Source organism: Boleophthalmus pectinirostris, unplaced genomic scaffold (assembly GCF_026225935.1).
Source record: "Boleophthalmus pectinirostris isolate CB_2022bp ecotype Guang Dong unplaced genomic scaffold, ASM2622593v1 HiC_scaffold_2, whole genome shotgun sequence".
Taxonomy (NCBI): domain Eukaryota; kingdom Metazoa; phylum Chordata; class Actinopteri; order Gobiiformes; family Gobiidae; genus Boleophthalmus; species Boleophthalmus pectinirostris.
In genome coordinates this window covers 11,565,306-11,843,253 of record NW_026571152.1, presented here as the reverse complement: position 1 = coordinate 11,843,253, position 277,948 = coordinate 11,565,306, and the positions used below count along the sequence as shown (strand labels likewise).

At 39.7% G+C, this 277,948-nt stretch overlaps 14 protein-coding genes across 28 annotated transcripts in view; 5 read left to right on the top strand and 9 right to left on the bottom strand.

The window, feature by feature from the left end:
• The window catches only part of LOC129409428 (tubulin alpha chain-like), a 15,266-nt gene extending 11,040 nt beyond the window's left edge, over window positions 1-4,226 (bottom strand). Inside the window, exon 1 of one of the 3 annotated variants that reach the window (XM_055155449.1) lies at window positions 4,105-4,226. In XM_055155449.1, the coding sequence (XP_055011424.1) occupies window positions 4,105-4,146 (42 nt within the window). In that variant the 5' untranslated portion in view covers window positions 4,147-4,226. Of the gene's footprint in view, window positions 1-1,163; window positions 1,213-4,104 lie in introns of those variants that run through there. The other 2 variants (XM_055155451.1, XM_055155450.1) reach the window with 2 other exon arrangements.
• LOC129409427 (uncharacterized) lies at window positions 1,494-4,724 on the top strand. Of its 4 annotated transcripts, none has more exons than XM_055155446.1 (6): window positions 1,494-1,564; window positions 2,383-3,174; window positions 3,380-3,471; window positions 3,583-3,693; window positions 4,038-4,314; window positions 4,395-4,724. In XM_055155446.1, the coding sequence occupies exons 1-6, from the start codon at window positions 1,541-1,543 to the stop codon at window positions 4,605-4,607; spliced, it is 1,509 nt and encodes a 502-aa protein (XP_055011421.1). In that variant the 5' UTR covers window positions 1,494-1,540; the 3' UTR covers window positions 4,608-4,724. The 4 variants fall into 4 exon arrangements, with proteins under 4 accessions (XP_055011421.1, XP_055011423.1, XP_055011422.1 ...); XM_055155448.1 differs by lacking the exon at window positions 1,494-1,564 and having other exon boundaries at window positions 2,016-3,044; window positions 3,129-3,174; XM_055155447.1 differs by lacking the exon at window positions 1,494-1,564 and having other exon boundaries at window positions 2,016-3,053; window positions 3,129-3,174.
• Window positions 4,725-4,756: 32 nt separating this feature from the next.
• LOC129409426 (uncharacterized) lies at window positions 4,757-9,498 on the bottom strand. The gene is made up of 15 exons (XM_055155444.1): window positions 9,096-9,498; window positions 8,610-8,716; window positions 8,462-8,545; window positions 7,901-8,117; window positions 7,716-7,791; window positions 7,264-7,569; window positions 7,061-7,136; window positions 6,874-6,986; window positions 6,526-6,723; window positions 6,373-6,459; window positions 5,977-6,230; window positions 5,697-5,826; window positions 5,471-5,611; window positions 5,263-5,371; window positions 4,757-5,147 (listed from the first exon to the last, which is right to left on the bottom strand). The coding sequence occupies exons 1-12, from the start codon at window positions 9,117-9,119 to the stop codon at window positions 5,716-5,718; spliced, it is 1,653 nt and encodes a 550-aa protein (XP_055011419.1). The 5' UTR covers window positions 9,120-9,498; the 3' UTR covers window positions 4,757-5,147; window positions 5,263-5,371; window positions 5,471-5,611; window positions 5,697-5,715.
• A 494-nt stretch (window positions 9,499-9,992) lies between these two features.
• On the top strand, window positions 9,993-30,062 carry nup160 (nucleoporin 160). Its single transcript, XM_055155214.1, has 34 exons — window positions 9,993-10,122; window positions 11,646-11,751; window positions 13,911-14,121; window positions 14,794-15,016; window positions 16,613-16,800; window positions 16,888-17,124; window positions 17,382-17,479; window positions 17,556-17,640; window positions 17,857-17,925; window positions 18,036-18,119; window positions 18,840-19,010; window positions 19,127-19,226; window positions 19,494-19,659; window positions 20,128-20,258; window positions 20,803-20,967; window positions 21,495-21,630; window positions 22,134-22,204; window positions 22,440-22,593; window positions 23,010-23,079; window positions 23,684-23,782; window positions 23,904-24,023; window positions 24,203-24,298; window positions 24,414-24,508; window positions 25,065-25,161; window positions 25,241-25,346; window positions 25,767-25,927; window positions 26,278-26,338; window positions 26,665-26,775; window positions 26,864-26,987; window positions 27,291-27,392; window positions 27,765-27,903; window positions 28,221-28,346; window positions 28,895-28,990; window positions 29,781-30,062. Exons 1-34 carry the CDS (start codon window positions 10,032-10,034, stop codon window positions 29,892-29,894), a joined length of 4,203 nt encoding a protein of 1,400 aa, XP_055011189.1. The 5' UTR covers window positions 9,993-10,031; the 3' UTR covers window positions 29,895-30,062.
• Window positions 30,063-30,290: 228 nt separating this feature from the next.
• Window positions 30,291-41,606, bottom strand: LOC110171926 (fibroblast growth factor receptor substrate 2-like). The gene is made up of 7 exons (XM_055155213.1): window positions 41,231-41,606; window positions 39,426-39,515; window positions 38,633-38,723; window positions 37,658-37,844; window positions 33,838-33,981; window positions 33,421-33,581; window positions 30,291-32,606 (listed from the first exon to the last, which is right to left on the bottom strand). Exons 3-7 carry the CDS (start codon window positions 38,696-38,698, stop codon window positions 31,539-31,541), a joined length of 1,626 nt encoding a protein of 541 aa, XP_055011188.1. The 5' UTR covers window positions 38,699-38,723; window positions 39,426-39,515; window positions 41,231-41,606; the 3' UTR covers window positions 30,291-31,538.
• Window positions 41,607-43,679: 2,073 nt separating this feature from the next.
• Window positions 43,680-70,158, bottom strand: LOC110171931 (receptor-type tyrosine-protein phosphatase beta-like). The gene is given in 32 exon segments (XM_020937737.2): window positions 43,680-43,934; window positions 44,135-44,252; window positions 45,727-45,862; window positions 46,293-46,456; window positions 46,999-47,121; window positions 47,297-47,431; window positions 47,880-47,956; window positions 48,959-49,049; window positions 49,562-49,643; window positions 50,296-50,313; window positions 53,442-53,519; window positions 54,457-54,562; window positions 55,542-55,642; window positions 55,912-56,203; window positions 56,663-56,809; window positions 57,488-57,766; window positions 57,984-58,274; window positions 58,496-58,762; window positions 59,286-59,549; window positions 60,244-60,513; window positions 60,935-61,045; window positions 61,048-61,197; window positions 61,862-62,125; window positions 62,441-62,704; window positions 63,139-63,402; window positions 65,584-65,850; window positions 66,714-66,861; window positions 67,334-67,446; window positions 67,815-68,084; window positions 68,873-69,157; window positions 69,247-69,598; window positions 69,941-70,158. Coding segments are annotated over 32 exon segments (5,607 nt in total). The 5' UTR covers window positions 69,998-70,158; the 3' UTR covers window positions 43,680-43,911.
• Window positions 70,159-75,199: 5,041 nt separating this feature from the next.
• Window positions 75,200-83,972, top strand: LOC110171929 (high choriolytic enzyme 2-like). The gene is made up of 9 exons (XM_020937731.2): window positions 75,200-75,256; window positions 79,037-79,110; window positions 79,237-79,297; window positions 80,999-81,217; window positions 81,730-81,888; window positions 82,033-82,150; window positions 82,539-82,717; window positions 83,338-83,419; window positions 83,718-83,972. The coding sequence occupies exons 1-9, from the start codon at window positions 75,244-75,246 to the stop codon at window positions 83,839-83,841; spliced, it is 1,029 nt and encodes a 342-aa protein (XP_020793390.2). The 5' UTR covers window positions 75,200-75,243; the 3' UTR covers window positions 83,842-83,972.
• Window positions 83,973-90,035: 6,063 nt separating this feature from the next.
• Window positions 90,036-94,308, bottom strand: alx1 (ALX homeobox 1). Its single transcript, XM_020937727.1, has 4 exons — window positions 94,068-94,308; window positions 92,191-92,477; window positions 91,424-91,543; window positions 90,036-90,374 (listed from the first exon to the last, which is right to left on the bottom strand). Exons 1-4 carry the CDS (start codon window positions 94,306-94,308, stop codon window positions 90,036-90,038), a joined length of 987 nt encoding a protein of 328 aa, XP_020793386.1.
• A 10,180-nt stretch (window positions 94,309-104,488) lies between these two features.
• lrriq1 (leucine-rich repeats and IQ motif containing 1) lies at window positions 104,489-134,652 on the bottom strand. 5 transcript variants are annotated; one of them, XM_055155313.1, is made up of 19 exons: window positions 134,424-134,652; window positions 132,892-133,006; window positions 132,562-132,620; window positions 129,953-130,019; window positions 129,394-129,584; window positions 128,663-128,737; window positions 125,105-128,374; window positions 124,139-124,291; window positions 123,838-123,988; window positions 122,490-122,683; window positions 121,924-122,051; window positions 121,130-121,203; window positions 120,321-120,414; window positions 113,291-113,548; window positions 109,352-109,573; window positions 107,772-107,856; window positions 106,729-106,854; window positions 105,229-105,314; window positions 104,489-104,595 (listed from the first exon to the last, which is right to left on the bottom strand). In XM_055155313.1, exons 1-18 carry the CDS (start codon window positions 134,502-134,504, stop codon window positions 105,279-105,281), a joined length of 5,379 nt encoding a protein of 1,792 aa, XP_055011288.1. In that variant the 5' UTR covers window positions 134,505-134,652; the 3' UTR covers window positions 104,489-104,595; window positions 105,229-105,278. The 5 variants fall into 5 exon arrangements, with proteins under 5 accessions (XP_055011288.1, XP_055011289.1, XP_055011292.1 ...); XM_055155314.1 differs by having other exon boundaries at window positions 107,772-107,853; XM_055155317.1 differs by lacking the exons at window positions 129,953-130,019; window positions 134,424-134,652 and adding an exon at window positions 133,658-133,720.
• A 7,147-nt stretch (window positions 134,653-141,799) lies between these two features.
• Window positions 141,800-166,690, top strand: LOC110171930 (sodium-dependent neutral amino acid transporter B(0)AT2-like). 2 transcript variants are annotated; one of them, XM_055155324.1, is made up of 12 exons: window positions 141,800-141,914; window positions 147,422-147,892; window positions 152,185-152,342; window positions 152,907-153,033; window positions 153,555-153,736; window positions 158,787-158,897; window positions 159,137-159,378; window positions 159,652-159,850; window positions 160,526-160,718; window positions 160,928-161,087; window positions 161,561-161,723; window positions 162,239-166,690. In XM_055155324.1, the coding sequence occupies exons 2-12, from the start codon at window positions 147,589-147,591 to the stop codon at window positions 162,635-162,637; spliced, it is 2,238 nt and encodes a 745-aa protein (XP_055011299.1). In that variant the 5' UTR covers window positions 141,800-141,914; window positions 147,422-147,588; the 3' UTR covers window positions 162,638-166,690. The 2 variants fall into 2 exon arrangements, with proteins under 2 accessions (XP_055011299.1, XP_055011298.1); XM_055155323.1 differs by lacking the exon at window positions 141,800-141,914 and adding an exon at window positions 143,115-143,279.
• A 264-nt stretch (window positions 166,691-166,954) lies between these two features.
• lrrk2 (leucine-rich repeat kinase 2) lies at window positions 166,955-217,301 on the bottom strand. Of its 3 annotated transcripts, none has more exons than XM_055155307.1 (52): window positions 216,703-217,301; window positions 214,771-214,856; window positions 213,651-213,760; window positions 213,385-213,473; window positions 212,321-212,455; window positions 211,766-211,900; window positions 207,776-207,907; window positions 207,345-207,464; window positions 203,516-203,676; window positions 202,806-202,885; window positions 201,513-201,619; window positions 201,169-201,298; window positions 199,327-199,451; window positions 196,697-196,824; window positions 195,494-195,638; window positions 194,860-194,999; window positions 194,596-194,724; window positions 193,028-193,198; window positions 191,867-192,134; window positions 191,384-191,572; window positions 190,974-191,089; window positions 190,478-190,550; window positions 189,777-189,961; window positions 189,277-189,530; window positions 188,441-188,589; window positions 188,039-188,132; window positions 187,531-187,717; window positions 186,610-186,791; window positions 185,924-186,144; window positions 184,890-185,017; window positions 182,611-182,829; window positions 181,542-181,743; window positions 181,292-181,380; window positions 180,240-180,427; window positions 179,929-180,083; window positions 179,559-179,705; window positions 179,224-179,415; window positions 178,740-178,886; window positions 178,508-178,620; window positions 175,285-175,472; window positions 174,471-174,631; window positions 173,511-173,681; window positions 172,905-173,005; window positions 171,969-172,241; window positions 170,881-171,077; window positions 170,469-170,541; window positions 169,820-170,013; window positions 169,162-169,311; window positions 168,484-168,704; window positions 168,075-168,143; window positions 167,808-167,938; window positions 166,955-167,133 (listed from the first exon to the last, which is right to left on the bottom strand). In XM_055155307.1, exons 1-51 carry the CDS (start codon window positions 216,842-216,844, stop codon window positions 167,817-167,819), a joined length of 7,683 nt encoding a protein of 2,560 aa, XP_055011282.1. In that variant the 5' UTR covers window positions 216,845-217,301; the 3' UTR covers window positions 166,955-167,133; window positions 167,808-167,816. The 3 variants fall into 3 exon arrangements, with proteins under 3 accessions (XP_055011282.1, XP_055011283.1, XP_055011284.1); XM_055155308.1 differs by having other exon boundaries at window positions 190,986-191,089; XM_055155309.1 differs by lacking the exons at window positions 202,806-202,885; window positions 203,516-203,676; window positions 207,345-207,464; ... (5 more) ...; window positions 214,771-214,856; window positions 216,703-217,301 and adding an exon at window positions 202,163-202,658.
• A 145-nt stretch (window positions 217,302-217,446) lies between these two features.
• LOC110168311 (leucine-rich repeat-containing G-protein coupled receptor 5-like) lies at window positions 217,447-233,888 on the top strand. Its single transcript, XM_055155400.1, has 13 exons — window positions 217,447-217,733; window positions 218,389-218,459; window positions 220,873-221,076; window positions 223,693-223,764; window positions 224,931-225,002; window positions 226,164-226,235; window positions 227,990-228,205; window positions 229,589-229,660; window positions 230,990-231,058; window positions 231,144-231,215; window positions 231,794-231,859; window positions 232,129-232,202; window positions 233,779-233,888. The coding sequence occupies exons 3-13, from the start codon at window positions 220,883-220,885 to the stop codon at window positions 233,886-233,888; spliced, it is 1,089 nt and encodes a 362-aa protein (XP_055011375.1). The 5' UTR covers window positions 217,447-217,733; window positions 218,389-218,459; window positions 220,873-220,882.
• Window positions 233,889-234,450: 562 nt separating this feature from the next.
• On the bottom strand, window positions 234,451-266,595 carry LOC110168305 (zinc finger C3H1 domain-containing protein). 3 transcript variants are annotated; one of them, XM_055155310.1, is made up of 38 exons: window positions 266,206-266,594; window positions 264,828-265,055; window positions 263,370-263,561; window positions 260,557-260,985; window positions 260,061-260,329; window positions 259,268-259,540; window positions 258,608-258,866; window positions 257,030-257,238; window positions 256,217-256,340; window positions 256,056-256,144; window positions 255,315-255,491; window positions 254,783-254,929; window positions 253,567-253,701; window positions 253,267-253,379; window positions 251,823-251,957; window positions 250,009-250,183; window positions 249,527-249,655; window positions 248,349-248,993; window positions 248,064-248,173; window positions 247,726-247,857; window positions 247,522-247,643; window positions 247,035-247,133; window positions 246,788-246,916; window positions 245,900-246,074; window positions 245,002-245,188; window positions 244,097-244,288; window positions 243,646-243,874; window positions 243,383-243,488; window positions 242,816-243,014; window positions 242,290-242,384; window positions 240,161-240,268; window positions 239,883-239,987; window positions 239,336-239,489; window positions 238,851-238,951; window positions 238,261-238,362; window positions 237,422-237,461; window positions 237,197-237,259; window positions 234,451-235,258 (listed from the first exon to the last, which is right to left on the bottom strand). In XM_055155310.1, the coding sequence occupies exons 1-38, from the start codon at window positions 266,399-266,401 to the stop codon at window positions 235,121-235,123; spliced, it is 6,510 nt and encodes a 2,169-aa protein (XP_055011285.1). In that variant the 5' UTR covers window positions 266,402-266,594; the 3' UTR covers window positions 234,451-235,120. The 3 variants fall into 3 exon arrangements, with proteins under 3 accessions (XP_055011285.1, XP_055011286.1, XP_055011287.1); XM_055155311.1 differs by having other exon boundaries at window positions 245,900-246,071; XM_055155312.1 differs by lacking the exon at window positions 237,422-237,461 and having other exon boundaries at window positions 235,117-235,258; window positions 266,206-266,595.
• A 1,525-nt stretch (window positions 266,596-268,120) lies between these two features.
• LOC110168306 (solute carrier organic anion transporter family member 4A1-like) lies at window positions 268,121-276,253 on the bottom strand. Its single transcript, XM_020933741.2, has 11 exons — window positions 275,440-276,253; window positions 275,270-275,360; window positions 275,072-275,193; window positions 274,894-274,999; window positions 274,671-274,825; window positions 273,877-274,126; window positions 273,454-273,604; window positions 272,112-272,287; window positions 269,119-269,183; window positions 268,893-269,035; window positions 268,121-268,291 (listed from the first exon to the last, which is right to left on the bottom strand). The coding sequence occupies exons 1-11, from the start codon at window positions 276,251-276,253 to the stop codon at window positions 268,121-268,123; spliced, it is 2,244 nt and encodes a 747-aa protein (XP_020789400.2).
• Between the last annotated feature and the right edge of the window lie 1,695 nt (window positions 276,254-277,948).

Sequence of the window (277,948 nt, the reverse complement as noted above, 5' to 3'; positions counted from 1 at the left end):
TTTATCTTACTTAAAGCCTAAAAAAATACTATTATTTTTTTTTTGATTCACCAACTTTTTTTTTCCGTGAAGTTATAACACGATTCCGGCCATTAAAGCCACTTATTTTGACTTTCTTGACGTGAAGTCTAACACAATTCTTAATTATTTATCAATTGCTAATTTATTTATAGTTCCTTTAAAATTACCACTCAATTAGATATCGCAAGAGTCCCAGTAAAATAAGTACATCACATTTTTCGACATTAATTCAATAGACAGAAATTCTGACCTTTTTTTTTGTAGCGCGCTCTTTTGCAATGTCTTTTTTTTGGGATTCTTGCGGAGTGACGTCTTGGACCTGCCTCCTCCAGAAGTCTTCATCGCAATCACGTCGCAGGTCACCAAATTGTCAGCTTCTTCTGGAGGGGCCTGAAAAGAGCCTTAAAAGAGAGTCCAGAAGGATTAAAGGTGTTCAGAAACATGTCTCTTTTATTAGGCTCACACAGGTACAGATCTCTTGATTCAAGTTGATTCACACAGCATCTCTCCACGTCACCCCTCCTAGTACAAGAAGAGCTGACAGCTTTATACTGACCATCTCGTCACAATATTGACAAACTGTAACTGGTATTTACAGGAAATTCACAGAAATGTTGACCTAGACAGTGTAAACACAGATAGTCATATGTTAAAGAGTTCAGACACTCACAGCTCTTGTGTCGCTGATGCGGTCAATTTCTGTTGGACTAAAAGACATGACTCAGGTGAATACAGGTTAGTGTGACCAGATTTGTGTTTGTCAAAACCAGGACACCGTACGAGGGGAGGGGACTCGTCATCGACATTGAGCGACTCTCACCTGGAAAAACTTTCCCACTGGACACCGTAACATATGTGCCGCTTTGTACACTGTGCACAAGGCCTCACACTTGTATTTTTTCTTGGCTGAAGAACAAGGTAACATATTTGGACATATGAAACTAGACATTGTAGAAAAGAAGGCGGACAGTTAAGTTATTCACGGATTTTCGCGGGCTCTCTGAAATGCGTCAGCTCCAACTTGCTCAACAACGTTCAGGCTAAACACGTTAAATAAGTTATTTGGTCGCTCTGCGGGTATTTAAGAGACGAGAAACGCACCATGTTCACATTTGTTTTGTAAATACGTCATCGGCACTCACCATTTTGATAACTCTACACCGACGGTTAAGAGTCTCTGGTAAAGTCAGCTCTCTGTCGCGGATTTGGGCGTTGCCTTTTATTTATAAATTCGGAGCAGTGGGCGGGGCCAGAATTTGAAGCACTGAAATTTCAGTGTATAGTTTTCAATGTGTTTAAAATTTCAATTTTTTAAAAATTAAAAATCATCTATAAAATATTGGATGTATTTTTTTTCAAACCCTCAAATACGACTGTCTAAATTCGCATTGTAAAATACGATGAAGAAAAATGACCCAGCCAACATCCGGGATACTGAGGCATTTGCAATCGCTCTTGCAGAGTCGAATCACGCAACGGTATAGTAGTCACGGGAACAACCACAAGTCCACGGACGGAAATGGCAGCCGGTGGCCGCTCTTCGGTAATTATGTTCATATTTTCTAACCTTTTTCGAAGCTAATACTTATAAAATCTTACAAATAACAATTGCTTGACAACATTAATGTAAATGCTTGTACTCGCATAATTGGCGATTTGATAGAAACAACATTAATAGCGCTAGTTAATGCACTGTCATGCGCGCCCACCATAGACCACATGGCCCGCGCAAGTCAACCTGTTGTAAGGAAAACAACCACTAGGGGGCGATAGCCGCTACGGCTAATATGAAATACTGTCAACAAACATGGCAGCGCCCTTCTTCAACGATTTGATAGCATTTTATGTAGTGAAATAGAAAGAAAAATACAGTGTTCTATGTCACTTATAGTAGGCTAATAAATATATATTTGGTAATTTTACAGGATAGTCAGGCTGAAATAGTGCAGTCAGCAAGGCGTTTATTACATTTGCTGACTTCGTCTGAAAGACAGTCAAGTGCAGCAATTCAAGCCTCAAGTCAAGATAACAGGGATTTGCTTCACCATTCATTTGTTGTGAGGCAGCGTTCGATTTCAGCAGCAAAGACAGAGAATTTCTTGTTTCGTTTATGCATCAACAGTTTACAGTGTACTTAATTATTCATGGGTTTCAAGATATGGCAACCATCCTTCATGGTTATAGAAATAAAGCTATTTAAATTAAAATATTATATCTTTTCAATGGAGAAAGGTCCTCACAAAGTCCTTCAAATCTGGAAGGAATTGTTTGTCTGAAACACATGATTACATATTTACCTTCATTATGCCCAATGTAAAAAGCTACAAATGTTTAAATAAGTGGTTGTTTTATGTCTACCAGGATCTCCTGAACCAAGTTTTGAGACGACTTCAGTCTCGCCTGGAGCTTATTCTGGAACGTATTCCTTTGGATTTGGACTTTTTGGAGTTCACTTGCACCCAGGAGTTTGTTTTCTTGCATGCTCTGTCTAGTCAGGTACCCATATCTGCAGAAATATTAAATGCATTAATGGAATTGCACACTCTGGTGAATCATGAAAAGGAAAGAAACAGAGCACATGCTCGAGTAGTACAGTTTGAACAAGGACCAGCTGGGCGACAGAGAATGGTGGTGTCCTCAGACCACCTCCTACATCTACTTGAACTGAACTTGTCTGTGCCATCTATAGCCAAACTCATGGGAATCTCCAGGAGCACACTATACAGGCGTATGGGCGACTTTGGTTTCTCAGTGAGATCACAGTACTGCACCTTGACAGACGAAGAACTGGACCAATGTGTGAGAGAGGTAATATCCAGGCAGCCTCATTCTGGATATAGAATGGTGAAGGCTCTTCTGCAAGCCAGAGGACTGAGGGTGCAGTACGAGCGTGTGAGAGCCTCCATGCACCGTGTTGACACCAATGGAGTCATATCTCGAACACTTAACCTGGGCTGCATCAATCGCCGTACCTACTCTGTTCCAGGACCCCACTTCCTGATGCATATTGATACGAACCATAAGTTGATCCGGTATTCTTTTTACATTACAACATTATTAGTATACTGCTGCATTTGTTTTTTAACATTTTTTATTTTATATTATAGGTATAATATTGTCATATTTGGAGGGATTGATGGGTTTTCCCGTAAGGTAAGCTCATTAGTCCAGAATTGCAACTTGTTTGAGAATCATATGCAGTTGTTGTGCTGCTCTAAACATAATTTCATTGAGATTTAATATCACAATGACAATAAACCAATTAAATGATTGATAATAGTCATTTCAGCGTGGTGGTCAAATGCAGAGGACAAATTTCCCTATGGGGACAATAAAGTACCTTTTTTGTATTCTACAGATTATGTATCTGGGTGCATCCTCCAACAACCTTGCATCCACAGCTCTGGCTTTCTTCAACAGATCAGTTGACAAGTATGGTTTTCCTCAAAGGTACATGCTCCCATTCATTATACTGTTTCTAATTTTGACTTAATTGTTTAATTCAAAACTACTTGATCTGCTCTTTCAACATTTATGTGAATATTTGTCTATATTTTTTAGAGTTCGTGGTGATCAGGGGGTGGAAAACGTGGATATTGCCCGTCTCATGTTCACAGCCCGTGGAACAGGAAGGAGCAGCTTTATTTCTGGGAAAAGTGTACACAACCAACGGTAAAATTGGAAAAATAGAAGAGTAGGTGTAAACCTAGATCTTAATTAGAATTTATTATCTGTTCAGGCTTTAATGGTTCAGAAAAATAGTCATCTGCAAGTTTCTTTGCAAATGTATTCCAGTAAAGTATTCTAATTTAACTATATCATTATTTGTCATTTATCACTGATTAATATCGGGGCAATTTATTGTTCAAGTAGCAAAAAATAATGGCATTTCTTATTATTGCAATATGAAGTACACAAAATAAGTTATATGTAATTATGTATGTATAATTCTACTTAAACAATTTATATACATTTTAAATTGACCATATATTTTAAGTGTATGGTTTATTTTTCAGCATAGAAAGGCTGTGGAGAGACCTATGGGTGGCTGTAACAAGCATCTATTACGATGTTCTCCACTACCTTGAAGAGGGCGGTTTTCTCAGCATTGGGAGTCTTGTACATCTCTTCTGTTGCCACTACGTGTTTCTGCCACGCCTACAGGAAGACCTGGACACCTTTCGATGTGGTTGGGATAACCACGCACTGAGAACTGAAGGCAACATGACTCCAAACCAGCTGTGGGTTCTGGGTCAAACACACCACTCTAATCCTGGACCATATCATACAGAGGTTCGTCATGCTCTTTACATTTAAATTATTCAAATTTGAATGTCTATAAAGCTCATGTAGTATGTTCTATCTTTTGCTAGGATATGGACCTGCCCCATATTGAATGGGAAAACAGTGGGCTTCCTCATGATGAGCATGCAGGCATTGTGGTACCAGATATGTCCTCTCCTCTAACTGATGAACAACTGACAGCTTTAAAGGAGGCTGTTAACCCAATGGCAGCATCACAATCCTTTGGCTGTGATATTTATATGGCCGCTGTTCTTTACTGTGAGCATTTGCTCTCTTTGTGAATGAATCATAAATAGCCTTTAATTTTTTGTCAAAAATGAGTGGACATGTTAAATGTTAAGTGTATTGTGTGTAAGTAAGTTTATTATTAAAAGTTGTCCACAACAATCATAAAAGGATCCAAACGAACTGTTCTTCTGAATTTTTGTTAGCACAAAACCAGTTCATAATGAACCTGTGACAGAACCAGAAACACAATTTGAGAGACTAAACCCTTGACTCAGCTTGTAATAAAATCTTGCCTGAGCAACTCAAACCAGTTGCTTCCATGTGAACAGATGACAAAATATCTTTTCAACATTAACATTAGGAGAACATAACAATTCACACCAAACCAAATCCTGTATGGCAAGTGGAGATAGAAACAAGCATGTCGCTCTGGAACGCAGCATAATCTTTGTAGTGACATGGGATGCGCAGGGTCTCGTAGCAGGTTGAAGCAGTAATATATCTTCCTGCTCCCACTTCTACAGACAGACTCGATGGCAAGACCTCCCAGCCAGTCCAGAATTTGACTAGGCTTTGCAGTTCAGCTGGTGTTACTACAGAAAAGAGGAAGTACATGACCTTTAAATATTTAATTAAAAATGATGAGATACTATATCCTGTATACCATTGTAGCTTTTTCTTATAAATAAGACCACATGAGCAGCCTACCTGTAGTGATAAACTCCCGGAGATAGCCAGACACACGACATTTGGTGTCAACTGGGCAGTCATCGTCATCATCATCTGCCTGTGGCCATTTGATTCGCTGCAGAAGAACCTGTGTTAAAAATGGCACATGAAAAAAATATGCAGCATTTCTACAAGACTAACATGATACTTTGACAATATATTATAAAAATATATGCAACAAACTCACCTGAGGGCAGATAATCCCTGCTTCCTCTGTGGGGAGGATCAAATCTACTGTGTCTGGTCTCTGGGTGAGCATGGTCCATATTGGTGTTTCTTTTAGTCCCCGGCGGAGTTGCTTAATCTGTCTTATTACTCGCCCAATCACCTTCAAGAGAGAATGAGGGGAATGTACATGTGTTCATAGAATTTTTCAATAAATCCAAAAGTACTACTTGACCAGAAATACTTACAGCATGAATTAAAAGTTTTTCAAAAAAGCCATTTTCGATTGCCCTCAGTCAGGGGAGGAAGATCCCAAGCAAAAGCCAAATCCTGTATCTCTACTTTATCCTTCTCAGACAGGTTTGACTCACCTTCCAACTGATTGAAGAGATGGTACCAGATCAGAACATAAACTTTTAACTAAGCTGTATTCTTTAATCCACAACTTGGTTTCAGATTAAAACATTATCGAGTTCATCAAAAATAAACAATGGGTATGGTGAATAGTGAAAAGATGGAGTAACATACAAGCCTGATGGTGTCACGGATGTCCAAGTCAGGACAGTCCTCCAGGGTGACTGTACACGTTTCAGGAGTGCCTCCAAGGAGAACATGAACAATAGCAGGGCTGAGGCCAGACAGACAAGGTCCTCCGTGGAGGAAGGAGTGACCCATCATCCTCCCCGCCATGAGGAAGAGGTCGCTTTCAACCAGAAAGTGTGAAGCTGATGGGACAAGATGACTTGGCTCCCCTTCAAAAAGTCGAGTAACACTGCAGTTTGCTATGGAAAACAACGATGGGACACAACAAATCAAAAGCTTTTATCTCTCTCTCTCTGTCTCTGTTTCCATATCCATATTTCATATTCTATATCCATATGGGAATATGTGTGCATGGTGCCAAATGGATAAACTGGAACATACCAAAATGTATGTGAAAACCTGACTTCAGTTTTTCCATGCACGTGGAAAAGAAAAAGCGCGCAACACCATGTCCTACAGCTGTGTCCCCTATAACAAAAAAATAAATAAATACTCAAACTCATTTCTAAGAACCTTTAACTTTTTAGGTTTTACCTTCAAGTCTGCATTTCAGTGGACGGGCCCATTCCACATTTTTTTGCTTATAAAAGGAGATGAGGGCCATGTCCTGCTCTGTAAGACTTTTTCTAATGTCCATGCTGAGAATTAATGGGCTGTCCATTGCATGGTTTTGGAGAAAATGTTTTGCATATTGAGATATGGCCTCCCTTGGATCACTCAAAGATAACCAGTCTAGAAGGAAAGCATAAAACAATGCAATACCTGATTTCGATATAGTGTACATTTGATTTGATGATAAATGTACAACAATTACCAAATAAGACATTAAACACTCAAATGAAAACGTATTCACAGCATGACAAAATTTGTGGTACTACCTACCCCCAGTAACAGTAGCAGATGATGTGGAGGTTCCAGCAATGGCTGCATGGTCCTCCTCATAGGTCACTTTGGCAGATGTCACTGTGGCAGATGTGACTGCAGGTGTCACTGGACTGAAAATAAGGCTACTAAACATCATCACATTCAATACAATAATGGATCAATTTACTAAAAAGATCATCAATACCTTTCTCCACATGTGGATGCATGTTCCTGTATCCAGTCAGTAGGAAACATTTTTAAGCAAACTGGACATGACACAGCTATTAACAGTGGAAAGACAAAAGATAGGAGTTGCACTTAAATCAAAATTATAATAGGCAAAAGTGTCGTTCATCATCAAATTCTTTATGCTTTAAGACTTGTTCCAGTTGTAAAGACAAAACCTACATTTTTCCCCAACAAGATGACTTGTATCCTCAACAGGCTGTTCACCATCAATTTCAATGACTGAGCATGAGTTGACGTGATCCTTAAGAAGCTGCAGAGGAACATCTACTCCACACTTCTGGCACATGGCCTTTGCCATGCCCTTGAATGCTTCATCAGTTAGTTCCAGTGGACTTGTATCAAGGTCCTCCTGAAGTGGGACTATGAACAGTTTTTTACCCCCTTGTGCAGCAGATTTCAACAATCTGCCTGTATACCCAGCATCATCGGGTGACACAAGGGCGAGCTTACGGCTACCCCATCCACCTGTAGAAACACACAATACTTTTATACTTATATTGCATACATTTTAGATTATTATATATGAAGTAAATAGTGTATATACTTAATGACTGGGCAGTATACTTTTAGTAACATTCAGACCTTGTCAAGCAATTCAATTAAACTTGTACCTGTAGATTTATAAAGTAGCCATCCACCAGACAGTGTGCGCAACTTTGGATATAAAGCTTTGAGGGCATCACATAGCTGTAAACAGAAAGAGCAAGTACATTAATTAATCAATATTTAATATTCAAAATTCATCATTCAGAACAAAAATAAGAAGTGAGTGCACATGAGTCTTTTCATAGTTAACCTCCTCATGGGTGATGCTCTCATCTAGATGAGCAGTCCTGGGGCCCAATCCTGCTTGCATATGTGTGACTTTTTCAAGTTCACTGGGTGTCCTGTCACAATGTTTTGGAAGGAGGTAAAAAGACACTTCCAGCAGCTTGCACTTTTTGGCCGGAATAAGTACTGGGGCAGGAAATCGTCGTTTCCCTTTTCCTTTTGTAAAAAGGCCTGGAAAAGTTCTACAAAAACAGAACGCAAGAACATTCAATAAACAATTAATAGAGAAAGAAAAAGAAAAAAAGAAACAAAACATACATTTAGTTAAGACCAAAATAAATTAAAAGATTATAAAAGCCTTGTTTACACCTGCGGTCTTATGACATTAATCATTAGTAATTAATGGGTTCTATAAACCTTTAAATATTACAAAATAATAATACATGAAATAAATTCTCAACACCCCAAGGTCCATGGACTGGGCTCAGATGCTGAGTGATAAGCAGATTTCAATAGTAAACATCATAATAATAATTATTATTATAATAACCAAAGATAAAGATAAGACATATTTAGCATTTCACACCTTGTCATTTCTGTTTGAAGAGTAGGTCGAGTAGCTGGTACAAAGTGACGGTCATGGTCCCGTATCCCTCCTTGTTGATCAACTCTGCGTCATATTTTTAGTGAATATTTGAACATTTCAGAAAGATATCATTTCTAAGAACAACTACCCGTTATCTTGACTTGAGGCTTGAATTGCTGCACTTGACTGTCTTTCAGACGAAGTCAGCAAATGTAATAAACGCCTTGCTGACTGCACTATTTCAGCCTGACTATCCTGTAAAATTACCAAATATATTTATTAGCCTACTATAAGTGACATAGAACACTGTATTTTCTTTCTATTTCACTACATAAAATGCTATCAAATCGTTGAAGAAGGGCGCTGCCATGTTTGTTGACAGTATTTCATATTAGCCGTAGCGGCTATCGCCCCCTAGTGGTGTTTTTCCTTACAACAGGTTGACTTGCGCGGGCCATGTGGTCTATGGTGGGCGCGCATGACAGTGCATTAACTAGCGCTATTAATGTTGTTTCTATCAAATCGCCAATTATGCGAGTACAAGCATTTACATTAATGTTGTCAAGCAATTGTTATTTGTAAGATTTTATAAGTATTAGCTTCGAAAAAGGTTAGAAAATATGAACATAATTACCGAAGAGCGGCCACCGGCTGCCATTTCCGTCCGTGGACTTGTGGTTGTTCCCGTGACTACTATACCGTTGCGTGATTGGCTAGAAGTTAGATCGACTCTGCAAGAGCGATTGCAAATGCCTCAGTATCCCGGATGTTGGCTGGGTCATTTTTCTTCATCGTATTTTACAATGCGAATTTAGACAGTCGTATTTGAGGGTTTGAAAAAAAATACATCCAGTATTTTATAGATGATTTTTAATTTTAAAAAAATTGAAATTTTAAACACATTGAAAACTATACACTGAAATTTCAGTGCTTCAAATTCAGAAGAAAAAAAATTCAGATGCTCTTTTTCAGAGTAAAATAATTCACAAAGACAAATTCAGAGCCGTTTAAAATTCAAATTCTGATGGAACAACTTATCTTCCATACTAGTAGGGAAAATAAACTATCTCGTAATTACGAGATACTATGTCGTAATAACGAGATAGTATCTCGTAATTACGAGATAATCCCCCCTCCCCTCCCCCCTCCAGATTTTTTTTTTTCACTGACTACAATGCTCTTTCGTAGAGGAGTACTAGCCTTCAAAATTTCAGGTCTCTATTTGTGATACTTACGGAGATATTGACCTGTGAAAACGGCTGAGAAAAAAAATATGCGATTTTGGGCCCGTAAATTGACACATACTCCCCTCACTAAATGAGCTGTAACTTGAAAGATAATGATCGAAAATCACTAAAATTTCACAGGGTGGGTACATGATAGTAAGGGACTATTTGGTATTTTTTTCAAATTTTTTTTGAAGAGCGTGGGCCATTTGGTGAAATGGCGTGGAATGACCCAAAAGTAAATTACTACTACCCTTTATCTTTAAAAGTTTGAAAGTTGACCCCGCGAGTGCCTGTGTGTTCCTCTGACGTCACCACGCACGCAGTTCCATGAGGAGGACAAGATGGCGGCGGCTCTGGAGCGGAGCTTTATCGAGATCTGCGGCTTTGAGAGAGAAACGCAGTACCGCTACAGAGAAGTGACAGTGAACCTGGGTACGAGACAAAACTACCGCTTTCAAACTGTCCACCCGCGGGGTTAGATCCGACACAGACGGAAAAATAAGTAGTATATAGGCTAAAGCAGGTTTTGGCGGCTAACCGGGAGCTAACACGCTTTTAGCCACGAGCTGTAAACTCTAATGTTACTGCATCAGATGTCAGTCAAAGCAGGTTATAAACGAAATCAAAATACTGTCTAACAAATCCTTAAAATGCAAATGTTATTTTCTAATGTGTTGTTTCTTCAGTAATTGTGTGGGAGTGTAAATACTCACGTTTAGACTTCATTTTGTATTCATTTCAGTATCTTCACCTCAAAGTAGTACTCATCCTCTTTTACAGTGTTGTTCAGAACTTGCTGAGTGGCACTACTCCTTTATTGTTGTTCCAAGGCAAGACAAGGATATAACATTACTAGTTACTTGGGTGTTTAGAAAGTCGGTGTCTCCTACACAGGCATTTAGACATTATGGTAGCATGGTATGGTAGTAATTTTTTTATGTTATTGAAAACATTTCATCAGGATGTTTTATATATATATATATATATATATATATATATATATATATATATATTTTTTTTTTTTTTTTTTTTTTTTTTTGACAATACAACCTTCAATAAGTGTCATTTTTAATTTTTGCTCAGCTTGTTGGAGTACGTGGGCAAATATTAGGGGTAGGGCTAGCTCATTTATCAAAGGATCGCGAGATCAATCATGACTTATCGTCAATGATCGATGAATCAAGAAGTCTATGGCCAATCCTCTGTCAGTCAAAGCATGTGGCTTTGAAGCACACTTTGTAGAAAGAATTTATATTGTGTTAAATGGCAAATATTAGAAGTCTGTATTATTTATCATTGTTTTCCATCAATTGAGTTAAGATCATGTCAGCACAAGTTGTTTTGATTTGATAAATCTCATTCAAATTGTGGAGTACCAATGCCACTAAATGCCTATACTTCATTTTTAAGGTAATTCTTTGATCAGTGTAATCTCTTTTTATAAGTTTGTTATATTTCTTGTTTTTGAAAGGGCTAGATAAAATGGAAGTAAAAATCAAGGTCTATCCATATGAGGAAAAAAAGTCATGATACATTTTTTCCCCATACCCATCACCGAGCCCCATAGTCTTTCGTCTTTTAATGGGGAACACTGATGGGTATATGTTTCTGGGAAAAGGTCTTTGGTATAATTTTAAGTGAAAAAATTTAAATTAAGTTTTACTTCCCAGTGTGATTCTTCTGTCAGTTTATAAGTTCATATGTCTTTTTGTCATTTCTTGTGGACATGTTTAAAATGTCAGATTTGAACAGAATTGTATTTGCAAATCGCACATTTATTCGCAATTGCAATGTTTATCAGAGAAATAGCAGTTGGATATTTTTCCAAAATCAATCCTATGTTATGAGAGGAAGAGTATGTTTTCTTTTTTAGCCTGTTCTACTGCTGTGATTGAGCCTCTGACCCTTGGAAGCACAGACCAACGCTCTGATCCTTGTGTCCTGCCTATTTTCAGGTCTGAACCCTCTTCCCGGTGGTAAATTCCCTGACAGCGCTGGTGCGTTTTACTACGAAGAGAGCGGAAAACTCCTGTCAGTCACAAGCAACAGGTTCATTCACTGGTGAGTCGCTTTTAAATACATTTACATATAACCAGAGCAAAGATGCAGAATGGTGGTCATATCTCTGTCAGGTTGTCTCAGGGTGATTGTGGTGTGGTTGACATCACACTTCCTTAATTAACTTCTTTATACAGTTTATGGTAAGGACGCACGTTTGTCAGTGCAATAAACACACAAAAACACATTGTTTATTTTGTTGTTAAAAACTTACACTGTGGGGCTTTAATTCTGATATAAGGGTTGGAATTATTTTCCACAGTAAGAGAATTATAATTTGAATTAGAGCCCGACCGATATGGATTTTGCTGTGGCCGACATGAAACCAATATAATGGAAGTTGGAGCTGCCGATAGCCGATATAATCACCGATATATTTAGTGATGTAAAAATTCACTGTAAATATTGAATTGTTTAAAAAACTTAGGTTTGGCTCTGGTGGATTTTAAATTGGGTTTATTTAGGCAACATTTATTGTTATTCTGCCTCTTTACATGATATTTACAGACAGTAGGTTGACTTAATGGCATTTTTGCATCACATTCTAGACACTAGTGATGGGTATTCCAGTTCTTTTTAGAGAACCGGCTCTTTTGGCTCAGCTCACTAAAAGCTGCTGGTTCTTTTGGCTCCCAAGTGGCTCTTCAGATTGTTTTGTTGCAAGCAGGACTAAAGCACGTCTAAAGCAGGACTGAATCAGGACTGAACCAGGTCTAAACCAGGACTGAAAAAGGACTAAACCGGGACTTATTTATTTTATGCTAAACTACAGTCAAATATGCTCGTTTTTTTTTATTTTAATTTTTTTTAATCCTACGTACACGCAAATTTCTCAAAGTTTCGTTTTTAGCCGCTGCCGCTGTCAAACCACGAATCTGCACGCGGTGTGAAGAGGAAAAAAAGTGAGAGAAAGAGAAAACACGGCTCCCAATAAGGATCAGGCTCCCGTCGTTCCCTTTAAAGAGCCGGTTCTAAGAGTCATTTCGTTCGCGACGGACCCATAACTTGTAAAGAAAGTAGCGCTATTAGCCTTTAGCCGTAAATACGTGCACGCCGCGGTAATTAATTATATGCGCAAATGTCATAATTCACACCTCTATTCACATCTTATTTACATATCAGTGCAGGTCCAGTAGCAAATATACGGCCAATATAGTCACTTTAGAACAGACCAATAGAAAACAGTCTGTTTATGTGCGGGAGCTACAGCAGCTAACCCATAACGAATGACTAAAACTAGCTTCAGAGTCGACATATTTCCAACACTCACCGCTCATACAGGCTCCTCTCACATCACAAGTCTGCACTAATAAATGTCCTTTTAATCCAGACACAAACCGATTGTCCGTAAAAAGAATATAATCTCAGTGTTTGGATCTGTGTCTGCAGGTGTAAACAAACACACGTGAGTGACGCGACTTTGTGGTGTGTTCAAGGACAGTACGGACACACACAGACAAATGACTCCGTAGATAAATACTGATGTGGAGCCACATATTAGGACATTTATCTGTCTGTAAATTGGATTAAATGAACAGAATGTAGAGAGTCTAAGCTTTATAACGAGGTATAACATGCCCACATGAAATATCGGCCCCTATCAGCAAGCATATCGGCCGATAGCTGATATGCCTAAAGTTGCCCATATCAGCCGATAATATCGGCCAACCGATATATCAGTCGGGCTCTAATTTGAATGGTTGCTCTTTGTTTAGTTGTTTACTTGAGATGCTCTTAAATCAATGACCAACACAAAAGCAGAAATATGATTGTGCCAGGTTATAGCAAAATTGTTAGTTTTATCCTGCAATTGCATGGGGTCTTCTTTTGTGTAAAGGCTGCTAACCCTGTTATTTAGACCACTACAAACATGTTCTGAAAATGTCCTTGTATGTCATATGCCCTCCCTATGTGCCCATGGGTTCTTCATCTGTAAAAGTTTGGATTTCAACCTCTCAGATATGGATGTTCCTGGAGATCAGTTGGAGAAAAACAAAAAAAGTGGCCTTTGCATGTCTAGCGAGCATTTTGATTGTGACTGCTCTTGCAGTGTTTTTATTTGTGACATGTCTTCTGTTTTATAGTTTGCATGTTTAAAATAAGTTCATTCATTCATTCATTCAAATATTTTCAGAAATAAAATTGTGCCTCTGTGTTTTCAGGTCGACATGTGGGGACACCGTGCAGTTAGTGGAGATGTCTCTGGACATGAACCTCCTGAACAACGCCATCAAGCTCAAGTTCAGTCACTGCTCCGTGCTGCCAGGAGGGGTCGCTGTCCAGGAAACGCTCAACAACGTCATCATCCTCGTCTGTACCAATCAGAGCGTCCATAGACTGGTCCTTCCCCACCCCACACGCATGTACCGCAGTGTGAGTCCACATGCACCAATACAGCTTCTCTGTGTTCATAAAAACATAGACAAACAATATTATCAAAAAGTAAACAATGAATGAAGTAAGGGACCAAAAAAATCTTGTGTCAATTGATACTTAATAATTATTATTTTATTTGACAATTTCAGTGGTGTTTAAATGTTTTGATTATAGTATTTGTAATGGCACCACACGCCACAGACGGTGTTTTCCCCCTAAATGTAACTGCAGCTTGCATTGCCTATGTGCACACATGCACATTAGTTCATAACCCGCTCATCCATATGCGCTGTAAGGATGAAATGGAAGGGACAGAACAAAAAGCAGTCTTGCAAATGAATTATTTTATCCTAAAAACATGTTTTGCATTTATTCAGTTACTTCTTTTTTTTGCTCAAAAATGCCTTGAAAAACATGCCTTTGCTTTGTGGGGTCACCTCCTTATCTCCATGGTGATACATTGAGTGCAATGCCATACTGTGGAACATTCATGGCAAATCTAGTTTAGCTCATAGTCTTACAAATTTTAAAATGCAATTTATTGAAAAATGTTTAACCAACTTTATTACTGGAGCATTTAACATACAAGGATATATGAGGGTAGGAGGGCATCTGACATAGGGGCATAGGATATGGGAGGGCATGTTGCTTAAATCTGGTCTCTTTCAGGAGCTGGTGACAGAGCTCCACATGCAGTCCATATTCACAGATGTTGGTAAACTCAGCCTCCAGGAGGAACCCCACAGTGCTCCCATTCCCAATGCAGTGAACTACACCTCCAGCCCCAACAGCGCCACCTGTTGGATCAGCCACACAGGAGAGGCTCACTATGCCCTAGCTTCTCCTACAGGGGGCATCACAGTGGTTACTCTACCCCCACATGACGTGCAAGGTAAACGCTAGAGACTAGAGATGCGCGGATTGCGGTTACATCCGCGGTTAATCCGCGGGTCGGGCGGATGACGTGACGAAAAATTATATTTTAATTAAATTCGGGCGGGTGGCGGTTTAACTACTACTAAAAAAAAAAAAGTTATTGTTAGTATTGCTACCTACATCTGAAAAGACGAGTCTCATTGTCTATGCTTGTAGTATGAAGTGTACGTCATATCCTTAATTAGCCCATTTGACCTCGTTTTTATGTTCTGAAGGTTAAGGTTGTGTCGGGTTATTGATAGCCTAAGGTTTACGAGGCACATATTATATGCAGTTTATTTTATTATTTCTAATTTATTTCAGCTGTTTGCCAACACGTAAGTGGCTATAGGACCATATTTATTTAGTTATGCATATTTTTTCTTGCCTACTTCAATTGGAATATAAAGAGGGCATTGCCTGATTTCAATAAAGGTTCATCTGGATGAGATGATCTGTCTATTTTGTTTCGATATCAGTTATATTTTAAAACACGCAGACATTATAGTGTAGACTGCCACTCGGGGTTTTTAAAACTTAAAGAAAGGCCGATGGAGTGAGGCTATGACTTTGAAATAACATCGGGCAGTGGCAGAATGTTCAGAATGTAACAACATCCAACACGAAGGCAAGAAGGTTAAAAAATAGTCTAGTTGGAAAACGTCACTTAATTAGGTGCGCAAGAAAACCAGGTAAGTTTGGGGTTGTTACGGACAATTGAGCGAATTTTGGAATGAATGAGCTACAGAGTTTGCATTTTTATCGAGGCTCCTCAGTTTGTTTGCTGTATGATTGTTCTAAAATCTAAAATCAATCGGGGGATTGCGGGCGGGTGCGGTTTTGAAAACTATCGGTGCAAAATGGACAGCGGGCGGATGATGAGTTTTGTGTCGCGGTTGCGAATGAAAAAATAGCCCATCCGCGCATCTCTACTAGAGACACATCCAATCTCCCTAGTGATATTCAATTATTATTTAAAATGGACTTTTCAGAGCCTTTCACCATGTTATAATAGTTTTTCCTTTGAACAAGACCCACAAAGAGATATTTATATTCATCCATAGCTTAATTTAAAGTGAGAAAGAAGGAGAGAGAAGCACTTCTCCTCAATCGATGTCCCTCTGCACCATGCACGTATAGAGCAGCAGCAGTGGGGGAGAAGGGGGAGGAGCTGGAGTGACAGAGAACAGAGGAGCAGATCCAGGTTTAGTCTAATCATTTACATAATAAAAAGTGTAATAGAGATATTGTATATTGCAATCAGTAGTGGTGCATGTGGGGGTTTTTACACTGCAGAACTGGTGTTTAATGCATTTAGGCAATTGAAAGCATACCATAACCTCCGTAACCGTGACCCTAACCTCTTATTCCTGGTTCCTAGTAGGCTCCTTATCTGTGGTGAATCTTAAACTTTCCTCCATGATGTGGCGTACCTCTGTTCTCTCCTGTGTATATCCTGTAGTCTACCTCTCTTATATGTCCTTGGTAGACCTTAAATGTTAGTCCATGATTTCTGTGTTGTGTCTCTGGTCTCGTCTCTAGACCACCTCACCCCTCTCTCTTGTTTCTGTAGGTTCTCTTTCTGTGGTTGACCTTAAACGTTCATCCATGATGCGTCGTATCTCTGGCTGGATGCCCTCTGCCATCAGAGGAGAGCAGCCTTCAGACCTGGTGCTGAGTCTGGCTGTGCGAGAGCTGGAGGATGACTGCTTCATCTACGCTCTGTGCCAAGACCATAAGTTGCGCATGTGGTCATTCAGGGTCAGGAGATGTTTTTATTGTCTTTTTAATGTTCTCTCTCTCTCTCTCTTCCTCTGACTTCTGTCCCTTTCTGCCTGTTGTCTCCAGGACCAGTTGTGTTTGCTGGAGGCAGACATGTTGGAGTACGTCCCTGCACGCAGAGGAGTGAAGCGCCTGTCAGGACAGGGCCACAGGATCCGGCAGGTGTTCTGTCCTAGCACAGGGCTGTGTCTCTGTGTTTACCTGGCCTTCCCTCAGAGCGGACAGTTCACAGTGGTACAGCTTGTTGCCACCGACAACCAACGTTACAGCCTTGACCACATCTCCACTGTGTTCTCCACTCAGGTGAGGACTAGACCAGGACTTAACCAGGAACTAACCCTGACTGATGGGACCAGTTAAAACATATCAGTCTGTTGTGAACTGTGTCACCCTGGTAACCTCTGAACACCCCCAGCACAAGGTCACTGCAAACCTAAAAAAATTGCAAAATTGGGGGAAAAGTAAAATTTTTAGCTAAATCTTGAATATAATGAATTTAACTGTATTTCAGTCTAATGAGTGGTCCCACTGGTCATTTTAACTGGTTCTGTACATTTCAGGAGACTCTGGTCGACTTCACTTTCACCCCCACGGAGGTTTGGGGTCTATGGGTCGACGACACAAACTCCACTATCGTCAAATACATTAACTTTGAACAGTAAGTGCAATCACATCTTATGTCACAGTATCATTATACACATTATAAACATGTAAACTCTCTCTCCCCTGAGCAGTAACTCAGCCGGACAGTGGAACCAGGTGTTCACTCAGCCTCCTCCTGAAGATGAAGTCCACATTGGCATCGACCAAGAACCTCGAGTAATGAAATTATCGAAATATTTACACAACACCTGACACAAGTACATGCACAAGTACAAGAGGTTCGAGTAAACTGTAAAAGCAACGATTCTATACTAAATCAGGCTTGCTCTTCTTTGCTCATGTGTTTGTGGCTGTCTGAAACTTTAGGATGAGTGAATAAAGTAAAGAGAGTTTAAGATCACTGTTGTTAAATTAGTCTTGTATGTTCCACAGGAGACGTACCTGGACGTGCTGTTCTCTCCTCTTTGCTTCACTGCAGCAGCCATCGTCAAAGCTCTGCAGGTCAGACTGTGCTGAGCTCAAAACCCCAGGCTTAAACCATAAGTGTTGCTCTGTGTCATCTATGTAAAATTTTTAACTTTGAACCTGGAATTTTTTGTTTTGTTTTCCAGATTTTCAGACGAGGTTCTGAGAGGATAACAGACCTGAGCTGGGAGTCTCTGAAGAAAGAGGTGACCGTCGCTGTGGAGACAGAGGTGATTATTAAAAATAATAGGGCATGTTCATCACATTTTGGAACAGGGTTTCTCACCCTTGCAACTCCTCTTATGTAATAGTCCCCCAGCTCAGTTTTAAAGTGTGGGCTTCTAAAATGTCATGTCTATATAGTAGTAATGACAAAGCAACAGACATTCTGTTTTACACACTTGAATATGATTTAAGAGGGTTAAAAATATTATGGTAAAATTATTATTATTATAGTTATAATTTTGTTCCCTCATAAAAATCTCTCACAGGCATTATTTGGACCCTCCTTACTATTAGCTGTAAGATTTGTCCAGTGTTCTACAAGCCTCATCATCCATGCTCCTATGACAGTTCTCCATAAATATGCAAAAGCCTGATGCAAAACATTATACTACAGGTTTACAAACCTAATGCGATGTGCAGTCGTTTCATTAGCCCAATGCACACCAGTTGTAATGTAACAGCGCTGTGAATTCAGAGTTACTTTTGACTCAGAGCGTCAAAAAGGTATAAAACATACCAACCAACCAAACGTTGCAAATTTTACATTTTCGAAACAATATAAGGTAACATGGTCACCTAAATATGTTATATGTTAGCAGTTAATACCTCATAGTAGTAAAATACCCCCTCTTTAAAGTGTTCTATACCGAAATGAAATATGATTGTACTTTGCTGAAGTTTTATTTGAACATACATTCTTATACATTTGAACCCTTTTGTCTCAGCTCCAGAGCAGTGTGACTGAGCTGGAGTTCTCTCAGGAGGAGTACCGTCAGCTCCAGGTGGAGTTCTGGTCTCGGTTTTACGCCTGTGTTCTGCAGTACCAGGAGGCTCTCTCCATGCCTCTGGCACTGAGCGTGGACCCTCACACTGGGATGAGCTGTCTGCTCAAGAAGGTGCCTGCTTCACCCTCTGCCAATCTGCAGCCACATATTATTGCCATTGTGGATGATGTACAAAAGCATATGCACTTTCCAAATGCCAATCTTTTTTTTTTTTTTATATATTTCAGGGTTTTGTCTCATTCCTGCTGCCCTGTTTTGCTGTGGACCATCTGTATCTGTCGTATGACAAATACATGTCCATAGAGGAGGAGACGCCCATTGCAGAGGGTCAGTGAATCTACATTAGACAAACTGGTTTACTCATTTACCTTCAGAGGATTTATTGACTTACTATAATGGAGCCTTGCATTTTTTTGTGTAAACAGCAGACATAGTCTGGTAGAATCTTTTAAAATATATTCATTCATAAGCACATGTAGCTCTCCTCTGCCTTCTCAGATTAAAAAAAAAAAAAATCTTCATTTAAAGTATCCCTCTCCATAGTCCGTTTTAAAAATATTTCATTACTAAACACATGTACTTGTCTCTCTTCAGACCCTGATGTGGCCCGGGATGTTCTCACCATCGCTCAGTGTCTGCGTTTGGTCAGTGACATTGTTTCAGGAGAGATGTCGTATGAGATGGAGAAGGCTCTGGACCAACTCAAGTCTCCAGAAAGAGCTGCAGAGCTATTGCTGGACAACATGCTCTCCAACGACAGGTGAGAACAAGAACGAGGGTTAGACCTGGTTCAGTCCCTGGTGTAATCATTTAAACATGTAAAGTTCTATGTACCATCAAACCAATGGACATAAGACGACATAATCGACTGGCCCTTGTCCCTCAGAGTAATTCAGTTTGGAACTAAATAAAATCTAAACCGGAATCTGCTGTTGCTAACACATGCTAGCTTGGGTTTGCTAAGGATATCAGACAAGCCATATCTTTATGCACACAAGACTATAACTTCAGTCTTGAATCTCCTTTTTTCTGTCTTGTGTTGCCAGTCTGTGTTCTCTTGTGTGCATTATTATGCTTGGCTCTTCCTTGGTTAAGGGTCTCTTCAAACAGGCCAAAATGTTTCACTTAAGACAATTGACACTCTTTTTGGACCATACTAATTGCAGCCATGGAAAAGGATTATAACATAAATTAAAACGTAAATTTACCACAGCTTGTTTATTTTCAGTGACAACGTGATCGAGGACATTCAGAACAAGCTGCAGGACGTGAGGAGCCCTGTGTCGGCCATGAATGTGTTGCTGAGAGAAATGGACCTGGAGACAGACACAGAGACGCCAGAGAATCCACTCAGCTCAGGTACAAAACGGTTGCAGCGGTCCAAATTTATTCCTCACTTATCTTATTCATTCAGAGCATCCTAATTATTCACTGCAGTGACTTTAGAAGCACTTTTCACAACCCTGAAACCAAAGTAGAGAATTTGGCTAATGACCCCCCTCCCGCTCCATTCTGTACTTTTTCTCCTCTTCCTCTCTCCTTCCTCTCCTCTTTCTCATCCCCCTTCCTCACCCTCGTTTTTGTTTTACCCTCTCCTTTTTCTCTCCTCTCTCGCTCCCCCTCTACCTTTCTTCTGTCTTTACCCTTTCCCATCCTTCCTCCCCTTCTTACTCATTCATCCTCTGTCTTCCCTCCTGTCTCTTTTCCCTTTCTCTCGCTCTCTACTCCTCTTACTTCTCTCTCTTCCTCTCTCCCTGTCTTCTCTTCTGTCTTTCAATCTTTTCTTCCCTCCCTCATTTCTCTTGTTCTCTCCCTTTCCTCTATCTCCTATCCCCCCCTTTCCATCTTTCTCCTTCTCTCTCCTTCTCTTTTCTCCCCACCTCTTTCTCTCCCTCTCTTCTAGCCCAATCCCTTCAGACGCGCCTGAGCCTCTCTCAGCTCTACGGCAGCTCCACGGCCGTTGCCATGGTTTCTCAAGCCCTGACAACTGTTGCCATGACAAGGGCTCAGTTCTGTCGAGACCTGCTCATCCTTCAGAAGCTCTACCTGCGCTTCGGCGACAACGTGAGTTCCCCTGTCACAATAACACAGTTACAAGTGCAATATTGCTACTTTGCAGTGACATCATCCTGGGGGTGTACTGCATGTTTTGTATATGGTGGAATGTTCAGCAGTTACCACAGTGCACAGGTAACACATTTTTGACAGTGTTTGCTGAAGATTACCTGAAAACTTTAAAAAAACAAACAAAATGGATTTAAACAACCCACCCAAGAGCCTGTGATCGATACAGGTGTATGTAATGTTACAAGTATATTCTAGGCCAAACCACTCAAAGCAAGCAAAATATCCAGAAATCAACAGATTTGTTTATATCCAAAATCGTGAGATCTTCAATTCCCCCATTAGGGGAAGAGGTTTTCTTATCTCATTCGGGTTTAATTAATTGTATATCTCTCTCTGGTGTCGTTGTCTCTCCCTGCCCCTCTCTGTGCCTGTCTCTCCTTGTTCACTCTTCGCTCCATCTCCTCTTTCTCCCCCTCTCTCCTTCTTTCTATGCCTCTTCTCTCTCCCCCTCTCCCTTTTCTCTCTCAGGTGTTTCTTGGGGCGGGGCTTGGTTGTTGCAGTTGCAGCAGGACTTGATTCCACGCAGTTCTCACCTGTTGTCGTCGTATCACCTTTTGAAGAACATCTCCCAAACTCTGGCCTCCACCGTCCCTGTGGACACTATGTATGTGTACTATTAATACTACTCTACTACTTCCACTATCCCTACTACTTCCACTATCCGTACTACGACTACTACGACGACGACGACGACTACGACTACTATTATTACTACTATTGCTGTTGTTACTACTAACTACTATTACCACTGCTGCTACTGCTGAAATTCTCACTCCTACAATGCATACTATGTCTTGTGCTCTGATAGTATAACTCTTAACTAATACTTTATAATATACAATTACTATTACTTTTACTGCAACTGCTGCTACTGCAAATACTTTTAGTATTAGCTCTATCGTTACTACCACTGCTAATGTAAATGTGTGAATAGGTCAGCCATAGTTATAGCGTGTGCACTTATCGTAAAGTGGATTTTTAGAAGTATAAGAGTAACACAAATGAGTTTTATAGATTGCTATAAGTGTTCTTCTCCTCAGAAAACATTTTTTTTTTTATCTTAAGATGTCTTTGTTTATTGCATTTAAATTAAATTTTTGTTCCCAGAGATGCAAACCTGCAGCACCTCACAGTTCTGGAGCTGTCGGACTCTCCAGCGCTCTCCTCCAACAGAACAGGTCAGAATGCAACACAGGAAATCTGTGTTGTAAATCTCTAGACAAAGAATATTTTCCCATTCCTATTTGTTAGTATTGTTAAGTGATTAGCATTTAAAGCCGCTATAGATATTCTACATTAAATATGTTTTTGTGCAACGTTGAGCCCATTGACTGTCTGTAGCTTACACATATTTAGATAAAAGAGTATCTTTTTTTTCTCTCTCTCTCTCTCTCTGTCTCTGTCTCTGTCCAGTCCTGAGTCCACAGACTGTGGTGGAGCTCTTCTATCAGACCATGGGTCGCAAAAACATAATTTCTCAGATTTATTCTCAGAGAAACAGTGAAGCGGAGTTGCTGCAGTGGAGCCACATGGTGTCCAGTGTGGTGCACCTGCTGGGACAGACGCTGTATCCTTGACAATAAAATCATTTATCATAAACATTTAACCTTAAAAACAATCATACAAATGGCAACATGCAAAACTATCAAACATTTAATCGTTAAAATAAGGTTCTTAATATCTGCTGTGACAGTCTGCATCCTTGAAAATAAGGCTTTATTATGAATACCTGAGCTACAGGATCCTGGATCCTTCACAATAAAACTAATACTTCATCATAAACGTATTCTGTATCTTTCACCTATCCACTACCTATCATAAACATTTAATATATACAATATACAATACACAGTAAAAGTCATGAGCTGTAGGCTCTGAATGCTTCAGAATAAAACACCCAAAACATTATCTTAAACATTTAACCTTCAAAATAAGACTTTATAACTATCGCACAGTAGTGTTTTTCCTGAACTGGTTTCCCAGTTGGCCCAGTAACCCTGGATTTCAGTTCCCAGAATGTCTGATGGCAAACTGTCAGTACACACAGTTACAGGTGGGTTTCACTTTAAAGCTTCAGTATGTAATCTTCTGTAGTTGTGCAAAATTGACTCTTGTGAACTTTTAGCCGGAATGCTGCTACCCCCTCAAAAACATACCTGGAATTGTTATGTTTTATTCACACATGTTTGAGTAACACTTTATTAGCCTGCCTGTCTCCAAAGCTCAAAATGCTCTGTTCATGTAGCTACCTTTTATTGTTAATTCAATACAGATTAGCAATTTTAGGGCTGAAATTGGAATTGGAATATTGTATGATGAATGAGATGAAATTTCCACCAGCTTGGCTCTAGTCTTTCCCAGGCTCCATCTTCCTCTCAATCTATTTATCTTTCTTTGTCTTTGAGGTTCTCTTCTTCAATTACTCTCTCTATCTCCCTCCCCCTCTCTCCTATCCTCCTCAACTCATCTCTGGTCCTCAGATCTGTCCCCAACCTCTGTGCCTCTCTGGACCCTTTGTTCTTATTCTGAACCTCCTCTTTTTCTCCTCTCTTTTTGCTTCGCCTTTTTTACTCGCTCTCAATCTGAGCTCTTTATGGCTTTTCTATCAATCTTTCCACTTGTCTCCATGTCTCACCCCTCTCTTTTCTCTCTCTCAGGAGTACGTGCGTCTGGTGGGTCCCTGGTGCCAGGTGAACATCGGCTCATGTAGGTTCATGCTGGGACAGTGCTACCTCGCCACTGGAGAAGGACAAAAGGTGCGACCAAGGGAGGGCATTAAACATACACATCTGACACACAGGGATACAGGAGGATGGGAAGGCACCTGATTCATTGATACTAAAAGATGGGAGGGCATCTGACTCTTTTCTCTTGTAGGCGTTGCAGTGCTTTCAGGAGGCAGCCAATGAGGTGGAGAAAGAGGAGTTCCTGATGAAGCTCACAGGCACAGAGGATGAAGAGGCAGCTCCAACGGCAAGACTGCAGTACTACAACAAGGTACTACTACTGCAGTACTATAGCAAGGTTTTAATATTACTGCTGCAATACTAGAGTGAGATAGTACTACTACTACAAGGAATAACATGGGACCACTGCACTGTTTTCCCTTTTTTTTTTTTTATTAGATAAAGTACCTTTACAGAATGATTTCTTAATATTGTATCCATTTCCTGCAGGTTTTGCGTTTACTGGAGGACATGTGTCTCCCTGAACTTGTGATTCAGCTCGCCACTTTGGCCATCACTGAAGCCGCCAACGACACCACCTCTCAGGTCAGGAACATTAAAATAAATGTTTAAATTATTTATGAAACAACGCTTATGTACACTGATGGTTTATCTGAATATATGAGCAGATCTAACTGTAGTTGTGCCTCTCTTCCTGCAGGCGGCGCTGTGGACTCGTATCTTCAAACATCACCTGGACCTGGGCCACAACAGTGAGGCATACGAGGCTCTGACACAGAACCCTGACGCAAGCATGTATGACCAAAATATATATCCTGTACAAACAATTGATAATTTGCTGCTGATATCATTGGTAGTTTCATGCTAGCTGCAGGCACTGCAGTCTTATAAACTTTATTACACAAGGTATAATCTAAGATTTATTCTAACACAATCTGACCAGAAAGAACTGACTACAATGACTGACTTATGCTTTATGATTTATAAAATTATAGTCACCATCTAGCCAACATTAGCTGGGAGTTCTTCAGTTAGTCGCTTTTACATTTTTGTTGAACTAGAACGCTCATATTGCTCACAGGCTCCTGAAAATGTGTTGTTTAAATACATTAAGTATTTATTTATTTTTTTATATTTTGTTTTCTAATGTGTGCATTGTCTCCATGGTGACTGCCGAACAATCCACCCACCCCCAGCATGCAAAGTATCAATTAAGTTACTTTGAGTTGAGTTTTAACACAGGAAAATTAAACTGGTTGTTTTCTCTTCTTTCTCCCCCTTCTCTTTCCTCTCTTTCTCACCCTCCCCTCTCGTCTCTCTCCCTCTCCTGGCTCTCTGTCTTCCCCTGTAGGCAGCTGGATTGTCTGCGTCAGCTCGTGGTGGTACTGTGTGAGCGTTCTCAGCTTCAAGACCTGGTGCAGTTTTCCTACGTGAACCTTCATGATGAGGTTTGGGCTTCACACTTTACTATTAAATATTCATCCTCTTTGCCTTTATTTATTTGTTTGGGGTTTTTTTTTTCCCCAGGTGGTGAACATCATTGAGTCTCGCGCTCGTAGTCTGGACCTTCTGTCTCATAATTATTACGAGCTGCTATACGCCTTTCACATCCAAAGACACAACTACAGGAAAGGTACATGAACAAACAAAGACACACACATACCACACAAACTCTTAGCTCAGAACCTCCAGGATTCCCTTGCTGAGCTGCAGAGGCTGCACTAGCACTGTTTCATGAAAGCAACTGGATTGCAGCATTGGTGTTTTGGTTTACCTTGAGAACCAAAACACCAGATTATAACAAACAACTTTACCTCTGTTTTTCAGTTTTCAAATTAAGAAGAAATCAGTATTACAAAAGTGTTATATTTGATTTGAACATGTTTTTGGAATTCAAAGTCAAACATTTACACACAGTATTTTTATGTTGTCATCATATAGACTTACCTCAGCTTGTGAACTTTCTTGACAAGCTTTTCAAGGATTAAGTGAGAAATGTACTTAATACAAAAAATTGTTTATGAATATAACGTATTTTATTCTTTCTTTACAGCGGGCACAGTGATGTTTGAGCTGGGAATGCGTTTAGGGCGGGAAGTGCGGTCAAGGGCGGGGCTCCAGCGACAGGTGAACTGTTATCTGTCGGCTCTGAACTGCCTGCATCTGATCCGTCCTGAGTATGCCTGGATCGTCCAGCCCGCCGTTGGAGCCACGGTATGAACTGGGAGAGGTTCAGTTCTGGTTAAGTCCTGGTTCATACTGGGTTTAGTCCTAGTTTAGTCCGGGATTAAGACTTCAGTACTGATAGAGGTTTGCCTTACTCTTGATTTTATTCCTGGCTAAAATAACTTTATACATCTGAAATGTCCCCCCTCTTCATAGAGACATTTCCCTCTAACAAGCAGTTGATTTTATTCATGTTTTATTAAAGGCTGTGCCAGAATTTTTAACCTTTACACGTGTGACCCTTTAGACTCAGATTTCAATTAAATACATTTTTGTGGAGCTAATAAAATAGTAGATTTAACCAACAGAAAGTTACAAAATCATCTGTTTTGTTTCAGTATGAGCGTCCAGGAGCATCTCCAAAGAGGAACTCAGACGGAGAGTTCACCCCTGAACCAGGTACAGACACAGGAACACACCTCTTAAACTACAGTAGCACATGTTTAAAATATTGAATGCAACTGTTAGAATAATAATTTATAACATCATCATAATAGAATCTATAGAATAACGGGCCTTAAAGTTTTTAATTGAACATAAATTAACAGTTTTTCCTACTCCTCTACTTTTAACTCTATTCCTTGTCCTGTCTTTCCTTTTTTTTTCCCCTCCCTCTGCTTTTTCTCCTCTTTCTCTCTCCCCCTATTCTCTCTTCTTCCATTCTCCTCATTTTTCTTTCTCTCTCTTCCTCCCTCTTTTTTTTTGCTCCCTCTCTCTCCTCCCAGTGCGTCGTCAGGTGGATATCTTGGAGCTGCGTGACCTAGAGAGAGAGTACATTTTGTCTCGTAGTCGTCTCACTTTGGCTCAGCACCATCCTCCGTCTGCTGCCATAGCCGGTACAGTCCTCCACCTTGTAACCACGAGCTGTGCAGATACGATCCTGATCTGTCTCACTTACTGTTTCATGCTTCCCTTTTCCTGTAGGGAGTGCGGCTGCTGTGGAGATGGTGGCCTTGTTGGTTCAAACTGGACTTTTTGACACTGCTATTTGTGTGTGTCAGACTTTTAACCTCCCGCTCACCCCAGTGTTCGAGGGTTTGGCCTTTAAGTGAGTCAAGTCTATCATCTCTATCGTTTCAGTATTATTGGATAAGTCATTTTTGTATTTAATTATTTTGTCACTGCTGTAAAAGTAAACAAGAGCAGTTTGGATTTTGAAAAACCTCTAAAACCCACTAAAAAGCAGGAAATGACACCACTTGTAATTTTCTTGGAGTACCCCTGCACTCCCAATACCTTTTATACATTTCTTGCTTTAGCATGCATGATCTTGATGGTGAATAGTGTATAGTATGGGTAACATGCCTGTGCTCCTTAGATATAAAGAATGTTTTATTCTGTTCTTTCTCAGGTGTATAAAGCTGCAGTTTGGAGGAGAGGACGTTCAGAATGAAGCCTGGAGCTGGTTAGCTGCGAATCAATTGTCAACGGTTGTCAACACTAAAGAATCCAGGTGAGGGTAAATGTTGAACCTTCTCATTATGTGTGTGGGATTGGCTCCTCAAGCTGGTCATATTAATCTTCATTTGACAATTTTCACGTCTTTGGGACTTTCTGAAGCTATTGTGAAAAAATAATTTCACTTTATTATATTTTTTTTTATACTCACAGAGAAGATGTTGAACTTTGTGCCAATTTTTGTTTCATGTGAATAGACCCAGTAATTAGAGATATCAACCATAAACCAGGTTAAATAAATCTGCAGTTTGACAGTTAAACTAATTCTTCCATAGACTTCTGACCTGTCCTCCGGGTCAGTTTAAACTAGAGTAATTCTAAAGTGTTAATGCGATTAACCCTTTGTTTACCCATCTCTCTCTCTCAGTGCCACAGATGAGGCGTGGCGCCTTTTGGCTTCATACCTCGACAGGTTTTCGGGTAACGGGCAGCACCACAAACACGTCATCACTAAACTACTGTCTCATGGAGTGCCTCTACCAGACTGGATCATCGCGACATACAAGGTACCAGGGCTAACAAAAGTACCAAAACCCATACCACAAGGTACTCGGGTTAAATATAGTACGCTCCAAGTAGGAAGTGAGCGTGGGTGAGGAGTGGATTTTGAAATATGATTGCAGATTAGCCACTCTTTCTGCTAGCCTCGATGAGCTTCAGTTAGTTGCAGCCGAACATCTCCTTTCACTTCTATTATATAAAGTACTAGGGCTAAACTAAAGCACTAAACCCACTTAGTACCAGTTCTGATAAGAGAATAATCAAAACACAAGACAGTAGTATGTTGAACACTTAAGTTGGCCCTAACTTTCTTTCTCTTTAGTCCGTAGATGCAGCCTCTCTGCTCCGGCTGTATTTGAACTTTGACCTCCTGGAGTCTGCAGCCGAGCTGGTTCTGGAGTACGTGGATGCAGTACTGGGGAAAGGACATCAATACTTTGGCATCGAGGTAAAAAATACTATGCTACTACTACTGCTGCTTCTTTGGACACCTTAAGCGTTGAAGTTCAATTTGTAGTAGTTGAAGTTCAAATTGTACTGTGGCTTATTTTAAGTAACATTAAGTACAAACTAGTGGTCCAGAAAATTATGGTAGTCAAGTACTTGGGGTAATTACTATTCAACTAAGAGTAACTTAAAGAGTAACTGTCTGGGCATAATATTTGAATTATAATTTGAAGTTAATGTAACTAGAAGGACAATATATTAATAGTGCACTTTGCTTTTTTTCGAAGGTCACAAAAATGAGACAAACTAAATCATATCTTAAGGAGCTGTGCAAAAAACACAAATGTTCAGATCATTTCATATTGCCAACATAAAGCTTTTGTCACTTGTAGACTTACTCACAATGGGAAAAGGAACCACAACTTTTACTTGAGTAATATATCGTACAGCAAGGTTTGAAAAGTACTTTACCCACCTCTGCAGTAGACTGACTGATAAACACATGTATAATATTTAACCAGTTTTTTCCTTTGTAATTGTTTCTTGCAGAAGCCCCTCTCTGCGACCGGGCATCTGGTGTGGCTGCCGTACACCGCCATCGACCAACTTCTGCAGGCTCTGAGCTCCACGCAGGCCAATACTAATGTGAGTGAACCAACACCAGAGGGTGTTAGAGGCTTACAACTACTACCTCTAACTAATGACTAACAACTTTAAACGTATATGGCTGAGATTACTAGGGTCACATTTAAATACATTATCTCAAGTTATTTTATCATACCAGAAGTCTAAGGTAAGGCAAACTGAATTCCCACAACCTAATTTTTATTGTTGATCCACAAACCATATTTTTTGCTGTCTTTTAAACATGAAAAACAGAACTAGTTCATTTTAAATGGTTTGCAGTAGTCCAAAGTTATTCCACACTTACTTTATGCATTCTGAGCATCCTAGTTATTCAACAAAATGAGTTTATAAGCACTTTTCACAGATTTCAGAGACCAGAGTGGAGCTTTTGCCGTCACAAAAAAGCAAACTAACATGCTAACAGTGCTGTTGCTGAAGAGAATAGCTTTATAATTAGATAGACAGTACACAGCAGACTTTTGCTGACCTCAAGAGCTGCCTATACATTATGTCAGTACTGGACCAGATATGGTAGTTTCCTGAAATTCATGTTTGAAATTTGTGGAAATTTAAAGGGTCCTGTACCAGATTTTCTTGTTAATCCACAATCCTGTTTAAAATAGTAAACAAAGCATTAAAGTAAGATTATCTTACTTTAATGCTTTGTTTACTATTTCCATTACTTATTTGAGCAGGAATAAAATGTATGTGATAAGAGTGATATTAGAAGAAAAGGCAGAGAAGAGATTTTTGTGAAGAGGAGAGTCAAAGGATGCAGCAGATGGAGTCTTAACTTTTTTTTTTTCAGATTTATACCAAACTTCGGGACAAATTGGATGATTATCAAAAGCTGGTGGAGCAGGCGACGAAACGAAGACTTTTGACGAGAACGAACGCTTTTCCAAACTTCGGCTCAAGCTAACGATCTTCACCTGATTTAAATGGACTCTTAAAGAAACGGGCACTATTCTGAGCTGTACATAGAGTAATGACTGATCTGTGTGAATGGGAGTAAATGTAATGATGCATTTTGTACTTTTTATGTTTTTCTATAAGATATGTAAATTTAATAAAGCTTTTCCTCAGACCAGTTTGAATTCATGAACATTAATCTGCCCAAATTGCACTCGCCCTGCATGGGTTTTCATGCAAACACTATATGCAGGAAAAGTACTAGGAAACAATTATATAAGGACAGACTCATTTTTACACTCTCCTGTTCAATATAACCTTATTAAAATTATACATTGACTAATACAACATTGACAGTATTTGACTACACAACTAAAGGCCTATAGCCTGCAACGGCGCTTCTAGAGATGCAAAGAGGGCAAAGAGGGGAGAGCTTTCACCATTTGAGTTACAGAAACAAAGTTTTTGATGACCTCACCCATGTAGCACCAGTGCACTGCAATCACAATTGGCTGCAGGTGCTGGGGTTAATGACGATTCAGATCAGAGAGCATCCTTTTCGGGTTAAACCAATTGGATTTCAGCATTGAAAATGGCAACCTAAATGAGAGCTTGGAAAATGAATTGCACAAAATCTTACAGCTAACCATAAGGAGGGTATGAACAGAGCCTGAGAAAGATCGCTAAAATACTGAACATGCATGGATGAAATCTAAAACCTCTTCTGGCATGTTTTTGATGAGGGATCAATGTTATATAGGGTAGAAAACAAAACAAAAATATTTTGCCTAATACTCCTCTTGAAGATCAAGTACAAAACCGACTCAGGATTTCCTGTCACTTCATCACACAAATAAAAGACAAAAGTAGTGAATTTTTTTTTTTTTCTTTTTTGTCCGAAGTACAAATAAAAATGAGCATTTATTGTGGCGAGTTTTACAGTTGTACCGTGACACAGCAGCGTGAGTATAAAAGATATAACTGGAATGATCATTATTATTAATACTGTCGAGTACCTTTCACCTTTGACCCCAAAACAAGAACCTAAAATCAGAGAAACGTTTGAGGAGGCGGAGTCCAATGCTCCGACAGTCCGAGAAGCGAGCAGCACCCGAAGGCGATTGGACACTTCACCGATAGGGGAGGGGGAGCACCCAAAGGAGGAGGGCAGTTTGGACCCTTCACCCAAAGAATAAGAGGAGAGAGAAGGGAGAGAAACAGGAGAAAAGAGGAGTGAGTGCAGAAAAGGGATAGAGAGAGAAAGAGAGTGATGGAGAGAGAGAAGAGAGAGAAGAAGGGAGAGGAAGCAGAGGAGAGAGAGGAGGCAGAAGCGGAAAAGGCACATTTCATAAGAGTCCTGTCTTTTGGAGCGTCGTCATTTTTGTACCAAACTCATGATTTACGCCGCTGCCCCCTGGAGGTGACGTTGTGCTTCCTTTTACATCATTTGCCCCCTGCAGGTGAAGTGTCCAAACTGCAGTGCTGCCACAGTGCTCTTGGTCCCACCCCAAGTCTTTAGACCACGCCCCCTGGAGAGACAGAGACCCGAGCTAAACCAGACCCAGGTTTCAGGCCGTGACCTTGGTGAGCAGCCTGGTCTAACTCTAAACCTGGTCTAGACCTAGTCTAAACCCAGTCTAAACCAGATCTGCCCTCAGGCTGTGGCCTTGGTGGGCAGCTCGGTGCTGTTGTGGCGAGTCTTCCTGGCGGTGCCGTCGTCTTTGGGGCGGGCCTTTTGCAGAGACGACATTGCAGCGGTGCGCTCAATGTCGATGAGGGCATACAACTCGGTTCTGCGGGTGGGTGTGCCAGGAGCGGGGGAGGTGGGCGTGCGAGGCGTGGGCGGGCTGTGGTTCGTGTCCGTCTCCACCTCCACGTAGTTGAGGGTCTGTCCCTCCAGGGGGCGTCTGATGTCAAAGTTAAAGACTGTGGGAGCATCGGCCGCGCGGCGCGAGCTTCGAGCCACGTGAGCGCTCAGAGGAGCTGTCACGTTCTCAGTGTTCACGTAACAATGCGCGCTGTTCGACACCGCGCTGAGCGGTGGTGGGCTGTAGAGGGCACTGTGCGGCGCGCAGCTGAAGCCGTTTAGGGCGGAGGTGGGCTCCTCTGGTCGAGCCCGCGCCTCCCAAACCGGAGGCAGAGGAGGCAAGTTCTCATAGTCCAACAGCGCCGTGCGGCGCAGAGCAGAGTTATTCACGTTGGGGTCAGGGGTTAGGGGCGGAGGCCTGTGGCGGCGAGGGGCGGGGCCGCATGAAGCAGAGCCGTTGGGTTGAGGTCCCGCCTCCTCCGACTTACCGGCCTCTGATTGGTCCTTGTCCTGTTTGGCCGTCTCCGATTGGTCCTTTTGTCTCTGCTGCTCCATCTGCTGCCGCTGCACTGGTGTGGGACCCAGGACGAAGCGCACAGCCGCACCCTCCATCTGCACCACAGGCTCCGGAGCAGGCACAGCCATGGGTACAGCGGTGGGTACAGTGGGCACAGAGGTGGGTAAAGAGACTGGTACAGAGGCGGGTACAGCGGCAGGCACAGAGGCAGGTACAGCGATGGGCACAGCAATAGGTACAGGCGAGGGCGTGGCGGGCACGGGAGGCATAGGAGGTGCCCGGGGAGGAGGGGGAGGTGTGGGGGGACAGAGGGGAGACGTGGGACTCTCCAGATGAGTGCTAACGGTCAGAGGACTGGACGCCTCCTCCAGACCTGCCGTGTTCACGTACGTGTGCACCTGCAGTGAGAGAGGGAAGACTTACTATACACGGATTATTTGTTTATCAACACAGCGGATGTGCATGCAGCCTGAGTGCAGAAAGCACCGCTGTCTGTGCAGTTAACATAAAATCAGAGAAAATATCAGCTAGTGCCAGAATTAAAACCGTGTGTTAAAATAAGTTATGATGCAGAATGAACATTAGTGAGTGGGATACGTCTTGATGACCCGTATGTGTTAAATGCATAAATGACGAGAAGAAACATTTCAAACTTCAGTAGCCAGACCCATACAACTAGCCCCGCCCCCGAGGAGCCCGAAATCTGCTGAAATCCTACAAGACACTGACATGATACTACACAGGACAGCGGCTCTTTCTGCAGGACATTTATCAATGATAAATGTGTGTGTAGTCTGCAGTGTCCCTGTTGTTTAACTGTCAACAGTTTTTCTACTGTTGACTCGAGTTTCTTGTTATAGATGCCAGGTACTAAATATTTAGCAAAGTTGTAGACTTTTCTATTTCTTATTAAGCTGCAGCAGCTCTTTCACATTTTGAGGATGTTTTGAGCTCTTAAAGAAGAAAAGGTCATTACTGCCATTGGCACTCATATACCTTTGCTGCTCATTTACATAGACATGGAATGTTGTGATGTCATGTGTATGTATAACCTCTGGAAATACAATTATAAATACTATTACAGATACGATTATAGATACTATTACTACTAATAATAAAAGATTGCACCTAGAGCAGGAGGGTTAGTGACCAACCAGTACAACAATAGTACACAAAAGTACACAAAAGTTATGTGTGGACAGTACGACGTACCTGGTCGTCAGACACGAGCAGAGGGTGTGTGGACTCCTCACCCACAGAGGGCAAACGGGTGCTAGCCACAGATGGGTGCCGCGTCGATGGGTGAGACGTGTCACCCACTGATGGGAGACGGGTGACACCATTAGGCACAGTGGGCACAGAGTATCCTGGAGCTGAGAGAGCCACATGGGGAGGGGAAGGAGCGGGAGAAAGAGGGTAGGAGAAGAGTTAGACAATAATGTGTTTTCCCTGATCATTTCTATCAGTGACAAGATCCATTCTCCTGCCACAGCATCTGGGAGGGCATCTGACACACCACAACATCTGCAGATGAAGAGACATTTGACCTGCCCCCATCTCAGCCTAACACTACATGGACACAGGAGAATGGGAAGGCATCTGACACACGGGGATACAGTGGTGCTGTACCTGCTGAAGTGTTGGTGTGCAGCGCTCCCTGGTGGCTGGGCTCCAGTACTGCCTCCTCCACCACACTGATGCTGTGGCTGTGCATCACCTCCTGAAGCAGGTTAAAGATCTCCTCGGCTCGGGCACATTTGAACGCAAAGATCCCTGAAAACAAAACAGACAGAGCTCAGTGAGAAGGGCCAGAGGAGAAAGATCGGCACTCAGATTTATCAACATTTAAGAAGATATATTATGCTTCAGTCAGTTATATAATTTGGACATTTTATGATAGCTGCACATCACACTTAGCCAGGCTAGCGCCACCTAGTGCCTCTGCTCAATTTTATTTCTCTCCAGCAACTAGGTCAAGAATCAAAATACACTTGACGGTTTGCAAAAACCCCGGAAGTGCAAGTGTCAGGCACCAGCCAATCAGTGATGAGCCATATATTCTAGGTTGTCAAAGATTCCTGAGATCAAGGATTTAACTCCAGAACAAAGAGAATATTTGGTGAATTTTATCAAGGGGCAAGACGTTATTGCCCTTTTTCCTACGGGATTTGGGAAAAGCTTAATATACCAGTTAGTCCCGTTAGCGGCGCATTACATACGTGACTACCAAATAGTAGCGATTGGTTATATGATAAAAAGTACCCGCCTACAGTCAAGCGAATGAATTGTAACACTGCGAGGTCACACGGTTTCTACGAAGTGAAACCAGCTGATGAATCAGGTTACATCACACTAGCGAGCAACAAATTTTTTCATTTATCCCAAAATGACTACTCAACGCTGTCAAATCATACACATATTACTGATTAAGAAAATAAAATTCGAGAACAAAGTCAGTACAGAGCAGTGGGTAGGTGAAAAGAAGGGTTGATCGGCAAAAATGAGTGAATGTGTAATTTAAGATTGTATAATGATTCGTTCACATTTGAGCAGCTTTGAGAGGGTAAATAACTATAACAAGGTTAAAGCTCTGACTGGATTTTGTAAAATGTGTTTGCAAAATCGACCTTTGTTATGTTTTACTTATTTACCCTCTCAAAAATCGCAAAATTGAGATACAGGTTTATAGAAAAGTGCAAAGACATCTAATTTCTTTGTGCAAACTCTTGGAGCCTAACAGTCTCACCCATTTCTAAGCCTGCTGTATAAAGAAGTACATTTACCATTTGTGTTTTCTATAGACTTTTCAAAGATTCAAATGCTAAAAAAGGTCCTATATCACACAAAATGAATTCTAATACTACTACTTTGTGACATAAGGTGGAACAGAGCATTATAGCCTGAGAAGTAGACGGACTAATAATGTAGGATTACTCAAACATGCGAGAATGAAATAAAAAAACAAAAAAAAAAACAGCTTGTTTCTGAGGAGATAACACTAACAAAGCTCAGAAAAATCGATTTTTTGTCATAAAGGATTGTTAAAGTTCACTCCCTGTTCAGCTCTAAGCTTGTCTTGTCACTGTGTACATCACAGAGGGTCAAAGGGAAGAACACAAGACACAGGACAGACCAGAGGACCACATCTGGACTAGAAAAGACAGGGACTAAAACGGGGACTAAACCAAGACTAAGCCAGGACTTGGACAGATCCAGTTACTTTGGCGTCACATCACACTGGTCACTTACCGTCCTGAGTCATCGTCAGAAGCACAAACAGAGACACGTTTAAAACACAAATAAAACAGAAACATCAACAGCGTTCGTTAATTCCATGGTTGCCATGGTCACGGTAGGCTGCTTTTCTGGCTGACACACTGCGCAGTATTTTAACTTTTTACATTTTTATCTTAAATTTGTAACATTTTGGGTTTGTTTTTCTTGTATCCATGGTGACCCTGCATTGAGCTAGCATTGCAAACCAGATAGCTCTGAAATGTTACAGGCTTTCTATACCAAATATAGCAGAAGACATTCCAGAAGGAATGTCCCATCTCATCACTGACCGAAACAAGAGAGCAGAGAGAGAGGCTTAGGAAAGCCTTTCCTGTTGTGTCTCCAGAGTTCACCTGGCTCCCTCTGGAGGCTGCTGTGATACCAGGGCTTCAAGACACAGAGGGACACTTTTGTCCGGAGTGCAGTTACCCTCCTCAAACTGCCATGACAATGGATCTGATTATTCTGAGGCTTTTATTTGGGCTTTTCTATTATTATTATGTGTGGTATTTTACTGCACTCAAATTGCCTTTTGGGGACAAATAAAGTGATATTAATTGATTAAAAACCTGCACTGCTCCACTGTGGTTCGTTGTGCAAAATCATTAAAGAGACCAGGGCCTGTTTATAAATGTATCAGATTTTCTAAACTTTTGTTATCCCTTCAACACTCTATGAGACAACTAATGCTGTCCAATGCTTCCGAGAGACCACACTTTGATCATCACAGGGCAGTGGTTGAGTAAAGAATTCTTAGTTGACTGAAGTCCTGCTGATTGACTGAAAAGGGGGTGTGACCACAGACTGTATATTAATGGACATAGTTAGCCCACTAGCCACTGCGTTCCAAATAGGAAGTGAGCATGTGCACAAAATGAGTCCTTCGAGCTCTGGTTCCAGTTCATTTTCTATTATCAAAATCTGTGTGTCTCTGTGACTTCTGTTGTCAGACTCATCATTCTTACTAGGGTTATTTCAATATCAGTATCAGCAAAAGCCCTGATGCTGATACCTGAAAAATTTGCAGTAAGTACTCAGACTAAATCACCGATCTGATACCTCTGTTTTTTTCCAGAATGAAGACCCATAGATGCAAGCAGCTGCTGTTTACCTCGGTGGGTAATGCTATCGCAAATGCTCAGAGCAGGGTAAACACAGATTGTGGAGGCTCTGCAGACTCTTAAAACATGTTCATACTAACAAAAAAGACATTTGTTATTACCTTCATTTAACCTTTGGTGTGGACGCTGAACTTGGTAAAATAACTGGGAGACTGCAGCCTGATAACAGCAGCAACAGCGATAGCTAACTTGGATTTTGTGTACACTGCTTAATTAGCCATGTGCTCTTTTTATCAGCACTGTGATAGTAAGTGAAAGTGCTTAAATTGGCTTAAATCAGCAGTACTTTTTGTCAAGATAATATTTTATTATCAATATTTTAGTCCTCTAAATCTTATTTATTCTTGTATTTCTTTAAAATTGCCTTTTAGAAGATTTATTTTTTGAAAATTAAGCAACCAGAAGTGCCCTCTAGCAGTATTGGTGTCGGCAAGGTATTGGAATAGCACTAATTCTGACAAAAGAAAAATGAAATTCTGTCAACTGAACTAAAGTTTTTTTGAATGAAGACGTTTCACAGCTCACCCAAAGAGCTTCTTCAGTCAAGGTTGAACTGAACTGAAGTAGTAGCTTGGATGAGTGGCGAGGGAACAATGTAGAAATAGGCAGATTAATCTCGTGATTCAAAAGTTTTATCTGTTTTAATATAAATACATCATTTCCTAGTTCTTTTTTCTGCATAAATAATATTCTTTGCATAAATTCCCAAGGAGTTGCAGTCTTGTGAGTACAGTTTGGGTCACATACATAGAGATCCTCAAAAGTTTTGAGAGCTTTTGTCATACCCCCTTTTTAGCTGACTAATCCATTGGTAGGACATGTATTTAGCCCACCAAGAATTTCTGTAGGTTGACTACAGCACTAATACAAATACCAAAAAATACAAAATCTTCAGCTAACCCACCCACTCACTTCTCCTTTCTGTTGCTGTTATCCCATATAAATCCTTATAATCAAAATAAAACGATTAGTTGACTAAGAAAACCAGCCCTAGATCATTGTATTGTATTCTATTTTATTAAGAATTAGCTAAATATTTGTACAGTTTTTACCTTGCCCGGTCTGGCATCGTCGTCCTGACTCGAAACTGAATAGGTTGGAGTCGTATCCATAGCGTCGCAGACACAGATATGGCCACCGCACATCATCACGCCGATGAGTGTGCAGTACAAGCTCCGCCTCCGTCAGCTCCATCACACCACACCCGAGCTCGTTCCCATCGTCGTCCACATTTATCACCTGAAACATAATATGCATGTAAACAAATAAAAACTTAAAGAGATTGTATTTTACTTTTATCTGGTCTTAACTGCTAACACACAACATATTTAGAACATGTTATCTCTTACTGTTTTGAAAGTGTTAAAAAACACACTCTGAGTCCCCTCTCCCTTCAGTCCCTCTTAAGAGTGGCATCACAACATGTATCCCACTAATGAAACTACTGCACATCGCATCAGGTTAGTTGCTGTTTGCAATTGTGTATCATGTTTTTTTTATATTTATGAAGAATTGTTGTGTGTGAACTTGGGTGATGTAAGTTTGTGGGATGAGCCTTGTACATGTTGCACTGCTAACAGTAAGGATGGTTTGAAATGGGCCAAAATATTGGTTAGGTCAGAGTTTCTCCAACTGTGAGCATCACCAGTGGCAAAGCAAGCTTTGTCTGATGGTACTAGGCATGTCAATTTGATCAAATTAAAGGGCCAATTTTATGCTCTTTTCTGATCTATGTTATTTAATGTTATTTCTTCATCAAAAACATAGCGTTAGTTATGTTTTGTTTCATTCACACAAGTGTAACACGCAAATTCTGCATATTTAGGCTGAGTTCTTTTTTCAAACAGAAAACAGTGTTTTTTCTCACAATAATCATAACTGGAAAATTCCATATCATAATTCCTAGATGGTACACCAGATTCCCTACACTTCTAGGGAATTATATCCACAGTGTTGTCCTCCATTGGGACTATAGTTAGAGAAGCACTGCATTAAGTTGGGTTTGATAGTCCATGGACTGAACTGACCTTGAATTTGCTCTGATGATTATCTGGGATGGACTCTTTCTCTGGACAGCTTAAACAGCCACCCATGGTTCTTCACAGCACCATCTGATGTCTGCAAACAACAACAAAACATGTTTAGGCAAAAAAAAAAAAAAATATATATATATATATATATATATAATATATATATATGAACAAGATGCTGAATGAAATGGTTAGGTTGTTTGTATTCTGACCTCTTGATAAAATAACTGAATCCTTTTTTCTAGCATGAGGATTACGGTCTTTGTAACAAATATTACATTTTGTCATCACTTACATTACTACAATCATTGCCTTTATTTTGATTTTGATAATAATAAATAACAGGATCTCTATAGCGCCTTTCAAGACCCCCAAAGAACTTAATAGTGCATTATTCATTCACCACCACAGTGGTGGCAAACAACTAAGCCAAAGCTTCAATAGTTAATAGGGCAGACTGGTGGAAATTAGGCTGCTAATCTGTGCCATCTCCCACCACCGTCAACACTAATATCCCACGTTCATACTAGGCAAGTGGGTGAAGTGTCCTGCCTAAGGACAAAATGGCAGTTTACGCCTCACTTTGGCATCTGATAATAAAATAATAAAAGATGCCACCAGTGGTATCCAAGCACTAACCAGGCCCAGTCCTGTTTAGCAAAAGAGATCAGAAAAAAATCATTTTTTGATGAGCAGTTGTGGCCATTAATGTAAATATGTAAAGATTTACGTCTGTATAACACACAAAATCAAATAATTTATGAGGTGAAATGACAGTTGTGGTTCAAACCTAAATCGAGCCTCCAGTTGCTCCGGTTCCATCTTCAGAGTCGCACAGAACGACATTATTTTGGTCCAAACTCATCAATAGCTCTTCGGTCTGAGGAGACACACATGAGACAGAGGAGTTTAGAAAAGATTCAAACATAAATCATGGCACACAATTAAAGCAAACCAGATACTTGTAATTTTTAATGATCAACTATAAGGTTGTGTTTAATGGAGAGGTCTACAGCCAATCCTCTGTCAGATGCAAAACTTTTGAGGAACACAGGACTATTTTCTGTGTTAAATGGTTATTATTTCAAAGGTCATGTTTAAGTTTAAAACATCAACAATGAAAACCATTTTTGTTTAAAAAAAAAAAAAAAAAGTACAGAAACTTGAGATTAATAATCATGATTCATTTTTTTGCCATTCATTGCAGCCCAACTTCTACAACCCTTTAACATTACACTCAAAAAATAGAGAAGGGACTATGACGTCTGTGGTCCTTTGCCGTTTCAGTACTGTTCATTTCAAATACAAAGGTAATGATATCATGAAAGACAAGGGACATTTTTTAAGTTAATTTTATTAGGTCCTGCACTATTCCATTTAATTAACCTCCAATTTGTAAAAAGCTAAATTCACATGTTGCTGAGAATTGAAGGTTTGATGAATACTTTTTATGAATTGATTATTATAACATGTAGAAATCAAAACTTTTAGAATACTGACAACATCATGAAGAACAGCTATTTTTTTTATTTTCTATTTATCTATTATTTTTTTCATAATTCATTTAAGCAATACAGGCAAATTGGAAATCAGCAAATATGTGTGTAAATATTAAAGATCCTATATTACGCAAAATCGCCTCGTGAGATTTAAGCCATGTTATAATGTTGTTACCTCATCAAAAACATACCTGGAGTTGTGTTTTGTTTCATTCACATCTCCAGTGCTCAAAATGCTCTGTTCCACCTTATGATGTCATGTCGTGGTAGTTTTTAAGTTAACAGCTAATGTTTACTTTTAATTCAGAGGAGATTGTCAATTCCAGGGAGTACAGAGTTTAGAAACACAGTGAAGCACGTGCTGTATTACCACAAAGTATCAAGGTGGAACAGTGTTTTTCAATTTGAGAGAAGAACTCAGCCTTAATATGCAGGGTTTGAGTGTTAAACATCTGTGAATGAAATAAACACAACTACAGGTATAATTTTTGATGAGGAAATTATAACATAGATAAGAAATTAGCGTAATATAGGCCCCTTATAGTAACAAAATGACTGATTCATCAAAAATATTACTCCGATAACTCTATAATTATAATCACAATTCAACTAAATCAGGAAAACTGACTGAAATTTACAAACAAAATCGCAAATACTACTCTTTATTAACATTTCCCACGCTTATAAGTTGAGTAAACATGGTTAAAATACCCCCCAAAAATGTTAAGGCTATTGTATGATCCTAGTTTTAGATAATTTGAGTCATAGAAAATGTTTTGATCCAACCCAAGGCGAAACCAGGAATTGTGAGCCAAGTTTTGACTCAGACCTAAACCAGGATTGAACTATAGGATGAACTCAACTTTAACACGGACGTAAACTTGCACAATATTTGATTTAAAGCAGAATCTGTCCGTTTGTATCGTGTTAAAGCGGTGAAAAGTGTTGGATCCGTGATGATTGGCTGAGTTTGGGGCAGAGAGTGTAATGGCAGCTGACCTCTCGCTAACTTGAATAAGCTAACTGTGATTTGGCTCTCTAATTAGCTTTCACCACATTCCCATAGGACTCCCGGGTCCCACCAAGTGTTAAATACCTCCACAACTGTCCTCACACGTCTGCGCTGGTGTCCCCGATCCAAATGTCCAAGTCTCCACGCATTCACACACTTTTTCAGCTCCTGGTGGGTGAAAGTAAACCCAAAGCGATCCACAGCTAGCCGCAGTTAGCTACAGCAGCCGAGGCTCCACCATCTTTCCGCGGCGCCAAAAAAACAATTCTTTCAAAGGTGTTCACGGCTCATTTTCGCACAAATAAAGCCACAAATCGCGGTTAAAAGCCATGAATTGTCATTTCTGCTTCTGTGCGTGTTAAAACGTGGCGTCCGTGTGTGTTTCTGAGACAGAAAATCAAAGTTTGAAGCGCTTTTCTGCCGCTAGTCTCCGAGAGTTACGACCAGCGTTTTACCACTACCCGATTTGCGTCAAAAGTTGTGTGCGCATGCGTAGTTTCGGCTGCCATCTTGACTACGGCAACTGTACACTGACAAAAATTGTTGAAATTGTATTTGACATTTTAATTTTATTAATAATATAGCAGTTTACTTGTAAATATTTACTATATTTGTTTATTATAAACCAAATTTATTATTGAGACAACACTATTAACACTAAACAAATGAAAATTTAAAGAAAAACTCATTTGAAAGCCGTGTGTGTCGGAATCTATGGGAATTTGCGCATAGCTTCGCATCCGCATTGGACAAACTTGGGAAAAATTGCTTCATTTGTGATTACACAGAAAAAGTCTGGTCCGCGACATGAAATAAGTGTTGATATGAAGATCTGACAGTATTTGACGGTTTATTTTATGTTGTTTTGCTAAAAAAGAACAGTGAAACGCATCAGGCAGCAACTTTTTTCTCCAATGTGGTGAAAGCCAGCAGGGAGGGAGGGCGCATGCGCAGGACGTGTGGTTTGGGAGGGACATGAGTAACAAAAGTAATGGTATGTCAGTCATCCTAAAAGCTTAAAATTAAACCTTTTATTGAGACATCCACAGAAATGAGTCATCTTCTAAAGGCTTTAAGGGGCAAAACTATTGAAAGACTAAACAAAACCTGGATACAACCATGCTTAATAATGTTACATTACATTACACTAACTACTAAACTTATAATATTAATACTGCTATTCCCTACTAATAGCATACTGCTAAAAAACATATGCCTATTGACTATTACTAAATGCACTACAAACTTTCAGCTACTGCTACTGCTACTACTACTACTACTACTACTACTACTACTACTACTACTACTACTACTACTACTACTACGCCTGTTACTATTTTTCTTACCTCACGGCTTACTACTTTTCATTCTTCTACTAACCTATTACTACAAATACTAGTACAGCTGGTACTACTACTGCTGCTGCTTCCTACCAGAACTACTACAGAAAGTACAATTACTTCCCTGTAATCATAAATTAAGTTATAATTATTCCGATTCTAATACTATTCCATTTGATCTTTAATTGTTTTAAGTGTAATTTATCAGGCAGTAATCAAGTAATTAGTCCTGGTTCAGTCCTGGCTTAGTCTTGGTTCAGTCAAGATTTAGTTTGGGCTCTAATCAGTTTTTTTCTTCTTCTTTTTGATTATTAATATTCTGTTGTTGTTGCATAGATTTTTTAAAATTGTACTTTTTATGCAGTGTTTAAGTAATAAATAAAGTGAGTACTGTCAGTAACTTGTTGTATAAACCTGTATTAAATCTGTAGTAAACCTGTAGTAAACGCGCTGACTCAGCCCTGCTTCTTGTGAAATAACAGTCAAACATGCTTTTGTTGAGACTCCCACACAAATGACTCAGGCTCAGACAGAAGGGAGAGTCCACAATCTGAGCTGTTTACCAATACTCCTGTAGAAATGTTTCAAATGTGCTGTACGCTTTACTAAACTATTTTAACCTTTAGGATCTACTAATGTAGTTTCTTCATCAAAAACAATACCTGGAATTGTGTTTTGTTTAGTAATCCTGTAAGATCTTTCTATATCCCTATTCCCCTGTGTATCAGATGCCTTTGCATTTTATTTGGCTTGTCATAGTGCTCAAAACACTCCACTGTGTGACATTATTTAGTGGTAATCAAGTGCTTTTATGTATTTTTAATCAGACTATTAATTTCTCATTAATTTCATACCTCCAGTCACTCACTGGAGGCATGCATCTGAACTTTGAAACTATGGCAGCTATCGTTTTAATCTAATTTAAACTATTGATGGTCTAAATTGGTGCCTGGTTTGAAGGTCTAGTACAACTTTTGTCCTGGTTTAGTCCATCCACTGTGATTAAAGTTGTGAGACAGCTCTCTCTGGTGGTGATCAGAGGTGGTTGCAGACATTTAAGCCAAGTTTAGTTCTGGTTTACTCCTGGTTTAGTTCTGGTTTGGTTCTAGTTTGGTCCTTTTTTAGTTCTGGTTTATTTTTAGTTTAGTCCTGGTTCACATGTTGCTTTGGTCACTGATAGATTTACACAGGAGCAGTTTTGTATCAATACTGTATTTGTGCAACATACAAAATTATAATATAAATACAATTACATAAATATATATTTATAGGGCAAATTATTTACAAAATACGTATATACTTTGACCATTTGTACAATTCTGTAAAAATATTTGTAACATAAATATTATAATATAATTTGTATTTAGATAAAAATGAAATGTAAAAAGATCCCATATGTTTCCATGCGGTGGCAGCAGCAAGTCTTTAGCGTCTAGTACAAAGCGCATCTGTGGAGAAAAAGACCATCTTTAGACCTGGTTTCTGGTTTAGTCCTGGTCTAGTCCTGGCTGAGTCTTGGTTTATTCCTGGTTCAGTTCTGGTTTAGTCCTGGTTTCGTTCTAGTTTAATCCTGATGTTGTCTGGCTTCAGTCCTGGTTAAGTATTATTATGGTCATGCTTCAGTCCTGGTTTAGTTCTGATTTAATACCTCTGTGTTGGCTGTAGTGCACGTTCTCGTAGATAGGACACAGAACATTCTCTTGCTCTCTGAGTTTTCGCGCTCGGAGAACGTCTCTAACACACTGGTGTAGGTACGAGTACTGGACCTGTGACAGGAAACTGGGTTAGACTTAACAAAGGCACAAAGGTGGTACACTCCTGTAGCCACAACTGCCCTGGGACAGTCTGACAGATGTGAGCCAGTCTGTTCCATCAAACCTTCCCAGCAACACACACTCCCTCACACACACACACACACACACACACACACACACGCACACGCACATGCACACACACACCACATTCATACTAGGCAATGCAGGTGAAGTGTCTTGCCTAAGGAATAAGGCCACAATGACAGTTTACACTAGCGCTACTGCTGGCTGACTGACACTTGGTATTCCCAGTGGTCTTTTATCCAAGTACTACAAAAGAGGGCCCGGTCAAGCAGAAGCATACAGCAAGGTCAAAAATTCAAGTTAATGCATCTGATATAAAAATGTATTGAACAGATAGCATATGTACTCTAGTTTATGAAACTGTTTACCTTTTTTCTGTACCATTTTTGGTTCTAAAGTTACATATGTTTTAAACATACCATGTATGAAACATGGAACAAAAATTATTTCCCAAATTTCAAAGAGCTGCAAATCATGTAAATAAACTGATGTATTTCATCATATCTTGTGTTATTCCATCTTTGAACTGTTGATGAAGGTACATGATTTTTCAAATAAATGTATTTAAAATTATAAAAATTTGCTTGGAAGGACTGACATATTTTATAGAAATAGTTACCTTTGATTTTGAAGTAATATTAAAGTATTTGGAAGAAAAAAGTTGACAAATTATGCAAAATCATGCACCTTCTACTTGTTTGCACAATTTTCCCTCCATTACTTTTCCCTCCGTTACCATAACCTTTCTTAATAAAAAATCTCATTACTCAAAAAGTAAGAGGTTTTTCAACCTAATCTTGTACCATATGGTAGAAAACTATATGAAGCAAATATTCAAACCAGTTTGTTAAGGATATGTAAGTGAGAACCGCTAGTTATCACTGTTTGTATTTATTGCCCAAAAAGTGCTGCATATTTCATTCCCTCCGTTACCGACATGAGTTTTAAAATTTTTTGTCAATAACTTGAAAGAATTTCACAGGGTCAACTTTACCCTGTTTAAGTGTTAACTCTTTGCTACATTCTAGTACCTTAGTTATTTCAATAGTCCCTCTAGTTTCTGAATAAGAGCTATTTGAATGTAAAAAATCTGCCCCGTTTCCCTCCGTTACCGCTTGACCGGACCCAAGAGTATCTGCAAAGCAAAAGAGATCTGACCATCTGGCCATATATGAAAATGGTATAATGAAACAAGTGAAGGTTTATCTTGACTGACTAATAATTCAGAATTCAATTACTTCAGTATATAAGATAATGGTGCATTATGTTACTTTTATGTTGGAGAGGTCTGCCATCTTCTTGGAAATGTTATTGCTTTGCATTTTTAGCATAGCACTAGGACCAATAGCAACAGTAGCACTGGCTGAAGTAGTAATAATAGTATGAGTTGTAATAGTAGTACCTCAGTCTGGACCATGTACCCTCTGTGTAGTCTCAGGTCAAACACACAGCCGTAGATGTCCACACAGTCTGTGGTGTCGAGCTGCTGCAAAATTCTGTCCAGAACGATGAAGGTCCCAGTGCGACCCACTCCAGCACTTAAGGGAGAGAGAGAGAATTAAGTACTACTGCTACAACTACTCAGTGCAATCCTACACTGATTGGTGCCATGGGCAAGACCCCCTCCTGGTGGTGGGGGGTGGGATGGGGAAGGGGGGGTGCCTCATGCCACCCCCAACACAAGATGCTGCGTTGGCACCTCCTCCTACTGCTGCTGCTACTACTGCTACTACTGTCCACTACTACACTGTCCAGAACCATTAAATGTTGAAGGGAAGTGGGCCCACTGTACAAGAGAGAAGAAAAAAGAGAGAAAACTGCTACTACTACCACTCCAGAACTAGAGAGAGAAGGTTATCTACTGCTACTACTACTGCTGCTGCTACAGCTACCACCAGCAGTACTACTACTTACAGCTACTACTACTCTACTTATACTTAATATTATAATACAGTTACTTTTTCTCACCTGCAGTGCACCACAGTGGGTCCAGACCCTGGGCTACGGTTCACATAGTCCCTGACAGTCCGGACAAATTGAACCAGGCTCTGGGTGGTCTCTGGGACTCCATGATCTGGCCACACAGTGTAATGGAACTGTCTCAAGACTCGAGAAGATCCAAGCTGGTCCTCCTGAAAACCAAACGAGAACCAGGACTGAGCCAGGAGTGAACCAGAACTAAACCAGGTCTGAACTAGGACTAAAGCAGGACTAAACCATCTCTAAACCAATTTGAACCAGGACTGAACTAACCTGGCCAGCAGGATGAATTCTCTGATATTTGTGAGTTCACAAACTTATGAGAATCCATCTCACTCTTATGGTTGTGATTGGCCCACTCTGGTTTAGCAGGAACCGGGAAGGGGCATAACCAAAACAGCCTCGCTCCAGATTGGCTCTTTGGTTGTTATGATACAGTCAGAATTCCTAATATGGAACTTGGCTCAAAATTCTCCCCTGTAAACACTAGCCTCAATGAGCTTCTTTTGGCTGGAACCGAACACTATGGGTGACGTCACACTCACTTAGTCCATTTCTTTATTCAGTCTATGATCCTGCCATTCTAAGTTTTCTCAATCACTTTCAGTGAGAGCCATTCCAGATAGATGTGTAGAACTCATCAGTCTGGAGTTAGCCAGGTTAGAGGTTAGTATTGATGAGGGTGAGATCTTACGCTGCTGATCCTAAACTCTCGGATGGTCCACTCAGGCAGCACAGACTCTGAACACATCTGGACAATTAGGTCTCCATAGTACAGAGGTTCCTGGTCCCGCGGCCAGTAGAGGTCGCACTTCACCTAAATGCACACATAATACATGAAGTCCTTTTTAGAACACAGTGCTATAACTGATAAATTAACTTTTTTTTTTTTTGCTTCACAAACTGCTACTTAAAACTATGATTTAATAAAAAGTAATATTCTGCCAGAAATAACATTCACATCAACATAAACCAAAAAATCAAATACTGACCCGCCCCTTCTCCACACACTGCGTCACCATGACGATGTTGTGCACATTCTGCTCCCAGACCATCCTCCAGAAGTCATCTTTGGTCCCAGGCAGGGGCCCCTGAGTCGCAATGTACTCACGACGGAAGTTATAACCCTAAAACATACGCTTAATTATCAAAAAAAATTATATGACCTTAATAATTACAGGCTTTGTGATTTGCTCACTGCAACCATTTAGATTGCTACTTTATTTGGATTCAGTTGTGATTTATCTTGCTCTGTTGAGATGTTTTGCAGCATTGGTTTTCTACTTTTCTTCACAAACAGATGTAAAACTATGATAAATATTTACAAGAGGTACTGTCCCACCATACCAGGTTAGAATTAGAAAAATATATAAATCTGTCAAATGCACTTTAAGGTGCCAATAGTCAAGAATAATATTTTTTTCTCACAATAACCACTGCGAGTATCTGTTATTTCAGATTTTATAATCATTGTTTTGTCTTTTTAACAGTGTTTTAAACACTATAGCCCAATATTCTAATTTTGCAAGCTCAAAAACTATTTGAATATAGTTTTCTGAATGAATAGAGACTCACTGGGATGTAGCTGGCGTTGATGTAGTCGGAGCTCGGGTCATCATCTGTCTGCGACAGTTTCACACGTGTCGAGTCGTCTGGAAAAAGGACGAATAAATAAATAAGTATAAATTAAAGAGGGGGTAGTACACTTCTATGGAGTATTAAATGCTAACACATAACATATTTAGATCACCATGTTAGCTTTTAATGTTTTGAAAAAGTTATGTTTGTAGAAAACAACGCATTAACATTTTATAAGTTTAACTTTAGTTTTTTATACTCTTAGGCTTCCCTCCCTTTGCTCCCTGTGTTAAGTCACTCCCCCTTCAGAGCGCTATCACTACACAGTTGGAATGCATCCCCCAATAGTGAATTAGTACTTAAATATGCATGGATGACATATAAAACCTCTTCAGCCATGTTTTTGATGAGTGTTATAACATGGTTGAAAGCTCCAAAAAAAAAAAAAGGAAAGAAAGAAAAAACTATTTTGCATTTTGCATAATGCTCTCTCTTTAAAAAGGCAGAGGCAAGTGCTATGGCTGAGAAATATATCAAAATTTGAACAGAGAAAATCATCTAATTCCAAAGTCTGCAGTTTTTTAGGTAATATCAGGTTCTTTACAGTAGACTAAATGTCTCTGTGTCTCTGTGGTACAGCTCAACTTTAATATAATCAGGATCTGTGGTTTAAAATGGTCAATGATCTGCTTGGGTGTTTTTAATGGAGAGGTCTACAGCCAATCCTCTGTCAGGAAAACATGTGGTGTGGAGCAGACGCAAGACTGTTTAAAAGCTGCTAACCCTGTAGTCTACTAGAAACATGTTCTGAAATGTCCCTGTGTGCCTGATGCCCTTCCTGTGTGTCAGATGCCCTCCCTGTGTCTTCATGGGGTCTTGTTCTATGTAAAAGCTGCTAAGCCTGTAGTTTAGACCTCTACAAACATGCTCTGAAATGCATGGGATTCTTGGATTAATTTAAAGTTTAAATTTCAGTTTCTCTCAGATGTGAATGCTCTTGGATGCATTTAAAGTGTGCCAGTTAACTAAATATTAATAGTACATTTCATATACTTTTTGTTAAGTCATATACTCACAGGGCAGGATGTTATTGTAACGATTCTTCCCTCTGTTCTCTGGCAGCAGAGCAGTGTCCAGAGGCTGATTCCTCCCCACATCCTTCAGGTCCTGCACTCACCACAAGGGGGCAGAGTGGTCACATAACAACAACAACAATACTCAAGAGCTGATATAATTTTTTATATATGCTGGGTCACATGACATCACAACGTGGTAGAATCCCTCTAGTTTAAAGGGACTCCCAAAAAAACTCATAATTTGACCCGAGTGCAGGACTGAACATTCTATTGCAATCATGGCAACTAAATTTTAAACAGTGTTTTCCTGAGGTGCCAGATCTACAAACTGACATTTTGATAAGACAAAGCTTAATTTAGACTTAAAATTATAAGAAAAACACATCTTGGTTTTCTTTGACTTTCCATTGATGCATCAGTGACAATATTTTCCTCTCAACACAGTTATACCAAACAACAGCCAATTTGTGGACACACCTGGACAAAATGCAGAGGATGGCGCCATTTTGAGGACTTTTTCCCCATTCAGAAGATGCAATGCAATGTTTTAAATGGCTGATTTCTATGTTAACCATCTTAATTACAGTTACATAACAGTATTACCTCATATTCCTCAGACAGCATGTAGTGGGAGTCAGCCTGGAGCTTCACCAGGTGAGCCTCGAAGTTCATGATCTTTATCGGACTGAAGAACAAAACAAAAAACATCAGAATAATATCAGATAAAACTGCATAAATAGTAGAAGTAGTAGTAGTCGTTGCTGTAGTAGTGATAACACTAGTAAAAGGACAAGTTGAGTTAGTATTAGGAGTAGAAGTTGTTTTAACTAAACTAAATAACATTCAAATGAAAATATAATTAATACAGAAACAATGTAAACAACAAAATGTAAGATAAAATGATAGTAGTAACGGTAGTAGTGGAAGCAGCAGCAGTATTACCTCAACTATATGACATTTAAATAAATGAAAATATAATTAATACACAAAACAAAGGCATGTAAAACATTAGATAAAACTGTAGTAGTAGTAGTAGTAGTAGTAGTAGTAGTACTTGTAGAAGTAACTATAACAAGCAGTATTAGTAGAAGCAGTAATACAATTAGGAGTAGTAGTAGCAGCAGTAGTAGTAGTAGGATTCACCAGCTGTGGCACCAGTAGAAGTAATAATAATAGTAGTAGTAGTCGTAGTAGCAGTAGTAGCACTAATATTTGTAGCACTCGTGGTAGTAGTAGAAGTAGATGAAACAACAGTAGTAACAGAGCAGCAGTAGCAATGTGTGCTTGTTATTTCTTATAATTAAAACTTGAAAAGTAAAAATAAGACAAGGCGTTACCTGGAGATCCGTCTGTGTCTGTGGAGAGAAAGTGACACCTGTCAGACTGACTCAGCTTATATGAGGCTCACTAACCAATCAGAATGTGTTTGGTCACATGACCCAGGTGAAGGTGAGGGACAGGTGAGTTATTACCAGGACCGAAGAGAACAGAACACAAAGAGGAGGAGAAGGAGAAGGAGGAGGAGGAGAGAGAGGGAGAGAGGGAAGTCCAGTGAGAAAAAGATAGAACATTTGGTCTTTGGCTGTGGTCCAGGGACATGTTTTTGGAATCAGCTGATCACAGTACACACAGTGACACTCTTTGAGAACAAATGCCAATGAGAAAATACAGAGTGTGTTTAATTAAGAGTTCAAAGAACACTAAGCTGCATTTATATTCTGTATTTAACCAAGAAACTCCCACACCGCAAAAAATACAATCTTACATGAGATAATGAGTTAATAAGTGCTTGAATCAAATAGGCATTATCTTGATGTGAGTACATTTTGAGTGTCTTAAAATAAAATCTGGCAATAGATCAGGGATGAAATGTTTTGTTTTACTTAAAATAAGAAAAAGACAACCTCTAACTTGAAATGTTTATATTTATATTTAATGTTTATGTATTTATATTTAATGATTATGTATGTATGTATGTATTAATGAACATGTGTTAATGCCAGAGTTAGCTGCGCAGGCTAAATTTCATTTATAAATGAGGAGACACATGCTCCTGCACTTGAGAAAGAGTACAGCCAAATATTCACATCAAGATAACTACTACTTGATTTAAGCACTTAATATCTTATTAACTTATTTAGATTGTATTTTGTTCCAGTGCACTGAGATTTGACCTTCTTATACATGTTCTGCAGGGAAAGCGTCACAGACATAGGTAGAGCATGTAAACCCCACAGGAAAGCCCTACTTTCCATTTTGTGGACATTTGTACATTTAAAGCATAGGTTTGAGCACAGAGACCTCTTACTGGTAAAAAAAAATATTCTAACGACCCACCTTGGAGATAGGAGTGGTTCTTTGCCAGGGAAAACAGTTTGTCTTTTGGGAATAATGTGTAGCATGAGGAAGGCTATGCTGGGCCAACACATGCTGGTGTGTGTATTTTATGTCAATAGCCATGCTGTGATAAAGACTTTTGAATTTTTCTTAAACAAGAGTGCCTTTTTGTCTTTGGGAATATTTAACACAAAACATTTTTCTCAAAACACAGAGATGGTTTCCACTGATTTCTCATAGACCTTATTTTGTTAGTGTTTCTTTGGGGTTGTATTTCATGAGTAACTATAGTTTTAAATAATATTCAGTTTTATCATACTTCACAAAGACAAGCCCCCAACAGTTGTAAAGATACTAAAATTTCAAACTCAAAATACTCTTTCTTTGAACAACAGAATGTGATTTTCAACATTAAATCATAATACTTTCTTTTATATTACCATGTGATGTTATATCTGTGTAATCCTTCAGTCATCCAACTAGTTTCCTTAGTGGTCCATGTAGTGTATACTGTGGTCTCACACCAACATCATTCTAAAGCTATTCAGGAAAGGTTCATCTGTCCTGTGAAAGTAACTTTTTTAGCATCAGTACCTGCTCAAATGAGTATCTAGTTTTGATACTAGTTTTAGTAGGCCTATCGATTACTATCTGATTTTCGATACTTTTGACAACTCTAACTGCAGTGCATGTTTTTCAAAGAGTTTTTATAACACTAAAAATGTGTCTGTAATGAAGTAAATGCCATTATTTCAGTTCAAATGTTAGTAGAAATATGACATAGACCAGACATCCTTCAAGCATTCTGGTATACTGAGTGTCCCCACGGTTTGTTTACTGTTTATGTCCTGTTTCCAATGAACCAGTCAGAGCACCCAGATCATTCTCATGTTTTACTAATTCAATATAAATGTCCTCTTCTGTGTGCTCACGTCAGTCGCGATGCAGAAGGGGGTGTGGCTATGTGTTCTTTGTGCAGATGGAGGAGTGGCTATAATTATTAACAGCATTAGCATCACTAAAGCATTACTACACCTACGCCTGCTTCACAGACTGACCTAAGCACATACTTTAAATGCCTCCAGTGGATTGAATAGAATAGTGGCAGGAGGAAGTTTACGTAGGACCAAAACAGGTTTAGAAAAGTAAACAGACGTCCAAATATGGATCTGTCTGGGTTTAATGTGACGTCTCAACCTTCAGTAGGTCTACATGTAAAAGGTGAAGACTAATTATTATTGTTCAAGACATCACAACATTCAGCAAGTCTATAAATAAAGAGTAAAGTCAAATTATTATAGTATTGTTCAAAGTTTAATATGGAAATCTTACTTTCTGGAGATGACATTTGCATGATTCCAAAAAATATACTTACAACTACTCTGAAATTACTGATATTCTGAAATATTATAGCTAAAGGGACACCAATTTCCATAGAGGTTTTTAAGGTTTTCAGTGCTAGACACAATCAAAATGAAAAAAAAAAAGTTACAAGGTTCAACATTTGTGAATCAGTTGGAGATTTATTTCAAAAACATAAAGTTATATAAACCCCTGCTCTCCATTTGAAATTATGACATAATCTAATTCTCAAACATCATGAATTTAATGTTTTGCTATTATGACTCGGCGTTCAGACGTTTTTTGTTCCCTCAAATGAAACAAAAGCATGCGTCATTTATGCACCAAAACAGCTTTGTATAGAATTTTCCAGAGTATGGCATTAAAGGGCCTGTACCTGATTTAATTTAATCTAATATCTAAATAAATAAATAAATAATAAATAAATAAATAGATAAATATATAAATTTGAAACAAAAGCATGCATCATTTATGCATCAAAACAGCTTTGTATAGTATTTTCCAGAGTATGGCATTAAAGGGCCTGTACCTGATTTTATTTAATCTAATATCTAAATAAATAAATAAATAAATATCTATATATCTATTTCTATCTATCTATCTATCTATCTATATCTATATATATATATATATATATATATATATATATATATATATATATATATATAGATATAGATATAGATATAGATATAGATAGATAGAGCAATAGCATCTCCATGGAGACAAGCAAGTGTCAGAAAAGTTAAACAGTCCAACTTTCAAAAAATGAACTATTTTGTCTTACCCTCTGACCCCGAGGTGCACCGCAGATGTGGGCCTCTCTCTCCTTGAGTTTCTACGGACGATCGGAGTCTCCTCCATCCTGGATAGAGGGGGGATAGAGGCCAAAATTATACATTAATTGACACAAAATTTTATCTTGTGATGTTTAACCCATGTTATAATATTCTTACTTCATCAAAAACATACCCAGAGTTGTGTTTTCTTTCATGCACAATTGTTTGAGTAATCCTTTATTATTAATCTATCTATTATACATCTCCAGCTCCAGATGCTCTGTTCCACCTTGTGATGTCATGAAGCAGTAGTTTACAGTTAACAGCTACATTTTTCCTTTTGTTCTGTAGAGATTCAATTCTAGGGCTGAAATTATATTGATTATATTATTAATGAAACTAGTAAAGAGTTTGAAAACACAGTGAAGAAGATTGTTTTCTCCTTCAGAGAAGAACTAAAAATACAGGGTTTGTGTATTAAACATGTGAGAATGAAATAAAACACACTCCAGGTATGTTTTTGATGTGGAAACATTAGATCAGAACATAGATTAGAAAATAAGAAAAATGCCCCCTTAAAGAAAGAGCTATGTTACACAATTAAATATATTAATCCACTAATCCCCTGTCTAGTCCAGAATTAAGTCCACGTTTAGTCCAGGTTCATCTCCGATTTTAATGTTGTGTGCATAATGTGTTTATGCACGCTTGTGCACATTTTTGATGCAAAAATATGATCTGATGATTGTTATCCTCCAAAATATTGACATTTTCATTTTTGTCAATAAGACCCATGTTCACAAGACACAAAAAATTCAGTAAGGGCTCCATTTTCATCACAAAGTAACTTCTGCATGATGATGATGATGATGATGGAAATGTTAAATGCTTTAAGTAGAATGTTCCAGTTGTGCTATACTGGCATTACAAACTTGAGGCAACCAGGGAACAAAGCATCCATCAGAAAAGTCTCACATGTCTTTAAGAATTGTCATTAGCCTGGAGTAAATATATGTCTCTTACACTTTAGTGGTTTTGAGTCGACACATAAGCAGAACCGTGACTCCTACCAGAAGGACCACCAGGAACAGAGCGGCTCCAATGCCCTCCACCACTCCACTGTACGGTTCTAAATACAGAAACATACAATAAATACAGTGTATAACTGCTCCACTATGCCAGACTATACACAGGTATACTATGTATGTAATGTTCTTCAGTATGGTGTGAGATGTATCTATCACCATGGAGACAAATAGGTGACAGATTGTCTGTGTACTAACAAAAATGTTATGTACACTAACAGTCAAAAGTTTGGACACACCCTCATTCAGTTTTTATGTTTACTACTTTCTACATTTTAGATACATATAGATGACATCAAATATATGAAGCATGATATATGGAATTATGTAGCAAAGAAAAAAAGTGCAATAACTAAATAAAATAATTTTAATATTTTATATTCAAATCCTCCTAGTAGCTACCCTTTGTTTTGTGGACAGAACTGCAAACCCTTGAACTTCTCTCAGTGAGTTCCAGTGAGTCTCCTGAATGGTTTTCATTCCACATCACATACACATAAGAAATACCAAAAGTGCAAAACAGCTTTTATTTTATTTATTTATTTATTTTTATGTAAAACAAGTTTTTTTGTTTATTTTTTGTTTACTATATTCCATCTGTCCATTCATAACTTTGTGGCCTTCGGTGAGAATGTACAGAGTAAATAAAGAAGAAGCTTATATTAATAAGTGTGTCCAAGCTTTTGACTGCCATATCTATTAAAAGATTTAACATGGAAAAAAAACCCAGTCCAAAAATTCTGCTTTCAGAAATGAGATAGAAGGAGATCTGAGCAAGGGAGATGAGTAATGAGCAGGTCTGACGAAGTTTGTGGAATGACACCCCAGATCTTTGGAGGGTAGCACTGCTCACAGTAAGAATTCATGTCAACATATTTTAGTAAAGAAACCATTATTAAATAGACAAAGCAACAACATCAGAAAAGTTATACAATGCACCTTTAAGGACCATGAATATGACAGTAACAGCATTATTTAGTTGTGCTTATTTGTGCCATTAGAACATTCTGTGTAGAACCTCACCAGCCTCAGTGAGAACAGGCAGAGACAGGAACGTGTCCGAGAACAGAGAGGAAGCACCTGAGTCCTCCTCCGACAGATGAGTGAAAGCGCGAATACTGATCCTATAAGACAACACAACCATAAGGCATCCTCTATGCCATCTGTTCCACTTCTGCTCCATCTACTCCTCCTCTGCTCCATCTGCTCCTCCTCTGCTCCATCTGCTCCTCCTCTGCTCCATCTACTCGTCTTCTGCTCCATCTACCCTTCTTCTGCTTCATCTACTCTTCTTCTGCTCTTCTGGCCCTCTCCTCTGATTCTCTGACCCTCTCCTCTCTACCCTCTGATCCTTTGACCCTCTTTTCTGTATTATAAGGTTGCTTGCTGTTACCTGTATGCAGTCTTTGCTTTGAGTGGTCCATCGCAGTAGATCTCTGTACTTTCTGAACAGGGCCCTCCGAGCAGTCCCATCCCAGTACCCAGGCTAATGTTGAACTCCCCTCCAGACCGGTCCAAAACCGGATCCAGACCCAAGTCTAGACCTTGGTCCAGTCCTGGGTTCAGACCTTGGGAGCATACACTGGGGAAGTAGCCAGTCTGGTAGGAGCGCACAGAGCTGTTTGAGATGTAATCCCTGTAGGAGGCCAAAGGGTGGCGCTGCTCTGGCTGCACACTGGACACATCTATGGACAGAGTGAATATATGATAAGTGGTTAACGTGCCTATGACAGGTTGGACTACTCATTTTGCTCTCTTAAGATCATTGTATTTAACATTTTGCTAAGATTTTTTCAATTTATTTTCCAGGTTTTTTTTTAGGTTTAAAATTTTACTTCACACTAGAGAATTCAATGATTGTAACCTAGTATATATATTGTAACTATATTGTACACTGGCCCAAAACTCCTCTAATTTACACAGAAATGATTAACTGACAAATATTATTTCAACATTATTAAAAAATATAATTTCTTATGTTAAAGTATCAGAAAAAACATGTTCCCTAAAATTAATCGTAAATTGCTTCTCTCTGCAAATTGCTTCTTGATTGATATAAAAGCATAATTTATATTTTGAACAGGTATTATCCACCAAATTAAAGTAAACAACAAAAGTAAAGTAGTAAAGTAAAATCCTCTCACCATCAGACTCTGAAACCACCACAGTGAAGAACCTGACGGCTCCATTTTCATCACTGAACCAGCTGCAGTTAAACCCAAACGAAATGTACGTCGTGGAGACCTGAGAGACGTCAGTGACCCGAGTGGAGAATGGAGGGACAGGAGGACCTGAGGAAAGAGAGGGGAGGTATATCTATAAAGAACCTAAGATACAGTTATCAGAAAGAGAGAGAGAGAAAGAGAGAGAGAGAGAGAGAGAGAGAGAGAGAGAGAGAGAGAGAGGAGTAGGGAGTCACATTTAAGAAAACAGGACCCAACAGGATTAAACCAGATCCCCACTAGGTCTAAACTTTTAACCAGTGAAATATAATTCTTTCACTTCATCCCTACTCTTTTTGCGCACAGGAATTCATTCCACTTGGAGTTATAGATTCATAGTAGATTTATAAACCTCTATGTAATACTTCACATTTAATTTTATTCTATCGTCTTGTGTTAGGCCATGCAGTTTGGGCAAAAGTCTCTCTCAAAATCAGGAGATATGGAGATATAAAGTTAAGCAACTGTGACACCGCCAAGAAGGAGCATATACAGGTTAAAAAGCACAACACCTAAGATTGAACACTGAGGCACGTTTGATTTTATGCTTCAATCCTGGTTTAGTCCATCTGTTGTCCACCTTCAGCCTTATACATGTTCTTTAGTCCAGGTTGCATATTGGTTAATTCCCACAGTAGTCCTGGTTCAGTCCTGGTTCAGTCCTCATTCTGTCCTAGTTTGGTCCCACTGGTTTACCTCTGCTTCAGTTCTGGTTTATGTCTGGTTTAGTCCTGGCTCTGTACTCACGATCTATCATGGTGACCACGCTGTCTCTGGCTGGTTCACTGGTCATTCTATCAGAGATGACCTTCACAGTGACAGTATAGCGTCTGTGAGGCTCCAGACCGGAGATCAGGTAGAAGCCAGATTCTGGATCAGTCCTTCGGGAGTAGACCAGGACTTGCGCCTCCCGCAGGACGCATTCAATGGTGTAGGAGTCAAAGTCGGCCTCTGGGGGTGCCCACGAGCAGGAGATGGATGTAGAGCTCTGAGGACGACAGTGGAGAGAGTGGACACGACCTGGCTCTAAAAGAGAGGGCGGGATGGAGAGAGAGAGATAGAAAGACATAAACAAGTCAAGAGAAATAGGGAATTATAATATTTATGACAAGTATTAAGGTTCAGGTACACTTGGAAATTTGTCCTCTGCATTTGACGTCTCCTTGAATACCCGGGGCACCATCCAAACCATTGCTGTATTTTTCTTTTTTAAACATATAAGTGTTTAAGGTTTCTCACTCACTAGTCCTGATGCTCCTGCTGATGCTCTGGCTGTATGTCCTCTGCCCCTCTCGGTCCAGGGCCCCACTAACAGTGCGCAGGCTGAAATGGTACAGCCTCCCTGGGTACATGCCCCGGAGGATCCTGCTGCCAGACGTCCTGGTGTGGTAAGGATTAATGACAGAGAGAGGGTCCTGTGGTGCCCACTGCAGGTCGAAGTCATCATAGTCACAATGAGTGGGTGCAGTCCAGGTCAGCTCCAAAGACGTGTTTGTGATGCCCCCAAAGAGGAGAGAGGAGGGGGGCAGGGGAGCTGGGGAGACAACATACAGATTTTAGCTAACTATATATTAAATCTTTAAGAAGGGGCATCACACTTCTATGGGGTATTAACTGCTAACACATTGCCCACATATTTAGATCACAATGCTATCTTATATTGTTCTGAAAATCCTATGTTCGTAGAAAATTAACATGTTTAATACGTTTCAGAAGTTTCATTTTTGACGAGTCTCTCAACTCCTGTTCTCTTACCAGTCCGGGCCTGTATGGTGGCGCTGTTCCGGAGCTCTCCACTCTTGCTGGTGACCACAGCTGTGTACTTCCTGCCTGGTGTGAGCTGAGAGAAGGTGACTTGCGTCTGGTCTGGTCCAGTCTCCTGCTCAGACCGCACAGTCCCGTTTGGCTCCTGCAGAACCAGACTGAACCCGGTCAGGTCTCCCTCAGGCCGAGTCCAGGACAGGTCCAGAGAGTCTGTGAGGTTTGAGCCATGAGCTGTGAGAGTGCCCACTACAGCCGGGACTGAGGATAGACAGGGGACAGAGATCAGATAAGACAATATAAGGATGATGTTTGGCTAACCTAATATAGCAGGGCTTCGTGCAACGCTCTTTTAAAACATTTGAGCATACAAAGACATTATATGATCTATTTTACAGTGATTATCATGGCCTGTGACTAAAAAATAATACTATATTTTGACTGGTAAACTCTTTATTGTATAGAATAGAATTGATATTACTTTGTAATGTTCCATAGTATGGCATTAAACTTAGCAATAATTTCTCTATATGGAAACAAGCAGTTGGTGAAACCTTCAAAAACTTCACTAAAAAAGTTACGCAGTGCACCTTTGGAGTATGTCCATACTCTAGAAACATTTATGCATCTGTACTTAACTATCTAAAGTTGTACTTTGTAGAATAAGTTGTATTTTTGTATTTGAACTGACAACCTATATACCCAGAAGAGTAGTGGCCTATCCCCACCCCTCACTTCTCCTCCCTCCTCCTCTCTCCTTTTCCTCCACTCTCCTCCTCTTTACCTGTCCTAGCCCAGATAGCAGTCCTGTTGCTCCTCTCTCCGCTCTGCGTCACTAGCACCAGTCTGTACAGAGCTCCAGGCCTCAGCCCAGAGAAGGTGACGAGGAAGACCGCACTGCCTCCGTTGCGCCTCTCCTGCACTGAGTCATCCTCTCTATACAACAGCATCTCAAAGCCCTCGAACACACCCTCTGGAGGTGACCAGGAGAAGGACAGGCTGGAGGATGAGGATGAGCGGAGGGCCAGGTCTGAGACTGAAGCTGGACCTGGAATACAGAGAATCACAATACCAGTGTCAACATTTACAGTATCAAATAATATGCTCCCCCTAACTCTAAAATGCAGTGTAATCTAATTTTATTTTCTATTATATCATCTATTATTTCAGAATTCAATGATTAGCTTTACCACACTGCCACACATATGAATACATTATCACCTGTGAAAAGTTGTCTACTGTCAAGCACTCTAACCTCAGAGCAAGAAGGTCCTCAGTTCTTGGGCTGGATGCATTTTTATGTAATTGTTGTAAATTAAAGTTGTCAGGTAATTCTGGTCTTGTGCAAATATGTCTCAAGTCTGTGAGTCAGCTAACTGTGGCCAGTGCTGCCCTGGGGTGTACTGACAGAAGTGACAAGGAGATATGGCTTAAGTTTTTAGTCATCATATTAAGTGTTTCTATATCTCTAGATGCTCCCTATGCTACATTCAGTCTGGGGCGTCACAGTGGCTTCAAACGCCTCTAGTTGGAGCTTTGGTGTTTGAGTGCAGACATTTGAAATACATCAACGCACTGTGTCAGATTTAATATAAAGTGTGTCTCTTACTTGACTACTGGCTTTCCTCTCTCCTCTGCTCTGTTCTGTATGTTATCTAATATATAGTGTCTCTATATCTGGATGTTATCTTATAAAAAGTGTCTCTACATCTTCTACATTATCTTATAGAAGTCTTTCTTACTTGTCCTCCCTTGGGCACTGGTGGCTTCACTCCTCTCTCCTCCGCTCCGTGTTTGAACCAGGACTCTGTAGCTCTTTCCTGGACTCAGATCTTCAAACCTGTGGTTCGTTTGGGAGCTGGGGACAGAGGCGTTCATCACTGCACTACCCCTGTCGTCCTGTAGGGTGAGGCTGTACCCATCAGCCACACCCAGTGCCCGCTCCCAGGACACCTCCAGACAACGCCATGACTGAAGTGGATACACCCGGAGCCCAGAGACACGGGAGGGGACTGAGAGAGACAAAACAGAACAGTGTACAGTAAAAACACTTTTGTATTTTATCTCTTATGTCACTGACAGCATGTGGAAATTTCTGTTGACAAAGTTGCATCTTTGTGTGTCAGTGCTAATGTTAACTTTTATTAAAATATTAAAGCTAACACAACAACAAAATTACATAATAAAGATGACCTAATTATTTGAAAACAGGTTGGGACAGAGCATTTTGAGCTTTGGAGATGCAGACAGACTTATAATAAAGGATTACTCAAACGCGTGAATAAAACAAAACACAAATCCAGATATGTTTTCGATGAGGTAACATTATAATATAATCAAAAGTTCACAGGAGTCAATATTATGTAACCCCTAAGATTTGATTACTCATTCATGAGTTGGTCCAGTTTCACCTGTCTCAGTTGTGTGTCTCACCTGTCCTCCCTGTGGCCGTGTAGTTGTTGTCTCTCTCTCCGCTCAAAGTTTGTACAACCAGGCTGTAGCTCTGACCGGGCTGCAGGGACTGAAACTGGACTTGGGTCTGGTCTTGGGCACTGGTCTAGAGTCCAAGAGCCTTGACTCTCTGAAGAGATAGACCCAGTAACTGTCCACATCCCCCAGAGCCGAGGACCAAGAGACACGAAGACTGCTGCTGTCTCCTCCATTGGACACATGGACGTTCCTCACCTGCCCAGGGACTGAAGAGAGCAGAGTCAGATGATCTCCCAGACTGATTAAACCTGTGTGTCAGATGCCCACTTGTTCTCCAATATCCCTGTGTGTCATGTGTGGCAGAGGCTCCACATCCTGTTATCCATGAGTGTCAGAATGATAAAAGATTAGGACAGTTGCCATAGCGATTAACAATTTAAAATGAAATATTACATCTTTTGAATGGGAAAAATGTTTAATGTAACAAGAGGCTGAAATCCATAAATATCCCTGTGTCAGATGCCCTTTCATCATCCAGTATCCCCTGAGTGTTGTTTAACTGAGATGGGGGCAGGCCGGAATAATATTTTATGGTGGAATTTGCTGTTTAACTGTCAAATTGCAGATTTGTTTATCTTGTTTATGGTTCATACTTCTGTAATTACTGGGCCTATCCACATGAAAAAACTGACCCAATGTTTTATTATCTTCTCTGTCAGTATAAATAAACAAAAGTCTTATGATTTTTTTTCACAATAGGTTCAGAAAGCGGTGCCCAAAGATTGAAGCCCAAAGATGTGCTTGTTGTTAGTTAAAAGTACTTTAAGACATAAGATTAATATGACAAGTTTGTAGAGCCAATTCCAAACACATAATGAGGCTCAACATTTGTGTTTTTCTTTGCGAAGTGTGAATCTCCTGTAGAGTTACCTGTGCGTGCTTCGATGTACACCGCTCTCTGGTTGGGGCCACTGAATGTGGACACCACAATCTTGTAGCGCCGCCCTGGTGTTAGTGAAGAGAGAGTGCAACGGTCGATGGCACCCCCCAGAGTCTGAGGAGGGAACACTTTTATGTCGTTATACACCAGCTGAACCTCATAGTGATCCACCTCTCCTGGAGCAGATAGCCAAGACACCGAGAGAGAGTCTGAGGAGGAGGAGGAGAGGGAGAGGGAGCGCACCGGAGCAGGGACTGTGGAGAGAGGGAGGAGATAATATTACTTTTATAGCAATACATAAATACATAATACATAAAAACAACATTAAATGTGCACTGTGTAACTTTTCTGGTGAGACAGTCTGCCACTTGTTTGTCTCATTGATGATGTTATTGAAAAAGTGTCTCAATCAAAGCCAGTGACAGGTCTGATCAGTGCAGAGGCAAGCTAAGACTGCATGTGTGCATCTTTTGATCACAATGTCAGAGTTTGTTTGCTCCTTTTTAGTTTTTTTTTAAAATATTTTTGGTTAGTGTGGAAGTCTGACTAGTGAGTCTTTCTAAACTCACGTGTGCGTCCATGTGTGGAGGTGCTGGTCTCGTACTCTCCACTCCTCGTGTTCACCAGGACAGTGTAGAGTCTTCCAGGCTCCAGTCTCTCAAACACACACTCACTCTGCTCTGGGGGCACAGACATATTAAGCACAGTCTGGGAGCTATGTTGGATGGACACCTCATAAGAATCACGGTCTCCGTGGGCGTGGCTCCAGTACACCTTCAAGTACATGTCCCGGGCAGCATGGGTCGCCGTGAGCAACTGCACCGGAGCCGGCTCTGTGGAGGGACAAATACAGTTTAAGGAGAGAGGTTTATTGAGAGGTTTATTACTTCACTGACTCAAGTTCATAGAAAAAGAAATAACAGAGAATATTTTCATTCATTTCATGGAAGGTAAACATGTCCAAATCAAAAAGTTTTTCCTAATAACAAATACAAATTTATTCTTAATTACAAAATATTGATCACGATGACCCATTTATAATTTTATGTTATGTTTCTCAAGACAATTATCCAATCTGAAAGCAGAATGAGCCTCAAATGAACCTCTCATTTGGGTTGTCAGTTTCAATACTGAACTCTAGTTGGTTTAAACTTATCTGATTGGTCACTATCTAAATCTCAACACCTGCAGCCAGTCAAGACTCAGTGCTAGTGCAGATTCTGCAGCTTAGAGAGGGAATTCTCTTATTACAGTATTTTATACTCACGTGTGCGCCCCTGAACACTGGTGCTGTTGTGGAAGGCTCCACTCCTGCTGCTGATGGAGATGTCATAGAGACGTCCTGGGACCAGAGACTTAAAGACACACTCAGGACTGGTCCTGGATTGGACCAGAGTGTGGACAGTCCTCTGCCGGTCTTTGAGCAACACCAGGTAACTGTCCACCTCCCCCACTGGAGGGCGCCATGACACGCTCAGGAAGTCCATACGGCCATTATTACTGACAGTGACCTCACCCACTGCAGCCGGGACTGTGGAAGGGAGAGAAAAAGAGGAAAGAGGAGAGGAAAAAATGGGGGGGGGGGGGGGGTGTAGGAGACAGGAGACAGGGAAAGAGAGAAAAAAAAAGGCAGAGAGGAAGGAGAGGAAAGACAGTCAGAAAGAGGGCAGGGAGTGAGAGGGGGGAGGAAAGGAGGGGAGAGAAAAAAGAGAGAGAAGATTAATGCACAGAATGTACTGTACAAAGGAATCTATCACAAAAGAGACTGAGGTGAGAGAAGTAGGCTCTTGTCCCTCTTTTGTCCTGCACAACCATTTGGTCTCTGTTCCACTGATTTATAATGTCCCACTTCACTGATGCCACAGGAGAAAAGTGAGATTTACACAGAAAACAGTATTACTGCTGCTACTGCTGCTGCTATACTACAACTGATGCTATTATACTACTACTACAACTGCTACTATCCCTGTGTATTTGAGCGAAATGTGTCTTGCCCCAGTACTGTGCTTTTCAGTTCCCAGGATCCTTCCTCCATTGACCAGTTTGTAGCACTCTTCCAGAGTCAGGTCCTCTGAAGCAGGGCCAAGTGCTCACAGCTTCAGGGAGTGCACCTGGAACAGGCTCCACAGGGAGCAACTGTGCCGTGTCACGTAACTAAATCAAACGCAATAAAACTCTGAGTTTTAATAAACATCAATGCTTCTACAAATATAAAGTGTTCAGCTGTGTTTTTATGTGTCAAGATGCATTAAAACATGTGAATAATAAAGGCTGAGTGAATCATCTGTTACTGAAATGTCTAGGTTAGCCTACATAAATAAATACAAAGGCTGAAACATTTTAGGCTAATTGTATTCCCACTCTCCTTCTTTAAAAGATTATTGCTGCATTCATTCTGATTTTAATTAATTCGATCTGTCAACAGTGTAATTTGCTGCAATGTGGCTAAAATATTATTATTATTATTATTATTGTTATTTAATTAAAATGCATATAACTGTTTAAATAAAGTTCATTAAAAATTGTTGCAGTGCATTGTGGGCACTTTCAAGCATTTGGCTAAGGATCCACCCATAAATCCTAAACTAATCCTAAAAGCTAAACGAGGAGTCGAATTGGAACACCACTTGGTGGAGTTCTGACGACATGGATCTATCTGAAGTGGCTAAGAAGCTGAAGATCTTGGCAAATGGGAAACACCCATTGCATATGCTATGCAGCTCTTGAGGCTGCTGTGTTCTGTCTGCATCTAATTATAAAGATTTTTATTGATCAATAATCAGGAAATGCAATGTTAGCATACCACTTGTTATTAATTTTACTTTGAAGGCAGCTCTGAGAGCTGTGAAAAGCATTGAGAAGCATAATTAGGATGCTCAGAATGCATAAGGTAAGTGAGGAATAACTGTGTACTACTTGCAAACCGTTAAACATGAACTTGCTTTCATGGTTTTAAGAAAAACTTCCTTGACTCTTCATGGCCCATTTCTTTAAACTTTCATTCCTCTTGGTGAGTATTTCCACTTCCTGTCCAAACAGGAAGTGTGTGGACGAGCTGTTGTAGTGCGTTCGAGTGCTTCCTGTACATTCCAGCGTCGTCCAATCAGATAAGAGCAGATACATCCTCCGTTTGTCTCAGGTCACAATGGTTTGTCCCTTTGTTTATCATCGCTTATATAACCAACAATAAAGGTTTCCAAGAACTGAAGCAGCTGTGGAACTCATCTCTACTAACAATATAAGATTTATTATTCACCCACTGCATGCCAGATTATTTAAAAAAAATGACTAGCTTCCTCAATTTACAAAGGGTATGCTACATGAGACACTGGCATCACCCAAATATAACTAATGTTTTCAAATGAATCAAATCTAATTTGTATCTGAATGATACTTCTAATCATTAGGCCGATCTGAGCATCTGATCTGGCTCCAAATTTGCTCCTATAATTGATACTCAATGAGCTTCATTTGACTAAGGTCAAACTCTGTGGGTGACATCACAATCCCTTAGTCCACTTTTTTGGTTTGAACCAGCAAAGAGCGCAAGACCTTAACGTGAGCCATCCGCACCTGCTTTAGCAGTACTCCATAGTGTTTTTAAGAGTATCCCCTCACCTCCACAGCTGTCAACACTGCTCTGTACCCTGCTCACCTCCTCCCACTTTTTCCCTCTGTCCTCCCTTTCCTCCCTTCAGGTGTGGTCACTCACCTGTCCGCCCCTCCCCCACGCTCTGCCTGCCCTCCCTCCCGTCCCTCACAGCCGTCAGCACAGCTCTGTACTCTGCTCCAGGCCTCAGTCCGGTGAACCTGAGCTTCGTGGTGTTAAAGGGGACGGTCTGATTTTTGATGATGGTGCTGTCCTGCACCAGAAGCACCTGGTACCAGTCCACACCCCCCAAAGGTGCCTCCCACTGGGCCAGCAGAGACTCAGTGCTGCCCTCATTTGACAGGAGGAGGGAGGACACCTGCGCTGGAGCTGGGGACAGAGAGAGAGGAAAAGTTATAATGACAACCTTGTAGAATATGATGGACAGAAGGGGTTTATATATCTCCATAGCAATTTTACTGTTTCTGAAAGAAACCTCCAAATTTATGATCCACAAATGTCGAACCTTCTCATTATTTGTTTGGGAGTGGCTCCACAAACTTGTCATATAAATCTTGTAATTAATTGTGAGTAATTTCAACTGACAACAATTACATCTTTGGGGTTGAATAATGGCACCACATTCTGAAGCTATTGTATAAACTATTCACTTTAGTTTATTTATATTCATAGAGAAGACACTGAACTTGTGCCAGTTTTTGTTTCATGTGGATAAGGCCAGTAATTACAGGGATATTAACCATAAACCAGGTCAACAGGCACTACTCTGTCAGAAGCTAGACTTTTAATGTGACCAAGAACTGAATTAGTTGGAACTACAACAGGTGAGCTGACTTGTGCTGTTAAACAAGTCCCTCTCAAATAATATCACAGTCACAAGCTTTATTATTTATTATTCAACAGGTTTTCCTTTAGCCATTTTCAAAGTCTTGTTGAAAATGTGTAAATTAATTTTGTACCTTTTCTTGAGCTTTCAGACTGTCATAAAAAATGTTTTGAACAATGCAAATGTTTTCTGAAACATCTGCATTGTGCTGAGCATTCCACCACAGACATTCATATAGAACACCCCCAGTGCAATGTCACAATGATCAGTTATCAAAGCATCAATTATAATTTTATGGACTTTAGTTAGCCTGACCTGTTGTAGCAGAGATGTAGGAGATGTAGCAGAGATAAGAGTCTGGTTGTGTATACTATTACAATGTTACAGTCTTTAGTAGCTGACAGACCTGTTCTAGCAGACACATTGACAGAGTGGCTCTGGTTTCCCCTGGTGGTGATCACAGAAACTACGTAGGCCTGTCCTGGGGTCAGAGAGCTGAAGAAGACAGAGGAGGTGTCTGGAGGGAGGGTCTTCTCTGAAACTACAACACCTCCCTAGAACAAAACATCACCGCCAATCAGCAACTCAACTGTATGGGACGGCATCAGGGTCAAATAATCATCATCGTCATATACTTTGTCATATACATTGTCATAATTCCAACAAACTATCATATTAGACTTTGCAACTCTATAAGTCACATCAATCCCCTCTAGCTGGAGCCTAGATGTGCAGCCTCATAGACTTTACATGTTAACCTGAATACACTATTAAAGGTGTGTAACTTTTCTGAAGGAGGGAGGGTACATTATTAGAGCAGGGAGATTAATCAAATTAATCAAGGTTTAGTTCTGACAGGGTTCTGTAAGACACTGCCTTATATCTGTCTGAAGGGAGGAGCTAACACACCCCAGTGGTTTGCTGTATCTGTTATCAATTCATTTAACTATTTTAAGGTGTAAACCAATAGTATTTCCTCTTTTCTCTCTATTAGTTTATTTGTTGTATTTTGTTGAGTATTCAAACCTGTGACAGTACAGCAGTGAGGAGGTCCCACTCTCCATCAGGACGACTCCATGAGGCGCTCAGAGACGTTTCTCCGCTGTGACGAATGGAGAGAGACTGGACCGGAGCAGGAACTGAGAGACAGAGGGGAAAAGATAAGTATGTATGGAAGTAGAGGGAGGTAAGAAAGAGACAGAGAGAGACGAGAGAGTGAAGAAGAAATTACTGTGGCAAACAGAGACTGAAGCGGAGCAGGGGGGTAGCAGAGAGAAGAAAAGATGAATATGGAAAAGGTGAGAGATAGAGGGGGGTAAGGAGAGATATGAATATACAGATATGGAGGAGAGAGAGAAGAGAGGGAGGAGTTTCAGAAAGACACTGGAATAGAGCAAAGGGAGGGGGGACTCGGAGCATCAAAACCGAAAGTGAAACTTATGAAATATATTAATACTTTGCTTTCAGCTAATATACCATTTTATTAGATCACGAGGGCATATTGCACCTGTTTGTCCGAAGCATTCTTGTGTGTTTCCCAGAATGCCGCTGTGCACTGTGACCTTTGCCCTGTAGGTTCTTCCTGGTCGTAGGCGGATCTTGGAGGTGGAGAAGAGGTGCTGAGTGGAGAGCTTCGTCACAGTCTCATTCACCAAAAGAGACGAAGCATTCCACAGAGACACGCTGTAGTGCTGCCAGTCTCCACCAGGAGGAGTCCAGCGCAGCAGCAGACCTCCATCCACAGGAGAGAGAGACAGGGAGGACACCGGCTCTGGGACTGAGACGAGAGAGAGAGAGAGAGAGAGAGAGAGAGAGAGAGAGAGAGAGAGAGAGAGAGAGAGAGAGAGAGAGAGAGGAGAGAGAAGAGAGAGAGAGAGAGAGAGAGAGAGAGAGAGAGAGAGAGAGAGAGAGACAGAGAGAGAGAGAGAGAGAGAGAGAGAGAGAGAGAGAGAGAAATCAGGGCAATTTGACCAATCATAGAGCAGCACTGTGGTTTGCGTGGAGCCAAAGGTGTCCGTGCAAACAAACCAAAACAAACTCGCTATGTCATGTCAAATTTGAGTCATTTACCAAATTTACATTAACCATGTTAGAAGACATATTGCACTTATGTCTGCTATATAGTTATAATCTTTGAGTCCAATGGATCATTATGTTAGAATTTAGACACAATATTCATCTAAAATAGTCTAAATGAAACAAAAGAAAGTGCAGCGTGCACTGGGTGTGCACTAGTGGTAGTGAAAACAGGGGTAGATCTGAGCACTGCTGTCTTGAATAAAGAAGAATAAAGATTACTCAAACATGCATGACTCACTCTAAATACAATTTCAGAGGTCAATGCGAAGGAAACTACTTTAACATGTTTAAAACCGTTGAAAGATTGATTTTGCAGAATGCTTTAAATAATGACTGCAAAAATCAAATAACACTTGCACAGATTGAGTAACACTTTTATAAACAAACAAATCAAATTACAATACTCCTGTCCCTCACCTGTCCCCTCACCTGTCTGTCTCCTCTCGTTCTCCTGTCCACTCACCTGTCTGTGCTCCTGTCTCTTACCTGTCTGTCCTGTGGTGCTGGTCTCGTTACTCTGGTCTCCCGCTCGCGTTCGGACTCTCAGCTTGTAAACTCGTCCTGGGACCAAACCGTTGAACTGCGCCCGAGTGATCCTGTCATCGGTGCCATCATTAGGGGGGACGAGCTTCTTCACCTGAGAGTGTGTGCCCAGTGCAGACAGTGTGAGCTCATAACTCTCTACTCCCCCTGCAGGATGCTCCCAGGACACGCGCAAAGAGTCACAGTTGCCATTTGAGTCGAGTCTGAGGTTTGACACTGCAACCGGGACTGGATCAGGGATACAATGGGTTTAAGAGGGTTACTGACCTTTCAGTAGAAAGCCCAAAAAATCATTAAATAACCCCACTTTAACTCACCAGTCTGCAGCTGTCCTCTGCTCCTCTCACCATCCTTCCCCGACACCACTGCCAGATTGTACAGCGTTCCAGGTTCCAGCCCAGCAAGGAGGCAGCGGTACAGGGCTCCAGAGGCTCCTCCAGAGAACCCAGAGGTTTTAGAGCCCAAAGGGAGGTGAGAGAGGTCTGGGTACAACTCACAACTATGCCCCCGGCTGTGGTTCTCCTCTGGTCCACCTTCTGGGCTGGTGAAAATGGTGAAGTTACAGAGACTGGACCCGGACTCAGACTGGATCTGGACCAGGCCTGACTCAGTCTCACTGTAGATCACAGTGAGGTTTGAGGAGCAGGGCACTGCTCTGGTGGTCAGGATCTGGAATCACAGGAGGTCAGGGTTTGTTCAGTTACTATAAAGAAAGAATATAACCCATATTTCAGTGTTAAACATGCATGTGACCCATCCCTCAGTGTCTCTGGGTTAAACCTGTATTTGACGCATCCTTGAGCTGTAACTAGATGAGCGAAACAAAACGGGAAAAATCCTAAAAAAAAAAATGTAAATAAAAAAATCTGTGAAACACCCATTCAGGGAGATGAATGTATCAGATAGGGCATCTGAGTATAGCTTCAATAGTAGTCTAACCCTACCTGGACGTATCATATGAGCCTAAAATAAACAAACTGTTGTGGCTTAGAAAACATCTTTGTGTTTTACCTGTTGCCAAATGGAGCCCCAGAACAGAGAGAAAAAGCAAAAGGAGCATTTCAGCATCTCTGAGGATCTGACAGTTTAAAATGTTCAAAACGTAACATCTCCAAAAACTGGACGTAATTTGAGTGAGAAAAAAAGGCTGGTGTCCATCTTGAATAATCCTTAAAATAAATTGTGAAATAAATGGCTCCATTAAAAAAAAAATCACATCTTCTTCTGTCCAATTGTAAAAACTCCAGTGAGATTTTTTTTCTAAAGCAAATTTTCAGTCAAATCCTGGAATCTCCAAAGCAGTCAGACATTTTGAGTCTTTCCATCCATGTCAAGTTTAAAGAATAGTCATCATAAATTGCCATTATACCATTAAAATAAGTTATAAATTGATTTCACTAAGGTTTTTATTGTCTTCTTGTAATCCAGCTTTAAATCTGCAAAAGATAATATTTTGCAAGCACGTCCTCTCTTGTAGCAGGTGAAAATCTAAAAATGAAAAATTGAATCTTTCCACCATGAGTTATTCCACAAATATTTACAAGATCCTTTGGCAATGAAGTTTTAAAATACCTTTGATGGTGTTAAAAATTAGTCCTTTGTGTTCAAAAATGGTCGGACATTTTGATTCTTTCCCAGTATTCTCCTCTTATATTCCTCTCAGTTGGACCGACCTGTTGTGCCCAGTCTCCAGACCGCCGGACCCTCGCTTCCTCCCCCCTCCCTCCCCTCTTCCCCCCCCCCCCCTCCCTTTCCTTCCTCTGACCTCCAAGTTAAAGTCCTCGCAATCAGACCAAGCCAAAATAAAGCATTGTTCAGTTTTCAGTGAGAGTGCCCCCGCAGGAGAGCAAGGGGTTACCTAAATATAGACTAATCTATCTAAGAACCTCAGTTTTACCATAGGTTGTGTTCACCTAGATCACACATTTGCACAGTTCCTATAGTTTAAACAGAGCTAGAGAACAAGTCTATTGTGGAATTTGCTGTGTAACTGTCAGATTGCAGATTTGTTGACCTGGTTTATGGTTCATATCTCTATAATTACTGGGCCTGTCCACATGAAACAAAATTGGCACAAAGTTCAACATCTTCTCTGTCAGTACACATAAACAAAAGTGAAATGATTTCACAATACCTTCAGAAAGTGGTGCCATTATTCACCCCCAAAGACATGACTGTTCTCAATTGAAAGGACTATAAGACATAAGATTAAATATGACAAGTTTGTGGAACCAGTTTACATGTTCTCCCTGTGTCTGGGTGGGTTACCTCCAAGCACATTTGTTTCCTCCATCAAAACAGGCACAATAGGTCAAATCTTCCAGCTAAGGTCCTGACCAAGAGTAGCTCAAGATCTAGAGATACATCCCACTGCTCATGAAGGATGGATCAAATGCAGGTTTAACACAGAGGCACTGAAGAATGGGCCAAATGCAGTTAATTACTAAAATTAATTACTATATACACAGAGAAATATGAGCAAACAGCATGAAAAGGCAGATTAAACTCTCAAGTAATAACTAATAATAATTAATCAAATAATCAACATTGTGGTCAAAGAATTCTTCAGTAGATTAGTTTATTTAAAGTGTTTATGACAAGTTAGATTCACTTCTCTAAAACATAGTTCACATAATTGTATTTAAGATTTTATTAAAAGTCTGACATATTTTTCTAGTTTTGTAATTTTTGTGATGTTTATAATTTTACATTCTGGTTGGACACTGGCAAATGTGACATACACAGAGGTAATGTTAAATAGCAACCATAATGTAAACAAGGACCAAAACCTGTCTAAATTACACCACAGATTTGATTAGACTAATGCAAGTAAATGACAACAGCTTTATTTTGTAAAGTCAGTGTTTAAACTGTCAGAAAAATGCCTTCCTTGTGTGTAAATAGTCTCTGCTTCTGTGTTGATGACAGAGACAAAGCACTACATCCTGTATATTTTGTAAGTTTTGTTTTCTAATTTTTATTTATTTTTTCCATAAACTGCCACTTAATTGATGTAAAACTATGGTATGTATTTATTAGATACTATTCCACCAAGCCAAGTCATAATTAGAAAAGTATTTTAATCTGTCAAATGCTCTCTAAGGCCCAGTCTAGAGGATCTCATTTGGCCAATGAGGTGATGATTTTGGAAATTTTAAGAATTTTGCAGGAAAGGACTGTCACAATCCAGTTTCGTTCCAAAAATGCAATGTTAATTTCATCCTAAACCTCTTTGGAAAAAAACATATGAAAACTGTCTATATGTTTGACCCTTGATTCGCTGATAAAGTTCCCATGAAGTAGCTAAATCTAAACTGAAGATACAGTCTGCAACTTTCAGTGTTTTTCAGTGCAATAAAAACAAGAAAATTATACTTTTTTTGCTGTGACTTTAAAAAAGCTTAATAAATACATAGATTTTCTTAGTTCTGTTGCAACATCCAAATACCAAGGACATTTTAGCCGGACCAGACCAAGCACAGCATTTCTTCTTCTTTTCAAAGAAGTTTATATTTATCTCAAAATAAAAATACTGGTTTGCAGAAAGTCAGTACCGAGAAATAAAGCAAAAAACTAAAAACAGAGAAACAGCATACACAGAAATATAAACAATGTGTGACAGAAATACACAATGCAGATAAGGGGGGGAAATTTGGCATTATATTACCTCAATTAGCAATTTGATAAAAAATAAAAATGTAACTAAAAATGGCTTTCAATATTAATTTCCTGAACATGACTTTCCTGAAGACTTAAAATAGTTCCTTCTCCAAAATCTTGCATCTGCTCCAAACCACATGCTTTTACTGTAAACAGGACTGGCAGTAAAGATGCAATATGTAACTTTTCTGTTGACAAGGCTGCCAATATCTTGTTTCCATGGATACAGTTTTAGTTTTATATTTTCCACATTATACTTGCTTGTATTCAATTACTGCTTTACCTTGAAAAACATGCATTCTCACTCGCCACAGATCTGGCCTGTAATTTTACCTGATGCCATCAGCTACCATCAGCTGTTTCCATGGAGATATACCATTTTAATGCCATACTGTGAAACAATCTAAGATTAGCTAGAACACCTACATAGAGACAAGTTACTTCTGTATCTTTAACAATTTAACCATTTATACTCACAGGGGGCGCTGTTGTCGTCACTGCTGTTGTCGTCACTGCTGTTGTAGTTGCCATTTTTGTAGTTTTTAGCTCTTCTCCCTTTGTCGTATTTTGAGCCACGCTGGTCCAAGCTTTTGTTGAGCTAAACGCAGGTGTAGTTATGGTATTTTCGAGTGTAGAAGGCATTGTGGGTTCTTTGGTGCTAGATTTAGTTGTTTCTGAAGATTTTAACGTTGTTACTATGTGAGTAGTTGATGCTGCAGGAGTTGAAAAATGAGAAATCGTAGACAGATTTGGAATCACAGCTGGTTTGTTTGTAATAGTTGGCATAATTGGATAAGATGTGGTAGTTGGATTATTTTTGGTAGTTGGAGTAGCTATTGTAGTTGGATTATCTGGTATAATTAGATTAGCTGTGGTATTTGGATTAGATGTGGTAGTTGGATTAGCAGTAGTAGTTGGATTAGCTAATGTAGTTGAATTATCTGACATAGTTGGATTATTTGTGGTAGTTGGATTAGCTAATGTAATAGAATTAACCGCTGTAGTTGGATTTGCTGTAGTAGTCGAATTATCTGTGGTAGTTGAATTAGCTAATGTAGTTGAATAAACTATCATAGTTGGATTAGCTGTTGTAGTTTTTTCCGTTGAATTTTTGGCACTATTTGCGACTTCGGTACCAACAGTGGAATCTTGAATCATTGGCCAATCTGTTTTAAAATTGGTTGTTTCAAAAGTAGAAATCATTTCATTTTCAGTAGAAGCTTTAAAATGATCTGTAGTTTGCGTTGTCCAGTCATTGCTCATGTTTTTATCATTTTCTTCATTTAAATAAGTGCTAATATTAGGTATGCTAGTGTCACTTGTGAATCTGGATAATTCAATTTTGTTTTCCAATGCTGAAGTTTGAAAATTATCTGTAGTAAGAATTTCTGTAGTTTCAAAATCATTTGTATCTGTTTCTTCATTCAAAAACTTTCTACTTTCTGTGCTGCTTACAATAGTTGTATCTGATTCAAAATTATTAGCTAAAGTTGCGCTAGTAAATATTGTACTGTTACTTGATACTGAGATGGCTTCTGAATCAAAACTGGTAGTATTCTCAGTTGTAAATTTTGTAGAATTGTGTGAAATGTCAGCATTTTCAACTAAATTTGCTGCAGATGTTGAATCATTTGGCTCTGTTGAAGTTTTATCCAAGTCCATTTTCCATTCAAACCTTGCTGGTTTCTCTCCTTTGGTTGAATGTTCGGAAAAATTAGGAAAGGAGGTGGAAACTGGCTGAGTGGCAGATCCAAAATGGCCGCTGTCAGTGAAAACAGGAAGTTCCGTGTTTCTAGATGTGTCTTCTCTGTTAGTTCCTGTTTGTTGTGGTGATTTTTTGAGATTTTCTGTGGTATTATGCGAGGTTTGGGTGAAGAATTGGTTTAAATTTGTTGCAGAAATGTCTTTGGTTGCGGAGGAAAGAAGAGGTCGTTGAGTAAAAGAGGAGTCTGTAAAAGAAGAAGAAATATATGTCAGAAAACTATACACTACGTCAGATGCCATCCTTTAATGTGTGTCCATGAGATCTTATTCTGTTTGAAAGCTGCTAACCCTGTTGCTTAGATCTCTATAAACATGTTCTAAAATGCATGGGATTCTTGATTAGTTTAAAGTTCAGATTTCAGTCTCTTTCAGTTGTGAATGCCCCTGGAGGGGTTTAAACAGTGACCTCCAAACTGATTTATATTTTTAAAATATAAAAGACAAATTTAATCACACTTGTATAGTTGTTAGAAAAAATTTAACTAAATATTTTCGCCAAATTTTTCAGACCTGTGTGGATATGTATAGGACCATAGCCCCAGTGCAATCCTACATAAAGTATAAGACCACTGCACTGGAATTTTGAGTGTCACAGTCCAGTCCTGGTTTAGACCAAAGTTCTGGTTTGGTCCAAAGTCCTGGTTTTAGACCCGGATCCTGGTTGGATCTTCAGTTCTGACAGGAAGTACACTGCTGACGTACTTCCTGTTTGGATTGATGATGTCGTTAACAGGTTTTTCCTGTGTCTCTGACTGAAGGACAGAATGTGGTTGTGGAAGACGCATCTTGGATAAAAATGAAAATTTATTATGATAAAAAGTCTTATCTGCTTTGTGTTCTATAGCCAATACTAACCAAGAATTACACTTAAACAGGAGAAAGGAAACCACATGGAAACTGAGGGTACTGCACCATTACTACTACTATTGCTGCTTCTGCCATACTACTACTACTTCTACTACTAATACTACTACTATGACTACTACTACTACCACTGCTACAACCATTAACTCCACTCATAATAATAAAATGCATTAGACTGGGCAGACTGACAGAAGTGAGGCTGTCTATCTGCACCATCGACGCCTCCGACCACCATCAACACTCACTAACACCACATTCATACTAGGCAATGTGGGTGAAGTGTCTTGCCAAAGGCCACGACAATAGTTTTTGTCACTGGTGCCCCAGTGTTATTTAGCCCAATCCAACTTTATCTGTATAGTATATATGTTGCAACAACAATACTAGACTATGAGATGTGTTGCCCAAGAACACGAAGACAGTGTGCACATCAGACCATATAAACTAAAATATAAATATATATATTTGAATATGTTATGTTCAAATGATATGCATCATGGCAGATTTAACTGTTTAAATCTAAATTATAATTAGTGAAAGTCTGCAAAATCCCTCATCACTGCAGTGTTTGTTTTGTCATTTGATTCAATAGATAATTTTGATATCCATATCCATGTTATGATTAAAACAACACAGTAATGCAATCCATAGATTAAAAAGAAGTATTTGTCTTTACTCTAATTTCAAATGTGACTCATTACTTTTTTCCTTGTAATTGAGTAATACTATTTTAAAATGCTCTTATTTCAAACTTTTAACTAAACACCTTATCCTTCTGATTATTTTAAATAAAAAGCACACATTAAAAAACTGAGAAACTGAACAATATGAAAATGAATCACTCACAGACAGAACAAGAGGTGAGAAGTAGAACCAAGGTCCTCCAGTGTATGTCCATGTTTAGAGAAAGCTGATGTGGACTCGACCAGGACTAGACCAGAACTAAACCAGGACTAAACCAGGACTAGAGCAGAACTAAACCAGAACCAGACCAGGTCTAGAGCAGGACTAACCCAGGACTGTCTCTAAGTGTGAGAGATGTCCGTTGCAAGAGATTAGCAGGAAGTGGGACTCACTCTTGTTTCCTGGTCCATTGTTTCGGTTCAGTCCAGATCTGAACCAGGAACTGAACCAGGAACTCTCCCAAATACCTCCAGTCCAGATGGTCTAGTTCTGGTTTAGTCCTAGTTTAATCCTGGTCTAGTCCTGGTCTGGTCCTGGTTTAGTCCTGGACTAGTCCTGGTTTAGTCCTGGTTTAGTGCTGGTTTAGTCCTGATTTAGTCCCGGTCTAGTCTTGATTTAATTCTGGTATAGTCCTGGTTTAGTCCTGGTCTAGACCTGGTCTAGTCCCAGTTTAGATCTGGTTTAGTCCTGTTTAAGTCCTGGTTTAGCCCTGGTTTAGTCCTTGTTTAGTCATGTTTTACTCCTGGTTCAGTCCTGGTCTGAACCAGGAACTGCTCCCAAATCCCTCCACACTCCACTTACTACTGTTCACAAATGACAGAAGAATATTAGATTTAGTCCAGGCTTTATCCTGGTCAGGTCTCTGTTTAGCCCCTGTTGAGACCTGCTTCCATCCACCTGTTTCCGTCATGGTTTAGTCCTGGGGCAGTCCCTGTTTAGATTTGGTTTAGTCCAAGTCTGGCCCTGTTTCAGTCCCTTTTTAATCCTGGTTGAGTGTAAACATTATGCATTCAAAAGCTTTCTAAAGAAGAAACAAGACTAGAAAATATGTTATTGTGTTAGCAGTTACCCTGTCTCCTCCTATTTGTAAGGAGGTTGTGGGTTAGACTCCTCTCTGTCATTGTATCTTCACTTTGTTGGATTCAGACCAGACTCTAAACCTTGATCTCTTCTTCCCGTTCACGGGTGCAGTTTCCTCTTGTCCAATCAGAGCGCAACGTGGTGTTAACGAGGGGTCAGAGGTAAAGGATGAGCTGCTGCCCACACCAAGATGTTCACAGTGTCCTGTCTGGTTTATGGTCTGGTTTATGATCAGGATGAGGAAGGGAGAGGCTCATCTTTGACTCTTCACACCACAGAACACACTGGACAATCAAAGAGAAATAAAGAAATATATGATAAATATGTTTTACCTCATCTAAAACATACCTGGATTTGTGTTTTGTTTCATTTGCACAAGTTTGAGTAATAATTTATTATTATTCTCTCTACATCTCCAAAAAGCTCTGTTCCACCTTGTGATGTCATGTAGTGGTAGTTTTCAAGTTATGAGCTACCTTTTACCTTTCATTTGGTAGAGATTGGCAATTCCAGATCTGAAATAATCCAAATTATTCTAGTGAAAGTGTATAGAGTTTCAAAACACACTGGCATGACGTCACAAGGTAGAACAGGATATTTTTTTGTTTGAGAGAAGAACTTTGCCTAAATATGCAGGGTTTGTGTGTTAAACATATGTGAATGAAACAAAACACAACACCGGATATGTTTTTAATGAGGAAACAATCTTATAATAGAGATCAAAAAGCAGTGTAATATGGGCCCTTTAAAACAAATGTGTAGGCAAAATGTGTCTTGCCCACAAATACAGATACTACAGATATATTGTATAAGCAGGTCAAAATAAAACTGCTGTGTACTGTCTGCATCTATTATGCATCTAGTTTATTGTCCAATAATCAGGAAGTGAGTGTTTGCATGCTAGTTGTTGTTAGCTTTACCATCATGGGAAAACTCCGCTCTAAGACCTGATTCAGTCTTGGTCTAGTCCTGGTTCAGTCTTGGTCTAGTTCTGGTTAAAGATGGAGTGGAGTCAGTAACTTCTTGAGGAAAAGATTCATTTAAGATGAACTGCTTCTGTGTCATTGTTTAATCTGATACCTCTGTGTTTATCTATTTGTCTAACTCCAGACCACAGCTACTAGACCAGGACTGAACCAGGACTGAACCAGGACTGAACCGGGACTGAACCGGGGGTAAACTAGAACTGTACCAGGACTGAACCAGGTCAAAACCAGGACTGAACCAAGGACTAAAGCAGGACTAAACCAGAAGTAGGAGTAACCAGAACTAAACCAGAACAGAACCAAGTTAAAACCAGAACTAAACCATGTCTAGAACAGGACTAAACCAGGACTGAACAAGTATTAAGACAGGACTAGTCTTGTATTAGTCCTGGTTCAGTCTTGGCTTGGTCCCGGAAGTGTTGTATTTACCACACTTTTGATCACAATTGTACTTCCACTCATTTTAACTACTATTACTACACTACTAGTGCTACGGTACCAGTTCCTGTACTTCATGTTGCATGTGAGTAGTTGATTACAGAATGCAGACAAAATACAGTATGTATCCTGAATAAACATGGATCATGTTTTGGTAAGGTTGGAAACTCAAAACTTAAACAAATAATTTAAACAAACTTCAGAATCATGATCATCAGAAACGTGTCGCCGGTAGACATCTTAAAACTGAGTAAACAAGGTTTCGAGGTTTCACTTTGTTGGGTTTAAAAGAAGAATCCACCCAAGAGCCATCACAGAGCTGCAAGAACAGGTGAGGGGAAGACCTGGTTAGGCTTGGTTTAAATCTGGATTAGACCTGGTTTGTTCCTGGTTTAGTCTGAGGTTAGACCTGCTGGTTAAATCCTGGATTTGTCCTGGGTTAATCCTGGTTTAGTTCTGGTTTAGTCCTGTCTTAGTTTAAATTAAACCTGCTGTAAATCAGATTTAGATCTGATCCTGGTTTCGTCTTTGGTTAGACCTGCTGTACATCAGGTTTAGATCTTATTTAGTACAGCTGTAATAAAGTACATAATGTAACAGTAAAAATAACATGATTATATATGTTTTGCAGTTGCCATGGCGCTGGTGAGATGCATGTTGGGAGTGGCAGTCCTGCTGTTTGCCTCAGTTTGGGCCAAGTGTGAGGTGAGTCCTGTTTTCCTGCTGCCCCGCGTATAAGTGTAGCCTGTTTGTATACAGTCTATGGTCTGCACATATGAGGTTCAGACTTAAATGTATGATGTTTTAAACACTTTTCGTCTCTGTGCGCAGGACTTTGGAGCTGATTTACGAGAAGAAAATATCCCAGAATCACTGGACCAGACCATCTTAGGTCTGTGTACTGCTGCTACTGCTAACTAACTAACTACTAACGTCTACAACTAACTACAACGAAAACAGAAATGATTGCTATTACTACTATTACTCCAACAACAACAACAGATATTATTACTAGGGGTGTCAAATTATCGCGTTAATTGCGATTAATTAATTACAGTCATATTTAGCGCGTTATGTTTTTTAATCGCGTTAATCTCATTTTTAATCTCTAACTTTAGTGTTTCTGTATGTGAGTTTCTTTATTATAAAACCTGTTTTTATGTGTTGTTGGGACAACAACACACACACACACAAAACACATTTATACATTTTTTTATTTCGGTAATTCCACTCATTGCCGGAAACCCACACAAAACGCGCGCAGTAACAGCGTAAGTAAACGTCATTTTAACGTTGGCGGCATCAGTCGCACAATGGACGAGGTCAAAGAGCCAGTAGAACAGAGGCAGCAGCGCACAGGTAAAAACACATTCCTGTCTTGGAAATTATTCTCCCGACGTGAAATATAAAAGAAAATAACAAATATAATATCGCCTGAAAACAACCTGCATAGGCTCATGATCTCTGCACTACTGTCCTATAGTGACCTGCCACATGAGGGGACACGCACACAAACAAACACACACAAACAAACCTTCATCATCGTCAGTAACCTGAGAACGCGCGGACCACGTTTCCTTCTGTAGTTACTGCGCGGACACCGACGTGCTCCCGTGAGCCGCGTGTGGATAGTGTTTTCTCGCGTACGCGGCGTAAACCGCGCTTCCTCCTGTGAGCCTCTAAACCAGAACTAACACCAAGACTTAAACCAGGTCTAAACCAGGACTAAACCAGGTCTAAACCAGGTCTAAACCAGGTCTAAACCAGAACTAAAACCAGGTCTAAACCAGGTCTAAACCAGGTCTAAACCAGGACTAAACCAGGACTAAAACCAGAACTAAAACCAGGTCTAAACCAGGACTAAACCAGGACTAAAACCAGGACTAAAACCAGAACTAAAACCAGGTCTAAACCAGGACTAACACTAGGACTAACACCAGGACTAAAACCAGGATTAATCCATTCCAGGACTAAACTAGGACTAAAGCAGGTCTAAACCAGGTCTAAACCAGGACAAAAACCAGTGATCTCATATATAAAGCATTTCTCTATCAATAATATTTTTAATATGGTTAAGGAAAGACTGGACTTATTATTGTCTTTAAGTAGACAAAAGTTATTATGTTCAGATTTCCTCGTCTTTGCTACTTTACAACAAACAGTTTCTTATTCATGGAGACTTGGGCTCAACAGCCATTTTGGAGAGATTTGTTAAACAATAAATGACTTGATAAAGTCACTTTTTTTTGTTCTGTATCAGTGTTTTGATCTGCCACAATAATGTAATAATGAATTTAAATGAAAATATCTCAAATTGAAGGATTTTCTCAGCAATTTTTAGGTGAGATTAAAATGAGATTAATTAGATTAATTAATTACAGATCATAATTAATTAATCTCTCAATTTTTTTAATCGCATGACAGCACTAATTATTACTGCTACCGGTAATCCTACAGATACTACTACTACTGCTGTTGCTGCTGCTGCTGCCTCTAGGTGATGCTGAAATAGAGACAGCGTAACTTAATCTGCTTTCAAAAGTAAATGTAATTCTGTCAACTGGACAAGAAATTTTTTTGCTTTCACTTTCAGACGTGGATCCGGACACAGCTCACCTGAAGGAAGACATCCAAGAGGAGGAGGTGGAGGGAGGAGGCATGAGACCTAAAGAGGAAGAGGATGGAGAGGAGGTGGGAGAGGAGGAAGAGGAGGAGAAGGGGAAGGGGAAGGAGGAAGAGAAGGAGCCAGAGGAGGAAGAGGAAGACATTCTGAGCGTGTCTGAGCAACTGGAGCGAGTCAACAAGGACCTGGGTCAGAACACTCAAACTAAGCACTAAATAATGTGAATGTTTAGGGGAAAACCAATGCAAATTAAAGCTGGTATTGGACATTATGTGGCATTGGAAGAGCTAATGTGCTTCATCGCCATGGCAACATCATGTAAAATACAACATGGGTCCCATAGATTTTTTTGATCAGTATGACACAAGCTCTGGTTTAGCTCTGGTTTAATCCTGGTTTAGTCCTGGTTTGATTCTGGTTTAGTCCGGGCTTAGTCCTTGTCTGGCCCTCGTTTAGTTCTGGTTTAGCTCTGGTTTATTCCTGGTTTAGCTGTGGTTTAGCTCTGGTTTAGTCCTGGTTTAGCCCTGGTTTAGCTCTGGTTTAACTCTGGTTTAATCCTGGTTTAGCTCTGGTTTAGTCCTGGTTTAGTCCTGGTTTAGCTGTGGTTTAGCTCTGGTTTAGTTTTGGTTTAGTCCTGTTTTAGTTCTGGTTTAGTTTGGTCCTGATTCAGTCCTGGTTTACTCTGTTGCTGTTGTGTTCAGATCATGATGGGGACCATCTCCTGGAGGACGGGGACATTGCAGTGCCCATGTCTCGGGTCCAGAAAAGGAATGCACATCTGTGTGTGAGGAAAGGTTGTAAGTGGCCACGACATCCAAACGGAAAGGTGTACGTGCCCTATGTAATCGCACGCCACTACTGTGAGTAATAATACTACTACTAATACCACTGTGAGTGCTATTGTTACTCTTACTGTAGATTATACTACTACTATATGACTATAATATGACTGCTACTACAACTAATACTTTTACTGCTCGTCCCTTTCATGTGTTTTGTGGCAGCTTCATCTCAACTGAAGAAGATAAGAAAGGTTTTCAGATATTTCTCTAAGGTCTCCTGTATCAAATTCATCCCCCGAAGAAACCAACACGACTTCTTGTATATACACAGCTCTAACGGGTATACTACAACTAAACTATACTACTACTGCTATACTACAACTGCTAATATTACTAATACTGCTACAGCTAACCATGCATCCACTCCTCTAGCGGGTATGTACTTCAACTACATATTAAGTTTTCAGTGACATGATGCTGGGGGTGTTCTGCATGCAGCCTATATGGTGGAATGTTCAGAAGTTTCCATGTGCATATTAGCAAATACAGCCCAAAAGGTTTTAAGATAGAAATGTTGGCTAATCCTACCTAACTTGTGACTGTAATGTTGTGTTAAAGGTGTTGAACAGCACAATTTAGATCACCTGGTGTAGCTCCAGCAATGTCAGTTCTTTATGGTCAGATTGTGTTAAATTAGACCCTCTCCTGACTCCGCCTCTCTGCTGCAGGTGCTGGTCCTCCATTGGGCGCAGTGGTGGACTTCAGAAGTTGTCTCTGAAGAGAAATGGGTGTATTTTTAAAGGGACCATTCAACATGAGCTCCTCCATGCACTCGGTTTCAACCACGAACACAAGAGATCCGACCGAGACAGATATGTCAGGGTGAACTGGAAGAACATCATCAAAGGTAACCAACACAGGGCTCCTCCTGACTAGGATTCTGGCCCAAATCTGTGTCATTCTGACCATAGATTCTAAATGGACATAGCCAGCTAGTCGCCTTGTTCCAAACAGGAAGTGAGCACAGGCGTGCTTCTGACTCCAATTCACTTTCTATTGAAAACCTGTCACTCGCTGTCCGTAGTTGCTGTGAGCCTCATAATTTTTGTCTTAAAATGTTCATATTAACCCTTTCTAAATTATCCTGGGGTTTTTAATTGTACTATTTTGTCCATAAATCAAGATATGGACATTAATAACAGACAAATCAGATGCCTAATTTCCTCAAGGTCACTACCACTAGTGTGAGCAGCAGCTTTGACTGACAGTATTGCTAACCTCCTGCTCACTCAACACCATCTTTCCTGATTGGCTCTTCTGCTATGAAACTAGTGGTCGGAATTCCAAATATGGAACTCTGCCCCAGATTTGACACTATAACTGTTGACCTTGATGAACTTCATTTGGCCTTGATGAGCCTCATTTGGCTGGAGCCGAACTCTATGGATGATGACGCACTCACTTAGTCCACTTTATACAGTCTATGTTCCTGACCAGGATCTTGGCTCAGATCTTTTTTTTTTCCAGGGAAGGAGCATAACTTCCGAAAGGTGCAGACTCTGAACCAGGGGACTCCCTATGACTACAACTCAATCATGCACTATAAAAAGTATGTATACTAGTACAACAAATACTATTAAAACCACTACTACTACACCTGCTACTAGCATGGGTATGTATGTATGTATGTATATGTGTATGTATGTGTGTGTGTATGCGTGCGCGTGTGTGCATGTATGTATGTATGTATGCATGCATGCTTGTATGTATGTATGTATAGAAGTCAACTCCAGCTGCAAACCAATCTTACCTGTGGGCATAAATGAGGGGACCTGAACCTACAAGATTTGTGTATGGTTTTGGGCTACACACAAATCTCAAAAACATGTATTTCTATTTTCCTTTAGAACGGCTTTCTCTAAAAATGGCCGTCCGACGCTGGAGGCATGCAATGGTTACTCCAAGTTTGGATTAGCCAAAAAGATGAGTATGTGGGATAAAAAACGGATCAACAAACTCTACTGCAGTTAAACTACTACTATTGCAACTTAAAGTACTACCACTAATGAAGTACTACAACTAAATTACAGCTTAAGTACTTCAACTGAAATACTGTAAGTTAGGTACTACTACTAATCAAATATTACTACCAAAGTACTGTATCTAGGTCCAATACTACAGTGTCAACGTATTGTTCAAATACTGACAATAAAATTATTACAAAATATGTGTTGTGTGAACACTTTCATTTCAGATTACAGTCTTTAGTTTCACTGAGGGATTTTGTATTATTATTTTTTATCATATTAAAAGTAAATATTTAATGGTAAATTAAATTTGCTTATTTTAAACCAAATTAGAGCTGTTAATGGGCTCATGTTATGCTACTTTCTAATGTATTTTATAATGTTGTTTACACATCAGAAACATTTTTTGTTTCATTCACACATGTTTAATGCACAAACCCTGCATATTTAGCATTTTTAGTTCTTCTCTCAAACAGAAAACACTCTGTTCCACCTTGTGATGTCATGTGTTAATACAGAATGTGCCACACTGTATTTTAAACTTAATACACCTTCACTAGGATCATTTGGATAATTTTTGCCCTGAGCAACAGAGCATTTTGAGGTTTGGAGGCTTAGGTTATAATGTTGTTACATTATAACATGGTTAAAAGCTCACAAGAATCCATTTTGTGTAATATAGGGCAATTAAACTAATATGAATAGACCCACAGAGGAGAGGCTGCTGATCTGCACCATCAGCCCTTCCCACCATCACTCACACACAGAAAACACAACAGAAAACACTGAGCAACTACTGCCCCCTACTGCTCTGTTTGATACACCAGGAGTTCCATCCCCATATTCACCTATGCAAATATGACTACTGCTTATGTTATCTTTACTTCTATTGCACTACTACTCATACACAGACCATTCATATCAAAACACAAATAATTTACAAATAACAAGCATAGTACTTTTTCAACATAGTAATTTTGTATTTATTATGTTAGTTCTTTTACATAAAGTACAGCTCTACCTGCTATTACAGCATCTGCTTTTAAGATAGTAGGAATCAGTACTTTTCTAAAATTAGGAGTAATAGTAGTAGTATCAGTAGCAGTAGAAGTAACAGCAGCAGCAGCAATAGTAATAGCAGTAGTAGAAGTAGCAGTAGTAGTAGTAGTAGTAGTAGTAGTAGTAGTAGTAGCAGCAGCAGCAGCAGCAGTAGTAGTAGTAGTAGTAGTAGTAGTAGTAGTAGTAGTAGTAGTAGTAGTAGCAGCAGCAGCAGCAGCAGCAGCAGCAGTAGTAGTAGCAGGAGTAGTAGTAGTAGGAGTAGTAGTAGTAGTAGAAGTAGTAGTAGTAGTAGCAGAAGTAGTAGTAGTAGTAGTAGTAGTAGTCTCACCTCAGCTTCCACCTTCATATCAAAAAAGTCACCCAATTCTGCACAAACCTCAGCACAATTAGCAAAATCAAACATTTCTTCTCTCACCCTGATCTGATCTCTCATCTAGACTATTGCACCTCCCTCCTCTCCGGCCTCGACTCCAAATCCTTCTCCCGCCTCAGACTGGTTCAGAAGCAGCAGCTCGGCTTCTCACTGGGTTTAACAGACACCAACACATGACCTGGTTTTACGTCCCTTCATTCTGCCTGTATGTTTTAAAATCGGTTTTTGATTTTCAGTGTTGTGCATGAACGCGTTCAAAAGAACGCGTTCAATGAACACGTTCATTTTTCAGTGAACTTTGAACTGAACGCAACACTTGTAAATCAAGAACTTGAACGTGAATTTGTTCAAATTATGTGTGATGAACGACGTACGTCACTGTTGGGGTTCAGTTAAACGTCGGAATTTGTTTTCACCTGACGAGTGACGATCTGCTCGAACTTCACCTCGCGAAACCACAGCCGCGTGTCAACGCGAAGGCGACTCCACCGGCAGCTTTAGCGGAACATACGGGCTCTTGTGTCTCTCAATGGGAAGTCAATCAAACTTGACTGGGCGCGTTTAGCTGCTTGTATTTACCTCTGTACAGGCTGACCACGGCAAACGCAAGGATTTCAAAAGTAAATTTCAAAGCACTAATTAACAGTCTATGTGGATCTGGGCTCTTTCACATGATACAGAACTGCCCAGGGAGCACAATGTGCTGATGGTAAATGCACAAATACAACAATAGATACATGCTCTCTGTGTATTTTGACGGGGATACGCGCCTACACTCGTGTAGAGCGTCAAAAAATAGGATGGCTCCTATTTTCTGAAATCTACACGCACAGGACGTGCTGCTCCACCCGCGTATTATTTTACGTGGTACATATGTCAGTAACGCGCGTCACAATGCTTTTTTAACCTGGATTGAAATGGTGGGTTTTTCGTTTTTCTTCATACAAATTTGCTATTTGCAAATTTGCTCACCGCGATATCAGCAGCGGTGAAACGCCGGAGGTGCGCCCGCGTAGACCGTGATCCTGAGCGAAAGGACCGACGCAGAAGTCCGCGCTCCACCGAGATAAACGCAGCTGACGCCCGATCGCACTCGGGGTTCTCTCAGGGGCGGTCCTAGATTCCAAGTTCTAGTCTAGGATTAGTCCTGGTTTGGTCCTGGTTTAGTCTTGGTTTAGTCCTGGTTTAGACCTGGTTCAATTCTGGTTCAGTCCTGGTTTAAACCTGGTTTAGTCCTGGTTTAGACCTGGTTTAGTCCTGGTTTGGACCTGGTTCAGTTCTGGTTCAGTTCTGGTTCAGTCCTGTTTTAGACCTGGTTTAGTCCTGGTTTAGTCCTGGTTCAGTCCTGGTTCAGTCCATATACGGCGCAAAAGTTCAGCATCTTAACAGTTCTTTTGGTGAGAGTAAATTAAAGTTTACAGTTTTACATTTTAAATACAGTAATATTGTAATGTAACAAATTACTTTGAAATGACAGTAACAAGTCATAAATAACACATTACAGTTTTAAAGTCACTTGTCCAACAGTGGATCTTGTAAAGTTGTGGTAAACTAGAAGTCAGTTTGAAAAATAAATGCAGCCTTTCATTTACAGATCTCATCTAAATATAAAATGAACTGAACTTTGAACTAGTTCAAAATAAAAATTGTGAACTATGAACGTGAACTATTCACTTTGAACAAGTGTGAACTGAACTTTGAACTAGTTCATGAAAAGTGTGAACTTGCACAACACTGTTGATTTTACTGATCACTTTTAAAGCTCGTTTAGGTCTTGCACCAAGTTATATTCCGGAACTTTTAACCTTGTACGAGTCCTCCCGCAGCCGCAGATCCTCAGGCAGGTCCGTGTGGCTGTTCCAAAGTTCAGGCACTGGACGAAGACGATGGAGCCTTTTCAGTCTAGGCGCCTCGGCTTTGAACGACCTACCTGAGGAGATAAGGCTCGCACCATCAGTATCATCTTTTAAATCACTTCTTAAGACTCATTTTTATCGATTAGCCTTCCTGTAACTGGTTTTAGCTTGATTTTATTCCTTGTTTCTTTTTATTCTGTTTCTTTTTATTTATTTATTATAATTAATTGGATTGTTTGCATCATTGTTTTTGTATGCTTTGTGTATGCTACTTTTACTTACTTACTCCAAACCTCATTGTAGGCGTACAGTCCACAGTATGCTCTGTAAAACAGGGCCAAACAGCGCCCTCTAGTGTTAAAACACGCCAGTTAACCTGACTACAGTGTTAAACGCCGCTAAATGTTTTAATAGTTACAGTAGTTCATCTTATCTTAAATAGTAGAACTGATTTTATAGTAAGCACTTGTTTCATGGATTTAAGTTTTTGTTTTATGTGAATAGGCCCAGTAATTACAAAAATATTAACAATAAACCAGGTCCAAATCTGCAATCTGACAGTTCAACTGCAAATTCCACCTGAAAATTCTGATTTGTCCCCCAGCTCAGTCAGGGCCAGTAGAGTACCCAAAAATTTTACTCAGATAAGTGTAACGTTAATTGAAAATGATATTACACAAGTAGAAGTACAAAGTAGTAACAGTAAAAATTTGTAGTAGAAATTAGCAAAATAAATACCTAAATAAATAAATAAATAAGTAATAGTAACTTAAAGAGTCAGGATGTCACTTGTAGACTTACTCACAGTGGGAAAAGTAGGCACAACTTTTACTCAAGTAAGAATACTGTTACACTGTACAATATATTACTCAAGTAAGAGTACTGTTGACTATGATTTCTTTAAAAAGATACTCAAGTAAATGTAACTGAGTATTGTTTAAGTATTGATGTACAAGTAGGCCCTCTTGCAGTAGTCTCATTTCCTGTGTGTACTTTGATAAATGTACTGCAGTATTTCTCTGACCTGAGGGTTCAACTCCCCCCATTAACTACACACTCCCACACTTCACAGGAAGGGGAGGGGTCAGGAGTCTAACCCACAACCTCCTGACTGAGAGGAGGAGACAGGATAACCACTCTGCAAAATAGTTCATTTTTATTTCAGCTCCAACAGTACACAATCTCCTCAGTAGCCACTTTAAACATGATTTCATTCTTTATTTTCAGTAAACCTTTACATGATTTGAGAGGCACCTAGTTTGTCCCACTAGGCCACCATACACACCATATACAATCTATGGTGCACACACAGGACCTTTAACTGATACTTTGTAGCTAATGTCATCAACATTCCCCTGGGGTGTGAGGCTAACCAGAGGCACTGCTCTGTCTGAAGCTCTGTTACTCAAGTTAGACCTTTTATCTGAGTTTTGTTTTTACACAATCTGACCAGAAAGAATTTAGTGGAACTACAACAGTTGAGATGATTTGTGCAAGTCCCTTTCAAATAACATTACAGTCACAAAGTAGCTCGCTTTAGCTGACAGTCTCTCCTGAAAATGTGCTGTTTAAATCCATTTGGTATTTTAAACTGTTATTAAATGGTACAGTTAATAGCTAATGTGTGCATTGTGTCACTATGGTAGCTGCTGAACATTCTACCATAAACACTTCCAGCATGACGTCACTGCAAAGTATCAAATTTGTAAACAACAAAAATATAGCAATATGAAAAGCATTTGATTGTCTGTCATTAACATAACTATCTTAAGATTATTTTATTAAAATGAACTAATAAAAATATCAAATTTTCCTGGTGAAGAGTCCAGAAGACACCTTCTTGTCTCCATGGAGATGCTACTGCTTTTCCAAAAATGTTCCACAGTATGACATTAAACTTATCTATGTCCATGGAGACAAGCAGGTAACACAACAAGGCAAAGGTACAAGTTGGATCTGTGGAGAGGCAACACCGCTCACAGCAATAATGCATGTTTTTCAAAGTATTCTTTAGCAGTAAAACATCTGTAATTAATAAAGCAAGATAGGTAGGTTTAATGCCATACTGTAGAATATTCCAGGAAAAAGAATTAAATGTCCATGGAGACACAGAACTGAGGGACCTTCACCAAAAAGGTTTCATAGTGCAGCTTTAACACCACTCGTTTTGTGCACTTGACTTTCTATGTACATTGACTTTACTCTAAAACGTACCGAAATATAGATTTGTGGAAGTAATCTTGAAAAAGTCACAAATGTGCAAAAGATGAAACAAAAAAACAGTTTGAAAAATATTTTTTTTAAATGTAGTTTTTGTTGTAAAACTAAAAAACAAATTAGATTATTTTAGGTAGAATCTGTAAACATTTCATTTTAAAGGCACCTTCAGGAACATTTTTTGCTGTTCATACGGAAAGGTTTGTGACCATGAAAATATTACAACCGCTCAGTCTCTCTCTGCTCTCTCCTGGTTAAGTCCTGCTTGAGACCTGGTTGAGTCCTGGTTCAGTCTTAGGTTAGACCTGGCTCAGTCCTGAGTTCTGCTTAAGTGCAGCTTTTGTGGCCAGTATACCAGAGGCGATAGTCCTGTTTTAGACTTTGTTGAGTCCTGGTTAAGTCTTGGTCTATCAGATCGTTTCAAACCTGGTCTAGTCCAGGGGTAGGCCTGGTTTACTTCAGTCATGTTTAGTCCTGGTTAAGTCTTGGTCTAGACCTGGTTTTTCCCTGATTTAACCTTACTCTACTAGTAGATCTGGTTTAGTCCTGGTTTAATCCTAGTTCTTGGTCTAGTCATGATTTAGTGAGTTAGTCCTCGTTTAGTTCTCGGTCTTGGTCTAAGAGGAGGTGGTTCAGAGTTTCTTTTGTAAATCTCATCTTCTTATTATAATAGTTTCAGTCTTTATTTCCTGATCACATGGTCCAGGAGATGTTTGCTGCGTGCTCTTTGGCTTTCATTCTCAGAACAGCAATACTCGAAGATCTCCTCTCCAACTCGGGCTTGGTCTCAAACACGTGGGTCCCGTGGGTGCTGTGGGTGCTGTGGGTGACGTGGGTGCCGTGTGGAGGGTGGGGGGGCTGGGTGGAGGTGAGCAGGGCATCCGGGTTAAAGACGTTGAACTGGTTTTGCTGGGTGAAGTGGAGGTAGCCGTGGTCCGAGGAGGAGACACAGGGAGGAGAGGCGCGCGGCAGTACACAGGAGGAGACAGAGGGGGGCGCCACTGAGGGGGATGACCACAGGCTGTTGGGGATCTGCAGCAGAGACACAGAGGTCAGAGGTCAAAGGTCATGTAACATCACAACATCTGAAATCCATGGTTTAAAGGTCCTATACTACACAAAATTAACTCCTGTGATCTTTAAGCCATGTTATAATGTTTACTTAAAAACAGACCTGGAGTTGAGTTTGTTTCATTCACAAATTTGAGTAACACTTTATTACTCTGTCTACATCTCCAAAGGTCAAAATGCTCTGTTCCACCTTGTGATGTCATGTAGTAATAGTTTTCAAGTTAAAAGTTAACAGCCGCTTTTTACTCTACTTTTTAGTTCAGTATAGACTGGCAATTCCAGGGTTGAAATCATCCAAATGATTCTAATGAAGGTGTGTGGACACAGCGGAGCACTTCCTGTATCATCACAAAGTGGAGCAGAGTGTTTTCCGTTTGAGGGGAAAACTCAACCTAAATATGCAGCGTTTGTGTGTTAAACATGTGCAAATGACACAAAACACAACTCCAGGTCTGATGAGGAAACGTTATAATACAGTTCAGAGAATAGTGTAATATGAGCCTTTTAAACTGAGGTGAAGGCCTAGTCAGAATTCTGTGGTGGAATTTGCTGGTTAACTGTCAGATTGCAGAGTTATTGACCATGTTTATGGCTCATATTTCTGTAATTACTGGGCCTATCCACATGAAACAAAAACTGGCACAATGTCTCCCCTGTCAGTGTAAATAAACAGAAATTAAAATATTTGTTTCCACTGAACAAAAAAGTGCTGGCATTACTCAATCACAAAAGGTTCATTCAGACTTATAGCCCAAGAGAAACATGGAAAACCAAACCCAAGTCAAGTTAAAAAAAAGAGATATATATTATTATTTAGATTTAGAATTGAATTTTAGTGTATGGACAATAGATTGAGACAAGCACCGTTTACTACAAAGGTTCATTAATCTCATTTGCACTAATATATTATAATGAATTAAATTCATATGTATTTTGGTTGTTTACTTGTGTATTTGTTATTGTTTACCTGTGCGTAAGTGTTGTTTACAAGATGATTCATTGTTGTTTACCTGTGAGTAGGTGTCGGCTCGGGGCAGCAGGTCATACGAGGGCGGATAGTGTGGTTTGTTGTGCAGTTGTCCGTATCTCTCTCTCTTCCTCCATTTGGCTCTGCGGTTCTGAAACCAAACCTGAACACACACACAGGTAGAGGGGTTCTGTTTTAGAATCCAGCGCAACTTCAGCACATTGCATTCTGGTACTTTTTGGTACAAACTGCCACTTAACTGATGTATAATTAATACACTGAGAAATATTTCAGTGAAAAAGTTACAGTATTTATTCATTTCAAACAGCTCATTTTGTTGAGTGAATGAAGAAAACTGCATTTAATAATAAGCCTGATGAGGAAAAAAAATCTTATATAATCATCTTAATATTAATTTAGCTCTGTAATAAAAGCAATTGAAACAGCTGGAGAAGTCAGTTTGAGTGATAATACTTAGTTTATACTGTACCTTTCAAGACACACACACTATTTATTCATTCTGATGGTTACCTACTATTGTAGCCACAGCTGCCCTGGGACAAACTGACATAAGTGAGGCTACTAATCTGCACCATCTGCACTTCAGAAAATGTCTGTGAAGTGTCTTGCCCAATGACACAACGGCAGTAGGTACTTGAGCCAATAGAGCCCCATATGGCACACTGGTGTTGACTTCTGTCTGTCTGTTTTGGCTCATCAGTTATAACACTGGACAGGGGAAGCACACATACAGTCTATGGGCTTAGTACTGATGAATCATGGGAAAAACACTTCTCCTGTGACCCGTACCTGTACTCGGGCCTCCGTGAGCTCGGTGCGCGTGGCCAGCTGCTCGCGCACGTACACGTCAGGATAGTGCGTCTTCTGGAAAACCTTCTCGAGCTCGTCCAGCTGCGCGCTACTAAACGTGGTGCGGTGACGTCGCTTTTTACTGCTTGTCACGTGACTGTCGCACTTCTCCGTGTCCGCGTGCTCCGTGTCCGCGCGCGTTCGGTGGTGCTCACTGGACACCGGGGAGCACGCGCCCAGGTCCGCGTGCACCGAATCCGCCTCCGGTTTGGCCACGACGTACGACGCTGCAGAGGAGAGAGGGAGAGAGAGGGGGGGAGAGAGAGAGGAGGTCAGAACATCTGAGAGATGTGTTAGAGTTGGAGATGAGGAGATGGGGATGAGGAGGTGGAGAAGTTTGGCGCGGTTGAAACTTAATTTAACAAAATTAAATAGGGACCTCGACATTATCACTACTAGTCATTTACCCGAGAGAAACTCCTGTCAATTTGAAGCAACTGTATAAATATGGTTCTACTCTAATGCAGTGTTGATCATTTATATTTTAAACTATATTTTTGTCTAATATTTGTATTAATAATAATTTTTAAACAGACTTTTTATTCCATGTTGATTCTGAGTGCATTCACATTTTTTCACGCGATGTATCAAGAGCTGCCATAACCTGTACATTAATTATGCTCTCTCTTACATAGGCTTATTATAATACATATTATACAAGCCCATATCTGAGACTGAAAGGGAAATCTCACGTCAGGTTTGAAAAACTACCAATAGGCCGGAAGAATTTATCTTCAATAGGCAATACAATATATATTTTAAAATACCTATTCTATGTTTATACTATATTTTACATACGTCAGGGACATTTAAAAAAAATAGTTTGAGTTGAGCTGAATGTAATCTCCAACAGCTCATTGCCTGTAATTGTTTTTAATTAGACCTATAGCACGTAGGCGCTTAACACTATTTTCATAATGAATTTAACGAAGAAGAATTAGTCTAGACTTTATTTTTGTTAATTTTTAGACTACAAAATATAAATAGGTCTTAAGTATAAGTAATAAAAATATATGAATTAATAACAACAATGAATAACAATTTTTACGCGTAATTCCCAAGCGGATCCGCACAGGCCTATTTCCACAAATCACGCAGTAAATGTCTTTTTTAATGTTGCTATTTGATGTTAAGGCGTGAAAAGTGTGTGTCTCTGTGTCAAGAAGACGAAATGTCCCAAAGGAGGAGAGCTCGTGCGTAAAACACGTCCAGCGGAGACCTGTGCCAAAACAAACCGACCGTTGCGCATAAATCATTACGCGCGCTCCGAATATTACAGCGCGAGGGTCGGGCCATTTTTCTCTAAAACTCAGCAACCATGACTCACAAGACACATCGTAAGGCCGTGCGAAAAGGGCAGAATATTTGTAAAAAATCAACTGAACGACTGAATTACTGTCGTTAAAAATTACATTATAAATACATTGGTACCACAAACAGTCAAAGTGTGGGTGTCAAAAGTAGAACGCGTTTTAAAATCTTCAGTAGCCTAATTTGTGTGATATTTATCAAAAAGTGAATATAAATACACAATACATGTTTAATTATTTTTATACAGACAATTAATTTTGGTTCAATCTATAATGAAATGATACATAGCACAAAAATATGTGACATTTTGCAACTTAATTAAACCGTAGTTTAAACTAAACTTTTATGTTGTATCAGTGTGTAAGATTTTTGAGAAAGTTTCAAAATGCAAAAGGTTTTCTGTTGTTTAGCTTACGCTCTGATCATTTCAGTTCTATTGTGTTAATTCAAACTAAACAAGATTAAAGAAATGATCTTGAATATTCGTGGTAAATAGATGTACTGACCGTTATGTTCAATGCACGGCTCGTCCCTCTCGCTCAGTCCGAAGCCCTGGGAACACTTCAACGAGGTCTTGCTGAAAAAGTGTCCGCCCTCGAGGCTCTGCAGCACGGGCTCCAGGTAGAAGTCTGTCCCGGTCTTCAGTCCGGAGCTCTTCAGCGGGAACTTCTCCTCCAAAAACTCCATAACGTGTGTGCCAAAAGTGTGCCGTGCGTCAGGACGCAGCAGCGGGAGTGTTTCAGACATGTGGCCGGGGACAGAGGCTTATATCTCGTAGAGGCCCGAGCAGAGCCGCCTCTCCTCCGCGTGGAGCTCAGGTCACGCCCACAACAAACCAGAGGCCCCGGGTATAGAACCAGAGACTAAACCTGTCTCTTTAGTCCTCTTTCACTGCTTCATAAATCTCTCTCACGCGCACACTCTCTGGTCTTCCTCTAGGCCTCCTAACTCCCCCGCATCCTCTGTACCATGTCTTTCCTCTGCACCAAGTATTCACTGCACCATATTTACAATGTCCCTCCTCTGCATCATATTTTCACTGTCCCTCCTCTGCATCATATTTTCACTGTCCCTCCTTTTCATGTTATTTATATAGTAATAAAAACACCCATACAAATTTAATTGTAGGTACATTTAATGCTGTAGTGTGGAAAATTCAATATAAAGCAATAAATTATGGAGACAAGCAGCTGGAGGATCCCCACAAGAAAAGTTACACAATGCAACTTTAATGATGCACATTTATACAGAGTACCAATCCTATTGCCTTTACAAGGTTTATTCTTGAATCTCTATATATGAAATGACCTCTTCCTTAGACCCAAACAGAAACCCACCCAAGTCTCCAGACCTGGTCCAGACCTAGCTTTGGTTCAGTCTGGGGTCAGACCTAGTCCAAAAACCGGTCTAAAAACAAACCGGACCAGGGTCCTGCTGAGTCCTGGTTCAGTCTCAGAACCGAGAGAGTCCCATTTCTCAAACAAGAAACTGAAACTGGCTCTCACCAGGAGCACAGAGCAGAGGCACTTCAAAAGTTTGACTGGTGAGAAGTAATTTAAAAGTTTAAGGTCATAATATGATTAAATTTTACACAGTGGGGCTTTATCTCTGCCCTCACTCGTATACGTCAGCAAGTATAATGTCCAAGTTTAGTCCTGGTCTAGTCCTGGTTTAGCCCTATACTTACTTTAGTCCTACTTAAGTCTTTGTTCATGTTTTAGTCCTCATCTAATCCCAGTCCTGCTTCAGTCCCGCTCTAGTCCTGTTATAGATGTAGGCTAGTCCTGGTTCAGTCCTGGTCTAGTCCTGGTCTCGTCCTGGTTCTCTCCTCTCAAGAGTTTTTGTAGGTGTTTTTAGACTTGGGTTCTTCTTGGCTTCAGACCTGATCTTCCAAAACCTGCTTGTGCCTTCTTCCCGATTTGTGGCCGGAGGTTTGGTCTAAACGTGGATCCAGTTTCATACGAGTCAGGTCCGGACCAAAAGTAAACAGCTCAAACAAAGATGGCGGCTTCACGGGCTAATGTCTGTGGTATTTAAGTGCAGAGAGAGACAGGAACTCAAATGTCCAACTGCCTCCAGGACATGACAAGAACAGTCCTCCTTTAGTCCTGGTTCAGTCCTGGTGTAGTCCTGGTTTATGTTTGAGTTTGGTATACTCTGCTAAACCTGGAGTCCTGTGGGATCTATGTTATTACACTATTAAACATATTATGCTGCTATGCCGGAGAGACTGTTTGTGAGCATACTGTTCCCAGTCAAAGTTTTACCTTCTATAATCAAACTGTCAGTGAGCATTGGACTAACTTCCAAGTCCTGTTTAAGTCCTACTTTAGTCATGTTTTAGTCCTGCTTAATTAACTATAAAATATCTTGTCAAAGTTTTTTATCAGAGCTACAGTGCTGTACTCTGAAATACAGCCTAAAAAAGAAAAACAGTTTCTTTAAATTGCCACTATTGATCAATTTTGTGTGTGCATGTGTGTATGTGTGCTCCACTGGGGCCTATAGTCAATACCTTGTCTTATGTCACATGGTAAGATCAGATCAGAATCACATTTGTGCTAAAACTGAACATGATAAAATGTAATGACTGAAAACTCGGTCAATAGTTCATAAATATTTAATGATAAAAAATTATTTTACAGGATTCAAATTATTAAGTGCAATTTCCAGCAATCCTGACTGAGTCCAGGTTTGACCCTGATTCAGTTCTGTTTAATCCTGGTTTAGTCCAGTTTAATCCTGGTTTAGTCCTGGTTTCGTCCTCTTCTTGCCTGAGCCCCAGCCTGAGCTCAGTTGTAGTTTTTTGTCTCTAAATGAAATTCTCTCTTTTTGAGTCAGTGCAGATGAGATGCGTTTGGGACCGGAGATGTCGGACACTGGAAAAGAAAAGAGACACCTCAAGACCTGGTTCAGTCCTGGTTAAAGTGCATATGACACATTTCACTTACACACAGTTAACATGATTTTACTAATCTTGCCTAGTTTTATAATGTTTATAATGTTATTTCCTAGTTGGACCCTGGCAGGAAATGTGACAAAAACAGAGGTAGATCTATAACTGTTACCTAGCAACCGCAATGTAAACAAGGGCTCAAACTTGTCTAATTTACAGAATAGTTATAATTAGACAGTTCAATGACAGTTTAAATTGTGCATAAATTATCTCTGCATTTTGTATGAAGTTTTCAGTGTTGAAGACATAGGTAGAGGGATTCCTCTCTCTCTCTCTCCTTCTTCCTCTCTTCTCTCCCTCCTCCAAATCCTTTCCTTTTTCTCTCTCTCTCCTTCTCTCCCCTCATCCCTCACTCTCTTCCCCCCTCCACTCACTCTTTCTTTCTTCTTTTCTTTCTGGTTATCCCACACACAGAGGGGCCCCGTGGAGCGGACTCAGCCCCAAATCGAGCACTGCAAGACACGGCAGACTCCACTTTCCCTCCCTCCATCCCTTTCTCTATACGTCCCTCCTCTTCTCTTTCCCCCTCCTGCCTCCTCTCATCCTTGATAGGTTTTAAGTAACATAAATTAAATGTATTATTCAAAGTCAGTCATGCTCTTTTTTTCTCACTCCTTTCTCTTTCTATACATTCTTCCTCTCATACTCATCTTTCTCTCCTCGCTCTCTCGCCCTCCTCTCCCCTCTCTCTCTTAGTCTGTCTCCTTCCTCTCCCTTTCACACTCAATCGTGTCCTCTAGCCCTCTCTTCTTACTCTCTCACACTGTCTTCATCCTACGCTTCTATTTTTCTCTTGTGCCTGTCTCTCTCTCCCTCCCTCTCGCTCTCCTCTCCTCTTCCCCTCTGAAATTTCTTTCCTTTCTTTTCCTCTCTCTTCTCCTCTCTCTCTCTTTTCTCTCGCTCTCTCTCCTCCTCTGTTCCTTTAAATCTGCAGAGGTGCTGTTTATTTTCTTAAGGTTAAGTCCAGTTTTAGTCCAGATTATTTGAGTCTTTGGTTCAATTCTTTTAAATAAAAAACAGACATTTCCAGGTGTAGTTTGTTTTGACTCAACTCAAAGAAAAACCACAAACACGACAGAGCAAACTGGTTTTAATAACCTTGTCAGCAGATGAATTCTCACAGTTTTTGTGAGTTTAGTTTGTTGAGAATCCATATAATTCAGTTTCTGCATTTGCATCGCCCCAGGTCCCACACGAAACTGACCAATCACAGAGCAGCACTAAGGTTTGGCCAGAAACCAGCACCGGATGAACCAAAACTACTGGATGGTTGATTTTTCGGTTGTGTTACAATGCTTCAACCAATCAACATGAAATATTTCTTTGATCATTCCAATCATTGGCTGTAATCACTTTCAGTGAGAGCCATCCCAGGCTGATGTATAGAACTCTCTTAGCCTAGATCAATCTGGAGAGATCCAGGTTAGGTTTTTATGGGTTTAAATCTGGATTCAATGAGGATTTCAGGATAATTCAGATTATAACATAATTGTAACAAGTTAAAAATAATAATTGTGGGAATTTCATGTCAGTTTACATCCCTAAAATTAAACCTAAATTTAAAGTGATTTCTATTAGTCATTACCTAGTCCTGGCCTATTCCTGGTTTAGCCCTGGTCTAGTCCCAGTTAGAGGAAGGCTTCATGCAGAGGGCCTCTGACACAGGGACATTTCAGAACAGATCTGTAGTGGTCTAAACTACAGGGTTAGCAGCTTTTACACAGAATAAGGAGATTTTAAATAATAATTTATTATTTATTATAATTTATTATCATTGTGAGGATTGAAATAGGTGTTTAGTTGAGACTTTGATAAAGTCTCACTTTGTTGTATGAATTTATTAGACCTCCTAATCCCTAAACACATCTGCACAAACGTCTCCTTATTGAATCTTTATGAAAATGTCATTTATTTTTTCACGGGCAGACTTCCCTCACAAACACAATTACTCTGTGTGTCTGGGCGGTTATTTCTCACATTGTGAGGACTGTCTGGATCATGAAGCCCAGCTTGTAATGGGGACAAAACACAGCTCCATGACGTAAACCTTCGTTATTAGATCAACAACACAGTTTAAAGCTCAGATCTGGGTTTAAATAGGTTAAAGTGCATATGAGACTCAACTACCAATTTCACTCAAACATAGACAGAGGAGTGAGATCTTACAAAAAAAGTAAGAAAGTATTTTTCTATAGTTCTAAATAGTCTGTATTCTAAATTGCACAGTAATTTGCTTATGATTAGAAAAATTAAAATGTATTGTGTTAGTTTAAAAGTTTGCGCATAAATAGTCTCTGTATTTTAGATGGAGTTTTCTGTGTTTGTGACATAGGTAGAGGGATTCTGTGTCAAACTCCCAACACAGTACTTTTTGGCGTCCACAGTTTTGGTCTCTGTTAGTGAGTGTGTGTGTGCATGAGTGTGTGCGTCTGTCCTGTGTTAGTATGGATGTGTGTGTCCGTCCCGTGGAAATGATTTGGTCCTCAGCAGACTCCACTTATCCACTTATGGGACAGAGCTCTATTTAAAACTCAGGATTCCTCTGGTCATCTGCTCTTCTCTCTCTCACACACACACGCACACAAGCACACACACACACAGGCTGAGCTAGATTGATTTTAGGTAAAACTGTTTAGTCTTCACTTAGTCGACTAAAATAATCATAGTTTGTGTCAGTGTCATATTATTGCAAAAATGAAATAAAAACAAAATAAAACATTTTGAGTGATGAATAAAACTATTTTCAACTTTTCTAAGCAACTCCTCTGTGAAGCAGCGCTAGATATGTTATATGTTGTAATTTTTTTTTTCATCTGTATTTCTCATCAGACTTATTCTGGTCTGTTTTTTACCACTAATTATTTTTAATTAACTGTAATTTCTTCTGTGCTCTTCTGGGGTAGGCAAAATTATTATCAATATTGTAGACTCTGAGGTGTATTTCTGGACATCTGTGGATTTGACAAATTTGAAACATTCAGAGAATGAGATAGAATACTGACTCTGCTCTGTCTGAAAAAGGGACACACCATTCTACTGCCTCATGAACTGACAAGAGACTCGATTATAACTTTAGTATACTTAAAGGTCCTATATTACACAAGCTTTAAGTCATGTTATAATGTTGTTACCTCCTCAAAAACAGACCTGGAGTTGTGTTTTGTTTCACTCACATATGTTTGAGTAATTATTTTTATTAGTCTGTCTGCATCTCCAAAGCTCAAAATGCTCTGTTCCACCTTGTGATGTCATGAAGCTGTAGCTGTCAAGTTAACAGCTACATTTCACTTCTAGTTCAGTAAAGACTGTCATTTCCAAGTCTGAAATTATCCAAATGATTCTGGTGAAGGTATACGGAGTTTAAAAACACAGTGGAACACTTTATGTATTCCCACATGACATCACAGGGGCCAAAGTGTTTTCTGTTTGAGAGAAGAACTCACCTTAAAAATGCAGGGTTTGAGTGTTAAACGTGTGAATGAAACAAAACACAACTCCAGGCATGTTTGTGTTTGTGATGAGGAAACAACATTATAACAGATAAGAAAATAGCATTATATGAATCTTAAACATGAGATCAAACCCCATAGACTTTCAAATAGGTCTGAAAAGCCGACAGACTCACACTTTTTTGGAGGCGCGCAGATGCCGGGGCAGAAGTGGGAGGCCAGACACACACGGCCTGGGTCAGTCTGAGCACAAACACAAGGAGGTTAGATACTCCACAGATCTGACACACTTATGTTCAAATAGTGTTTTATATTTTTTTGTATTTCACAAAAAAATAAAAGTCCTCCTCACCACTAGCTGAACTCTGCCTCCGTTCAGAATATCCCGCCTCATCCTTGGTAAGAAACTCTCACTGAAATAAAAAAAAAAGAGGTGGTATTTCACTTCTATGGGGTATTAATTGCTAACACATTTGGATCACCATGTTGCCCTTTATTCTTTTGAAAATACTATATTTGCTGAAAACAACATATCAACACATTTCATTTGTTTTTGATGCTCTGAGTCGAAAGTCTCCTTCACAGTGTTATTACATTATAATCAGCATATGTTTCGCTAATGAAACATCAGGTTTGTCGAGTTGTTGTGTACTGTTTTTTAACATGTTTTTGTATATTTATGGAGAATTGTTGTGTAGGTGACATAGACTTGTGGGTGGAGCATCAGACAAATCTTACAGCTTACCAGAAGGAGGGTTTGAATAGGGCCTGGGAGAGATTGCTAAAATATGCAAACATGCATGGATGACATCTAAAATCTCTTCAAACATATTTTTGATGAAGAAACAAGGCTAGAACATTCCAAAAAGTCAATTTTGCAAAATGCACCTTCTTTTAGGTATGATAATGCAAACAAAATGAATGAATTAATAAAGAGGACACTGACTCCTTAATAAACCTGTCGGAGTCTCACCTGTTTGTCTGTGAAGGCTTCTTCTGAAGTTCGGTCCCTCTTCCTGCACATAGCAGAAACAAGCACAAGCAGAGAGCGGACAAAATGATGACATTATTTATTTCAGAGGTCTACCACAACAAGAATGCATGTTTTGCAAGTTATTTTAGTAATAAAAACACATGTAATTGAATAAAGGCAAAGTAGAAATGTAATTCCATACAGTGGAACAATTCAGACTAACAAAAACATCTCCATGGAGACAAGCAGACGGCAAAACCTCCATCAGAAAAGTTACATCCTGCCCCTTGAATACTTGCAAAAGAGGTTCTAGATACATCTGTGCACCATTCACTAAATTCATAAGTCTTTGTAAAGTAGATACTGGAATAACTTGTCTAATAATATCAGCACTATTTCTCTAAAGCCCATATGACAGGTTTTCATGTTTTTCTAATTCTGCCTTGGCTTGGTAGGATAGTACCTGTGGTCAATATACATTATAGTTTCAAGTGGCTGCTATTGAAGGAAAATTGAGAAGAAAAGTTCAAAATACAGGAAGTTGCACTGACTTTTAAAACAGAATCCCTCTACCTATGTCAGCAACACGGAAAACTCCAAAATGCAGACTATTTACGCACAAGGAAGGCTTTTTCCTCACAGTTTAAACCTTCATATAACAAAATAAAGGTGTTTCTCTTTATTTTTATTCATCTTATCATGACTATTGTGTAATTTAGACAAGCTCTGACTCATGTTTACATTATAGTTGCAAAGAAATAGTTTTGGAATTACCTCTACATATGTCACATCTGCTGCCTGTGTTTAGCCAAGAAGTACAATTATAAACTTTTCCAAAATTAAAAAATATAAATTATTTAGGAAAATCTTAAACATAATAATGCTAGCTATGTTCTAGTGAAATAAATAGTTTAACATGTCATATGCACTTTAAGCTCCTCTTTCTATCAGATTTGTGAGTGACTGTGGCCCTGCGGTGAGGAGAGGCGTCCCAAATCCAAACCAGATGAAAAGCGGTGAACGCGCAGAGAGCTCAAGTTAATAAAGTTATTTTGTATTTCAGAGCCTAAACAGCAGCTTGGATTTCAGCGCATGTTTGTAGGAACTCGGAGTGTGAAATTCAGTTAAGTGCTTAGGAGACAGGAGACAGGAGGAGGAGACAGGAAACAAACAAGGAGCTAACCAGGAGAGTTTGGACGCGGATGTTTGGGGAAAAACTGAAAGAGAAAAACTGTAAACATGGGGAAAGTATTGAAAGCTGGGAAGGCTATATGGAAAAAAATATGAATGTGTCATTTTTTTAGAGCCAAGGTCAGAATTTGAGGATTTTATCTTGAGTCACGCTGCAAAAAGGAATATCTGAATTGTTACTTAAAATGGGAAAAGTGCATATGACAGGTTAGACTTAATTTACAAAAACACAGTTAACATCATATTTTACAAAAAAAACTTGCCTATTTTTTTCTAGTTTTTGAAGTCTGTTTGCTATTGCTCAATAGATACAATTAGACTAATCATAATAAAGGACAACACCTTTATTGTATTAAATGCTTCCTGTATTTTTGTACATTTGTTCTCCACCTTTCTCCACAAACTGACACTTAACAGATGTAAACCTATGGTAAATATTTACCACAGGTACTACCCTGCCAAACCAGGCCAAAATTATAAAAACATAAAAAAACAGTCAAATTTGTAGTTTGTAGTGTATGGAAATTACCCATCCTTTAGTGTTTCTGGGTTAAACCTGCCAGGAGCAATGGGTTCCATCTACAGGTCTGAGCAGGTCTTGGTCAGGGCTACCTTAGCTGGGGGCTTAACTGTTTTTTTAATGCAAAAAAAAAAGTGTATTTTCAGTGGTCTGCTTCAGTTGGCCTGCTGGCGTGAAAGCTGATCAGGTTTGGAGTGGGTCAGTCCTGTCCACGTGCCCCAAACATAAACAGCGAGAGGGGGATATCTGAGGAGGAATCTCCCTGAGCTCTAATCACCTCCAGAAAGAGCACTCAGGCCTGAACGCAAGCCCCAGAGAGAGCTGGAGAGCTGGGTATAGAGAAGAGAGCCAACTGGGGCAGGCTTGGTTCTGGTTGATTAATCTACAAACCCCAAATGGATATCCCACTGATGATAAGATAATGTAGGTAAAGTGTCTTGCCTAAGGACAAAACAACAGTTTGCACTAGAATCACTGCTGCCATTCCCAGCCATCTCCCATCAAACCAGCCTCACCTCTGATCTTCTGCTCCCCTTGTCTGTGCTCCTCTGGTCTGGACCTCATCTTCTTGGCTCTCCTGAGCATCAGCAGAGCTGTGCATCTGTCTGTGAAGCCCCTGAGTCACAAACAGATGGTTAAAGCACACTCACAAACCAGGAGGCCGGAGACTGTAAAGCTCATTACAAGTGTAAAGCCTCATTATTATTATTATGGCATGAGATGAGACCTGTCCATTGTCACAGTAAGGCACACTAATGAGTCTGCGTGTGTGTGAGGGAGAGTTCATCTGCTCTGTCGTGTGCACAGAAAACCACAAAGTCAAACTTGAGTGTTCAGGATTTTGTGAGAAGAAACATCAGAATGGCACACAGGGAAACAGTGGCTCAGGGTTTAGAAAGGTCATCCACCAACCAGGAGGTCACAGGTTTAGTCCCAACTCTGATCAGTTTGAATGGTATATTGGATAGGATATATATTGAAAGGTTTATTGTTGGACTGGAAACTTTTCCATTGTGGGACCAATAAAGGCTCTGTTGAACTAGCTCATGTTGTTGTGTCCTTGGGCAAGACACTTCCCTTCACAGTTCTGTGGTTATTCTACTGTAATGAGTAATTTAGTTCTTGTATATGAATGTGTGAGTGAGTAGTTTGTGTCTTTAAACTAAAAGAATTGTATTTTTAAGACAGATATTTACCATTCTTCTACAATCTTCTCAGATCGTTCTGAGAGCCCACTGAGCACTGCTGAACGGAGAGGGGATGTGCTCCTGAAATTACATAAAAAAATTAACCATAAATCATGTCAGCAAATCTGCAACTTGAAAGTAAACAGCTAATTCCACCATAGATTTCTGACCCCTTCCTCCAGCTCAGTGTTAAAGGACACCCATGCTGTCTCCTTGTTTATACATTTAATTGTGTTTTAATAGTGTCCCCTCATCATTATCTTACTCAGAGTTGTAATATTTAAAGTCCTACTGTGATACTTTTTAACCAAAATTCTAAAATTAAAGTGTGTTTTTTTCATTTTGGTTGTATTTATTGTACTGAAAAATGTATAAAAACATTCATCCTTAATGTGAGTGGGCTTGCATCTACATAAACCTGACACTTATTTGGCCCTTAGGATGGCCTGCTCCTGCTTTTTTCCATGGAAATGTTGTTTCTTTGGCTATAATATTCCACAGTATGGCATAAAACAAAGTATGGTTTTAACTTTCCATTTCCATAGAAGCATGCAGGTGATGTGAAACCTCCAGAGAGTGACACAGTGTTGCTTTAATACAGATGGCGGTCAACTTGAATCTTTAGGTGTGATGCATTAAAATGTGCCCCACCTGAGAGAGAGCGAGGGTGAAGGTGCTCTTGTCATCTCAGAGCTCCAGGCCTGTTTGGATCTAAGGTCTGTCACTGAAGGAGCTTCCCAGAGAGAGGTGCCACAAGCCTGGGGACAAATGCACAGTTAGTCTGCCCCCCAACAGAGAGGCAGCTGTCTCCTCCTCTATGTGTGGAGGTTGAGGGTTAGACTCCTGATCTCTCTGAGTGGAGTGTGCATGTCCTCCCTGTGTTACTGTGGCAGAGTGGTTATCCTGTCTCTCGCAGTAAGGAGGTTGTGGGTTAGACTCTCATAGTGAAGTGGGCTAAATTCCTGGGAGATTTTACCTCTGTTAAAACAATAGCAGACTGTTTTCTGAAGCATTGATGGTGGACACTTGTATCAGGAGTTATGTCTCTCCCCAGACGCGTTGCTGTTAGACTTGTGTACATTACAAATATATGATGCAGAAGACACACAGCCATGTCCGGTCACCACTCTGTTTTTCTTGGAGGATTTTGGAGTTTTTACGTTGAAGGAATGCCCATATTTAAGTCAAATCTACACTTTAATTATCCTCCAGCGCTTATTTTTACTCAGTGTGCGAGCTGTGAGGTTCATCTGTGCTTTGATGTGTAGGTTTAAGTCAATAGAAGGAGGAGAGAAAGGGAGAGAGCGAGGGGGAGAAAGACAGAGGGGGTGGGTGTAAAATGTGATGTATAAACTATGTATGCGTAAATAAATGTATAGTAGATATTGTACCTTAGCAGACAGTGGCCGTTCCAGTTCAGGAACATAACTCTCACTGAAGTCTAAAATCCTAGTGACCAGTCACCGTCAAGAGACACCTTTAGGAAAAAACAAACGTTAAAAAGGGAATATTCTGCAAAATCTTTTGAGCTTTCTACCATGTTATGCCTGAAGAGGTTTTAAATGTCATCCATGCCTGTTTGAATAATCTAGTGATCTCTCCTGGGCCATATTCGAACCCTCCTTATGGAGGGAGATTCTGTTAGCTTCTGTGCAATGCTCATCCCATAAGCCTATGTCACACACTCCCACGCTCTCCAGTTCTCCAGAATACAAAACTGTACATAACGCTTGACGAATCTAGACTAGTTTCATTAGCGGGTTGCACTCTGATTGTGTTGTGATAGCACTCTGAAGGAGGAGTGACTTAACACCATGAGCAAAGGGAGGGTGAACTTACAGAATTTTTAAAACAATGCAAGGTGACATAATGATCTAAATATGTTATGTTTTAGCAGTTAATACCTGGTAAAATAGCTCTTCTATAAAGTTACAGTCTGAACATTCAGACCTGGCCCTGTTGTATTCTCACATACCACCACTAGATGGTATCTATGTTAGTGCTGTCTGATAGTGTGCCAGCTTTGGCCTGACAGAAGAGGACCAGAGAGCAGAGGTGAGGGAGGAACGGTTTTCACATCTGACATCTACTGGTAACAAAAATCTAATACATTTACAATTGGGAGCTTTAAATGTTATATTGATACATTGCATCTGATGTCATCAACATTCTCTAGGGTAGTGATGCTAACTGGAAGCTTTTCTCTGTCTGAAGCTGTAACTCAAATTATTTTCATTTGGGCTTTAGTTTAACACAATCTGACCAGAAAGAATCAACTTATTAGTTGGAACTACAGCAGGTGCGATGATATTTGCTGTTAAACAAGTCCCTCTCAGATAATATTACAGTTATAAGATAGCCAGAAGTTTTTCAGTCAGTCTCACCTTTTTGTTGAAAATCAAACACCTAAATAGAACCATGGACGCTTGTATTGATCACAGGCTCTTGAAAATGTACTGATTAAATCCATTTCAGACTTTTTCTTGAGTTTTTAGACAATCTTTGGATAATTATTGCTAATGTATGCATTGTGTCACCATGGTAACTGTTGAAAGTTCTGCCATAGACACATAGACACACATACACGTAGAACACCCCCAGCGTGATGTCACAGAAAAGTATCAATATGTATATCTTACTTTAAAAAGGGTAACTATATATGCATGTCCAAGCAGTACTCATATTAATCTAAAGGCTTAAAGCCCATTCAACTGTCACCAGTCAGGTCTTTGGGGTTGAATAATGGCACCACTTTCTGTAGCTACTGTGAAAAAATAATTTCACTTTTGGTAATTTATATTGACAGAGAAGACACAAAGCTGTTTTTTGTTTTATGAAGATAGGCCCGGTGAGATATTAACCATAAACCAGTCAGTCAGTCCTGTACACACCTGATCCATGACAAACTCCTCCAGGTCCAAGGGCTCCAGGCCCTCGTCCCACCCAGTATCAAAGCTCTGTGTCTCAGCTAAAGCGTGCCGCAGCCTCCTCCTCAGACGGAACCCTCTCCAACATGCCTGGGACACAGAGCGATGGAAGGAGAGAGAGAGAGGATGAGAGAGAGAATTATATCAAAGTGTGACCTGTTGAGCAGGGTCAAACATTAGTCACTGGTTTTGAGGACCACTGCAGAGAAAGTCATGTTTTATCACTCTCACAACTGTACCAGACACTGGAGGGACCAGAGACCAGACACCACAGACCAGAGACCATAGACCACAGACTATAGACTATAGACTATAGACTATAGACTATAGACCTTAGACCAGACCAGAGACCAGAGACCAGAGACCAGAACAACTTATATTACATGTATTTTCCATTACAAAATGTGTCTTAAACAATATCATTTTCTATAGACATGAAACTCTTTAGGATCTTTGTGTTTTGTGTTTAGTGAACTCTGAGTGACTCCAGGCTCAGAGGAGACAAATGAAACAGCACTAAATCTTCTGACTCCCCAAGGAATAAGAAAGAAGGAAGAGAAAAGGAGAGGAGGAGGAGGGGGAGAGGGAGAGAGGGAAAGAGTGGAAGTGAAGAGAGGAGGAGAAGGAGAGGAGAAAAGAGGAGGAAGAGAGAGGAGGAGAGGAGGAGAGCACTTAAAGGCCCATTACATTACTTTTTAGACTAAAATAAAAACATGCTTTTTATTTTGGCTGTTTTTATTACTGCAAAACAAAGACAAACTTGCACATGCACAAGTGAGCTTGCAACTCCACAAACCTGACTCTTATTTGGCCTCTTTCTACTTGTTTCCATGGTAATGTTGTTCCTTTGGCTATAAACTTCCACAGTATGACCTTAAACTATCTCCATGGAAAATGTTGTGGCTTTTTTACCTCCAGAATGTTACACGCTATTGCTTTAAACAGGCTAGACTTGATTAGGACTCATCTGACTTGTAAAAAACATGATCTGACTTGATATGTGTTACCTGTATTACCACAGCCGCCCGCTCCCTCTCCTCTGTGTCTGCGGGGGGCGCTGTCCACTTCTGTCTCATTGCTGCTCCTTTACTTCTCCATAAAATACACAATCACAGAGAGAGTTAGCATGATGTCACTGCTCCTCCATCTCCCACAAACGCAGATTTACTCCTGGGCAAACATCTGGACCTGCTCCCGGGGGTCTGGAGGCTCTGATGAATGGTCCTCTCAGAAGATAGAGGAGCATTAAAGATCTGTACTGCTAAATCACAGAGAAGTGGCTGAAATGATGACGAACGTGTACCACGGAGAGCTATGAGAGCCTGCCGCTAAAATAAGACCCGTATCAAACATGAAGAGGGAGGGAGCTTTTCAGGGATGTTCAGAGACGGAGCAGGAATGTGGACTTTTATAAATATGAGACCACAGCAGCGGATCTCACATGTCCTTGTTACCGTGGAGATGTGTTCAACAGACTGTAAACTGTAAAGGAAAAGCAGTTTTGAACAACATAACAGGTTGTCATAAGTATCAGGAATCAGATACTAATTATTATTTAAATTAGAAACTCATTTGAGCAGGTATCAACTAGAAAAGTAAAATTCACAGGACACACATGAACATTTCCTGAATAGCTTTAGACTGATCTTGAGCTGCCTCAGAACTGTACAAACACATTGACTAGTATACGCCCATGGACCATGGAGCCTACCTGGACCACTGAGAGATTACGCAAATATAAGGCCATGTAGTAATATAAAAGAAATGACTATAATTTACTGTTGAAAATCACATTCTATTGCCTAAAGAAAGAGTGTTTTTTATTATCATTGTGGTTTTGGAATCAGTATTGAGTATCGAGTCTATTCATTAAATTTTAGTAAGGTACAACAATAATATGAAGTGTGCTTATAAAGTTAAGGTTAGGGTGGAGGTTATTATAGGGCAGGGGTGTCCAAACTTTTTTCATCAAGGACCACATATTTAAACACAAATGAAGCAGAAGACTGATCGAGGGCCGTAGACTGGAGCTCAGTACAGTGAATAACTGAAATATGTGCATGTTTAACACGTTAGAATGAGCCATCAGTCTTTATTCATGCTAAGACCCTTAAAACCACACACTAAATATTCAATATGAGCTTTATCAAGGTAGATTTTTTTTAAAAAATGCTGTAAAAAGTTCATTTTTAATTAATGCAAGGTAATTTGGGCCAATTCACCTGGAAGCCTGAGGGCCAAGAAAAAATTGTCTGAGGGCCACATTTGGCCCACGGGCCATAGTTTGCACATGCCTGTTATAGGGAAATGTGTCCTCTGTATTTGCGGCATGCCCTGGTTAAACCTGTCAGGAGCAGTGGGACTCATCTACAAATGTTGAGCTAGTCTTGGTCAGGACTACCTTAGTTGGAGGATTTGACTAATTGTGCTCGTTTTAGGTTGATGGGGGAAACTGGTGTGCCTGGATAAAACCCACCCAACATTCGCAGTTTGGTAGCTGAATATACAGGAGGCTGCAAAGGGTTCCTCTCAGAAAGAAGGTTGTGAAGAATGCATATATATGGCAAATATGGCAAATCACAATTACTTTTTTGGCTGGAGGAATAATGGATGCTTCTCCGTGCTCTCCTCTTCTGTCTGCACTTCCATTTCTCCTCCCTGTTCTTCTGCCACTCCTTCCTCCCCTCTCTCTTGTACTGGGCTCATCTCTCCGTACTCGTGCTCCAAGCGTTGTTCCTGGGCCAGGTGAAACTCCTCGTCCAGGTGTCTACAGCAAATCTCTAGCTCCTCCAGTGGAGATGAGGTAGCACTGCGAAAAATAGGACAAATATTATTAGTTTAAAGACCTAATGTGTAATTATATTGGCTTACCCAATCTTGTTGTATTCTCATTACATGCTATCTATATTACTGCAGTTGGGAGTCTGTCCAGCTTTAGCCTGACAGAAGAAGACCAGAGAGCAGAGGTGAGGTGAGGGGCCAGGTGAGAGAATGGGGAACAGGTTTCCTTTATTTACTCACTCACAGATAGCAGGTTTGAAAACTAATTGAAAAAGTAATTATTTACCAAAATACATTCAAAGCTTGCATTCTGACAATAATATGTATACTATTGTCCAGTTTTAGCTCTGGTTCAGTCCTGGTTTAGGTCTGGTTTAGCCCTAGTTTAGTCCTGGGTTAGTCCAGGTTTAGTCTGGGTCTTAGTCTCCCTGGTGGTCTGCTGCCTCCTGACCCTTTCTATAGAAGCTGGAGATAGTGGGGGTCAGACAGGGGACTGCTTTGGCTTGGGGCCCTGCTTTGGCGCTGCTCTGGCTGGGATAGACCCCACGCTGGGAGCCCTCTGCCCTAGAGCCTGGGACAATGGAGCTCTCTGAGGGGAGACCAGAGGAGGGTAACACCAGACAGAGAACTGCAGCCGGGGGGACATATGGGAGACCCTACCCCCCTTGAGTCTAGGTCAGAAACGGCCTTAAATGAGATACCTACAATTCATCTATCTGTGAGGTATTTTGGGGCTTAGAGGGAAAACAGAAGAAGAGGTACCAAACTTTTAAATTTTTCTGCTTCATCAAAATAGATACGAAATAATGTTTAATGAGGGGGTATTTTACTTCTATGGGGTATTAACTGCTAACACATAGCATATTTAGATTACCATGTTACCTTTGATTTTTTTTGAAAGTGCTATATTCACCAGAAACATTTTAGTTTTTGACGCTCTGAGTGTCCACTACCTTTGCTCTCAGCAGTAAGTAACTCCCCCGTCAGAGTGACTGAAGTGGCTGTGTAAAGTTTTGTGTCATGCTTTTGTATATTCGTGGAGAACTGTCTTGTGGGCGCATGGGTGATGTATTGCACAGAATCTTACAGCTAACTGTAAGAAGGATTTGAATAGGGCCTGGGAGAGATTGTTTGTGTTACTTGAGAAGGACTTTTTAACAGCACAAATCAGCTCACCTGCTGAAGTTCCAGCTAAGTCAGTTCTTTCTGGTCAGACTGTGTTAAAACAAAGCTCAGATTAAAGTCTCACTTGAGTAATAAAAAGCTTCAGAGAAGGCAGAGCCTCTAGTTAGCATCACACCCTTAGGGAATGTTGATGACATCAACTGCAAAGTATCAGTATCAGTAGTGTAAATTAAATGAGCTTTGGCCCTTGTTAACATTATGGTGAAATGAGTCTAAGCTGTCATGTGCACTTTAAACATGTCAGTATTAAGCCAGTACTAAATCAAAGTTCCTTCTGTCTTCTGTCTGCGATGGAAAAATCATTCTTAAACATTGTGTCTGCTCATAAACCACTCCCTAAATCACAACATTAGAGGCGTATTTATCTGACACAAATGAATGAGGAACTCCAGCTAAATATTCCACACGTTTAGGTTTGATTTAAAGGGGAGCCATTTTAGGAGCCATCATCTGTTCAAAGGAATCAGAGACGATCAAACATGACCGGACTGCCTGTGTGTGTGTGTGTGTGTTTGTTCTATATAGGAGAGCAGAGGTATAACTCATGTGGACAGCTGTTTCATTTACATTGTGCTGGGTTAAATATAATAATGTAAATAGAGATGTTTGGTCTGTGAAGAGGCCACCTAGCAACAAGAACCAGGACTACAAAGAGAGGTCTCTAAGTATTTTTTCATGTATTTGAGCAAACTGTGTCTTTCCCCAGCACAGATATATTGTATAAGGTCAAAATAAGTACACTCTGTACAGTCTGTCTCTAATTATAAAGCGTTTTGTCCTCCGCAGCAAACTAGAAAGGTTGCTGTTAGCATGCTAGTTGTTGTTAGCATTACCTGTACTCAGCTCTTGCTCAGAAAATTGTGGAAAGGGCTTATAAACTCATGGCAGTGAATGATTAGGATGCTTGGAGTGCATAAGGTAAGTGACGAATAACTTTGGAACACTGCTAGTGTTCTAGCACTAGCAGTGTTCTGTTTTTTCTAGTTAGTTCTGTTTTTAGTTCTGTTTTTTTTTTTTTTCACCTTTTTAAGACAGTAAAAAACAGGTGCAGCGCCTTTAACTTTCTATTTTTATATAGTCATGTGACGTGTCTACTGTTATGCCTAATCACTAACAATATGACTGAATCTTCAATTAAAATGTGATTAATTTGGTCCTATTTTAGTCCCTTCCTGTTTGGGAGTGATCCGTCTCTATTAGTGGAGTTTTTGTTGGTGTCGCGTCTCTAAACCCCGTCCTGCTGTGACCCCACGATGACCCAGCAGGTACAGTTCAAAAGTCAAAGGCCGTGTCTCTCGTGGGGTCGCTGCAGTGAGAGTGAAGACAAGGCCTTTGTGCACAAGTGTGGCTGCTCCTCAGGCTATGGACCATCACAGTATAAGCACTATATTTACTGGCAATGAGTAATATCACAATTGGTGTTTGAGAGATATGCAAAATGTGATTATTTGAGTATTGTCTAGAATAAATTAATATAAAAAATTCTGCAGAGCTGAATAAAAAAATAAATAAAACAAACTTGCAGAGTAATCATCCAATTAAGGACATAAAATTATATTTCTGTACTCTACAGGAAAGAAGGGGAGGAGCGAGGGGCAGAAAATCAGGTCTAATTGCCTCATTAAAGCCGCAGTGTGGACCTTTGTGTCAGGATTATCTGTCCAATGAAAAGGACATTATCTGGCAGAGATGCCAATGTGTGAGAGACAGGAGACAGGAGGACAGTGGACACCTTCAGTTGCCAGCACAGAGAAGACTGGACATCTAATGCACTGTGTAGAAGACCATACAGTATTTAACACTGTAAAATTAATATTAATGATGCGTAAAAATAATTTGAATTCAGGATATTTATCTAAATATTTACTTTAATTAATTTTAATTCTAATACGTCTAATACATGTAATTCTAATAAATATTTTATATTTTACTTTTAATAAAAGTTAGCATTGATCATTTTAAATTATTGACATGAATTATGAAATTTTGAAACTAATGGTTTTCCCTAGATCCATTTCCCCTGACTAAATGTATAACTGATCTGGGGATTGGTCTCTGCACTCCACTGCTCCTGACAGGTTCAACCCAGAGACAAATGGATAAAATGCAGATGACAAATTTGGGACAATAATATTACAGTGTGTACGGCAGGGTTTTCCAACCTTTTTCCTCTGGTGTGCTACCTTTACAAAACAAAAATGCCAAAGAGCTACTTATTTTAGCAGTTCCAAGAAACTGAGTATAAATAAGAGTCTTAAAGCCTTAGTTGGTAAACAGTTAGATGCCTGTAAAATACAAAACATTATCCATTTATTAGTGCACAAAACTGGGCAGCATAATTATTACAATGGCAATTAATCAAATTGTACTTAGTCAGCCCAATATATGTAATTCAGACATCCCTTGGAGAGCTACTTGGAAAGGGGCAGAGAGCTACTGGTTGCTCTCACAAGTTACAGGTTACCCCACAGGCTATAGGTTGGAGACACCTGGTGTACAGTAATGTCATGTCTTAATGTTTTATTGTACAGTTTTTTTTTTATATTTATATTTATTTTACCTGATCTCTAAGCGATGGCGTGCCTGCAGCTCTCTGCTCTGATGGTGCTGATTCTGACACAGAAAGAAAAAGGTCCCAGAAACCACACTCAGCCTGGGACCAGGGCCAAGACTAAGACCAGGACTGAGACCAGAACTGAGGCCAGGACTAAGACCAGAACTGGAGCCAGGGTCAGGTCTGGAGCAGGGATTTGGAGCAGAGTCTGTGGGCAGTCCATCAATGGTCCTCAGTCCAAGGACAGACTTCTGCAGAATGGACCTGGTGGAGACAAGAAGCTCTCACTTTAAAACCTCTCTCACAGTTTGCATCAAGTAATTTCTAAGAAAATATTTTGCCTTCTGAGAACCACCAAATCTAAACTATGTCCAAAACAGGACTTAACCAGTGTTATACCAGTTCTAAACAAGGACTATCCCAAAGAAGAACAAGAATGTGGATTATATTGATTCGACATCCAGAAAATATCTGAACTTCTAAGGAAGGAGCTCCGTTTGAGAACCACTGTACACCACTCTAAAACATGAGGGAAAGTGTAAGCTCTGAGATCCGAGGAGAACTACTAAACACTTTACTCATTTGAACAGGTATTGCTACTAAAAAAGTCACATTCACAGGACAGAAATGAACCTTTCCTGAGTAGCTTTAGAATGATCTTGAGCTGTAACAAGTATAAAAGCACATAGACAAGTAAACACCCATAGACCACTATGGAACCTACCTGGACCACTGAGGGATTACACAGTATAAGGCCACAAGGTAATGTAAAAGTACTACAATTTAATGTTGAAAATTACATTCTATTGTCTAAAGAAAGAGTTGTTTTTTTAATCACCGTGGTATCAGAATCAGTATTGAGTATCGGGACTGTTCTTTAGTATCGAAATTATTTGGAATTTTAGTATTTCGACACTGGTTTGGAGTTTGCAGAATCTGCCTGTGACAAGCCGAGACACAGGTCCAGATCTGTGGAGGTCCACTGTTACATCAGAGTTACTGAACAAAAAACAAAGAGACTAGTTTTCTTTACATGGACAATATAGTTCACTCTCGCCTTCAGCAGCATTTAGACAACATTTGAATTCTTCTGATAGCAAAAACACTAAATCTATGGACACTTATAAATCTAGGCTGGTGAAAAAAGAAAAATAAATCCGGGCAGTCTCCACACCCCCCCTGCATTAGGAGTTTAAGCCCCTCCCCTCAGGCAGGAGATACTCGGTGCCCAGATGTAGGACAAATAGACTGAGAAATTCTAAAATGTTCCCAATTAAGGAAAAAAAAAAGAAACTATTATTAGAGGTATTTGTTAGACTCAGTCCTGTGAAGGAATGTGATTAGAGCAAATGTTTGTTTTTTATTTACATACTAGTATATTTTGCAGTTGAGGTAGAATACAGTGATTTAAAGGGCCTCTCTGATAAAACAGTGGACTTTAGGACTTCTGGTGTTTGGGGGCTTGGGGGAGATGTGTCCAATGCCTGAGGCAGGGGAAGTCTGGGGCGAGTCTGGAATTTAAAAAATCTACAGAAAAAGAAACTACAACCAGAGAGTAGAGGTGAAGAAGACCACAGACCACTCTGATCAAACTGCAGAAAAGGATCTGTCCTGCAGGGGTTAAAACTGTGTTTTAAAGGACCCATATTGCAGTATATAAGATATATGTTATAATGTTAATTCCTCATCACAAACATACCTGAAATTGTGTTTTGTTTCACTCACACATGTTTGAGTAATCCTTTAATATTAGACTGTCTGTATCTCAAAAGCTTAAAATGCTCTGTTTCACCATGTGATGTCATGAAGTTTTAAACATAACAGCTCCTTTTAACTTTTGTTCAGTAGAGATAGGCAAATCCAGAGAAATCATGAAAATTATTCTAATGAAGGTGTGTGGAGTTTACAAACAGTGGAGCACTTCCTGTATTACCACATGACATCACAAGGTGGAACAGAGTGTTTTCTGTTTGAGAGAAGAACTCAGCCTAAATATGCAGGGTTTGTGTGGTAAACATGTGTGAATGAAACAAAATACAACACAAATCACTCCCCCTTCAGAGCGCTATCATAACACAATCACTGTGTGTCCGGCTAATGAAACTACAGCACATCACATCAGGTTTGTCAAGTTTTGTGTAGAATTTTGTATCATGCTTTTGTATATCTATGGAGATTTGTCGTGTGGGAGCATGGATGATGTAGGCTTGTGTAAAGAACCTTGGACAGAATCATACAGCGAACCATGAGGAGGGTTTGAGAGAACACAAAATTACTGCAACTTACCTGGATGACATCTAAAACCTCTTCATGTATGTTTTTGATGAGAGAATAATGTTATAACATGGTAGAAAGCTTCAAAAAGTACATTTTGCACCCCGCTATACCCCCTCTTTAATGTCCTCATTTCAAATCTTTTTCATATTATGTGGATGTTGTTTTTGCAACTCTGCCCTCACATGCTCTTGGTTCAGTGGGAAACTCTAAATTTGGGTCTAAACTGGACACAAGAGACACCAGAGACAGGAGGGGAGACCACTGAAAATCCACAAACTCCAAACGCCTCGAGCTAAAACATCTCAAACTTTAACTTAAACACAGTGGGTTTAACAGCATCATTCCCAGAGAAAGTGTATCCAGTTTGTGAGTCACAGAGGAGGCTAAACACATGAGAACGGTGAACCAATTGTTTATGGAAAAAAATATATATATTATTTGTTTAAAGAGGGGCTATTTTACTTTGGGGCATTAACCGCTAACACATAACCTATTCAGATCACCATGTTACCTTATTTTTGTTTTGAAAATTCTATATTCACCAAGAACAATGATTAAGATGTTTTGAAGTCACACCCCATTCAGAGCACTATCACAACACAATCAGTGCTAATCTAAAGCACATCGCATCAGGTTTGTCAAGTTGTAGTGTACAGATTTATATCATGTTTTTGTATATTTATGGTGATTTGTTGTGTGGGAGCATGGATGACGTAGGCTTGAGGGCTGAGCATTGCAAAGAATCTTGCAGCTAACCAACCGTAAGAGGGACTTGAACAGGGCCCAGGAAAGATTGCTAAATTACTAAACATGCATGGATTACATCTAAAAATTCTTCAGGCATATTTTTGATGAGGAAACGACAGTATAATATGGTAGAAAGCCTTTAAAGTCTCTTATACGTGTCTCTGCTCAAACCCTGTGGTTCAGTCCTGGTCTGGGCTCTGTCAAAAAACAACCTCATGTTTTTTAATGTGGTTCTCTCTCTCCATCTCTTTTTCCCTCTCCCTCCCCTTTCTCTATCTCCCCCTCCTTCTTTCTTTCTCTGGTTTAAAATCCATCTCCAAAGCAGGTCCATAGTCACATGATGTCATCAAGGAGTGACTCTAATTCAATAAAGTTCTATTGGCCCTGACTGTAACGTTTGGACCAAAGTTTAATGTTTACAACAAACCACAAACCAGACCTGACCCAGCTGCACTTTACTGGAAAGGAATGATGCAAGACAAAAGTGTGGCAGAGTGGTTAGCCTGTCTCCTCCTCTCAGTAAGGAGGTTGTGGATTAGACTCCTGATCTCTCTGAGTGGAGAGGGCATGTCCTCCGAGTGTTACTGTGGCCTGTCACTTCCTCTCAGCTGGGCGTTGTTTAATAACGTTACTCCAACATAATATTACTCAAGCAAAGTAGTGGCCCAAGAAATTACTATAGTAAAAAAACTACTAATCAAGTAAGAGAAACTTAAAGAATAATCTGAGTAATTTGAAGTCAATGTAATTGGAAGGACAAAACATTAAATAATGCACAAAATCTGGTATTTTTAAAAGATCGACGGAAGGAGTGGTGCAAGAAATACAAATGCTCATATCGTTTCATACTGTCAACATAAAGCTTTTATCATAAAGCTTTTGTCACTTGTAGACTTCTAAATAAATGTACTTAAAATGCTTTTGAGTACATTTTTTTATCTTCAATAAAAAATATTACCAAGTAGTAAAAGTATGCTACATATGCAACTGAGTACTACACACCTCTGGATTTTAAGCAAAACTGCAGGAAATACCAAGGATAAGAAGTCCACAGTTTAAAGTCTCACTGGGCGGATTTTTGGATCTTTTAAAACACTTTGTTAAAATGTGCCTCGTGTGACTAAAGCCTTTTATTCCACTTCCTCTGGTTTGATCGCCCACTTCCACCCTCACTCACTCTCCTGTTTAATCAGCCTCTGTGTGGAGCTGCAAGCTGCAGACCTGCACTGTCATTGACCTCACCTGTCAAGGACCTCACCTGTCAAAGGACCTCCTAGTTCAGTGTTTCTCAAATTGTGGCATGTGAGCTCCTTCAGGTGGTATTTGAACAGCTCTTCAGTTTGTGGGTTTGCCTCATTTTAAATTCATTTTATCTACTTTTTGTCTTTTAGAACATTTCTAGTTTACTACAGTGGAAATAATTATTTTTTTTAAACTTTTAATGGACTTAATTGGCAAACCACAAAGGTTGCCATATTTGAAGCACCAGCATTTCCTCAACAAACAACAAAATCTCCTATGTTATTCTGCATAAATACCGCTAACCCCGAAGTTTAGATCTGCACAAACATGTTCTGAAATGTGATTCTTATATTAGTATGTCAGTTCATATTTCAGTCTTTTTGTCATTTTTTCTGGACGTGAATCCTGTTATTAAAATATAAATCCTAATTCAAACTACAATTATCTATTTTTCACAGATGGTTCAGTCCTATTGCAGAGCCCCACAGAAGAGGTCCCTGACAGCGCAGCGCTGCAGTTAGATCCTTTTTGGCAGTGCATGTTTAATCCCTAATCGCAGAGTCCCACCCGGGCACCTTTCTCTGGATCTGGGGTGCTGTTTTAGTTTCTGCTTTGTTATGACTGGATGCTGATGAAAGGGATGGGGTTAATCGCAGGATTAAAGTTAGAGGTGAGTGAACGGGCAAAGTTAGGGTTGGGTCTAACTTTATTCTCTCCTCAACGGTTACAGCTTAAAGGGGCACTATGTAACTTTTCTACTTGCCTGTCTTTCTGGAGATGTTACTGATTAGCATGGAATATATTAAACTTATTTATCTTGTGTTGCATTTACTTTTTGATTGTTTTTATTGCTTGAGGCTAGGGGTGGGCGATATATCGATATTTTAAATATATCGAGATAGTTTTTAAACTCGATATGAATTCTGACATATCGTATATATCGATATAATGCTTATATTCAATTCTGATTTCCCCGCTTCGCTTTTTTACCTTCTCTCTCGTCGCCTCCGCCTCCCTGATTTTGTTCGCTCGTGTCTCCTTCACTCCTCACTATCGCCTTGAACGCCGAAAGTTGGTGCCAGTGAAAAGCTTCAAGCACCACGAACCTTTTCCACCATTTACAGACAAGAACATCAGCAGCACATCCTCATATTCCACCGAGTCGCGTCCTTTAGCCCGAAAGAAGCTAAACGAGCTGAGCTGCACGAGAAGTGCGCTGTTTATGCAAATGAGCCACGCGCTTAAGTTTCGTTTCTGTAAAATGTAAACACACGTGCGTAAAACTGCATTAAACACATTATTATCGCAAACGCGCTGATGTGGCTCTAGAGTCGTTATGCTTTATATATTGTAAAGTTTAGTCATGTAAAGTTTATTTATGCAGAATATTTTTTATTAATAATCTGCTTCAGTGTAACTTGTACAATAGTGTTTGGAAACGTTGGGTTTGATCTGCAGTGAATTGTGGGAAACCTCAGAGCTCCTTACTGCTGGATAATAACATGGATCTATTGAAATAAGGAACATCCTGAGCTTCTTCTGGTAAATGAGCTCATGGTAATGGGATGGTTAACAGAGTTAATGCAAAGATGAGCTTGTGTTGAGTTGTTTTATTTATGAATGAAAAGAAGGAAATATGTATTATTTCTTTTATTTTACAGTTAAATTATTATTTATGTAATTAGGGTTTTTGTAATCTTAAGTGTTCCTATATGAACTGCCGACCTCTTATACTTCAATAAAAAAAAAGACCTTGTGGAATTGGCAGATTTGTTTTTGCAGTTTTCAGTTTTAGGGAGTTATTTTTTCTTGAACATATATCGAGATATATATCGTATATCGAGATATAGCAAAATATATCGAGATATATTTTTTGATCCATATCGCCCAGCCCTACTTGAGGCTGTGGAAGGTACTCACCCCTTCCAGCCTGCACTGATTTGGGAAGGATCGGATGCTTAGTTGCGCTGTCAGTCAAACCTGTTGCTAACACTTGTGGGATCAACCTCTGGGAAAGAAGGCACCCGTTATTTATGTTCATATCTTGATTTATGGATAAAATAGTGAGACAAAAGCCAAAGGATCATGTAGAGCAGATTAAAACAAACATTTTAAGACAAAAATGACTTTCAATAGAAGTCGAATCCAACCAGACCTCAAAGGAACCACATTCGTGCCCATGCTCACATCCTATTTGGAACACAGCGGCTAGTGCTTTAGCTATGTCCATACAGTCTATGGCTGTGCCCGAATGTCCATCTTAGTCACTAACCTGTCATTCTCTACAAAGGCCTGCATTCTTTAGCACATTACATAGTGCAGTCATAGAGCAATTCAGCTCACTACTTTTGTAGTCACGAGACTACAATAAACTCTGATAAAACTTGATTTCTGATCAAATCAGACTGGCACTCAAGTATTGATCTCTGGATCTCACATAAACGGACTGGATTATTTGCTTTTTGTCAGAGATGCGTGAATCTTTTAACAGCTGGACCTAAGGTAAGCAACTAACACTAACACCTTTACAGTGTTTTATTCGTAATCAAGATCAGCAGTGAGATAAACCAGAGCTTCTATTGGCTTCATTCAGTCATGTTGTGTCCAGTTAAACACCTGTCACTATCTGCTGTTGTTTTTCCAACTCTTGCCATGCACTGTGGTCTATATTGACTGGTGTAGTGATGACAAATGCCCACTACTATTCAAGGTGCATTGTAGGAAATTTTGAGTGCACTATAGCCTGTGCCTCTATGGACAAGTTTCTCACCTCCAGTGTGGCTCCTGTTGTAGAGGATTCCCTTCCACAGAGATGTCCCTGATGAACAGACAGCCCCTCAGACTCTCTGCCACTGTACTTAACTCTGAAACAACACCACACAGGACACAGGCACTGTCAGATAAGAGCAGATACAAAGATCAATAGTCAAATTAACCCTATCCACAATGTTAAAGAGGGGGTATTACACTACAATGGGGAATTAATTGCTATTATATAACATATTCCCCTCTCTCCTTGCTCTCTGTGCTAAATCACTCCCCTTTCAGAGCACTATTACAACACAATTAACGTGTATCCTGCCAGTCAAATCTAATGCACAATGCATCAGATTTGTTAAGTTGCAGTGTACTGTTTGGTATTATGTGAAAGATGATTTATGAAAGATGACCATGTAGGAGCATGTGTGACCAAAGCCTGTGGGCTGAGCCTTGGACATGTTCGTACTGCTAAATTAACACTATTCACTATCAACGTTAAAGTTGCACTAAGTAACTTTTTTTGGTGGAAGCTCCAGGACCTGGTCAGGGAGCAGGTGGCGGACCACTCACCAGAAGAGTTACATAGTGCACCTTTTAAGGACAAGTATTCTGTATTTGGGTTTGGTATCAGTGTAATCTACTGGCAGCCATGACAAAGAACAAAATCATAAACAAGTTCAGCAGCTAAATACAACTCCACTTATGTTCATGGTGAGGGAACAATGTTAGAATATTTTTAAAGGAGCTGCATAATATAAGTGCTTTAATAAAATTCCAAATTCTGAATAATTGCACATTGTGTTTGGGTAGTATTTGTACCTGATAAACAGTTAAAGCGTAGATCGAGAGTCTGTAGGGACACGAGGCTGGACAGTGAGGGCAGTTCTGTAAGACTGAGAACAGAAAAAGAGTTAAGTTGCAGACAAACACAAGAGATCAACAGTCAGACCAGTCCCGGGGTAGGGCGCTGCTACTTGAGACACTGATGTCACCCAAACATAACTCATGATTTCTTAAAGAGGGGATATTTTACTGCTATGGGGTATTAACTGCTAATATATAACATATTTAGACCACCATGTTACCTTTTATTGTTATTGTTTATAAGTTTCACTTTTGTTTTCATGCTCCCTTTGCTCTCAGTCGCTGCACTACATCACTCAGATGCACAAAGCATCAGGTTTGTTAAGTTGCTGTGTACAGTTTTGTATCCTGCTTTTGTGTATTTATGGAGAATTGTTGTGTTGGAATATGAATGACTTGTCTTGGCTAGTGGCTCATGACTTGTGGGCTAAGCATTGGTCAGAATCTTACAGCTAACCATAGATAGGCTTCAAATAGGGTCCGAGAGAGACTGCTGAACTGCTGAAGCACGTATGAACGATATCTACAACACCTAAGCAGGCATGTTTTTGATGGTAAATGCAGAAAGCTCCAAAAAATCAATTTTGCATTATACCCTCTCTTTAAAAAATAAAATCTAAATCATACCTGAATCATACTTTGGTCGATATGGTCGATCTCAAGAATTCATAAAAAGACGTTTAGTAATTCCAATGAAACAACGGCAAAATCTTCAAGCTAACGCTGGACTAGGTAATTTGGGTGTGCACCTGTTCTGAGCCACGGTGAGCTGGTGTATCATGGGAAACCAATTCTGGGTCAGAGTGTGGAGCGACGAGAGACTGTTGTCATCCAAGTGAAGATCTCTGAGCAGCACCTGGTTCTTCAGGTCAGGAGGCTGTGAAAAGAGAGAGAGATTAAATGGTAAAAATGGTCACAGTTGTTATTCTACCATTGAAGAACTCAAAGCTATTTACATCAAGGAACCACTCACCCATTCACACACATTCACACATGAGTATATGCAGATGCTAGGGGAGAGGTGGGTTACTGTCTTGCCAAAGGGCACAATGACAGCATTAATCTATGGAACATGGAATCGTACCACCAACCAGTGGATCAGTGGATCTGACAGCTCAACCAGTGAGGTTTTTATGTCAAGAAAAGGACTGAACTGCCAACCTTCAATTACACCATATGACTGTCTCCTCTACCTCATCGGCTTCATCTCACCCTCTCTTCTACATCATCTGCCCCATATGACCTGCTCTTCTGCACCCTCTGCTCCTCTGACCCTCTCCTCTGGTTTCTCCTTTAATCTGTGCCTCCTCTGTACCTGTGTGAGGTTGTTCCCTCTTAGATCCAGACTCCACAGCAGAGCGCACTGGTCAAGTCCTTCCACAGAGTTAAGATGGTTACAGGACAAGTCCAGGTGCATTAAGGAGGTCAGAGCTGAGAGGCCTGAGGAGCTGGTGAGCTGGTTCTGTCTGAAGGAGAGAGTCTGCAGCCGCATCAAGGACTCCAGTCCACCTTAAGAACACAGAGATTATACAACAACTCCAATCCACATTAAAGAAGACATATAGTGCTCGGCCTACTATATAGTTAAAATCTATGACACCCGTGGATTATTATGTTATAATTTGTCATGACAACAAAGAGTCAGCACCTCCTATGGATAGCTGCATATCACGCAAGTAAACAGCTGAATTTTTTTTTTTCATTTGTATCAAAATTGCTATGCAACGCTGCCGAATCCTACACATATCGCTGATTAAGAAAATTAAATTGGAGTAAGTGCAGATAAGTGGCTGTGTACAGGGGACGGCGAAAACAGAGAATGATAGTCAAAATGACTTCTTGAAAATAAGCAATTAAAACTTACTCAGACATGCATAAATCACTCCAAATACAACATCGAGTGAGTAAATGGTATGGGGAAACAACTATAAAAGCTGATTTTGCAGGTCCGCTTTAAGAACAGAGATGCAGGTTTGACAATGACTCCAATTCACTTTAAGAACAGAGACGGCTTTGTACAGGAGGGAGATACACATATCTAAATGGAAGATAAGCTGAATTTGAATGCTAATATTGTAGATATTGTCATCAAAAAGAGTTAATAAGAAATACAGTGAAACTTGCCATGTGATTGTTTTAAAAAGGATTAAAGCATAACATTTCAGCACTTTTTTCTAGTTTTACAATTCAGTTTTTGTTTGTTGTATACTTAGCTATGTTTTATCATTTCTGTGAGAATCCATGGTTTTAAAAACTATACTAATACTATATACTATCAAAATGTATAATGTATTTTCAATAGTCTTTCATTGCAACAGGAGCTTATGGACAAGTCTGAAGAGGTCTGACTCTGCCTTCTAGTGGTGATTCTACTCTTCATGGTTTCTACTTGAAACCAAACCCTGCCACCAAACCACAGTGCATTTCAAGTATCAACTGACAAGTAACTAATCCTTCAAAAATATTAGTCTGAAATAAAATTTAACTAAATTAAGGTTAAAATTTCAGAATGTCAGCAAAATTGAATAAGTTTACCAATTGCCTTTTAAAGATGCAACCTTTCTGGTAGTGATATATTGAATGATGAATTGATATAGTATTTCATACAGGCCTATAGTCACAGATGTGTATGATGCGGTTGTGTGTTGTGTTTTATGTGTTACCGATGCGAGTGATGTGATTGTGAGATAGGTCCAGCACAGACAGGTTCACTGCTCCTGACAGCCCCCTAGTGGACCTCAGGAAGTTGTGTCCCAATCTCAGAACTCTTAAACTTTTCATGTTTTCAAGGTCCACTCGAGAAACCTGATTCTCCTGAAAAACATGTCATCAGCAGGGCCTTAAACAACATGCACAACTCCCTCACAAATTTGGGTGAGTAAATGGTGAGAAGAAACAACTATAAAAACACCACATGTAGATAACGAACTACCAACACACCAAGGTGAATAAATAGATAAACACCTGTACATCGACATAGCAGAGTCTGTGCAGGTAGTTTAGATGTTCCAAAGCCTTAAGTCCACACCGTCTCAGAGTGAGAGACCGGAGACAGGGACACGAGGACAGAGAGGACAGATTGTAACTGGACAAGTCCTCCAAGTGTACTGTGGTTAGCTGAGGAGAGAGAAGGTAATACATCACATTCAAAATATGTTTAAAGTCACTCAGGTTTAGGTAGACTTAATGTCATGTGCATCTGACCAATATTTTAACGGGTCACATGCCTCTAAGCCAGGACAGGATGTGATTAAACCAGGATTTGAACATCACAAACCAAGTCTACATCTATCACTCTAGACTCTGAATACTTTTAAATGAACTAATTTTCACATTTAACATTATCAAATCTTCACTGGTTTATTATTAGGGTGAGTGAAAATTCTTTGAGGTGTGACAGTCTGATGTCTATTGGGAAATTTTATATGGATCATATTTGGAACATGGAATAATTTCTACAGTAGTAAGCATTGTTCTATATCTAAAAGTATGAACTGAAATATGCAGACAGTAGCTTTAGGGAGAGGGAGAGGGGACAGAAGCAGTTTTCTGTTGCCATCTTGTGGTCAATGTCTAAGTTACAATAAAAAAAAAACGAGTCCACGCTGTCGCTATCTGGCAGTGAAATGTCTGTATGTGGGAATGCAGCCTTACAACTCCACAGACCTGACTAGTAACTTATTTAATTCTATTTATGGACCAAATGTTACGACTGTGTAACATTTGGTCTATAATATACTTTAATATACAAACAACAATGTATGAAACTTATCATTACTACAATATTTTGTCAAAGTCACATAATATTATTAAGAGCCTTTTTTTAATACTTATTGCTCATCCAGGACTAAACCAGAACTAAACCATGTCCAAAATCAGGACTAAATCAGGTCTAAACCAGGTCCATCCCAGTCAGCCCTGTGTTCTTACCCGTGTGAGCTCCGTCAGCCCTGTGTTCTGGAGCAGAGTCTGAGGAGGCAGAGGTGGCAGATGGTCTATCCCAGCCGCAGCAGCTCGTTTTGGGCCTCTGCTCATTTCCCCTGGTATGGTTCTTTTGGTCTGGGCTCGTAGTCTGGACCAAGGGAGACACTCTCTCATCCACTTTAACCTCTTCTGCTCTGTCTCCTCTGGCAAACATAAGCCTGACCAGCCAGAATCCTCCATCAACATGAGCTTAGATGCAAATGTTTCACTGCTCACTGCTTGACGATTCTGAGAAAGACGATTATTCTGAGAACCTTTCCCATCCTCAATGCTAAAGATAGCACCAGAGATGGTAGATACATTGTCCGTGTTGTCTTGGTTAATCTCGTACACACTGGCCGCATCATAATTAACAGGAGTAGTGCTTTCTCCTTCAGCCACAGCCTTCAAGATGGCCACCTTTTTGCTGTTGTGTTTGGAAGTTTCTGCTCCTGCCATCAAATTTTGTAAATCAGAATCAATTGTCTCAACCAAGTCCTTCTTCTTTATATCTTCTTCTGTATCAATTTGATTATCAATATTAACTGAATTTGGGGTAGTTTTATTTTTGTAATTTTGGTCTTTCATACTATTTGCCCTTTCCACAAACTGTGACAAGTCTTTGTTTGCTCCAGTTTCAGAAGAATTTTGGCTTGAATTTTTCTTCGAAATATCATTTTCACCATAAGTCCCCAACATGGAGTCCATATTGTGGTTCTTGTTCCCATGCTGCATTGTGTCTTTACTACATTCAAACACTGTATCAAAATCACTGCTGCTTGGGGGTACATTGTCTTTATTAGCCGTTCTGGTCGTCAAAATGGCAACCGTGTTTGAGTTTTCCTTTCTGCTATCTTGTACAGGAACTTCAATTTTGTCAGACAAATTTTGAGAATCCATGCTTGTTACTGTAATATTATTCTTAACCTTAACCTGTCTTAAATATGAGGACACAACATTAGTAAGACTCACAGATTTCTTGGTTGAACCACCTTGGGTACTACTCAAACGTTTATTGCAGTAAACTTTACCGCCATCTTGTCCAAAATGTTGAGGTTTTGCCTTTTGTACAGAATCAAAGCTTGTGGTTGCCTGATTTATAAATGTGATATCTTCATGCACACTTTGGCTAACATTATCCTTATTTATTGTAGTTTTTTGGTTTTCTGTGGCAACATTGTCTAAGAAAACACTTTTTAATATAGTCTGATCTGTGTCTAAATCACTTGGTTTTCTAATATCATTGCTAATTGTGAACTGTTCAGAAACACTTTGTGACAAATTCTTACAGCACTTTCCTTGAGTAACTTCATTTTTGTCATATTTAGTTTTGGTAGCATCAGCATCTGTATTTGCAGTTTGAATTAGAACTATTTCACCTGTGTTTTCTTGGCAGTTGTAAAAATTAAACATATCTTTGTTTCGGCGGGCATGTTGAGCCCCTTCTTCATCCACCAACTTCAAAATGTCCATCTCCTCTGTGGTTTTGCTGTTACATTTTTGGTCAGCTTCCTCGTTTCCCAAATCACAGCTTGAAGAAATTGTGCTGAATTTTGCTTTGTAATTTCCAAGATCACTTGTGCACGATTGCATTGAGAAATTATAGTTACCTTGGCCCCTAGCATTTGGCTCATTTTGTCTGTTATTTGAGCTTGGGTTTGTCATTTTACAGCCGTCTTCTTTTCGATCATATTTTAAATTTTCACCACAATTATTTGTAGGGGTAGTATTGTCTGCGTATTGTCTTGTATCTTGGCGTTTTGTGAACTCTGTTTGTTCACAGTTTGAAGTTTTTGTAAATGTATCATCTTCAACTGAATTCAGAAATTTGTCATTTTCAATGTTCATTTTGTGCAGTGTTTCTTCTCTTTCATTAGATTTGTTTTTTGAAGAGTTGTGGCTTGTGGGGGATATAGTTGAATTACTTACAGTATTACTACTTTTACTTCTTGAATCTTGTGTGCTGGGGTCTGTAATCACCATAACTTCATTAACTTCATTGTTTTTGTCCTTTTTATCGATCATGTTTTGTCCACATATGTTGTCTTGTAGATTCGAAGAAGTATTTCCAAGTTTATCAGCACTTGTGTGATTTGTCAAACTGGCATCTCCTCTATCCTCTGCCTTCAAAGTGGTCGCCTGATTCTTGTCACTATTGCAGTTATTTGTTGGAGTTTCTTGACAAGCTGTTGAAGCATTAAGTAAAGCATTGATACTAGACATTATATAGCATTGTTTTGTGCTACTTGTTGTTGTGTTTTTGCAACCGTTTTGTATAGTTTCCAAGCTAGTGTCAAATGCATGTTGCAAAGGTATTGAAGACACATTGATTGCACTGTGCTCTTCTTCACCAGTATTAGTGTTTACAAAGCTTCTACTAAATCGTCCTTGGACAATTCTGGGCTCATTTGGTGACGCATTTAGACTAATTTCATTTTTAGAGCTCATTTCTTCAGTGTTTTCCTTAACGTCACAGGCACCATCGTTTGTTTTTAATTTGGAGCTATTGGGCGGAAAATTACAGCTGATTTCAGTCGTGTTTTGCTTTCTGTTCATTGCTTTTTCATTACGATGCAACACTAAATTACTACCATTTTGGCTCTTAATTTCAGTTTCTCTTGTATTCTCATCTTTACAAAAACTGATTTGATCTTCATCACAATTCACCTTTTCCTCTTCTTCACACTTTGCTTTGTGCTTACCAATATTGTTTTCGCAGTCGTTGGGTATTTTATTTTGAAATTCCACTGCATTTTTTTGCATCAGTTGAAATCCCTGCTCCTTGTCCACTTCTGGGACCTTTCTGACCTCTGCACCAGCTTGTTTGATCTCATGATTCATAACTTTACCAATGTTTACATTTTTACACAGCAAATCTGGTCTTAAGTTTGTCAGCGATGCACAGTTTGAATTTTGAACCATTTTGTGAATTGATTGCCTTTCAATACTGGATTTCGTATCTTTCAAACACTCCAAATTAATTCTGTCTTCTGTTAAAAGAGAATCTATCTTGGCAGTAATGCTGTGTAATTTCTCTCCATGCGTTTGACCCTGATCATCGTACATTATTTGGGAATTAAATGTCTCTGTTTGAATTTGAATGGCTGTATTTTGTTGTAGTTCTGTTTGTCTTCGATCTTCCTGTCTTCTCTGCAGCTCCAGTTTAAACTTGGCCTGCTCCTCAAATCTCCTCTTGCTCTCCTCCTCCACACGCTGCTTCAGGGACTTCAGCATCTCCTGTGCACAAAAATATGTGAGTAGTAGTAGTTCTTGTTGTAGTAACAGTAGTAATAGTAGTAATAGTAGTAGTAGCTGTAGTTGTAGTAGCAATTGAATCACATTTTTAATTTGCTGCAATTATTTTGGCAGTATGCTTTGGTTATTTATAATAGATACATTTAATGCTGAGCTTAATAATAAGTTTCGCTGTGAGGTCATCTGTCAAACGTGTATGGATATTTTGTGAAGCCAGCCATCACATGAGCTGTGTTTTGTTTATTCTGTAGATAATAATAAAGAACAAACCTGCTGCAGAAACATCTCTTGCTCAAGTCTATGCTGAGCTCTCTGTGCTTCAAGCTCCAGCTGAGCCTGCTGCACCTGCGTGTTCACAAACACATATACACACACAGAGGAATACAAATACAAAATATATAATCAACTAGTCATTTAAAGGGAGGGTATTACACTTGTATGGGGTATCAGCTGATAACACATAATATAATTAGATCACCAGGTTACCTTTTATCGCTTTGAAAATGCTATATTGCCCCCAAACAATGTATTAATAAGTTGGGGCTGAGCATGGGGGGGGCATGGGGAATGCTGCATAGAGCTTTCTGGTTATGTAGGCTTGTAGGTAAAGGCGTAGCCCCTAACCATAAGCAGGGTTTGAATAGAGTCTGGGAGAGATCACTAGATTACTCAAACAAGCATGGATGACATCTAAAATGTCTTCAGGCACATTTTTGAGAGAACAATGTTATGAAGTCCATTTTGCCTAATACCCCCTCTTTAACTGTTCCTCAATATATTTGATAAAAACACAAATACACATAAACACACAGGAGTAATGTGAACTAGCAATACCAGTGCTTGTTGTTATTGTGACCTTGAGCAAGTCACTTCCTAAATATTGACAGAATTATTATTTTTATTATTCATTGTTACTAGATATTTTTATGAACATACCATACTGATACTGAATACTGTGGACGAGACACCACATCAAATCTAAAAACATCATGAAGTCTGACCCGTTCGGCCTCCTGAAGTCTCCTCAGCTCCAGCTCAAAGTCCTTCTCTATCTGCCTCCTCTCCTCTTCTCTCTCCTCCTCCTCTCTTCTCATTCTCTCCATCTTGAACCCTTTGCTTTGCTCCTCCATTCTCTGCTCCTCCTCTGTCAGATGCTTTCCTGAAACCTCCTTTATGTCTGGACTGTCAGCCTCTAAAACACATGCATAAAAAGCACATATGTGGAGATAATACGAATGACTGAGATTCAAGAGCAGGACCATGCCACAACATCTTACTGCTGCTCTGGATCAAGCCACAGCTCACCTCAAACACACTTCGAATTATCAAGAAGCCCTTCAGTCCTATCCTGAATCTACAGTGTGGGGTCCTGAGTCTCTAACCAGCCGCATCTCGCTATATTATCCATAAACAAGTATTGTTATTGTGTACTGTTTCTGTGGCATTGTCCTTACCAGTCACGGTTTCAAAATATAGAGTTGTTAATTTTTTTGTCACTATTCCATTTATTAGTGCAGAAATGTACATATGGCCTTAAGTGTTTAAAAAGGTGCTTTGTACCTTCACTGTGAGGGCTGTGAGAGGAGGGTGAGCTGCCTGTGTTATTTGGGATTATGAAGCTGTTAATCTGCAAAAAAGACATACATTATAGATTTATCATCAGCACAACATGGGCCCTATCTTGCCACCAGTCTTTGCATAAGCGCAAGGGTTAATGAGTGGGCGTGTCCAGGTCAGACTGTAGTTGGCCGCTGGGGGCTGGAGTCGGAGGGTACAGGTACATATATGGTTATGTTATCTGAACCAGTTTTTGACCGTTGTTGCATTTAAAATCACTGCCAGTGTGGGTAATGTCTGCAATCTTTGCCTCATTACGAGGCAGCAAAGAGGGATGTGGGAAAACAGGGAAAATTTTATATATATTATATATATATATATATATATATATATATATATATATATATATATATATATATATATATATATATATATATAAATGTGTTTCTCACCTTCCACGGTGGTAGGTCTCTCTCACCCTCATTCAGCTCGGGTTCTCTACCAGAGGCCTGGGAGCTTGAGAGTTCTGTGCAGTATCTTTGCTGTTCCCAGTACTGCACTTTTCTGGACTGAGATGTCCATTGTTTTTCCCGGTATCTGTTGAAGCCACTCTTCCAGTTTGGGGGTTACAGCCCCGAGTGCTCCGATCACCACAGGCACCACTGATGCCCTTACTTTCCAGGCTCTCTCCAGCTCTTCCTTGAGCCCCTGGTATTTCTCTAGCTTCTCGTGTTCCTTTTTCCTGATATTACCATCGCTTGGTATTGCGATGTCCACCACCAAGGCTCTGCTCTGTTTCTTATCCACCACCACTATGTCTGGTTGGTTCGCCATCACCATTCTGTCAGTCTGCATCTGGAAGTCCCACAGGATCTTGGCTCGGTCATTCTTCACAACCTTTGGAGGTGTTTCCCACCTTGATCCTGGGGTTTCCAGCCCGTACTCTGCACAGATGTTTCTGTACACTATGCCCGCCACTTGGTTATGTCGCTCCATGTATGCTTTCCCTGCCAGCATCTTACACCCTGCAGTTATGTGCTGGACTGTCTCAGGAGCCTCTTTGCACAGTCTACACCGTGGGTCTTGTCTGGTGTGGTAGATCTGGGCCTCTATTGCTCGAGTGCCCAGGGCCTGCTCCTGAGCAGCCAGGATCAGTGCCTTTGTGCTGTCCTTCAGACCCTCTCAAGCCATTGGTAGGATTTCTTGATATCAGCCACTTCAGTTATGTTCCGGTGGTACGCCCCATGTAGGGGTTTGTCCTGCCATGATGGTCCCTCCAGCACCTCTTCCTCTGGACCCCATTGTCTGAGACATTCTCTGAGCACCTCATCTGCCGGGGCCTTGTCCTTGATGTACTCAAGGAGCTTGGATGTTTCATCCTGGACAGTGGTTCCCACACTCACTAGTCCTCGGCCCCCTTCCTTCCGGCCTGCGTACAGTCTCAGGGTGCTGGATTTGGGATGGAACCCTCCATGCATGGTCAGGAGCTTTCATGTCTTAACATCTGTGGTCTGTATCTCCTCCTTTGGCCAGTTTACAATCCCTGCAGGGTATCTGATCACTGGCAGGGCGTAGCTGTTGATTGCCTGCACCTTGTTCTTGCCATTGAGCTGGCTTCTAAGGAGATATATATATATATATATATATATATATATATATATGGGGCATAACCAGTTCTGCCCATCCAAAATTCTATAATCCTATATATATAGGATTATAGAATAGAATTTTGGATGGGCAGAACTGGTTTTTATTCTGTGCGCACTTGCGCCCGTCATGTACACGCACCTCCGCAGGCCCATGTGTACTCACGTCAACCATAGTTTTCTCTGCATTCCTCTGTTCTTTTGTCTCGCATTACGAAGCAGACTGGTGTCTTTCTTGTGGACTCCCCATCCCACATCAGACCCGCTGATCTCCCCTGGTCGCACCCGCTCCCACCCATCCTATGTCTCTCACCTGAGGTACGAGTTTCCACTGCTGCTACTGCTGACCGCTCGCATTCTTGTCTCACAAGTATCCACTACATTTGGTCCCAAACAGGTCCACGAATTATGGAATACGTTTATTGGCATATAAATGTTTCTGATTTGACCGCATTGCGCATGGACATAGATTAAACCATAAATACACGGGGAGGGTGACTGCACGCCCTGCGCTCACAGGAGGTAGCGCACCATGAGCAGTACCCTGCAGACAGGGTAAGAAAGCACACTTGATAGTGCTGTAAACGGCCTCATGTGAATAAGCAGCTTTTGAACACATAATCATCAAACTGCGCTGACCAAACCTCGCTGTGCGGAGAGTGGGTGCAGGGCTGTGCTCTGCTACAGGAGGGCATCCTGACGGTGCATGAACCTCCCGTATGGCACACATGTGAGTGTTATGCATTTATCATATATTTATTGCCTTGAATATGTTACACGTAATATTTTTGAGTTAACTAGTTTAAGATTTATTTTTATGATTCTGGCCACCACACCCTCAGTCTGCTCCACTCCACCTAATATTCAGCCACAGCACAAGGAACACCCCTTGTGTAGAGCTCCAAGCTTGTGCTTGCGCAAAGACTGGAGGCAAGATATGACCCAATATGACATATTTTTATCCACCTGCCGCTGATGTTGTGAGTCCAGATCTTTGTCAGTGATACAGTCCAGCTCTGTGAAGACTGAAAAAAACAAAAAAGACCACAAAAGATCAAATGAGCTTGGGAAATGAAGATTTAGGGAGTGTTTCAGGCCAAAAAGGGGAGCAGTACTCTTTGGTTCAAGCTAGATTATTTAGGCAACTTTAAAGGACTTCTCATATGAAGAATTTTCATTATGAAAATTACAATTATGAAAAACAATATCCATAGTAGTTTACAAAATAGTGACCAATGACAATACAGTACTTAAAATCTACCATAAGCACTATGCAGTCAGTAAAACATGTCTTACCTTCATCCTCATCTTCATGATCAACATGTCCCAGGATGAGTCTCTCACACAGCACCGCTCTGCTCCGGGATGTTTCAAAGTACCTCAGGAGAGACGCCGGCACCTCATCTGCAGCCTGCGGTACACACATAAGAATAAATAATAATTACACATAAACAACTAATACTTAAAGGTCATACTCATATATTATGCTAAATTGACTCTTGTGAGATTTTTGTCTTATTAGAATGATGTTACCTCATCAAACACATACCTGGAATATTGTTTCATTCAGTCTACATCTCCAAAGCTCAAAATGCTCTGTTCCACCTTGTGTCATGTAGCAGTAGTTTTAAAGTTACACAACTACAGCTAAATTAAACAGCTACATTTTACCTTTTGTTTAGGAGATATCGGCAATTCCAGGGCTGAAATTATCCAGATTATTCTAGTGTATATAAAGTTTAAAAACACAGAGGAGCAATTTCTGCATTACCACATGACATCACAAGGTGGAATCGAATATTTTCAGTTTGAGAGAAGACCTCAGCCTAAATATGCTGGGTTTGTGTGTTAAACGTGTTATTATGTGTAAATAAAACAAAACACTACTCCAGGTCTAGAAAAAAAGTTTCAAAAGGAGCGCCTCCTGAACCTCCAGAGTAGAGAGAACGCAGTGGTGCTCTTTGGGGAAGGGAAGTAAATTTAAAGATGCAAAAACAAGGCACTCACTGGTTAAAGTAAATGCCTTTAGTAATTTACGGTTGTGTGTTAATAGACAACTTACAATGTCCCGACGCGTTTTAGCCTATGGCTTTCCTCAGAGGACAAAACCAACCCACTACTCCAGGTCTGTTTGTGATGAGGAAACAACACTGATGACATAGATCAGAAAATAGCGTAATAATTAGCACTGTAATGTGACTATGCATTTATTTGTTTCAGCCTTTCTTTTCAGCTAATTTTCTCTGGCTCAAATGTCAAACGCTAGCCTTGTGACCAAAACAACTTATTCGCCATAAAACCTAGCACATAGGCTAATTATTATTTTTAATATTTGTTTGAAAAGTTTGTCTGTATTTTAGGAAAACATCTATATTTGACATTTCACGGTTTATTTTATAGTATAATTTATTTACTGAGCTAAATAATGTTACTTAGGAGCATTATGTGCCCACCCTGGTGCATACGGGGCTTCAGATGGAAAGTAACAGTAACAGCTAACATACATGAACATTCACACAGACAGTGGCTCCCTCTTTTCTGCTTCACTCGAGAAAAAACTAAAACTAAACCACAACACTACCCACGCCAGTCCATCTTTCCCACAATCAGGTAATAATTTAGCTCCATAAAATACTTCTTTATAAAAGAAAAATAGATATTTATATAACTGTACAATTTTCTCTACTTTACCACTAATTTTAAGTGTCAAACGCGCTAGTTCTGGAATAAAACGACCGAAACAACTTCAAAACTACCGAAAATTTAATATAACAAAGCGGAGGGTAGTAAAAGTGACAAATAAACGTGCTTCTTGCCTAAAAACGTACCTCTTCGTCATAAAATGTTTCCGTTCTGTCAGACTCTTCGTCAAAGTACAGTGTTGTGTTTGTTGGATCGGCCTCGGTCATGGTGCGGTTTAGTTCGAGTAAAATAAACTCTTTTAGCGTCTTTTAAAATTAGCCAAAGCTGTTATAATTTTTGTCATGTTTTAACAGATATACAATGAGGACGACACGCAGAGTTTGTGTGGTCACCATGGAAACGGCTGTGTTTCTACAGAAGCTCACAAGAGACAAGCAAAGCAAAAGGCGAAGGAGATTTTACTCTAAAAATGACTTAACCCAATTAATGAAGTGAAGGATTTTGATAAATAAAAAATATATATAAATATTATTATTTTTTAATAGTGCATACCGATGTAATAAAATATTAAATAAATACGATAAAAATAATATAAATACTTCAAAATATTTGAAACAACTGAATTTGTTAATTTGTTTGTGCCATCCTCCCAGGCGCAGTTACAGGGATATACATGTATATCTATATCATCTATATCTGGAGAGAGAGAGAGAGAGAGAGAGAGAGTGAGAGAGAGAGAGAGAGAGAGAGAGAGAGAGAGAGTGAGAGAGAGAGAGGGAGAGAGAGAGTGAGAGAGAGAGAGGGAGAGAGACAGAGACCGAAGCCACTGTGGGACGGGTGCTCGCCACAATATGGCGCTCACGTAACGCTCTCGCTCTCCAAAACCAAAAGGCCCAAACCTTGTGCGGATAACCGATTAACACAGGCATGTCCAAACTATGGCCCGTGGGCCAAATGCGGCCCTCAGACAAATTTTTCTTGGCCCTCAGGCTTCCAGGAGAATTGGCCCAAAGTACCTTGCTTCAATGAAAAAAATACTTTTTATTGCAAGTTTTTTGAAAATCTACCTTAATAAAGCTAATATTTAATATATAGTGTGTGGTTTTAAGGATCTTAGTGTGAATAAAGGACTGATGGCTCATTCTAACGTGTTAAACATGCACATATTTCAATTACCCACTGTATTTAGCACCAGTCCCTTGATAGGCCCTCTTCTTTGTCTGTGTTTAGATATATGGCCCTTGAAAAAAGTTTGGACACCCCTGACCTAACAGGTCTGCAATGTTAGTGCAATTCTTTGCCAGATAGCCTCGTGATAGATCCATGGTTATCTCACAATAGAAAGCAAAATCATACAAATGTTATTTGAAATGCAGCAATTTTAGAGGGAAATGATAATGGTTTTATAATGATATTGAAGGGTTCCAGCTGCCTTTTAGACTTTTTCTCATTCAACAGTATAATATTTTGTTTTACATTGTTAATGATGAATGAAATGGATGACAGAAAATTTAAGTATTTGAATCACTATGGTAACAGTCATATTTCATTCTGAAAACATTCTGAAAACAAAAAAACAATTATTGCTTCTTTTATAACAAATAACAAATCACAATCTCACATTCTTGCTTAACAATTGAAATAACTATGTGGGCCTGTATATTGATAGAATGGGAGTCAAGTTGCTGTTCCCAGTAAGATATCAATGCATGCAGTGGGATTGGGTTAGGGCACTGGGGGCATCTGTCATCAAAAAGGGTCAGATCTGAGGAGGTGAAGGTGAATCACAGGATCGGAACAATCCCAATGTTTTCTGTGTTTAAACAAAGCATCAGTTTGCAAAGTCTGAGTCATCTGAGCCAAATGAACTGACCCCTGCCCACACATCTGTAAAACAACTTTACTGTTCTCTGGGAAATATTTGATTCTCATCAATTTATAAAACCAAGAATTAGTTTGAAGGCCACATTTTTATACCAGGTCAGGATTTTAAAATCCGAGAGACATTAAAATCTGAATTTTAACCCAATCAAAAATTTCAGTGCATGTTTGTAGAGGACTAAACTTCAGGGTTAGAACAGTTTTTTCATGGTGCTGGTTTGCCATTTGCTGGTTTCTTTGGACATATTGCTTTAGCTTCAGTATTCCATTCAGAGTATGGCATTTAGCATATATTTTGTATTCATTCATTTTTTGTTGCTAGAAAAACCCTTGGCCTGGTGGTGTGACCTGTTTGTCTCCTTGATAGATGCAGTATGTTTAAAGATCAAGTGTAGAAGATTTCAGGAAAAAGCAACAACTAACCAGAAATAAGTTACACAGTACAGCTTGTACTTCAGTGCACAGAATTTTGATAATAAATGTATTTCATGGAATTGCTCTTGTTCTTTTACTCCTACTTGTATGAAAGGAGCAGAGCCAGAGGAGAAGATAGCGGCAGAGCGAAAAGAGAAGACAGCAGAGCAAGAGGCAGAGGGAGAGGAGAGACAGGAGTAGAGCCAAGGGAGCAGAGAGGAGCAATCGGGAGCCGAACCAAGGGTGCAGATAGGAGCAGAGACAGGGGAGTAGGGCCAGAGGAGAAGACAGGAGCATACAGGAGCAGACAGGAGTAGAGCCAGAGGAGCAGACGGGCAGACAGAAGCAGAGCCACAGGAGCAGAGCCAGAAGAGCAGAGTCAGAGGAGCAGAGACAGAGGAGCAGAGCCAGAAAAGCAGAGCCGCAGGAGCAGACAGAAGCAGAGCTGGAGGAGCAGAGCCAGAGGAGCAGAGCCAGAGGAAGGAGCAGACAGGGGTAGACAGGAGCAGACAGGCAGACAGGCAGACAGGAAGTTAAGCTGCAGATTACAGCAATGAATGGGGCTGTGGGCCTCACACAGTCTGGTTTGGATAGACCCTGGTTGTTGTTTCTGAGAAGGCTTTTCTGAATCACGTTTGTGGTCTCTGTGTATAGGGCAGTGGGAGCATAGGAAAGAAGCACTCTGTCAAATGGGACATTTATAGGAATATGCTATTTAACTGTCAGACTGCTGGTTTCCTAACACATAAATCAGCTGATTTTTATTTTTTTATCAATTAATTTTATATCTGTATTGGAATTTAAAATTATATCATAATGATCTGCGGGTGTCAAGGACAATAAGTCTGCTTTAAGATAACTTTTCTTCATTTAAATTTTACATTGAGAATGTGGAGGAGCAGTGGCTCTACTTCAAGCTTCTGAGCAGAGGAAACAGGGCCATTCATTAAAGATCAGCTTCTCTAGGTGGGGCTGATGGTCATTTACATCAAATAAATCAAATGTCGATGAGATTAGTGGGACAATAATCATTAATAAAACATGTTTGCCTGAACTGTGGACACAAGAATCAGGTCACGACTGTGAAATGTCAAACGTTGCATCAGTAACAGCCGTGTTTAAACTACAGGATTTCCTGTGATCCTCTGTAACCTCTCATCAGTCACTTTTATGTAACACCTGTGTGAGGAGCAGAAGGCCTATATCCTAACTATAGACTGTATAAAAAGTGACCTAAATGAGTGTGATGTTACCCATAGCGTTTGGCTCCATTCAAATGACACTCGCGATGCTGGTGGTTACGGGGCGAATTTGGAACCAGGCTCTATATTATGAATATAATTTTTGTGAAAATAGTGAAAAAAAACCAAAAAACACTGGGATCATGTAGAGCGAGTTAATATGAACATTTTAAGGCCAAAATGATGAGGCTCACAGCAGCAGTTACAGGGAGAGGGGCAACAATATTCTAGTGTAAGTCAATTTGAGTCAGGGTCAGTAGGAGTCAGAAGAGCCCCCATGCAAACTTCCTGTGGCTAACGTGCTAGCTATGTCCATTCATATATACAGTCTATGAGCAATGGAGGACATTATTTCATACTGATACTTTGGAGTTGATGTCATCTACATTCCTTGGGGGTGTGATGCTAACTGGAGGCACTGCTCTGTCTGAGGCTTTGTTACTCAAATCTTTAGACTCTGCAGACATCTGATCATATAGAACTGACTTGAAAATGCGTGGTTTATATCAAATTAGTTGTTTCTTTTTTTGACTTTTCAGACAGTCTAAAAACTTAGAGGCAATGTATCAGACAAGTAATCTGAAAAGGAGAGTTTGAATGTTCTCTCTGTGTCTTGGTTTCCTCTGGGTGCTCTGGTTTCTCCTACCAATCTAACATGCGCAACAGTCTAAAACTCCAGCTAGGTGCGGCTGACCAGATCCGGAGCAGATCTGGTCCGCTGCTCTTGACAGGTTTAACCCAGAGACACTGAAGGATGGGGCAGTTGCAGAGAGGACACATTTACTACAAGGATCAGTTAGTCATAAAGCAGACATTGTACCATAGATCATTATGTTGTAATTGACACAATTTAAATCACAATATTTATCTAAAAGGTGTCCGCTGACTTCTGCTGCATTGCCCAGTGGGAGCAGACAATGCCGTAAATGTCATCACAACAAAGCACTCTGAAGTTGTTGGGCTCTCTTGAAAATAAGCAATTAAAGATTTTTCAAACATGCACAAATCACTTCTAATACAATTTCATGCAAATAAGAGGTGAGAAACAAGAGGGAAGCAACAATAATATGGTTAAAATTTCTAAAAAGTCTATTTCACATAACAGGTCTGCTTTAAATAATACCCGTTTATAAGATTGTGGACTATGAGCAAAAAGATTACAATGTTTACTTACTAACTAAAGTCTAGAGTAAATACATTTAGAGTTTAGTTTAGTTTAATCTCTGTCATTCACATAAAGGAAGTGTTTTAGTTTTAACCCAAACCAAACATTTTTTTCTTTTCATTTGCTCATCTGTCTCTGTCACATGATTCACTGTGGCGCTTTCAAAACCCATTCATAAACATGGGAGAAAACACTACTGTGCGATGTGTTCACTCTCCTCTGTAACTCTGAGTGAATGGTTTTAGTGTCTTATTATACACTCCTCTGTAACAGTGCAGAGTTGTTTCAACCACTGCAGTTAGACAATATGGCATAATGCACATCTGTCTGAGGCTATGAGAACTAAAACTGCTGAGTCAGGAAATATAGTCTTTATGTTTATTTGTAAATACTTAATACTTACGGACATAGAACATAAGCATAGGACATAGCTAACTCGCTCGCCACTGCATTCCGAACAAGAAGTGAGCAAGCACGATGAGCTTCATTTGGCTGGAGCTGAAGGCTATGGGTGATGTCACACTCACTTAGTCCACTTATACAGTCCATGTTGTGACCCCATGTGACCCAAGCGGCCCTCAGCAGTGGCTTGTGATAATCCGCATGCTTTTTACAGAGAGAAATATGTTCAGATATAGTAAATGCTTTCTCTAGAACAGTGACAAATTCTGTTCATTCTGTTCTTAGAGTCAGACATAAGGATAGAGCCTGGAGATGTTAAAGTCCTCCTCACAGAGCAGAGACCGGCCTCCTCTGCAGTCACATGCACTGCACCATCACTCAGGGCAGGACAAATATATGTGCATATGTTTCCATGGAGATAAATAATGCCATACTTTATGATAGGTGACCAATGAGCTCCTTTGCAGATCTGATCGGACGGTCATGTTTGAGCCAGGTTTGAGACGTGACATGGGGACCAAACTGATATCCCTCTGTATAAAAAATACACAGAGGGGTATCAGTCTGGACTTTAACTCCCCCTCCCACCCTCTTGACCTCTAACCCCTTTGACCACAGACCTCCTGAGAGCTCTGGTGCTGTTCGGACATGAACGGAATCTTCTGCGGAGGACTTTGGACACGTCCCAGAGCTCCTGCTGTTCTTAAAGGTCTGAGTGGTGGACATGTCCCACAGAGCACAGCTGTCCCCCCCTCTGTCCCATACTTCAGTCAAAAATCCCAGACAGGTCCTGGGATAGTGGTCTGAGGGTGTCTTTCATAAGGGCCACACAGGAGATGAGGGGAGAAGGACATTTTAAACAAACAAAGTCTGTTTTTCTGTGTTACAAAATATTTGGCTTCATTTCAAAATCTCATGGATGAAGATTATGATATAATTTTGATATATAGATTTGCATTTGTTGGAAGAGATAAACAAAAAATGTTCATAACCTGTTTCTGCTAGATTCAGTAGTGGTAAACTTTTTCTGTATGGCTGCCCTGGGGTAGACTCACACAAGTAAGGCTGCCAATTTGCATTATCAGCCACTCCGACCACCACCAACACTCAGTCACACCACAATCATACTAGTGATGATAAATTGTCTTGCTTAAAGATGCACTGGTTTGTACTGGTGATCTTGAGTCCAGGGGGTAAACACTCAACCACTGAGCCAATGCGTTAGGACACTTTTAACAATGATGCCGAAGACGTCACTGCATTTGGGTCAAAGGATGGTACTACTTTTAACAAAATTATATTTTTCAAAGTAGTTTTCAAGTCCCATACTTTCACATCTACTTGAGCAATATATATATAGTACAGTGTAATAGTACCCCTACTTGGGTAATATATTGTACAATACTCCTACTTCAGTAAAAAGTATGTTTCCACTTAGATTAGATAAAATTTTGTTGTCATTGCAATTGATATAAATACAAGGTATTCTTCCCACTGTAAGTCTATAAGTGACAAAAGCTTTATGTTGACAATATGAAATGATTTCAACATTTGTATTTATTGCACCACTCCTTCAGGCATGATTTAGTGTGTATCATTTTTGTGTCTAAATACATTTGGTCTCTGTTTTGAGCACCTTGAGTTCAGCAGAGACACAACAGAGGCTCAGATAAGTCCGACTCTCATGTCCTGGTCTTATCTCAATATGGAACTGATACAAGCTCCTCATGACCTTCACTCTATCTACGCAACTCACACTAATATCTGCAACTAGGGTTAGACCAGGACGAGATCAAGACTAGACCAGGAATAGACCAGGACTAGACCAGGACTAAACGAGGATAAGACCAGTACTAAAGGGCTAAACATGAATAAACCAGGACTGAACCAAGTCTATAACAGTACTGAACCACAACTAGACCAGGACTAAAGGGCTAAACCATGACTAAACCAGGACTGAACCTGGTCTAAAACAGGACTGAACCAGTACAAGACCAGGATTAAACCAGGTGTAGACCAGGACTAAAGGGCTCAACCAGGACTAAACCAGGACTGGGTTTCCTCCTACAGTGTTTCTGTTGTTATTACTCAGCTCAGTTTGAAATTCTGGCATCCTTGTTTCAAATATGATTGTGTTTTGCGTCATTGACAAAGACAGTCAGTGTGTCAAAGAACTGGATACAAACACATTCAGAAATAGTCAAATCCTCTAGCTAAGGTAATCTTGACCAACATTTGCTCAAGATCTGGAAATGAGCCCCACTGCACTGAGAGATGGGTCAAATGCATGCTTAACCAAGAGACTCTGAAGTACGGGTCAGGACACAGAGGACACATTTCCCTACTTGGCGTATGCTGTCACAGCTTTGTCATGATGAATTGAAGCTAAAAGTGATGTCTTCATACCTCTTGCATTGGCCTCTGATTGGTGGAGATCTCTTGTGACATGTACAGAGATGTGCCCACATGATCCATGGTCACAGTCTGTTCTTCCTCCTCCTCACTATCAGCTCAAGTCACTAAAGTCATCAAGAATTCAACAGATCAACTCACCAAGAGAGGGTGAAACCAAGGTATTTGACCCTCTCTTCTGCTCCTCTTTTCCACCTGACTCTCTCTCTTTTCTCCGTCTGACCCTCTCCCTTGCTCCCCTATCCCTCTCCTCTGCTCCTCTTCTCCATCTGACCCTCTCCTCTGCTTCTCCTCTCCATCTGACCCTCTCTTCTGCTCCTCTTCTCCATCTGCCCCTCTGCCCCATTTAAACCTAGAATAGTCCTGTCCTAGACCTGATTTAGATGTGGTGGAACTTGGATGGGCAAACATTATCTTGGTTGGTGGTACATGGTGTAAATATTTGAAAACCACTGATTTAGAATTTACTGAAGCAAACACCTCCACACAATGTTTCTTTGAAATGAAACTTTAAATCTACTTTAGTTCTCAGAATTTGCCTCTTCTGATACTGTCTGAAGTTCAAAGCAGTGAACCTCACAAAATAGGATTATAACCTCAGGAATCCAGATGGTCAACTGTCTTTTCAATGAAACCAAAGAAAGTTTATCTGTCTCCTCCTCTCAGTAAGGGGGTTGTGGTGGGTTAGACTCTTGATCTCTCGGGAGTGTGAGTGTGCATATCCTCCCTGTGTTACTGTGGCAGAGCAGTTACTCTGTCTACTTCTCTCAGTAAGGAAGTTGTGAGTTAGAAAGATATTTTTCTCTAGCAAAGTAAATGTTAAGGTTGATGTATTGTTTGTATCTGCAGACTGTTTTGACTCTAATCCACTCAAAGAACAGGGACCCTCTCTATTGTCTGTTCCACATGTCACTTCACGCGGGCGATGACGCACAAACCACTCCGACCTTGAACTAAAACCACAAACTCAAACCTCAAAACTTCAAAGCAAATATTTCTTTTTACCACAAACCTCTCAACGGGAATAGGAATGAATAATTTCCACTTTTCTCACATAACGTTTCCAATAAAATAGTAAAATTAAATCGCGTATAAACCATATAAACAGTAGCACATTGCTCAGGCTCGTTCCGTGTTGCAGTGGAGTAGTGGTCCGTACCAAGTCTAAAACAGGGGTGTACCCGCTCCAAAAGACGACTTTAACCAACGGACACGTATAAAAAAACAAAATACTTTCAATTTACTCCATTTACTACGAGGTATAACGTGTCTGAGTAACGCTTTTGTGTAAAAACGTGGTTTATCGCGAGAATAGTGTGTTGGTTTTGCTTGTCCCTCCCCTCGCCCCCGCTTCTTGCCATAGACTCCGCACTGTCTCTTGTCTCTCGCATCACTCGCCTCCTTCTCACCGGTGTCTGACCACATCCAAGACCGACCCGCCCGTGACAATGCCTGCTCCCTGCATGTGCTCTCACAATTTCATCCCCTGATCCTCGCCATTTGGATATCACGCTTTTTTTGCACAGGTGAGGCTTTAAATACATGTTCCTCTACTTAACATGTTCCAAATGTATGTGGGGATGTTTGAATGAGGCCAGTGCGGGCAGTGGTGGGAGATGATGAAACATTTCGCGGGGATGACACGCACGAGGCGAGGGCGCGTGGGGCTTATCATAAATTAGCTTATAATTAAACATGTTTCAATCATGACGCACTGGGAGATTTGTGGTTTGACCCATTTTACAAAGCCATATTTTATTTTTATCTCAATAGATTAAACGTCAGGTATTTTCAATTATTCACGCCCATACATTCCAGAGCGAAGTATCCACTCCCTTTTCTGACGTTTACCGGCTTTTTGCCGGCCTTTGATCGCGCACAGACGCACCGCTTGGTGCAGTGTTCTGGATTTATCGCCAAATCGCTACCACTGATTATGAAACGTGTCTGGCCTCTCCTCTCCAACCAACCAAGCATCCAACCAGCTAAACTGACCAGGCAAAGGGACTGTTTTATCCGCTAACCCAGTGCGTAGAGGAGCGTTTAAAAAGGCGTCTCCAGAATCAGCGGTGGGATCGTGTATGTCAGTTCGGTTTGAGTGACACGTTTTTCACAGGTGATGCTGCGATGATGGTGCGCTTTCTTCTCCGCTCTTCCTCTGCGCTCAGGGTAGCGATGCGACTTTCGGCTCTTTTATAGGATCCGAATCTTTTGGATCGGCTCATTTCAAAGACCCGTTGAAAAGATTTGCTCTTTTTTATATTAATTTACTGCGAAGTCATTTTATCTACAAACTAATCACAGAAAGAAATTACTAAAGCAAGGGTTAGTTTGAAATGGTTCAAACTGAGTGTGGGAATGTGCACCCTTTGAAATTATACAGAATCAAAATAAAAGGTTAGCCTATAATAATAATAATTAAAAATTTGTCTTTTTTTTTTTTTTGGTTTGGTTGTTCTCACTTGTGTTTCCTATTCTGCTTCTGTGATGATTTTTGCGTTGGCTCAGCATTATTTAGTATAAGTATCAATAAAAACTAGAAAGAAAAAGATTTGGGTCTTTAAAAAAATGTTGTTAAGGAATCGTTTAAAAGAGCCAACTCGTTCATGAACGTCACATCACTAGCTCTGACCATGCGGCGCGCCTGGTTTACTGTCTGCTATTAAACGAGTCGCCTCCAGTGACTCCAAGTGAAATGTGCTCATTGTAATCAAAATGGACACGTCTGCTCGAGTATACCCGCCGTTTTGCTCGGAGGAGGTGAAGTCAGGTGATCCGACAAAAAATGCTCTCAGCAGAGAAATGCACGTTCTGTAGCGACGAAACTGGATCATCTGTGGTCTGAAAACGCGTAACAAAGCTCAAAACGTCCATTTTGTCCATTTTGAATATTAGCTGTACAAGATTAGGATTTTAGATGTTACATAAGAAATGGATTGTTTGAATAGATTGTTAAAATACCAAGCAGAATTAACAAGGCAAATAAAAAATATAGGCCTACTGACATTTATAGAAATAGGTTTGGTTTTCCACTATCGCGGTGTCTAGACTGGAGCCAAGAGCCCCGTGTGGTTTATAAAGGTTACATCAGGACATGGACTGAAAATAAATTATGCATTTTTTTCCCCATTCAAATTATAACCAAATTAAACAAAATAAAACATGTACGTTAGTGGCAGAGTGGTTATCCTGTCACCTCTTCTCAGTAAGGAGGTTGTGGGTTAGACTCCTGATCTCTTAGAATGAGTGTACGTGTCGTAGAAGTGTCAGACACGGCCAAAGTGCCAAAACTATTTCACTTCCTCTACTCTAAAAAGGGCACTTTTTGGAGATGCAATTTATCAAAGGGTTGCATCATATAAAGATCCATTTTCATATGACATCTTATCATTCATATTAGCAGCTAAATATAATATTGTTATAATGCAGAATTTTGTTGTAATACAGTGAGTTTGTAATTCAATAAAAATAAATATCAGATTCAGGTCTGTAGGTCAAAGTCAGGATTCTGAAATGTCCCTGAATATGAAATCTAACTTGTCTTTACACTCAGAGAGTATTGCCTCTGCCTCCTTGGGCCTGTGCAGTTTGTTGTGGAATCTGATCTGCTTTAAATATTTGAGGGATTTCCCTTCAGTGTTTGGGTTCCTATGCAAATCCTCCATCTTCAATAATTCAGGAGAAACATGAGGACAGTCAGGATGCAGCTGATAAGGCTGTGCTCACCAATGAGATCTAGAACGTGATCATTTCACATAGAGCAGGGGCCTATTGGTACTTTGCAGTGACAGAGATGCATTGTAATCAAACTGAAAATGCAAATGTAGCTATGTCTGTGGAAGAATATTCATCAGTTACCATGGTGACACAATGCACACATTAGCAAACGCAGCCTGATAAGTTTTTAGATAGTTTAAACACATTTTCAGGAGCCTGTGATCAATACAAGCATTCATGGTCCTGTATGGGTGTTGTATTTTCAACAAAAAGGTGAGTATGACTAACTGAAAACCTGCTAGCTAATACTAGCTAGCTTGTGACTGTAATTTTATTTAAATGTGTGATTTTTGAAAGATATATCACCACCAACTGAAATATATCATTACCATACCATACCAGCTCGTCAAAGCCTGATCCCATCAGGTCTCAGATGCGAAGCAAGGCCAGGCCTTGTTACTACTTGAATGGGAGCCTGCTGGGAAAATCAGGTGCCACAAGGGGCGTCAGTCACAAAAACTGTTGTTATAACCTTAGGCAAGGCACTTCACCCACATTGCCTAGTATGAAAGTGGTGTGTGCATGCGTGATGGTGGTGGTCAGAGGGGCTGATGATACAGATTGGCAGCCTCTCTTCCATCAGTCCCATGGAGTGAATGAATAATGAGCTGTAAAGTGTCTCTGAGTGTCCAGAAAAGCGTTAAATAAAACTGATGCATTATTATTCATTATTATTTGTTTGGGATTGGCTCCACAAACTTGTCATGTTAATATTATGGTTTAAAGTCCTTTCAACTGACAACATCACATCTTTGGGCTTGAATAATGACACCACTTTCTGAAGCTACAGTAAAAACAATCATTTCACTTGTGGGTATTTGTAAGATGTGGAACTTTTTTGTTTTTGTTTCATGTAGAAAGGCCCAGTATTACAGATATATGAACTATAAACCAGGTCAACAAATCTGTAATCTGACAGTTAAACAACAAAAAATAATCAGCTCTTGTAGGCACTTTGGAGAACTGTATAAAATCACCCTCAAATTTACTCAAGTCAAAGTTATTTGTATTTTAATTGCATTAAATCTAGATTATTTTACAGTGCACATTGTCAAGTGATGTCATGTGAGGGGATCCTGACTTTATCACTACTACTTTCATTAATATTGTGGTTTATATGAGGCCATACAGTTAAAGACTCAACAGATTTCAAAATGTAACTGGATGCATATTATAATACAGTTGGTTCAGTTTAACTCAATTCACAGTTTATGAAAGAGATACCCAAAATGAAAATTCACAAATGTTACACTATTATTTGTTCAATATTGCATCCACAAACTAGCTGTATTGAAGGAACTGTATGTAAAATCTTGATTTTAAATGTTAGAAACCTGACACAGCTGTGTCCCCAGATATAAGGTAAACATGTACAAATCAAGTATAGGTATTACTGATAACAACTGAAAAGCTGATTTATTCTTAACTACAAACCCATTGATAAGATGACCATGCTGTTTATGTTATAATTTTGGTTCTCAAGACGATTATCCAATCAGGAAGCAGAAATCATTTGAGTTTCAATGCTGAAATCCAGTTGGTTTAAAATTAAAATGCCTCTCTCTGATCTGAATGCACATGCAGCCAGTCATGACTCAGTGCTAGTGCAGCCTCTTCAGCTCATTGAGGGAATTCTGGAGGTTCTGAGCTTTCACGTGAGCTATGGCCTGTCCATATACTTTTAGTTTTTTCACAGTAATTGCATCTTTTTGATAGAATTATGAGAAAAATATTTCAGCTTAGTTAATTGAGCTCACATATGATGCATAACAAATATTTTGTAATTTTTTAAAGGAATAATTGATTATTCAAATCAAGTGAACAGCAAAGACCTAAATAGAGAAGATATTAAACTTAATGTCACTTACTATGTCTCCTCTGTGTGTGACAGGTCTGAGGTGAAAATGAGCAAATAAGCCACGCCCTTCTCTCTCCTTTTTCAACAACCTCATTTAAAAAGACTGATTCCATCTCTGCCCTGTCTCTACACTATCCGTTTCACTTCCTGTTTCCTGTGCCCCTCCCACCTTACCTTATTTGGACACGAGCTCCTGCCCAATGCCCAAAAGCAGTAAGTCGGTGAAGAGAGGCGACTTGGACGAAGACGCCACAGAGTCTGCCCGTGATCTTCTCTCCAATGAAGATGGCACCGACGAATCCTTTAAGAAGACCGCGCTGATTGTCAACGGTGATGGGCCAGTGTGCGGGGCCAAGGACGTGGAGGAGGCGGGATCAGATGAGGAGGAGGAGGAGCGTCCAGCCTGGAACAGTAAACTGCAATATATCCTGGCTCAGGTGGGATTCTCCGTGGGGCTTGGGAATGTCTGGAGATTTCCCTATCTCTGCCAGAAGAACGGAGGAGGTGAGAATTTACTATTATGCAGTCTTAAACATGTGAAAAATAGAACAAGTTCATTTTAAGTAGTTTGCAGTGGTCCAAAGTTATTCCTCACTTACCTTATGCATTCAGAGCATTCTAGTTATTCACCATGATGAGTTTATAAGCACTTTTCACAGCGTAGCTTGAGCATCACAGCACTGTTAACAACATGTATCATACTAACATTGCACTTCCTGGTTTGTGGATGATAAAATGCTTTCTTTTTATGTAGACAGTACAGACAGGCCACTGCTTGTACAATATATCTGTTCTGGACAAAACAAAATTTATTTAACTAAAATAAAAAATAAAAAACGGTACAGTCCCTTTAAACGTGACAGCAGTAGCTCGAGGGTTGGAGCGTTCACCCATTAACCCAAAGGTCAACACGTCAATCCTGGCTTCAACCAATTCATATTGTAGTTGTGTCCGCAGGCAAGACACTTCCACCCATGAATGTGCTGAGCATTGGTGGTGGTCAGATGGTCCGAGGGCACAGATTGGCAGCCTTGTTTCCGTTGGCCTGCCATGGCTACAGCTGTGGCTACAGGACTGTCTTAACCACCACCAGTGAAGAGTGAATAATAATGATAATACTGTGGCTTTTCTTCTTCATATTCGAGCCAATTTATGTAATTCCTTCATGAAAAACATACCTGGAGTTCTGTGTTATGCACACACTCAAACTGAAAATATTAGTTAAAGATTAAGCTGATGCTTAAAAATAGCATCAAAAACAATCAAAAACAAATTTAACTTCTTGCTCCATCCTCTGCCTCTTGCTGTGTTCTCCCCTCTATCCCTCTCTCCTCCCCCCTCTCTCTCTTTTATATTTTGTGTGTTTGTCATATTGTTTAGACTCTCTCTAGTCTCTTTCATCACTCTCTCCCTCCTGTTTTGTGTGTGTGCTCCTGATATTGTTTTTACTCAATCTCTCTCTTTGTTTCTTTCTCCCTGTCTCCTGTCTCTCCCACCCCTCTCTCCTTCTCTCTCTTCTCTTTCTCCTCCCCTCCTCTCCCATTCTTTCTCTCCCTCCCTTTTGTCCTCGCTCTCTTTCTCTCCTGTATTGTGTGTACATGTGTGTCCCTGGTATTGTTTTAACTCTCTCAGTCTCTCGTTGTGTTCTATATAATTAGATTAACCCCAGACAGTCCGTGTGTGTGGCAGTGTTTTTATATACATGTGACGACATACAGGCCTGTGTTTGAGACTGTGCAGTAGGGCTGTGCAAAAAAATCAAAAGATTGATCAATCTTGATTTAAACTTTGATCAACCTTGATGATAAGATGAGCACATTTTAATCGACAGGTCTACGGCCAATCCTGTGGCTGTAAAAGCACATGGTACTGACGAGGAGCCACCACTCTCTTGTTCAGGAGAAAGCTCTGAGTTACAGCGCATCTCTTTATGTCTTCTCATGTCTTTGTGTTTCACAAGTTTTGACTTAAATCTAAACAGTCTGACTAAAAGTCTCATCCCTCTGCATCTCTGTGTGTGGTGCCGTCTGGGTTTAAACTCAGGTTAGGCAAGTAGTGACTATGCTTAGGATCAGTCTCCAGAAAATGAACGGATGTCAATGTAATGTACAGAGCCTGTAACCAAACAGTGAAATCCACTTTCATTCACATTGCCTCATAGTCCACCATTTGTCTAATAACTTTTCCTTCTAAAATGGTCACAGTTAGTATTTTTTCATTCTTTTCCCCTATTTTATCCTAACCTAAATAAAAGAGTTAATCAACTATTCCCTGGATTACTCCTGGTTCAGTTATTATACTGATTTAAGTACTGATTTAAAACTGCTTAAGTATAGCCTTGTTTTTTGCTTAGTTCTATTTTAATCAACAACAACATTTTCAGGAACTTGTGATGAATATGAGTGTCCTGACATGGTGGTCCTGATTAGGAGTTTGAGTTACAACAAAAAGATGAAAGTGACTAACTGAAGTCTGTTACTAATGAAAGCTGATAGTAATTTTTAAGTGTGAGAGACTTGTTTAACAGCACAAACCAGCTCCCTGTTGTAGTTTTAACTAATTCAGCTCTTTCTGGTCAAATTGTATTAAAACAGAGCTTAGATTGAAGTCTAACTTCAGTAACAGAACTTCAGAGTGAGCAGTGTCTACAAGCATGGCTGGGATCCTGCACTTGAGGTTTGACCTGGTTTAATTCACTATATTATTAACACCCTATCAACATTACGGTGTTACACATAAGGCAGTAAAAGTAGAGCCCATTAAAGCCCTGTATTTAGAGGCAGGTTCAGACTAGTGGTTTATGCTGGACTCAGTAATCAGAGTCTGACTCATTTAAGCCCTGCCTTCAGTTACTCATCAGGTCTGTAAATACAACTTTAATACTACTACTACTACTTTTGAAGCGTTCATCATGGTCGTAGTGGAACCATGAGGGAATGGGCTGTGTGATGCTGTACTACACAAGTTTGTTTGTAGAGCTATTTAAATTGTGGGAGTAGCTTCCCCACTCATTTTTAGTATGACTTCATTGCACATTTGTGATTATTGATACTTTGTAGCTGATGTCATCAAAATTCCTGGGGGTTGTGATTCGAACTGTAAGCACTGCTCTGTCTGAAGCTCTGTTCCTTTAGTAAAATGTTTAATGTGAGCTCTGTTTTGACACAGTCTAACCAGAAAACTGAACTTAACTGACTTAACTAGAAGTACAAAATGTAATCAGATTTATGCTGTTAGACAAGGCCATCTCAAATAACAATAACATAAACAGGAAGTCAACAGTGATTAATCCTGTAACAGTCATATGTGGATAAGACATGCATGATGGTGATGATATGAAAAAAAAAACATTGATTAATGAGCTCAGTGTATATTTCATACTCATTACTGTTCAAAGATGAATCAAAACATGCCTCAGAAGTAGTGTTTGATTTTGGGGAGTGTGAAAGTGAAACAGGAAATGATTGTAAACACAAGGGCTAGGGGTTAGGGTTAGGTTGCTTTATTCGTACCCGTAGGTAAATTTGCTTTGCAGATTTGAGAAGCAGGTTCCACATTTCTTTCATCCACAAAACACATATAAAAACACAATTACAAAATAAAGTGTTACAGTGCTCCAGTGCAGAATGGTTTGCAAGAGAAATACAGTCGATATTAACTGAAGGGTCGTGTGCAGAGCGTGACTTCTTTGACTTGTTACCTAGCAACCATAATGTAAACAAGGGTCAAAACTTGTCTAAATAGTAATTATTACACTAATGAAGACACCTTTCTTTAGTTAAATGCCTTCCTAGTGCATAAATTATCCCTGAAATTTGGAAGGATGACATTTGTTGATAACATAGGTATTTTTGTAATTTTCTTCTCAACCTTTTCCATTTAACTGATGTAAAACTCTGATAAATATTTACCACAGATACTATAACACCAAGCCAAGTCAGAATTCTAAAAACATGAAACTATAGACCTATTGTTACTGTTACTGAGTGTGATCCTGTGAATATCCAGTGGGCATTATTAAAACAAAGACAATTTATGTGAGCTTGATCATGAGTTTAGAGCTGCTGTTTATTTAAAAAAAAAAGTTTCTCGAAGCAATATAAAAGCAATAGCTAAACCACTTACAAAACACAGAGTTTTCTGAAATGTTTTGCATATATATGTTTTCAAATTCAGAGACAGCAATCGGAACCTTAAACTAATCTAAGAATCCCATGAATTTCAGAACATGTTTGTAGAGGTCCAATATGCAGGGGTAGCATCTTAATAACACATCATCACATCATGTAGACAAAGGGAGGGCACCTGACACTTGTGTGTGTGTGTGTATTTGTGGTTTCACATCAGATTTTCCTGGAAGTGAAAGTGCCTCTTCATGACTTACACTTGTAGTGAGTTTGTGCTGATGATATTTGTGTTTTTTTTTTACTTCTATTCATTTTTAATTATCAAGTAAAGTTAAAGGTGTATTCTGTAACTTTTCTGGTGAGGGGTCTGCCACTTGCTTGTCTTTATAGAAGTGTTATTACTGAGCTGTAAATGTTCCACAATATGGCATTGAGGTTATCTATCTTGTATTTATTCAGTTACAGATGAGTTTTATTGTGGAATTACCTTGAAAAACATGAATTTGAACAGTGAGAGGGCTTGCCTATAATTTGGCCTGGTTGTCTCCATGGATAGATACATTTAATGCCATACAGTGGAACGATCAAGCCAAACAAAAACGTTCCTTACCTGATCCTTCTGGTAGTATCGTTTTGGCTCATGAGTTTATACATCTCTCTGTACTGTAGGAGCGTACCTGGTCCCGTACCTGATCCTGCTCATCCTCATTGGGATCCCTCTTTTCTTCCTGGAGCTCGCTGTGGGGCAGAGGATTCGCCGTGGCAGCATCGGCGTCTGGAACTACATCAGCCCCAGACTAGGAGGCATTGGCTTTGCCAGCTGTGTGGTAAGTACACAGATAAATTAATACTACTACTACTACTACAGCTGTGTGGTAAGTACACAGATAAATTAATTCTACTACGACTACAGCTGTAATAGTAGCAGTAGTGTTAACTTATCTGTATGGTAAATACACAGATAAGTTAATACTACTACGGCTGTGTGGTAAGTACACAGATAAGTTAATTCTACTACCACAGCTGTGTGGTAAGTACACAGATAATTTCTGTCACTGCCACTGCTACTGCTCAGAAGATAAGCGGGCCAGGCCTGGTTGGATGGGAGGCTGCTGGAATATGAGGTGCCATAGTGGGACAGCAGTGACTCTAGTGCAAACTGTTGTGATGTCCTTAGGCAAAATACTTCACACACATTTCTAAGTGTGAATGTAGTCTGTTGGTGTTGGTAATATGGCCATTGGTGCATACTGGCAGCCTCGTCTCTGTCAGTCCGTCCCAGGGCAGCTATGGCTACAATAGTATCTGAGTGTGGAGTGAATTAATAATGCACTGTGTAGTGCTTTGACCTGTCCTTCACCTGTCAGCTTCACCTGTCTGTCTTTCCTCAGGTGTGCTTCTTTGTGGCGTTGTACTACAACGTGATCATTGGCTGGAGCCTGTTCTACTTCTCTCAGTCGTTCCAGCAGCCTCTGCCCTGGCATGAGTGTCCTCTGGTCAAGAACAAGACCTACACCTGTGAGTATTAAAACAAATCTACACCAGTGTGAGTGTTACACAGGACATAGAACTGAATCTACACCTGAGAGTATGTAGCACTACACTTACAAGTGTTAATACAAGATCTACACCATACAGAAGAGTACCTCTACCTGTGAGTTTATCATACCGCATCTGCGAGTGTTAAAACAAATCTACACCAGTGTCTGAAGAGACACTACAGTCTGTGTTCGAGATGCTCTGGCCATTAGCCATAGCATTAGCTTCATGAGGCAAACAGCTGCAACTTTACTTGTCCTTCTTTAGAATACAGTATGGTATTGGTTCTGTGAATTGGTTTGAATACCAGCTGCTGCAAAATGTGCTTTATCAGAGTGTTTGCCGATACCTGCATTGGTTTCGGAACAAAACTAATCTTTTGAAATTTCATAGACCAATTTAACATAAGTAACATAAGTAAACTGATACAATAATCCCCCTTTCCCCCCTCTCCCTTCTTGCCTCCCCTCTCTTTCATCCCCCTTTATCTCTCTCCTCAGATGTGGTCCCTGAATGTGATAAGAGTTCGGCCACCACATATTACTGGTACCGCGAGGCTCTGGACATCTCCGACAGTATTTCAGAGAGCGGAGGTCTCAACTGGAAGATGACCCTGTGTCTGCTGGCTGCATGGACCATGGTCTGCCTGGCCATGATCAAGGGCATACAGTCCTCCGGGAAGGTACTAGAATCACACAAAATTTTTCTGTCTAGTAGAACATACAGTCCTTGGCGAAGGTACTAAGTCAGACTAATGTACTGACCATCAATCAGGGGTCACCAAACTTTTTTCTCTGGGAGCCACATTATCATTCCTGACTGTGATGAGGGGCCGGGGTCGGGTCAGCTGTATAACAGAATTGATTTACCCTGACGACGCAGATTATATTAATTGAAAACCGACATATATATATATATATCAGATAAACTGCACTGTCCTTACACTTTCATTGTTGTTGAAAACTCGGCACTCCCTGTCAACTTTTCGTACTTTAACACAAGCCATTTTGCTGTCTTTAACTGCACTACAGTACTCTGTCTGTTTGATCTCGAACTTGTCAGGTGATGAAAAGTCGGCAGCAAATGTAAATACATCGTATAATTATTTAAATATAATACATCGTATAATTATTTAAATATAAGACATTGGATAATTATTTAAATATAAATACTTCGAAGGGGCATGGAGGGCCGGAGTCAGCCCACTGGCCTTAGTTTGATGACCCCTGCCATAAAGCATACTGTCCTCCGGGAAGGTACTACAATCACACAATATTATACTGTTTATAAAACACACAGTCCTCTGCGAAAGCTACTGAAAATATACTACTGTAATGTCTCCTCTGGGAAGGTACTAGAATGACACTAATGAACTTAAAAAACATCTATAGAACATACAGTTCTCCAGACTACTAAAATATACAGTAGGCCTCCTATACAACATAGTCCTCTGGGAAGGTACTAAATACAACTGTAATGACAATACCATGGAATATCCAGGCCTCCAGAAAGGTACTAAACTAGGGTGACCAGAATTTCAAAATCAAGAACAGGGACACTCTCAGTTTGGGGTGGTTGGTAATAATAAAATTGTGAAACGAGTGCGTTTTCACAATTGTTCATTGTTTCACAAAAAACACAAAATGGACAAGACATCTCCAGGAGCCTGTGATTAATACAAGCACTCATGGTCCTGTTTAGGTGTTTGATGTTCAAGAAAAAGGGACTTGTTTAAACGAATAAATCAGCTCACCTTTGTAGTTCCAACCAAGTTACCCCTTTCTGGTCAGATTGTGCCAAAATAAAATAAAGTCTAACTTGAGTAACAAAGCTTCTAACAGCTGTGGCTTTCAGTTAGCATCACACCCCCAGAGAATATTGATGACATCTGCTGCAAAGTATCAATAGAACATCTAGTCCACCAGAAAGGAACTAACTATGTACTGACTATACCATCTAAAGAACACCATATAGGCCAACTTCAGAAAGGTAGCTTTTTTCATCTTGCATTGTTATACCCTCTAGAATAGTGTGCTGAAGGAGAGGTGATGGCAATAATCTGAAAAGCTTCATTGTTATTGCGAACAAAATAGTGGCCCTACCTCTTTGTCAATGCCCAATCTCATTTGATTGAGGCTGGGCCTGGTTAGTACTTGGGGTCTCTTTGGGCAAGGCACTTCACCGACATTGCCTAGTATGAATGTGCGGTGTTTGAGAGTGTAGGTAGTAGTGGGAGGGGCAAATGGTGCAAATTGTGGAGTGAATGATCTCAGTAGAAATTGGATTTGTACACTCTTGACCCAGTCCTTGGAAATGTAGGTTTTCCTCGGTTCAGTTTATAGGGTCAGATTTTATGAATGAAGATTATGATCAATGAAAAAGTGGATTTAAGTGGATTTGGAGTAAGCCGAGATCAGAGGAGGGATCAACGAAAATCAAAGAAATTCACAGAATTGTAACGGAGGCCATTTTGTGGAATTATCTTCAACTGGAGCCTGATCTCTGACCTTTGCTGATGAACTGTTAAACTCGCCGTTGTAGAGTTACACAGGATATAAAGAGGAAGTGCACCAGGATTACCTGAGAAGAACCTAACCTTTAGCCGCTATGCTAATCCGCTCAGGTGCTAGTCACGCTACTGTCAGCGCTGATGCTAAGCTAAAGTCACATGAGTTTCATATTAGAGGCTTAAACTGTGTCCAGTCCTGTGTAATAAGTGTGGACAAGCTATTCACACTTAAAGGTGCACTTTGTGACTTAAACTGGAAGGAAATAAGGTTGTCAAATGTATTGAAAATGAGATGCTAAATCAATACTAAAACTAGCATCAAAACTGGATACTCATTTGAGCAGGTATCCATACTAAAAAGTCACATTCACAGGTAGGGGTGTGCAGAAATATAGATATATCGTATCATTTAATACAATTATTTTGTTACAACACTACAGTGGTATTGCTTGTTTAGAGGAAAAAAACTCATTTATGCAACACATGTGACATTTTCACTGTTTTGATGATTAAAATGGGTGTGTCTCATATCAACTTTGTACAAGAAGTGGTTTAACAAAGACTTTTAGTATCACAGCCATCATTTAGCCTTTATTTTTTATTGAACCGTATCAAATCGATTTGAAATATATCGTATCGAACTGAAAGCTCACTGTATCGAGATATGGGTCGTATCATGGCCTATGTATTGAGGTATGTATGGTATCGGCAACTTCTTAATGATGATGACTATTCACAGGACAGAAATGTACTTTTCCTGAATAGTTTTAGAACGAGCTTGAGCTATATCAGAACAAGTATAAGAGCACACAGACTGGTATACGCCCATGAACCACTATGGAACCAACCTGGACCACCGACAGATTACACAGATATAAGGCCACGTGGCCTATGATTTAATGCTGAAAAACACATTCTATTGTCTAAAGAAAGAGTATTTTTATCAGTTTATTGTGGTTTTGGAATCATGATTGTATGATCTATTCCTTATTATCGGAACCAAGTTTGAAATGTTTGTATTGTAGCAACAAATATAGACAGGTTAGAATCAGTCCTTGATCAATCAGGGACAGATGACAGGAGCAGACGACAGGAGCAGACGGCAGGAGCAGATGACAGGAGCATAAACCAGGCCAGAGCTGGACACAGAGATAAGAGGGACAAAGGGAGGATAAAACTGTCAGGATCAAATGTAATAGAACAGGACCAGATCTACACCAGGACTTAACTGGGATCAAACCAGGACAAATGTCAATGTCCCTTAATTCAACTTACCACAATTAAAGGCCCTGTATGCTGTGTACCATCTGTATCTAATTATGAAGCGTTTTGTTGTATAATCAGGAAGCGCGTGTTAGCATACTACATTGCGGTGAATAATAAGGATGTCTTGAATACATAAAGTAAGTGGGGAATAACATTGGACCACTGCAAAAAAAAAAAGTTCCATGTTTTTTACAGAGCTTTCATTCAGAAAATGAAAATCTATTTCTTTTACACCGCTTATATCTTCTCTTTAGCATGGTCTGGACACATCCCCCAGAATCCTTTTGGTTTTTGTAGTTTTTCCCCTCTGCTTCGGCTGGGGCCCCTCTGGCTTTGAACTGTCCACAAAAGAATACTAATGCTCCTTTTAGACCTACTCTTTCAGTCTGGACTAAACCCGGTCCAAACCTGGACTCGTGGGTGGGCGGTCCGGACCCTTCTCCATGGCAACTCCCGCCCTTTTCGGCTTGGCTCCGATTGTGAAAAGTGTGGCGCTAAGAAAAGACAGGCGACAGATGCGGAGAAGAATAAAGGCTAACCACTCTGCCACAGTAACACAGGAAGGACTCAGTCTGCTCAGAGAGATCAGCAGTCAAACCAACAACCTCCGTTTTGAGATGACTCAGTCCTTTCTCTTTAATGCTGGTTAAAGTGATCTATAATCCAGGTTTCAGTGGGTCAGACTTGAGTCATGTCTGTTCCTCCTGTCCTGTTATTATGTTATGGTGCAGAGGTGTGGAGTATTCACACAGGAAGATTTAACTGTAAAGTGCTGTCTTTTTCAGTACACACATGGGCTGTGCCACAAAATGATGCAATTTAGATGAATGGGTCTGAGACACTGCAACTATGATTCAACTTAATCTGCATTTTATTCAGATTTAGGGTTGGGTGATATGGCAGGCAAAAATATGATTTCTTTCTTCAAACTGAGCAATCTGAAATATTCTAATAAAAACAATATTCATTTCCTGAGCTTATACACACTTTTATTCATTACCATTTTACACAAAAATAGCCCAAAATCTAGCTGATAGGAAGTGAGCATGGGCACGATTTGGCTCCAATTCAATTTCTATTGAAAATTTGTCTTGAAAAACCTCTCCTTGTAACTGCTGCTGTCAGACTCATCATTCTGACCATTAAAGTTCATATTAACCCGCTCTACATCCTGGATTTTATTTCACTGTTCTATCTCTAAATGAAGACATGAACATTAATAACAGACCAGACATCAGGTGCCTTCATTCAGTGAGGGTGCTCTAGCCAGCATTAGAAAGTTTTCTGGAATTCCAAAATATGGAACTCTCCAGATTAGCAGCTATAACTCCTGCAGACTTCATTTGGCTAGAACCGAATGCTACAAGTGAAGTCACACTTACTTAGTCCACGTTATGTACAGTCTATGACCTCTCCTTTGAAAGACCCAAGCTTATCATTGATTATTAGAAATGATTGGCTTAAGGAAAATGTTATTACAGCCCTATTCAGAATAATGATTTGTAACTAATCAACATTTAAAATAATTGTTGACTATTTGAATAATAGTTTTTAAGTACAGTAAAAATAAATGTTTGACTGGTCAAATACAAGAATCAGAAAACCCACTGACACTGGGAGAACATGCAAACTCTATGCATAAAGGCCTTACCTGGGAGTAGAACCTGCGACCCTCTTGCTGCAAGGCAAGTTTATTTGTATAGCACAATTCGTACACAAAGTAATTCAAAGTGCTTTACAGAATAAGAAATACATTAAAATCATAATAAAAACAAATCAAGACATGAATAATCATAAAGATAAAAAAAAAAAAAAAAAAAGCGAGAGACCTAAATTAGAGAGAAGAGTGTGGAATGAAAACCTTTCAGTTATATGCACAGTCAAACAGAAATGTTTGAATCTAACCCGGGACCCTCTTACTGCGAGGTGAGAGTGGTAATTTCATGTGTTTTTTCAGGTGATGTACTTCAGCTCCCTGTTCCCGTATGTGGTCCTGATCTGTTTCCTGGTCCGGGCTCTTCTTCTCAAAGGATCTGTGGATGGGATCAAGCACATGTTTACTCCACAGGTACTAAACCAGGACTAACCCAGAACTAAACCAGGTCTAAACTGTCTGTGGTTGCCATGGTCGTGGTTGACTGGTCTTTGTGGCCGACTGGCTGGTACACTGAGCAATTTTTAAACTTTAAAAAATATTTATGTTACATTTTTCAGCCCTTCTATTATTATGGTATTTTATTGCTCAACAAGCTTAAGCCCCTCTGGGACAACTGATTGATTGAAAACTCTGAACTTTTCTCTCCTCAGATAGACATCATGGCGGACCCTAAGGTGTGGAGGGAGGCAGCAACTCAGGTTTTCTTCGCTCTGGGATTGGGATTCGGAGGTGTCATTGCGTTTTCTAGCTATAACAAACGAGACAATAACTGTCACTTCGATGCCGTGCTTGTCTCTTTCATAAACTTCTTCACTTCTGTTCTGGCCACGCTGGTCGTCTTCGCTGTGCTGGGATTCAAGGCCAACATCATGAACGATAAATGTGTCGCCATGTGAGTAAAACAACTGAAATCTACACAGATCAACAACAGCACATTTTCACACAATACCATGAATGAGAAGTGTGTAATATAATCACTTAGTTCTTAAGCAAATTTGTATAGGCTCTGATTTTGATATCAGACAAATTCTAAAAGACAGAATATCTCCAATACTGATATTAGCACCAATAAATCCTTTAGATGGAGCATACCAAAAATACTAATTGACATGTGAGCAATTAATTTGATCCAATTGTTTGTTAAACATTTGTCATGTTGTTGCAGAAACACAAACCGCGTTGTGTCCCTCCTGGGCACCCGTATCGAGGCCAGTCTGATCCCTCATCACATAAACCTGTCAGCTCCAGAGACTGTCACTGCAGAGGACTACCACCAAATAATCTCTGTTATCAGAGCTGTGCAGGAGGATGACTTCAGCAAACTGGGACTGGAGACCTGCAGCATCGAGAAGGAGCTCAATCAGGTACAACTAATATACACACACAAATATACACACACATACATCAAGAAAAAATAGAAAGTGAGCATGGGAGCATTTTGGCTCCATCCATTAGCTCCAATTCACTTTCTGTAGAAAAAAACATTCCCCTTCTCTCTCTGTGGTTTTCATTTCACTATTTTCTACCTAAATCAAGACCTTAAGAACCATAGACTGTATATGAATGGGCATAGCTAACTCACTAGCTGCCGTTTTCCAAACAGGAAGTTCGAATGTGGGCTTTTCAGGCTCCTTCTGACCCTGGTTTCCATTGACTTACTTTGGAATACTGCTGCCCCTCTCTCTGTAACTGCTGCTGTGAGCCTCAGCATTTTTGTCTTAAAATGTTTGTATTAATCCGCTCTACATGATCCTGATGGGTTTTTTTTCTTGCTATTTTGTTTGTCAGAAAACACTCGTTTAGTTCACTTTTTTATACAGTTTATGTCAATAACAGACAAATCAGGTGCCCTCTTTCCCAGAGTCCCTCTAGTGTTAGCAACATGTTTGATTGACAGCATTGCTAAGTGCCCGCCCCCTGCCAGACAGCAGTGTAGTCAGAATGCCTCGCTCTCTCTCCTCTGTTTAACCCTTTTCTCTCACTTCTTCTCTCTCCTCTTCTCTCCCGTCTCCTCTCTCCTCCCTCTCTTCTCTCCTCAGACTGTTCAGGGCACAGGTCTGGCCTTTATTGCCTTCACAGAGGCCATGACACACTTCCCGGCCTCTCCGTTTTGGTCCGTCATGTTTTTCCTGATGCTGGTGAACCTGGGGCTCGGAAGCATGTTCGGAACCATTGAGGGAATTCTCACTCCGCTCATCGACACCTTCAAAGTCCGGAAGGAGCTGCTCACAGGTACTGAACTGGGTCTGAACCAGGACTGAACAAGAACTAAACCGGGACTGAACCAGGACTGAGTTGGGACTGAACTAGGACTAAACTGGGACTAGACGTTGGACTACATTTATTGATCTTTCACTCTCCCGCTCTCTGTTTTCCTCTCTCTCTCTCTCTCTCTCATACTAGTATATATGTTGTTAAAAATTTCTTCTCTGTCTCTACAGTGGGTTGCTGTGTCCTAGCCTTTTCCATCGGACTTATGTTTGTTCAGAGATCAGGGAACTACTTTGTGGCCATGTTTGACGACTACTCTGCCACTCTGCCCCTGCTCATCGTGGTGATCCTGGAGAATGTAGCTGTGGCTTGGGTCTATGGCATCGACAAGTGAGACACACTTCAGTAGCATCTACTGTTCCTAGTTTTTGTCAGTTTTGTTTAAACTAGTTAAATTTGCAGCTGTCTGCTAAAAAACAACTAAATCTAAATTTGTGCTGCCTTCAGTGGCCTCTGCAATTTCAAGTACTACATGACATCAGCCTGGTGTTTCTGATAACAAGATTACCTGGCTGCAGGGATGGAGTTTAAAGTATTTAACCAATCACACTATTCCTTATATACCTTCTTACCTTGCCCCTCCTCTCCCCTTCTCCCCCTCACACTCCCCTTTAGTCCATCTCTCTCAACTCTATTTGAAATGTACCTGTAGGTGGAGTTTAGGTGTTTAGTCCCCACTCTAATATTGTTTTTGTACAGGCTCTCTAAGGACCTGAAGATTTAATATCATGTGTTATTTAGTTTTTGTGTTTAGGTTTTTCGAGGACCTGTAGATCTAATATTTTGTGTGCTTTTGTGTTTAGGTTTTTTGAGGACCTTCGGGACATGTTGGGATTCTCTCCGTTTAGGTTCTACTATTACATGTGGAAGTTCATCACTCCGATCCTGCTCCTGCTTCTGCTTGGATCCAGCTTCATCCAATTGGTCATGACTCCTCCCAGCTACAGTGCCTGGAACCAGGAGCAGGTGAGAGAGGGGCAGAGAGAGGGGCAGAGAGAGGGGCGATAGGTGAGGCAGGAGCAGCGACAGGAGCAGGGGAAAGAGGGGCAAAGATGGGGGGAGACAAGGGAGAGGCAGGAGAAGGGGAGGGAGTCATAAATAATTTCTCCAGAAAATTGACAAAATTTTAGGCTCTTATTGTTTTTTTTTTTTTTTTTTTTGTTTTTTATTTTAAATTATATATATATATATATATATATATATATATATATATATATATATATATATATATATATATATAACATACACACGTTTCAAGTTTAGGTATGCATTAAATTAAGTGCTTTTTAGTTGATTGGGAGCACTATTAATGAATCCAAACCCAAATTAAGTCATTTCTGAATCAATATGGCCAATTCCAATAAACATAATATAAATAATAATGATCTACATGTGTAACAAATTTATTTATTTTTCTTAAAAATAAATAAATTTCCCTCTATTCTTACTCTCTTTCTCTCCCCCACCCTTTCTCTCTTTAGGCGGCGGAACAGAAGTTGGGTTTTCCCGTGTGGGGCATCATAGTGTGCATCTCTCTGGTCGTCATGGCGATCCTTCCCGTTCCTGTGGTGTTCGGACTCCGCTTCTGTAACATCATCGACGACAGTCCTGGCGGGTTGTCATCCGTATCCTACAAAAAAGGACGGATGATCGCGGAGACACCACAGACCGAAGACGCGGATGACGCTAGCCTCATCCATGGCAAAAGTCCCAGCCAGGAGCCGTCCCCCATGCCCGGAATCTACCGCAAACACGCCGCTAACGCTAACAATGCTAACGGAACAGCAGCGCCCCCGGTGGTCGACACAGCTCCCAACGGACGCTACGGCATCGGTTACCTGATGGCGGAGATGCCCGACATGCCCGAGTCAGACTTGTAGACGTAAAAACGAAAATAAATTTAAAAAAAGGCAAAATTGTGTACAAATTTCAGCGTTTGTAAAGTGTCTGTAGATATCCTGCTTCGTCGACGTGGAACTTAAGGCGTTTTTTAAGTTTAAACTGAGATAATGTAAGAAATGAAATTATAAAATGTCAAAATGTCTTAAAAACCCAAAATCACCTCTACATCTGCGGCTAGCTCCAGTTAGCAATAAAAAGTTACGGTAGCTTCGGAAAATGGACCAATGGACTGTGAGACATAGTAGTTTTGCTTTAGTCCATCAAACTGGCACTAAACATGATCTGATTTTTCTTTTACGAGTTTAATGTCCAAGTCTTAAAGGCAATGAAGGTGAAATGGGGGAAACAGGGATTTGAACCTGCAACTCTCTGGTTATTAGATGATCTCCTGAGCCTCTACCAAAACATACTTCCAGCTCTATCTCCAACTAATGTGAGCACTGAAAAAAGTAGATCAACTTATGGAATGGTCAAAAGAAGCGAGCAAACTTAAAATAAGTGTACATTTCAAATTTGAAATCATGAAGCCAAATGTTTGGCCAATCAAAATGTATTGTTAGTTAAATGTACTCCAAGATCTTCCTTCCTTTGTTACATCAAAATGACTGAAAAATGTATTTAGCAAAGCAATGCTAGAGTTCATTTGCTATACACCACCAGTTAAAAGTTTGGACACACTTCTTAATTTTTTCTTCTTTATTTCCATGATTATTTGCACTGTAAATGCTCACTGAAGGCCTCAGTACTAAGAATCACACATATGTAATGTAGTAAACAAAACATAAACAATATGAACCTCACAATACCTCAAAACTTAAAATGTTTTTATCCACCCTTTGCTTTGAACCCTGCTTTGCATTTCTTGACCCTGATAAGACACAGAAGTGAAAACCATTTCAGGAGACTTACCCAAGAAGCTCTTTAAGAGAAGGCCAAGGGTTTGCAATACTGTTGACAAAGCAAAGGGTGGCTGCTTTTTGGATATTGAATATAAAATTTAAAAACTATTTAGTTGAGTTATTTAACTTTTTTTTTTCTTTGTCCAAACTTTTGACTGGTAGTGTGTATATATTCTTTAGAACCACATGTTAACTCAATTGTGATTTGATTATTGCACTAACTTCTTATAGAAAGATTGACAAAATCAAATTGAAAATGACAGCATACATTTTTGTGTGCACAGAAAGACAATCTGTTTTGGTGATACTAATATGACACCACATTGAAACCACAAAAATATGCACTTAAATAGTTTGGCCCCTGGTAAAATCTAGTATAATTTTTGTTTTGAAATTAAAAATTTTAAAAGTTTTGAAAATGAAAGTTAAATCATGTTGATAACCAATTGGTGTAGAAGATTCTATTCAAGCATAGCGCCCCCGGCATTTCAATAATAGGACACATTTGGTCATGTTGTAGAGTTCTAGTTGTACACCAAGAAACCTGTAACATTAACATTGCTATTTAAAATGTTCTGTTTTTTTTTTAGTTGTAATTTGAAATTTCCAATTGTGTACCAAAGTTTGTCCGAAAACATTTCTTATGAGAATAATTTACGATAAATTGTAAAGTTTAAAGGTCTAGAGGTGACTTTGGGTGGTACTGAGTTCAAGTCCTGCTGAAAATGGTATTTTTGTAGCGGCTCCTCTGATTGGCTGTTACCGTTTGGCTCCTCTGATTGGCTGTTACGGTTCGGCTCCTGTGATTGGCCGTGGCGGTACGGCTCCTCTGATTACAGTTCATTCTTCTGGTCACAGTGTTGGGAAGTAAAAACCATGTACCAAAAATACATATTCAGAATACTTCCACTTTCATTTAGGTGTTATTCAAAACACAATTACTTTCCTAAAATCAGTTATTTGATGCAAGTTAAATATACACTATGTAACTTTTCTAATGGAGGTTCAGCCATCTGCTTGTTACCATGGAGATGTTAATGCTTTGCCTGGAATGTTCTAAAGTTTGTTATTTATCTAGCATGTATGCAATTACAAAATGTTACATAGTGTATCTTTAAGCTTCAGATGGCACAGTATTAGTGAGGAAAAAAAAGAGACAAACAGCTGTACATTACATCTGAAGGAGCGGTGCAAGAATCACAAATGTTCAAATCATTTCTTATTGTCACATAAAGCTTTTCTTACTTTAGTCTTCCTCACAGTGGGAAGAGCAACCACAACTTTTACTCAAATGTACTCAAGAGTACTGTTACACTGTACAATATATAACTCAAGTTAGAGTACTATTACACTGTACAATATATTACTCGAGTAAGAGTAAAAGTATGCAGCGTTCTTAAAAAATGTTACTGTTGTAAATGTTACTAAGTACTATCAACCTTTGTTTTAAACCCAGGTTGCATTTTTTTACTCTGTATTCTGATTGGACATTGTACATTTTAAAGCTGGTATTGAGTATTCTGTAATGAAATACATTTTGGAGGTATTCTTCCCAACACTGATCTGGCCTCAGTGAAGCAGTATAAACAAGTCTCCTGGACGTTTGATACTTGAAAATGTGCACTGCTTTTTTCTTATTTTAAAGATTCTAATGATAAAAAAAAAAAAAAACACAAAAAAAACAATAACTCTGATATTTCAGTAAACACAAATCAGCCATAACATTAGGAGGACAGACAGCAGCCTATGGTCAGGCTCTAACCTGGTTTAGTCTTGGTTTAGTCCTTGTTTAAATCAGGTTTAGTTCTACTAGACTTGTTTTTCTCCTGAGCTAGCTACACATGTTGTATTCCTAGTTTTGAGTGAGACCTGGTTTTAGTCCGAGAGTAAACTTGGTTTAGACTTGGTTCAGTCCAGGCTGAGTGAAATCAGGTTGAGTCCTGGTTTAGACCCTGGTGAAACCTGGTTTAGTTCTGCCAAGGTGTGTTCTTAGTTCTGATTTAGTCCTGGTGTAATCCTGTACCTGGTTTCGGACTATGTATTAGAAATATTATGTCCGATTTGTGTACTGTTAAATATCTCACAGTATTTCACATTTTTCCCAAACAGAAAAAGCAAATCCTGATGAAGTCTACTGTTTTCATGAGCGATACTTGAATCTGTAACACAGAGCACCTTTAATGTGACTTATGCAGTAAACAGACACACGCACACATAAACCTGATGGTTAGCATGACATGAATTTAGTTTCAATCTTGATTTGAGTCATTTTGACACATGTAACCTTTCACATAATTGTTTTTAATTCTGACCAGTGCTGAAAGAAAAATTGGTTTAAAATAAGAGGAGGAAATCTGTTGAAACAAGTTAAAGCCACAGTATGCAACTTTTTAGCTGAAAAAAAAAAAAAAAATAATAATAATAAAAATAAATAATAATAATAACAATAAAAAATAAAAAAAATAATCGGAATTGCTCAAATCAAAATTGTAAATTCAAGTGTTTAACCCCTTTCACTTCTATTGTATCATTTTGTGTTTCTTCGAATGTTGTCCAGGTGGTTAACTCTGCAAGCCCCTATTTGAAACAATGTGCCTAAGTCATTCTAAGTGTGTGGGGAAAATGAAGGTTTATTTAAAGATTTCTGTATGGTTTAGACCTGTTTCAGACCTGGTTTAGATCTGATCTGGTTTAGACCCAGTTTAGTCCTGGTTTAAGCCTGGTTTAGTCCTGGTTTAGACCTAGTTTAGTCCTGGTTTAGTCCTGGTTCAGATCTGGTTCAAACCGGGTTTAGACCAGATTTAGTCCAGGTTCAGATCTAGTTTAGACCTGGTTCAGTCCTGGTTTAGATTTGGTGTAGACCTTATTTAGCCCTGGTTTAGGACCAAATCATTCTAAGTGTGTGGGGAAAATGAAGGCTGCTTATTTAAAGTGTTGTGTAAATGTAACATAAAATCACTGGTGTTTTTAAGATTTGGGGAAATAATTTTCATTTGAATAGCTTTTCTTGTTTTGTACTAACATGCTCAAGTCTGTCTGTAAATTTTTTATTTTTTTTTTCTTCAAATGGCTTAAACGCAGTGTCGCCTTTTTCTTTTCTCAAATTAAAGATCAAATTCTGGTCCTCAACAAGATTTTCTGTGTGGTTTGTGGATACCTTGTTTAGATGTCCTGCAGTCTTGATTTAGTCGTCTCTGTCAAATATATAAATGACCCAACCAAAACAATGACTTGCCATTATTATATAAAATCTCTACACAGGTTCAAACCTTCTTAAATTAGTTGTTTAATAACAAAACAGTCAATATTTTATTACATTTACAAAAAGCAACAAAAGTTCAAAACTCTAAAAACAAAATAACTTTGTAGCATATTTTGTAGCATATAAAAACTGGAGTGCTCAAGTTTCACAAAAGTCATTTACAAAATAAGAGGTTTTGAAAATACAGAGTCATGTTTTCCCTTTATAAATGTCTAAACTGTATAAAAGTCTTAATATGTTGGTTTTGTTGAGGATATGAGGTAAGGTTTTGTGCTTCGATCCACTTTGGGCAGATCCCTTTTTTAAGTGCTTTCTGGAAAAAAAACATAAAACACAAGTAGAGGTTTTAATTTGTGGTAATCAAAAATCTAAATTGTGGTAATCAAAAATCTAAATTCTAAATATCTCCTTGGAGACAAGCATTGACACAGCTACAGCGAGTTACAGGTCAGATCTATGGAGAGGGGTGACACAGCAGACAGTAAGAAGGCATGCATTTTCTTTTCATTTTAAGGGCAATTAAAACACCTGTACCTGAATAAACACAAGACGGATAAGAAAGATAGAAAGAAAAATAATATATATATATGTATATATTTAAAAAAACTACAAATTATCAAAATACAATTCAAATTCATTTAACAATATTCATTTTAGCTGTGTGTGTTAAATATTATTGGCCTATAGAATGCTGTGATATTCTCAGAAATACAAAATGAATAGCCATTATTATATCAAATTTCGTACACGTGTTCAAAGCTTTTTATAAATTACAAAACAGTTTTTTTTACACATTTATACTTTACAAAACGCATAAAGAGTTCAAAACTATAAAAATCTCAGCATTTTGTATTATAATTAAACTAGAAAATGTGTTGAAGTAAATGCTGCCCTCTACAGGCCAAAGGAAAAAGAGTCCTCTGGTTTTCCTCTAGAGGTGATTTTTGGTACATCTACTGATTACTAAATCAACGTTTATTAGTTTACCTGAATATTTCAGTGCAGAAGCTGGTCCCTCATGCGGGCAGCCATCTTGTCTCTCTTCTCACACACACGGCTCAGATCTCTCACTTCTGTGGCCAAAGCACTGTTCCACATGGACAGCACGGACTCCTCCTCTGACACACACATTTGCAGGTTTTTAGTCAGAAAATGATAAAACTTTTCAAAACATGTGCAGTTTTCTTTATCATGCCCAAAGACAGCTGTGATTGAGTCAAATAAAAAGTAAAAATAAGCGTTAAATATACTCACCGAACTGAGTTTTGTCCTGAGGAAGTTTTCGACCCAAAACCAGAACCACATTTTTCCAGTTTAGTAAATCTGAAAATTTTAATTTAAATTAATGTTTTATTAATTTAAATGTTTTTTGTAAAATCATTTCATATTAGAAACCCAGTGGTGAGCAGGTTAACTATGTTCATGATATATAGAGTCTGTATGTTATAGTCTGTGTATATAGTATGCTGTCTATGAGCAAGACACATTTGACTTTACTAGAAATTCACTGTATGACTAGTTATCACGTAAACCTTTGGTTGGTTTTAATCTAGTGGCATTGAAATCACTCGCAAGCTTTTTCCCTTGTATTAATGTCTAGTTTGTACATTTTCCATCATAATTCCACTCTGATAAATTGATACTAAACTTAGTATTTCCTTACCGCTGTTGGATGGGACGATGCAGCGCACAGACTGGCAGTGCGGCCCCAGAACTTGCAGAGCCTGGTTCTTACTGAGCTCCACGAGGATCATATGACCTCCTCTGGTCCCGACCCAAAGACACACCAAAGACTGGACCAGGAGAGACTTGACCTGAGCCCAGGCGGGGGTGCTGTCCGTGGGATGGTCCTGCTGTGAGGGTCTGCCCCGAGAGCTGCTCTGCCTGAGGAGAGAGAGAGGCAGCATTTTAATATATTTTCTTATTTATTGTGCTTGGTCATGCACAAAACAATAAGGCAGATAACAATTTAAGTTCTCAATTTGCTTGTTTCCTGTGAATGTTGCAATGTCTGTTTACTTAATTGTAGAACTCTTTGAAAATTGGTGAGGACTTAAAATATCCGGATATATGTAATATTGAAATAAGTGAAAAAGGTTTCATCTGTACAGCAAAGAAGAAAGAAATCACATCATCGGAGGTAAATACTGGCAACAGTTTCTGAAGCTATTGTGAAAAAATCATTTCACTTTTATTTTATTTGTACTGACAGAGAAGATGTTAAACTTTGTGCTAGTTTTTGTTTCATGTGGTGGTTAATATCTCATTACGTACAGAGATATAACCATAAACCAGGTTGACAAATATGTTCAGAGATTAGATAGTATTCTATTTTATTTACCTGATCATTTGAGCACAGTCGATGCAGTCCACCATCCTCTCGGTGCGTCTGTCCCAAACCTCTACTGAGCATGCTCCAACTTTACTCACATAAACCAGTTTGTCCACAGCCAACCGCGAGATACAAGCCTCAGAGCTCAATGTACGAGACCTGGGACAAAAGAGACAGATGTATTTAAGGCAAAGATGGCAAAATGTTTCATAATAGATGGATTATATTTCATTTCATTTCAGTCTAAAACTCTTTTTAATGTGAGGTGTGTCGTTCACAAAACAAAGAGGAAATTGAAAACAGGTTTTCGATCAGATCATGGACCTTAACCTTGCACAGTAAGACTGATTCTCACAACATTTGTGAGTTCCCAAACTCACAAGAATCCGTCTCAGAGTGGGCCTGTTGTATGGTTCATTGTTTTTCTCTAAACTGGGTGCAACAAAAGTTTGTTTGTCATTTCCAGTCACTTTCGAGAGTTGTTCCACATTGAAAATATGTAGAAGGTCAGAGTGTCACACATATGAATCTGGTGTGAGCCAGGTTAGATGGACGTCACACTCCACAGACTGTATGCCTGATACCATAGACGGTATAAACATGGGTTGGTACTTACTGTAACGCAAAGCTGGTACCATAGACTGCATAGACATAGACTTGTACTCACTGTAGAGCGGGGCTGGGTTTGGTGTCGATACTTTTACACACATCGTACTCTGCTGTAAACGAGAGGATCCTGGAGCCACAGCTCCCCCACAGCGCCCCCCGACTGTCTGCAGAGTGACTGCACAGTCCCAGACCCAGTACTGGAGTGTTTATGGTGCCCAAGCACAGGGTCTTCACTGGCTCTCCATTCTCCTCCTGACACAAACAAAAAACATGTTATAAATATAAACTGATTTAGATTACAAAATACCGATAATACTAAGACAAGACTACTACTACTACTATACACTGTGAATATATTATTTTTGTTTAAAAACTTGCATACAATTGATTTTCTAACTTGGTTTGGTGGATAGTGCATGTAATAAATATTTATCACAGGTTTACATCAGTTAAGTGGCAGTTTGTGGATTTTATTTTATTTGTCAAATCATAATTATTGTGTAAATTAAATGAGGTTTGAGTCCAGACTTGAGTCCAGGTTTGAGTCCATGTTTCAGTCCATGTTTTGTCCAGGTTATAGTTCAGATTTTAGTCTATGTTTTGTTCAGGTTCTAGTGCAGGTTTTAGTTCATGTTTTGTCCAGATTCTAGTCCAGGTTTGAGTTGAGATTTTCGTCCAGGTTTATTCCCACTATCACTTATGCTCACCTGGAGAGCTGAGTCTTCATAAACGGTGAGAGTTCCATCTGCTGTCCCCACCAGCAAGTAACTCCTCCTCTCCCTGCAAAGACATTAATATGAGATTTTTGTTCTTCATCCACAGGTTTGATGATGAAAAATGATGTAGCAGATCCTTCACCAGATATAATATTAAAATAACAAGCATTTGAATGTAAATTGGGACATGCTTGTTGGAACAACAAAACAACAAACAAACAAAAATGAGCACAAATATCTTACTTATTAAGTTCCATAGAATGCCATTTAACACATCTCATCCATCTCACTAACCAATAGACATGACTGAATCCAGATTAAAGTTCTACATGTTCATAATACTATCATTCTAAAGCTATTCAGGAAAGGTTCATTTCTGTGACTGTGACTTTCTGTTTCTTACGTGCGTTTGGGCTGCAGGTGGAAGTACAGGGAGGTGACAGCGTCGGACACGCTCTGCAGATGGTGCCTCTGGGTCCAGTCCTGAGTGTTCTGAACAAACAGGGACCCGGACTGAGTACCGCCCACCAGCCAATCACAGCCCTCCTCCTGTGAGTTAGGGACCAGAGCCAGGCACAACACTGGACTGGAGTCTACCACCTGAAGCGAGAGGGAGAGGCAGGAAGAGATGAGGGAAAGGAGGTGAGAGGAGATGGAGAGAGAAAGGGAGAGGAGGGAGAAATGAGGGAGAGAGAAGGGAGAAGTGAAAGAGACAGATAGAGAGCGAGAGAGAGAAAGAGAGAGAGAGGGAGAGAGAGAGAGAGAGAAGGAGAGGAGAGGGAGAGGATGGAGAGGGGAGGGAGAGATGAGGGAAAGAGAAGGGAGAAGTGAAAGAGACAGATAGAGAGCGAGAGAGAAGAAGAGAGAGAGAGAGAGAGAGAGAGAGAAGGAGAGGAGAGGGAGAGGATGGAGAGGGGAGGGAGAGATGAGGGAAAGAGAAGGGAGAAGTGAAAGAGACAGACAGACAGCAAGAGAGAGAGAGAGGAGAGGAGGGAGAAAGAGAGAGAGAAAGAGAAGAGAGAAGAGGGAGAGAGGTTTTTTCACATCAACAACACCATTTTAACAACACCCTCTGCTGCTGTTTTGTTTGTAACCCTCATCATAAATCGAACCACTGGAGTATTTACTATGCACATAAAATATTTAAGTTACGCTAAATCAAATACCAGGACTAAGGTGTCCAAAGTACAAATAATGACTAATGTAGAATAGCTGAAAAGTTTGTGCTCAGTGTTTAGAGAGCTCATTTTTCAACTTGTCACACTTTAAGGCTTTGTTCTTAGGCAAAGACACCTCACCCATCTCTCCTGGGTATGAACGTGGTGTGTGAGAGAGCAATTAAAATGTGCTGGTGCTCAAAGGGGCTGATGGAGCAGATATGGCTAAAAAGATAGTTTACTATGAGTGAAGCCTTGTGAATCTTAGCGCCTAACAAGTGTAAGGTAGAAAAGGTCGCAGAGTCAAAGACACAATTTCTGTTCTTACTCTCACCTGAGTCTGGACGCTGCCAGTCTCCAGATTCACTGCACTGATGTTTCCCTGACGTTTAGAGCTGCTGCCACCTCCGAGCCACGCCACCGGAGTAGAACCACCAACCAGAGCAGAGACCAGACCAGAACGAGGACTAGAGACCAGACTAGAACTAGAGACCGGTCTAGAGACTGGACCAGGACCAGAGCTGAGGGCCAGACAATCTGCATTTAAAGGCAGCACCAGCTCATTCAGCAGACACAGCATGTCTCCACAGTTCAGACGATCAAACACCTGAAAGAAACCAAACAAGATAGAAATTTACAAAGACTACAATGCTATGGGAGCCCTGGTGTTTGGTTACTTTTATGTGCTGGACAGTCAGCTCCATAGGCATGAAATAGATGTAATTGTAATGTAAATGTAATGTAGCAGTTTTGTGTACATTTTGGACCTCAAGTTGAAATAAGTGATATGCTAATATTTTTAACCATAACCCAGATCATAACCTAAATTATAATGAGGGCTGTGACTTTCGAGGAATACATTTAGACTATTGTAAGTATTAAATTAAAGATTTAGTGACAGGTAAACCTCACCTGTGCAGAGTAGTGCTGTCACAATACTAAAATGTCAAACTCAATTTTGATACTAAGGAAGACGCAATACGCAATACTGATTCTGATGATGAAAATTTTAAAAACACACTTTCTTTAGGCAATAGACTTTGATTTTCAGTACTTTCTTTTATTTTGGTCCATGGGTATATGCTAGTATATGTGGTCTTATACTTGTTCTGATACAGCTCAAGATCATTCTAAACTATTCAAGGTTCATTCAAGGTTCAGTCCTGTGACTGGAACTTTATTAGTACTATATATACTTATACTTGCTCAAATGAGTATTTAGTTTTGATACTAGTTTTAGTATCGATTAGTTTCAATGCTGTAGACTCACTTGTGCAGAGGAGGGTCTGTCATGGGGGTTTTCCCTGAGACAATCCTTCATCAGAGCCTGGAATCTGGGCCAAGGACTCAGACCGTAGTGCTTCACTGGGTCTGCAACAAGAGAATATACATTCAAATTAAAAACATCTATGTCGTATTAACTGCTAACACATAACATATTTAGATCACCGTGTTTATTGTTTTGCTATATTCAGTGAAAAAATGTATTAACATGTTGAGTTAATAACATCCCCTTTGCTCCCCTGCGTTAAGTCACTCTCCCCTTCCCATTTACCAAGTTGCTGTGTTTTGTACTCTGTTTTTGTATATTTATTGTATATGGAATTGCCTATCTCTGTAGAACAAAAGATAAAACGTAGCTGTTAACTTGAAAACTAGTCTAATATTAAAGAGTCATGCAAACACATTATTCAAATGGGGTGAAACAAAACACAACTCAAGGTATGTTTTTGAGAACTATATTATAACATGGCTTAAATCTCACAAGAGTCAATTCTGCATGATACAGACCCTTTAACCTAAAAACACTTGAATATTTAATTAATTAATTAACTTATTTATTTATCGAACCAAAGGAGATTTTATTTCTGTGTACCTGGCAGTTTCCCACGCACAGCCGCTTCGTCGAACTCGCTGGGGAACTTGACTCCTTCGGTGATCCTCTCACCACAGGTGAACAAGTCAAACATGAGTAGCCCAAAAGAGAAGACGTCTGCTCTGTAGTCATAAATGAGTCCTCCACGAGCCACCTCTGGAGCACGAAAACCTAAACAGAAGGATGTGTTTTGAAATATATTTATATTTCTAAACTGTGGAGCAGGAGTTTGAATAAAAATCAGTTAAACGATCACAGACACATCAGGCTGTTACAGTAGAAAACAGAAACTGACTAAATGCACATTCTGATCCACTGTGTATAAATGTTGACATAGACGATACAGTGAACCAGGGCACACAAGTAGTCTGTCGGCATCTCAGTGCTGTGTCCTTGAGCAAGATACTTCACCAATCTTACATAATGCTAACGCAGGGCATTATCGTTATTACCATAAGTGAGGGAAGTGAATAAATAGTGTAATTTAAATTAAGCAAAAGAGGAAGGTATGGTAGATTTACATTTTTATTGTTGACCTAGGCGAATGTGTCCTCTGCATCTGACCCAGTGTCTCTGGGTTAAAGCTGTCAGGAGCAGTGGGACCCAGAGTTAGTGGTCAGGACTGCCTGAGTTGGAGGATTTGATCTTTCTGTATGTTTTGGGTTGATCAGAGAAACCATAGTGTCCAGAGGAAACCCATCAAGACACAGTAAGAACATGCAAACTCCACACAGAAAAGCCTGGATGACTTGGGAGTTGAGCCTGGAACGTTCTTGCTATGTGGCATGAGCACTAGCCACTCAGCCACAGTACTTTTCATCTGTCTTTCTACTTACCTGGTGTGCCCTCAGTGTTGCACCAGACTCACCTCTCTGTGTCATACCTGTCTCACCTGTCTGTCTCACCTGCCTCGTCTGTCTGTGTCTCACCTGTACATGCGTCACCTGTCTGTCTCCTCACCTGGCGTTCCCTCTGCACTGCGCACGCCCATGCTGCAGCAGTACTGTGCGATGCCGTAGTCTGTGATCTTGGCGATAGTTTCAGAATCTGTCTTCAGGTTAAACAGGAGCACGTTATGGGGCTTTAGGTCTCTGTAGATGATCATGGACGAGTGAAGGTACCTGCAAAAGAGTCCAATTTTACTTAATGTGGGAGATTTTTTGATTGGTTTTCTGTTATGAAAAAAAAAAAAAAAAAAGATCAAATAAGTTGAGTTCTACATCAGGACATTGTAGAATCCCTCTAGTTTAAACAGAGCTAGAGGACAGATCAGAACACTATGGTAGAATTTGCTGTTGAACTGTCAGATTGCAGATTTGTTGACCTGGTTTATGGTTCATATCTCTGTAATTACGAAGCCTGAGTTAGACCTGGGTTACTGGCACAAAGTCCAATGTCTTCTCTGTCAGTAAATTTCGCATACAATTAGCAGTATATAGGTCCCAGGCTATTTAATTTTAAAGTATTTGCAGTAGTCCAAAGTTATTCCTCATTTACCATACCCTTTCATAGAATCCTTATTATTCTCCACAGTTCGTTTATAAGCACTTTTTACAGCTCTAAAGGACTAGAGCGAAGTGTTGGTGTCACAGTAAAGCTAACAACAACTAACATGCTAATAGTGCACAAACATTTCATAATTAGGTGCAGACTGTACAGAGCTTTGAGAGTCTTTATTTTGATTTGATTTTTATACAATATATTAATGCATAAACACATGGGGAAAAATTGGCGACAGGACATTTAATTTAACTTTAAATATACTCAGTGTTACCTGAGTCCGTCTGCCACCTGCAGGCTGATGCGGTGTTGCAGTTTGTGGCTCAGACTGGACTCGTGCTCAAACAATGAGTCCAAAGACCCGCGCAGAGCCAGTTCCATCACCAGGACCTGAGGGCAGCAACTAGCCCCCAAAAGACCCACCAAACTGGGATGCCGCAGCCGCCCAAGTACCGCCAACTCCTGGACACGACACACAACAAAGGACATTACATACAGAGAAAATGTGGTTTCTAAACAGTCCATATTTTAACACTGAGCAGGTCACAACTGTATGGTAGAACTGAACTTAAAGCTGTCAAAATGCTTGCCAGTCCCTCCTACTTTCTGTTTGAATGCAGAGAGTCTGAAATTACAAGTTAAAGTGTAGAGATGGTTACAGTGGTGTAAAAAGAAAACAGAAAACGCACACCAAGATTTCTGCAGAGGTGCAAATGCAAGGAGTAGCCAGATCAGAGTGAAAAAATGCATAGCACACTCGGTTGGCCGATGTCCAAATACTATTTTATTAACAAAATAACGTTTCGGCAAAAAAAGCCTTCATCAGATATTTTTCTTGTCTTGGACCACAGCACACAAAATGGTTGCCAGCCCAGGTGCCCATATACCCACTCAATGAATGGGAGGTCCCAAAGTGAGGTCACCCAGTGAGTTCAGCCCATTCTACAACAAGAAACAACAATTTACATAAAAAACATTTTAGAAAATACAGAAATAGTTTGTCTATTACAAAAAACATCTTAGATCAAACTCGATATTAAGTCCATGAGGAGTAAAAGTTTTAAGATGGTGAATCCAGAAGTGCTCTCTTTTTGACAGGAGCATCTCTAGATTACCACCTCTAGGGGGCAGTTCCACATGTTCGATGCCAATATATCTTAAGGAAGAGATAGGATGGTTAAAATTAACAAAATGAGCCGCCACAGGATAGTTCATGTTTTTGCATCTGATTGTACTCCTATGCTCTGCAATCCGTGTTTTTAAAGCCCTGCTGGTTTTACCCACATAAGCCTTACCACAGGGGCAGGTGATCATATAAATCACGGACTTGGTGTTACAGGATATAATTCCTTTGATCTTTATTTCTTTACCAGTGTGAGGGTGCTTAAAACTATTGCAGCGATATGTGTAGTTACACTGACTGCACCCACCACAGCGACGATTTCCATCAGGAATAGGAGTCAGTATAGTTTGGTATGTGGTTTGATTAGGAGGAAGGTAGGAGTGCACAAGTCTATCTCCAAGGTTTCTTCCTCTTTTATACACCACAAGGGGGTGCTCTTTAAAAGCCACACCCAATGAAGAGTCAGTTTTTAGTATATGCCAACCTTTTTACATCCAAAAAACACGGAGTACCTATGGGTAGCCCTTTTTCACCATCCTTCTGTAACTTATACATGGGTCTGTTTGAGGAAAATTTTATCTATCACGATAATGAATTCAAAGAAAACATATGTCTATGGAAGAGATATTTGGATGACATTTTTTGCTTGTTCAAAGGTACTAAATTGAGACTTGAGTCATTTTTTGCTTATCTGAACTCGCGCTCCTCATATATATCTTTTACTATGGATTATGATCAACAGCGCTTGAGTTTTTTGGACCTGTGGATCATCAGAGAGGGTAATCAGCTGTATACGGACTTATATAAAAAGCCTACAGCTCGAAATTCTTTACTTAGAGCTGACTCTCAGCATCCACTTCCATTGAAAAAGAGTCTCCCATACAGTCAATTTTGTAGGCTTAAAAGAATATGCCACAAAACTGATGACTTTGAAAGAAATTTAAGTAATATGATGACAAACTTTGAACAAAGGGGTTATAAGAAATCTATTTTAAATGATGCTGCCACTAAAGTAAAAGGAAAACCTAGATCTGATTTTCTGAGGGTCAGCCCTCCAAAAAAATGCCAATAAGCGGATTGTATTTTCTACTGGATACTCAAAACCCGCGGAACAACTTAAAAACATCATAACTAAACATTGGCATATACTAAAAACTGACTCTTCATTGGGTGTGGCTTTTAAAGAGCACCCCCTTGTGGTGTATAAAAGAGGAAGAAACCTTGGAGATAGACTTGTGCACTCCTACCTTCCTCCTAATCAAACCACATACCAAACTATACTGACTCCTATTCCTGATGGAAATCGTCGCTGTGGTGGGTGCAGTCAGTGTAACTACACATATCGCTGCAATAGTTTTAAGCACCCTCACACTGGTAAAGAAATAAAGATCAAAGGAATTATATCCTGTAACACCAAGTCCGTGATTTATATGATCACCTGCCCCTGTGGTAAGGCTTATGTGGGTAAAACCAGCAGGGCTTTAAAAACACGGATTGCAGAGCATAGGAGTACAATCAGATGCAAAAACATGAACTATCCTGTGGCGGCTCATTTTGTTAATTTTAACCATCCTATCTCTTCCTTAAGATATATTGGCATCGAACATGTGGAACTGCCCCCTAGAGGTGGTAATCTAGAGATGCTCCTGTCAAAAAGAGAGCACTTCTGGATTCACCAGCTTAAAACTTTTACTCCTCATGGACTTAATATCGAGTTTGATCTAAGATGTTTTTTGTAATAGACAAACTATTTCTGTATTTTCTAAAATGTTTTTTATGTAAATTGTTGTTTCTTGTTGTAGAATGGGCTGAACTCACTGGGTGACCTCACTTTGGGACCTCCCATTCATTGAGTGGGTATATGGGCACCTGGGCTGGCAACCATTTTGTGTGCTGTGGTCCAAGACAAGAAAAATATCTGATGAAGGCTTTTTTTGCCGAAACGTTATTTTGTTAATAAAATAGTATTTGGACATCGGCCAACCGAGTGTGCTATGCATTTTTTCACTCTGATATGGTTACAGTGGTGGTCATTTCTACACTGTTTTTGTGATCAAGACCTTTCAGCTCCATTCAGAAGCCATTTTCAATAGATGGAACTGGATTGAAGAACTGGGCTTTATGCTAACCTGAGTTTACTATGTCCAGCCCCAAAGGGAGGAGTTTTAGAGTAAAAGAAGAGTGAAACTGACCTGCCATTATTACTTCCTTAAGCACCTGATTATCATTTGATGCATCATTCCTAATAGGGGATTATGTGTCTCATTGCAAATTCAATTTCAAACAATAACAAGTATCTACATATTATGGACATAGTAAAATAAACTGGGATAATATTATTGACAAAAACAAGGTTAAAACAATCTGATGTTACCTGTCGGAGGAGTCTATAGACATACAGCTCAGATGCGTGTTTGTTGAAAATCTTCACCGCAACTTCTTCATTCTTGTACATCCCTCTGTAAACTGTACCAAAGCCCCCATCACCTGAAACGTAATAAATATACAGAGGAGAGTGTCAGAGGATGCAAAGGTGAGGGTCAGGGGAGCAAAGGTGAGGGTCAGGGGAGCAGAGGAGCAGAGGATGCAGAAGAGAGGAGTCTTACCCAAACGGTTCTCTGCAGAAATGTCCACCTCCAGCTCTTCATTGTCCAGTATCGTAGCTGCTGATTGATCACTCAGCACCAGGTCAGGAGCAATTTGAGAGAGAGGAAGAGTACATCGTGGGTCCTCTGGGTTAACCATCAAGAAATCTGAAAAAGGCAATAAGGTTTTCATAAGAGATGAGTGTTGATACTAAAACTTGTATCAAAAGATACAAGAAACTCATTTGTGAACTAAAAATGTCACATTCACAGGACAGAAATTAAGCCTTCCTGGATAAATTTAGAACAATGTTGAGTGGTATCAGAACAAGTATAAGACTAGTATACGCCCATGGACCACTATGGAACCTATCTGAGGGATTACACAGATACACAGCCATATGTAGTAATATCAGTATTGAGTATCAAGTCTATTCCTTATTATCCTTAGTATTCCTCAGTAGCAAAAACCCACTACTACATGTATGCAGAGTATTTGTGGTACCATTGTCAAAGTATTTGAACAGATCTTCCAGTAGGATCCTCTTAAACTCCTGTCCGTCCTCGTAGCTGTACAGAGCCCACTTCTTTACCAGAGCCTCTCCGCTGCCGTGCATGTCTGTGTTTAATAAACCAGGGAACCACTCCTCCAACAGAGAGTCAATATGATCCACCACCTGCCCCAGCAGCACGCGGCCTGAAGGGGGCAGCACAGAGAGCACACATCAATCCTGTGCTTTATTATTAAATATCTAAACATATGATGCACAAATGTTAACTTTATGCAGGATTTTTTCTGTTAATGTACACACAACCAAGTGGGTGACAGACCATAGATACCTTTGTGTGAAGAGGGGACAGTGATCCTGACATAACAGGAGGAGCAGTGGTCCAGAGACGCTGCCTCAACTAAACAATACGCATCAGGAGACCAGCTCAGATACACCCCTCTCCTCCAGTAGATCCGGTTTGGGCGAGAACTTTTTTCTAAACACAATAACAGCATTTATAAAACACCACAGTATGCCCCTTCTCTGCATCCTCTGCTCATCTGGCCCTCTTCTCTGTTCCTCAGACTCTCTTTCTGCATTCTCTGCTCTATCTGCTCCTCCTCTGGATCCTTTGCTTTATTTGACCTTTTTGACCCATTTGGCTCTTTGGTCTTGTTCTAGGCCTCACGTTTCCAACTTCTGTACCATAATCATTGTACCTCGTAAACTGAGCAGCAGAGAGGAGACTTCTAGAAGGCGGGTGATCAATCTGGACCAGAAATCCATCGGAAAATATGGCATCTCATACAAACGGACTATAACCTCTGAGTTCTCACTGTGAGGAAGTTCTATCACGGGACGATGCTTTGACAAACTGGAGACAGAAAAAAACACAAATGGATTAATAATTTTGAAAAAGAAAATTATAAAAGTAAACAAAAAGCAGAGGAGGCAGAAGAGAAGGTCATAAGGAGCAGAGGATGCAGAAGAGAGGATCAGGAGAAACATAGAATGCAGAGGAGAGCTTCACCTGCTGGGCACTAGGAGCTGGTCATCCCCGAAGGGGAGAGCAATGTGAAACTTCTGGAGGAGTTTGAAGAACTGCGAGGTGTGAGACTTTGGGAAACAGTTTGTATCAGACAGAAGCTTCTCCACTGTGTGGCGCTGCAACACGCCCTTAGGATGCTCCCGAGACCCACAGCTCTTCACTGACAACTTCTGAAGGATAGAAATTAAAAGTGCACTGCGTCATTTTTTGGTTGAGGGTCACTTGCATATTTCTATGGATATGTTATTGCTCTTTCTGGAATGTTCCACAGTTTGACATTAAACAGTTCAATCTTACATTTATTCAATTACAGGTGCTTTAATGGCATTCTGACAGTGAGCGGGGTTGCCTCTCCACATATCTGATCTGTAACTTGCTCTGGTTTGGTCTCCATGAAGAAATGTTTAATACCATACTGTGAAAAATTCCAGAAATACAAATAACATTTTTGTGGAGAAAAGCATTTGACTGACCCTCCACCAAAAGTTACAAAATGACAAAACTAGCTCAATCTATTACACAGTTTGAGAACATCAAAAAATTGGTATAGATATTAAATTGTATTTAAAGGTATGAAGTAATTAAAGGTGCTGTATCTGATTTTTACTGTCTCATAAATGTGAAAAACTGAACTAATTAATTTTAAGCGGTTTGCAGTGGTCCAAAATTATTCCTCACATATGCATTCAGAGCATCCTAATTATTCACAGCAATGCGGTTATAAGCACTTTTTAAACCAGAGTGGTGTTTTGACGGAAAACCTAACAGCAACTAGCATGCTAACTGTGCACTACGTCAAGAGCTGCTTATACAACATAGCTCATACACTTTGCTGAAAAAGAAAATCAAGTACCAGTGCTTTAATGTGGGGAAAATGCTTTTGTATTTGTAAAAAATATTTTTGTGTCTGTAAAAATTGAGCTGAACAAAGAAAGTATTTAATAAAAAAAACTCACTTGTTGAATATGACTAATTTATAAATAAAATAAAATAAAACAAAAACAAAAGAAACAAACCCTGCTGAGGCGTGGTACCTGAGAGATGATGTTGCAGATCCACTGAGGCTGGATGAAGTACAGATCCTGAAGCTGGAGAGCAGGGTCATCAAAATGCAGCAAAACTCCTGCACAAAATAACATTAAGACCAAGATTAAATTAGAGTAAACTCACTATGTTTCCTTCTTTATCAATTTTAATAATGGTGAATAATAGTGCTTATACAGAAGGTCTAACTCAGGATTTATCCATGTTTAACCCAGGACTAACCCAAGCCTTGTCTCTGACCTGCTTCTGAGAGGAAGTGGATAGCGTGTGGTAGTTCGCTCTCCTCCAGTTGAAGTTGAGCCTCTTGGATGAACTGTACCAGGTCTGTGCGTCTCAGAATGGGGAAGTCTGGAGAAACTCTGGTCCTCTCCTGAAAAACCCTCCTCTCAAGCTCCACATAAGAGTCTGGAACCAGCTGCCCCAACACAGGCTGACCCTGCATCTGAGAGAGAGACAGACAGAGAGAAAGAAAGACATTAACATCTGAGAGAGAGAGACAGGGAAAGGAGTTAAAGAAGGGTTACAATATGTTACACCACCATATTCTGGAATCACTATGATTTGAAGTGCTCTATATGAGGCCTGTCAGACCTCGGCCTGTGCTTCAGTTTGACAGAATCTGACTAGGAAAGGCTGGTTTAGTTGGAACTATCAACAGGTATGCTGATTTGCGCTGTTAAAATCTCTCACACATAATATTAGCCAGTTTGTCAGTAGTAATTCACACATTTTTGTTGAAAATAAAACTCCTAAACAGGACCATGAACACTTATTTTGATCACAGGCTCCTGAAGATGTCTTGTTTAAATCCATTTTGAATTATAGTTTTCGGACTATCTTAAAACTTCTGTGCCAGTGTTTGCTAACGTGTGTACTGTGTCTGCTGAATATTGCACCTTAGAAATACATGTTGAACACCCCCAGTGTGATGTCACTGCAAAGTATCAATTACTTGGTTTAGTGGGATAGTAACTATGCTAAATACTTATCATAGCTTTACAAAAATACAGGAAGTAGCACTGAGATGTAAAATAGCATCCCTCTACCTGTCACCAACACAGAAAAATTCATTCAAAATGAGACAAATTACGCACAAGGAAGACATTTTTCTGACAGTTTAGGCCTTCATTTAACAAAATAAAAGCGTTGTCATTTATTTGTATTAGTCTAATCAAAACAATTGTGTAATTTTGGCTATTGTTAACATTATGGTTGGTAGGTAAAAGTTATGGAATTATTTTTAATTTTTTAAATAGTGTTCATCTGTTATTACAGAGACTGACATATATCCCAGGTACAGCTGTGCTACCTTAAAGTTAGTAGCCTCTCGGACAATGGCTTTCCTCAGTCTGCTCAGAGCGTCGGACTCCTCACACGCACAGACCATGTGGTAGTCTCTGATGGAGGGGAAGCCCTGATGGTGTAACAGTTCCTCTTGGATCGTAACCAGACTGGACTGTACCTGGTCTTCAGAGCTCAGGTCTAAGTGAGTCCCAACCAATATGACAGGAGACATAGGTGCCACTGCCTTAGATTGAAACAAAGATAATAAAGAAAAATTTATCATAGATTTAACTGTGAAAAAAGCATTTGCCCCTTGTTCCAATATATCTGCTCCAAATACAAGCATGATTTCCTTGAGTCAGTTATCTATGTATTTCTGACGCTAGATGCTCCAGAACAGATTTATATTTAATCAATGCAATTATTGTATTTATGTTTTAATAAAAGTATTCTGTTCAAAGTTCACATTTTAAACCAATCCATAAGAACTGATAAACTAACACAAGAAACACATTTCAGAACATTACAGACCTAAAGTAAATTACAGGGTTAGCAATTTTTATGCACAATAAGAAAATAGTTTTAGTGTTTGTTGGAGGAAATTATGACTAGGGGTGTCAAATTATCGCGTTAATTGCGATTAATTAATTACAGTCATATTTAGCGCGTTATGTTTTTTAATCGCGTTAATCTCATTTTTAATCTCTAACTTTACTGTTTCTGTATGTGAGTTTCTTTATTATAAAAACCTGTTTTTTATGTGTTGTTGGGACAACAACACACACACACAAAACACATTTATAAATTTTTTTATTTAGGTAATTCCACTCATTGCCGGAAAGCCACACAAAACGCAGTAAAAGCGATGTAAACGTCATGTTAACGTTGGCAGCATCAGTCGCACAATGGACGAGGTCAAAGAGCCAGTAGAACAGAGGCAGCAGTGCACGGGTAAAAACACATTCGTGTCTTGGAAATTATTCTCCCGACGTGAAATATAAAAGAAAATAACAAATATAATATCGCCTGAAAACAACCTGCATAGGCTCATGATCTCTGCACTACTGTCCTACAGTGACCTGCCACATGAGGGGACACGCACACAAACAAACACAAACAAACACACACCTTCATCATCGTCAGTAACCTGAGAACGCGCGGACCACGTTTCCTTCTGTAGTTACTGCGCGGACACCGACGTGCTCCCGTGAGCCGCGTGTGGATAGTGTTTTCTCGCGTACGCGGCATAAACCGCGCTTCCTCCTGTGCGCCTCTAAACCAGAACTAACACTAAGACTAAAACCAGGACTAAACCAGGACTAAACCAGGACTAAACCAGAACTAAAACCAGGTCTAAACCAGGACTAAACCAGAACTAAAACCAGAACTAAAACCAGAACTAAAACCAGGACTAAACCAGGTCTAAACCAGGTCTAAACCAGGACTAAACCAGGACTAAACCAGGACTAACACCAGGACTAACACCAGGACTAACACCAGGACTAAACCAGGTCTAAACCAGGACTAAACCAGGACTAACACCAGGACTAACACCAGGACTAACACCAGGACTAAACCAGGTCTAAACCAGGACTAAACCAGAACTAACACCAGGACTAAAACCAGGATTAATCCATTCCAGGACTAAACTAGGACTAAAGTAGGTCTAAACCAGGTCTAAACCAGGACTAAAACCAGTGATCTCATATATAAAGCATTTCTCTATCAATAATATTTTTAATATGGTTAAGGAAAGACTGGACGTTTTATTGTCTTTAAGTAGACAAAAGTTATTATGTTCAGATTTCCTCGTCTTTGCTACTTTACAACAAACAGTTTCTTATTCATGGAGACTTGGGCTCAACAGCCAAATTGGAGAGATTTGTTAAACAATAAATGACTTTATAAAGTCACTTTTTTAAATCTATATTAGTCTTTTGATCTGCCACAATAATGTAATAATGAATTTAAATGAAAATATCTCAAATTGAAGGCTTTTCTCAGCAATTTTTAGGTGAGATTAAAATGAGATTAATTAGATTAATTAATTACAGATCATAATTAATTAATCTCAAATTTTTTTTAATCGCATGACAGCACTAATTATGACACTTCTCTAATCTACATTTCTAAAATTGTGAACATGTCTGAAAACACATGTGAATACTAGTGATGTGACAAAGAGATTAGGAGAGAGGAATTACTATAGATAAATACAGACTTCCTCTTATTTACACCAGAATTAATCTGTAAACACTGACACGTATTTGTCAAATGCAGAATTAATTCGATTTGATTAGTTACCTTGATGTTGAAGAGCCATGGTTTGAGTGCGTCCACTTGAGCAACACCTTTGCTGAGGTCATACACCACCAGGTACAGGGCTCTGGAGCTCATCAGGTGAGGGAGAGCTCCACTCAGCTCCTCTCCACCTGGACACAACACAAACAGCCACATCTACACTGCGGGGACTGAACCTGAACAAATCCAAGAATAAAACTGGACTAAACCAAACGTAAGGTCGGACCACTATGCCAGATCTAATCCTTAAATGTATCACTTCAAACTACATCCTAAAAGGAACATATTGTGTAAAACCAACTTACATCAGTTTTTAACCATGGTATAGCAGCAACTGATTAATTCTAGAATGTTTCAGTAATTCTGTATTATCCTGCATTTGAGTGTTCAGAAAATTTCTGTTTTCACTAACCCCCTATCTACACCCACAGTCCTCTGCTTACTAAGATTATTCAAAAAAGTCAGACTTAAAAATGTCACTTAGCCATTTTTCCATAATGGAAAGTAAATGAAACTCTAGTTCTTGTGAAATGCCAATTACTGTTCTGTTCTGTAGTCAATGTACATGTTCCAAGTATTATGAGTTGACCAATGTGTCAATTTACAATTGACAAAATAATAATCTATGTATGATATAGTCACTAGAAAAAACATGATAAAAGCATAGAATGTCATTGGTTGCATAATTTTGGAGAAAAATCAAATTGCAATTTTTGTATTTAAAAGAATTCACAGTGCACATTTTCAACTCATCTAGAAGCATTAAGAAGAGCATTTGAAAAGACTGCATTTCAGAACATGTTTATAGAGGTCTAAACTACAAACAACTCAAAAAGGTTCAAATATCTACATGGGATTTAATTGCTTGTTGTGAGTAATATTTTACTGGTTGGTATTTTAAAAGTTTCAAGTCATGTTTTAATTATTTCAATATATTTATTTTTATTAAAATTATAAAAAAAAATATGAGTTTAAAACCAACAAATTATAGTTAATTATAGCTAACTAAATGACTAAAGTTTATAATTTTCTCTGACCTGAGAAGTCCCAGACGTTGAGCACAAGCTTCTTCCTGTCTCGTTCTCGGATGGTCCAGTCAGAGACCTCGATGCAGGCCTTCTGTTTGGGTGTGACCTGTGACTTTTTGGCCTTGGTGAGCAGTTGGATCAGACTGGTTTTACCGGAGCCTGAGTTTCCCACAACAATGAGCTTCATTCTGTAGTACGGCATGGCCTTCTTCAGACGCTGCTGTAGGAACCTGCAGGAAAGTTATGTGTTAGACTCATTTTAGACCTGTTTTAAGTCCAACTATATCCCCATTATAATCCTGGTATAACCCTGGTATAGTCTTGCATTAGCTACTCTGAGCTCTTCCCATGTGACTGAGCTCCTTACCCCATCTCTAAGGTAAAAAACTATTTTAAACGCTGGTTCGGTCATTACCCAAGCTCATGACAGTAGGTGAGAATAGAATAGAATTCTAGGTGGAGTTTGCATGTTCTCCCTGTGTCTGGGTGAGCACTCCAGCAGTTTCCCCCATCAACCCAAAACAAGCACAACAGTTCAAAGCTAAGACAGTCCTGACCAAGACTAGCTCAACATTTGGAGATGGTTCCCACTGCTCTTGACAGGTTTAACCCAGAAACACAGAAGGATGGGTTAAATGCAGAGGCCACATTTCAGGACTTAAACAAATGCTTGTAAGAACCTCCCTGTGCTGTACCTGATGATGTCTTTGGTCTTGGAGCCGATGAGCTTCAAGTCGAGCTGCAGTTTGAGTCCGTCCAGAGGAAGGTCCCACAGGCGCACCAGTTTACCCATCTCATCTGGAAATGAGCGCAAACCAAGATTCCTACTCACATCCAGAGAGGTGAGGCCTTCCAGGAGCCCAATCTCCCCTGGCAACTGGAAAAGATAAAATATATATAGGAATGAACTGTAATTAATTGTTAAATTTGTGTATTCAGAATATTAATCAGTATATTTGGCTAGTTTAGATGTATTTATTTTTTACTTTGATTATTTGACTTGTAAGGAATTACTTCACAGTCGCAGAGTTGTTCAAAAGTGACACTGAGGAGGAAGAATTAATTGGATTTAGTGTTTTATAGTGAGATGGAGAGTTTGCTAATCTTGTTATGTTGTTTATGCTATAGTTATCTGAATAACTCTTAATATGTGACGTTAACAGTCTGTTGTTCTCTGGTCCATTGTTATTACTATAAATTGCCTGAAAATGTCAGTTCCTGGTCTCTGATTTTATAAAATAAATTTTCCCCAAAAAGCGCGACTTACAGTCCGGTGCAACTTATATATGTTTTTTTCTTCTTCATTACGCATTTTTTGGATGGTGCGATATATACTCCGGACTGGAGCAACTTATAGTCTGAAAAATACGGTATTGCTATTAGGAATAGATTCTGTTCAGAATGCAATTACAGCTGTTACACAGAATAAGACCTCATGCAAACACAGCAAGGGTATCTGACACACAGGGACATTTCGGAACATGTTTGTAAAGGTCTAAACTACAGGGTTAGGAGCTTTTACACATTATAAGACCTAATGGAGACACAGCGAGGGCATCTGACACAGAGGGAGAGCATCTGACACACAGGAAGGGCATCTGACACACATCTTGTACCTGTGTGAGTTTGTTGTCACTCAGGTGCAGTTTCTCGAGTCGGCTCCATCTGAACACATCTGAGCTTAGGTCCAGAGACTCAATACAGTTTTTACTAAACATGAGCTCACGAAGGTTTAAGGAAGACCAGCACGAAGGAGGAGGGAGGGAGGAGATATTGTTGTTTCTTAGGTCCACTGAGCGCAAACTGAAGAGAAAGAGAGATACAGAGAAAGGAGAGTTTGGTGATGGTTTAAGGATTCTACACAGTCACTTTTTTGCTAAAATGTGTATATGGTGTTTGAATTGATGCTTTACAGTGACATCTTTCTTGTAAAAAGCTCAAAAAATTAGATTTTGATACATTTTCACAATGATATAAGGAATTTGAAAAAAGAGAAAAGAGGCTTCCAATCGGCACCATTGGCTGCTCCAACCACCACCAACACCACGTTCATACTAGGCAAGGTGGGTGAAGTGCCTTGACTAAAGATACAATAACAGAACTTGGTCCGAGGGAGTTTCTTACTTTGGCAGTTGGAGGATGGCATCTGGGACATGGCTGAAATTGTTGTTTGCTAATTTCAGAGTCGTCAGTTTCAGCGGCAGAAACAGGAGATCAGCTGAGAGAAGACAGGAACCACAGGATATAAGATTTATGTAAGCATATTGTTAAAGAGAGGGTATTTTAATTTTATGGGATATTAACTATTTATACATCACATATTTAGATCACCATGTTACCTTTTGTTGTTTGGAAAATGCTATATTCTCCAGAAAACAATGTGTTAACATGTTTTATAAGTTTCACTTTCATTTTTGACAATGATAAATATTTATCACAGGTACTATCCCAGCAAACCAAGACATAATTTGAAAACGTGTCATATGCACTTTAATACTGGCTTTAAACATGTATGGTTGGACTCACAGAGTTTGTTGGTGGAGGCACTGAACACCTCCAGTTTGGGACAGTCTCTCAGAAAGTCTGAGGATAATTCCTCCAAGTTGTTTTTACTGACGTCCAGAAGTTTGAGCTCAGGTAAAGACAGAGGCATGGAGAGAGACACAATACTGTTTCTGCAAACAGAAACAAACATTTGTAACTAACAGGGCTGCAACATGAATCAAATCAAAATCTTAAATTCAATGGGTGCTATTAGCAAATTGCAAATACTGCATTTTTCCTTACAACCTTACAATTTCCTGCACAAACAACAAAATCTCATGTTTATTCTGCACAGAAACGGCAAACCCTGTAGTTTAGATCTGTACAAATGTTCTGAAATGTGATTCTTGTATTAGTTTGTCAGAATACAAAATCGCTAATCTAATTGGAAATGTCAAGTCCTGGTTAAGTTCTGGGTTTAGTCTAAAATGTGATGTGGTGTGTGCATAGTTACTTTCACCCTCTATATATGGGTTAAACAGCCCATAGTTTAAATTGAGCAGGAGGACAGCTCAATTTAATCGTTGTGTTTTTTCTCACAAAAATCCTAACACTAAAATTGTATCACATCCTTCGCAGGCCCGTGCACAGACATTTTGAGGCTCAGGGTGAAAAACCTCACATGGACCCCTTCTAATAAAAAATGAATACTAGGAGGGTCCTATTCCCAGGGCCCAGGAAAACAGACCCCATCTACTCCTCTGATCCCTAGTTACACATATGCACGTATCATAAAGTAATAATTGCGATCTTTGCGCATTTGAATTGTAAAAATAAGAATCATTCAGTTAATAGGTGTATATCTTAACATGCCTTACCCCTCTATGAGCAGCTCCTCCAGGTTGCCCATGAACTCCCCAATGTTCAGAGGAAACTCCTGCAGTTTATTAAAGGAGAGGTTCAGATGTTTGAGAGACGGGCAGACAGCTGATTGGCTGAAGCACAGTGAGGGGGCATGGACACAGTTACGGGACACATTGAGCATGCTCAGAGAGGGCAGGGTCAGGAGGTCCACAGGAAAACAGTTCAGCTGGTTTCCCTGAAGGTCTAGACGAGTCAGGCTCCTCAGACTCTGGAACAAGAGGCAAAGCAAGGTTAAGGTAGGTAGCCACTGTGGGAAATTTCACTTTCTTCAGTGAAACTAATAAGTTGTTTTATTCCTTAAAAAGTTTGGAAAATTTGAAAATCAGCATTAAACTAGGTCTAAAGTTGGACTAAACCAGGACTAAACCGGAAATAAACCAGGTTTAAACCAGGTATAAACCAAGTCTAAACCAGGTCTAAACTAGGTCTAAACTAGGTGTTAACCAGTACATACCTGGCAGAGCTGTGAGGGGAACTCCAGCAGGCTGTTGTGGCTTAGGTCCAGTCTCTGCAGATGTTCCAGTTGTTGTTGAACTGAGTCATCATCCATTAAACAGCTCAGAGAGTCCAGCTCATTCCCAGACAGGTCCAAGAGTCGGATCCTGTCCCAGTCTCTGACAGACAAGGACTCACTCAACACTGGGGAAGGGACAAGGGAATACAGGTGTAAATGTATGGTTGTGCAATTTATCAACTATTGACTATTTTGTTTGTTAAAGGAGCTATACCTAACCTGAAAAACAGAACTAGTTCATTTAAAAACTGTTCGCAGTGGTCTAAAGTTATTCCTTACACATTCTGAGGTTCTGTGACAGTAGAGCTAACAACAAATAGCATGCCAATGTGCATTTCCTGATTCTCAACCAATAAAACACTTTGAAATTAGATACAGATTTTACACAGCAGACTTATTTTGACCTAAAAAGCTACTTATAGCTGCTGCTTAGCTGTGCTTGGGCAAAACATATTTTACTCAAATACATGGAAAAAATCTGGAATAAGATGTCTCCTTTGTCTTATTCTATGAATCTTATTTTTAAAAATCATCCACTACATGTCTGAGTTGATTTTCTTAGGGTTAGGGTTTATTCCCTATTAATTTGTATCTCCCTATGAGAGGATACAAATTAAATAAATTTCTTGGTTCAGTCCTACATTTCTGCATAGATCCAGTGCGGCCGTATTTCTTCTGTAAAGGTTCAGGGGGATCTGTCTCTGTGGCCCCACTCTGAAAAACACAAACACATTTATATTTATGTGGAATATAATGTAATAATACCTTTAAACGTAGACAAACACTGGAGAAAAACAATTAACAATTAGCTACAGAACAGGGACTACATGCACATTTATATCAGACTTAAATATTAAGCTTGCAAATGCAGCTGCTGTACCATTTAAATTGTTTGAGGATGGATCAGGGAGGCCAAGCTGGTAGCTTGGGAAACCAAGCAGTGGTACTGGCAATGTTCTGGCTTTATTCACACACAAGCCTTTCCTGCATATTCCCAGGAATTTACCCAAGAACTTGACAGATCAGAAATCATTTTTTGCATGACATTTACCTAAAAAACTAAAATTCCCAGATCGAGCTGAGTGTGAATGGGGCTAGTTGATAAGTGTCTGTATAATGTAATACAGCAATCCTGACCTCTGCACTGACCTCAGCACTAGCATGTCTGCGGCGGTTATGCTTCCTGCTCCTGAGCTCCTCTGAAGAGTCACTGTGAGCTTTAGGAGACAGAGGCCCAGCCAAAGAATCACTGCCTGAAACAAGATAGGTACAACATGTTTAACTTCTGTCAATCAAGGAGCACTCATTTGGTCAATATCTCACACTGCTATTGGAGATATGCTTTGGTTGGGATCCAGTCCTTTGTCTGTGTAGTAGTAGTAATAATAGTAAGAATAGGAGTGATAGTAGTAATAGTAGTAGCAATACTAGTAGTACTAGGTAGCCCTTCATCTGTGTAGTAGTGGTAGCAGGAGTAATAATAGAAAACAGAAAAAAATAGAAACAGTAGTGCAAATAGTACTAATATTTGCACTAGTAGTAGGTACCATCACTCTCCAGATCATCGCAGAGCACCAGTCCTTCGTCCATGGACATGAAGCTGAAACAGGAGTCGTCGCTCTCATCAGAGATGTACCCAGAAGTCAGGCAGGGGTCAGTGTGAGACCTCAGAGGCCCAGAGATGCTTTTCAGACGCTGCAGAGAGAGAATGTAGCGTGCTAGGCTAATTCCTTTACCTAAGAGAGAAAGGGACAGTTTACTCAACAAAAACATGCCCAATATGTCAAATCCTCCAACTAAAGAAGTCTAGCTAGTGATTGGTGAAAATGGGTTGATGGGTGAAATGAGTTGATCGGCAAAAAGGCATCTTAATTATAAGCAAAGATTGCACAAATCACTCCAATTACAACTTTGGTTAGGTAAATGGTGAGAGGAAACTATAACATGGCTAAAAGCTCTGAAAAGTCAATTTTACAGATTAAATCTGCCTTAAGTATCAAGTGAAAGAACATTTTAGTATATTCACGTACTGTTGAATCGTGAGTTGAAGCTCTGATTGCGCCCTCTCTCGGCCAACAGCGCACTGAGCCACACTGCATCCAGCCTCCCAAGTCTGAACCCGCCCAAACACAAGGAGGCGCTGTGAACATCCAGCCCGAGTCTGCCCAAAAGCTGCACCACCGCGGCTCCATCCCCCCTCCTCACACTCACAGCCAAAGCCCGACGCAAGTGCTGCTCCTGGGCCCCACGAGCCACCAACAGCTCCAGGAGATCCAGAGGGCCACCACGCTCACAGACCTAAGGAAAGAAGAGAGGGTGTGGGAAGATGAACAAGACTAGAATCTACACTAGAGTTAGTTAGTGTAATCCCTCAGTTGTAAATGGGGGAAACTTTTCAAAGGTAGTCAAGTGGACAACTTTTCTGAAATAAAGATGTTTCAAATGTAGACTAACTATACACAGGCAGTTTCGACACTTTTTCATGTATGGTTCTTCTTATTTCCATGACATTGTAGATTGAAGGCATCAAAACTATGAATGACACATATGTAATGTAGAAAAAAAAATACAACTCAAAAGTTATTTGACTTTTCTACACAATTCCATACATCTTACAACATATATTTGATGTGTTCCATATATAAAATTGAGAAAGTAATTAATATCATTGAATGAGATATAGTGTACAAACTTTTGACTGGTAGTCTATAGACATAGCTCGTTCCAAACAGAAAGTGAGCATGAGAGGGATTCCATTGGCCCCAATTCATTTGAATTAAAAAAATGTCACCTCTCTCTCAATAACTACTGCTGTCAGGCTTTTTATTTTGGTCTTATAATGTCCTTTTTAACCCGCTCAACCTGGACAGGTTTGATTGACAACTACCGTACCTTGTTGCTAAGGGAAGGAGAAAGTACCTTGAACAACCTAACTTCCGACTGATTGTTTATTTGCTATGATACACGTGCTTAAACACAAGTCACTATGGGTGATGTCAAACTCTCAGTTCACTTCCTTATACAGTCTATACTTTCAAGTCATTTTCAAGGTACTGGTCTGAGGAGACAGGATAACCACTCTGCCACAGTAACACAGGAAAGACATGTACTCTCAACTCAGAGAGATCAGGAGTCTAACCCACAACCTCCTCACGGAGAGGAGGAGACAGGATAATCACTCTGCCACAGACCTGGTATATAAGTGGTTCAGTTTTGGTCTTAGAGTTGACGTCTGCTCCCAGTTCGATCAGACATTCGGCCATAGTTGTGTCTCCTTCTTCACAGGCCTTTTCCAACATGGAGGAGTGCAGCTCAGAGTCAGCCCATAGTTTAGACAGAGCCAGGCACACGGTCCTACGCAGCTGAAAGAGAGAGGGGATATGAAAAGGGTTAAGTACTGGTTTAAACCTGATTTAGACCTGTTCAGTCCTGGTTTGTCCCAGTTAAGCCCTGGTTTAGCCTTTGTTTAAGAACCAGGTCAATAGATGCTTGAAAGAGGTTTACTAATCAGGATGCTCCACTTCACATGCTAAGCTTCACATAAGTCAGTCATAAGAGATGACGCACGTATATGCCTTAACGCTAATAAGAGTAAAAATGTGCGTGCATATAGTTATAAACACAGAAGATATATTTTAAAAATGTAACAGAGGAGTTTTCAGTTTCTGGAGTGACTGGAGAGTGGACAGCTCAGTTAAGTCTTTTTAAGTTAAACACAGTTATAGGCCCTTGCTTGTATCTGACAATAAGGACTGATAATGACTTTAAGTGATTTACAAAATAATGCTTTCCTCCTGATTTAGCCCTGGTTTATTCCTGGGTTAGTCCTGGTTTAGTCCTGGTTTAGGGTACAAGATTAACTGGCAATTTAAATAACTGGTTAGCCTAGTTCTATTTAACTCTTCCTTGAATACTGGTGTATTGCTCCCATTGCTGCCTTCACTATTCGTTGGTGCAAAGATCTAAAGTACCAAGTGAACTGGTTTGAGGATGTTAATGAGGGAGAATGTGAGGAATGTTCTTTGTGGAAGTTACAAAGACAAATTTAGATCAAGACACAAAATGTACAGAATGTGTTCAGAGTAGACAGATAATGACACGCATTACGAGAGGGAAAACCCTCTGTTATATAATCATTTGTGTAGCTAAATGGCTGTTTAACTTCTGAGATGCCAGCTTATAATAATAATAATAATAATTAAAGCCATAAAGCTGAATTTGGCATTAAAGGCCCTTGCTCTCCTTGCGACTGTGGGGTACATGACAAAGAGGCTGCCTCTCATCCCCGCCTACATCACTCCATCCCCCAATGTGTATATGTACTGCATTTTCTTGGCATTCAGCTCAGACTTAATAAACTCATTCTTTAACCACTATTTTAACATTGTTGCCCATCAGAAATAACACCTGTGACAAACAAAATAATATTTTTGCTATTTTCTGGGTTTTTAATTAGTCTCGTCCCTCGGCTCAGGCCTAACAATGCACTGGATTTCCAAAGCACTTTACAGTGTATTATTCAATCACTCCACACTTGGTGGTGTTAGGATACTATTGTAGCCAGAGCTGCCCTAGGACAGACTGATGGAAGTGTGGCTGCCATTCTGCACCACTGGTCCCTCCCATGACCAGCTTCATACTAGGCACAGTGGCTGCCCCAATGTGGCACCTGGTATTGCCATAAATCTCCCATCCAGGCCCAGCCCTGCTTAGGTTCTGAGCAATGACACTGGACATTTGTATCAGTCTCCATACTCACCGGGATGCTGCTGCTCTCTGGCGCTTCCTCCCTGAGCTGCTGGAAAACCTGTCGATCAAAGTCGTGTTTCTGAAGCTGAGCTGCAGCTCCAGAACAAGCCTCCATCATGCGCACAGACACCTGAAAACACTGGAAACAAAACGGGCACAAAATAAAACAAATAACACTAACACCCACAATTATAAAAAAATATAAAGTTCATTTTATCCATTTTGTTTTCCTTTGGATCAGTTTGAGAGCCACTGCTTTCGACTTTACACAAACCTTGAGCTCGATCTCTCTGTCATCTTTGTACTGGACCAAAGATGCGACCACCACAGACGCCAAAACAGGTAAAATCATCCGAGAGAGTTTCTTCTTTATGACGAGATGCTGCAGCAGAGTCAGGCCCCAGAGGTGGATCTCTGGATAACAAAAAAACACTTTTTATTGCAGTGACATCACTCTGGGGGGTTCTGCAAGTATGTCTATGGTGAAATGTTCAGCCCTTATCATGTGACACAATGGACACATAAGCAATAACTTCCATAAAAGTTTAAGATGGCCTGAAAACTTAAAAAACACAAATTGGATTTAAACTCAGATTGGCTCCACAGATTGTAAGCATTCATGGTCCTGTTTAGGTGTTTGATGTTCAACAAAAAAGGTGAGAATGTTTAACTGAAAAACTGTTGGATAATGCCAGCTAGCTTGTGACTGTAATGGTATTTGAGAGTAACTCCTTGAACAGCACAAATCAGATCACCTGTTGTAGTTCCAGGTGTGGGGCCAGTCCCAAACAAATAATAACGTTCAACATTTGTGAATTGTAAGTTTGGAGATTTCTTCCAGTCCGATGTTATGTATGGTTGTGATAAAGAAATAGCATGTGTTCGTATCACTGTCATACATGTTGTACCTCTGTCCTCTGGAAACATCTGGAGTGTGTGAAGGACGGTGTCTATTGCCCCCTGCTGGCAGAGGAGATCCACTGCACCGGAGCAGTCAGCCAGAGCAGAGAGCACCTTTAAGCCCCCCCTCTGTATCGAAGGACTGCTGATGAACTGAAAAAGAAATCAGTATATTTTTAAATCACTCTCTTGTGCATCCTCTGATCCTTTCATCTGCATCCTCTGCTCCATCTGACTCTCTCCTCTTCCTTTGCTCCATCTGACCCTTCCTCTGCATTTTGTGGACATTGTGGAAATCCTTAATTATTTCTTATACACTCTGTGTTAATTTGTTCTGTTAACTGAGCTGTAAATGTCTTGGAATGCACAAACAGGTGAAACTTCATTCCTAACCCTTACATAATCGTTTTCCCAGAGCTACTTCCTGCTTAAGTCAACACTGTCCATTGTCCAGACTCAGTCACATCTTATCAAACTCGAACAGGCAATTTCTGTTTGTATTCCCGCCACTTTTCTGCTGGTCGTTTGAGAAATCTTAATTAAATGCTCTAGTTTTTGTAGAGGAGCTCACTGTATCAATACAATTATGTCATTACAACAGTAGTGAATGGGATGTATGCTTGTGTCTGCTTGTCTGTAAACCATCTCTTGTATTTTCTAAGTGGAACTAATCACTGTTTAATTTCTGAAATGTTTTTTTGTTGAGGTCAGTCAAACTGAAAAAGAGGACACAACTTGTAACACAATATGACACATGTGACCTAATAGTGATGCACAGAAACTTGAAAATGCTAATTAACTAACTATTTTAACATTTGGCATAGGGCTACATAAATGTTGAAGAGAAGACTGCAATCTGAAATGTTTAAGACAGTCCAAGAACCGCAGGCTATTCAGAGCATGTCTGTAGGGTCTAAACTATAGGATAAGAAGGGTTTTGCACAGAATAAGATCCCCATGGATACCCAGGTAGGGCATCTGACACACAGAGACATTCCAGAACATATTTGACGAGGTCTGAACTACCAGCTTAGCAGCTTTTTTTGCAGTCTTTGTGATTCAACAAGTATCCAAACAGTGTGTTCATTAAATGTCTCTGTTCTCTTGGAGCCCATTGTCATGAGAGATAAATTGATGATATTTTCATGGAGATAAGATGATGGTGTTGCCCTGGAGATAAGGTGTTTAGTGTGGTAGTGTTGTGTGTTTACCCTGTTGAGCACCTCCAGGTACAGTGTATGAGCCCCCTCCACCACACACTGAGTCTTCAGCACCTTCAGAGACACATCTGCCATGTCAGGGTCACACACAGCACCACTGCTCTCTCTCAAACTGCGGTCTGAAAACAAGCACGGGTGTATTAGAGGGGCTGTACCTATCAGCTGTGTCTTGTCTGCATCAAATTATAAAGCATTTTCATAGTTAGCATGCAAGGTGAATATTGTTAGCAGTGTTCTGATAGCCAAACTCTGCTCTGATGTCTGATAGCTGTAGAAAGTGCTTATAAACTCATCATGGTGAATAATTACAAAGTTCAGTGTGCATTAGGTAAGGGAGGAATAACTATGTAAACTGTTTAAAATAAACTAGTTCTGCATTTCATGTTTTTAAGACCATGAAATCAGCTAAATGTGTCTTTGTGTCCAAGAGGGGGATTCACAAGTCTATTATCCGCACAATGACTTGCTTATAGATCTGATTTCTATAATGAGGCTTACACAGAATCTGGGCTTTCCTTCAGAGATAACCCCAGAAACACTCCAGACCACAGAGTCAAATCTAATACACTAAATGTCATTTTTCAACCGTGAAAGAGGACTGACTTAAGTGAGATAGTCCAGATTCTATGCTCAAGTGCATTTGCTAATGTACAGATTTTTAAAAATCATACTGTTAACACAATAAAATGTCTACTACTACTAATAATAAAAGCAAATAGATACCATAAAGATAATAAAAACAGAATGCCATTTTTTTAAACAAATAATAGTAGTACTAGTTTTTGTAAAGCTCCACAGTGTAACTTTTTAGCATTCTTTTCTTCTTCATTTTGTATGTTTTTATTGCTCTGAAAAACATGTGTCCTTATTAGCATCACCGCAAACCTGACCCTTATGTGGCAATGGAAATGTTATTCTTTTTAGGGGTGTCAAATTATCGCGTTAATTGCGATTAATTAATTACAGTCATATTTAGCGCGTTATGTTTTTTAATCGCGTTAATCTCATTTTTAATCTCTAACTTTAGTGTTTCTGTATGTGAGTTTCTTTATTATAAAACCTGTTTTTATGTGTTGTTGGGACAACAACACACACACACACAAAACACATTTATACATTTTTTTATTTCGGTAATTCCACTCATTGCCGGAAACCCACACAAAACGCGCGCAGTAACAGCGTAAGTAAACGTCATTTTAACGTTGGCGGCATCAGTCGCACAATGGACGAGGTCAAAGAGCCAGTAGAACAGAGCAGCGCACAGGTAAAAACACATTCCTGTCTTGGAAATTATTCTCCCGACGTGAAATATAAAAGAAAATAACAAATATAATATCGCCTGAAAACAACCTGCATAGGCTCATGATCTCTGCACTACTGTCCTATAGTGACCTGCCACATGAGGGGACACGCACACAAACAAACACACACAAACAAACCTTCATCATCGTCAGTAACCTGAGAACGCGCGGACCACGTTTCCTTCTGTAGTTACTGCGCGGACACCGACGTGCTCCCGTGAGCCGCGTGTGGATAGTGTTTTCTCGCGTACGCGGCGTAAACCGCGCTTCCTCCTGTGAGCCTCTAAACCAGAACTAACACCAAGACTTAAACCAGGTCTAAACCAGGACTAAACCAGGACTAAACCAGGTCTAAACCAGGTCTAAACCAGGTCTAAACCAGAACTAAAACCAGGTCTAAACCAGGTGTAAACCAGGTCTAAACCAGGACTAAACCAGGACTAAAACCAGAACTAAAACCAGGTCTAAACCAGGACTAAACCAGGACTAAAACCAGAACTAAAACCAGGTCTAAACCAGGACTAACACTAGGACTAACACCAGGACTAAAACCAGGATTAATCCATTCCAGGACTAAACTAGGACTAAAGCAGGTCTAAACCAGGTCTAAACCAGGACAAAAACCAGTGATCTCATATATAAAGCATTTCTCTATCAATAATATTTTTAATATGGTTAAGGAAAGACTGGACTTATTATTGTCTTTAAGTAGACAAAAGTTATTATGTTCAGATTTCCTCGTCTTTGCTACTTTACAACAAACAGTTTCTTATTCATGGAGACTTGGGCTCAACAGCCATTTTGGAGAGATTTGTTAAACAATAAATGACTTGATAAAGTCACTTTTTTTTGTTCTGTATCAGTGTTTTGATCTGCCACAATAATGTAATAATGAATTTAAATGAAAATATCTCAAATTGAAGGATTTCCTCAGCAATTTTTAGGTGAGATTAAAATGAGATTAATTAGATTAATTAATTACAGATCATAATTAATTAATCTCTCAATTTTTTTAATCGCATGACAGCACTAATTCTTTTGGTTAAAATTTTCCACAGACATGAAATTGAAGTATACTTTCAACTTTGTATTTCTATGGAATCATGCAGGTGACGTGCCTCCAGAAAGTTGCTCTGAGTTGCTTTAACAAATTATTATTAATCCTATACTAGTTCGGATATAGTTAAAGTCCATTATAAAACTATTCAGGAAAGATATTTTTGTTCACATGGGAATTTAGTTTTATATTAGTAATAATAGTAGAAGTAGCAGTAATAGTTGCAGTAGTAGTAGCAGTTGTTGTAGTAGTAGTATTCGTACCTGGACATAGCAGCACCAGAGTGGCCTTGAAAGCCTCCAGTTGAACAGCAGGTTCAAAGTTGTGAGTTTTCATCACAGATAGAATCTGCCCCATCGTCATGTTTAACTCATCTAGACCAGCGCCCCTATAAGACAGGTGGAGAAGAGCAGGGTCAGAAGGGGCTCCAAAAAATGGTATGTGTTTTAAAGCACTGTACATGTTTTTTCTTAGAGGGGGGTTAAAAATTTTTTTCCAGTGCAAGGTCTTGGTCAAAACCAAAACACTTCATGGTTCCAGCTTCAAGCTGCCATGTACCGGTATATGTTTATTAGACTTTCTGTTACCAATGGAAACCTGCCGTACAGCTAGTGACGTTAATGCATTGCACATGTGTTGTTACCACCACAGTATTCCCATTTATTCCAGTATTTAGACTGTACGGTTTGTGGAGTTTATAGTAGAGCCCGACCGATATATCGGTTGGCCGATATTATCGGCTGATATGGGCACCTCGATGCATATCAGCTATCGGCCGATATGCTTGCTGATAGGGGCCGATATTTCACGTGGGCGTCGTTAAAAATCTTAGACTCTCTACATTATGTTCATTTAATCCAATTTACAGACAGATAAATGTCCTAATATGTGTCTCCACATCAGTATTTATCTACGGAGTCATTTATCCGTGCGTGTGTCCGTATTGTCCCTGAACACACCAGAGTCGCGTCACTCACGTGTGTTTGTTTACATCCGCAGACATAGATCCAAACATTGAGATTATTTTCTTTTTACGGACAATCGGTTTGAGTCTGAATTAAAAGGACATTTATTAGTGCAGATTTGTGATGTGAGGAGGAGCCTGTATGAGCGGTGAGTGTTGGAAATATGTCGACTCTGAAGCTAGTTTTAGTCATTCGTTATGGGTTAGCTGCTGTAGCTCCCGCACATAAACAGACTGTTTTCTATTGGTCTATTGTAAAGTGACTACACTGGCCGTATATTTGTTACTGGACCAGCACTGATATGTAAATGAGCTGTGAACAGACGTGTGAATTATGACATTTGCGCATATAATTCATTACCGCGGCGCGCAGCATTTACGGCTAAAGGCTAATAGCGCTAGTTTCTTTACTAGTTATGGGTCCGTCGCGGACGAAATGACTCTTAGAACCGGCTCTTTAAAGGGAACGACGGGAGCCTGATCCTTATTGGGAGCCGTGTTTTCTCTTTCTCTCACTTTTTTCCTGTTCACGCCGCGTGCAGACTCGTGGTTTGACAGCGGCAGAAAACGAAACTTTGAGAAATTTGCGTGTACGTAGGATTAAAAAAAAACAAAAAACAAGCATATTTGGCTGTAGTTTAGCATAAAATAAATAAGTCCTTGTTTAGACCTTTTTCAGTCCTGGTTTAGACCTGGTTCAGTCCTGATTCAGTCCTGCTTTAGACGTGCTTTAGTCCTGCTTGCAACAAAACAATCTGAAGAGCCGCTTGGGAGCCAAAAGAACCAGCAGCTTTTAGTGAGCCGAGCCAAAAGAGCCGGTTCTCTAAAAAGAGCTGGAATACCCATCACTAGTGTCTAGAATATGATGCAAAAATGCCATTAAGTCAACCTACTGTCTGTAAATATGATGTAAAGAGGCAGAATAACAATAAATGTTGCCTAAATAAACCCAATTTAAAATCCACTAAATATATCGGCGATTATATCGGCTATCGGCAGCGCCAACTCCCATTATATCGGTTTCATATTGGCCACAGCAAAATCCATATAGGTCGGGCTCTAGTTTATAGTAAATAGTCCATACATCCCTGTCTTCAGTATTTAGACCATGCCGTGTAAATTTTCAGTGTATAGACCATACCGTCCTTGGAACAGTAGACTGAGCAATCGACAGGCACTGACAGACACTTCAGTCGAGGCCACGTGTTTCTTCATCATCTCCACTATGTTCACATGGAGTCCACTAGAGAGCAGCAGCGGGCGCATTTTACCTGCAGTTAAAAAGAACAATGTTTTAACTATGTTCATCATTATCTTACTCAAATTTGTATTTTGATTACTTTGTGCATCTTTAGTTCCGAGCACTCAAAGTTGTTAAGTCAGTTCTTTATGGTCAGATTGAGTTAAAACAAAGTTACATTAAAGTTTAACTTGAGTAACAGAGTTTCAGACAGAGCAGTGCCTCTAATTAGATATGGGACTCACTCTTGTGCGTGAGCAGGGCTGTGATGGCGCTGGTCGCCGCCTGAAACACTTTGGTCGACGAGGAGTGAAGCAGCATGGCCGCCATCAGCTGTCTGTGAACTGGAGTCCTGGAAACATAAACATGTCCTTTAGCTCAGGGAAAGTTGAAGCAGTGTAGCTTTTCATGTAAAAAAGTGAAATTGGGGTGGACCGCCCAAGCACAGTCAGGCAGAGTGGCTTACAGCATTTACTTCTGGGTTTACAATAAAATGCTTCATTTTTAGATGTCCTATTTCACAAAGTGAGACTTCTACAGTAGTCTCAAAACAAAATATACCTACTGTATTTTTGGTACTATAAGTTGCACCAGCCAAAAAATGCGTGAAATGAAGAAGAAAAAAACACATATAAGTCGCACCGGACTATAAGTCGCACTTTTTGGGGGAAATTTATTGGATAAAATTAGAGACCAGGAACCGACATTTCACTTTTTCATTTTGAAAGGCAAGTTATAGTAATAACATTAAAACAGAACAACAGGCTGTTAATGTAACATATGAACATATAACAACAGAACAGAACAAGTTTACAAAACTTTACATCTCACTCCAAATCACTCAACCCGTTGAATTCTTCATCCTCGGTGTCACTTTTGAGCAACTCAAACCTACCTCCGGAGGTAAACGAAGCGCTGCTTCCTCTCCTGCATAGCTGTCGTCAGACTCAGCATCAGTTCCAGTTAGAATTATTCCGGCCTTTCTGAATCCCAACAGGATGGATTTGGGTGTCACTGAAGTCCAGGCTTTGTCCATCCATCCAATGACTTCCAGGAGAGTTACATGGTGCACCCACCCGGTTATTGTGAAGATGGGTTCTCCATCCCGGCTTTCCGCCAGTCCTCACAAGTTTCTCGCTCACTCCAAACTTTCTTTCTGCTGCTCGATTACCGTTTTTGGCTGCATATTTCGCTACTTGCAGCAGGACACATGCAGGAGACATTCGCAGTAGGGCGCAAAGTGACAGTGGTACAGGAGTAATAGGAGTAGCAGATAATGACACACAAGCCTAGAGCGCCCTCTCACAGCTGTCAGTGTGAACATTTTAATACATAATTCACACTGGAGTATAAGTCGCAGGACCACCCAAACCATGAAAAAAAGTGTGACTTATAGACTTAAATACAGTACATACATTTTTTCTTTATGTAGGTACATTTTCACGGTATATTATTAAAGTATATTATATTATATTATATTATATTATATTATATTATAAGGTATATTATTACATAAGGAAAGAAAGACCAAAGTTCACCTGTGTCCCTGATCCTCCTCAGACTGGTTCACTCCAGCTCCATGCAGTAACAGGCTGTGAATCGCCCAACTCGCCGCCTCCTAAAAAAAACATTATAATTTATTTGAATACATTTTGATGAGTTCCATTTGTCATTTTTTCCTTTTAAAAGTTATGTTGCTCAGATAAAATGTTGCTCTGAAGATATAAAGTATTTAACTCAAAGGTGCACTGTGTAACTTTGGTGAAGGGTCTCACTGGAAATGTTATTAGTGATATGTTTCATAGTATGGCATTAAAAACTGCTATCATCATGCCAAAATATCTTTAAAAAACATGTAACCAGGGTCCCCTGTTCGTAGATCTAACCTATAACTAGGCAGAGTTGCAGTTCCTTGCAGTGCAATTTTGCACTTAAAAAAAGCGACTAATCCATGTGTACTTAAAGGAGATATATTGTGCATGTGTCTGCAGTATAATTATAATATATGACATACATGGATCATTATGTTATAAATTGCACATTTTAAATCACAACACTGATCTAAAACAATAAAAAAGCAGCAGTGCCAAATGGGAGCTGACATGGGCGTAAAGGCTGTATTTGATAATGTGTGCATTGTGTCACCATGGTAACTGCTAAACATTCCACTGTAGACATTTATCCAGTAGTCCCCCCCAGCATAGCAGTTACTGCAAAGTATCAATATGATATACATTAAAAACTTGACCTGCACTGAAGGTTCGGCTGCGTGGAGCTCCAGAGCAGAGCAGCACACTTCCATCCAGTTCAGCCCCAGATGGAGCACTTCCTGTGGGCCACGCTGCTCCTCCTCCTCCCCCTCCTCCAGACCCTGAGCTGCAGCAGCCTGGTTCTGCACGATCGTCGCCGCTGGACACACAAAACAATCACTGTTACCTAACACAGAGGAATATCTGATTATCTCATTTAATATTGAATCAGTTTGAAGGAAATATTTGAAATGTTGCCAAGAAATGGTTAAGTGAATGACATCAATGGCCAAAGAGACAGAGGGAAACTGTTTATAGAGTCAAAAGTATTACTTGTACACTTAATTGTCCCTAAAGAGTAATGTGTATGTTACAGGCCTCGGCCCTTTGGTGCTTGATTATTCATGTTCCCGTTGTCTCTTGTTTCTTTTGTGTGTATGTGATCAGTCCGCGAGCCCTGAACTCGGATGCGCGGGAGCAGAGACTGCCGGACGGAGGCTTCGCATTGGATCGCTCTGGGGATTGGCCGGACACCCTTCTGCCCCCACCAATCTGTGGATGCCACCTGTGGGGCGTGGAGTATAAAAGCACTGTCTTCCGCCTGCTCGGCATGACTGGGTGCCTGTGTGCCAGCTTGCCCTTTTGTTTGGTTATTTCTTTGGTTGTCTCATTTTTCGTTAAGATGCCGGCTGTTGCAAAACTTTAGTTAGTTTTTTTTTGCATTGTAATTAGTTAGGACTCCTCAGTTTAGTAGTTTATTTTTTATTTAAATCTTTTTATTTCATAGCAACCTTTCTTTGTTTTTTCTCTCTACACTGTAGAATAATAAATTCACAGTTTTTAGTTAAACCTTTAACATCTTGTTTTTTGTTTATTGTTTTGTTTATTGTTACTTCCCTTCTCCCCTAGCAAAGGGAATGTAACAGTGTCCTCTGTTTTTGACCCATCTTTCAGTGTCTCTGGGTTAAACCATAAACTGTATAAAGAAGTGGACCAAGCATGACGTCACCCATAGTGTTTGCTCCAGCTATATAAAGTCAATAGAGGCTCGCAGTTGAAGAGCTGAATATGGAGCCCATATTTGGAATTCCGACCACGGGTATAGCAACCAAAGAGCCAATCCGGAGCAAGGCTGCTGAAGGTAACGACCCTGTCCCGCTGCTCATTTCCTTTTGATACTTGTTGATGTCATCAACATTCCCTGGGGTGTGATGCTAACTGTAGGCTCTGCTCTGTCTGAAGCTCTGTAATTCCAGTTATGGAACTTACCTGGAAAACTATGGAATTACACAAATATAAGGGCACATGATATTATAAAAGATAATACTACATTTTAATGTTGAAAATCACATTCTATTGTCTAAATAAAGAGCATATGGCATCAGAATCAGTATGAAGGTTGTTCCTTAATTGAAATTGAGTTTGACATTTTAGTACTGTGACACAAGAGTTAGCAGCCCGCAGATCACAGTTTGAGAAATATTGTTATAAATGCCACTTATAATTCTCGTCTTTGTTTTGGTCTGAGGGTCTTTCTCTCTCTAAACTGTAGCTTTAAGGACAAATGGGTCACACACTGCACAGTGCTGACCTCCTAACCACGAGTATTTATAAACTCATATCTGGGAGTTTCCATGTTGCATAATGAACTAAGAAAACCACTGCATTAGATACGGCCAAGGTGTGTTAGTAAATGACTATTCCAGTTCTATTTTTAATTTGCTTGTGAATCGCTTTACACTAGTTTCTTAGATGACTTGTTACATAGTTTATATTTAGTTATTACTGTGTCTGAATTACTCAGACTGAATAAAGAAAAGACATAAATCCATTTAAGGGTGGCCAATAAAGACACATGAACAAATAAACATCTAAATATAAGAAATTTTAACTGGAAATTTAACTATAATTGCAAAATTATCGTAATTTCTTGGTTTAATTAGTTGTAGATATGCAAGAGCTATCACAGTCACATCTAAATAGCAATTTGTCACAATTAGCAAACCTTAAAAAGGAAGTATTTTAGGGGTATTAAGTGCTAACACATAACATATTGAAACAACCATAAAACACTCTAAAAACACCTCCAGATATGTTTTGGATGAGAAACTATCATTGACAGTATCTAACAGTAGCTAGCAATAGACATGGATTAGTGCTGGACAATTTTTGAAAAATATTTCATTGAGATTTTCTGATAAACACTGAGATTAGATTTGTGAGATGATTCTGCTGAAACTTCACATGTCCAGAAGAATTGACAAAAAGACTGAAATATGAAAAGACAAATTAACACTAAACTCACATTTCAGTTTGTACAGATCTTAAGTATGGGGTTAGCAGCTTTTACCTGGTCCCTGAAGGGTTAACCAGGTTTTGTATTCACCCTGTGCGTCTGTGTGTGTGTGTGTCTGTCCACTCACGATAATCCTGCCATTTATGGACCAATTGTCACCAAATTTGGTATGTGGGTCAAGCCCCCGAGTAAAAAAAGTTTTATAATGTTCCGAGGTCATTTGAGGTCACATGGGTAAATTTCGGAATTTCAATTTCTGAATTATCTGCAGGCTAAAATATTCACCCAATCATCACACAAGTTGGCACACACATAACCGAGGTATGGGCTGGAGTCCTAATAAGATGGCTTCCGTGGTAATGAACTGCCCCCACCATTGTTTGCAGAGATTGTGTTTTTTGTGGAGGAAATTATGGTATTCAAAAGTGCAGTCTTTGTGATTCATTAATTCTATCCATTCAGATTTTGATCCCTTGCAGCTCTATCACAGATCATAACATTGTAGCTGACAAAAGCATAATATAACTGCTTTAAATTTTGCACAGCCTCAGTGGTCACAAGTTTATAATATAAATCCTATAACTTGTGATTTTGATCTACAACTCTGCATTCTTTTGTTTGTTTTGGGTCAGAGAATCACGGACACAATGTGAATTATGAAGTATTAAAATAACTGGTGTGAACATTAGACTCCGTGCAAGATGCTGTAAGCATCTGCGGTAACACTGAGTAAATCGAATCACACAGAGGAGGCAGTGCGTTCAAAAAGAACGAAATACATGTTTTATTTAGATCACTTACTGTTTAGTTTGACACTGCGAGAGATTCATTATCAGTTTTTATGTTGCTTCAGAGGTGGTTATCTGGACAGTGTTTTTGAAATTGATCCAGAAGCCATTTTCAATCAGATGCTGCTGGTCTGAGTTAAGATGGTCTTACACTGTGCGATTTACAGGCAGATTTTGACATATATTTTAGCCACAACAATAATAACGTAGTGTCAAATTTCAGCTCCTCTGTGCATCAATGTCGTGTTACCTCCTCACGATGAAAGCACAACAGTTGATTGTGCAGTTGCAGGAGTATCAGACATGTTTGATATCTGTGGTAGTTGTAGGGTCAGTGACACAGTGTGAGTTTGGAAATAATTTATAACGTCTTGAAATTTCCCAGTGCACAATATATCACAATAATATTGAAATCACAATTTGAGTTGACACAGTTACCAAACCTGCAAAGGCTGCACTAATTTAGATAATACAATGTCCCCTGCAAAGAACAAAATATTCTCTTTTTGTGGAAAAAAATCTGTATTTTAGAACTCTACAGAAATGTTCTAAGATGCATGGGATTCTTAGTTTATCAATTCTTATACCATGGTCAGTGAGAATTCTAATGCTAACTGCTGTTTTTATCGCACTCCGTGGAGTAACACCACTCTGCTGTGTGTCAGTGCTGTTGTTTAATCCCTTCATATATCAGTCTTCTGTCAAATGTTTATGTTCTTGGTGTTCATTCTGGTGTGAACTCACTGAGGCTGGCGAGGCAATTGAGTGCGGCCGTCTGAAGTACTGCGTTATCAGGAAACGTCTCACAGGCTTGAACCACTGCTCTCTGCACTCCATGAACAACCAGGATACTGTAGTAACTCTCTGAGAAGACAAGACATCAAATCAACACCTCTGCTCCATCTGACCCTCTCTGACTGCCTCCGCCTCCCACGTAGGTTCGTCCTTCTCTCAGTTTAGCCCTAACTTTGTCATACTGTAGTCCTGGTTTAATCCTGGTTTAGTCCTGGTTTAGTCATGGTTCAGTCATGGTTCAATCATGGTTAAGACATGATTTAACTCCTGATTTAGTCTTGGTTTAGTTCTGGTTTAGTTTTGGTTTAATCCTGGGTTAGTCATGGTTTAGTCCTGGTTTAACTCCTGGTTTAGTCATGGTTGTATCTGTAGGGTCTGACCTGAGGTGAACTTGTTGAGGAGGCAGCAGCCCACTTCCTGGATGTCCTCGACTTCAGGAAACGTATCCATGGCAACAGTGACCAAACGGTAGCACCGGACACTGCCAGACATCAGGATCTCTACATTACTACCTGGACACAAATGATGTCGGAATATTTAGGTTTTTAAGTATCTGCTTGGGACATTAAAGGGCATATGACAGGTTCAACTACTCATTTCTTAGTAAATATAATTATATTTGAAATTTTATGAAAAATATTCACAAGTTGTCTCTGCACTTTGGATGGACTTTTCCATGTTGATGACACAGGGAGAGGGATTCTGCTTTAGGATATCTGCTACTTCCTGTATTGTCCAAGTTTTTGCTTTAAACTTTTTTCCACAAAATGCCAATTTACTGATGTAAAACTATGAGAAATATTTACACCTGGTATTATACCACCAAACCAAGTCACAAATAGAAAACACAAGAAAACCTGCACTTTAAACAATAACTCCTAAAGACGTCTGTCCCATTCCAGTGAATTTACTTGTGACAGGATGTTATACGTTTAGGAGAAGCATATAATTTAGAGACAATTTCATTTAAGTCACTGAAACTGACACACATTAGACAGACTTCCTGTCTTTTGTCTGAAGAAGGAAGCAGCTGTGAACAAAGAATGCATTCAAGTTTTTAATTAATCAAATTATATTTAAAATTACATCAACCTAAAGCAGATATATACATAAAGTAGAAAACAAACTGCAATTGCACATTTGTTAAAAATGTGTTAAAAAGGTTCTTTTTAACAGACCACTGTGTTGTTTACACATAAGTTGACATGTTTCGGATGCGTTCTGCATCCTTCTTCCGAAGGGTCCCATGATACTACAAGACCGACATATGATTAAGTATATATAGTAATTTGGACTGTATATATGAATTTAGATTCTCATTTAGATTGTCAGCAGTTACTGACTAAATTAAATGTAAAATGTTTAGAACTTTTACATCGAAGAGGTTCATTTCAGTCTTTCATGGCCACATTTACATTATGTTTTTTAATTCCAATTTAATTATTCAGAATTAATTAATTTGGAATAAAATTATTCTCCTTCGAGTTTACATGGAAATAATAATTCCTAATTAAAGTTGTAAACCTGGAACACGTTAAATCGGCTTTATTTAATTCTGCTCAACGTCTGGCGGTGGAGAAGTGTTCTGATTGGACAGGGACACGAATGTGTTTACGTCGACCGGAACAAAACACACACTTGAGCTGCTACCGGCTTTTTTGCCATCTCGGTTTGTTGTTACGGGTGGGGATGCGTACCGCTGTTCCCCAGTTTGTATGGACGGGGAAACAGTCCGAACCCAGACTTCTGAACCAGCGGGAGCAGCTCTGGTTCAGGTCAAGCCCCAATGAGCTGGACCGGGGATTGGTGTTAGGTGCCTCAGCCTGAGAAGCACTTTCCCCAGAGAAGAACTAAGAGCACGGAGGATGGACTGCTCAGAACAAGATATATAATGAACTAAACAGGATTCGCACTTCTGTTCAGATGTTTTGCCCTACCTCGGAACCAGCCCTGGAGCACGGAGGACAGGAGCAGCCTGCCCGTACCTGTAGTCCACAGTGCATTCTCACTTTTGCCGCACGGATCCACTGGTCTTGCTCGCCCCAGTCTGGACCCAGCACATGGAGGAAGGAGCCTATGGACCTGTCTGACCAACCTGCTCGGAGAACGGCAAAAGACCAAGGAGGAGCTGCGCTCTGTGGTGAGTGCTATCGTGTATTTCCCACTGTTACGCTGACTCGGAGCTTCTGCTCCGGGCTGATGCGCGGTGAGTTGTGTACAGACCTAGGCCACATGCTGCTGTTTTAGGAGTTCATGATGATAACTTGGGAAGAGGACAGCTCACGGTGCTAACTGGGAACCTTGGTACCTTTCGCAATTACATAAACACCGGGAAACAGAGATTCGGGGATGCAAACATGATGCAAACTTTTTCCACCATATTGCATATAGTGAATAATTGCATCAGAAGGGTGATCCAACGCATATGCACTGAAAGACCGGAATTATTTTTTAAGAGGAATAAACATTTACATGATCGCGGAATAAATTAATTCCGCTTTAAAACTGGAATAAACCACCCACTTAATTTGGATTTAAGTTTAATTCCAAATAAGTTTAATTCCGAATAATCATTAGGAATTAAGTGTTTACATGGTCTTTTTAAAGCAGAATTAATTTATATTCGGAATTAAATTATTTTTTTTCTGAATTAAAACTCTCATGTAAACGGGGCAAATATTATTTCCAAACAAAAGGTCTGTTAAAACTGTCTTTTTAACAGACCAGTGTGTGTTGTTTACACATAAGTTGACATGTTTCCCTTCTTCATAAGGGTCACGTGATGTGTCTTAAAGAGGCTACTGAGACAAGCCCACAGGGCAGTAAACAGGGACGAGGGGGCCTATCAACTATCAAGGACCTGGGAAGCTGATGGCACTATTCCCCCACCAATGAAGATACAAGAATGGTGCCAAAATCAGTGTAAATTCAAGACTCTTCATACTAACATCACATGACCTGTTTGAAGAAGGGAAACAAGTCAAGGTTTGTGTAAACAACACACTGGTCTGTTAAAAATAATCTTTGTTTGGAAATAATTTTGAATGACCAAAAACTCTTTGAAGTAAAAAACATCTAGACATTTTACATTGTATTTTGTTAGTAAAAGCTGGGTTCATGGTGAGAATCTAAACTCTATGAATCCAAAACAATAGTTGTTTTGGATTAGTAGAGTTTAGATTCTCAGCTTGTGTATGTATTCTTAGCAGTGGCGGACCGTGCATTTCACACCTAGTAGTGTTACATCTGAAACACTCCACTCCTCAATAATTATTTTATGGTTATAAAAGCATCTTATTATACAGAGACACAGTATAAAGAGCTGTTGCATCACAGATAGATAACTCCTCTAGCCACAATCAGGGGTGTAATGAGTGTGGTACGTGGGCATACGCTGTTCACCCACTTCTCCCGACGTGAGATATTAAAAAATAACAAATATAAAATAACCTACAACTTAAATGTCAAACCAGAGCTATTGACAATGGTGAAAATAACCTGCATAGGCTAACTAGGACTAAACCAGGACTAAAACAGGAATAAACCAGGTCTAAACCAGGTCTTAACCAGAACTAAACCAGAACTATGTTTCAGGATGGGTCTGGAGGTGCACCCATGTAGACTGTTGGGTGACCGCTCTCTCTCTCTCTCTCTCTCTCTCTCTCTACCTCTCTCTCTCTCTATCTCTCAAGTCCAAGATGAGTCCTGGTTTAGTCCCGAATTAGACCTGGTTTAGTCCTGGTTTAGACTTGGTTTAATCCTGGTTTAGACCTGTGTTTAGTCCTGGTTTAGACCTGGTTTAGTCCTGGTTCAGTCCTGGTTTATTCCTCATGAATCGTGTACCCCCACTTAAAAAATCCCCACTACACCACTGGTAATTAATAAGAGTAATATGTAGTAATAATAATTTGCATAGCCCGCTACAGATGCAGGTTGCTGCCTTGGCTGGTGCGCTCTCTGACTGTCCAATCAATGGGTCTGAATATGGTAACTTTGCCATATGCCTGTTAGAAGGCCCTGGTGACACCAACTCAAAATCTGATTGGCTGAAGCAACAGTTTCATCAACATTTATTTTGTGTCCGAGGGCCTGCAGAACAGATTGTGAAGGCCTCAGGACACTTCTTTGACTCTGACCCTGCCTAGCAACAAATGATGGCTGAAATGTGATTGGTTAAATGCTTTAATAAGCAAATATATGATTCTCAGTATGTGTGTTATACTATATAGTGTATCCCTTGTACAATGTTAGACAAGGGGCAAAGCTGAGGCTTCTGCTTCTTCCTGTTCAGACTTTATATAAATGATTTGTCTTACACTAGCCTCTGTGAACTATCTGAATAAAATGAACTGAACTGATGAAGCACTTACTGAGCTGTGCCAGTAGGAGGAGCACTCTGAGTCCATGCAGCAGTAGCTCTGGGCTGTCATTAAACTTGTACAGAGACGAGATGACCGAGATGTGATCCTGTCTCTCCACAAACTCCAGTAACACGTCCTCTCTGTCTGAAAAAATAATACATTCATTATACTTTAACTGTAGTCTAATGTAGTTTCGTCCTCAAAACAATAGAGAAAGCTCTATCTCCTGTGCCGCTTCTCTCTGTGCAGAAACCCCCAGAAACCACTGCTTTCCTTTCCTCAGCCTTGTGTCTCTCATTTTGTTCAGAGAAAACTGATTTATCATCAGTAATAGCCTTACACTTTTAATGTGTTTTACGAGCTTGTTGAAGCCTCTCACAACCATTGTAGCTACAGCTGGCTGTGTAACTAGACATTTATTTAGCTTGTTAATGAGAACTTTCCTTTGTGGAGGTGGTCAGTCAAACTGAAGGAATCACTAAAGTCTATGGTCCTTCGCCTCTATAGGATGCTATATGTGCCTCTAAATGAAAACCCATTCAGTAAACAGCAGTGGTCTTGTACCTGTGTCCAGCAAAGAGGACAGAGCACAGCAGCCCTGCACCTGTACTTCCTCACTCTCTTTAAACATCTTCATAGCGGTCATCACAAGGTCAAACACATCCTCCTCCTCTTCCAGGACTAGCAAACGCATCACCTCTGAAACATGTGAAAAACACAAAGCAGTACCGTGTGAGAGAAGACTGAAATAGGGCTGTTGATTTTTCTGGAAAACACAGTGCTGTGTTGTAATTAGGCCCAAGAGCCAATTGGGTGTAGGGCCTACTGCTTTTGCTAAAATGAGAGCATAGGCCACAGTGAGCGCATGGGCGAATGCGAGAAGACATAGTGCAGCTTTGTCCTCCTGGGCACCCCTGGCATAAACAGCAGTATCCCAGTAACCCACGCCCAAGACCTGGGCCATATTCATTGCTGCTAAAATGAATGAAAGTCAGTGGGAAATCAGAGGGTAACCCCGACGAGATGGTGTGGATGCACCTGTCATTGTGGGAAAGGTTGAGAACTTTCAAAAAACATATAATATGCTGTGCCCATGTTAACAGATATATATTGTTTTTGCTAAAAATATTATTACTTTATTATTAGGGCCTATTGCTTTTGCAATAGTGTCTCTCTTGCAGCGTATTTTACAGCTGACCTGTATGTCATTAGTAGAATACACTGAACACTGTGTCTCATCAATAACCATTATTAAAGGTTTTAACCATCACACAAACCGCTTTAGAAGAAGACGACAGTATGAAATTAACTGATGTGGGTAGAACATTAGATTTGTTTATAAAGGTTTTTTTTGAGATGCACTATGTAACTTTTCTGACAGGAGATCTGCCACTGCTTGTCTCCATGGTTTTGTATGACATATTCCAATATATGGCATTAAACTATCAATAAATTTCAATTACAGGTGTTTATAGTGCTAAAAAACATACATCCTTACTGTGAGAGGGATTGCCTCTTCACAGATTTGAGCAGCAATGTGTAAAGCAAGTAACATCTCCATGGAGACAAGAAGGATACATCATACCCTCCCCCTGAAAAGTTAATAGTGGACTGTTAATGAGTTGTACCTGATCTGAGCAGCAGAGCCAGAGCCCGCAGAGTGACCATGGTCACTTTTGCGTCTGCAGCATACTGAGAGAGGACCTTTAAAATGTGCCTGAAATACACCAGAAAATATAAAATATTAAAGGGCCTGTACCTCATTTTTTCATGTAATAAAGAAAAATGTGTCTTTCTCCAGTACAGACAGATCAGGGCCTCCAGATAGCATCAAACCCCGAGGGAATATTGATGACATCAGCTGCAAAGTGTCAGCCATGTTTAGTGTACTCACTGGTGCACCCCCAGCACCTCCCAGTCCCTTGCAGCCTGCAGAGGAGCCGTGAGCTCGGACAAAGTTCTGGGGCGGATTTCAATCAGACGAGACAACAGTGACCACCCCAACTGAAACAAAACAGACACAATGTATTCTCATTACAGATAAGATAGAAAAATTACTGCAACTAGAGATGCACTATTTTTCTGACAAGTACTGCATTTACAATTAGATTAAGCAAATTATATAAATAAATTACTGAATGAATGAAATGAATTTTATAAAGTAAAAGCAGGATTCAAATGAGTGCACACTGGCTGCATCTAACTATAAAGCATTTTATCACAAACCAGGAAATAAAGATAAAAAAAAAGAAAATGTGGTTCTCAGTTTTAATACAGCATATATAAGGAAGAATGAACGATACTCAGCCCTAGTACAACATGTCACAGTATTTGAGACAAGAGGATGATCCAGTTTAGAGACTTCATAAGACCTTCTAAAACTGTTGTGTTCCTTCGTCAGTCAAATAAAGACTTTTTTTTTTTCTATTTCTCCAAACTAGTAACTGTAAACAAATTAGAAGGCCAGATGGAGCAGAGGATGAAGAGGAGAAGCAGAGAAGCAGGGGAGAGGGGTAAACGGAGCAGAGGATGGAGTAGAGGAGAGAGTCAGAGGAGCAGAGGAGAGGGTCAGAGGAGCAGAGGAGAGAGTCAGAGGAGCAGAGGAGAGGGTCAGATGGAGCAGAGGAGGTTGTATAAGTCATAAACGTGTTATTATTGCTGAGCTTATGACTTTTTAATGTGTCACGGAGATTGAATCACGAGACACAGTGAACATGACTGAACATGTGAAAATGTCTACAGAGAGAGAGAGAGAGAGAGAGAAACAGAGGAGAAGGTGGGGTTGAAAAGAAATTGAGAATAGAGATCTATAAATAGAGGGAGAGAGGAGAGCATTTTTTGACATAAAGAAAATAAAAACATATTTCCATCAGTGAACAAAGTTGAATGATGATACATCTCTTTTTCTGAAAACTCCCACTCTCACAAGTCTAGAGAGGACTAAACCAGGGCTAAACCACCAATAAACCAGGATGGATTGGAACCAGGACTATACCCGGTCTAAAATCTGGTACCTGCTGCACTGTTTTACTGCTGATGTTGGATGAAACCACAATCATCAGAGGACCATGGACATCTAACTCTGCAAACAGCTCCGCTGCTACAAGACAAATATGAAAATTATTAATACAAGCACTGAAAAACTTTAAAAAATAGGACTAAACCAGGACTAAACCAAGACTAAGGAAGGTGTTGTTTCCTCTTCATGAATATTCAGAAGGTGTCAGTCTGTGTTAGTGTACGATGAATGACTGAGGTAAAAACACATTTGCTGAATCACCATCATGTGAGGTTTAGGTGAAGTTATCTCATAATTTACTGTTTGGGGTCAAAGGGTCTGACTAATAAAGTTAGTTTCATTCTGTTCTTTTAAAACACAGACTGACGTAAACATAAGTACAGGGCTGTGTTTGGCCTATAGCAAACCAATGTGAGAATGCCACTGCAGCTGGACTCAACAATCACATGTTATATTCACATGGGAATAGAGATATGGTACAGCTCCCTTCTGCAGACTTATAATGCATGTTTGAAAAAGAATGTCCTTATTCTGTGTAAAAGCTGCTAACCCTGTAGTTTAGACCTCTACAAACATGTTCTGAAATGTCCCTGTGTATCAGATGTTTTTCCCATGTCTCTCCATGGGGTCTTATTCTGTGTAAAAGCTGCTAACCTTGATTTTCAGACCTCCACAAACATGTTCTGAAAAGCTGCTTCTTGTGTTATAGTTTGAAGTGGGGATTTCCAACTTCAATGTTAATGTTCCTGTTTATACTGTTTAAACCAAATCTTGATTTTAAAAGTCTATCACAGTTGCAATTTTGTCAGGAAAAAGAAAACTACTAAATATTTTTGCAGAATTTTACTGAATTCCCCTGTAAAAGACACTCTGAAATTTTCAATTGTATTTTTCTGGTTAAAAATAAAAAAACACACTATAACTTTTTCTACATCCTCTTTTAGACTTGTATTGGTTTCAGATGGTGTTTCTTTTTATTGTTTTTCTCACCACAACATTTTAAGTGTATTTCTTGAGTATTCATTCCACAAATTAGATTCTTTAGTGCAGTCATATGACAAAACACACTTTTAATTAACTTCACTTGATCAAATATTTCACAGTAATAACTTTAGCAGACCAAAATGAACAAAGTTTTCCATTTTCTTTTCAACACAGTAGTTTACACAAGTTCAGCGTCACCAGGTCTATAATAGCTGAATAGTTATAATAAAACACTAATGCAAAGTTATCTAATAAATAATTTATAGCAGTTTCATTATAGGCTTAGTACTTAGTAGTTACCATTTCAGTTTAGTTTATTCTTTATTAGTCAGTGATCATAAAGCAAATTCATGAATATCACAAACCCAGATTTAACTACTGATACTTTCCCACTACAGTCCTTGGGCAGGTGAGCACACTAAAAATACAAAATCTCTTTCCAATTACATTATAAGACTAGTCACAATGTCACCATTTCAAATACATGATATGTCCTACAGTCCATACAAATATTACAGTTATTATGTACAAGTTTTTACAGTGACTACATTACAAATTAATATGACTGATGTTGACAAACTTGATCTAAAATCTAAAATGTGCTTTTTCAAATTCCAAAAAACCAAAACCAAGAAAATACAAAACTATTCAGTAAAGGTCCAATTTTGGGCTAATAATGTGATTTTTTCCCCCCTCATCAATAAATAAGTATCTGGTTTTGGCACTAGTTTTAGTATAGATTAGTATCTGGGTTTTGATCATTTTTACTTTAGAAGTGAAAGTCGAAAGACTGGGAGGAAAATTTACATTTGTGTTTATTTATTTACAACACAAATATAATGTTATGTAATAAATGAATCATACAGTTATAATACAACTGACCCATATATTAAACTGTATGTAAAGCAATTACAATGGACAAAATTGACAAAAAATCACTTACCATATTCCGTGTGCGCCAGAAAGTTGAGGTCCTGTATAATCTGAATTAACGTGGGCATCTGATCTTCATCTTTGGGAGTTTTTAATCGCACCAAAAGCTTCCTTAACTTTTCCACCAGCTCTTCTTTGTCTTTGTCAGCCATTGTCAATGTTCAGTTTTGGTTGTAAAGCGAAAAAACTATTTTGTAATGCGCATTTAAGTCAATTAATCCATGTTAGATCACACCAGACGCGTTGCAGACAGCGGCATAAATCCTCCACAAACTCTACTACAATTACAACACATGATTTCATATTAGCAAAATTGCACAACATTAAGCTATAGTATTATACAGTAAAAAGCGGAACTTATCAATTTTTGAGTAGTTTCACTTCGGGTTTGGCGAGAGGACGTAACCATCGTGTCCAAGCGCGCGTCCACTAACTTTCCCCCGTCACGTTACTCATTTTGTTCGGACTTTTGCGGTTAAAAATGCGGCGTGTTGTCCCGAAGAGGCGTGTTTCCTCTTCCCCCGTGTTCACGTCATATGACCGATCCACAGAAAAGTCCATTTGTCGAGAAGGAAACGGAGAAAGGCACACTCCAAACCAAAGCCAAGCCCCGACTGTCAGTCTATCAGGGCGGTGTTATGGTCAATTCTGGACCCCTGTTCAGATGTATGCAATTTAAAGCTTAAAACGACAAAAAGTTCGAAAATTACCATATATTTATAGACCTCTAAGACAGAAACAACAATCTAAAAATATAACCATCTAATATGCATATTGTTATTGTTTTGACACTCTTTGTTCTCGTTAAAAAAGGCGTTCTTTCTACAGATTTTTGAGTTTTCTAACTTTAAAATGACCTTTAGTCTTTAAAATGAAGACTGTACTAGGATAAATAGCAGGATTATACTTATAAGAACACAACTTTTGCGTTGTTTATAATACGTCCTGAAATGTATTAAAAGAAATGCCTTGACAGAAGTAAGTTAAATGAGGATGCAGAATTCGGCACTACATTGCAGGGACATTCCGATGCGACGCAAGGTAAACTAGCAAACCAAATGTCTAAGAAAATCGGTGTATGGTTAAAAGCTGCGCTCATTTGTAAAGGTTTCATAAAGTTTTAATGGTTATAACTGTCATATAAACTGTACAAAATGTTCAGTTGTTGAGTTGAAGGGAAGTATGGTCTGTTTATGCTAGCAATGATTTGTAGTCCGGGGCAGCCATGTTTGTAGTTCTACTGAACTTAGAGAAAAGCAGTTTAAAGCCATGAAATTAATAACTTAATAACTTTTGTCATTGTCCTTGTCTGTTTTAACCCTACTCCTTACAATTCAAGGCCATTTGTGTGTAATTGCTTTTGCTCTGACCTCTCCAAATTAAAATGATGGCCATTATTGAACCCTCTGTTGCATATACCCAAGTTTATGGTTTTGACCTATAATTTTATCCACGGGTGTCAGAATTACTGTAAATATGCCTGATAGGTATTTATACACTTTGGAACACACATAAAAATATATTTTTCTCATCCTCGCCTAATTTTTGGGGGGTGAAATTAAGGTATAGAAAGCTGCAGTAGGTAGCTGGGGACTGAAATACCCTATACTTCAATTGGAAACAATGTTGACCTCTCACATGTCAAATTTGATGAGAACATCAATAAAAATGAAAATTGTAGACTTCTTTTTATCAGGTTTGTACAATGAATGGCTCCAAAATAGACCCAGAGTAAGGAAGAAGATTAAGAAGATTTAATAAATCCAGGTAAGCCACAAAAAGCACAGTATACATCCACATACAGAGAGAATCTAGCAAATGAGTAAGGGAACACACAGACTAAAAAGGGGAGTTAATCAAACACAGGTACAGCACATTAGGACAGGGCAATAATCAAAGGTGGAAACACAAGAGGGCGGAAGTAAATCTGCAACAGAAACAAGGTAAGGGATTTCAAAATAAAAGGGAAGCAAACAGGACATGACAGTACCCCCTCCTCAGGATCCTGGGGCCTGATCTCTGTGAGTTGTAGGGTTCTAAACTGTTTCATAGCTCTTTTCAACTATAAAAAAAACATGTGAATCAAAATCATGGCATCACCTATTTTGTTATAGGTCTTTTCATTCCCAGCTAAGTTTGAGATACAGGCCATATCTGTGCAGTGGCGACCTCGCTCACAGTATGAATGTATTTCATTCATTCAGTAAGATATTTTTGAGCGGTACAAACGCAGATAATGAAGTGAATGTTTTTTTTGTCTATGAAGCATCAACAATGTAGTCCTCACATCCAGTGTGTCTAATGAGACAGGGACGGGGTCTGGAAGAGACAGGAGAGTGATGAGGGGGAAGGAGGGGCGGGATCTAGGAGGGCTCAGAAACATCTGGCTGTAATCAGGGCAGTCCTGTGTGATGTCACCACCAACTTAAATTGCAGAGGCCACTGGAGGCAGCTCATTTTTGACCATAAAGCTGCAAATTTGCCTAGTTTGCTCTAATTGTATCAAAAAGGTCTAGCAACAATATATACTATTAAAACACCACATACCCAGTTTGGTTTTGTGGCAAAGAAAAGTTGATTTAGTGTTCATTTCCACTTCAAGCCCTCCATTGGTACACAAGGTGCACTAAGCAACTTTCCTGGTACAGGGTCTATAACTTATGGCCACATAAATGGTAATGTCACATTTTTATACAGCGTTTTTCCACTGCCAAGACACTCAGACCTCATGACATCAAGGAACCATTCGCCCATTCACACACCAGTGTACACAGACACACATTAAAGAGGGACTATTGTACAAAATGGACTTTTTGGTGTTTTCTAACTTCTGCAAGGTTATTGAACAAAAGCTCTAACACCACATTATACACAATCACACAATGGAGTTCTTCTCTCAGGCAGAAAACACTCAACAGGAAGTGCTCCATTGTGTTTTTAAACTCCATAGACCTTCACTAGAATCATTTAGATCTCATCTCTACTGAATGTAAAAGGAGCTGTTGAAAACTACCACTATGTGACATCACAAGGTGGAATACAGCATTTTGAGCTTTGGAGATGTAGACAGACTCATAATTAAGAATTACTCAAACAACTCAACAAAACACAACTCCAGGTATATTTCTGTGGAGAAAACATTCTTATTAATATTCACCATGATGAGTGTGTAATGGAAGTATTTTGCAGAGATTTTTGGAACAATTTAAGGATGAAAAAAAAAAATATATATATATATATATTTATAAAATAAAATTTAAAAATCACCCACAACCCCCCGATACTTTAAAAAGTCCAAATAACCTTATACCTTAAGTCCTATTGATAACTTTCAGAAACCAGAGTGGAATTTTGCCATGACCCTAAAGCAAAGGAGAAATTCAGCTCTGTCAACTGGACAAACGTTTTTTGATCTTCAGAACTGAAGAAGCAGCTTGGATGAGCTGCGAAATGTTTCGATCAAAAAACTTTTATCCTGTTGACAGAATTGAATTCCTCCTTTGCGATGGATCCTTTGATTGAACGATTACACAAACATCATGACCCTATGCTGAATAACACACCCTCCAGGATTCTCTGGTGCACACAGTACACAGTGAACTTATTTTGACCTCAAGAGCTGGAGTATCTGGAGTAAGACACATTTTGCTCAAATACAAAAGGAACGATTAAAGGTCCTATATAACACAAAACGGACTCCTGTGAGCTTTTAGTCATGAACCTCCTCAAAAACATACCTGTTGTTGTGTGAGAGTTGTGTTCTGTTTCATTCAATCTAACTTTATTAGTCTGTTCACATCTCCAAAGCTCAAAATGCTCAGTTCCACCTTGTGATGTCATGAAGATGTAGTTTCCAAGTTAACAGCTCCTTTTACCTTTAATTCAGTACACAGATCTGACCTGTATCTTGGCATTGTACTGTTTTCTTCTCTTTGAGTTAGAAAATGTTAATGCCATATTGTTTTCACCTGCAAAAATCTGATACTGCTCTTTTAACATGAACAGAAAATTCTATCAGGTGTGATGTTACAATCTGGAGCTTTACTGGAAATGTACAAAAATGATTAAACCGTAGTCCTGATTGCATACCACCGGATGGCAGCACTCTCCCCTCCCTCTCCTCTCCTCTTTCAGGTCATATTGCTCTCTCCCTTCTCCCTCCCTCACTCCATCTGTACAGCTTCGCAGGTATGGGTCCCTCTAAGATGGTCTTGGTCTTGGTTCTGGTCCCTCTCTGGCCCCGGGTCTGTAGCGCCCCCTGGACCGGCCTCTGCCCCGACATGTGCAGGTGTGATACTAAAGACGAGAAGGATCTAACCGTGAACTGTGTGGAGAGAGGGCTCAGCAAGGTGCCTGCTAATCTGAGCCAGTTTACCACTATTCTGTGAGTACTAAACCAGGATTAAACCAGGACTAAACCAGAATTGAACTAGGACTAAACCAGGATTATACTACAACAAAATAGATACTAGAACCAGACTAATTTAGGACTAAACTAAGATTCAACCAGGACTGAACTAGGCCTGTACTACATCTAAAATAGGACTAAAACCCGACTAACCAAGGAATACACGAGTATTGAACCAGGACTAAACCAGGACTATACTACGACTTAAATAGGACTAAAACCAGATTAATTAAGGACTAAACAAGGATTCAACTAGAACTGGACCAGGACTAAACCAGGACTATAATACATCTAAAATAGGACTAAAACCGGATTTACCCAGGACTAAACTAGGATTGATCCAGGACTAAACCAGGACTAAACCAGGACTAAACCGGGACTAAATCAGGACTAAGCCAGGACTGAATTAGGCCTACCCAGACAAAACAAGTACAAAATAAGAACTAAAATAAACCAAGGACTAAAATAGGATTCAACTAGGATTCAACCAGGACTAAATCAGGACTATAATATATCTAAAATAGGATTAACCAAAGACTAAACTCGGATTGAACCAGAACTGATCCAGGACTAAACCAGAACTAAATCAGGACTATACCAGGACTGAATTAGTCTTAACCAGACAAAACAAGTACAAAAGAAGGACTAAAATAGGACTAAAACCTGACTAATTAAGGACTAAACTAGGATTCAACCAGGACTGAACCAGGACTATACTACGTCTAAAATAGGACTAAAACCGGATTAACCAAGGACTAAACTAGGATTCAATCAGGGCTAAACCAGGTCTAAAATAGGACTAAACACGTATTAACCAAGGACTAAAATAGGACTGAACCAGGACTGAACCAGGACTAAATTAGGACTAAACCAGGACTGAACTAGGCCTACTCAGACGAAAAAAGTACAAAATATAGACTAAACCAGGACTAAACTAGAAATAAATCAGGACAAAAAAAGGACTAAACCTGAACTGGACCAGAACAAGACCAGGAAAACAGGACAAAACCAGGTCTGAACTAGGTTTAAACCAGGACAGAGTCAGGTACCAGCAAATCCGAGAAAGGACTGAACTAGAACTAAAACAGGACAGCCAAATATATGTGAATTATTTATGTATGATAGTAGAACTTTCTTTGGGGCTATTCAACAGAAACCACGAGGGCCAACAAAAACGGATTTGATGGTCGCATTTGGTGCCTGAGCCGTAGTTTGGACACGACCAAACAAATGTGTAAATTAGAAGTGAACCAGGACTAAACAGGAACTGAACCAAGACTAGGCCAGATCTCGACTGGGACAAAGCCAGGAATTAAAGACAACTAGGCCAATAAGGTTCAGTTGGTCTTCTGATAATTTCTGTTATTAGCTTCTTTTTCCAGACCAAGAGTTTGTTCTCGTATCATTCGGTATCGTCTCGTAGGTAAGAAAACAAAAACACGCTTGGTCTGAAAAAAATAACCTAATTACATAAGACAAAGTAGGCCTGAACAATTTGGGAAAAATGTGTAATTGCAATTTTTCAGTAGATTTGTGATTTCTGTTTTAATAGAATTTTGCTCAAAGTTCACATTTTAAACATGTCCAGGAGCATTGACAAAAAACTGAAACATGAACTGACAAACTAATAATAATACAAGAATCAATTTGCAGTTTTTATGCACAATAAGACAGGAAATTTAAATGATGGTACTTAAAAAATAGCAGTCTTTGTAATTTGTTAATTTAGTGAATTCAAATTACAATTTAAATTTAATTGCCATTCATCTTGGAGCTCTAACAAAAAAAAAGAAAAAAGTTTTTGTTTTGTCACTGTTTAATTTTGTTAAATCAAATATCTTTCGTACATCACCCTAATAAAGTATTCTTAGAGTTGCACTATGTAAGTTTTCTGGTTGAGGGTCCGCCATTGGTTTGTCTCCATAGAGATTTTATTGTTTCACCGGAAATTTTCACAGTTAGGCATTAAACTGATGTATCATGCCTTTATTCAGCTGCATATGTTTTAATGCCTGATAAACATGAATTCTCACTGCGAGCGGGGTCACCTCTCCACAGATATGACCTGTATTTTGGCCTGGTGACATGATATTCTCGTCTCCATATGTATAGTTAAGGTAATGCCTCATGAAACACTTTGTATTTTATATGTGTATGTTTAAGTATGTTTATGATGAGGAAACTGCATTATAACATAGATCAGAGAATAGCGTAATATGGCCCTTAAACTGTTTGTCATTGGCCCTGGCAAAGCAAACTCAGGAGCTTATTTTCTTTCGGTTTTGCAAATGGAGGTAAAATAAATAAATAAAACAAAACAAAATCTCTAATTAAAATCCAACTTTCTTTACCTTTTAAAACCCAAGTACGCATACGTTTCACTTTTCGTCATCCCTCCCTTTAATATGGAAGCGCTTTGTAGAAATTGTTCCCAAATGTTTTTTTACAATGTCGAAATTAAAATGTTTTTGTGTGTGGGGTAAACAGCGTCGCTCTTTGTTGTGGCCCTTTTCTGTTAAATGCTTCAGTAATTGGAATTTGATGGTTTTTAATTGTATTTTATGAGTTTTTGATTTCGTGTTTTCATTGCAGAGATTTGAGCATGAACGTGGTGAAGGAGCTGCCGGAGCGCGCTTTCGGTCAGATGTGTTCACTGCGAGAACTGTGAGTAAAAATGTGAAAAAGAATGGTGAAATTGTGTAGTTTTATTACAAAAATTTATCTTCCAATGAACCATAAGATAAAGCATGAAAATTCTTATGAGTAGTAGCAGTTTTGTATCTCACAGTGAGATCTAAATGTCCCTGTGGCTCATATACAAATCTGTGTTTTTATTTAATGGTGCAAATAAATGTTGCCTTTCTGTATTTATGAAGTGTAGTCAGTGAAGGAAAGAAAACTTTGAAAATGTATGTAACATTCTGATACCGAGTTCTGAGTAATACTTGGAATACTTTTACACTGAGTTGCATTATATTATAGTAAAAACACAACATAGGATTAAAACAGCTTTATATTTGTTATGCATTTCTGTCTCTAATTAAAAATGGAAATAATACATATGCTTCACAACAAGAGCAGTGTTTTCTATTTTTATTGTTCTCACTATTAGTATGCAGTTTGAAGCCTTTGATTTTAGAAATATAACTGTATTCTGAGTACCACCAAATGAAAGAGTAACTGTACCAGAATACATGCACTCAAAACTGGTTCATGTATTTATTATATGTAGTTATTTTCCAAAACTGAGTATAATGCTAAAAAATGCATAGTCACAGCAAAATGAAAAGCACACTTGACTTGATGATTTGGGTTTAGATAGATAAATAATCTGATTAATAAACATATAATGTAAGCATTTAATTATTTTATGTTGATAACTAAAACATTTAACATGATATTTTTAAAAATATATTAATTGAACTTAGGGCCTATACAATTATCGGTGGTGCAAAAAACAAAACAAAAAAACACAACACTTAAGTGAACAAAATAAGTACAACATTTTAACCTGTGAGACAGATCATTTTAAAAAAGAAACACACTTTGAAACAGGTCAGGAAAAAATTAAAAACAAACTACTTGATTTTCTTTAGTCAGCTCATTTTAAACTCATGTGCTCATCTTTACAGTGAAACCTCTCGTACGTTTGGGTCATTTCTGTTCTGTGGTTTTCTTGTGATTTTCTTGTCTTATCTCGTAATCATAAATGATTACAGTTTTATTGTTGTTGCATTTTTTGACAGTTAAAATATGTTTTTTCAGTATTTTTTAAATGATTTAATTATAGTTTGTGTGTGTGTGTGTGTGTGTTTGTCTTGTCTGTTCAGGCGTTTGGCAGGAAACCGTCTGCAGCAGATCCACTCTGAGGCCTTCTCTGGACTCCACACACTCACTACACTGTACGCACTTTGCACTTATCTCAAACCAACCAGAGCTACACAAAACCTTTTTAATGTTCACCCTAGATATTACTAATATATTATATCAGTCTTTTTCCTTTAAAGCCTCACTGTGTAACTCTTTTGCCAAAAAATAGACTAGAATAAAAACAAGAGTTTTATTTTCGTTTTGGATGTTTTTATTAAACTAAATGTATAAAATGCTTCATATTATTACTGTGAGCAAGCTCGTACCTCAGCCTCCTCCTGCTTGTTTCCATGGTTTCCAAATGTTGTTCCTTTGGTTATAATCTTCCACAGTATGGCATAAACCTAACTCACTTTCAGTGGAGGATGTTTCGAGTAGTAGTAGGTGATGTGCAATGTCCAGAAAGTTATTTTAATTATTTTATGTAGCTCCAAAAAAAAAAAAAAAAAGTAGATTTTCAGTTTATCTATTTAAAGTATGTACATTTGTTGAACATAAAATATGCAAATGGTGAAGAAGGTGACATAATATTTAGAGTCAGCATTTTTTTGGGGGTGGTAACTTTTCAATAGGAATCACTCTTAGTAAAGCCAAAATAATTGCCAATTTTTTAAATGTTATTATTTTATGTTGATGTATAAATACTTTAGACTTTGAGATAGGATAGTCTATATTAAAATATATAGCCCAGGCTGAATAAGAGGTGAAAATATTTTTTATTTCAGACAGTTATGGAAAAATCTCTGCAGATTGTGGAGAGATTAAGTTTAAACATGTCCCTGAAGTAATTATTGGCTGGAAATCCAGGAGGATATCTCTCTGTATTTGTTATACAGATCTATATCAGCTGCTGGTTCAGCGATGGGTCTGGATTTTTCCAGGCAAGTGTAATTAGACTTTCACCAGTGTTTTTTTTTTCCACAAGAGAAATGATGTGATGCCAGTCGCTCAGTAACATTAAACACAATACAGCCACAAGCTTCATCACAATTAAGTGAAATTTCAGTGGTGGCAATTTAGCACCATTATAGTGTCCAATGGAAAGTACATAAGGTACTACGCTCCCATGTTTGTTTTTTCCTTTAATAATAAAGACACTAAACAAAACAAGACAAATAGTAACATATACAGTAAGTATATAAATATATATAGTATATATTTATGGTGTACTTTAAAGTGTATTTCCTCCTCAGGACTCTCCATGACACTGGACTGAAAACAGTTCCCTCTGAAGCTCTGAATGAACTGAAGAATCTGCAGTCTCTGTGAGTCTGTGCTTGTGTCCTACACTTGTGTTCACTTCACCCGCTTTGCCTTGTCTGAATGTGATGTGTGCGTGTTGCTTGTGGGAGAGGTTGGTGGGGAAAACAATAGCATGTCCTGGGTCTTTCTTGGGACTCCCTGGAGCAGACCTGGGCATTGTACAACTCTAGGGCCACATACGACTCTTTGGTTGACTCTGACCAGCCCCTTTAAGATCATTTGGAATTACAAAATAAACATATTTTATCATTTGACCTCATGCATGGACTGAAGCTGCATTGCTTTTATTTTAGAGGTGTTTTTTGTAAGGCAGCCTCACTTTTTCATTGTTTAGTCATAACATTTGCTCTTAAAAACAATGCTATTTACGGCTTTTTAAAAAATATATTTATATAAAGAAATACAGTTCATATTATGCAGAATTGAGTTAAGAATTTTGGTCTGGCCCTCCACAAGAGTTTCTGTTTTTCATGTGGCCCCATGGAAAAAAATAATTCATCACCCCTGCCCGAGAGGGACTTTGTCTCTGGGCTGGGTTGGGAATGCATTGGGGTCCCACTGGAGGAGCTGAAGGAAGTGTCTGGGGTGATGGAAGTCTGGGAGTCCCTATTTAGACTGCTACCCCTGTGACCCACCCGGCCCCGAATAAGAGGATGAAAATGAGTCTACTAGTCTACTAGAACTGATTTGTCCTGGTTTAGTTCTGGTTTAGTTCTATTTTAGTCCTGGTTTAGTCCTCGTTCAGTTTTGGCTCGGTTCTGGTTTAATCCTGGTTTGGATCTGATTTAGTTCTGGCTTAGATCTGATTTAGTCCTGGTTTAGTCTTGTTTTAGTTCTGGTTTAGTCCTGTTTAGTCCTGGTTCAGTTTTGGCTCAGTTCTGGTTTAGTCCTGGTTTAGTACTGTTTAAGTCCTGGTTCAATCTTGGTTTAGTCCTGGTTTAGATCTGATTTAGTCCTGGCTTAGGTGTGGTTTAGTCCTGATTCAGTCTTGGTTCAGTTCTGGTCCAGTTCTGGTTTAGCACTGTTTTAGACCTCTTTTAGTCCTGGTTCAGTCTTGGTTCAGTTCTGGTTCAGTTCTGATTTAGTCGTGGTTTGGTCCTGGTTTAGATCTGATCTAATCTTGGCTTTGATCTAGTTTAGTCTTGGTTTAGTCCTGTTTTAGTCCCACTTTAGTCCTGGTTCTGTCTTGGTTCAGTTCTGGTTTAGTCCCACTTTAGTCCTGGTTCTGTCTTGGTTCAGTTCTGGTTCAGTTCTGGTTTAGTCCTGGTTAAGTCCTGGTTCAGTTCTGGTTCAGTTCTAGTTCAGTTCTGGTTTAGTCCTGGTTAAGTCCTGTTTTAGTCTTGGTTCAGTTCTGGTTTAGCCCTGGTTAAGTCCTGGTTTAGTCCTGGTAATTGTTTAGATCCGTTTTAGTTCTAGTTATGGTTCATATCCTGGTTGATTTGGTATTTTTTGTTAAAAAAGGCAGATTAAACTTACGACAGTCTGTCTCTATATAAATAAAATAGATTTCATAGTCTCCTTTTCTGCATAAATAGTTTTTGCATGAACTTGCAGATGTAGATATGTAATAGTTTTGGGAGCTTTTGCCGCGCCCTGTCTTCTCTACTAATCATTTGACTGGACATGTCTTTAGTCCACCAATAATTTCTTTAGTTGGCCTAGTAATTAAATTAACCATAAACCAGGTCAACAAATCTAAACAACAAATTCCACCATAATTCTGACCTGTCCTCCATCTTATTGTCTCTCTTCTCAGTTGCTTAGATGCAAACCGTCTCTCCGCTGTGCCCTCGCTCTCCTTCAGGGGTCTCTCTTCTCTGCGTCTGCTGCGTCTGGAGGACAACCATCTGGAGCAGACACCGGGGGGCGCTCTGGCTCACGTGCCCAGGCTGCAAGCTCTGTCTCTGGGCATGAACCGGCTCAAGGTCTTGTCTCCACGGAGCTTCCACAGACTCACGGAGCTGCTGCTGCTGTGAGGATTTATATGAACATAAACATTAGAATGGAGTAAAGCTCCAGTGTGGAACTTTTCTGGAGGAGCAGTCCATACTTGCTGGTCCATGAGGGGGTTTATTCATATGCATAGAATGTTCCACAGAAGTACATGTATCCTCTATCTATCATCTTAAAGTGTGTATGACAGGTTTGGGCGATTCTCTTATTTTTACTTAATGTGGTGAGATCAAACCTGTTGTAAATATAAATTATAGTTTAACACTAATCAAGAAGCAATTTACAAAATAAAAAAAAAAAAGTTGGAAAATATGTTGAAAATTACTGTATGTTGAGCGTTTTATTTTAGAGTGGTCCATTTTTATAACATCACACTGGGAGAATTCTGTCCAAAAGTTTGACACAATTTACACACAAGAAGCTAATTTTTTCCAATATTTTAAACTAAACAAAGTTGTTTTCTATATTTTTATTTGTCAAATAATAATCTCTGTGTACATTAGAGGAGTTTTGGCCAACTGTACAATATGGTTGCTAGGTAACCGTTATGGAAATCCCTAGTATGATGCCACAATTTCCTAGCCCGATTCATCAGCCAGTTTCACTTTGTGGAAACCGTCTGACCTCGTAGTATTAGGATTCATTCGTTCAACGGTAGGCGGGTACTTTTTTTATTTAACCAATCGCTGCTGTTTGGTCGTGACTTATGTAATGCACCAAATCCTGTAGAAAGAAGGGCAATAACATCTTTCCCCTTGATAAAATTCACCAAACATTCTCTTTAAATCCTCGATCTTGAGAATCGTTGCCAACACAGAAAGTATGTGTTCATCTACATCCATCTCGACCCCTTTGTTTACTGTTGTGTTGTACCACAAAAGGGACCCAGACAGACACTTGAGTTTGATGTCATAGCCTCACAGCTCTTCACTGATTGACCGGTGCGCAGTCTACAACTTCAGGTTTTTTTTTGCAAACTGTCTAGTGTATTCCAATTTCTGACCTAGTCACTGGAGAAAAATGAAATTGAGTGGAGGCAGTACGTGATGCCAGCCAGACTAACGATTTCTAAACAGGAAGTAAAATTTGAAACTTAAAATATTGCCAAACTGGGAAAAGAATTATAAAATTTTTAGCTAATTCTTAAATATAATGATCTCAAGCGTGTTTTAGTAAAATCCAACCTGTCATAGGCACAAGCTGCTGACCCAACCAGGCCAAGTAACTGGTTACAACTTTTGTTCACAAACTGCTTCTTGATTTATTGTAAACCTAAAACAACAGGTTTTATTCCACCAAATTAAGTAAAAAAAAAAAATATTATAAATAAAAATTATAAAACCTGTCAAATGTACTTTAATTTCCAATCTGAATGACAATATCTTGTATATATGTTTTTCAGACAACTCCAGCACAATCAGATCCACTCACTCAGTCCCACCTGCTTCTATGGACTTCACCAACTGCAGACACTGTAAGTCTTTAGTCCTAGTTTAGGCGTGGTTTAGACCTGGTTTAGACCTGGTTTAAATCTAGTTCAGTCTTGGTTCAGTCCTAGTTTAGTCCTGGTTTAGGCCTGATTCAGACCAGGTTCGGTCCTGCTTTAGTCTAGGGTTAGACATGGTTTAGTCCTGGTTTCGTCGTGGTTCTGTCTTGTTCTAGTCCTGGTTTAGTCCCAGTTTAGTTCTGGTCTAGTCCTGGTTTAATTCTGGTTTAGACCTGGTTTATTCCTGGTTTAGTCCTGGTTCAGTTCTGGTTTAGACCTAGTTTAGTTCTGCTGTTGTCTTGTTTAGCCCTGTTTCAGTCCTGGTTCAGTCCTGGTTTAGTCCTGGTTCAGTCATGGTTCAGTCATGGTTCAGTCAAGGTTCAATCTTGGTTTAGTCCTGGTTTAGTTCCGGTTTAGTCTCGATTTAGACCTGGTTTAGTTCTGGTTTGGACCTGTCTTAGGCCTGGTTCAATCTTGGTTTAGTCCTGGTTTAGTTCTGGTTTAGTCCTGGTTTAGTTCTGGTTTAGTTCTGGTTTAAACCTAGTTGAGTCTTATCTCTTCCGTTTAATTGTCACAGCAGAAACATTTGGTTAACAGCTTCAGTTTGTGACCAAACAAACCGCAGACAGATCCAAGTCTCAGATCCTGGTCCAGGTCCAATCCGGATCCCGGCTCTTAATCCCAAAAACCTCCTTTACACAGAAGTCTAAGAGCTGGTAATTAAACAAATGTGTTTGAGCTGTAATGCCTCCGGTGTGTAGTCTACGTCGGGCCACACAGGGAGAACCAGGACTAAACCAGGACTAAACTAGGACTAAACCGTGATGAAACTGGGTCTAAGAAAAGACTAAACCAGGATTAAACCAGGACTAAACCTAGACTAAACCTAGACTAAACCGGGATTAAACCAGGACTAAAGCAGGACTAAACCTAGACTAAACCGGGATTAAACCAGGACTAAACCTAGACTAAACCGGGATTAAACCAGGTTTAACCAGGACTAAACCAGAACTGAACCCGGACAAAGCCTTGTCTAAACCAGTACTAAACCAGGACTACACCAGAATTGAACCGGAACTGACCATACCATGACTGAACCAGGACTAAACCAGGAATAAACCAGGACTGCACAAGGACTAAACCTGGACTTGAATAGGGACAAAACAAGGACCAAACCAGGGCTGAACCAAGTCTAAACCAGGACTAAACCAGCAGTAAACTGGGACTGAACCAGGACTGAACCAGTCTTAGTCATTTTTAAATCTAATTTGACCTCTTGTACAGTACAGACATAAATAAATCAATTTGATTTTCCAGAGACTTGAGCTTTAACAGACTGCACAGCTTTCCCTCGGCGTTCCAGCTCCTGACGTCCCTCCAACGACTGTGAGAATTTGACACACATTTGAGATAATGAGACACCAAATGAACATTGAACTTTTCGATACTTCATCTTCTTTCTATTTTACAGAAATCTCCAGAACAACTGGATTAATTTTATCCCTGAAAATGCTCTGAGAGGAAATCCATCACTGAAGAAACTGTAAGGGAATCATTTGTCCATTCATAGTAGGACCACATATAGTGAGACTTCTTCTTAGTCTGGAAAAAAATGACTAAACAAAAACAAAAACAAAAATTTTATAAAGAACAAAAGATTACTTATTATTATTATGCTAACTCGCAATGTCAAATTTAGGTTTTAAAATAATGAAAAATTTAAGTTAAGTGATTTTTTAGATTAGTTTGTACCTTATATATTTTTATATACTTATTCACTAATGTATTTTCCTTCTTTCTTTTAACATTGTGTTTTGTTGTTACAAGAGACAGTCAATATATTGAAGTAACTTTTTAAAAATCACACATTTTTAAAGCCAATTTCTACTGATTCAGGAAAAGTCTGTGCTGGAATATTTTTAATAGAACAACATATTTATTTTTTATAGTGATGCAAAAAAGATGATGCTTCTAAATGTCAGAAAAATACCAGAAAATATTAATTTGATCTAACTGAAGTAGACAATAATTTATGTCCAATTATTAAAAAAAAATAAAAATAAAATCTGTATTATTTTTTTAAAAATTGAAATGTATTTATTTATTTATTTTTTATTTCAGAATTCTGCTGAACAATCCTCTTTTTGTGGTTGGACGCATTTCTAAACTGTCCAAGCTGCCGTCGCTGTGAGTCACTTTTATGGAGATTACAATCAAATCTATTCACAAAAACAAATATGTTTACTCAAGTTAATAATATTTAATTCAATCTGATTTAAATAGTTTGTAAAAGACAGCAAAAAAAAAAAAAAAAAAAAAGAATCAAGGGGAAATTTCAATTTAACGGATGAAACTACATATGAAATTTACTGGAATGTTGTAATATTTAAAGATACACATCAGCTTTTGCAATGTACATTATTTTTAGTTCACTTTTCCTGTTTTTATTTCCACAGAGGATTCTCTGAGATTTCACAGAAAAATCCAGAACCTTTCCATCAATTGTCAAACTATAACACACAGGAGTCTTGTGAGTAGAACTACATGTATCTGTTTATCTGCTCATTTATTCTGAATTACACCGACCAAACCTGAGGGCCAGCTAATCTGCATGGGGTCCATTTAAAAATATTTTTACAATTTAGAATTTTAAAGTAGTTGGATTTAGACATTTATGATTCTTGCACCGCTCTTTCAGATATTATTTTGATTGTCTAACTTTTGAGAATTATTTTATGGTTTATCCGATTACATTACTTCAAATTATAAATCAGATGTTACTTTAAATATATTTTTTTTTTATTTCTTGGGCTGCTACTTTTGTACATATTATTTCAAGTATCTCTGATTGAGGTTCAGCTTCCTGCTTGTCTCCATAGAAATGCTGGATTGTTACACAGTATGCCATTAAACATATTTATTCTGTGTTTTATTGCTAAGAAATACCTTGACAAAACATGCATTCATATGTCATTTTTGACTCTCACCTCAGCTTCCACCTTCATATCAAAAAAGTCACCCAATCCTGTTTTCTCTACCTCCACACAATTAGTAAAATCAAAACATATCCTCTCCTGCCCTGAGCTGGAAAAAGTCATCCACCGCTCATCTTCTCTCGTCTAGACTATTGCACCTCCCTTCTCTCCGGCCTCGACTCCAAATCCTTCTCCCGCCTCAGACTGGTTCAGAAGCAGCAGTTCGGCTTCTCACTGGGTTTAACATCAAGACATGACCCGGTTTTACGTCCCTTCACTCTGCCTGTATGTTTTAGAATCGAATTTCGTTTAGGACTTGCACCAAATTACATTTTAGAACTTTTAAACCAGTACGAGCCTCCCGCAGCCGCAGATTCTCTGCCAGGTCTCTGTGTCTGTTCCAAAGTTTAGGAAGGTGATGGAGCCTTTTCCATCCTGGCGCCTCGGCTTTGGAATGACCTGCCTGAGGAGATAAGGCTCGCACCATCAGTATCATCTTTTAAATTTTAAATCAGTTTTTATTGGTTAGCCTTCTTTTAACTGGTTCTAGCTTGATTTTATTCCTAATTTATTTTTTATTCTACTTCATTTACTTATTTATTATAATTAGTTGAATTGATTGCTTCATTGTCTGACACTGAATGCTTTCTTAATGCTTTTTGTATTGCTCTTTGCAGCTTGTGCAGCACTTTGTAAACCTTGTTTTTAAAAGTGCTTTATAAATAAAGACTTATTATTATTATTACTGTGGTACATTCCAGGCAAAGCAGCAGTATCTCCATGGAGACAAACATGTGGTGGACCCTCTATACTAGAAAAGTTACAGTGTTCATTTTATTGATGACTATGATTCTGATTCTAAATGTGATAATGTCGTACTCTCAGATGAAGACAAGAGATAGTTTTCCCTATGGATTACACTGTACTTTGTTGTGAAATACCCAAAAAAAAAATTCACATATGTTGAAACTGATAATTTCAATTTTTCACTGTATTAACAGAAATTGTCATTTTTCCCAATAATTTTAGCTACCCCACATCTGAATTAAATATGATTGGTCTATAGAATGTTACATCTTGCATCTTTAATATTAAACTTCTGGAAACCTCACCTGTCTTTTGTGTTTTCAGGTGAAACGCAGGATTCCTTTTGGGTGCTCTCTCTCCTGCTCTTCATCACTCTCTTCCTCACTGCTGGAATTCTCACCAGGACCATCCTCTTTAAACTCAAAATCAAATAAATTAAATTTGGTAACGTTTCACTGTAAAATCTGCAAATTTGACTTGAAATCGTTGAAATATTTGTGCCTAAACAGTTTCATATTGAAGATTTTGTATTTAGTGTCATTTTCATTTGTGTATTAAAAGTTGCACCACACAACTTTTCTGCTTGTCTCTATGGAGATTTTAATTTGCTAGGAATGTTCTGCAGTATGGCATTAGACAGATCTATCCTTCACCTCGGCTATCTGTGGAGTGGGAAGTCTGTGAGTCTTTGCTTAGTCTTAGAAGGTAGATGGATGGCTATTTAATTTTAATTTTTTTTAACCAGTCAAAATATCAAAAGCATGTGTAAAAAAAACTAATTGTTAAAAGTAAAGTATTTATTCTAAAAGGTGTGGAATAAAAGTTGAAATTTATAAATCGCTACACAAAAAAATCTTTCCAGAATATTTCAGTAAATCATAAGGGCTCATTTGTCCCGTAATAAGAGATTTTTGAAGTTGTGTAGCTAAACTAGCTTTTTGTGTATTTTTTGTGTCACATGGAAAGAAAAATAAAGTAAAAAACGACAAGACGCCATTTTCTTTCTTTACAAAATAATTTATTAACATTTAAATTGAAAATATACAAAAATGAACCATCAGACTCCACTCTCCTCCTGATAATATAATACTCTTAAATCACGGAGATTTTCAATTTTGACAAATAAAAATACGACAAATTTTGCACATCTCGTTAATTTTTTCTTCTCAAATTGTCAGTCACAGTTTTCAAGTCTTTTTCACCGAACACAGAAATTTAACAGCAGGCCACAGCCGTGCTCTGGCCAAAGTGCTCAAATTTATGACTATCTTTTTTCATACTTTTGGAAAAACAGAATCACTTAGCAATATTTTCCTTCTCCTTCATGAAAATAGATCCTTAATAAAAATGAACATGAATGCTGTTTTGGGAGTTAAAACACAAATTATTTAAATAGAAATTGCAAGGAAAGGGGTGTAAAATAAACAGGGATAAACGATAAAACAAAAGGCAGCAGCAGCACTCAAGACACCATACTTACGGAATATTTGAATTTCCAAGCCGGCGTCTTGGTTTCTTGGAGCGACTTCCGGTTCCGGATTTGGGCGCTTACCTCGTCGTGATTGGTTGGATTGGATACGTTTGTGTCTGTGTCTTTCTGGGGTGAGAGGAGAGGGGAGGGGCAAATTTGGGGGTAGTTTTCGGGGTAGTTTTCGGGGGGGTGAGGTCATGGTTTTCCTTTTCGTTTTTGGTGCATCACTAGATCGAGTTGTTCGGTCAAACTGACGCCGAGATCCTGACATCTGTCCACCAGGGTGCGCAAGCGGTCCGTCCTGCCCCCCTCTGCAGCCTCGAACAACAGACGCTGGAAGAGAAAGAGAAGGGGCAGAGAGAGAAACATGGGGAGAAAGAGGAAGGGGTAAAAAGAAGGAGAGAGAAAGGGAGAGAGAGTGAGGGGAAGAACAGAGAGAGCAAGAGGAAGAACAGAGAGAGGGAATGAGAGAGAGAGAGAGCAAAGAAGAGGAGAGCGAGGGAGAGAGGGAGAAGAAGAGAGAGAGAGGGAACGTGAGAGAGAGAGAAAGAAGAGAGGGAGAAGAGAGCGGGAGAGACAGAAACGGAGGGAGAAGGAGAGAAGCGAAAGAGGGAACGAGAGAAATTGAGTGAGAAAGAAGAAAGCGACGGAGAAGAGAGGCCGCAAGAGAGTGAGAAAGAAGAGAGCGAGGGAGAGAGGGAGAAGAGAGAGAGGAAAAAGTGAGCGAGAGAGGTAACAAGAGAGAGAGAGAGAGCAAGTGAGGAAAAAGAGTGAGGGACAAGAGAGGGAGAGGGAGAGAAGAGAGAGAGGAAGAAGAGAATGAGCAAGAGAGGTAACGAGAGAGAGAGAGAGAGAGAGAGAGTGTGAGGGACAAGAGAGAGGGAGAGGGGGAGAAGAGAGAGTGGGAGCGAGACAGAAAGTGAGGCAGAGAGAGGAGTGAAAGAGTGGGAGAAAAGAGGGAGAGAAAAAGAGGGAGAGAAAAAGAGGGAGGGAGGAATGAGAGAACGAGAGAGAGAGAGAGAGAGAGAGAGAGAGAGAGAGAGAGAGGAGAGAGAGAGAGAGAGAGAGAGAAGAGAGAGGAAGAGAGAGGAGAGGAGAGAGAGAGAGAAGAGAGAGAGAGAGAGGGAGAGAGAGAAGAGAGAGAGAAGAGAGAGAGAGAAGGAGAGGAGAGAGAGGAAAGAGAGAGAGAGAAGAGAGAGAGAGGAGAGAGGAGAGGGAGAAGAGAGAGAGGAGCAGAAAGGGGAGAAGAGAGTGAAAGAGTGGGAGAAAAGAGGAGAGAAAAAGAGGGAGAGGAAAAGGGAGAGGAGGAAGAGAGAGAGAGAAGAGAGAGAGAAAGAGAGAGCAAAGAGAGGGAGGGAGAGAGAGAGAGGAAAGAGAGGGAGATGAGAGAGAGTGAGAGAGGGGAGAGAGAAAGAGGAGAGAGAGAGAGGAGAGGAGAGGAGAGAGAGGAGTGAGACAGAAAGAGGGAGAGAGAGAAGAGAAGAGGGAAAGAGGAAGGAGAGCAAGAGGTAAAAAAGAGAGTAAAAAAGTAAGAGAAAAGGAAGGGGGAGGAGAGGGAGGTGGAGAAAGAGGGAATGCAAAATAGGGAGAAAGGAGGAGAGAATGAGAGCAAGAGAGCAAAAGGGGAAATAAAATAAAGGGATAAGGGAAAGAGTGATATTAGAGGGTAAGAAAAGAGAGAGGGGATGGAGAAAATGGAGAGAGGGAAAAGTGAGTAGGGAGGGAGAGGGGTAGGTAGTGGAGTAGAGGGGTAAAAAATAGGTTAGAGGTCAGTTAGAGGGAGGCCACAGGTAAAAGACGAGAGGGAGTAAGAGAAAAGGGGTTACGCAGAGAAGGAGAGGAGGAAGGGAAAGAAAACGAGGGTGAGGGAGGAGAGAGAGAGGGGGAGGGGGGGTTTCACCTGTGACTTAAGTGGCAAAACAAACAACATCTCACGTTTGTTGCAGAGCCATAGAAGACAAGAAGTACAAAAACACCACAAGAGTATTTATGGTTATTTATGGTTTATCTGAGTTCAGATAAAGTCCAGATTAAGTCGAACTTGAGTAACAGTGATTCTAACAGAGTAGTGCTTTCAGTTAGCTTCACATCCACAGACAATGTTGATGAGCTGCAAAGTGTCAATACATGCAGTAACAATGGGTCACCGTGCACTGCAGTCTGCCCCAGGGCGGTTGTGGCTCAAATACAGGTTAGGTTTGATAGTTTGTTTCTCATATTCTATGGCTGTAAACGAGTGCAGAATGTGAATGTGCGTAGTGAAAGAATTACATCTTTCCAGAGAGCGGCGCACAGCGGGAGGTGACTCAGGGCCTGTTGGTACAAACGCCGAACCTGAAACAGAGAAAGGGAAACAAAGGTAAAAATATACTACACGTGACAGGAGCAGACAGGAGCAGCATGAACAATGGAGAGATGTGGGCCCTGCAGATCATTTTAGTGGGAAAGGGGAAAATAGCGCCATCTGGTGAGCATCTAAAACAGCCCAAATCTCACCTCGGACTTCTCGTTGAGCTCCTTCTCTGCAGCGATGGCTCTGGAAAGACATTTGGATACACTCATAACATTATGACCACTGACAATGCAAGTCACTTTTACATACTACATCCTCAAACTGGAAATCCCAGCTTTACTCCAGATTTAGTCTGTTTTTTCTTCACAACATCCTGGAGTTATGTTTTGTTTCATTCACACATACTTAAAACAAGCTCTGCATATTTAGGCAGTTCTTCTCTCAAACCGTAAACACCTTCAGTATTTTCAGGCCAACAGAGAACTGGTTCCGCACCTAATCCCTAAAACGACTGACATGGTAATCTGAGCATTCGGGAACCAAAAAGTTGGTTCCCATTGGAAACCAGGTAAAACTTACTTTGTGACGACAAAGTACGTCAGCTGATTCACACGGTTCACACATGTTAAAATAAACAAACAAAGAAAATGTGTGTGTGGAATATGGTGGAAAAATGAAGTGACAGTGCAGTGGTCAGCGGAAGAGACCAAATATTTGCTGTATCTGTGTTCGCTCGGTGAGGTTACATCTTTGGATTGGGCGTTGCTGCTGCCCTCTCCACAGTAGATGTTGTAGCAGAGATTGGTGCAGATAAATAATAATTTGTATGAGTACAAATGCTCGCTGGTGTTTATGATAAGATCCATGATTGTTATTTTCCTCGCCGTGACATCTGGATTACTCAAACATGTGTGAATGAAACAAAACTCCAGGTCTGTTTTTGATGAGGTAACAACATTGTAACATGGTTTAAAGCTCACAAGGATAGGATTTTAGGACCTTTAAGGCTGATTTGTCTAATATAGTTGAGTATGATAGTTACATTTTCCAGTTGGCTAGACATTTGGGGGCGTGGCTGCTCAACATTCTGGACTGAAACTTCAGGTGCTGTAGGTTTCCCTCCTGCCACTCCTGATGCAGCAACCTGAAGTACACACATGGTTAGCACTCACACCTCACAGCAAGAGTTCACAGTATAATTCCCAGGCCTTTCTGTGCTTATAAAACTTCTGTTCTGAAATGCATGGGGTTCTACTAGTTTAAAGAGCCTTTTCCATGTATTTGTGCTATATATATATATATATATATATATATATATATATATATATATATATATATATATATATATATATATATATATATATATGTAGGTAGGTATATAAAGTTAAAATAAGTCTGTGGTGTACTGTCTGCATCTAAATAAAGTGTTTTTCTATCCAGGAAGTGCACTTAGCATATTAGTTATTGCCAACTTTACCATCTCTGCAAACTGGCCTCTGAAAGTTATAAAAACTCATCATGGTGAATAATTAGGATGATCTGAATATATAAGTTAAGTGCCAAATAACTTTGAACCACTGCAAACTGTTTAAAATGAATTATTTCAGGTTTTCACATTTTTTAAGACTTTACCTGAGGCCCAGCTCTGTGTTGCTGGGCATCGAGTACCGCAGCCGCTCCAGCACCAGTGCATGCTGGGAAGGAGGCAGGCAGCCTAGGTACAGAGACACCACCTGGACAAATGCAAACAGAAAACTGATTACATAAAACATTATAGGTTCATTATGAATACCGTATACAGAACCATAACATTCAGCTCTGGTTAAGATCCAGTTTAGAACTGCTTTAGAACTGCTTTAGAACTGCTTCAGTCCTGCATCAGTCCTGCATCAGTCCTGCATCAGTCCTGCATCAGTCCTGCATCAGTCCTGCATCAGTCCTGCATTAGTCCTGCATCAGTCCTGCATCAGTCCTGCATCAGTCCTGCATCAGTCCTGCATCAGTCCTGCATTAGTCCTGCATTAGTCCTGCATTAGTCCTGCATTAGTCCTGCATTAGTCCTGCATTAGTCCTGCATTAGTCCTAGTTTACACCGAGTTTATACCCGTTTCTTTTACCTGGTTGTGAAACTTGTAACAGCTCCAAAACTCAGCTGGGTTAAAGGGGACCTCCAGTCGTGAGGGGACGGTGCTCAAACACCTCAGAACCAGGTCTGAGAAGAGCTTAGATGAGCCACGGGTCTGTTGCTGAGAGCTCACGAACAACAGGTAACTATATGGAGAGAGAGGGAGAGAGGGGGAGAGGGGTAAGAGGAGGAATGGCAAACAGGAAAAGGGAGAGTGGAGAGAGGGAGGTGGAAAGAGGAGGGAGGGAGAGGAAAAAAGTGAGAGGGAAAATGAGTTGAGAGAGAGAGAGGGGGGATAAGAGTCCAGGAGAGGGTGGGGAGAGGGAGAAAGAGTAGATAGAGGGAATTGAGAGACATGGATAGAGAGGATGGGGAAGAGTAGAAAAAAGGAGGAAATATGAGGGGAGAGAAAGAGGGGTAGAAATGAGCGGAGAGAGAATGGTGAGAGACATAGAGCACATGTCAGGACAGAGTAGCCCACACTGGTGTCTGTATAAACACTAGATTAAAATGATTAAAAACTGAGTTTTGAGACTGACTCCATCCAGAGTCGGTGAAGCTCATCACGCTGCAGAGGAGCCCCTAGAGCGCGCTCAAACGCCTCCACTGTGTCCTCCAGAGAACTGTGCAGCCACTGCCACCGACTGAGGACAGAAGAGAGGGATCAGAGAACAAGAAGTGACACACATGTACAAGGGCACAAATGTTACAGGGGAGCAGAGTATAGATTTGACATTTGTCATTTAACATTTTTAACTGTTTTAAACAAAACATCTTTAACAGAGATTTAAGTGACCGTAGGAAAATTTGTACTGACCAGTGGAGCAGGTGCAGGTAGGGCATCTGAGTCCCCAGCTGCTCCTGGAGGTCCTTCTTAATGATGGGACCCTTTAATAACTCGTCACAGGAGAAGCCCAGAATGTGTCTAAACAAAATACAACAAAATGATTCACATTATATCAACACTATGGACATGGTTATGAACCTTAGAACTTGGTGGCAGGTAAAATCTTTGTATTAGTCTATTGATTTGACCAGATTATTTGTTTCGGTGCATGCACGTGCTCTGTCTGTGTATGACACACTCTGAGCCAGAACACTGCGCACATACATACACACAAAGATGCTGACAAGGAAACAATCCAACACTGTGAGTGTCCAGTAATCAAAGCATAGGGCCAACAAGATGCACTGGATGCATATAATGAAAGGAGGAGAGTTTAGTGCTCGTATTTGAGCGTGTCATCAGCATGTCATCAGTACGACTCCTCAGCTCTGACTACACTAAAACTTACTGATCCACTGGACCATTAAAGGTTGTTTCAAATTGTCAATGATAGCATTATAGAGATGCAGTAGCCTTGTAATTATGATGACCATAAAAAAGAGAATAAAAATTCATCAACTCTGGACGTGGTGGGGCTAAACATTTGCCAATAGATAACGACACTGCCTCGTTATCTGTTAGCTGACAGGCTGTCAATCAATCTCCCTACGTTTCTAGTGTAACTGACTTGCCTGCGCGCCACCGGTACGTGGTTTACGTACGCCTGTCACGCAGTCCACAGACGCAAGCTGCACAGACGCTGTTTACTCCACCAACGCAACAGTTCTTAGCGGCTTTTTTTTACCTATATCTTCCTCGCAGTTAGCACAAAGTTTGTTGCAAGACAAGAATCCAGGAGCAGTTAGCCGCAAAAGAAAGTCCGTTTTTGAGGTCGCTGAAAAGAAGAAGACAAGGGGAAAAGCAGCGAAGCCAAACTAAGGTGATTCTTGAAGATTCATTCCAGCGATGGCGCAACTGAAGCAGACACAGGGTCTAAAGACTGACGCATTGGTCGCCAATTTACTCCTGGACAGGTCACTTCTGCTTATTATGAAAACGTACTTTATTTCCAAGAGCTAGTCAAACGTTTTTCAGGACACGAAAGCGATATCCTATGTCTGAAAACGTAATTTTCAAGGCAAAGAAAGAGTCCGCTTGCTGCTGTGTGTTGTAGCTAGTTCATTCGCACTGAATCTCCGCGCACCTTCTCTGCACCCCTTTCCTGCTCCTGTCCCCGCTGCCCGATCCGCTCTTCCCCCTGCTCCTCACTTCTCCTGGCACGGAATCTCCGCGCACCACTCCCCTCTCCTCTCTCCTCTCCCTGCTCCGCTCTTCCCGCTGCTCCTCACTTCTCGTCTGCGCACAAAATGTCCACGCACCCGCTCCCCCCGCTCCTCACTTCTCCGCCTTGCCTAACCAACACTGCAGTTAGTTGTTTACAAGTCATGTGCAGCGCACCGGCTGTAAACAGACCTGTTTCTGGCGTAAGGAGGAGGCGTTTCTACGTAGGGAGCTGTAGGGGAGGGGGGGTGGTTTCACGCATGCGCAACATTTGAAAAAGGACAAACAGTCGCTGGATTTCTCGTTCCTTGGAAAATCCTCTATACAACCTTTAAGACTTTGTACTGTTGTACTTTGTGCTGTTAAAAAGCCCAATTTCAGTACATCTACAGATGGATTATTTATCACCACAGCCGATGTGCACGCAGCTGCAGTCCAGAAAGCACCGCTGTCTGTGTGGTGAACATGAAGTTGCAATGCTAACTAGCAATATTGACAGTGCACTAAAACAGTTTATCACTGTGTAATAAAATAAATTATGATGCTAAATGAACATTAGCGAGTGGGATATGACATAATGACCCGTATGCATTAAATGCGGGTGAGTGTGTAAATGCCGAGAAGAAACATGTCAAACTTCAGTAGCCGGACATCCACTCATACCTGATCAATACAACTAGCCCCGCCACTGAGAAAACATGAAATCTGCTGAAATCCTACAAGACACTGACATGATACCAGACAGGACAAGAGCTCTTTCTACAGGAAACTTGCACAGTAGAGCATGAAGTGATGTAGTCTGATAATCCCTTTATAATTTCACCTAGTGATAAAAGTACCGTAAAACATCGACGGGTTTCTTCTGACTGTCCTCTTCTTCACACAGGGACAAGATGAAGCCGCGAAACAGAGGAGCCAGGGCACTAGACTTCTCCTGATCACAAAAACATACAGAAGATTTAACTATGAACACTCTGAAACCCAACTGATTTAGACTTAATATGCCTCTCTCTGATCTGAATGGCCACCACCTAAACCCCAGCACCTAGAGCCAGTCATAGCTCTGTGCTAGTGCAGCCTCTGCAGCTCAGTGAGGGAAATCTGAGCTTTCATGTCCATATACTGTGAATGAGAAAAACTTGTATATGTCTTTATTTGCAGGTTAAGGGACTGGCAAACCAGATTCAGTTGTCAATGTAATACTTTACAAAAATATACATATTGTAAGAGCACAGGCTACATACAGTTCCTTTAAGATTGCATACAATGTTTGGATTTTCAAAATAAGACTTAAAACGACTATTCAATATGTTCCATGGTGGAGTCATACTGGTCATCCTTCAGTATGTCTGAGTTGTGTGTTACCTGAGCCATGAGGAACTTGCAGGAGTGGTAGAAGACCTCTGCGTTGTCTGGGCACTCAACGAGTGCATGTAGCCACATGCTAACAGCAGCGTTAGCATCTCCTTTAGCAATGTGTAGCTCGGCTAACGCATCACGGAGAACACAGGACTCAGGACAGCACTGGAGGAGTGCCTCACACAGAAGGATTCCCTCATCAAATCTAAACAAATCAAATCACGATATTCTAAAAATGCAGTCACAAATTCTCATAGAGGGCTGAGGTCTGTATAACTAACGAGTACCTAATTTTTCCCATATACCTGAGCAAAATGTGTCTTTCCCCAGTTCAACTTTATTGTATAAGCAGGTCTTGATGTCAAAATAAGTCCACATCTAATTATAAAGCGTTTTACAATCTGATAAAATGGTACCTGACAGTAAAACTCCACTCTGGTCTGTGAGAATGTAATTAGGATGCTTAGGATAAGGTAATTGAGGAATAACCACTGCAAACTGTTGCAAATGAACAACTGTGTTTTTCACCTTATGACTGTAAAAATCACTTTTTAAGGTGCTAGTGTGTCTCACCTGAGCAGGACTTTGTGCAGGTGCAGCAGGTTGGTGTGCAGAGGTAAACAGGCCACAGTCCTCTCACTCGGAGACAGAGAGTTATCAGAGCACTGAGCAATGCCATCTGAAATACACAATTAAAACAGTACGAAGTAGTAGATCATGTTTTACATTCAAGGTCAAAAATGTAATATAGTTTCAGATGGAGCATTTTTTCCTCAAACTCCCCTCTACTTGTACCATAGAATTTCTGATAAAATTGTAATTAGACATTCCCATACCTTGAAACATGGAGATGAGTCTGTCCAGGGGGGTGCAGATGTCCTCAGCTCCTCTCCAGGGCAGGAGGAAGCTCTCTCTACTGACCAGCCGAGAGGGCCCAGAATCAGCCGCATCATAGAGAGAAGAGGGCAGTCTTTGGAACTCCGACAGGTGGATGAAACAAAGCCAAAGCAGAGCACGGTCTCCAGGCGTCAACAGGTCCACCACACAATCTGATTTCAGTGAGACCTATAGGAGAGATGGGTAGGATTTGATTTTGTAAAACCAGATTGCAATTTGCAATTTCAGGGCTGGCTAAAATGTGAAATAGTCCTTGTTTAGTCCTGATTTCTAGTCTATCATGGTTCAGTTCTACCCTGCTTCAGATTTCTGTCCCATTTGTCCTGATTTAGTCTCAGTCTTGTTCTAATCCAATTCTGAGCCTAGTTTAGTCCCAGTCCCAGTGCACACCTGTAGTATGCTGAGAGCATTCTCCGTCCTCCCACTGAAACAGCTGAGCTGAACTCTATAGAGCAGAGCCTCAAGGATCTGAAAGGACAGTTTTTCTGACATTCCACAAGAGGGTGCCTCCGAGACCAGAAACTGCAGCAAACGCTCTGACACAGAGTCTTTCCCCTCAAAAGACCGCTCCAGAGACAAGTACTGAAGAGAGAGAGAGAAAAGAGATTTTAAAAGGTTTGAATCCAAGATTTAGATTTTAAGTTCTATGACCCATCTGTGTTCCAAGATACGAGGTAAACATGTTCAAATCAAATATAGCTTTTACTGATTTAATCTTTTACAAAAACATTGGGAGTAATGTCCAAGTTGTTTGTTATAATTTGGTGTAGAGTACACTCTGTTAAGATGTCCTCCAGTAACATCATTTTAGATTACATATTGTCCTTGTGACTGCTATATAGTTATTTTATAATTTGCACATTTTAAATTGCAATACTGAGCTAAAATTAGTTAATAAAAAAAACAAGTCTGGTGACTTTCTGGGTAGGAAAATTACGTCATCACAACAAAGTACTGCATGCGGTCGGCCCCCCCATGGATAGCTGCAGATCACACTAATAAAGAGTATATTGGTATATATTGGAAATGAAAGTAAGTACAGAGGAAATGAAAATGGGGGTAGGTCAGTGCAAAAAAATCTTGAATACAGGAGAATAAAGATTACTCAAACAAGCATGAATGACTCTACATAAATGTTGTTAAAATTCGACCTTGCATAATATCTCCCCTTTAAGCTCTTAATGTAAATACTGTAAAAATCTTCAGACGTCTAATAAATGCAGTCACGTTACATATTATATTACCTGAATCAGTGTGAACCAAAGATATATTGCCATTTTCTCAGCCATACTTACAGCCCACCAGACACAGTGGTCAGGGGCATGCTCCACAGCCATCTCACACATCTCCTGCACCTCGGCACGGCTCCCCCTTTTGGAGAACAGCGAGAGGTACTGGCTCCACACCTCAGGGTTGTCACAGTTATTCTCCAGAGCGCGAGAGAGCGTGTTCAGAGCTCCCTCTAGACATTCAGCAGGGGGACTGAGGACAGAAACAGACAATGTCACAGGGGAATTCACAATACATAGATTTCTAGATAATAAACAGATGATTTCTTTCATGTAATTAAATAAAGCCAGCCCGAGAACAGATACACTGTAAAAGCTCTTAGGGTCAAAATACCACCACTGTGTGCTGTCTCCATTTATCCAATTCAATGTGATAATTACAAAGCATTTTTAAAATCTAGTGTGGTCACCCAAACTCTGCTCTGGTCTCTGAAAGTTGTAAAAAGTACTCATAAACTCATTGCGGTGAATACTTATGTTTGGAATGCATAAGGTAAGTGAGGAATAACTTTGGACCACTTTGGGCCAGAGACAAGTTTACCAATCAGATTCATTGGTGAATGGGAATCAGGTGGAGACAACTACCTAAGACTATCTCAGACAGTTGTTTCTCTGTTATGGTTCAACATTAGAGCAAAAAAAAGTGTAACGAAAACCGTGGATTCTGAAACATGTTCATTACTCATGGTTCAATATCGGGCAATACAGTCATTGTCACAGCCATAATATAATAATTGTTCCTTTGTGTGGTGGTCAACTACATAGAATTACAACAGAATAAGCCCACATAACATGCATTATACTTATTTGCATTTAATTAGAGTTTGATCCTAGTTTAGACCTGGTTTAACCCCATTTCAGTCTAGGTGTAGGCATATTACATATAGACTGGTTTGTCTCTTACGTGTCTGTCTGGTTGAGGTACTTGAAGGCCAGTTTGATCCACAGCTGAGTGTCACAGGGACTTTCTAAAACGCTCGCCTCCAGGTTTGAAATATCATCTGTTTCACTGAAGAAGTAACGTCGATCCTCTGAAGTCACACACACGTCCGACGGACTCAGGTCAGTGCTGCCATCTGCTGGAGAGAGGGGAAGACAGAAGACTGGGATGATTGACTGGAAGGATAATTTTTTACAGTTTAAATATTAAATTTGTAAAATGTCACCTAGTTCTAAAGATAAATGATTTGGGTTAATAGTATCTGTTTTTACCTCCGCCAAGGAGGTTATGTTTTTGTCGGCGTTTGTTTGTTTGTTTGTTTGTTTGTTTGTTTGTCTGTTAGCAATATAACTCAAAAAGTTATGGACCGATTTCCGGTGATCCAGAAGGATTCTGGATCACTTTGAAATTTTAGTTAACATTGTGGTAAATGGGGCCAAAAATTTTGTTTCTCAATATCTCGGTTAATTATTGACCAAACCCCATGAAATTTGACTCAGGGATGGACAATGAGATCCTCTTTCATATTCCAAAGGCTGATCCGGATCTGATCCAGAAGACTGATTTTATCGCAATTTATATAAAAAATGGGGGTAGTCCTTGGCGGAGGTCTGCGCTCTCTGAGTGCTTTTCTAGTTTTCCCATGTTTTAGCATGTTAAACTGGCAAGAGGGTCATGTGAGGATTTCATTTTGCTTTGTGATAATTGTTTTGAGAACCAAAGCACGAAATTACATTGCATAATTACATAAACAACTTGGCCATCATGTCCAATGTTTTGTAAATCTGAATCTTGCATACTGTCTTATAGTTTAAATTTACCACTTTTTAAACAGTAAATGAGTAGCAGTACCGTATCTGCCCTGAGTGGTGGCCTCCTCTGGCTCCTCACTGTCACTGCTCTCCTCTGAGTCAACTGCAGACAGGAGGAGGGGCTTTGGTCTCCATTGCCTCAGGTCTTTAAATGTGGTGAATGGAGGAGCTGAAAATGACAAACAAAAACATGTCAAAACTATGAGAAAAAATCTTAGAAGGCTCTACACTGCACCCACAAATCTTTGGTCTTTCTTTAGTTTAAGAAGTTTAATTTATAAACTCACTGTGGCGTTTGCTCTCGTTGACTTTGCTCACCAGGAGGACGGCCTTCTGATCAATGCTCATTCGATTATTGGGACCAAAAAGCTTCTTTATGTACTTTTCTGTCAAAACAAACAGAAAAAAAAAGTTTTAATTTGCAAAGATTTCCCCATTAGTTGCTGCTCAGTCCTGGTCCAGCCCTGGTTCAAGGTAAGCAAATTTGTCCTAAGCATTTGACCAATCCTTCAGTGTCTCTCATAGACTAATATATAGATGCTAGCTGTGTTACAAATAGCTTCGAACTCTGGTTCCGATTCAATTTCTATTGAAAAATTGTGGTACCTCTCCCTGTAACTGCTGTTGTCAGACTCATAATTCCAACCTTAACGTGTTCATATTAACGTGCACCACATGATCCTGGAGTTTTTATTTAAATATTTTGCTTGTAAATCAAGATATGGCCATTAATAAAAGACCAGGGTGTAGCCCTGGTGCAGCCCTGATTCTTACCTGTAGAGGCACTGATGTCTTTGTCGGAGCTCTTCTCAGAGCAGCCGATCAGAGACAGGTCATAAGAGAGGACGTCCTGGAAGAGCTGACTCCCACTGAGGGTCACGTTCCTCATGTGCTGCCTGAAAACACACAGGAGATACACATTTAGAACCAAACCAAAGAAGTAATTTAATTAAGTGACAGGTGTCTTATATTGCTCACCATTTGCAGCCGTCGTCGTTGCAAGTTCCTGTTAAATCGAAGCGACAGAAGTGCTTTTTGGGGTCGATGGTGTTACTGTAGGTGACTGAGCTCAAAGACAGCTTCTCCTTTGTTCTGTAGTAAGGACTGAACCTGCAGGGGAAGTAATTTAACATCATTACTATTCTTGCATGATTAAGTATGGCATCATTAGCAGTACTTTCACAACTGTCAGAGATTTTGAATCATTCTTGCTCATGCGTAAAAAGCTGTTATTCATGTTTCCCTTTCAGAGACTGCCTGCAGTACCACAGAGTGGCCACTGAATGAATGGAGGGAGGTCACACTATAAAACTCACCTGTATGATTTGAAGACCAGTAGGGGGCTGTGATAGGGTCCATACGGAACAGGCCTCAAATCGGAAGCTCCTGATTGGGTGGAATTGACATCTAGCTCAAACGCAGCCACCTGAAGCAGAAAAAAAGACAAAATTTACAAAAGAAGTATTAATTTTAATGGTAGTTAACAAACATATGTAAGATATTGTGCACATACCAGATTGTAGCATTATTATTATCATTATTAAAATCCTTGGGATGCTTCAACACTTCCAGTCACATACAAACCACTTTATTATATTCACCTTTGACACAGGTGATGTTTGTAGATCCTGTCCTGTTTTCTCAAGCTCTGTCTGCAGCAGTTCTCCAAGCTGAGGCTGCTGCTGGTACCTCTTCTTCAGAGAATCCACATCTAATCCTGCAAAAACCTCTGCCTTTTCACTACAATTAGAACGACCTTTGGCTAGCTTAACCATGCTAGCACTAGTAGCATTAGCAGCAGCAGTATTGTCTTTAGCCGGCGTAGATGTTAGCTGCTCTAAATGGGGCTTTGTAAATGAGGTGGACTGGCGGAATGAATGTCGTCTCTGGCCTCTAGTCGCAGATGTTGGTGTATTTTCAGATTCCTCTGCTTCGTCCTCTGTGTCCAGCGTTAGTTTGTCTTGCGTTAAATCGTGTAGTGACGGCTGCGGTACAGAAAAGGGACTAGGGGGTGCTACTGCTGCTTCCTGTTGTGGTTGGTTTTGTGGTTCTCGTGGAGTGGATGCTTGAATGGGAGATTCAGATGGAGCTTCGATGGAGGTGGTCTTGTTGCGTAATGCCTGGGCTTCCTTCAGTTTTTTGATTTTGAGCGCGTACTCCGACTCGAGCTGCTGGAGGCGCTGTTTCTGGGCAATGAGTTCGGCAAAGTGACGCTCCTTTCCGTCTAGACGCTGAACCTTATTGGGCTGAAAAAAAAAAATGGACAGATTTAGCACCAAACTATAAACACTTATTTAGAAGTACCATTTTGGTAAATGTTTGTAACCTTATGTAATCTCAATAATTAGACTTGGGCTGCAAATTGTCCTCAAATTGCATCTTCTTCAAAGTTTAGGATTATACTAACTAATGCTAATGCCAATGTTAAAGCAACACTATGCAAGTTCAGAGGTACTATGACACCGAAGTGATTCCATGGAAATACGCAGTTAAAACCATACTCTGGAAAATTTTTTAGGGAGATATACAAGTTTAGTGGATGCAGTACAATTTTCCATGCATTGAAAATATGAAATATAAAAATGTTCTGTTTTTGGTAAAAAAGTCATGTGGTAGAGCTACGCCATATAGATATAACTTAAACCTCCATGCGTAATTAGAGCCTTAAAAGCTTTAAAAAACATTATACGGACATTATATAGTAAACTGTGGCCTGATTAGAGAAGTGTATCTGAAAATGCATTATATAAATAGTACAGTATAACCAGTATATTCTGACCATTGCCTGGTTGGATTCATGTTTCCTCTTGTTTCCTCTGGCTGCTGCACTCTGAGCCTGAGACAACTCCTGCTCCAACTTCACCTCCACAGACTTCTTCAGAGAGACTCTGTGCTCCACACGGTGCACCTGACAAAACAAACACACATATGAAACCTCCACACAACGCACCTGTCTGCACATCTGCAACCTCTCAAAAATAATGCAACCAAACATCAGGGACGTGACAATATCCAAATGTCATGGTACGGTATTTATGGCATTAATAACAGAATCGCAGTTATACAAGTTTTTCCTTCTTAAATGCCTTTACAATATTTTAAAAGTTATTCTGTTTGAATTCAGAGCACATGAAGAAATAATTTCTTATTTTTTCAGATGGTCTGAATTCAAATAGTGGAAAGAATCCTGGTTTATGTAGTTCCCTCTGTGATTTTAGCTGCTGCTCTAACAAACAAGGCATTTACGCAACACATACACACCTGTTCCTGCAGTTTCCTGAGTAGCGTCCTGTTAGCATTAGCGATCTTTTCGGAGGCCTGGAGCTGCTCTCTGAGTTTGGAGACTTTAGCCTCAGCCGCTCGCAGACTCTCTCTTTTCTTTAGCTCCTGTTGCAGCAGATGTCTGAGCACCGCTTCATCCTTCTTTAACAGTTCCCTGTGAACAGACACAACAGAAAGGGAGTAATCATTATAAAGCATTATATAGTGCTTTTCGAAAAGTCTAAGTTTACCATTTTCTGCATAATTGACACTCAACACTGATAAAAGCCCTTCTGAGCACACTCACTCACAAACAGGAAGGTCACGATAAATAGAATTCATTCAATAAATGATAGATGGAACAATCATTTTTCAGGGTCAGTATTCATTGGGGAGTTTTCCCTTGTACAAATGGGGAAATCTTTGTTATTTTTCTGTACTAAGTTGAGATTTGAGCTATAGAGGGTTAAATTATAAACTTCTATGACTCATTATAGATACAAACCAATTACTTCTTACTAGGCAGGATACGACACAACAGAATTTTTGTCTGTGGGTAGGGTTCAAAACTGGCAACCTTTGGATCGGTAGGTGAACACTCTAACTAGTCAGCTCAAACTAAACAATAGACAAAAAATTTGATTAATATCTTAATAGTTTCAAGTCATGACCACTGTAGTTTGAGTCACGTTCACATTGCACATTTTTGAGTATAAATGTCACTTATTCCTTGTGCTGATCCAAAAAGCAGATTACTTGTGGTATTAAACAGAAATATCTATGCATGTAATATGTAAAGTATATTTTTTAATACCAATTTTTGTTTGGCTTGTTTTAAGACTATCAGAGGCCTCAACATTCTCCTCTAACACGCAACAGTGCACTTTCCCATAGAAACCAACATTCCTCTTGTCCTCCCTTTCTCTTATCTATGTCAGAACGACCTCTGGATTCTTCTGTTCATAACACCAGCACCAAACTGGACCTGGCTGAGCTGCTCTCAGCTCCACAAGAGTTGCAAGATGGACACAATCAGTCATTTAGGCTTCTCTCGTGCCCTTTTTGAGAACTAATGTTCTGTCAGACACCCTCCCTGTGTCTGCAGTGAGTTTTATTCTCTGTAAAAGCTGGTAAGTCAGTATTTTAGACTTCTGCAAACAGGTTCTGTCAGATTTTGACTGTATTTACATAATAGAGAAAGTCTGAGAGAGATAGCTAAAATGACTAAAACATGCATGGATGACATCTTAAACCTCTGGCATGTTTTTGATGAGGGAACAGCGATTAAAATACCATCAGGTTTAGGGTAAAAAAAAAAATAAAAATTTAAATTGGCTGTCAAAATGATCACTGATCTGTCTTGACTGTAGAGCTGTAGGCCTTTAATCTTAGTCAACGAAAATGTTTATAAGCTGACTAATTATTTGGTTTAGAATATGAGTATTTATATGGGACAACAGCAGCAACAGCAGGATTTCTAGTGGATAAATTGAAAATTTGGAAAAGAATCATGGGTTTAATCTGCATTTTTTCCACTTCTGTGCAAGTGTAGTCTTGTGAATACAGTTTGGGTCAGATAAATAGAGTTATGGAATAGTTTTGAGAGCTTTTGCCACACTCTGTTTTTCGTCAACTAATTGATCAGCAGGACATGTCTTGGACCAAGAATTTCTTTAGTTGAATCCAGGCATACATTTTAGTCCTTTATTTTTCAGTTTTCTCTCAAATGTTATTACTCTTGGAGATGTTCATAATTGCTTTTCTTTGTCCATAACCTTCACACTGAAAATTCCCCTAAATAAACCCGATCTGACCTGTGTTTGTGGAGTTTGTGCTCTGCCTCTGTCAGCTGTTGTTCTGCCGAAGGTTTGGTCAAAGACTCCATCACAGAGTCTGAGAAAACCGGAGACGTAGAGCTCCACGAAGTCAACATCTTCTGCTTCTCTCGACTGCAAACAAAACACAACCCATGCATTGGAATGACAGAAGAGAGCTCTTGTGTTTTACATTGTTACAGTAAAGGCAGTGACAGCAATTGTTAACAAATGAAAGCATATACATCTGATGGTGGCAATGGCACTATTCAGACAATAATGACAATCCATCAGGAATTTGCTAAAAAGTGCTAGATAATGTCTTGGCTGAGTGAGGATCACACAAAAAGTGTCTGATGGGAGACATTCAATAGTGAAATAATGATATTATATTGACCACCCATTAGAAATGAATCAAAAATTACTGTAAATGTCTAGATTCGTGCCAAGGCCTGTATAAAAAGTCAAATCAACCAAAAACTGAAAAATGGAAGCAGCACGTTTGTTTTGTTTTCACACATTATGCAGGTTTCTCTAATTTAGCATTTCTACAAAACATCTAACTATGTATGTCCAGATATTTAAATGTTATTGCCATTAGTTCTGTTTCTATTATCTCCATGTTTATTTTTGTTTGTTTATTTGTTACCAATTTGCGTCAAAATTAAAGGCTCTGTACATTTTTTGCCATGTGCTGGCTGCATCCAATTATAAAGTGTTCTATTGTCTGATAATCAGGATGTGATTGTTATCATGCTAGTATAAAATGAGCTAGTTCTCATTTTTAAGACCATAAAAAACTAACTGATCAGCTGCATATTCATGCATGATCACAGAGATTTAAAGGACGTGGAAGTAGGGGCAATAATTGTGAGCTAGCTGGGTACTCTTATGCACAGAGCCACATGAGGTATTATCAATTTTTACCTCCGCCAAGGAGGTTGTGTTTTTGCCGGCATTTGTCTGTTTGTTTGTTTGTTTGTCTGTTAGCAACATAACTCAAAAAGTTATGGACCGATTTTGATGAAATTTTCAGGATTTGTTGGAAATGTGAAAAGGAAGAACTGATATCATTTTGGGGGTGATCCGGAAGAAATCCTGGATTCTGGATCACTTTGAAATTTTAGTTAACATTGTGGTAAATGGGGCCAAAAATTTTGTTTCTCAATATCTCGGTTAATTATTGACCAAACCCCATGAAATTTGACTCAGGGATGGACAATGAGATCCTCTTTCATATTCCAAAGGCTGATCCGGATCTGATCCAGAAGACTGATTTTATCGCAATTTATATAAAAAAATGGGGGTAGTCCTTGGCGGAGGTCTGCGCTCTCTGAGTGCTTTTCTAGTTTTAAATATCTCTCACTCTTACACTCTAAGATTAGTTGTAATTCATTTAAAATAACAAAGTTTCACTTAAATGCCATAGTATCTTGTTTCTTACCTGGCAATTTCCTCCTTTAACAGTCTGTATTCTGCTTTCTTTGCTTCTGGCAGAGCCTCTGGGGTCCTCATGGGGTTATTCTCCTTCTCAGATACTCCTTTGGGCTTCGCTGCCTGGAAACAGTCAGAATGTCAAAACAAAACACTGCAAAAATTAGGATTTGAATAAGATACAAATAAGATTCCTATACTTTAAATGATCAATTTTTCTATATACACAAACTGTATACTGTATGTTAAAGAATCCAGCTGGAAGCCCTAATAAAAACATTTAAATGCTGGGTACATTAGAGTGTCTGACCTCCACAGTGCGTCGTGCTTCTCTAATCATGAACTCCAGTCCTCCAAACACAGACTGACCCGAGGAGCCATCTGCATCACTGTCACTGTCGTCAGAATCATTCAGAGAAACCACCACAGTCTTGTGCCTGGGCAGCTGAGAGAAGAGAGCAAGAGAGCGGGGTTTAAACCAAAATCAGGGAACAACCATAGACTATAGAAATGAACGTTCTGCTAACTGCCATGTATTGTAACGTTTAGTAATGTAAAGTCTATTTATGCAGAAAATTTTAATTAATCTGTTGCAGTGTAACTTGTACAATAGTGTTTGGAAACGCTGGGTTTGATCTGCAGTGGATTGTGGGAAACCTCAGAGCTCCTTACTGCTGGATAGGAACATGGATCCTTTAAAATAAGGAACATCCTGAGCTGCTTCTGCTAAAGGAGCTCATGGTTATGGTTATGGTCTGGATAACAGAGTTAATGCAAAGATGAGCTTGTGTTGAGTTGTTTTATTTATGAATGAAAAGAAGTAAATATGTATTATTTCTTTTATTTTACAGTTAAATTATTATTTATGTAATTAGGGTTTTTGTAATCTTAAATGTTCCTATATGAACTGCCTACCTCTTACACTTCAAAAGACCTTGTGGAATTTGGCATATTTGTTTTTGCAGTTTTCAGTTTTAGGGGGTTATTTTTTCTTGAACATATATCGAGATATATATCGTATATCGAGATATAGCAAAATATATCGAGATATATTTTTTGATCCATATCGCCCAGCCCTAATCCAGACTCAAACCGATTGTCCATAAAAAGAACATAATCTCAGTGTTTGGATCGGTGTCTGCGCGTGTAAACACGAGCACGTGAGTGACGTGGCTTGACATGAGTGACGTGTGTTCAGGGACGGTACGGCCACACACACAGACAAATGACTCCGCAGATAAATACTGATGCGGAGCCACATATTAGGACATTTATCTGTCCGTAAATTGGATTAAATGAACATAACGTAGAGAGTCTAAGATTTATAACGACATAGCACATGCCCACGTGAAATATCAGCTGCTATCAGCAAGCATATCGGCCAACCGATATATAGGTCAGGCTCTACTTTTCACTTTTAATTAAGTTATTCGACCTGCCCAAACTCAGGTTATGGGTCACCCCATGCATCACTACAAAAAAATACTAGTATATACCAGTACACTACAGTGCTCAGACCTACTCACCACTAGGGGTGCTTTGGGGAGGTGGTGCGCCCTGTTGAACTTGTTTCGGGGTGGGGGGGCTGCGTTGAGGTTGACTGTGCTCAGGTTTCCTCTGAGATGAGCCTGGGCCGAGGACTGAGGAGAGGAGGGGCCACTGAACGTCTTCTCCTACACACACAAAATACACTTTCATTCAGTTTAAGCATCCAAGGTCAAAATAAGTCTGCTGTGTACTGTCTGCATAGTTTTAATGTCAGATGAAAAGTGTGTGTTAGCATGCTAGTCGTTGTTAGCTTTACCATGACGGTAAAATCTTTAGTACAAACTCATCGTGGTGAATAATTAGGATGCTTGGAATGCATAAAGTAAGTGAGGAATAACTCTGGACCGCTGCAAACCGTTGTGTGTCACGTTTTTAAGATGCACTTTTTTAAAGGTGCTGTACCTGATTTTTACAAACAAATTAATGGATGTTGAAATGTCATAGTAATACTGAAACTGAATATTGCATACTTTCTTCTTATTTTGTGTATTAATCAGTTGTTTTTCTCACCCCGACCGCAGCCACCCTCTTGTTGGCCATAGACATGAGGCAGGTTTCTCTGAGCAGCATCTCCTCCTCCTCTTCCTCATCGGCGAAGGGCGGTTTGGGGGGAGGCTCCAACTCGTCAGGGGGAGGGAGCGGAGGAGGAGGGGGAGGAGTGGGTGGGGCAAACGACTGACCAAACCCCTAAAAAATAAATACAGTGCATGTGTTAAGGGTGTGCCAAAGTGGTTTGCCAATTTATCATTTTATCGTTTTATCAGCAGTATAATTGTATTGCTTTTTTGGAGACAAGTTCTCACAATTTAAATTTTTATTATAAAAAAAAAAAAAAGGTACTGTTGTAAAAAATTCTGCAGGCCTTTAGTTGTTTACTCAATTAAATCGGCCACTGAAGTCTTAGTTGATGAAAATCTGTATTAGTCATCTATTGAAATTATATCATTATGTTATAAGGATTAACATAGGGCTACAGTAGAATGTGTGGAGTCAGTTAACTAATAACTTGGGATTTAATCTACCTTTTTGCATACAAATACAACATTTCCTAGTACATTTCTGTTTAAAGTGCTGTTTGGGTCACTTATATTCCAGCCACAACCCCTTTTTAGTTGACTAACCGATTGAAAGGACATGTCTTTAGTCGACCAAAAATTTCGTTACTCAGCTACAGGCCTACTTTCCTTACATTACTATATTTATGTGCATTGAAAAGCTGTAAAATGTAAAAAAAAAAAAAAATGTTCATACCATCCCAAAATGAGTGCCTGCCAAGCATAAGGACTGAGGGAATCCTCCAAAGTCACCTCCAGCAAAAGGGTTATGGGTCGGAGAAGGAACTACAGAAAACGCAAGAATTATAAGGAAAAAATGTGTAAAATATGAATTAAAAATGCTGAGTTTCTGCCTACCCGGGGAGCTGGTCTCACTGTCAGTATCCATGGCGACTTCATCATAGTTGTCATATTGGTAAAGGTTTCCTGAGGTGTCTAAACCAGATTTGCCTGTGGACTTTCTGTGTTCACGATCTCTGGACTGAAAGAATAAAATATAACTGATTAAAATGTCATTCATTCATCAAATTTTGTGACATAACTATAGTTAGTTTTAACCCAGTACAGATGTAATAAAACATGAAAAACAGAATGAGTTCATTTCAAACGGTTTGCAGTGCTCCAAATGTATTCTTCACTCATCTTGTACATTCAGACCTTATGCATGCTATGATGGTAAAGCCAGCAAGAACTAGCAAGCTGTAGCGCACATCCCGATTATCAAACATCCAAGTTTTACAATTAGATACGGAAAGTATAATCACTAATCACTAATTTTGACCTCAAGAGCTGCTTATACAAAACAGTGGGGCAAGTCACATTTTGCTCAAATACATGAGAAAAATAATAAGTGCACACCCTTTAAGATTTTACCAAAAATCATTTCTCTGTTTTTTTTCTATTTTTTTTTTTAAATGCTGGTGTAGTTTATAATTTCACTTCCTGGTTGGACATGGGCAGCAGCTATGAGATAAGCAGAGGTACTGTTATGCAGAAAAACAAAGTTTACAAGTGCCAAAACCTGTTTAAAATTCACAATAATTATGATTACATTAATAAAAATAAATTATAATAGTTTTATTTTGTTAAGAGAATGTTAAATGTGTTAGGTGCCTTCCTTTTGCATGAGATAAATTCTGGAGGCATTTTGAAACCTCCAGTCCCTGTTACCTTATTGGGTGTAATAGTCTTCCCTCCCACCAGCTTCATGAAGCGGTTGTACTGCTCGTCCTGGTTGGAGAGGTCTCTTATCCTCCTTATCTCCTCTTCTCTTTTCCTCCTCTCTTCCTCTTCTTGTCGTCTTTTCTCCTCCTGTTCTCTCTGTTGTTTAAGTTTCCAATTCCTTAGCTGCTGTCTGCGAACAGCCTGCTTTGATGAGGCTTTGGGAGAGAGCAGTAGTGTTGTCAGGGTACAAAAATTTCAAACTCAATTTTGATGCTAAGAATTGGTTTTGAGTATCCAATCTATTCCTGACACCACAATGATAACTCACACAACTCTGTAGACAATGGAATGTGATTTTCAACATTAAATAAATAGCACTTTCTTTTATATTTCCATGTGGCCTTATATCTGCGTAATTGTCCAGATAGGTTCCTTTCAAAGTGTATACTTGTTCTGATACAACTCAAGATCATACTAAAGCTATTCAGGAAAGGTTCATTACGACTCGAATGAGTATCAAATTTCAATACTAAGTTTTAGTACCCTATCTGATTGCTAACACTTTTGGAAAACCCTAGGGATGAGATATGTCATAACATACACTCAAAGATGTCGGTTCATATACAACTTCAAGAAAATATTAGGCCTACCGAGTGCAACCAGATGAAAACCAGATCTTGTTCAGGACTATTCTAGGTCTAAATAAAGGTTAAAATTGATCTAACACTAAAGGGAACAGTTCTAATTAAGGAATAACCCAAAGGAGGACTAAAAATATGGGTAAAAATAGTTTAAACTGGTGTGTCGCAAACTGTGGTAAGCAAGCTTCTTCAGGTGGCACTTGGACAGCTCTTCAGTTTGTTCATTTTATCTTTTTGATAATTTTGATAATTTCTTGTTTAGAACTATGATGAAAATGATGTAGTCCAGTTTGAGGCTTGGTTTAGCCCTAGATTCAACCTGAATTTGAGTTTGGTTGACTAAAATATTTATTTATTTATTTGAGACAGGGGCAGCTTTTGCATTTTACCTTAACAGGAGAGATGCAGTGTACATCAGGTTGTAGCATCAGTACTAATTTCCAACTGTAGTCCCTGGACAGATTCATTGATTGATTGTAATTAACTAACCTTGACTATCAACTGTTCTGGAGACCTGTGTAGCATGTTGTGGGTGTGTAATATACTTTTTTTACTGACTAAAATTAAATGACTCGAGGGACTAATTAAATTAAATGACTCGAGCTACTAATAACACAGATTTTCACAGACTAAAATAACTAATTGGTAATAATAATTATTAATATTTTTGGTAAATAACTAAAGATCCAAGTTATACTTTTCAATCCTAAAACAGGGCATAAACAAACTCACCAAACAAACATACCTGGACATGTCCCATCGAGCATGTCCAGACAAGAGTAGTTAACTAAAACTATTACAGATTTAGTCAGCTAAATTAACATATATTTGGGTGACTAATACTAAACTAACAGGAATTGGTTCATTCATTCTTGACTAAACTAAAAATATTTTAGGTCAAAAGATGAAGACTAGAGCTAAATGAAAATGCCTTGTGTCTCACCAGGGCTGAGTTTCTTGTTGGCACTTTGGGGTTTGTTCTGGTTTGGCCTCCCTCGGTCCGCTGGGGTCTTGGGCACTGGGGTCTTTGGTCCGGGTTTAGCTCCAGGTTTGGGACTAGGTTTAGGACTGGGTTTGGGACTGGGTTTGGGACTGGGTTTGGGACTGGGTTTGGGACTGGGTTTGGTTCGGTCTCTGTCTGGTCCCCTGTAGTCCCGATCCGTAGACCTGGTCCCTGGTTTAGACCAGTCTCGATCTCGGTCCTGAGAGAAGCAAAGTCAAAAATTCATGCATTGAAGAGGATTCTTTGCTGTGGAGGTCACGATACAATCATCATACAGATTTAAATAGCAACAATTTGTGATTTAATTTCCATCCAAGTAAGGGATCCCACACTGTTTAACCCTAAACTCATAAAACGAAATGGTGTGAAGTTACACAATTAAATGAAATCTCCTTCACCTTAAACTCTAAACAAAACTCTGGCATGATTTCCTGGTTCAGCCCCGGTCTAGTCCTGGTTCAGATAGGCTCAGTCTTGGTTAAGTTCTGGCTTAGGTTTAGCTGTGGCTTAGTTTTAGCCCTGGTTCCGAATTACTTTGTTTTAGTTCTAGGCCAGTCCTGATCTTTCATTGAACTTTTTACAATACAGTATCAGCCATACCTGAGAGTTGGTCCTGCTGCGTGTCCGTGCGCGCTCAGTAGGGGGTGCGATGGAAGCAGCAGAGGAGCGTGTGGTCACCCTCTGCCTGTTTGGGGTCGCTGTAGGATTGAGGTTTGAGCTGGAGGGAGCACTCTTGCCTTGGGCAGGTTTGGTGATGCGTTCTTTGCTCTTTTTCATCACTTGAAGTTCTTTTTGGTGCCATTTTTTACTGGCAGACTGCAGTGCCAGCAACCGTAACTGCAACTCCGACAGCTCCTCCTCCTCCACCTTTGGCTAACAAATGGACAAAAAAAATAGGATCCAATTTTAAAAGGGTCCAGTTTAATCATGACTAATAAAATTTATTTTCTCCAATAAATTATAATAATGTATGATGTAACTAACCAAAAAATTTGGTCTGTATGCGGCTAAGTTTGTGGCATAGTTTTAACATATATTATGTCTCAAAATTAACATTAGCATTGATACACAAACATCTCCCTTTGTAAAATCAGAAGTGCACTCCAGTGAAGAACATGCTGTCAGTGTTATCCATTTGCAGCTCCTTGTCCACTCCCTGATTCGTCAGAATTTATTAATTTGGTGTGGCTACAATTAGACAGGAAGTAGTGATAAAAAACAGTGAGGTTACCAGCGCCAGAGCATATTTATATCTTAAATCTGTGGTGCTTTCTATGACCATATGAGGGCCATATTTGAACCCCCAGGCCATAGTGTGAACATTCCTGTCTGTCCAAGCAAAGAGGTTAGAAAATGTTGCCTGTTACCTGAAGTAGTATTAATTTTGCTGTACCTTGTCAATGGAGTTGTTAGACTCCACACTTGATACGGAGGACTCTCTCTTGCAGTTTTTTATGGTTTTGGTCTCATCCCCATCATCTCTGCAGCACACACAGGTGACCCCTTTCTGCTCCTTGGTCTCCTCCTTCCTCTCCTCCTCCAGTTTGGACACCTCATGGACTGCTTTATTTTCACTTTCAGATTCACTGCAGCAGCAAACACAAGCCTTCTCTTTTGTTTGTGGTTCTGTTTCTCCGCCATCTTGGATTTTCACCTCTTCACCTACAAACACAGACATTAATGTAAGTAATTCATAATGCTTTGGCAAATTATATTCCAGTTCAAATCCTGGTCTACTCCTGGGCGGGTCCTGCTGTGATCCTACTCTGGTTCTGGTTTAGTTTTAGACTAGTCCAGTTACAGTTCCTGTTTTATTGGTTGCTGCTCTGGTGATGTTTTGTAGTAAATAAGAACCAAATCTAAATTAGAATAAAATCCTCCATACTCACCCTCCTTGTCTGTGTCTATCGTCTCCGCTTGCTCCGCCCACTTCTTTTTCAGTTCGTCCAAATTGGCTGGGACTTTCTGCCGCAGCGGTTTGATATTAAATGCCTGGAATACTTTCTTTTCTTTATCCACAGTCTCCTCCTTGGCGCTTTCACTTTGCTCACTAGCACCCCCTTCAGACTGTGCTTCAATACTGATATTATTATTATCATTATTACAAACAGTACCAGGGTTGTCCTCTGGTTGAGTTTCTTTAACAGGGGAATCTTTAGGTTCTAATGCCATCGTCTCTTCCTTTCGTATACACTCCAGTTCGAGTTGAATTTGTTTGTATCGCGATAATAAGTCTTCAAATGACTCCTCTGCGCTGGTGTCTGGTTTGGCACAATTATAAACAGGTTTTCGAGGCTGGTTTCGCCCCATTGGCTTCTCTGTGGCCGAAAGGTTAAGGAATAGTTAGAAAGGCTGCAGTTTTGAAGAACCCTCTTTTCCTCCACAAACAACAAATCACAGGACAAAAATTAACCTTTCCTGAATACCTTTGGAATGATCTTAAGCTGTATCAGAACAAGCATAAGAGTACATAGACAAGTATACACCCATGGATCACTATGGAATCTACCATCCAGGTAAACTGAGGGACTACACAGATATAAAGTCTCATATAAAAATACTACAATTTAATGTTGAAAATCACATTCTATTGTCTAAAGAAAGTGTTTTTATCATCATCATCGTAGTATAACAGTTTTATTTATGTTCCATCTTCTCTGTTATCTGGTGTATAAAAACACATTCTTCTATTTGTCCTTTGGATAAGAGGAGTTAGAGGACTTTATGAGGCCACAGACAACATAATCTTCTTTTTGTTTTCTTTCAATAGAAGAAACAATGTACATTTGAAGAGCATATACACTTTTAGTACCTACTGGATTTGACAATGTACAGGACACTTTATTGTAGTTTTAAGGAAAAAGGTATCAAATCCAGTTTTTACTCCACTCGTCCCCTCTAGTGCTACAACTAACCCCTAACACAACATAGCCAAAAAGTGCACCTTATAAAGCTTACAGTATGTAACTTTTGGCAAAGTCTGCTCTAGTGAACTGAAGAAAAGAAAGAAGAAAGGCATGCCCTGTCAATCAATTAATTGAGTAAAAAGGGGGCGAGGCAAAAGTGCGCAAAACTACTACATATCTCAATTTATGTGGCCCAAACTGCACTCACAAGACTACACTGCACGCAAAACAACTATTCATGTGGAAAAAAGTACTAGCAAACAATGTATTTACATAGAGAAACTTTTGGGTTTTACATCAATATGAAAATACTTCAGTTAATTCACAGCAGGAATGCAAATTTTTAAGATATTTATGGTCATTAAATTTCTTTTTTAATTTAACCAATGCAGATTATCTGTAATGCTTTAGTGTGGAACATCCACAAACATATCCATGGCAGTACATTTCTTACATACATCCATTACAGGACTACAAGGTTATGCCCCGAGTCTGATAAACAAACAATGACAATCCACTTTGCTAGTTTCAGTTTTGTTTTCTGAGAACGGTTTCTTACTACTAACACAATGACGCCATTAGATTTCTGAGTACATGTAGCACACTCAAAACTAGTTTGATGTATAAACAAGGACAGTGAGCTAGCCTAACCTACGGGGTTAGCAGCTTTTACACAGAATAAAACCCCATGGAAACAGCCCCTTTTTTTTTTGACAATAGAATGGAACTTACATTAGAAAAAAACATGGTTTATTGATGGTTTAATGGTAAGATGGTTTATTATGTAAAATAGACTTTCTGGAGGTTTCTTCTACCATGTCATCAAAAACATGACTGAAGAGGCTTTACCCCGAATTCACACCAGGAGCTGCAGCAGCGCTTAACGTAGGCGGAGCTGCGCGTACGCGTAAATTTCAAAGTTTCAATTCACACCAGAACGTCAGAGTCGCTCCTGCTACGCAGCCTGCACATCTTCTCATTGTTTTCAGACATCACATTTTGTACTTGCTTTTATTTTATCTTAAAAGTGCATTAAGTTAGAATGTGTATTAAGTGTATTGTGAATTAAGTGTACAACTGCAACGCATTTGCGTTTAATGAGGTTTAAATCTATTAGCACGCACATTAAACACCTCCGTTTTTTCCCCTTAATAAGATCAAATCACGTATAATTAACATACATGATGAGTGTGATTAAAATCTTATGTCCGTCCAGGTAATAAGGCCTATACGTTTATATGTTGATACAGAGTCCTGCACCAATGGATAAGGGAAAATAGTCGCTGAAACGGGCGAGTTTTAACGTTCTGGAATTTTAAGGGCGGGTCAGGACTAATTCAGGTCTAAACCAGTTCTAAACCGCGTCTAAACCATGACTAAACCCGGACTAAATCAGATCTAAACCAGGTCTAATCTTAGAGAGAGAGAGAGAGATAGCGAACCCTGAGTCCCGCGGAGCAGGTGTCCGAAAAGCGCGACGGCTGCACATACCTCTTCTCCAAGCTCTGCACCGGTCCTTTCGCTCGCAGACACTCGGGGCTACACGCAATTAATTATCCTTATGGAAGTGTAATATCCACTCTTTAAAAAAAATGTTAAATTTTGTGTTTTTCAGTATCTACTTTAAATAATAGTTGCAGTACTTTTGAGAACCGTATACGAGACATTTCATAGCACCAGATACAGTGGTAACTCCCTACATTCACTTGTACATTGATTTCTATGCCCCTGTGAACAGTAAAGTCCGTGTAATTGAATCCTGGGATCCCTGATGGTTCACACACACAGAAGGATACGTTTCCTGGAGGGAGAGTTGTTCTTGTTCCCATGATTCTCAGCGGCGACGTACCTGCCGATCGCGGCCCTGTTGCCATGGTTACCTTCTCGCCTCCAGTCAGCTCCTCTGCCTCCTCTGGCATGTCTGAACCTCCCCAAAGCTCCATGACTCCGTTCCCAAAAGTTAGAACGCTGAGTTGGCTCTCCATGAACTGAAACACACAGGAAAACAGATAATTTGCAGCTGCTGACATCAATATTCCCTGGGAGTGTGATGCTAATTGGAGGCTCTGCTCTTTCTGACGTTCTGTTACTTAAGTTAGATTTTAATCAGAACTTTGCTTTAACACAATCTGACCAGAAAGAACTGAGTCACAAGCTAGCTTGCATTAACCAACTGTTTTCAGTTAGTCACTCTGACCTTTTAAAGTTTTAGATAGTCTTTACTAATGTGTGCATTGTGTCTCCATGGTAACTGCCTGAACATTACACCACAGAAGTACATCTAAAACACCCCATGCATTATGTCACTGCAGTATACTTATTTTTTTCATTCTGTTCACAGTAGAGAAATTCCCTCGTCACTGGCCTGTCACAGACTATCCAGATGGAAGGTGCTCAGATTGGTGTAGTTCAGAGACAGAGATTGACTCCTTGTGTTAAAAAAACCCTTCAAGAATAAACATTTTCCAAATACAGTTCACCTCAACCTCCACAGCCTCAGTAGAAACCTTTGGAAAGCCCTGTAAAATGTCTATTCTACTGTTGATTTCACAATCCAACAACTCCGGGTATGTTTGCGATGAGGAAACCACATTATAACACAGATGAGAAAATAGCATCAAATTAGTCTTTAACATTCAAAGTCGCTTTATAATTATTATTATTCACCCTTTAGTGACTCTCAGTTGCCCAGGGCAGACTGACTGTTAGACTGCACATTTTTGGATGTGGTACTGAGATTGAGATCATAGACCTTCTCACTACTTAGAGATGGGCTAATTTTTTGAGTCGATGCCAATAACCGCTGAGAGATGATATCTAGTCGATATCTGTATTTATTATCATGTTTTAAATCTGTAACGAGACCCACGTATTTATCTTAAGTTAAAGAATCAACCAAAATTTAGCTTTTCACTTTTGTAAAAATGATAAGAAAATGTATTTATCTGAGATATCAATTCATTTGTTACATGTTTGTATAAATATACAGCCATATAATGCCCTTCTAATTATAATTTTACTTATTAATTCAAAATGAGCGCACAGACTGGGATTGGCATTGAGTATTCATACCAGCTGATAAGATATCAAATAATCAGCACCGATATCGGCCAATACCTACACTTGACATATATTGCCCATCCCTATGATTAGGTTCGAGATTCGTAGCTTTCCTTTTTAAAGAGGAGGCCATTCTACTCTGCGATGTTTGAATGTTTTTTTTTCACTTTATCAAACAACCCAGTCAGTGTTACCGTGTCCTGGGGTCTGAGGCGAGGTCATAGGGGAAGGTAGAGCTGGCCTGTCTGGTCCACTCGGGCCACTCTGCTGCTGCCTGTGGCCAAGAGGGAAGGGCCCACGTGGAGGCCCACGTGGAGGTCCGTGAAGGGGTCCGTGAAGGGGTCCATGAGGGGGTCCGTGAGGGGGTCCGTGAGGGGGTCCGTGAGGGGGTCCGTGAGGGAACGGCATATGCGACCGAAAATCTGGAGGAGAGAAGCAAAGTCATCAAAGGTGTTTGGGACTGACTAGAGTTTATATATATATATAATAACGTATTTTGAAAACAGGTTAGAAAAATATTAGAATGAAAAGTTAGAGGCAAAATACCTATTTGGGTATGTTTTTTTTTTTTAAACTTATCACAACAAACTGTTCAGATTTTTAAATTTGCAACTATGATCTTTGATTTGTGATATTTGATATTTAAAAAAGAGGATAATAAAATGTAAAAGGGACATCTAATCAAAAAGCTAGAATTCATCTTTGGGTTTTCAACACTAAGCATAAAATAGTTTCCTTTGCCATCTTCTCTACACAACAAACTGGTCACATTTATTTGCACTATGATCATTGTATAGTGACCATACAAAATGATAACTAGCTATTCTTTATTACTTTAAATGTCATCTTAATATAGAGGAAAGGGACAGCTAATTTCTCAGCTGTCTAAAGACTTTTAGAAACCAGACAACTCATGTGATAATCTTTGTATATCTGAATATAAAAACGAAAAAATGTAGCTATACTTAAAATGTTTGCTAAAATAAAAAGGGACACTGATTTACTGAAACACTAAGCATAACAATAGAGAATGTCCATTATTGTCCACTGCTGTCTGTCAAAATTACAGCTAATTTATTGAGGCCAATTTCATATTTCCTAAGTTAGTCTTTGTAATATGGATACAACAAAATGAAAAAAATATCTAGATTTTAAATTTCGGCAAAAAATATAAAGAGACAGCTAATTTTTATGGGTAGAGGGGCCTGTCAAATAGACAGGGGACTATTGTTGTCCATCGCTGTTTTAAACTGACTAAATTTGAAGTAGGATTATCTTCATCAAATTGTAGCTACATTTTACATTTCTACTAAAATATAAGGGGACATGTATTTTATAAGAGTGTTTTGGTCCTGTCAAATGGACCCATCTATTGTTATCCAAACATGAATATTTCTAGTTTTATCTATTTATATCCAAACATAATATCTTTTACATTTCTAAGCAGAGGGCCACAATTTTTTAAGGGTGGAGGTGCTGTCAAATGCCATGATCCCGTTTGAGTTTGATCATACGTCCATCTCTTTTTCCTCAGATTAGCAACTCTTTGAGTCGTGTAGTCCCTGTACCTACCTCGGTCCATGAGAGGCGGTATGTTGCCCGGTATGCTGCCCGGTCGGTTACCCGGTGTGGCCCGCGGTGCTCCGTTCCCATCCCCCCGCAGCAAAGGGACATTCTCCTCGGTTTCATCATCGCAGATCTCCCCGTCTTCAAGCTCTCCTTCCTCCTCTCCGGCTCCGGGCGGCTGATTACAGGCGTTTAAATCCATCTTTTTAGATTAGCTACAGCTTCAATATATTATGGATGCTGGTGGTTTAAGAAATTACCGAATGTGTATCGTAAAATTCATGTTGGAGTTCAAAATAAACGCATCCGGCGCTGACACAGATTAGCGGCGGAACGCTAACAGCGCTAGGCTAACGCTTCTACAAGTCTCACTTAGTCTCGCGAGAATTGATCAAAATAGTGCTATTCCGAGACTTGAAGAAATTGTCCAAAATGCGGAGCTTTAAATTCACGTATTCACATGGAGTCCTATTTATCTATTTATAGTTTGGAGCAGCTAATGCGGTGTGTAAATTACAATTTAAATCAAACTTTAACTGAAGCCTAGCTGCTCCCTAGTGGTTGTAGCCCTAAACAACCGCTTAATATACTACGGAACTGACTGACCTGTCCTGACTTTTAGCATTACTCTTTTCACTCTCAACTCTTTTTACTTCTTCAAGATCATGAATCAGATGATTAGTCATCGGGGACATTGTGGGCATCCTTCAGTTAAACAGACTGGGGAACAAGATGCCCAGTGCCCAGGGACCCTTCTTCAGACCCTGGTCAGGAGCACCTCGCAGAAGGACGTTTTCCTCAATGTCTGCGGCTTTTTAGAATCACTCTGAATATTTGGACATGCACTTATGCATTTTTAAATGCCAAAGATAATTACTTTAATCATTTTGGTGGCCATGGTTCCAATCAATGAGGGAACATTGTTTTGAGTGATTTGTCCAAAAATACGAGAGCCAATGGAATACATTTTGAACAGTTTGACAAAATCAAATTACACTGTAAGAAACAGCAGACGGCTGTTTAAAAACATTTGAAAGAATGCATCAAATAATTTGCTCTATGGAAAAACAAATAGAAAACTTAATGATTTGCACAATTAAGTGAAGAATTTGCAGTGACGTTTTCTGTTCTAATAAGAAAAAACGTGTCAAAGCAACTGGGAAAATGTAAGAACTCCTCACTTTTGACAATTAAAGGCATTCCTTTTATGATCATCTAAAGGTGTTGTGAAGTCTCAAATTCAGTGTTCCATTCAGTCATGTTTGAGTCACCCTGTATGCTTAAAGCAAGGTACTGCTCTTAAATTGCAGACGTGAGGTTCTATTACTGCCAGTAGATGGGGCTTTGCACCCAGTTTTCAGTTCAGTGCCTATCATCTACCACTGGCCTGCTGTAGATGACACCTACTTATGTAGCAACCCTGGTTTCTACTGGCTTCTATGGGCACCTGGATGACTTATGGCCTATTCATACTTTGCGGTGACATCACGTGGTGTGTTGAACATGTATGTGTATGGCGGAATGTTCAGCAGTTACCCCGGTGACACAGTGCACACATTAGCAAACACTGTTTATGTACTGTAGAACTTCTGTACTTCTATATAATAATTAATTTTATGCTCAACCCAAGCGACAATTATGAATATTGAACTGTTTTATTAGAACCTTACCATTTTATATGGAGGTTAGCACATTTTAACGCCTCTGTGACTTTTTGGCACAACCATCCATCAAATTCTACTGTATAAAAGTAGTATAAAGTATAACAAAATTAAATTAAACTAAACAGTTAGGGGGAGGGGGTAACTTGGCAGGTTCACTGATTGTCTGCAAATTTGTATTAATCAACTTTTATTTTTTACTGTAAAACACAAATAGGTCGTTATAGTATTTTTGTATTAATCTATGTTGCCATCCCTGGTCATATTCGACTTTGTTGCTTGACTATGGCGCCACCTTCTGGAGGGGTTGAGCAGGGCAGTTCAGTCATATGCTCAGCTGCACAGTCAGTACTCTGTGGGTCGACCAGCGAAGGATCAGGTGGGGGTCGGTAAAACACAAAGGCTAAGATGAAAAATAGTATTGCTGCAATCTGAAAAAAGACAGATTCAAATGTGATATAAATCAGTTCAGACAGAATTAAAACCACTTACTTACAAGTCAAGATTCTATACAGAAAGGAATATACTAAGGCTAAATGTCCATTCTTAAACTTAAGCTAACCCTTCATTTTGCACGAGACAAAGGAATATTTGAATTCTCTTTAGCAGTGACGGGAGGGGTTAAGGCACAAACAGAGCCAATTCAGATGCACACATCAGATAAAGAATTTCAAGCAACAATAATGCACACTGCTGTCATCTGCTGAAAGCATAATATATGTAATATGTTATGGATATTACATACATTATATATGTCACACCTTCTACCACCATCTACATTTAGTTAGCCACAGCACACACTCCATTTGCTTCACTGCTGTGGAGTTTACAAGCGTATTAAATGAGATTCATGTTGCTTAACAAGGAACCATTAACATGTTGTATTTTACTGAACAAGTCAAATCTAGCATTGCTTTTCTAAGACACCTAATGGAAATCAAAACACTGCAGCACAGAGGATGTGTCCTGTGTAAGGCAATTCTTAGCCTTCATACCCAGGAAAGGGTAGGGTCAAGGTTATGGGGTACATACCTTGTATACAACACAGGCTATGAGAAGGTAGAAACTCATCTGAGAGTTTTCGTAGAAGAAACAGGAGCCCTGGTCTTTATTCTGCCACAGGAGACAGGCCTTGTCAATCAGAGTCCCAAACACTATGGGGCTCGGGATATTACCTGTCCATACAGATTACACAGGGACATTAGAAAGAACATGTCCCTCAGCGACTGAACAACAAACAGAAGAACTGTCATCTCACCCAGAGTGCGCACAAGGATCCACTGGATTCCCAGAGCAAAAGACTTCTGCCTCTCTGGAACACACCTGCACACACACATCCATACATCCCAGGTTTATCTACCGATACTTTGTGCCTATGTCATCAACATTCCCTGGAGGTGTGATGCTACTGTAGGCACTGCTCTGTCTGAAAGTGTGTATGACAGGTTCTGATGATTCTAAAATGTTGACATAATTTGGTAGGATAATACTGCTGAGCATTTAGCCATAGGTATACAGGCAGAACACCACCAACATGACGTCACTGCAACGTATCAGTACACCTGCACAGACACATATCCATACATCCCAGGTTTATGTCCACACCTGCACAGCCAGGAGCACACATTAGCGTCACCTTCCACACATGTAAAGTCTGCTAAAGTTATATCCACTTTATTCTTGTGATGTTCAAGGACATTGTAAATTCCATTGGCCATTATATACAGTCAAACTTCCTCCAACTCAACTGCAGCAAAACTGAAATAATCATTATCGGCCCCAAAACACTAACCAGAACTCACAATAACTTCTCCCTCTCCACTGATGGCTCCTCAGTCCCCTCTTCCTCCCACCTCTGTAACCTCAGCATCCTCTCTGACCAGACCCTTTCCTTTGAACACCACGTCAACACATCACTAAAACCGCCTTCTATCACCTCCGGAACATTGCTCGTCTCTGCCCATCCCTCTCCCCTCAGTCTGCTGAAACCCTCATCCATGCTTTTGTCACCTCCCGCCTCGACTACTGCAATAGCCTGTTCTAAGGTTCACCCTCCAAACTCCTCAATAGACTTCAGTACATACAGAATTCTGCTGCCCGCCTCCTCACTCGCACCTCCTCCCGTGAACACATCACCCCTCTCCTCAGAGATCTCCACTGGCTTCCCGTCCCCCAGCACATTCAGTTCAAACTCCTCACCATTGTGGACATGTCCCTCCACAACCTGGTCCCCACCTACCTCTCTGAGCTCCTCCACCACCACACACCCCCGCCCGTGCCCTCCGATCAGCTGATGCCAACCTCCTGTCTCCCCCCGCCAAGACTAAACATAAGACCTGGGGGGACAGGGCCTTCTCCACTGCTGCCCCCACCCTCTGGAACTCCCTGCCCAAACACATCAGAGACTCATCCACACTCCTCATGTTTAAAAAAGCCCTGAAAACCCATCTCTTTAAAAAAACTTTCATTAACTGTCTTTTTCTCTTGTTTGTTGTTGCTTGTCTTCCCATGTAAAGCGTCTTTGAGTATCTTGAAAAGCTCTATACAAGTGTTATGTATTATTATTATTATTATTATTATTATCAGTCTTCTTTTTAACAGCTAATTTTAATGTGCCCATATTACACTATTTTCAGATTTACTAGTTATACTGTTGTTTCCTCATCACAAACATTTACACATTTTAACACACAAATCCTGTATATTAAGACTGCATTCTTCCCTCAAACTGAAAAAAATTCTGTTCCACCTTGGGATGTCATGTGGTAATACAGGAAGTGCTCCACTGTGTTTTTAAAGTGCATACACATAGGGCTGTCGTAATAACCGCAAAAATGAATCACAGCAGTACTAAAAGGCCCACCGCGGTGCATGTTGGGCCACTGCGATAACTGCACGTGATCAACGTGACCCGACCCAGAGTCCTGCACGGGTCCATTTTTAGAGACCCGCACCTGCCCGGACCCATTAACATTCCACCCGTTACCGCCTGTGGCCGTGATAAGGCAGGACTAACCCGGGACTAACCCAGGACTGACCCAGGCCGCATAGACCGTCTGATGATCGCAGGCGAAAAGACCGGCACAGAACTCCACGCCGCACAGAGGTAAACGCAGCCTTCACCCGAACTAACGCGCTTTGTGGACACCTGCTCCACGTGCTCGGGGTTCTCTCTCCCTTAAGTCCTTGGGTACCCGAGCCAGTGCAGGACTCTGACCCGAGCTGCCACAGTGAGAGCTGGAGAGATGCAGCGGCACTTGTCCCAAAGCCAAATGCTATATCCGTGTGACACCCAAGATAGGCCTACATGTGCATTTGCGCAACAAGCACATCATTGGAGAGAGTTTTCAGTGCGGCTGGAAATATTATAACTCCGGGGGATGGGGGAGGGGGTACGGTATCATCGCATACCACGCTGTTGAGCCGCTATACCGCACCACAGGAGCAGGTGAAATTCCCTAACCGCAACAGCCCTACATACACCTTCACTAGACTCATCTGGGTCATTTCAGCTCTGTAATTGACAGTCTCTAGAGAACAAAAAGTAAATGGTAGCTGTTAATTTGAAACTACAGCTTTGTGACATCATAAGGGAAAACAGAGCACTTTGAGCTCTGGAGATGTAGACAGATTACTCAAACATATGCAAATGAAACAAAACATCCAGGTATATTTTTTAATAAGGTAAACAATATTAAAACCTGACTTAAAATTCACAAGAGTCAATTCTGTGTAATATAGTAGCTGCTTTTGGTCTTTGGACTAAAATATTTTTTAGTTTTAGTAAAAATTTAGTCAAATATATATATATATATTTTTTTTTTAGTTTCAGAAATTGTAAGTACCGTAATTTAAAAAAAAAATCTGTGGCTCGCTAGTGTGATATGCAGCTATGATGATGAATATTGTGATTCATAATATTTAATTTATAACATAATGATCCATGGGTGTCATAGATTATAACTATAGCACAGACACAAGCATGTCTTCTCTAGTGGGAAACACTAATACTGTATTTCATCATGTACTCAAAGAACACATCTGGGGTTCCTCTAACTTTGGTATTGCAAAGGGGGAGCTTGGATCTCCACTTGTCTCTGTAATTCATGTCTTTATTTTTTATTAGTAAGCAAATATAGCCATACTTTTGTCTCATTTCTGTTTGTTACATTACTGTATGTTGTGCTAATCCATACTAAATAAATATGACATTTTTAAGCAGAGAACTGACTGAGTCTAAATGAGACTGACCTGAGTGTTGCGGTGATGGGGGCTAGGTAGGAGAAGGTGGTCAAAAACGCTGAGATGGTCATGAGGGTCAGAAAGAGAGGAATTAAGGAGCAGGAGCCTTTACACTGTCCTGCTACAGCCACGCGCTCATGAGCCCAGGAGACATTACCCATCACACAACTGCAGCCTGTGTACACCTACAGTGACAGGAGAGATTATAACATTTTTTGTTAAAAAAATAATAATAATAATAAAGATAGGTAGATAAATATAGATATAGACATATATAATTGAAATAAATGTACATTTTACTAAGAGAGAGATGTCAGATTAGCAATACTATACTACTATACTAGTAAATATATAAGTGTCTGAGAACTGTGTGAATGCATGAGCAATGTTCCAAATGATGTTTGATTCAAATTTTCAAATTAAATAAAGAAAAAGTTTTTAAATGATTGCAAAAAACTAACACTCAAGCTCACTTCCTATTTCCACAGTTAGCTCTGTTCATTTATACAGACCCAGTCTGAACAGGTGAGGCTGATCAGAAGTAAACTATATTTTGACAATACCGTTTTTTTTTTTTTTTTTTTTATGGAAATGTACTCATACTCATTTTATCATTTAAATCCCTTAGTCAAACAGAAAATATGTTTTTATTGTAACTCTTAAAGTAGTATATGTTTAGTGCTGAGCGGGACATGTGCAGGTGTGTTTTGGATGGCAGTTTTTCTGGAAACAGACTGTTTCCTGCATTTGTGAAGTGTTGAACCTGTTGTCACTGACATTCACTTGGAGCTCCCAGTCAATGCCTGATCTGACGATGGATTGATTTTTAGCTTGGGCTCTGCAAAAACCCTACAGGGATAGAATAAGAGTAGAAAAGCACTGGTGCTTCCTCTGACCTAACCTGTCCAGCCAGAAAGCTTTAACAAAACACAAAGATAAATGGGTCTGGATCCTGTCTCCACAATTCCAGAGGGCGGATTAATCAATCAGAGAGAGGCATGCTCTGCTCCATTAAAAAGCACCACTCTCCACTCCATGGAAGCACCACACTCTTATTTAGGAGGTAAAAGAAGTTATATATTTTGCTGTCAATGTTGCTAGAGTTTTGGAGAGATGTCTTCTGCATGTGAGAGATTCTTGCTACAAATTAGCAGCTGTGGTTGGACCGTCCCAAGATTGGACAGAGGTTTGTCACACTCTGTGATCCTGTTCCAGACCTTTCTGGGTTCAAACAGGAGGTAGAAGAGACAGGCTGCTCAGGTAACCTCTGACTGGAGGTAGACAGCTATTCACCTATGCTCAAAGGATTAAAGTTTTGTCAGTAAGGTAACTAGTTATCTGTGTATGTTACCTCTCCACTGGATGTGAGGTTGATGGAGGTACAGCCGGCGTAGCAGGGAGAGAAGTACATGACATGATCTGCTCCACACACAGGCCTGAACACTTTGTCACAAGTGCAGTTAATGTTACACTGAGATGTAAGCTGCTCATTCACAGAGGAGCTGCAAAATATCCAAAACAAAGAGGGTCAAAGCACAAGACTTTTTACTTAAGCTACATTTACATGCTTTGGAGAGGACATCCAGTTATGAACTAGAGTGTTGTGTGGAGGTTATGTGGCAATGGCAGATATACATTTTATTTATTCAAACACACACAGTCTGTAAAAAATATGATAAGGCCTAGATAGAACACAGGTTGGCCATGGGTTGTGCCGACCATCTTGTGAGCGGAACATGAGCGAAATTCAGCATGATGCTTGCTTGAGTCCCACCTGTTCAGCTGATGTAGACTGGTCCTGTCTATCTTCTCTAACATAGGGTTCTCCAGCTGATTTGGGTATGGCACATTTACACCAGCCAAGGGAACAGTTGGGCAGTGGATGAAGAACATGAAATTTGCAAACAGTCCGAGCACAGTACATACAATGCAAAATCCGATCATGCCTCGAATTTGCATCTTAAATCTTTTCATAAAGTAGCTACCAAAGAGAGTCCCAAGTCCTGAGATTGGAATCATTATACCTATGAGAGAATAAAGGGAACAGAGTAGTTGTCACAGAAAGGAAATACTTAAAGGGCCTATATTAAGCTATTTTCTAATCTTTTTTAATGATCAGAAACATACCTGGAGTTGTGTCTTTGCACTGTTTTCCTTACGACCTCTTGTATATAGCTGAGATTTTTTATTACTTACCTTTCTATTTTATCTTGACTTGTACATTTATATAATTCTGCCTTATTTGACACCTGTCTCTTGATATCTTTTTTTGCTACTTATATAGAAATTATTACTACCATTTGTGTTTTTTACTCTTTGTAATTATATTATAATGTGATATCTGAGCTACTGTGTCCAAATAATTTCCCTTGTGGATTAATTAAGTCTAGTAAAGCTTTTCTCAAACATGTGTCAGTAAAACAAAACAGATATGCTTTTGATGAGGTAACAACATTCTAAGATGATTAAAAGCTCACAAGAGTAAATTGTACATAATACAGGACCTTAAAAAACTAATTGTTACAACAAATAATTATTATTTAGCCTTAAATAATAAGATAACCTTACCGAAAAGCATTGCTGCATCCGAAGAACTGAGTCTAAACTGTGACTGAATGTACTTGATCAAAAATGCACTCAGAGCTGATAACTGCCCAGACACTGGAGCTCCAGCCAAACACAGAAACATGAAAGTGGGATTTGTACAGAGAAGAAGAACAGATCTAAAAAGTATTATTGTTAGACTGTTTTGTCAATAATACAAATGTGTACAGTTTGACAGCAGTCTTACCTCAGCATGTCTTTGAGAGTGTGTCTGTACTGTGCTTCTGATACTGTGGTGAGGCTGCCCTCTTTGTCCTGGGGAGGCTCACATGTAGTAATGGTCCCCTGGGAGCCTGGGGCAGAGAGCACACAAAAACCTGTGTAGTATTCAGCTCACACTCAATATGGACATAATATTTGATTACCTTGTAGTTTTTTAGGATACCCCAGAATGGCAAAACCAACTGGAAGACTCAGAGTTCCACACAAAATGAACCCAATCCACCAGGCCCCCACCCACAAAGGACTTGCTGGAGTCATCTCTGTGCTTTGACATCAAGCATCACACATTTCATCTTTGTTCCATATTAAATCTTTTTGACACTACTTAACATCAGACTTACTCGAGTGTTACTTCAGAATAAAAGCTGAGGAAGTATCCCCCCAACAGTGAACCAACTGCTGGGCCAAACGTGGCCGCTGTGTAGAAGATGCCTGAAGAGAAACTGGCATATATTAAAAAAAAAACATATAAAAGCATAAACAGACACATAAACATGAATGTTTAACTCACCCATATAAATTGGTGCATTGCTTGCTTTGACATTATCATCCAGAAAAGTGAATCCTAATGTGAAAAGAGGTGTTGCTCCAATGCCATGTAAAATCTGTCCCAAAATGAAGACAAAGAAATAGTTGGACAGCCCATCACTGGCCCTGTTATCGGAGAAGTCAGAGCTGTTGGCTGAACACAGATCTGATTTCTCTGGAGCAGTGGCCTGGTATGGAGGTGTGGTGAAGTGAGGAAGGGCAAACACCAAAGAGCCCAAACCCATGATCATGATGCCCTGGCCCAGCCAACGAGGCTTGTGCCCATTCCCCCCAAAGTAACTGGCAAAAGGCAGACACACACAGGCAGCAATGTCATAAGCACTGACGATGAGGCCGGACTGGGAGCTGCTCAGGTCAAAGCGCCTCTCGATGGAGGTCACTACAGAGCCAACAAAGCCGTTTATGATCATACCTTGGAGTAAAGCAGCCATAGACAGAAAGAAAAGAACCCAGTGAGGAGTGTTGAACACTTGGAGAGCTTTGAGCCTCAGAGACCCCCAGCCACACAGCAGGTCCGAGTCCTGCTCCACTGGACTGTGTCCACATTGAGCAGGCCCTAGCTCACATAACTGTCCCTGGAAGGACGTGGCTCCAGTGAAAACAGCAGCATGAGCAGAAACATCAGCTCCAAAACTGGAGGGGCTCCTGGGAGCAGAGCCAATGGGACTGTGGCTCTGGGACTCCATACCAGGATCTTCATCTGGAGGGTGGCCCTGAATGTCCAAAAGCTTCTGCCTGAAGCTCGAGGAAGCATCTGCACTCAGCTGCCCGGACATTGGTATTGAGTCAGGCAAGTGAAGTAGTTGTTCTTGTCTTAAATTGGAGATTATCCTGGATGCACAGGAGATCCTCAAGGGCTCTTGCACTATGATGATGATTAACCTGCATATCACATACCAAACTTCAAATAATTGCATTATTATACAACTGGTGGTTCTCAGACTCTAGAATGTGATTATGTCATTCCCGTAGATGGAGCCAAGAGTAAGCTTTCCCTACTGATTACATTGTACTTTGCCATGAAATATGCAAAAGATTCACAAATGTTGAACCTGATTTCCATTAGTGACTAGACCCATTAACTTCTTGTATTAAAACAAACAGCTGCATTTTAACACTATTCATTTTAGCTGCCCCCCATCTGTATTAAATAATATAGGCCTATAGAATGTTGTGATGTCACCTAAAACCCAGCAATTCCTTAATAATACATGCTATTTGTAGATACATTGCAAAGCCCTCAAAGTTAAAAACATGACAGAATTCAAATAAATAGAAAATGATTAATACACAAAAGGTATGGTTTCAGATGGAACAGGAGGGTTTACAGATGGAAACATAGAGACACAGTGATTAGGTGGTAGATTATTCAAAAGGAGCAGGAGCTGCCAGTAGGGGTGCAGGGGGAATGGCAGCGCTCTGGAGGGCCTACTTTGCTATGAAGTAAAGGCACAATAATGCGGCAGGTTGAATCGTTATATTTTTATGATACCTTTTATTGCCATTGTTTAAACCAGTCAAGGTTATGCCACATGAAGCATTTTATGTTACATTAATTAACATTAATTAATTATTAACATCTTTGTATTTGGATTAGGTTGTCAAATATAATACAAGATGGATGGAGGTGGGAAATATGAATTTACTTACTGCAATTGAACTAATCACACAATCACACAATGAATCACACAGTGAAATACAAAAGTACAAACTTGCACACATGTTAAGCAATGAGGTTGGAGTCCTACCTTAGAAATGAGTCCAATAAACAGTGTGAAAGTTTCCCTCATTTGAAATTGTGAGGTGGAACTTAAGACAGAGAGCTCCTCCTCCATCACAAACCACTCCAAGAGAGACACTTTTCAGATGTGATGATCTATGGACTTTACAAGACCTGTTATTAAACATTCTGGAACTATATGACCGTGCAAAATCCAAGTGAAATCAAACTTTACACGAAGAGACAATGTCAAATTTTCTAAACCAGAACTATTAGTCCGGTTCCTTATATTCAGTTTTTAACCTTAGTGGGAATTTTTTGAGGATTTGCTAAACTATATATTTTTGGAAAGCTTATAGTATATGGAGCCAGAAAATCAATATTTGCATTTGCCCAGATGTCTATATAGCGGCCATATTGAAATTTTAAAATGTCCGCCGTAAATGTAAAAATTCTAGTATCTCGACTTCTGAATAAAGGGAAATGTTGATTTTTACTGCTAAACCCATATTGTAAGGGTCAAGGAATCCAATGGTGCTAGTTACACATTACCATATTAATCCTTCAGTACATGAGTAGGTAATAATAACCCATTGTGGTTGTTTTCTTGCAATATGTCTGTAAGGAAAAGTTAATATTTCATGCTGAAGCTGTTCTTCAAAAAAAAAAAAAAAAAAAAAGATTTTGTATAGCACTCACTAAAACATTTAATATATAACTGTGTGAATGATTACAAAGACACACACTGCAG

Coding starts and splice junctions, on each gene's coding strand:
- LOC110171929 (XM_020937731.2), top strand. Junction 81,218..81,729: donor GCGAGTCAACAAGGACCTGG/GTCAGAACACTC, acceptor TGTTGTGTTCAG/ATCATGATGGGGACCATCTC. Junction 82,151..82,538: donor TATATACACAGCTCTAACGG/GTATACTACAAC, acceptor TCTCTGCTGCAG/GTGCTGGTCCTCCATTGGGC.
- LOC110171930 (XM_055155324.1), top strand. CDS start 147,589: ATGCCCAAAAGCAGTAAGTCGGTGAAGAGAGGCGACTTGGACGAAGAC. Junction 147,893..152,184: donor CTGCCAGAAGAACGGAGGAG/GTGAGAATTTAC, acceptor TCTGTACTGTAG/GAGCGTACCTGGTCCCGTAC. Junction 152,343..152,906: donor TTGGCTTTGCCAGCTGTGTG/GTAAGTACACAG, acceptor GTCTTTCCTCAG/GTGTGCTTCTTTGTGGCGTT.
- lrrk2 (XM_055155307.1), bottom strand. CDS start 216,844: ATGGCTGACAAAGACAAAGAAGAGCTGGTGGAAAAGTTAAGGAAGCTT. Junction 213,474..213,650: donor GAGGTGCTGGGGGTGCACCA/GTGAGTACACTA, acceptor GGTGTATTTCAG/GCACATTTTAAAGGTCCTCT. Junction 172,242..172,904: donor ACAGACCCTCCTCTGCACAA/GTGAGTCTACAG, acceptor GGTTTCTTTCAG/GTGTTTGATCGTCTGAACTG.
- LOC110168305 (XM_055155310.1), bottom strand. CDS start 266,401: ATGGATTTAAACGCCTGTAATCAGCCGCCCGGAGCCGGAGAGGAGGAA. Junction 258,867..259,267: donor GCAGCAGGACCAACTCTCAG/GTATGGCTGATA, acceptor TGCTTCTCTCAG/GACCGAGATCGAGACTGGTC. Junction 250,184..251,822: donor CACAAACTCCACAAACACAG/GTCAGATCGGGT, acceptor GTCTGTTCACAG/GGAACTGTTAAAGAAGGATG.
- LOC129409427 (XM_055155445.1), top strand. CDS start 2,326: ATGCCCAATGTAAAAAGCTACAAATGTTTAAATAAGTGGTTGTTTTAT. Junction 3,175..3,379: donor TTGATGGGTTTTCCCGTAAG/GTAAGCTCATTA, acceptor TGTATTCTACAG/ATTATGTATCTGGGTGCATC. Junction 3,694..4,037: donor AAAAGTGTACACAACCAACG/GTAAAATTGGAA, acceptor TTTATTTTTCAG/CATAGAAAGGCTGTGGAGAG.
- LOC110171926 (XM_055155213.1), bottom strand. CDS start 38,698: ATGGGTGGCTGTTTAAGCTGTCCAGAGAAAGAGTCCATCCCAGATAAT. Junction 33,582..33,837: donor GCACACCAACACTTCAGCAG/GTACAGCACCAC, acceptor TGGCTCTCTCAG/CTCCAGGATACTCTGTGCCC. Junction 32,607..33,420: donor TGCTCGTGTCTGACGACCAG/GTACGTCGTACT, acceptor CTCTCACTGCAG/GTGCACACGTACGTGAACAC.
- nup160 (XM_055155214.1), top strand. CDS start 10,032: ATGGCGGCGGCTCTGGAGCGGAGCTTTATCGAGATCTGCGGCTTTGAG. Junction 24,024..24,202: donor GACTGCAGTACTACAACAAG/GTACTACTACTG, acceptor CATTTCCTGCAG/GTTTTGCGTTTACTGGAGGA. Junction 28,991..29,780: donor CCACGCAGGCCAATACTAAT/GTGAGTGAACCA, acceptor TTTTTTTTTCAG/ATTTATACCAAACTTCGGGA.
- LOC110168311 (XM_055155400.1), top strand. CDS start 220,883: ATGGGTCCCTCTAAGATGGTCTTGGTCTTGGTTCTGGTCCCTCTCTGG. Junction 223,765..224,930: donor ATGTGTTCACTGCGAGAACT/GTGAGTAAAAAT, acceptor TTGTCTGTTCAG/GCGTTTGGCAGGAAACCGTC. Junction 225,003..226,163: donor CTCCACACACTCACTACACT/GTACGCACTTTG, acceptor TTTCCTCCTCAG/GACTCTCCATGACACTGGAC.
- LOC129409426 (XM_055155444.1), bottom strand. CDS start 9,119: ATGGCAGCCGGTGGCCGCTCTTCG. Junction 7,792..7,900: donor AGAGCATCACCCATGAGGAG/GTTAACTATGAA, acceptor TTCTGTTTACAG/CTATGTGATGCCCTCAAAGC. Junction 5,827..5,976: donor TCCGTGACACCATCAGGCTT/GTATGTTACTCC, acceptor CTCTTCAATCAG/TTGGAAGGTGAGTCAAACCT.
- LOC110168306 (XM_020933741.2), bottom strand. CDS start 276,253: ATGTCCGGGCAGCTGAGTGCAGATGCTTCCTCGAGCTTCAGGCAGAAG. Junction 274,826..274,893: donor ACTCTCAAAGACATGCTGAG/GTAAGACTGCTG, acceptor AATACTTTTTAG/ATCTGTTCTTCTTCTCTGTA. Junction 272,288..273,453: donor ACCTCACATCCAGTGGAGAG/GTAACATACACA, acceptor CTGTCACTGTAG/GTGTACACAGGCTGCAGTTG.
- lrriq1 (XM_055155313.1), bottom strand. CDS start 134,504: ATGACCGAGGCCGATCCAACAAACACAACACTGTACTTTGACGAAGAG. Junction 128,375..128,662: donor AAGAGATGTTTCTGCAGCAG/GTTTGTTCTTTA, acceptor TTTTGTGCACAG/GAGATGCTGAAGTCCCTGAA. Junction 109,574..113,290: donor CGCCATCGCTTAGAGATCAG/GTAAAATAAATA, acceptor TATTTTTCGCAG/TGCTACCTCATCTCCACTGG.
- alx1 (XM_020937727.1), bottom strand. CDS start 94,308: ATGTCTGAAACACTCCCGCTGCTGCGTCCTGACGCACGGCACACTTTT. Junction 92,478..94,067: donor GCCGTGCATTGAACATAACG/GTCAGTACATCT, acceptor TCTCCTCTGCAG/CGTCGTACGTCGTGGCCAAA. Junction 91,544..92,190: donor TCACGGAGGCCCGAGTACAG/GTACGGGTCACA, acceptor GTGTGTGTTCAG/GTTTGGTTTCAGAACCGCAG.